Raw genomic sequence first — 276,367 nt, forward strand, 5'->3', positions numbered from 1 at the left:
CCCTCTGAAGGCATCAAAACTATGAATTAACACATGTGGAATTATATAATTAACAAAAAAGTGTGAAACAACTGAAAATATGTCTTATATTCTAGATTCTTCAAAGTAGCCGTCTTTTGCTTTGATTACTGCTTTGCACACTCTTGGCATTCTCTTGATGAGCTTCAAGAGGTAGTCACCGGAAATGGTCTTCCAACAGTCTTGAAGGAGTTCCCAGAGATACTTAGCACTTGTTGGCCCTTTTGCCTTCACTCCACGGTCCAGCTCACCCCAAACTATCTCGATTGGGTTCAGGGCTGGTGTTTGGGGTCACTGTCCTGTTGAAAAATAAATGATGGTCCAACTAAACGCAAACCAGATGGAACAGCATGCCGCTGCAAGATGCTGTGGTAGCCATGCTGGTTCAGTATGCCTTCAATTTTGAATAAATCCCCAACAGTGTCACCAGCAAAGCACCCCCACAGCATCACACTTTCTCCTCCATGCTTCACGGTGGGGACCAGGCATGTAGTGTCCATCCGTTCACCTTTTCTGCGTCGCACAAAGACACGGTGGTTGGAACCAAAGATCTCAAATTTGGACTCATCAGACCAAAGTACAGATTTCTACTGGTCTAATGTCCATTCCTTGTGTTCTTTGATGGCCACTCGTTTTTCTTTACTTAGCTGCTTTTTTCTTGCCATAATACAAATTCTAACAGTCTATTCAGTAGGACTATCAGCTGTGTATCCACCATACTTCTGCACAGCACAACTGATGGTCCCAAGCCCATTTATAAGGCAAGAAATCCCACTTATTAAACCTAACAGGGCACACCTGTGAAGTGAAAACCATTTCCGGTGACTACCTCTTGAAGCTCATGAAGAGAATGCCAAGAGTGTGCAAAGCAGTAATCATAGCAAGAGGTACTGTAGCTACTTTGAAAAACCTAGAATATAAAGACACATTTTCAGTTGTTTCACACTTTTTTGTTACCATATATACTCGAATATAAGCCGAGATTTTCAGCCCATTTTTTGGGGCTGAAAGTCCCCCTCTCGGCTTATATTCGAGTCATATACACCAGGGGGTCGGAGGGGGAGGGGGTATCAGGTCATACTTATCCGCCGTGGCACAGTCTCTGCAGCCCCAAGCTTCTCGGCGATCTCCCTTCCTTCCTTCAGCGGTCACATGGTACCGCTCATTACACTCATGAATATGCGCATATTCATGAGGTGTAATAAGCGGTACCACGTGACCGCTGAGGGCAGGAAGGGAGATCACGGAGAAGCTGGGGGCTGCAGAGACCGTGCCAGGACCGGTAAGTATAGCGATACTCACCTGTCCGGGTCCATCACTGCTTGTTGCTGTCTGGCATGTCATCTGTCAGTGACGTTCAGACAGCAGAGGGCGCGGTGACGTGGTTAGTGCGCACCACACCCCTGCAGTCTGAATGTCACTGACAGATGATGTGCCAGACAGCAGCAAGCAGCGGCACTTGGCCCCAGTGACGGAGAGGTGAGTATGTCTTTTTTTTTTTTTGAAGTGCAGCAGCAGCAAAGGGGGCATAATGTATGGAGCATCTTATGGGGGCAGCATATAGGGGTATAATCTATAGAGCATCTTATAGGGGCAGCATATAGTGGCATAATCTATGGAGCATCTTATGGGGGAAGCATATAGGGGTATAATCTATGGAGCATCTTATAGGGGCAGCATATGGGGGAATAATCTATGCAGCATCTTATAGGGGCAGCATATGGGGGAATAATCTATGGAGCATCTTATAGGGGCATAATCTATGGAGCATCTTATGGGGCAGCAAATGGGGGCATAATCTATGGAGCATCTTATGGGGGCAGCATACGGGGCCTATTCTATGGAGCATCTTATGGGGCCATAACCTTTATGGAGCAGCATATGGGGCATATTATTCTAGGGAGCATCTTATGGGGCCATTATTAACCTTTGTGCAGCATTATATGGGGTGAATTTTGTATGGAGCATCTTATGGGGCCATCATGAACTGTATGGAGCATTATATGGGGCTACTGATTCAATATGGATATTCAAAAACATTTAACCTACCGATGTCTCAATTAATTTTACTTTTATTGGTATCTATTTTTATTTTTTAAATTTACCAGTAGCTGCGGCATTTTCCACGCTAGGCTTATACTCGAGTCAATAAGTTTTCCCAGTTTTTGTGGCAAAATTAGGGGGACGGCTTCTACTCGGGTCGGCTTATACTCGAGTATATATGGTAATTATATAATTCAACATGTGTTAATTCATAGTTTTGATGCCTTCAGAGTGAATCTACAATTTTCATAGTCATGAAAATAAAGAAAACTCTTTGAATGAGAAGGTGTGTCCAAACTTTTGGTCTGTACCGTATATATAATTTTATTAAGTACAAAACACCATATTTCAATAAAAACAAATAAAACCCAATATCCCTACAGTATACTGAAGCCTGTAAGAAAACCACTAACAATATACAGGAGCAGTAAAATAACTAAATGATCCCAGACAATGGTATCCAAAAGATAACAATGAGACATCAGTAAGAATAAGAAGTCCTTGTGACTTTGAAACGCGTAGAGAAAGAAAATAAACCATCACTTTCATCTTTACTGTTGGATCGTGATTTGCACAGCAGCGCAGGTTTTTCACCACCAATCTGTCCAGTCTGAATATTATTGTTTGGTCATTTGCCTGACCAGTGGTCCTGCTGCAGCTGTCGGCTCTGATGAGCTATTACACACCCAAATATTTTGAAAAGAAGGGGATTGCAATCTGATTTTATATCTTGTCTTCACCACCGGATAAGACCCTATTTGCGCTTTTAACCCTCTAGCATCTTATAATACGTAAGAACAAGTACAAGCATAAAAAGCCAAAGTATACAAAATATATACAGCTCTGGCAAAAATTAAGAGACCACCACATCAAAACTCTGTCATGGGCAGCCCATTCTCCAGACCTGAACCACATCAAAAACCTCTGGAATGTAATCAAGAGGATGATGGATAGCCACAAGCCATCAAACAAAAAAGAACTGCTTACATTTTTGCACCAGAAGCAGTGTGAAAGACTGGTGGAAAGCATGCCCAGACGCATGAAAGCTGTGATTAAAAATCATGGTCATTCCACAAAATATTGATTTATGAACTCTTCCTGAGTTAAAACATTAGTTTTGTTGTTTCTAAATTATTATGAACTTGGTTTGTTTGCATTATTTGAGGTCTGAAAGCACTGTTTTTTTTAATTTTGACCATTTCTCCTTTTCAAAAAAAAAAAAAAAAAAAAAATCAAAATTTATTGCTTGGAAATTCGGAGACATGTTGTCAGAAGTTTGTACACTAAAAGAACAATTTACATTTTACTCAAAAATATACCTATAAAGACAAAAATCAGACAAACTGAACATTTGGAAGTGGTCTCTTAATTTTTTTCCAGAACTGTATATATCAACAGTAATAATGATGTACATTAGGCATCAAATTTCAGGAAATTAGATGGTAAATGGCCCATAAATCCAAGAGGAGATCACCACATCATCTGAAAGAAGGGCAAAACTCAAAAACAGTTATCCAAATTGTAGAGACGATAGAATTTTGTGTATGGTAACGACTTTTACAGGATATACCGCATATCCCAGAGACATAGAATACCTATTTACCAACTAATTGATACAATTTTTATCCTAATGTGGTTTTCCGCTATGTTAAATATAACTCAAAATTTATTAGGCAGTGCACATGTTATTATGTGTATGAGAATATATATATATATATATATATATTTTAAACCAGAAGTTTACATACAATATATAAAAAGGCACACATGCTTGTTCATCTCAATATCTGACATGAAGTCAGAATAAACCTTTCCCATTTTAGGATAATTAGGATTACCATAATTATTAATGTTTGCCAAATGCCAGAATAATGAGAGAGAGAGAGAGAGAGAGAGAGAGAGAGAGAGAGAGAGAGAGAGAGAAAAAGAAAGTTTTTAGGAATTTTTATTACTTACTGCAAAGTCAAAAGTTTACATATATTTCATTGGTATTTGCTACCATTACCTTTAATCCCTTTCTGACATCGGGTGTAAATTTACTCCGATGTCGGACTCCCTCCCTTTGATGTGGGCTCCGGTGGTTACCCCACATCTTTTCCAGCACGTCAGCTGTTTTGAACAGCTGACATGTGCCCGGAACAGCTGCAATCCACCCGTGGCTATTAACCCATTAAATGCCACTGTCAAACTCTGACAGCGGCATTTAACATGCGCTTCTGGCAATCGCGCCGGAAATCTGCCCATCGGTGACCCCAGTCACGTGATCGCGGGTCACCGATGGGTTGGCATGACAACAAGAGGTCTCCAGCAGACCTCTATGGTTGTCATAGCCAGATTGCTATAAGCAGTGCCCGGTGGTTGGCGCTCATAGCAAGGGAGCATTTCTGCTACATACAGGTGATCTGATCTTCGCCTCTGTGTAGCAGAGTCGATCAGACAAGTGAAGCTTCTAGTCTCCCATGGAGACTATTGAAGCATGCAAAAAGTAAAAAGAAATAAAAATATAAAATGTTCAAATCACCCCCCTTTCATCCATTCAAAATAAAATAAAAACCCAAATATACACATATATGGTATCGCCGTGTTCATATCACCCGATCTATCAATATAAAAAAAATTAACCGGATCGCTAAATGGCGTAGTGAGAAAAACAATAGAATTACGTTTTTTTGGTCGCCGCAACATTGCATTAAGATGCAATAACGGGCGGTCAAAAGATTGTATCTGCACCATAATGGTATCAATAAAAATGTCAGCTCGGCACGCAAAAAATAGGCCCTCACCACTTAAAAAAGAACCTAGACATGTTTGGTGTCTATGAACTCGTAATGACCTGGAGAATCATAATGGCAGTTCAGTTTTAGCATTTAGTGAACATGGTGAAAAAAAAAAGTAAGTGTGGGATAGCACTTTCTTTGCAATTTCACTGCACTTGCGATTTTTTTCCCATTTTATATTACACAACATGGTAAAACCAATGGTGACGTTCAAAAGTACAACTTGTCCCACAAAAAAACCCTCACATGGCCATATTGACAAAAAAAAATAAAAAAGTTATGACTGGGAAGAAGGGGAGCAAAAAATGAAAATGCAAAACCAAAAATACCTCTGGTCGTTAAGGTGTTAAACTGAATGACTTGGATCAAACGCTTGGAATATCCTTCCACAAGCTTCTCACAATAGTTGGTCAGAATTTGGATTTCACATTTATGGACTACACATATTAATGGTATACACTATTGTTTATTTCTATGTACTTCATAGCATTGACATTATGTGCTTTGCTTGAACTAGCACTTTTGAATCAGGGACTATATGCTTGTCTTATGCGCTGTCGCAACTCTGTTGTCAGGTGTCTCAGGACCAAAGGCTCCTTCCCTGTCCCTAATGCTAGGGGCGTCCTAGGTCGCCCTGCTCCCCAGATTACTTCTGATGGTGAAGCCGGGGCCACGTACCTTGCCTTAACTCCAGAATCCACCCTCAGTCTGTACCCTTCCCCCACGCAGGGAAGTGGGGAGTATTAGTGTACCATAATACACCAACTAGACTAACAAGGCAATACAAACAGGGATAAAGGAAAATACCAATCATACAAATATACACACTTAAACAACAGAGGTAAACACCAGAGAGTGAAGGATGGGGTTACATTCAGCTTGGCAAAAAAAAGTGCAAGTTGTTCACACTACTAGAACTACGCTACAAGGAGAACTTTGCATCTCTTCTTCCTGAGACAGAGAGGTCTAAAATGGTGCAATACCAGAAGGACATTATGGAAAATATGTTGAAAAAAAATCCCATCAGACAACGCTAGTGGCAGTTGTCAAGCTTCCCAAGCTTGTCCAACCAAGGAGAGGCAAGAGAGACCCACACTAGATACAGCTGAGGCAGGGGTACATTGTCAAATGCCTGGGCCAATTTCATGACATCCTCCCAGCAGCCATTCCATGATGGCTGGGCATTTTTAACAAGGAGGGAATAGTTTTTAAAGATGGTAAAGCAATACCTGTGTTACGACTCTGTTGTGTTGGGTGTCCCGGGACCAGGGGCTCCCTCCCTGTCCCTAAAGCTAGGGGGCGCTGTAGCTCACCCTGCTCCCCGTATTACTTCTGATAGTGAAGATGCCACATATGTTGCCTTAGTTCCTGAATCCACCCTCAGCCTGTACCCTTCCCCATACAGGGAAGTGAGAAGTACTAATGTACTGTAATACACCAACCAGACTAACAAGGTAATACAAACAGTGTTAATGAAAAATACCAAACATAAAAATATGCACACACATATAACAGAGGACTGCGCCTGGGAGTGGAGGATGGGGTAAAACCAAAGTAGGAGAAGGGAATTATCAAACACTCAAAACAGTCACAAATAAATCCACCAATCGCCTTCTCCAATAATAACTACCAACAACCTCCAGTTAAGCAGCAAAAGCTACCTCTGACAATGAGCGCTAGCCAGGATCCAGATAATATAGATGGGAGTGGCTAACAGTGAACAGCTGAAAGCCTTGCTCCAGGAGTTCTCATCAGAGCAGATTAACCCCTGCACCGCTAAAAGAAATTAACACCAGTTAATATGAAAGTGAAGTGCTTCTGATCAGTGCAGGAGAAAGGAGAAATCAGATGCTGCAGTCTTCTGGCTACTCTCTGTTGTGGTAAACTATTGACATGCGCTTTATAGGTAGGGCAGTTATTGGCACTATTATATATGCCTTACTTGAAATAGACTTATAGAACTTTTAGATCAATGATTATATCCTTTCTTAATTATTACTGTTGGTATATATTTTTTTGCATACTTTGATTATTTATGCTTATACTTATTGCTACTGATCTTATTGTTACCATTTGAGGGATACCATTGTATGGGATCATTTAGTTATATTGCTGCTTTATATCCTGGTGGTTTTTCTTATAGGCTTCAGTGTACTGTAGGGATATTGGGTTTTTAATTGTTGCTTTTATTGAAATATGGTGTTTTCTACTCAATAAAAATATATATTTTTCACATCACAGGTTTGTTTATCATTAGGTAATTTTTTGGTACTAGTCTCTGACTGATTACTGATTTAGCACCCATTTTTGCCACAGTAGCTGTGCACCTCATCTCTAGCTTGTAACTGTGGTCAGAGAGGCAAAGAAGAAAAAGAAAAGCTGATCCAGGATCAATGCATTAGTACAAATTGGAGGAGGTACTTGGTTTACAGGATTTTTCCCCACCAATAAAAGTTTATTTTAACCCCTTTACTACCAAGGGTGGTTTGCACGTTAACTCCAAGGCCAATTTTTACAATTCTGACCACTGTCCATTTATGAGGTAATAACTCAGGAACGCGTCAACGGATCTAGGCGATTCCGAGATTGTTTTCTAGTGACATATTGTACTTCATGTTAGTGGTAAAATTTCATTCATATAACTTGCGTTTATTTGTGAAAAAAAAGGAAATTTGGCGAAAATTTCGCAGTTTTCCAACTTTGAATTTTTATGCTCTTAAATCACAGAGATATGGCACTCAAAAAACTTAATAAGTAACATTTCCCACATGTTTACTTTACATCAGCAAAATATAGGAACCAAAATTTTTTTTGTTAGGAAGTTATAAGGGTTAAAAGTTGACCATCGATTTCTCATTTTTACAACACCATTTTATTTGTACGGACCACATCACATTTGAAGTCACTTTGAGGGGTCTATATGATAGAAAATACCCAAAAGTGACACCATTCTAAAAACTGCACCCCTTAAGATGCTTAAAACCACATTCAAGAAGTTTATTAACCCTTCAGGTGCTACACAGGAATTTTTTGAATGTTTAAAAAAAATGAACATTTAACTTTTTTTCACAAAAAAAATACTTCAGGTTCAATTTTTTTATTTTACCAAGGGTAACAGGAGAAATTGGACTGCAAAAGTTATTGTGCAATTTGTCCTGAGTAAATTGCAAAACTGGCTGGAATTCAGATCGGATGGCATGTCAAGTTTGGAGAGCCCCTGATGTGCCTAAACAGTGGAAACCCCCCACAAGTGACCCTATTTTGGAAACTAGACCCCCCAAGGAACTTATCTAGATATGTGGTGAGCACTTTGAACCCCAATGGGCTTCACAGAAGTTTATAACGTACAGCCGTACAATTACAAAATTATATTTTTTCCAAAAAAATGATCTTTTCACCCCAAATGTTATTTTCCCAAGAGTAACAGGACCCCAAAAGTTATTGTGCAATTTGTCCTGAGTACGCTGATACCCCATATGTGGGGGTAAACCGCTATTTGGGCTCATGGCAGAGCTCGGAAGGGAAGCAGCGCCATTTGACCTTTATGGCTGGAATTGAGATCGGACGCTTTGTATTGTAAATATAGTTTTTGCGTCACCACATTTTGAGAGCTATAATTTTTCCATATTTTGACCCACCGAGTCATGTGAGGTCTTATTTTTTGCAGAAGGAGTTGATGTTTCTATTGGTACCATTTTCGGGCATGTAACATTTTTTGATCGCTTTTTATTCCGATTTTTGGGACGCAGAATGAACAAAAACCAGCGTTTCATGAATTTCTTTTGGGGGGGTGCGTTTACACTGTTCCGCATGCGGTATAATTGATAAGGCGGTTTTATTCTTCGGGTCAGTACAGTTACAGCGATACCTCATTTATGTATTTTTTTATGTTTTGGCGCTTTTATGCAATGAAAACAATTTTATATAAAAAAATAATTATTTTTGCATCACTTTATTCTGCGACCTATAACTTTTTTATTTTTTCGCTGATGACGCTGTGTGGCAGCTCATTTTTTTGCAGGACAAGATGACGTTTACAGCGGTACCATGGTTATTTATATCCGTCTTTTTGATTGCGCGTTATTGCACTTTTTGTTCAGCGGTATGATAAAGCTTTATTTTTTGCTTTGTTTTTTATTTTTATTTTTTAAGGGGTTCAATAAAGGGGTTAACTAGTGGGACAGTTTTATAGGGCGGGTCGTTGTGGACGCGGCGATACCAAATATGTGTACTATTTTTTTTTTTATTATTTCCAAAAAATGAATTTATTAGGGAATATTTTTTTTTTTAATTTATTTAGCGATATTTTATAAATTATTTTTACACTTTTTTTTTTTTTTTTTTTTTTAACTTTATTACATTGTCCCAGGGGGACATCACTGTCATGTGACAGATCGCTGATCTGTCACATCACAGATCGCTGTGACAGATCAGCGATCTGTCACAGGCAGTGCTGCAGGCTTCCTCATGCCAGCAGTTTGCAGGCATGAGGAAGCCGCCCCCTGCAGGCCCCCGAAGGTCCCCGCCGCCATTTTGGATTTGGGAACCTGCAGGGAAGGAGACCCCTGCAGCAGCGCTGCACATTGCGCTGCTGCGGGGGTCTCAGGGAAGCAAGGAGGGAGCGCCCTCCCGATGCTTCCCTAAACCTCCGGTACACTGCGATCCTGTTTGATCGCAGTGTGCCAGGGGTTAACGTGTCGGGGGCAGTCCGTGACCGCCCCTGACACATAGTGCCGGGTGTCAGGGCGCAGCTGATCGCGCTAGACGTACTATTCCATCCTTGGGACTTAGGTCCCAGGTCACATGGACGGAATAGTACGTCTAATGTAGGAAAGGGGTTAATCAATAGCTCTTGGAATAATAATAACTTCCACAATTGGACGTGTCTATTAAATACAATGTTCCTGTGCTGAGATAATCTTACCAATGTGCCCCAGCTGTGTACTGTGTAATGGCTGTGTCTGACCATGCAGGAATATGGTCAGATCATACCACATCTCCTGGGCAGAGGATGAAGCAAGAGAGTATACAGATATTACAGCAAGGGATCGCAAATGATTCCTTCCTTGAAGTAAAACTTTCTTTGAGGCTGTGTGCCCACAATGCGATTTTTAAGCGTTTTTGCCGTGATTTTCGGCGCAAAAACGCTGCGAAAACGTTTAAAAATCTTGTACAGAACGCCCCCCATGCATTCCTATGGCATTCCGCACATGCTGTGCTAATGCTGCGCTTTTTTCCGCAGTGGAATCGCATTGCGGAAAAAAATCGCAGCATGCTCATTCTTTTGTCCGGAATCGGAAAGAATTGCCGCGATTCCGCACCCATAGGAATGCATGAGAATCGCTTACTTCCCGCATGTGGCTATGCCCACCATGCGGGAAGTTCAGCGTCTCATGTGCGGTTGGTACCCACGGTGCGGAGGAGAGGAGACTGTCCTCCAGGCCCTGGGTACCATACCCCTGTAAAAAAAAGAATAAAAAATAAAATATCGGGGTATATTTACCTTCCGACGTCCCGCGCTGCATTCCCGGCCTAAGCGTTCCCAGTAATGCCTTGCGGCAAGGTCCTGTGATGACGTGGTCTCGCGAGATCGCTATAGTAACGCGAGACCAACGTCATCACAGGTCTCGCAAGGCATCGCTGGGAACGCTGAGGCCCGGGATGGCACCGCGAGACGTCGGAAGGTAAATATACCCCGATTTTTTATTTTTTTATCATTAACATTTTATCTTTTACTATTGATGCCGCATAGGCGGCTTCAATAGTAAAAAGCTGGTCACACTTGTCAAACACTATGTTTGACGAGTGTGACCAACCTGTCAATCACTTTTTAAGCGATGCTTCAAATCACTTGGAAAGTGCTTGAGAAAATCACGGCAAAATCGCGAACAGAATCGCGGTGAAATCGCGGTGGATTTCTGGGAAGGAGTCCGGTTTTCATTGTGCGTTTTAAAACGCTACGTGGGCACATAGCCTGAAAAATAGACAGGATATGTTCTACCTCACAAAAAGAATCAGCTGTGATCCTGTGCTGTCTTGTCTGTATAGTCTTTTACATCCTCCCCTGCCCAGGAGCTGTGGTATGATCAGATCATGTCCCTGCATGGTCAGACACAGCCATTACACAGTACACAGCAGGGGCACATTTGTAAGATTATCTCAGCACAGGAACAGTTTATTAAAAGACATCGAATTGTGGAAATTACTACTAGTCCAAAATCTATTGATTAAAATTAAATTTTGTTCATGGGAAAACCCGTTTAAAAAACCCAGTGAAAGGCCCTCTTTCAATATTTTACTTGAACTCATCAAGAACAGAGATGTTCTCACTGGTCTTGATGAGAGGGTGTATAGAAGTCTCTTCACGTCTCTTAATGAATCAGTAGTATCTACCCAATGGCATGTTCCTGAGGGAGCCACACCAGAAATCTTACTCCAGTCCCTAACTGGAGTAAGATTTAAGTCGTAACTAACGCCACAATTCATATGGATTAGACAAGCAATGGCATCCTGCATCATCCCGCCTAAGTTCCCCCAATTTTGGTGGAGCAGGGAGAAACTAATGTGAAAATGGCAAAAGTGGCACAACTCCAAGTTGCATAACAATTTTGTGACTTTTCAAAGCAAATTACTTCAGAATTCTGACAAGAATGCTTTGATGAATCACAGCCTATCTACTGAAAATTAAAGATGTGGCCTATACACAAGTATGGAAGGGAAAAAAGACCCAGGTTACATTATCAGTGCACTTATTCCTATGCTACCGTTCTGGTTTAAAGATCTATAACCAAATGGATTACAAAATGGACTCCAGAATTCCTTTGGATGAGTATAGGTCCTCCAAGTATTTACTGTATCTTCAGGAGATTTGGCTCTCCTGAAACAGTTACGACTTGCTGATGCTGATATCAGGCTTGCTAACATTTGCTGGTATCTCAAGTGTCAATCTGAAGAAGGCCAATATGAGATACTAGATGGAGGCCTGATGCCTTTGCATTGGTAGGGCGGTAATGTCACAATGGGGGCAGGCTTTGCAGCGTTGAGAATCTCCCCCCATGTGCTCACCCACCTATCCTCTCCCCATGTGCTGACTTCTCCCGTCTGTGCTCTCTCCTTTGACCTGTTTACTCCATGTGCTATCCCCCTTGTCTGCAGTCTCTCTCCTTCCTGTGCTGTGTTCTCCCCTCATTTGCTGTCCCGTTTGAGCTGTCTCCCTCCTGTGTGCTTTCTCTTTCCCCCCTTCTGCTGTCTTCTCCTCTCATGTCATCTCATTTTTGACCTGTGTACCCCATGTGCTCTCCCCCTTGTCTACTCTCTCTCCACCACTGTGCTGTCTTCTTCCCTTATGTGTTCTCTCATTTAACCCCTTCACCCCCAAGGGTGGTTTGCACGTTCATGACCGGGCCAATTTTTACAATTCTGACCACTGTACCTTTATGAGGTCATAACTCTGGAACGCTTCCATGGATCCCGGTGATTCTGACATTATTTTCTCGTGACATATTGTACTTCATGTTAGTGGTAAAATTTCATTCAAATAACTTGCGTTTATTTGTGAGAAAAACGGAAATTTGGCGAAAATTTTGAAAATTTCGCAATTTTCCAACTTTGAATTTTTATGCCCTTAAATCACAGAGATACGGCACACAAAAAACTTGATAACTAACATTTCCCACATGTTTACTTTACATCAGCACAATTTTGGAACCAAAATTTTTTTTCTGTTAGGAAGTTATAAGGGTTAAAAGTTGACCAGCGATTTCTCATTTTTACAACACCATTTTATTTTTAGGATCACATCACATTTGAAGCCACTTTGAGGGGTCTATATGATAGAAAATACCCAAAAGTGACACCATTCTAAAAACTGCACCCCTTAAAGTGCTCAAAACCACATTCAAGAAGTTTATTAACCCTTTAGGTGCGTCACAGGAATTTTTTTGAATATTTAAAAAAAATGAACATCTAACTTTTTTTCATAAAAAAAATACTTCAGGTTCAATTTTTTTTATTTTACCAAGGGTAACAGGAGAAATTGGACTGCAAAAGTTATTGTGCAATTTGTCCTGAGTACGCAGATACCTGATATGTGGGGGGGAACCACTGTTTCGGTGCATGGCAGAGCTCAGAATGGAAGGAGCGCCGTTTGACTTTTTCAATGCAAAATTGGCTGGAATTCAGATTGGACGCCATGTCACGTTTGGAGAGTCCCTGATGTACCTAAACAGTGGAAACCCCCTACAAGTGACCCCATTTTGGAAACTAGACCCCCCAAGGAACTTATCTAGATATGTGGTGAGAACTTTGAACCCACAAGGGTTTTACAGAAGTTTATAACGTACAGCGGTACAATTAAAAAATCATATTTTTTCCACAAAAATGATCTTTTCACCCCAATTTTTATTTTCCCAAGGGTAACAGGACCCTAAAAGTTATTGTGCAATTTGTCCTGAGTACGCTGATACCCCACATGTGGGGGTAAACCACTATTTGGGCGCATGGCAGAGCTCGGAAGGGAAGCAGCGCCATTTGACGTTTTTGGCTGGAATTGAGATCGGACACCATGTCGCGTTTGGAAAACCCCTGATGTACCAAAACAGTGGAAACCCCCACAAATGACACCATTTTGGAAACTAGACCCCCTAAGGAACTTATCTAGATGTGTGGTGAGAACTTTGAACCCCCATGGGCTTCACAAAAGTTTATAACATAAAGCCATACAATTAAAAAATCATATTTTTTCCACAAAAATGATCTTTTCACCCTCAATTCTTATTTTTCCAAGGGTAACAGGACCCTAAAAGTTATTGTGCAATTTGTCCTGAGTACGCTGATACCCCACATGTGGGGGTAAACCACTATTTGGGCGCATGGCAGAGCTCGGAAGGGAAGCAGCGCCATTTGACGTTTTTGACTGGAATTGAGATCGGACACCATGTCGCGTTTGGAAAACCCCTGATGTACCAAAACAGTGGAAACCCCCCACAAATGACACCATTTTGGAAACTAGACCCCCTAAGGAACTTATCTAGATGTGTGGTGAGAACTTTGAACCCCCATGGGCTTCACAGAAGTTTATAACATAAAGATGTGTGGTGAGCACAGTGCTTCACAGAAGTTTATAATGCCCGGGCGTGAAAATAAAAAATTCGTATTTTTTCCACAAACATGATCTTTTAGTCACCATTTTTTTATTTTCCCAAGGGTACCAGGAGAAATTGGACCCCAAAAGTTGTTGTCCAATTTGTCCTGAGTATGCTGATACCCCATATGTGGGAGAAAACTACTGTATGGGCACACGTCGGGGCTCGGAAGGGAAGTAGTGACGTTTTGGAATGCAGACTTTGATGGAATGGTCTGTGGGTGTCATGTTGCCTTTGGAGAGCCCCTAATGTACCTAAACAGTGGAAACCCCCCACAAATGACCCCATTTTGAAAACTAGACCCACTAAGGAACTTATCTATATGTGAGGTGAGCACTTTGAACCCCCAAGAGCTTCACAGAAGTTTATAATGCCAGGGCATGAAAATAAAAAAATCGTATTTTTTCCAGAAACATGATCAATTAGTCCCCAATTTTTTCATTTTCCCAAGGGTAACAGGAGAAATTGGACCCCCAAAAGTTGTTGTCCAATTTGGCCTGAGTACGCTGACACCCCATATGTGGGAGAAAACTACTGTATGGACACACGTCGGGGCTCGGAAGGGAAGCAGTGACGTTTTGGAATGCAGACTTTGATGGAATGGTCTGTGGGTGTCATGTGCGTTTGGAGAGCCCCTGATGTACCTAAACTATTGAAACTCCCCACAAGTGACCCTATTTTGGACACTAGACCCCCCACGGAACTTATCTAGATGTGTGGTGAGCACTTTGAACCCCCAAGTGCTTCACAGAAGTTTATAACACTCGGACATGAAAATAAAAAAATCATTTTTTTCCACAAAAATGATATTTTTGCCCCAATTTTTTATTTTCCTAAGGGTAACAGGAGAAATTGGACCCCAAAAATTGTTTTGCAATTTGTCCTGAGTAGGTTGATACCCTACATGTGGGGTAAAACACTGTTTGGGCGCATGGCAGAGCTTGGAAGGGAAGGAGCAACATTTGACTTTTTCAACTCAGAATTGGCTGGAATTGAGATCAGACGCCATGTTGCATTTGGAGAGCCCCTGATGTGCCCAAACAGTGGAAACCCCCCAATTATAACTCCAACCCTAACCCCAACACACCCCTAACCCTAATCTGAGCCCTAACCCTAGCCCTAACCCTAGCCCTAACCCTAGCCCTAACCCTAACCCTAACCCTAGCCCTAACGGGAAAATGGAGATAAATACTTTTTTTTTAATTTTATTATTTTTCCCTAACTAAGGGGGTGATGACGGGGGGTTTGATTTACTATTTATGGCGGTTTTTATGTTTGGCAGCTGTCGCACGCTAAAAGACGCTTTTTATTGTAAAAATAGTTTTTGCATCACCACATATTGAGAGCTATAATTTTTCCGTATTTTGACCCACCGAGTCATGTGAGGTCTTATTTTTTGCGGGACGAGTTGACGTTTTTATTGGTACCATTTTCGGGCACGTGACATTTTTTGATCGCTTTTTATTCCTATTTTTGGGACACAGAATGAACAAAAACCAGCGTTTCATGAATTTCTTTTGGGGGGGTGCGTTTACACCGTTCCGCGTGCGGTAAAATTGATAAAGCGGTTTTATTCTTCGGGTCAGTACGGTTACAGCGATACCTCATGTATGTCATTTTTTTATGTTTTTGTCGGTTTTATGCAATGAAAACTATTTTATATAAAAAATAATTATTTTTGCATCGCTTTATTCTGTGAGCTATAACTTTTTTATTTTTTCGCTGATGATGCTGTGTGGCAGCTCGTTTTTTGCGGGACAAGATGTCGTTTTCAGCGGTACCATGGATATTTATATGCGTCTTTTTGATCGCGCGTTATTACACTTTTTGTTTGGCGGTATGATAATAAATCATTATTTTTTGCTTCGTTTTTTATTTTTATTTTTTAAGGGGTTCGCTAAAGGGGTTAACTAATGGGACAGTTTTATAGGGCGGGTCATTACGGACGTGGCGATACCTAATATGTGTACTTTTATTGTTTTTTTTTTTATTATTTCCAAAAAATGGATTTATTGGGGGAATATTTTTTTTTTTTTTCTAATTTATTTGGCGATTTTTTTTTAATTATTTTAACACTTTTTTTTATTTTTTTTTTTACTTTATTAAATAGTCCCAGGTGGGACATCACTGTCCTGTGACAGTCGCTGATCTGTCACATCACAGATCACTGTGACAGATCAGCGATCTGACACAGGCACTGCAGAAGGCTTCCTCATGCCTGCGCTTTGCAGGCACTGAGGAAGCCAGCTTCCTCAGGCCCCCGTCGCCATCTTGGATCCGGGGGCCTGGAGGAAAGGAGTCCCCCGCAGCAGCGCTGCACATTGCGCTGCCGTGGGGGGCTCAGGGAAGCACGAGGGAGCCCCCTCCCTGCCGATGCTTCCCTTTAACCCCCGGTACACCGCGATCATGTTTGATCGCGGTGTGCAAGGGGTTAACGTGTTGGGGGCGGTCCATGACCGCCCCTGACACATTGTGCCGGGTGTCAGCTGTGATAATCAGCTGACACCCGGCCGCGATCAGCGGCGCTCACCACGTGGGCGCCGCTGATTGCGCTAGACGTACTATCCCGTCCATGGGCATAGGGGCCCGGGTCCCATGGACGGGATAGTACGTCTCATGTCAGGAAGGGGTTAAGCTGTCTCCCCCCTTGTGTGTCCTCTTTCTTATGTGCACTCACCCCTCCCACTGTGTTAAGATAAAAGGAAAGCCGCCATCTTTTTGCAGACAGATAGTGGCTGTCACATTAAAACTGCGCATGCGCTCCTCCTGTACAAAGATGGCGGCAGTCAGTGAATCATTTGTCTGATCCCAGCTGCGACGTGTTCGCGATGGTGTTCCGCTGGTGGTACCGCACAAGAGGCTGTGTACCGCGTATACAGTGTGTTTGTGTGTGTTGCGTACGGCATACACAGAGTGTGTGTGACACCCATCACTTGGTTGTCCCAATATGGTGGTTGGTGAACTTCCGCCGCTTGGAATTCTGGGATCCAGACACATCTGGACGGAGCAGGATGTGAAGACATTACAAGGTAAGTATATATTAGATTTCAGTATGTGCACTCCCTTCAACAACAATGGCCAGCACTGTAACTTTGTACCTGAACCATTCTGCACAATATCACTACAGGGCCATATTTGCTACTAGGCACTAGAGATCTTCTTCCTAGTACGGCAGGTTGGGTGGACAGCGCCAGGAAAAAGGACTCATTTGGCATTATATAATTTCCACTATACTCTACACCAGCATACCCAGCTGATTGTGGGGGGGGGGGGGAGGGTAGAATGCTAATCAGTAGGCACCACGCTTTAGAGACAAAGAAACACGTCTCCTGAAGACTGGAAAAATACAATGGTGGTGAAGCAGAACACTGAATGCTGAGCCACGAATCAGAGCTCAGTGCAGTGACACCACAGAGGAAGCCTTCGCGACAGATGTGACTGCTCCCCTCCAACGCCACAGCATCACCTTCAAAATAATTATGACTGGGGTGTGTGCCTGTGTATGGGGGGTGCTAATGTGTGCTGCCAGCATCACTGTGATCTGTTGGGGGGCCTACAGATGTGCAATCTGGCTGAGCACAGTTTATACTATAGACAAAACCAAAGGAAAAAAAAAAACAAAATGAGAAAATACCCTAGAGAAAGTAAATAGTACATCTGAATAACATGGGCTACTTATTTAACACCATTTTGATAAGCCGGATTACTTACCGGTAATGCTCTTTTAATGAGTCCACGACAGCACCCACTGGAGGTATCGGATCCGCCCATTTGGAACAGGAAACCCTACAGGAAAGATAAAAGGGGCGGTCCGCCTTTCCTCCTCAGTTTTACGTTTCAGAGTACCAGAAGGACCGCCAAGGATTAGGCAATGTTCTCTTATTTTAACATCTTTCTTATCCATTATTTGGTTGATATACTTTAACTATTGATATCTTTAGGGAGGGAAGTGAGCGGGTGCTGTCGTGGACTCATTAAAAGAGCATTACCGGTAAGTAATCCGGCTTTTTACTCTTCGCCACGACAGCACCCACTGGAGAGATTCCAGAGACCATCACCTGGGTGGGACCACCGTGCCAAGGACAGTCCTGCCAAAGCTTAAGTCAGAGGTTGATGAAAGATCAAGTCTATAGTGGTTATAGAAGGTAGAAGGGGATGACCAAACTGCCGCCTTACATATAGTTTCAATCGGAACATCTCCCTTTTCCGCCCAAGAAGTTGCCATTGCCCTGGTGGAATGCGCCCTGATGTTCCCTGGAGGATCTTCGTTTTTTGCGGAGTAGGCTAAACGAATGGCCTCTCTGATCCACCGGGAAATGGTGCTCTTCGTGACTCCATACCCCTTCTTACAGCCCTGAAATGAAACTAATAGGGCCCTACTCTGCCTCCAATTGTTGGACCTCTCAATATATTTTAGGACAGTTCTTTGACGTCCAGAGTATGGAACTTCTGCTCTTCCGGAGTAGAGGGATTTTTATAGAAGGTTGGGAGGAGTATCTCCTGAGATCTATGGTATTTTGTTGCCACTTTTGGCAGGTAGGCAGGGTCTGGTTTTAATACCAATCTGTCTTGGTATTCTTGAAAAAAAGGATCTATTGACAAGGCCTGGATATCACCCACTCTTCTAGCTGAGGTCAGTGCTACCAAGAGGGCCATTTTAAGTGCTAAGTATTTGAAGGGTATTGTGTCGATCGGCTCAAAGGGGTCTACCGTTAGGGCGTCTAAGACCAGATTTAGATCCCATGTAGGGACGGAGGGTATGTGGATTGGAGCTATTCGTTCACATGCTGTAATGAATCGAGTTATCCACTTGTTGCCTGCTATATTATGGCCATATAGTGCTCCTAATGCCGATATTTGTACTCTTAGCGTATTTACTGCTAAGCCTAAGTCTTTCCCTTTCTGCAGAAATTCCAAGATTGGGATTATCGGAACTTCTGCTGTAGGAGGTACTGTATGGAATTGAAGAAATTTTTTCCATATTCTAGTGTAAATTTGGGTTGTGGACTGTTTTCTACTTTGTAGTAGTGTAGTAATTAAAGAGAATCCTCTTGTCCTCAATAACTGCCTCTCAAATTCCACGCCGTCAAGTGCAAGCTGACCACTTGAGGGTGGAAAAAGGGGCCTTGGGAGAGTAGGTTGGGAGTCCAAGGAAGGACCCAAGGATCTGTTATTGACATAATTTGCAGCCACGAAAACCACGGTCTTTTTGGCCAGAACGGTGCTATTAAGATTATCCTTGCTTTGTCGTCTCTGATCTTCCGAATTACTTGAGGTAGGAGGATCAATGGAGGGAACGCATACGCCAGGTTGAAATTCCATGGAGCTAGAAGGGCGTCTAGTATGTCTGGGTGATCTGATGGAGATAGGGAGGCAAATGTTTTTATCTGCCTGTTCTCCTTTGTGGCGAAAAGGTCCACCTCGGGTTGTCCCCATAGGGCTACTATGTCCCTGAAGACCTTCTGATTGAGGCACCACTCTCCTTGCCGTAGAGTGTGTCGGCTTAGGAAGTCTGCCTTTTGATTGCTCTCGCCTCTGATATGAAGGGCCGAGAGGGACAAAAAATAGTTTTCTGCTAAGTTTAAAATTCTTGCCGCTGAAGACATCAGAGTCTCTGATCGAGTCCCTCCTTGTCTGTTTATATAGGCCACTGTGGTGGTGTTGTCCGATAGGATCCTGACATGCTTCTGTTGGAGCTGCGGAAGGAAGTTGCATAGAGCATAGAACACTGCAGTCAGTTCTTTTAAATTGGATGAGTACTCGCATTCCTCTCTATTCCACCTTCCCTGATGAAACCCATTCTCCATGTGGGCTCCCCAGCCCTGGGGACTGGCATCGGTGGTTACGATACAGGATGGAACTATAACCCATGGAACTCCTGAACATAAATGGTCATCATCTAACCACCACTCTAGAGAAGTCAAGACTTCTTGTGACAGGGTTATTTTGCTCTGTAAATGACCACTATGTCGCTTATCCTCTTGGAGGATCTGGTGTTGTAGTGTACGGACATGGTACTGGGCCCACCGGACTGCCGGGGTGCAAGAATTTAGTAATCCTAATAGTGACATTGCTCCTCTCAAGGACACACGTGGTCTATCTATAGCTGCTCGTATTTTTTGTTTCGTGAGGGTGATTTTTACCTGAGGTAGTAGACATCTCTGGGTCAAGGAATCTAGTTGAAATCCTAGAAATGTCTGGAGAGATTGTGGATCGAGTCTGGACTTTTGGATATTGATGATCCAGCCAAGGCTCTGAAAAGAGGAGATTGCGTCAGTCACGCGTTCGGTACATTGTTTGACTGAATTCCCAATTATTAGGAAGTCGTCTAAATACGGCACGATCAGTGTGTCCTTTTGGCGAAGGTAGGCCATCACTTCTGCCATCACCTTGGTAAATATTCTTGGTGCCGTGGAAAGCCCGAAGGGCATGGCCGCGTATTGGAAATGACGAATCCTGCCCTAGACTTCCACTGCGACTCTTAGGTATTTCTGGAATCTATTGTGAATAGGGAGATGATAATAAGCATCTTTTAAATCAATCCCTGCCATTACGCAATTTGGGAAAAGAAGCTTTATAGTGGATCTAATTGATTCCATTTTGAAGTTATAATTTTTTATAAATGAATTAAGCTTCTTTAAATTAATAATGGTTCTAAACGTACCATCTGGTTTAGAAACCAAAAACAGGGGAGAGTAAAAGCCTCTACCCTCTTGTTCCTCAGGGACGTCAACTAAAACTTTTTTAGCTAGTAGGACTCGAATCTCGTCTTCGAGAGCCTTTTGCTGAACTGAGGAATTAAGGCGAGTTATAACAAAGAACTCATAAGGGATCTGAAGGAATTCAATCTTTATTCCTTCCTTGATTATGTTCAAAATCCATGGGCTTAACGTAATTTGTTCCCATTTGGTAACAAAAAATTTTAATCTACCCCCAACTGGTGGGTCTAAACTCTTAATTTTTATCTCTCCTATATGTTGGCCCTCTGAAGATGGTACCCTTCTGCTTTTCGTCTTTCGTGGCCCATCTATTCGTTCTGTCCGACTGTCTTCTTCTCCCGAATGGCCGTCTCTTAAAGGTTTTCCTATAAAACGGAATGGGAGAATCACTGAAGGCTTTTTTCCTCTCTTTTGCCTTGGCGAGAATTTCGTCTAAGGCTTTCCCGAAGAGGAACTCACCCTCGCATGGGGTTGCACTAATTTTGGATTTTGATTGTGCGTCCCCTTTCCAGCTTTTTATCCACAGCGCGCGTCTGGCGTTATTCACCAGGGCTGCCGACCTCGCTGCCAGTCTTAGGGTGTCCGCTGAAGCATCTGCCATAAAGGCAGCTGCACCTCTTATCAACGGGATGGCTGCACGCAGTTTCTCCCTTGACACTCTTTGCTCGATCTGCTGATCTAATTGATCTAGCCATACCAGCATTGATCTAGCAGTACATGTGCTGGCTATTGCGGGTTTGAATACCCCGGTGGTGGACTCCCAGGACCTTTTGAGCGAAGATTCTGCCTTTCGGTCTAATGGGTCTGCTAACAATCCTGCGTCTTCGACCGGGATCGAGGTCTGTTTGGAAGTGGAGGCTATGACGGCATCCACCTTTGGTATTTTAGTCCATTTCAATAGGTCTTCATCAGTGAACGGATACATCCGTTTTGAGGCTGATGGGAGAAAACCCCTCTGGTCGTGTTTTTCCCACTCTCTTTTGATGAGGTCCTTAATTGCCGGTATCACCGGAAATGATCTCCTCTTTTTTTCTGCCAATCCCGCAAACATAATGTCCTGCGCGGTTTGGGCTCCCCTTTCCTCTTCACACCCCATAGTATTTCTAACCGCTTTTAGTAGGTTATCTACGCTGTCCAGTGGAAAACATGCGCGTCCTTCCATCTCCGAGGATGACGATGAGGACGTGAATGCGGAGCCTGAATTTAACTCCTGTTCTTCCTCTGACTCTGAACTAACAACGACCTGTTTCTTATGACTGGACTCTGAGGGAGTGCTGGCGCGGTTGATGGCTTGTATCTCCTCCCTAATTATGGCTCGGATATCTTTAGAAGATATCGTCGACCCCTGCCTGGTCTCTTTCATGCATTGTTTGCAGAGTTTTTTGGGGTAGGAGTCAGGGAGAGGCTCTGAACATAATGCGCATTCTTTATGTTTAGTTTTTGCTTTTTTCTTTGACTGAAGTGGGAGGTCAAAGGTAAAGAGAGGGGGGGGAAGGAGGTTAGCTTAATAGGTAGAGTATATACTTTGCCTATATACCGGGTCGGATGGCTGAGACGGTCTGGATCTGGTTTCTGCTGCCTCGCTCCTGCGGGCAGTCTCTGTCCTGGCGCTGCGGTCCCTGGTGGAATTGCCCCCAGCTGAATCCCCTGCTGGGGCCTGCGACTCCGTGGGGGATGACATGGTTCCATCGTTGCAGCGCTGTTTTATCTTCACTCCTGTCGTGCCCCCGGAAGTCGCCCTGTGTCAGGGCGCATACGCCGCGTCATCGCCATCCTACCCCGGAAGTTCAACCATTACTTCCGGGGTATAGGAGCGTCGGGCACCGGCTGGCTCCTGCGCCACCGCTACTCACACTCGCGGTTCGCGCACTCATGGCTTCACCTCCCACGCTGTATCCCCACCGATGGGGGGGTGTTCTGCCTCCGGATGCCAGACCGGCCCGCTCCCTGGTAAGACCGGGCGGCCCTCCCCGGACCCGGTCATCACCGTTATGCCACCAGACGAGGGGGGAGCCGTCAAACGGAATCTCCCCCGACGCTGCTTCCGGACCGCAGCCCCTGCCGTTCCCGAGGAGACCGCACAGGCGGATGCATGGCCCAGGTAAGATCCTGCAGGATCCTGCTCCATTTGGAACAGGAAACCAAAACTGAGGAGGAAAGGCGGACCGCCCCTTTTATCTTTCCTGTAGGGTTTCCTGTTCCAAATGGGCGGATCCGATACCTCCAGTGGGTGCTGTCGTGGCGAAGAGTAAAAAAGAAAGCATAAAAGCCATCCTACCATAGCAAGGTGTACCCATTGGGAAGGTCCTAACCTGTCTAGAATTAAAACCTTACCATGCCAGTACTAGCTTCATTGTGATTTGCAGAAGGAGGGTGTAGAACAAGGGCGAGTGAGGGAGTGCGAGCTGGTGGATTTACATATGCAATGGGAGAGGGAAGATGATCGACAGGTGGCACTCATCCATGATTAAATATTTGTTGTGTGATGAGTGTGCATACATGTAAATATATCATATATGTACAGTCTATACATTCATGATTAGTCAGTATACAGTCACCAAGTACATAATGTACAGTGACTTGCAAAAGTATTCAAAACCCTTGGCTTTTTACCTATTTTGTTACATTACAACCTGTGTGTAAATATTTTTGTAATCCGATTTAACGTATCTTTTGGACTATAAGACACACTTTTTCTCCCAAAAAAAATTGTGAGGAAAATGGAGGGTGCGTATTAGGCTACTTTCACACATCAGTTTTTTGCCGTCAGGCAGGATCCGGCTATTTTTAGAAAAAACTGATCCGGCATAAATTTTGGAGAACTGTAGAAATGGATCCGTTTTTCTGCCGGATCTATCTAGCAGGTTATATCTGTTTCCTGGGGGCTGGCCAATTGGATCTGAGCATGCGCAGACTTAAAAAAACGGATCCGGTGGCTGGATCCGTCTTTTTCTGGATCCGGCGCATTCCGGCGCCCATAGACTTTCATTGTGGCAAAAAGCCGGACGCGTCGGATCCGGCGCTTCCGGCTTTTTCGCCGGAGACAAAAAACGTTACAGTAGCCGTTTTTTCCAGACGCCGGAATGAGACAAGAAGACGGATCCGGCAAAAAACGGACGAAACGCAATGCCATCCGGCGCGATCCGGCGCTAATGCAAGTCAATGGGGAAAAACTGGATCCGGCATTGCATTTTGCCGGATCCGGTTTTACAAAAAAAGCCGGATCGCACCTGACGGCGAAAAACTGATGTGTGAAAGAGGCCTTATAGTGCGAATGAAGGCTTACCAGGGGGTTGCAGCAGTGGTGTGGTGGCGGCAGAGGTGCGGCGATGCTGAGGCGCGGTGGGCGATACAGCGTGCACCTGAGCAGGGTCCTTTCCTCAGGTAAGGAGACGCTGGGGCCCGGTGTCCACAGAGAGCGGAGCCGGGTGAATCACGGGTTTCTTGGTGGCAGAGGCTATCTTCCTGAGACCGCGCATGCACAGATTGAGTTCTCTGCTTCCCGTGACTTCAGGAAAATGCCCGTTGGAGGCCGCGTATGCACAGATTGAGATTGCAGTGGCCATTTTCCTGAAGCCGAGTACGCAGATTGAGATCTCGGCTTCAGGAAAATGGCCACTGCAATCTCCATCTGCGCATGCGCTGCCTCCCGTGGCCATTTTCCTGAAGCCCCGGGAAGCAGAGTACTCAATCTGCGCATGCGTGGCCACAGAAAGATGGCCACCACCACAGAGAAACCTATGATTAACCAGGCTCTGCTGCTCGCCTTGGACACCGGGCTGTGGCGTCACCTCACCTGAGGAAAGGACCTGCTCTGGTGCACGTCATACCGCCCACCGCACCTCAGCATCACCGCAACTCTTCCGCCGCCACACCACTGCCACAATCCCCCGTGGACACCAGGCCGCAGCGTCACCTATCTTAGCAGGAAGGGACCCTGCTAAGGTGCACTCCCCACAGCTCACACCGAACACCAGCACAGCTGAAACCAGACCGCACTTATGAGGAAGGGACCATGTCTGTGACCCTGCTGTACAACCACCAGCCCTCAGGTAAGATACCTTAAATTCGTACAATAAGACGGACCCCCATCTTAAAAAAATCTTTTTCTGCTATTTTCACCCCAAAATTTGGGGTGCGTCTTATGGTCCAAAAAATATGGTATGTGTGATGCATCAGCACTAGTTGGTGAAATGAGAAAGAAAAATATAGGCATAAATTAAATTTATGAGCTCAAATAATAATTGGCATGTGCATATGTATTCACCCCTTTTCCTATGAAGCCCCTAAAAACATCTGGTGCAAGCAATTACCTTCATAAGGCACATGCCTAATGAAAGGATGGACACCTGTGTGCAATCTAAGTGTCACATGGTCTAACAAAACTTAAAACCGTTCCCACAATGCTCGCGCTGATGTCAGTGAGTTGAACGACGTTCATTGACTGTGAACTACCAGGATTTTTCTGACAACATCACGAGTGTGAGAACTGTCTTATGCTCATGGTGACGTCAATGAGTTGAAAGCACATGCAGCTCAGTGTCTCTGCAGGATGGCAGGCTGTATATTCTTATCATGCAACAATACAGCCTGCCCTCTAGATGTAGCAGAGATAGATGCGTCATGGCACAAATGGATTATCTTCTGCGGACAGGTGAGGAATATGGTTGTTTATTATTTTAAGTCTGTTACAATAGACATTGAATTCAGAGGATTGTGTGTTGGTGTGAGTATATGAGTTTTTGGTAAATTTAATAAAGGACTCTACTCAGGGTGTGTGTGCATTTTTATAATATCACTATGGGGTTAGTAAAGGGGGCGTCTTATAGACACCTCCCCATTATTAACCCCTGGGCTTGATGTCACCTGCAAATACAAAGCTGACATCAACCTCAATACTATCACTCCACTGCACCAGAGCAAGTGGGAAAAGGAAGGTTAAGTGCCAGAATTGGCCTCTTCTGGATGCGCCTTTTCAGGGGCGGCTGAGAGCTGATGTTATTAGTCTGGGAGGGGGCCAATATCCATGGCCACTTCCTAGGCTATTAATATCAGCCCACAGCTAGCTGTCTGCCTAACTCTTGCTGGTTATTAATTATAGTGGGACCCCATGTCATTGTTTTTTGGGGGTTCCCGATTTTAATAACCAGGAAAGGCTAAGAATACAGCTGTGAGCTGATATTAAATAGCCTGGGAAACTCCATGAGTACTATCCCCTTCCCTTGCTATAAACATCTGCCCCCAGCTGTCCACCTTCTCTTTGCTGGTTAATAAAATGTTGGGGGATTCCACACGATTTCTTAAAAAAAAAAAAATAAAAAAAAAAAAAAAAATTAGTAAGTAAAAAAACACATGTACAGTAAGTTACACAAGCCTTGTACTAATTATATGTCACTCATATCTTTATATCTATTCTATATGTATATAACTTACTCTATTTTGTCGGGTCACGCTGTGATTTTATTGTATGTGGCAAATTAATTGATGGCTTTTCAAAGGACATGGATGTGTAAAAATCGGACGGCACTTACATGGTCCGAGTGCTGTGCGATTTTTTTTTTTATCACTCCCATTGATTTGCAATGGCGAGTCTCGTCCAAAATATGAGGACAATCGCAGCATGCTGCAATTTTTTTTCTCATCCCTATCTGAGAAAAAAAAAATTGCAGATGAGCAGGGAATCATAGATTAAACATTGGTCAGAGTGCAATGCAATTTTTTATTGGATTGCACGCGTTCATTTTTCTAGCAATTGAGTATGAGCCTTAATGTAGCATTCTGGTTTTGGAGACCACCATGCAGTATATAGGGAGCTGTGGGGGGCTCTTAATGTGTAAACAGGGGCTATGAGCCATGATATTGTGTTTGGCCATAGTCCCCTGTGACGTCATCATCGCTGTACTAAGCTGGGTGCTGTATTCATGTATTGATTGTTGAAAGTTCTGCTGCTGTATTCATGTACTGATGGTGGCTCTGGTCCTGTATCCCTTCATAATAGACAATGATTTGTTGTTTTGGCATTGTAAAACTATGGAGTTGCAGTATATGGTATAAGCGATCAGATTACCATTTTCATTTTCTGCTCAGGCAGCAAAAAAACTAGAATCAGCCCTGCATTCATCCCAACGTAGGACAGGTCTATAATCCATAACCAAATTACATGTATACCTACTGGCTGGTACACAATTGAAGGAAGGTTTTACTCTCCTTGTGAAACCTTAGGGTATGTTCACACGGGGCGCTTTTGCTGCTTTTTATGCTAATTTTCAGCTGCTTTTTACAGTACCAGCAAAGCCTATGAGATTTCAAAAATCTCATGCACACAGTTTTTTTTTTTTTGTCATCTGGATTTTGTGCTTTGTTGCTTTTTTGGACATAGAGCATGTCACTTCTTTCAGCGTTTTTCACCCATTGGCTTGAATGAATGTTGAAAAAAATGCAGCAAAAACAGAGGTATCATTATTTGCAGCTTTTTTTCTGCAGAAAAGTCATGGACATTAGCATGGACAAAGACACAAGTTAGCCCAAAAAACGCAGCAAAAACACACTAAAAAACACACCAAAAACGGTGTTTTTGCCACAGCTTCTTTCCTGCCAAGAGACGAGGTTTTGCTGCAGAAAAAAAGCAGAAAAAATGCCCAGTGTGAACATACCCTTAACCCCTTCCTGACCTTTGACACAGCGTATGCATCATGAAAGTTGGTGCCAATCTGACCTATAATGCATATGTCGTGTCATGGGGGGATTGCGTTCCTGCGGGTCAGGTGACCGGGGTCACTGAAAGGTCACCCGACCCGCAGGCACAGGACCCTTTGTGCTTCACCCCAGGGGGCATGGCTTAGCCCCCCCATGGCTACGATCGCTCTGATTGGCTGTTAAAAGTGAAACAGCCAATCAGAGCGATTGTAATATTTCACCAATGAAATTTGGTGAAATAAACGAATTTAAAAAAAAAAAATTTGGTGAAATATTACAATCCAGCCATGGCCGATGCTGCAATAGCATCAGCCATGGCTGGAAAGAGATCCGACCCCCCCCACTGACTGACATCTGCTCCCTTCCCTCTTCCCTCCCGCTCCCCCCCTCACCCCCCCGGTACCTCCTATGTCCCTCTGGTCGTTCCGGTGTCCCGCCGTCCCGGATCATGGGTGCCGCCATCTTGGAAAATGGTGGGCACATGCGCAGTGCGCCCGTCATGCTGCAGATTCATTCATTCATTTTGATCACTGTGATAAACTCTCACAATGATCAAAATAAAAAATAGTAAATAAACCCACCCTTTATCACCCCCATAGGTAGGCACAAATAATAAAATAAATAAAATATTTTTATTTTTCCATTAGGGTTAGAATTAGGGTTGGAAATAGGGTTAGGGTTGGAATTAGGGTTAGGGTTGGAATTAGGGTTAGGGGTGGGTTGGGTTTGTAGTTAGGGTTAGAGTTGGGATTAGGGTTAGGGGTGTGTTGGGGTTAGGGTTGTAGTTAGGGTTATTATTAGGGTTGGGATTAGGGTTAGGGGTGTGTTGGGGCTAGGGTTAGAGTTAGAATTGAGGGGTTTCCACTGTTTAGACACATCACGGGGTCTCCAAACGCGACATGGCGCCACCATTTACTCCAGCCAATTTTGCGTTCAAATAGTCAACCAGTGCTCCCTCCATTCTGAGCCCCGATGGGTGCCCAAACTGTGGTTTACCCCCACATATGGGGTATCAGCGTACTCAGGAAAAATTGCACAACAAGTTTGGGGGACAAATTTCTCCTGCTACCCTTGGGAAAATAAAAAGTTGGGGGCTAAAAATATTATTATATTTTATTTTTGACTAGTTTCCAAAATGGGGTCACTTGTGGGGAGTTTCTACTGTTTAGGCACATCAGGGGCTCTGCAAACGTATATGACACCTGCAGACCATTCCATCAAAGTCAGCATTTCAAAACGTCACTACTTCCCTTCCGAGCCCCGACGTGTGCCAGAACAGTGGTTCCCCCCACATATGGGATACCAGCGTACTCAGGACAAACTGGACAACAATTTTTGGGGTCCAATTTCTCCTGTTACCATTGTGAAAATAAAAAATAGCAGGCTAAAAAATAATTTTTTGAGGAAAAAAAAATATTTTTATTTTCACGGCTCTGCATTATAAACTTCTGTGAAGCACCTGGGGGTTCAAAGTGCTCACTATGCATCTAGATAAGATCCTTAGGGGTCTAGTTTCCAATATGGGGTCATTTGTTGGGGAGCTCCAAAGTTTAGGCACACAGGGGCTCTCCAAACACGACACGGTGTCCGCTAACGATTGGAGCTAATTTTCCATTCAAAAACTCAAATGGCGCTCCTTCCCTTCTGAACCCTGCCAAGCGCCCAAACAGTGGTTCCCCCCCACATATGGGGTACCAGCATACTCAGGACAAACTGGACAACAACTTTTGGAGTCCAATTTATCCTGTTACCCTTGGGAAAATAAAAACTAGAGGGCTAAATATCATTTTTGAGGGAAAAAAATGATTTTTTATTTTAATGGCTCTGCGTTTATAAACTTCTGTGAAGCACCTGGGGGTTCAAAGTGCTCACTACACATCTAGATAAGCTCCTTGGGGGGTCTAGTTTCCAAAATGGTGACTTATGGGGGAGCTCCAATGTTTAGGCACACAGGGTCTCTCCAAACCGGACATGGTGTCCGCTAACGATTGGAGCTAATTTTCTATTCAAAAAGTCAAATGGAGCTCCTTCCCTTCCGGGCCCTGCCATGCGCCCAAACAGTGGTTTATGACCACATATGAGGTATCGGTGTACTCAGGAGAAATTGCCCAAAAAATTTTAAGATCCATTTTATCCTATGGCCCACGTGAAAATGAAAAAACTGAGGCTAAACATTTTTTTGTGAAAAAAAAGTATTTTTTTACGGATCAATTTGTGAAGCACCTGGGGGTTCAAAGTGCTCACTATTCATCTAGATAAGTTCCTTGGAGGGTCTAGTTTCCAAAATGGGGTCACTTGTGGGGGAGCTCCAATGTTTAGGCACACAGGGACTCTCCAAACGCAACATGGCAACCGCTAAATATTCCAGCATATTTTCCATTCAAAAAGTCAAATGACGCTCCTTCCCTTCTGAGTCCTGCCATGCACCCAAACAGTGGTTTATGACCACATATGAGGTATCTGTGTACTCAGGAGAAATTGCCCAACAAATGTTATGATCCATTTTATCCTGTTACCCATGTGAAAATGAAAAAATTGATGCTAAAGGAAAAATTTTTGTTTGAAAAATTAAAATGGCCATTTTTTCCTTCCATGTTGCTTTAGTTCCTGTGAAGCACCTGAAGGCTTAATAAATTTCTTGAATGTGGTTTTGAGTACCTTGAGGGGTGCAGTTTTTAGAAGGGCGTCACTTTTGGGTATTTTCTGCTATATAGACCCCTCAAAATGACTTCAAATGTGAGGTGGTCCCTAAAAAAAAATGGTTTCGTAAATTTTGTTGTAAAAATGAGAAATTGCTGGTCAACTTTTAACCCTTATAACTTCCTAACAAAAAAAATTTGTTTCCAAAATTGTGCTGATGTAAAAGTAGACATGTGGGAAATGTTGTTATTTATTAACTATTTTGTGTCACATAACTCTGTTTTAACGAATAAAAATTCAAAATTTAAAAATTGCGAAATTTTCAAAATTTTTGCCAAATTTCCGTTTTTTTCACAAATAAACGCAAAAATTATCGACCTAAATTTACCACTAACATGACCAATATGTCACGAAAAAACAAATCTCAGAATCGCTAGGATCCGTTGAAGCGTTCCTGCGTTATTACCTCATAAAGGGCCACTGGTCAGAATTGCAAGAAAATGGCCAGGTCATTAAGGTCAAAATAGGCTGGGTCATGAAGGGGTTAATGGGGAACATAAACCCATATGTTTCAGCACCACACCAAATACATGAAGGCTTACAGCAGCATTACTGAGAATTCCAGAAACCAAATATATTTCTAAACTGAGGAGAAACTGGCAGCACACTTGTTTCAGTCATATGATATAGAGATTTGGGAATGTAGCAAGAATGAGAACATATGATATAACCTGCTGTTCCCCAGCTTAGGGATGGCAGCAGTTCTGCGTAATGACAGTTCAACATAAAGGACAAAATTTCTAGTCCAATAGACCTTATCTTCATATGTAATCCCAGAGTTGATGATCCTGCCAACCGTTGACATCTTCCAGTCTTTTGAAGAAATGAGATTGATTATCCTTAACCCTTAACCCTTCCAAATGGATGTACCTGTATGTTCAGCTACCAGGCGATTTCCCACAATTGGACATATAGATGCATCTCACAAAATTAGAATATCATCAAAAAGTTAATTTCAGTTCTTCAATACAAAAAGTGAAACACATGTTGATTATGGCTTACAGCCAATAAAAACCCAAAAGTCATTATCTCAGTAAATTAGAATACTTTATAACATCAGTTTGAAAAAATGATTTTAAAATCCAGAAATGTTGGCCAACTGAAATGTATGTTCAGTAAATGCACTCAATACTTGGTCGGGGCTCCTTTGGCATCAATTACTGCATCAATGCGGCGCAGCATGGAGGCGATCAGGCTGTGGCACTGCTGAGGTGTAATAGAAGCCCAGGGTGCTTTGATGACAGCCATCAGCTCATCTGCAATGTTGGGTCTGGTGTCTCATCTTCCTCTGGAAAGTACTGAATAGATTCTCTATGGGGTTAAGGTCAGGCGAGTTTGCTGGACAATCAAGTACAGTGATACTGTTGTTTTTAAACCAGGTATTGGTACTTTTGGCAGTGTAGACAGGTGCCAAGTCCCGCAGAATGGAATTTCCATTTCCAAAAAGCTTGTCGGCAGAGAGAAGCATGAAGTGCTCTAAAATTTCCTGGTAGACGGCTGTGCTGGCTTTGGTCTTGATAAAACACAGTGGACCTACACCAGCAGATGACATGGCTCCCTAGACCATCACTGACTGTGGAAACTTCACACTAGACCTCAAGCAGATTGGACTGTGTGCCTCTCCACTCTTCCTCCCGACTCTGGGACCTTGATTTCCAAACTCTATTGACACGCTGAAGAACCTTAGTCCACTTTTCTCGTACGTAAAAAAAACAAACAAACAAAAAAACTGACATCTGAATGAAGCCTTAATCATACTTCAGGTCTGTTTTGCGCCAGCACAAATCACTGGAGTGAGGTGAGCACACTGTTTGACAATGTTATTGTGGGAGAGTGTTCTTCTTTCCCGTGATGGAGCCTGCTTAACCACTTCCAAAACGTCCATTGTAGATAAACGTCAGAGCTTGCAGGGTTTTGGCAGTGCCGATGATTTTCAGCAGCTGAGTCCAACAGGTCTCATGCAATACATGTACAGTTGTGGCCAAAAGTATTGACACCCCTGCAATTCTGTCAGATAATACTCAGTTTCTTCTTGAAAATGATTGCAAACACAAATTCTTTGGTATTGTTATCTTCATTTAATTTGTCTTAAATGAAAAAACACAAAAAGAATTGTCCTAAAGCCAAATTGGATATAATTCCACACCAAACATAAAAAAAGAGGGTGGACAAAAGTATTGGCACTGTTCGAAAAATCATGTGATGCTTCTCTAATTTGTGCAATTAACAGCACCTGTAACTTACCTGTGGCACCTAGCAGATGTTGGCAATAACTAAATCACACTTGCAGCCAGTTGACATGGATCAAAGTTGACTCAACCTCTGTCCTGTGTCCTTGTGTGTACTGTACCACATTGAGCATGGAGAAAAGAAAGAAGACCAAAGAACTGTCTGAGGACTTGAGAAACCAAATTGTGAGGAAGCATGAGCAATCTCAAGGCTACAAGTCCATCTCCAAAGACCTGAATGTTCCTGTGTCTACCGTGCGCAGTGTCATCAAGAAGTTTAAAGCCCATGGCACTGTGGCTAACCTCCCTAGATGTGGACGGAAAAGAAAAATTGACAAGAGATTTCAACGCAAGATTGTGCGGATGTTGGATAAAGAACCTCGACTAACAGCCAAACAAGTTAAAGCTGCCCTGCAGTCCGAGGGTACAACAGTGTCAACCCGTACTATCCGTCGGCGTCTGAATGAAAAGGGACTGTATGGTAGGAGACCCAGGAAGACCCCACTTCTTACCCCGAGACATAAAAAAGTCAGGCTGGAGTTTGCCAAAACTTACTTGAAAAAGCCTAAAACGTTTTGGAAGAATGTTCTCTGGTCAGATGAGACAAAAGTAGAGCTTTTTGGGCAAAGGCATCAACATAGAGTTTACAGGAGAAAAAAAGAGGCATTCAAAGAAAGAACACCGTCCCTACAGTCAAACATGGCGGAGGTTCCCTGATGTTTTGGGGTTGCTTTGCTGCCTCTGGCACTGGACTGCTGGACCGTGTACATGGCTATTTGAAGTCTGAAGACTACCAACAAATTTTGCAGCATAATGTAGGGCCCAGTGTGAGAAAGCTGGGTCTCCCTCAGAGGTCATGGGTCTTCCAGCAGGACAATGACCCAAAACACACTTCAAAAAGCACTAGAAAATGGTTTGAGAGAAAGCACTGGAGACTTCTAAGGTGGCCAGCAATGAGTCCAGACCTGAATCCCATAGAACACCTGTGGAGAGATCTAAAAATGGCAGTTTGGAGAAGGCACCCTTCAGATATCAGGGACCTGGAGCAGTTTGCCAAAGAAGAATGGTCTAAAATTCCAGCAGAGCATTGTAAGAAACTCATTGATGGTTACCGGAAGCGGTTAGTCGCACTTATTTAGGCTAAAGGTTGTGCAACCAAGTATTAGGCTGAGGGTGCCAATACTTTTGTCTGGCCCATTTTTGGAGTTTTGTGTGAAATGATCAATGTTTTGCTTTTTGCTTCATTCTCTTTTGTGTTTTTTTCATTTAAGACAAATTAAATGAAGATAATAATACCCAAGAATTTGTGTTTGCAATCATTTTTAGAAAGAAACTGAGTAATATCTGACAGAATTGCAGGGGTGTCAGTACCTTTGGCCACAACTGTATATTGCAATGCATGAAATAATGATCAGGAAAAAAAAAATGAAGTCCCATAAAGGGACGAAGTTTAAAAAAAAAAAAGAAAAAAAAGTTATAAAACCTATAAAAATAAAATCACAATAAATTAAAAAAAGAAAAAAATTAAACCAATAAATACATATATTTATGTAAAAACAAAAAAGTGCACATTTGGTATCAATGTGTTTGGAACAATCCCATCTATAAAACTGTCCCACTAGCTAACTCCTTTTGTGCATACTCAAAAAAAAAAAAAAAATGTAAATAAGGAGCAAAAAAACTTTGCTTTTTCATCACACTGCTGAACAAAAAGTGGAATTTTAAAACGCTATCAAAAAGTCAAATGGAAATTAAAATGGTATCACTGAATATGTCATCTTGTCCCTAAACAAGCCTCCATACAGCTCCATAAGTGGAAAAATAAAAGTTATAGCTCTCAGAATAAAAGCAACGCAAAAATAATTATTTTTTCTATAAAATAAGTTTTTATTGTGTAAAAGTAGCAAAACAAAAAAAAAAAAAAAGATATAAATATGGTATCGCTTTAATCATACTGACCTGAAGAATAAAGCTTCCTTATCAATTTTACCGCACACGGAACGGCGATAAAAAAAACCTCAAAAACAATTCCTGAGTTGCTGGTTTCTGTTCATGCCATCACCCAAAAATTTTAATAGAAAATTATCAAAAAAGTCATGCGCCTGAAAATGGTACCAATAAAGAGTCAACTCATGCCGCAAAAAAACAAGCCCTCATATGACTGTTGGCCGCAATATGGATTGCAGCTTTCAAAATATGGCGACGTAAAAATCTGTTTTTGTTAAAAAGAAAAAAAAAACATTTAGGATGACAGCAGATATATATATATAAAAAAAAATAAAAAATCTGCTATCACTGTAAATGCACCCACCCGATGAATAAAGCAGTCTAATCACTTATACCGCATGAGGAGCGGTGTAAAAAATAAAACCAATTCTTCACCTGCTATTTATTCTGCCACTCAAAGATCGCAGTATATCTTGGCTCACATTTATCCCCTTTACATTTAGTGATGCACCAGCGATCCCGACCATGATACGACCCGGTCAGGATCGTTGGTGCATCGCTAAATGGTCGCTAGTGAGCTGCCACACAGGCAGATCTCACAGCGCCGCAGCGGTCGTTACTTACCTTTCAGATGCGGCGATCCTGACGTCCTCCCGCCCGCATCCACGTGTCGCTCGTCGGCGCCACAGGAAGCGCCCAACGAGAAATGGAGCTGCGCGATCAGCGACAGACAGCGAGGGAGCCGGTCGGAGGTATCACACATAGCGATATCGCTAGCAATATCGCTGCTGTCACAAAATCAGTGGCGCTTTAGCGATATTGCTAGCGATATCGCTATGTGTAAAGCCCCCTTTACACTGGAGTTTCCATGAAAAATTTCTAAAATACGCGATTCAGTCAGAACCCCTGGCGAAAGATTCCCTATAAGGCAGAAGGAGGCACTGTGAACGCAGTCTGGCCTATGAACCAGCGGTGTCCATCTTTTTAGGCGTGCCTAAAAGCGCAGTCCGCCAGTTTTATGCACTTCTGAATAGATGGACAATGCTCAACATAGGCCAGACTTAGTCCAGAATAACTCTGCTGCCTCATTATAGTGAATGGATCCCTCGGGGGTTTCATCTGAATCATGTCACTCAGAGATTTAGGGTACCGTTACACCTAGCGATGCACCAGCGATATGACGCGGTCAGGATCGCTGGTGCATCGCTAAGTGGTCGCTAGTGAGCTGCCACACAGGCAGATCTCACCAGTGACATCGCTGGGGACAGGGATCGCTACTTACCTGTCAGACGCGGCGATCCTGCGTCCTCCTGCCCGCGTCCACGCGTCGCTGCCACAGGAAGCCCAGCAGGAAGTGGCCGACGAGGAATGGTCCAGGAGCTTCTCGCGCGATCAGCGATAACCAGCGGGGGAGCCGGTCAGAGGTAAGTATCACATGCAGCGATATCGCTAGCAATATCGCTGCAACGTCACAAAATCGGTGACTTTACAGCGATATTGCTAGCGATATCGCAGTGTGTAACGGGGGCTTTAGATGGAAACTCCGCTATAAGGGCTCAGCATGGAGCTCAAGATAAATGTGATCCTAAATGTTATGTAAGATCTTCCCAATAAAAGCTTCAATTCAATCTACAAAAACAGCCCCCACTCAAGTCCATCATTTGTTAACAAAAACATAGGGTGCTTCCACATTATTGGTAGTACAAAGGCTCTGGAAAAACGTAATGGCTTCTAGACCCCCAAAAGAAATCCAACAAATTCTGTGCTCTCAAACTCAAATGCCCCTCTCCCTTTTGAGCCCCACAGTGTGCCTAAACAACGTTTGGCATTTCTGTAGCGATGACAGTCCACCTAATTTACGGGTGCATGTCTCCAGAGGCATGAGCTGGGCATAATGTACTGGTCACTGCAACAGCAGTTTGCAATTTTTATTCAGCAACATCCACTGCTGCTTGTTTCTGGAAAACATCCATGGAGACAAAATCATCACTACACCTGTAGATAATATCCCAGAGGGGTGCAATTTCCAAACTGGGGTCACTTGAGGGGATTCTGTTCTTCTGGCACTTTGAGGCTCTGTATATGGAGTACTCAAACACTTCTACAATAATTTGTTCTCCAAGAGTCAAATAGCGCTCCTTCCCTCCGGAATCTCACCATATGGCTAAGCAGTACTGTACAGCCACGTTCAGCAGAAATTATGTGGCACATTTTGGCACCTTTTTTTACCCATTTCCCAGTGTGAAAATGTAAAATCTTGGGCTAAAAACTTGTGTGTAAAAATGTAGCAATTTTTCTTCACTGCCTAATGGTTTAAAATTCCACGTGGTGCCAATATGATCACTGCACCCCTAGATGAATTCATTGAGAGGTGTAGTTTACAAAAGGAATCACTTGTGGGTGTTTCTGCTGTTTCGTCATGTCAGGGACTCTTCAAATGTGACATGGTATTCGCAACCTATTCCAGGTAAAATAGCACTCCTACCCTTCCGATCCGTCGTGCACCTAAGCAGTTATTTTCCAACAAATATGGGGTATCGGCGTACTCAGGAAAAATAGCACAACAAATTTTGGAATCCATTTGCTCCTGTTACCCTTGTGAAAAAAAAAAAAAATTGGGAATAAAACTTTTTTGTGGGAAAAATGTGATTTTTATTTTCACGACTCATAAAATTTTATGAAGTCCCTGAATAGCTGCATGTGGCTCTCCATGTATGTGCTGTGACACAGCAGAGACACATGCAGCTGCGGCGCCGATCAGTTGTTCAGCCCGTGCGATCCAGGAAGCTGGATTCCCGCTGTAGCTTATTCGGCAAGCGCGATAGCTTGCCGAATAAGTGGGGAACCGAAGATATTCGATCAACTCTACCCCTGAGGGTTTAAGGTGCTCACCACAAATCTAGATAAATTCCTTGAGGGATGTAGTTTCCAAAATTGCGTCATTTGTGGGAGGTTTCCAATGTTTAGGCACCTTAGGGGATCTTCAAACACAACATGGCATCCGCTATCAATCGAAGCCAATTTTGTATTCCAAAAGTCAAATGCATCTCCTTGCCTTCCGAGCCCTGACGTGAGCCCAAACAGTAGTTTTCCTCCACAGGAACTCAGGAGAATTTGCAAAACAGATTGCAAGGTCCATTTTTTCCTGTTACACTTGTGAAAATAAAAAATGTGGGGCTAAAGTAACATTTTGTGGGAAAAAGTAAAATGTTAATTTTTTTCCCTCCACATTCCATTAATTCCTGTGAAGCACCTGAAGGGTTAATAAACTTCTTTAATGTGGTTTTCCAAACCTTGAGGGGTTCAGTTTTTAGACTGGTGTCACTTTTGGGTATTTTCTGCTATATGGGCCCCTCAAACTCACTTCAAATGTGATGTGGTCCATAAAAAAATTGGCTTTGTAAATTTTGTAGAAAAATGAGAAATTGCTGATCAACTTTTAACCCCTATAACTTTGTTTTTGAGTAGTAATAAAAACTTAATGTAAATAAAATAATGTACCCCAAAATGATGGAAACAAACTCTCATATGAAGCAAAGAATGTGGGTGTATATATTATACTGTATATAAAAAACATCCTTCTCACTTCCCAGTGGGTGTGGTCTTTGATGTCCTTTCTCATACTTGGGTCCTCCTACCAGAGGCCTGGGAATTTGAGGGTTCTGCGCAGGATCTTAGTTGTTCCCAGTATTGTGCTTTTCTGGACAGAGAGCTCAGATGTTGCTCCTGGGATCTGCTGTAGCCATTTTCTCAACTTAGAGGTCACTGCTCCAAGTGCTCCTTTCACCTCTGGAATCACTGTTGCCTCCACATCCATAAATAGTAGCATTTTTTTTGTTGCTAAAGTTTGGTTGTCTCCTGAAAACCTCTGGAGAGGTATCAGGAAAGGTTTGGACTTCTTGTGCTATGACACTGTGTAGACCCCTACCTAGATTTTAGTGCCAATGTCTTATCACAGTCACAATAATTTAGCAGCTTTACGACAAAGGTGTGAGGAGGGTTGACAGTAACCAGAGCTCAAATGACAGTCCTGTGTGGCCATTCATCACAGAAGGGTGAGGATAAAGAGTTTGATGATTTTCCAGTGCAGGCAAGTTACCAAGTCCACCATCTTATTTTTATGTTGCAGAATCAGATCCTAGGGCCTCCACTTTGGCTGTGACTGTAGTGATCGCTTCCTCAAGATCCGATACAGGACTCTACCCATTTAATCCTCTCAGGTTTTGAACATCTGCAACTCAGCAGGCCAAGGTCCATTTATAGCCATTCAAAATTCTTCAGTGTCGAGATAAACGCTCACAACACCGCTGCAGACAATCGTTGAGCTCTGCTAAGATAGGTGCCATGAGCCAATGATTGGCTAAATGTTGTACTGTCAACGTGATGTCACTTCTGCAGCCAAAACATAGACTACAGCAGCGAGCCGGCACTGGACCCGGGGAGGGCGAGTATTGTCAGATTTTGTTCTTTTACAGGACAGGTGATGTTTGAGGTCCACTTTTCGAAAACATATTCCTTTAAGTGTTTAACAGCAGTATTGAGAGCTTAGGTATCTGCTGGGTATGTTGTGAACTCCGCATCTGAGCCTGCTCCACACATGGGGACCTAAGCTTGTACATAACAGCACTCCCAATGTGGGGAAGGGGTTAAGAGGTGAAGACCAAGCTACTACCAGAAGATTGTCCCACTGAGGCATCACATTAATTCCTGAGAAACATTACTATCTCTGCCATGGTTTGGATAAACATATGGTGATCTGAAGATTATCTGAATGGTAGTGTGATCTGAAAATAAATCTGCTGGTTCCAAATGATTACAAATCTGTAAAATTGCTGGTACATGAGAAGGATATGGGATATAATAGGAATTCTGAAGGTTGATGTTTGCAGTCGTAAAGTCTTACCCTAATAATGGAATGGTGGAACTTACCGACAACCTGGAAACAATGACATTTCAGTTTCCAGGTTTCTAAATGAAATGTGTGGGATGAAGGTGAAAAGGAGCAATTTAACCTCTGTGTTAACTGTCATCATTATAGTGTTCGATCAGCCTCCCATGGTGCCGTTACAGAGGGTGTCAGGAGAAATTAAAATTGTGTCTCTAGGAATACAGTAACAAAAGACTTCGATAAAACGTTTTTTATTATGTGAAAGCATAAAAAAAAAACTATTTTTGGTGTTGTCACAAAGAAATAAGGAACAATGAAGGAATGGCAGGTTTTTTTTTTACACTTCGCACCAGGTTTAAAAACAAAGGGGGAAAAAAAACCAAAACATTTTACAAACTTGCACCCAGCTTCCATTTCAGCACATAGCAAGTATTTTCAAAGACAGACCTGACACTGTCTGTAGGTTACTGTGAACAATCCTGCGGACAGGTTCCCTTTAAGGGAATTACAGAAATTGAGCAGGACAATCTGCTGGACTGATAATTCTACATTGGGACACATCTTCCTACCTCAGGAATTCAAAAAGTGATAAAACGGAATGAAACAATGTTTCCTTTTCGGAAAAAATTGTTGGTACCCCTCGTTTAGTGACAGAAAAAACCACAATGGTCACAGAAATAACTTGAATCTGACAAAAGTAATAAAAAAAATCTATGAAAATGAACAAATGAAAGTCAGACATTGCTTTTCAACCATGCTTCCACAATTTAAAAAAAAAATGAAACTCATGAAATAGGCCTGGACAGAAATGATGGTACCCCTGAAAATAATGTTACAAAAGGGACATGTTAAATCGAGGCGTGTCCACTAATGAGCCTCACAGGTGTCTACAATCTTGGAATCAGTGAGTGGGCCTGTATAGAGGGCTACAGATACTCACTGTGCTGTTTGGTGACATGGTGAGTATCACACTCAACATGGACCAGAGGAAGCGAAGGAAAGAGTTCTCAGGAGATTAGAAAGAAAATTATAGACAAACATTTTAAAAGTTATAAGACCATCTCCAAGCAGCTTGATGAGCCAAAGTGGACTTCATGGGAGACGACGGAGGACACCATTGCTGGAAAAAAAAAAGCCAGACTGGAATTTGTCAAACTACATTTTGACAAGCCACAAAGCTTCTGGGAGAATGTTCTATGGACAGAGGAGACAAAAATGGAACTTTTTGGCAAGGCACATCAGCTCTATGTTCAGAGACGGAAAAATGAAGCATATCAAGAAAAGACTATCAAGGGATTCTAGAGAGAAATGTGCTGCCCAGTGTCAGAAAGCTTGGTCTCAGTTGCAGGTCATGGGTCTTGCAACAGGATAATGACCCAAAACACACAGCTAAAAACACCCAAGAATGGTTAAAAAGGAAAACATCGGACTATTCTGAAGTGGCCTTCTAGGAGCCCTGACCTAAATCCTATTGAGCATCTTTGGAAAGAGCTGAAACATGCCGTCTGGAAAAGGCAACCTTCAAATATGGGACAACTGGAGAAGTTTGCTCTTGAGGAGTGGGCCAAAATACCTGTCGAGAGGTGCAGAAGTCTCATTGACAGTTACAGAAATCGTTTGATTGCAGTGATTGCCTCTAAAGGTTGTGCAACAAAATATTAAGTTAAGGGTACCATCATTTCTGTCCAGGCCTATTTCAGGAGTTTTATTTTTTTTTTAAAAATTCAGTGGAAGCATGGTCATACAAGTATCTTTGCATTTGTCATTGTCTTACAGGTTTGTATTTAAGTAACAATTGATTTGTGTATTATTGATATTATATAATATTTTGCTTTGGAACTACTGCATTGTATGTACAGTTTGTATGTTTGCTTGTCTATTTCCCCACTTTTTGGGGATATCCCTGTCTTTCGTTTTTGTTCTGTACCCTATTCCCCCTCCCTCATAAAATTTTTTTAAAATTAATAAAAAATATTGGAACAGAAAAGCAATGTCTGACTTTAATTTGTTCATTGTCATAGATTTTTGATTTATTAATACTTTTGCCAGATGCAAGTTATTTTTCACCATTGTGGGTTTTTCTGTCATTAATGAGGGGTACCAACAATTTGGACCACATGTGTATAAATGGGGTCTGGCTTTGCAGAAAAGTCCAATAAACTGAAATCAAGGCTTACAATCCCAGCAGAATGCCAAGGTGTGCGGAGCGCCTGTACTTGGTCTCACTGCCATAAACAATGGGGACTATGGCTCAATCTATCCTATATAAACCATTACTCCTCGTTAATGTTCCTACATCGCACTTCCCATTCTTCAATTATATTTGGATGTTAGTAAGAAAATCTTCATCATCACATTCTAGAAGAGTTGGCATTTGCTCCAGATCCACATGTGACTCATGAAGACTCCGTCCTCTCTCAAGGTCCGAAGAGGTCAACTGTCCACCTTTGTGCATGGCATAGAAGAAGTAATGGAAGTCTCTGCCGTAGGAGTCACACGACACAGACCAGCCGTACTGAGGCTGTGCATAGTGACGAGAGCGGAAATGTGGCTGGGAGAAGGTGATGGACATGAAGCAGCCATTGGGGGCGAGGACCCGACTCACCTGTACAATGTAAACATAGAGGTTAGAAGGAGAGAAGCTGCATGGAAAGCAATGATGAATGGAGCGCAGCACGTGCAACAACAACTGGCAAGAAAACACAACTCTGACTGTAACATGACAGCTTCTGCTTAGTTTCTTAGAGGAGCACAAACTTTTCAGGAGCGGAATTATTAATGGCGAGGCCGGCTACATGAAGGAGAACTTGGGAGAGGAGAGAGCCAGTTCAGAGCACTGAATTGTCAAGGGATTAGGGATGTGAAATCCGGAATCTCATAAAACTTGTATTTTCGCAAGGAGGGAAAGAGAAGCATGTGTCTGCCCAAATTAAAAAAAAAAAGCCTAGAGGCAGCTTTGTTTCCATGACAACATTCAATACGGCCTTCGTCTCCATGGAAACTAACAGAGCCAATAGATTTGTTTAGCATCAAGAACTGCACCTTTCCCCAAAATAAAAGGTTAAAGGTCATCAATCTCGCGTACCTAAGGCCACATTGGCAGAAGCGCATAGCTTAAAGAGGGTCTCGGCGATTCTGACCCCGCAAAGCCGCTGACTGCGCAAGATAGGAGGCCTGGGAAAGGTGTTTACATATACCTTCATGTGGAGTTTCAGCAGCAGCATGATCGAGAAAGTGAAGAGTTAATCTGATACGCACCTCGAGGAGAAGTGCTCTGTGGGTGCTCCCCAGAAGGGCCCTCAGTAAGGCTGCGGGCCACATATAATACAAGCCCTTTACTGGCCTGATTACATGGGCCGGCGAAAAACAATGGGAACAGAAGGATCAAAGAGTTAAATCTCTCCCCACACAGAATCACGTCATCAGCAACACATTTACTACTAACATGGGGCAACGCGCTGTAGAGAACCAAGACCCAGTCAGCATTCTGCTAATTCGGCAGGCGTTTGCTGACAAGTTAAGGGTATGTGCACACATTGCGGATTCGTGTGCAGAATCCGCAGGTCAAAATACCAGCGTTTTTACTGCGGATTTATTGCGGTTTTCCCCTGCGTTTTTACATCTGCGGATTCCTATAATGGAATGGGTGTAAAAACACTGCGGAATACGCACAAAGAATTGACATGGCGAGGAAAATAAACTGCTGCGTTTGTGCGGATTTTTCCGCAGCAAGTGCACAGCGGGTTTTTTCTCCATGGTATAACATAGCACTGTACATCATTAGCAAATCTGCAACGGATCCGCAGGGCCAAATCCACAACGTGTGCACATACCCTTACAAGGGCCAGTAATTCAGAACACTCGTTAGCCGATTGGCACAACTGAATGGGCCTTTAGTAACAGTTGTAGCTTTTGAGTAGGGGTGAGGAGCGCTTACTGCACAGTGGAGTTTAGCGTTAGTGAACGTCCAGACGGCATTCGGCACAGGAGTGCACTCAAATAAAACGTTGCTCATTAATAATATGGGTAAAACCCTACACAAAGGTATGTTTAGACGCCATTACTGGACTTCAGTCTAGCACTGTCAGGAGTTTTGCAGGGTCAGTACTGCTTACCGTCTCTTTAAAAAATAACATGACCTATTTAAATCTGTTTTTTTGTATTAAATATTTATTTATTTATTTTTAGGGGGGGGGATTTTTTTATTGAAAAAAAAAAAACCAGAAATAGTGCAATTTTCATATTGGCCACTTTTTATTTTTTTTTTTTAGGCGAACGTCCTGTAGTTTCAGGAAACACCACATGTACATAGCCACAGTGAACAGACTGAGCATATCTTTTGTATTGAAGCATCTAATGAGCGTGAGCAAGGGTCATTGTGAAAGGAGGGGAAGCAGGGTCACCTATCGTGACTCATGGATCCTGTATGATCAGCTTAGTATAGAGATAGTACCTGTCATTGTAATCACGTCTCTGATGAGAAGGCGCTTTGCTGAAAAGTCTTACTGAATTAACAGTGGCCATTTTGACAAGCGTAAGATTTTATTTTTCTTTCATAACAAAGATTATGATCTAAAAAAGGCTTTTTTTTAAGTATATGCAATGCAAAAACCTGATTTAAACAATAGGTAATTTTCTGATTTTTTTCCCTTTTTAAAAATGGAAGAAAAAAAAAGAAAACTTTCCTTTGACATATACTATGTCTACTTGAAGCAAAACAAGAGAATGGAGGAGGTATTATAAATGCACATAATTATCACTGTAATAAGCCATATAGCCTCCTCCCACACAGTCTTCACATCTCACAGGTTTTAACACTGGTGCACAATCTACAAGGAGATATCATGACACACAAGAGATATATCTAAACTAGCTACACCTACAGTGGCATGTAATAGTTTGGGCACCCCTGGTTAAAATTGCTGTTATTTTGAACAGTTAAGCAAGGTGAAGATTAAATGATCTCTAAAAGGCATAAAGTTATTAAAGATGACACATTTCCTTTGTATTTTAAGCAAAAAAAAAAAATTTAACATTTTAAAATGGGCCGATGCAAAAGTTTGGGCATCCTTGGAGATTTGTGTGCTCAGATAACTTTGACCAAGGTTTTAGCCTGTTATTGCTTGTTCACTATCGTTGTTAGGAAATGCCAGGAGATGGAAATTTCCCAGCCTCCTCTATGGCATAGTCCGCAAAACGTGCTGAACACGGCACGCGGAGAACAGTTCACACTGTCCTCCGTGTACACCAGAGGTCTCAAACAGGTCATGTTTTCAGGATTTCCTTGTATTGCACAGGTGATAATTTAATCACCTGCACAGATTCCAGCACCTTGTGCAATGCTAAGAGAATCTTGAAAACACGCATGGTTTGTGACCCTTGAAGAATGCAGTTTGAGACCCCTGGTGTACACGGACGGCGGCCAGGGAAGAATCGTTACTGTGAGAAGCTGCTCCCAGGCAGCTGGTGCTGAACGCAGCTGTCATTCTTCTCTCCTGCTCTGCTGGCAACAGCGAGCAGGAGAGAAAGAATGAATGAAAACCCGACATGGGGCCCCCCTCTGTTTGTGAACCAACCCTGCAAAACTCACAGCTGGGGGCTGCTATTCTCAGGCTGGTAAGGGGACATTGATCTTGCCCCCCCCCACCAGCCTAAAAACAGCAGCCCCAGCTGCCCAGAAAAGGCGCATATATTAGATGCGCCTAATCTGGAGCTTTGTCGGGTTCTTCCCACTTGCCTTGTAGTGGTGGCAAGTGGGGTAGTAATGGGTTAATGTCACCTTTCTATTGTAAGGTGACACTAAGCCCGGATTAGTAATGGAGAGGTGTCAATAAGACACTAGTGATGAGCGAGTATACTCGTTGCTCGGGTAGTCTCTGAGTATTTTGGCGTGCTCTGAGATTTAGTTTGCGCCTCAGCTACATGATTTGCGACTGCTAGACAGCCTGAATACATGTGTGGAATGCTTGTTCGTTAGGAAATTCCCATATGTATTCTGGCTACCTACAAGTCGCAAATCATGCAGATAAGACTATGAAATCTAAATCTCCGAGCACTCCAAAATCTTCAGAGATCACCCGAGCAATGATGCTACTCGCCCATCACTATAAGACACCTATCCATTACTAATCCTAGAGTTATTTAAGGGTTAAATAAACACACAATAAGAACAGTCTTTTAACCCCTTAAAGACAGCCAATACATATTTTTACTGCCCTGAGATATAAGAGAATAGCATCCCCATACAGGTGACAATCCAGCAGCAGATAGCTGTACACTATAGCTGACAACTTGCTGTATCACAAATGATTAGTGTTGGCACCATCCAGATCTGTTTAACCCCTTAGTTGCTGCTGTCAAAAGTGACATCTAATAAATGGTTAATAGATTGTGGGGGCTTCTGCTTTAATCTAATTGACACACCGAGATTATGATTGTGTGGTCCTGATGTTTACCATAGCAGTACATGGCCAAATAGCGGCCTTAGGGCTCCGTCACACATAGCGACGCACCAGCGATCCCGACAACGATATGACCTTGTCAGGATCGCTGGTGTGTCACTACATGGTCACTGGTGAGCTGCTAAACAGGCAGATCTCAGCAGCGATCAGCACCAGTGACAGACGGGTAACAAGCGACGCACGTCGCTTAGTTACCCACTGTATACCTTAGTTACCAGCGCGCTGGTGCAGGGAGCTGATAACCAAGGTACACATCGGGTTTCTAAGCAGCGCGCGGCACTTAGAAACCCGATGTGTACCTTGGTTACCATCTCCCTGCACCAGCGCGCTGGTAACTTAGGTACACATCGGGTTTCTAAGCGCTGGCGCCGCTTAGAAACCCGATATATACCTTAGTTACCAGCGCCAGCTTGATGATCGCTGGTCTCCCGCCTGTCACACGCAGCGATGCGTGCTGGCCAGCGGAAGACCAGCGATCAAAAAAAATGTCCTGGCCATTCCAGGACGATCAGCGATACCCGGCAGGGGGGCCGGTCGCTGGTAAGTGTCACACAGCGATCTCGCTGGTGAGATCGCTGTTGCGTCACAAAACTTGTGACTCAGCAGTGTTCTCGCTAGCGAGATCGCTGTGTGCGACGGGGGCTTTAGAGTCTCACGGCTCTAGTGGTCAGTTCAGAAGTTAGCGACATTTAGGTGGTAAACAAACACTTTTTCATTCCTGCTATACCACTTTGCATTAATTCCTGAAAATCACCTAAAGGGTTAATAAACTATTTGACAGCAGTTTTCAATATGTCGAGGGGTGCTGTTTTTAAAATGGTATCACATTTGTGTCTTCCAATACATAGGACCCCAAAGTCACTCCAAACCTGGATAGGTCCCGCAAAAAAATAAATTTTGTAAATTTCCTTGAAAAAATGAAAAATTGCTGCTACATTATTAAACGTCCTAAAAGGCTAACAAAATAAATTAGCGGTTTAAAAATGGTTTGATGTAAAGCAGACATGTGGGAAATGTTATTTATTAATGTTTTTGTGTGATATGACTATCTAGATTAAAAGGGATAATCATTCAACTTTTGAAAATTGCATTTTTTTTTACATTTTTGTCAAATTTGAGAAATTTTTTATAAACACAAAACTTATCGACCTAAATTTACCAATATCATAAATTATAATGTGACACGAAAAAGCAATTTCAAAGTCGATGGGATTTGTTGAAGCGTTCCAGAGTTATCACAACATAAAGTGACATTGGTCAGAATTTAAAAAATTGGCTCCATTACTAAGGGGTTAATGAAAGAATACACTACACAGCGCGTTCTCCTGTAAAAAACATATAAATAAACAAACAATATCCACGCCTGTCTGGCGCTCAGTCACGTCCCACGGCATAATCCATCTCGGGGGGTTAATCAGTTTACAGCCGGAGCGCTGCTAATGCAACCGCTCTGACTGTAAACTACTGGGGAATGAAGGAGAAGCAGCGCGCATAGGCTCTGTGACGTCACCACTTGTTACTGAGCCTGCGCGTAGTTTCTCCTTCATTCCCTAGTAGTTTACAGTCAGAGAGGTTGCATTAGCAGCGCTCCGGCTGTAAACTGATTAACCCCCGAGATGGATTACGCCGTGAGACATGACTGAGCGCCGGACAGGTATGGATATTCTTGGTTTATTATTTTATAATTTTTTACAGATCGATGGCTTCGATATGGAAATAGAAGTATAATAAAGATTTTAAAACCGTGTAGTGTATTATCTCATTAACATACTTTGTTCTTATTGTGTGCGTTTATTTAACCCTTGAATAACTCTAGGATTAGTAATGGATAGGTGTCCTATTGACACCTCTCCATTACTAATCCGGGCTTAATGTCACCTTACAATAGAGGTGACCTTAACCCCTTATGACCCCACTTGCCACCACTACAGGGCAAGTGGGAAGAACCCGACAGAGCTCTAGAATAGGCGCATCTAATAGATGCGCCTTTTCTGGGCAGCTGGGGGCTGCTGTTTTTAGGCTGGGGGGGGGGGCAAGATCAATGGCCCCTTACCAGCCTGAGAATAGCAGCCCCCAGCTGTGAGTCTTGCCGGGTTGGTTCACAAACAGAGGACGACCTCACGTCGGGTTTTCATTCAGCGGCGTTCGGCACCAGCCGCCGGGGTACAGCGCTTACTGTAGCGCTTCTTCCCCGGCGGCCGTCCGTGTGGTCCTGATGCAGCACACTGTTGCGACATGGATCTACCACGTATCCACAAGAACACGGATAGCTCCGGTACTGTTTTTTCCTGTACCGGAATTATCTTGACTGTGAGACTGCCCTAACCTTATGCCAAATACAGCAGCCATTGGTTCTTCTAAGCAGCTGAAAATGGTGGAGGCCCACAAAGTAGAAGACGACTAGAGAAGAATGGATTCAATGAAATTTCAACAAATTCTTGATGTAAACATAAAACCATCTGTAAAAAAGCTGAAAATCCCTCAAAGAAGAATTGAAAAAAAAAAATCTGCTCTGGCTACAAAAAGTGTTTTTTTCCCTCTCTCTAAATTACAAAGGCAATGGTGTCATCTTTAACTTTAGGCCTTTTAGAGATCATTTAGCCTTCAACTTGCTTAACTGTTCACAATAACTGACATTTTGATCAAGGGTGCTCAAACTTTTACATGCCACTGTCTGACCAGACTTATCGGAACAGTAGATGGGTGTAGCTGGGTACGAGATACTGCATGAGCTATTGGCAAGTGAAATGTGTGGCATATGACTTAGTTCTTCAGAGATTTGGGTCCATAGTGACATAACTGCACCACACAGAAGATAGATAGATATATATATATATATATATATATATATATATATATATATATATATATATAAAGATTTTTTGGCTATTTAGTGACAGTTGAGCAGAGTCCCGCCCAGTAGGAGAAGCGGTGCTCTATAACATGATGCATCGGTTAGGTTTGACCAATTAGCTACTGTCCAGTGGTGTTGTGCTTGCACTCCCTGCAGCCTTCTGTTCCTTGGGGGTCTTGTAGACCTCCAGATCATAGCTATACAAGCTGCTTATACGTTATTAGAAAAGCTTGGAACAGTCTAGCCATTTTCTGCTGTCCTCTCCCACTAGCATTTCTTGGAGTTTGGGATGGGAAGTAGTCCGAATGAAAACTAGGCTTTTTTTTTTTTTTTTAAATAAAAGAATCCGTCAGCGGGTTTTATTTATGAAGTCGTGGTATGGCTTTATAGCCACTTGTCCTCCAATAAAAATTGCACTTTTTTTCTTTGCACAGGTCACTGTGCAAATCATGAGAAATCCATCCTAGAAACTATAAGCAAATCAGCCCAGAAGGAGGGGCATGTGACGCCTGATTTACATATATGTCTTCTAGGCTAGATTTCTAGTGCCGCTTTTTTTATTTAAAATAAAAGATCCAGCGTTATCATTTCTATTGGCAGACAAGAGGCCACAGATCATGCCACGGCCTCTATATGGAAACATTTTCTGAAGGGTGTTTTTCAACTTCACAAATGTAATCCTGGATATTCCTAGATTATAATTGAAAAACACAGACAGTTTAGCGCCATTTCCTGCTTGTCTAATACATCCATCCATGGCAAAACACAACATGTAACTAGATGCATTAAAGGGAACCTGTCCCCAGGTAATGCCGTCCACTCTGCAGCATGTTATAGAGAGGACATGGATATACGGCTTTAGGAGAAAAGATTCAGTAGTAATCCGTTTCCATCATTTAATCCTCTGCGCTTTCAGGGATCTTGGGTCCAGTGGGCGGTCCTATCAGTGACTGACAGCTAAGAATGCACACAGGAACAGCTGTCAGTCAGTGATAAGCCCGCCCACTGGACCCAAAACCTCAAATCTAGAGGATTTCATGATGAAAACACAGATTACCAACTCTTCTCACAAAACTGGATATTCATGTACCCCGATCTATAACAAGGTGCTGCAGATTGGACAGCATTTTCCTGGTGACAGGTTCCCTTTAGAAGGAGCAGTTTATATAAATGTTACGTTATTTCAGGATTTGCAAACTAAAACATTTTTCTATAAAATATAGATCTTTAATAAAACGTGACTTTTCAGGACGCAGACAATATAAAACATCACCTGGGTGCCACTACACATCGCCGTCCTTCAGGCTGCATGCAGAAAAATGGGAAAAAAGAGTAATGTATTATTATGCATTTATATAGCGCCATTTATTCCATGGCGCTTTACATGTGAAAAGGGGAAATATAGACAAGTGTAATAAACATGTGTAAGACAAGGGCCACACAAGTACATAAGGAGAGGGGACCCTGCCCACGAGGGCTCACAGTCTACAGGGATGGGTGAGGATACAGTAGGAGAGGGTAGATAGTCACAATACAGCTAATAGGCAGCCCGGGATACTTGCCGTGGCCCTTGAGCCATGTTGTGAAGGTTTTTTTACCAAAGTAGATAGAGGAAAAAATAAGTGAGAATATAAACAGCAATAATACAAAGCAAGAAGTGAGGCACGGCAACACATGTCTAGTATGGGACTGTCACACAAGCACAGCACCACCTAGTGCACAACCAAACACACTACAAGGACAAGGATTAGAGGAACCGTCGTTTTCATTTTTATTTCATAAATCAATAGGACACATGAAAAATAACGTTTGTAATATATTTATTCAGATATTTTCTTCTTTCACATTCCGGATTGATCTTTCACACTCAGTTCATGGGCAAATTTTGACTTCAGTGAAGACAGATTTTCACATTACTGAGATGGCAGATGGTGCTCATATAGGAGGAGCTAGAGGCAGACAATCTGCTGCAAGTTCTCCTGAAACGACAGTTACAGGTCTCCATAGAACTTTACGAGCACCAACTGCCATCTCCGATCTACGTAATGGGAAATGGTATATTCAATGAAGACAGATTTTACCCATGAATTCAGAGAATGAATTGTCCAAGAGGATGGAGAAGGCTCAAATAAGTTATAATACAAAGTTTCTTCTTTTCACAACCAGTACTATTGATTTATGGAAGGAAAAAAAAAAAAAAAAAAAAAAAAACACATTCAGAAGATGATTTCTCATTACAGTCTGCAAAACCAGATCTCTAGAAGATAAAGTCCACACCCAATAAAGAGAAGCACGGAGAACGTTCACACTCCCCATTATCTAGAGCACGTTGCTTGCGGTTCCTGCAGTGTGTAGATGTGCTGCTACTGTGGGGAATAAATCCCACTTGCACAGTGCAGTAAGACAGGATGTAACCTACAGCATTCCATGTTGGGCATAACTGGGATTCCGTGCAATGATTACCACTGGGAATGTTTCATGCGGTACCATACAGTAATAGGACATTGTAGGTAAGACCATGTCTGGATGTACATGTAGGGTTTTCTGGCACAACCACACGAGGAGCCCTTAAAGGGGGTTGTCCACTTTCAGAAAACTTTTCTTGATATGTACAGTAGGTTATGAAAAAAGCAAAGTCTGCTTTACTTATTCTCCAAAGGTGGAGTGCAATGTCTCCGCCGCTGCTCCAGTTATTTGGCTGCCATGGTGAAGTCTCATCACTGCGGTCAGTGATCGCATGGGTTCTGAGCAACTTGCGCCATTTATAGGGGCACAGCTGCTGAGCTCCCGACTGGCTTCCCTACGCAGGTCTGAGGACAAAGAGAGTGAATCGCGCCTTGCCCTGTCCTTTGTGTCCTCCCTCATGTCATTTCCTTTGTAGCCCCCTATACCATAGCTTATCAGCTCATCTACCCCTTCTCCCTGCAGCCGTCTCGTCTCTCCCTCCCATCGTCATGTCAGGCTACAATTATCACTTTGTGAACACATTCTATGAACGCAGCCATAGGCTGTACTCCTACATTGCGGTTGTCGTGGGCCCATGCATGGTCAGAGCGCCGCTGCATGCGTTTGCCTGTATACTACTGCATTACAGTCACAGCACCCGGCAGGATATCCTGATCAGTCCTGTTTATTGCATCGTTCATGTTGGGGAGGGGCGACTGCATAAATATTTTGGTCCTGCACTCTTCCCATCTATCCTAAACGGTTTCTAACTGAGCGCCTAATGCCTGGATCATTCACTAAATGTGTAGCCGTAGACCCAGGAGTGGCAAGTCTGATAGTGTAGGGTCCCACCTGAAGAGGTTGATAGCAGATATATGTTGTGAGTTTATGTGCCAAGTATCTCAAAGTTACAAAGTGTATTCTATATCCAGTATGCGGTAACAATTCATATACATCGGAGCACCAAAGCTTTAGAGCGCTTCTACGGATGCTCTTATTCAAAGCGGCTTTCTAATACTATATACTTAAAAGGGAATCTATCAGTAGGATCAACCCTCCTAAGCTGTCTGTATGGGTATGCAGGTCATCGAGAGTTGAATAAAATAATACATTGATATCTGCGATCTGAGGTCTTATCAGAAAAATCCGGATTTCTCTGGAATATGTAAATGAGCTGTTAATATCTATGGGCCGGACTCTGATCTCATTGAGAATCTACCTCCAGTGCTTCTTATAAATAAAGGGGGCATCACCGGTTTGAGCCATATGCTAACTGACATGTGCACTCCTGATCTCACAGTACAGCAGAGGTAAGCTTCGTTTCATTACAAACATTTGCAGCAGCAGTTGTCCTCTCATAATTCTTCAGCTTCCATCTCACAGGCAGCTAGAGTGGTGGATGGGGGACGGGACAGCACAGCGAAGCTGATAACATGTGAGAACAACTGCAAATGTGCTTCTAATGAGACAAGGTGCAACTTTGCTGTACTGTGTTAGTTGCAATCAGGCACAGCTCAGCAGCAGTGCTAACAGCACAGTGAGAGGACAACTACTACAAAAAACTGTTTGTTATGAGACAAAGTTCACTCCTGCTGTATTGCGCTATCACACAGTTCACCAGTAAGATCAGGAGAACAGACTGGCAGTGATAACATCTTTCACATTGGTAACACCGCATTTCAGTTAAAATAAACTCTGGAGGCAGATTGTCATGCAGATCTGTGTCCGGCACATAGATCTTAACTTATCGTTGTTTCGTGTGCTGCAGATCTACCAGTTTTCTGAATGCAGAGCTCTGTATAACCCATGCTCACTGATTGACAGCTATTTGTGTACACTGTGCATAGGCAGAAAGCTATCAATTAGTGGTGGGATTATACAGAACTCATGAATATTTAGGATTACATGGCAACAGGTTTACTAGTTCACTAGTGACAATCTCTAGCTGTTAAGTCAGCGATTTTATTAAAACTACAGCAAGCAGCCCAGCAAGTGACACATCGCTGGAATAAGGGTCTGTCGCTATATTATGCTGCTCTCAGATTAGGTGGCAAAAACCTGTTACATGTAATGTTGAGACATAATTTATTAATTTTTGTTTTTTTTAAACCAAATACACTTTGTCAGTGAATTTTTTTGTGCCCCACTTGATTGCTCAAATGGAATCTATCACCTTCAAAAATGCCATTTATCTGCAGACATACTGTCAGGCTACTTTCACACTAGAGGTTCCTGGAGCTGCGGAGGGATGCACACGGCTGCCATGAAGCTCCGCCCATGGCCGCACCTCCTCCGGTCAGCTCCGCCTATGGGCGCATGACGCTGGATGTGACCTGTGTACCCCATCTTTAGCATGGGGTACGCAGGCCGTGCGCAGGTATGCGTTTGCCAGCGCGCCGTCCTGCGCCAAACGCACCGTGTTGCATTTTGCGCATCCCTCCGCAGCTCCAGGAAACTCTAGTGTGAAAGTAGCCTTAGGCTATGTTCACACGTAGCAGAACTCTAGCAGAAGTTACTGCGAGAATTCCGGAATTCCATTCCGCGGGAGAATCGCACTTTAAATTCCCGCGATTTTCCCACAGAAAAACTAGAGATTTGCAAGCGTAATTAGCTTGTAGAATGCTAGCGTTTTCCAAGCAATCTGGAGCATCGCTTGGAGAACTGATTGACAGGTTGGTCACACTCATCAAACATAGTGTTTGACAAGTGTGACCAACTTTTTACTACTGATGCTGCCTATGCAGCATCAGTAGTAAAAGAAAATGTAAAAAATAATGAAAAAAAAAATATTGTTATTCTCACCTTCCGGCGTCCCGCGCAACCTTCCCGCCTCTCTCCACACTCGCGGTCCCAGTAATCCTTTGCGCGAATGACCGCGAGACGTCGCGCTCCCGCGAGATTGCGACGTCATCGCGGTCATTCTCGCAAAGGATTACTGGGACCAGGAGCGTGGAGAGAGGCGGGAAGGCTGCGCGGGACGCCGGAAGGTGAGAATAACATTTTTTATTTTAATTCTATTTTTTACAGGGATATGGTACCCAAAGCCCAGAGGACAGTCTCCTCTCCTCCGGACCGTGGGTACCATCCGCAAAAGTTCTGCTTACTTTTCGCATGGTGTGCATAGCCACATGCGGTAAGCAAGCAGAACAATGCATTCCTATGTGGGTGGAATCGCCGCGATTCCGCTAAATTAATGAGCATGCTGCGTTTTTTACTGCGAAGCGATTTCGCCGAGGAAAAAAACGCAGCATTAGCACAGCATTGCGGAATCCCGTAGGATTGCATGGAATGCTTATTTTTCGCAAAATCACGTGTTTAAAACCGCCGCAAAAAAAACCGCGACATGTGAACTCAGCCGTAATCTGCAGGTAAATAGAATTTAACTATGTTTTCCTGTGTTAAGGGAGCAGCTGCTACAGGAAGAAAATGAAGTTCTATTCTCCCTGCAGCCACTTACTTGCAGTATAACAGTCACTTCACACTGAGTGTGCCGTTACCACTGCCCCTGTACCCCAACTGCCTACCAGCTCTGCAGCGTGTGAACCTCGCCTTTACCTGATTAGATATCTTACCTCGCTTAGCACTTGATCCACCAGAGTAATGGTGCCCTGGGTAACTCTCCATGGGTCTTTCTCATCCACCATCATGGCATCCAGAGTTCCTTTTTCAATAATCAGGTCAAATGTTCCATCAGGAAAGTGAAGGTGCCGGGCATCCATGACCATCCAGCTCATGTCTGGCACCTTGGCATTTCTCTGTGCCATCTCCTTGATACATACTGGGGAGTAATCGATACTGACAAGTGGTCTCACGCCTTCCTTGTACAGCTCGGCACTCAGTGAACTTGTACCACAGCCTACAGGGGGACAGAAAATAAAAACTGTTAGGATGGACACATCACTGTGGAATTTATGAGCCAATTCTAACTTTCTACTAGTCAGACTAAAAGCATACAGGCGGAGGCTGAAGAGATCCAAATTTCCTTACGCGCTTCAGAAAAAAAAAATTCTGTTTCCTTTGTCAGAGGGGCTGGTAGACGCGCTATTCCAGTGCTAGATTACACACAGTATACCAATTACCAGGAAATGCTGAGGGATTTATAGCGCGTCTACAACTACAGTCCCCTCTGACAAGGAAAACAGTGTTTTCTGAAACCTCTTCAGCCTCCGTACCTCACCGACTGACGTCACGCTGTTCACTGCCTTGCACCCATCTCCATAGACGCCATTGGCCGAGGCTCCCTGGTCAACTGCATCACTCCTACAGGCACACTCCCTCTCGTACTACAGATCTACTGGTCCGGCAGCATTGTCCTGACGATTCTCCACTACTTTGGGACACCATCTAACAACCAGGATCGTGGAGTCAGTAAGCCAAACCTCCGACGCTGAACTCACAACACAGCGTCACTACTGAGCATGCACATAAAGTGCAGCACAGATTCATCTCAACTACAACTCCACAGCATTGCCTCACTACTGAGCATGTACATAAAGTGCAGCACAGATTCATCTCAACTACAACTCCACAGCACTGCCTCACTACTGAGCATGTGCATAAAGTGCAGCACAGATTCATCTCAACAACAACGCCACAGCACTGCCTCACTACTGAGCATGTACATAAAGTGTAGCACAGATTCATCTCAACTACAACTCCACAGCACTGCCTCACTACTGAGCATGTACATAAAGTGCAGCACAGATTCATCTCACCTACAACTCCACAGCACTGCCTCACTACTGAGCATGTACATAAAGTGTAGTACAGATTCATCTCACCTACAACTCCACAGCACTGCCTCACTACTGAGCATGTGCATAAAGTGCAGCACAGATTCATCTCAACTACAACGCCACAGCACTGCCTCACTATTGAGCATGTGCATAAAGTGTAGCACAGATTCATCTCAACTACAATGCCACAGCACTGCCTCACTACCAAGCATGTGCATAAAGTGCAGCACAGATTCACCTCAACTAAAAGCTGAGATCCTTAGATCATGAACAGAACATTTCAGGACATTTCATAACTTTCCCAAATTCTTATGAAAACATTTACTGCACATCCTACACTGAACTACTGTACCCAATTTATTATATATTTTATTTGTCTGTCCATTTTATACCGATTCCACCAAAATAGACACCGATTCCAAAGCCTTGCTAACAACTTTGGATTTGTAAACTATGAACCAGTAGTGATAAGTTTGGTGCCATTTACCTTGCATCAGCGTTTTTAAATGGTTTTAACCCTATTTGAGGACACTTATTTTGGAAACTCAATCACTGGAGAAGGACATCATGGTTGGAAGAATAGAAGGAAGAAGGCGAAGAAGACAAGAAACCTGATGACTTGCTACAATCAAGGCAACTGCGGTGAAGACCTTGGTTGACCTATCTAGGCCTGCACAAGATCGAGCTACCTAAACAGCATTCATCCATCAAGTCGCCAAGATCAACCAGAAGGAAACTATGTCTCACTTGTAAGTTACCTGTCGGCTTTTCTCTTAGCAGGCTGATGTATTTATTTTATTAGAATATTTACTCAGCTCACTTTTTCCTTCATTATTTCTCGTTAAACCTTTTTCCCCAGGTACATTGTTCGTTATCTTTGAGGTTTGTATTGCTTCTAATTATATTTCCTTCTGGTTTTAACATGTGGTTGCTATATGGTTGGATGCATTATTGCTGCAGTTCACATCTACTACATTTTTTCACCTATTTTTTTCTTTCCACCATTTGTGTTGGTTCTTGAGCAGTATCCAGTAGAAGACTGGTCTATTAGTGCAATGGTCGACATCTATTACTTTGCTGTTCCCTTTCACGTGCCTTGCCACATGACTTCGGATAACAAGCTAAACCATGTGCAGACACGTGTATACGTTCTGGAGAAGACCTCGCGGTGTAGGTTTTATCTCCTGAGGTGCTGGGAAGGTCATTGTCCCTTGTATTTTTAGGTATGTGACTCAATGTTTCTCATGGCAGAAATGGCTGCATATCCACCTAGACAGCACTTGAATGGCTGCTATACACGAGCCATGGGAAAAGGAAACGGTGCACATGCGCTATTTTGAGAGCACAGACACATCGGCACCGTTCATACTGACAGGTGGCAGCAGCTGCCATGCAAAAAAATATGGTCTAAGTGACAAAGCGCAGTGAAATATGCAGAAACTGTATAGGTAGATGATCACGGGGTACATTAATAGTTGGTCTCACTAGTTAATGATAAAATGCTACTTATTGGAATAATAGGATGTAGAAAAAAATATGTGGAAGAACTTTCCACGGGAAATATTCATGACCTACTCTTAAGATAGGCCATCAATATTAGTGGGGTCTCACAACCACATCAGTCAGCTGATACAAGATGGACGTAGACAGTGTACAGAGCTGGATAACCAGCCGTGGAGTTAGGGGTCTCACAGCTCCCTGCCTTGAATGTTGATGGCCAATCACTAATAGCCTTTGACTTATTAATGGTCAGATAAACAGGTTCTAACAATTAGCGGCAAATAAATGTCCTCACCTGTAAAGCATGACCAGCACACTATACAAAAAGAAAACATGTAGACTTTCTCTTTGATTAGCCCCACTCCCAACCAAGCATTTTAAGGGGATGTCAGCAAGTAAAAGCCTACTGACAAGAGTCTCGCAATTAGAGTGAACACCTGTGATTGGCTGCAGCAGTCACATGTCCCTGCATTGTGCCATCATCATTGCAGCAGGAAGTAAAGCTGGCGAGGGACTGGGCAGCATTGTAAGGGGGTGAAATAGGATCTGTGCAGCCAAAATTACTGTATTTTTTTAATTTCTTTTTAAATTGGTTGTCCAATACTCAGATAACCCCAGGTTTCCCCCCTGTAAAATAATAAGGCCGGTGCGCACGATCCGGAACTAGCAGCGCTTTGGACGCAGCGCATGTTCGTTGTGTGCAAAGTGTCGCTTTCCATTGAATGCAGGTGAATCCGCGTGTGATCACTGAGCCATGTGGATTTATTGCATTCAATACATTCTATTGAGTAAGTTTATACACAGCGTCAAACAGGCAGCAGTTTCTGATTGCGGGCACATACCCTTTCACACCACCTCCGCTGCGGCCCCAGCTGTGTTGGCACTGGCTCTCCCAGGGAACGTATAACATTATGTCATGAGATCCCTGTGGCCAATCACTCTCCCCGCTTTCAGACTAATCACACTGCTTTCTCACAGATGCATGTGATTCATCCGAAGGCCAGGAAAGTGAAGCCAGTGCTGACTGGCTGCAGGGTTAACGTCACGTGATCCCTGGGAGAACTGGTGCAGAGCATAAGGATAGGTGTACACAAGTAGCAATTGCTGTGGGTTTGATGCTGTGTACTTATGCAGTGTCAAACCCGCAGCGTCCAGATGTTACAGCATAGTGGAGGGGATTTCATGACATCCCGTGCTCACTATGTGTCCACAGAAGCCCGCAGCTCACCTGCGGAGACGGACATGCGGCCCATCTGTCCAGACCGCAGCATGTTAATTTCTCTAGGGTAGACGCGAGTCTCTGCAAGATAAATTTCACCCATACAATGTATTGGACGCGGTGAATCTGCACCATTCAGTGATCACCTGCGTTCAATAGACGGCAGCGAATCTGCTCTGCATTCAAGGCGCTGTAGTTCCGGATCGTGGACACCCGGCCTTAGTGTGTGTTACTGGGGGAGATTATGCCAGTAGTGGACAAACCTTTAAGCCAAATCTGAGCATTTTGTTAAAACACTAAAAACCTTGTATAGTGTTCTTCTGATTTACATATGTACTCTTTACTGGGGGTTTCCCCAAAATCACCAGAAGTATAGTTTGAAGCCCCCCACCCCAAGATTTTCATTGCACCGCTTCAGGTGATTGACAACTCTCTCCCATGTGTGTACGTGGCAAGAGACCTGTCAATCAATTGGAGTGGGGCACAGCCGGGACTAGTCTTGCTACGGTCCCCGTGGTTCGGGCAGCATGATCGGGTGCAGGCTCGGACTGGCCCACCGAGGTACCGTTGGATCCCTCGGTGGGCCCCGCCCCCGAATGTCACTTTCACTCACTGGTCGCTCGTACCCAGGGGCAGGGCTGGCGTCAGCACCCGGCGCACCCGGGCAAGTGCTGGGGCCCTGGCGAGATGGGAGGGCCCACTCACGCTGTCTGGGATACCCGCCGGCCGCCGCCACGCCCCCCATGTACTGACCCCATCCTGCGCCCTCCGCGAGGGACCCACGCAGTGACGCAGCCCCTTACAGCCAGCAATGATCATCGCTTCCTTCGGCTGTAATCTTGTGTGCGGTGCCAGCACAGGACCTGTGATGAGGTCACAGGAGGGGAGGAGTCAGGGGTCACATGATCAGGGTGGCTGCAGGACTCTGCTTTGCTGGTCGCTTGTCATTATGGTGCTGGTCTGGATGGATGAGGTAACGTTTATGTGTGGGACAGTGGGGTCAGGGAGGGGTTCACAAGGTGGATGTAGCAGAGCCGTGTGTGTACTTATGTGGGGTCAGGAGGTGTTTTACAAGGTGGATGTAGCAGAGCCGTGTGTGTACTTATGTGGGGTCAGGGAGGGGTTTTACAAGGTGGATGTAGCAGAGCCGTGTGTGTACTTGTGTGGGGTCAGGGAGGGGTTTACAAGGTGGATGTAGCAGAGCCGTGTGTGTACTTGTGTGGGGTCAGGAGGGGTTTAACAAGGTGGATGTAGCAGAGCTGTGTGTGTACTTGTGTGGGGTCAGGGAGGGGTTTACAAGGTGGATGTAGCAGAGCCGTGTGTGTACTTGTGTGGGGTCAGGGAGGGGTTTTACAAGGTGGATGTAGCAGAGCCGTGTGTGTACTTGTGTGGGGTCAGGAGGGGTTTACAAGGTGGATGTAGCAGAGCCGTGTGTGTACTTGTGTGGGGTCAGGGAGGGGTTTACAAGGTGGATGTAGCAGAGCCGTGTGTGTACTTGTGTGGGGTCAGGAGGGGTTTACAAGTTGTACGGAGCAGAGCCGTGTGTGTACGAGGTGTACGGAGCAGAGCTGTGTGTGTACGATGTGTACGGAGCAAAGCCGTGTGTGTACGATGTGTACGGAGCAAAGCCGTGTGTGTACGAGGTGTACGGAGCAGAGCCGTGTGTGTACGAGGTGTACGGAGCAGAGCCGTGTGTGTACGAGGTGTACGGAGCGAAGCCGTGTGTGTACGAGGTGTACGGAGCGAAGCCGTGTGTGTACGAGGTGTACGGAGCGAAGCCGTGTGTGTACGGAGCTGAGCCGTGTGTTTATGGAGCGGAGCAGAGCCGGGGGTGTACGGAGTGAAGCTGCGTGTGTACAAGGTGTACGGAGCGGAGCCGTGTGTGTACGAGGCATACAAAGCGGAGCCGTGCGTGTACGAGGTGTATGGTGGGGAGCATCTATACCTCCCGAGTCCCAACTGTCCCGGATCCAGCGAGACAGTCCCGATTTTGAGAGAGAGACTGCCCCAGCTGGGAGCATACTTTCCCCGCGGGACACAGGAGTACACAGCGGAGCCCCAAGGAGCAATTTAAAACTTGCACGTAACGTTCTACCGGAAGTGACGTGCTGGAAGCTGACCAGAAATTAGGTCATTTCAGTAGGAGATTGTGACGGAACCATGGAGGCACTTCAGGGAATGCTTCAGATCCATCACCGTGTCCTCCTCTGACAGCGGACAGCGAGATCGCCTTGGAATCGGGGATGTCGGCCATGTGAGTGGATCATGATATGTCCTGCATCGTGAGTCTCAGGTGGGCACTACAATGGGAGCTGGGCTGCTATAGTATCTTTATATAATTTTTCTGTTTCTTTCTCTCTCTGTTCTTTCTCTCTAATCTTTTTTTTCTCTCTCTCTGTTCTTTCGCTCTCTGTTCTCTTTCTTTCTGTCTCTGTTCTCTCTCTGTCTGTTCTCCCTTTCTTTCTCTCTCTGTTCTTTCTTTCCCCTCTTCCTCTCTGTTCTTTCTTTCCCCTCTTCCTCTCTGTTCTTTCCCCTCTTTCTTTTTCTCTCTACCTCTGTTCTTTCTTTCCCCTCCTTCTTTTTCTCTCTCTCCCTGTTCTTTTTTTTCTGTCAACTCTTTTTCTCTCTCCGTTCTTTCCCCTTTTTTCTCTCCCTCTCTGTTCTTTATTCCCCTCTTTCTTTCTCTCTCTGTTCTTTTTTTCTGTCCACTCTTTCTTTCTGTTTGTTCTTTTTCTTTCTTTCTCTCTTTCTTTCTTTCTTCTTTCTCTCTGTTCTTTCTTTTCTCTCTCTGTTCTTCTTTTCTTTCTCTCTGTTCTTTATTTTTTCTTTCTTTCTCTGTTTGTTCTTTCTATGTTCTTTCTTTCTCTCTCTGTATCTTTCTCTGTTCTTCCTTCCATTCTCTTTCTTTCTCTGTTCTTTACTTCCCCTCTCTTCTTTCATGCGTACACTACTAATCAGTAGCCTCCATCACATGAACGTGTTTTGCCACAGAGCAAGTGTCCGTCTGGATCACATGCGTGTCCGTGTGATCCACACAGAGAGAAGTCCGTTTTTGGCCGTCACCACGGATGTCCCACGGCATGAGTCGTGGTATGTGTTAAGGGGGGGCCAACTGAGACTTTTTCGCCCGGGGCCCTCAAAAACCTGGAGCCGGCCCTGCCCAGGGGTGGGATTCAGCGGGTTCTCCCCGGTTCGGTGGAAGCGGTTGTTAAAAAAGCAGCCAGTTCCCAGAACCGGGGAGATTCACAGCCGCGATCCGGTACTTTGATGTTCCTGCAGTGCAGCCGGCAAGGAGCAGGAGCAGAGGAGGACTCTTGCTCTGCTTCCTAGTCCCGCCCGCCGCGCTGGATACCACGCATTGATACGTTGGGTCGTTCTCTGCTCTGTCTACTGGACAGAGCACAGCACACCCCGCGCAGTGCGGCATTGGCGGGTAACTGGAGCTCGCTGGAGGAGTCACCGCCACTGCCCAGACTTGTCAAGTCAATGTGAGCTAAGCCCAGGCAGCGTGACGGACTGGTGATTTGCGCACACCCGGAGGCCGGAGGAGCAGGACGGGCGGTGCGGGGCCTGGCCATCCAGGAGGCCTCAACGGCGGCCGCGGGATTACAGTTACAGTCGTCTTCTTCTTCAGAGTCAGACGCATCGCAGCCTGTCGCCTGTGTATCTGGTACACAGGCCAACGCCGGGTCAGTGAGTTACTGTATGTGCTGCGTATTGGGGACCTGTGCTGCCTACTAGGGACCTGTGCTGCCTACTAGGGACCTGTGCCTGCCTATTGGGGACCTGTGCCTGCCTATTGGGGACCTGTGCTGCCTACTAGGGAACAAGGCTGCCTATTGGGGACCTGTGTTGCCTATTAGGGAACAAGGCTGCCTATTAGGGACCTGTGCCTGCCTATTAGGGAACAAGGCTGCCTATTAGGGACCTGTGCCTGCCTATTGGGGATCTGTGCTGTCTATTGGGGACCAATGCTGCCTATAGGGAACAATGCTGCCTATTGGGGACCTGTGCTGCCTATTAGGGGCACCTGATGCTGCCTATTGGGGACCTGTGCTGCCTATTGGGGACCTGTGCTGCCTATTGGGGACCTGTGCTGCCTATTGGGGACCTGTGCTGCCTATTGGGGACCTGTGCTGCCTATAGGGACCAATGCTGCCTATTGGGGACCTGTGCTGCCTATTGGGGACCTGTGCTGCCTATTGGGGACCTGTGCTGCCTATTGGGGACCTGTGCTGCCTATTGGGGACCTGTGCTGCCTATTGGGGACCTGTGCTGCCTATTGGGGACCTGTGCTGCCTATTGGGGCAGCTAATCGCCCGGGTACCGGGAGGCTTTCGCCGCTAAGACCGGCAGGCAGCGACGCTGCCAGGCTGGTCCGGGCGAATTTTAGCCCCTCCTGCAGATACGAACGCTTCGATTGGCTGGGCTGTGTAGCATCTACCATGGAACTCTTGTTGGGACAAAGTGATCACTGTACCCCCTACGTCAATCCTTGGGGGTGTAGATTCCAAAATGGGGTCACTTTTTAACTTCAAAGTAACACAGGTCAGATTTGCAAAAAAATGGCCTGGGCATTAAGGTGAAAACAGGCCTGCGGCCCTAAAGGATTAAATGAATCGTAGTGCGGAAAGATCTGCAGCATATGAACAACGGTGCAGCTTTTAGTAGAATTAGGATGCTGAAATGATGCAGATTTGGCGTGGGATATACGGCAAAAGAACCCATGGTGTAATTCCGCGGTCTCAAAGCCTAAATGTTGAGCTGTACATTACTGTAGGTGGGCCCCTAAAATTAATTCCCTTGGTGGGCCCTACACACCCCAGTCCGACCCTGATCGGGTGACACGTTCCCTACGCCGGGCCAGTACACAGATGGCGGGCAGGCACCTCACAGTACACTGACGCACACTATGGCATCTCATCACTAGGCAGTACGAGTACAGGCAGCAGCTTCATAAGAAATCTCATACTGACGGTTTCCAGCAAAATGACAAGAGCAGGTGACATGTAATCCCCCCAGCATCGTACCCCAAACTGCAGTCACCGCACAGTCATTTCTTATGATGGAAAGCCCCTTCATATGGTTATTCCCAGAAATCAAGTTATCCTTTGTCTATTCAGTAGGGAGAATTTGCTGATATCTGGCGATCTGAGCTCTGGGACCACCAGAGATCCCAAGTAATGGGCTCCGCACACGCTCAGCTTCTGCTCCAGCCATTGTCTATAGGACTACTGGAAATACCTGACCACCACAAGGAGGTCTCATACACAATGAATGGAACAGAGTCTGAGCATGCGCAGCTGCACTCAGGACGGGGCTGCAGCCCTGATCTCAGGATCGCTGGTGGTCCTACTCTCAGATAAACTAGGAATAACCCTCGGCTATATGCAGCTGATAGACATTGGTGTACACTAGTAGTAAGTGTGGATACCGAGCACAAGTCCTGTAGTCCGGGGTCGCAGCTCTCTCCTCACCAGGTGCGCAAAGTCCCGGTACGCCCCGAACCACTCATGTCCCCCGGTGAGGAGCCGCTCCTCCTCCTCGTACCGGGAGTCCCAATACTCCAACTCCTTGTACCTGCCCGACATGTGGAGCGCTGAGCCGAGTGACGTCATCGCCGGGGCGGGGCTGGTGTGCAGCCTATCAGCGGCGCCACTCACAGTCTCTTACTAGAGCTACGTGTCCTGCCTGCACGTCCCCGGTCCCGTCTGTATGTAGCTTAGCACTGCCGCTTCCTGTTTCCGGCTGGTCCGGTGCAGCTGTCACACTTGCTCTGATGGCTCCGGCTGTTACTGCACGGAGGAGAGGGGCTGCAGGGGGGCGCTCTAACCTCATGGACAGTCTGCGCCGGGGATGGGACAACAAGTTCCAGGTTCTGATCGATCCTCGGTACACTGCGCTGCTGGGAGTGTGCCTGTGCCTGGCCGAGCTGGTGGTCACACACTGGGTCATCCAGAGAGTCCCATGTGAGTGTGGTCCTGCGATCTGCTGGGGCGGGGCCCCTGTACTGCCTGCTCGGGTGTGATCTGCTGGGGCATGGCCCCTGTCCTGCCTGCTGGGGCGTGATCTGCTGGGGCGGGGCCTACTGTGCCACCTGCTGGGGTGTGATCTGCTGGGGCGGGTCTCCTTTGCTGCCTGCTGGGGTGATATACTGGGGCATGGCTCCTGTACTGCCTGCTGGGGTGCGGTCTGCTGGGGCATGGCCCCTGTTACTGCCTGCGTGGGCATGATCTGCCGGGGCGGGGCTTACTGTGCCATCTGTTGGGGTGGGGGCTCCTTTGCCACCTGTTAGGGTGTGATATGCTGGAGTGGGGCCTCCTTTGCCGCCTGCTGGGGTGTGATCTGTTGGGGCATGGCCCCTGTACTGCCTGCTGGGGCGTGATCTGCTGGAGCAGGACCTACTGTGCCACTTGCTGGGGTGGGGGCTCCTGTGCCACCTGCTGGGGTGATCTACTGGGGCATGGCCCCTGTACTGCCTGTTGGGGTGTGATCTGTTGGGGCGGGGCCTCCTGTGCCGCCTGATAGGGTGTGATCTGCTGGAGCGGGGCCTCCTGTGTTGCCTGCTGGGGCATGATCTGCTGGGGTGGGGCCTACTGTGCCACCTGCTGGGGTGTGATCTGCTGGAGCGGGGCCTTCTGTGCCGCCTGCTAGGGTGTGATCTGCTGGGGCAGGGTCTCCTGTGCTGCCTGCTGGGGCGTGATATGCTGGGGCATGGCTCTTGTACTGCCTGCTGGGGCGTTATCTGCTGGGGCGTGATATGCTGGGGCATGGCCCCTGTACTACCTGCTGGGGCATGATCTGTTGGGGCGAGGCCTACTGTGCCACCTGCTGGGGTGTGATCTGCTGGGGTGGGGGCGCCTGTGACACCTGCTAGGGTGTGATCTGCTGGAGCGGGGCCTCCTTTTGCCACCTGCTGGGGTGTTATCTGTTGGGGCATGGCCCCTGTACTGCCTGCTGGGGCGTGATCTGCTGGAGCGGGGCCTACTGTGCCACCTGCTGGGGTGATCTGCTGGGGCGGGGGCTCCTGTGCAACCTTCTGGGGTATGGCCCCTGTACTGCCTGTTGTGGTGTAATCTGCTGGGGCGGGGCCTCCTGTGCTGCCTGCTGGGGGATCTGCTGGGGCATGGCTCCTGTACTGCCTGCTGGGGCGTGATCTGCTGGGGCGGGGCCTCCTTTGCTGCCTGCTGGGGTGGGCCTCCTGTGCCACCTGCTGGGGTGTGATCTGCTGGGGCGGGGCCTCCTGTGCTGCCTGCTGGGGTATGATCTACTAGGGCACGGCCCCATGCTGCCTGCTGGGGTGATATGCTGGGGCGGGGCCTCCTGTGCCACCTGCTAGGGGGTGATCTACTGGGCGGGGCCTCCTGTGCCGCCTGCTGGGGTGATCTGCTGGGGCGGGGCCTCCTTTGCCACCTGTTGGGGTGTGATCTGCTGGGCATAGCCCCTGTACTGCCTGCTAGGGTGATCTGCTGGGGCGGGGCCTCCTGTGCCGCCTGTTGGAGCGTTTGATCTGCTGGGGCATGGCCCCTGAACTGCCTGCTGGGGTGTGATCTGCTGGGGCAGGGCCTCCTGTGCCACCTGCTAGGGTGTGATCTGCTAGGGTGTGATCTACTAGGCCATGGCCCCATGCTGCCTGCTGGGGTGATCTGCTGGGGCGGGGTCCTGATGTGTTTCATACAGTCACTGTCTTCCCTCTCTTTGCAGACACAGAAATAGACTGGAGAGCCTACATGGACGAGGTGGAGGGTGTGCTGAATGGGACCTATGACTACACCAAGCTGCAAGGGGACACCGGGCCACTGGTGTGAGTATACCAGGGCCTTTATGGGGCAGCATAGATGTATAGATAATACACCAACAAAGCTACTCCTCTAAATCTGAAGCTATAGCTTCAAGGACACTACAGGAGTGCTAATCAAGCAACCAAGATGTGAACACTTAAAGGGAATCTGACACCCTTTTTTTGGCCTATTTGCTGCCGGCATAGACATCGGGGGCTTATATAGTTATAATATAACGTGTTTTTCTTCTCTTTCAGGTTACATCGGGGGCTTATCTACAGCATTACAGAATTCTGTAATGCTGTAGATAAGCCCCCGATGTAACCTGAAAGAGAAGAAAAACACGTTATATTATACTCACCGAGGTGGGCGGTCCGGTCCGGCGCCTCCCTTCTACATGCGATGACGCCCTCTTCTCCCATCCTGAAATGGCTCCGGCGCAGGTGCACTGCTCTACCCTGTTGAGGGCAGAGCAGAGTCCTGCAGTGCGCAGGCGTCGGGAGAGGTCTTTAATCTAAAGAGTAAGGTCACCATAAAAAGATGTTGATCAATAGTACAAAATTTATTAGAGAAATACTTACAATGTAGTTAATAATAGATCATTACAATAATTGTGAGAGCTGATACATAATATGAGACAAGATAACAGGAACAACTGGGACTACAAAATAGGAGCATAAACCTACTGGGGTTCAATAGAAAGACAGTGAAATATGACTGGTATGCTAATACACAATTCCATATAGTAAAACAACCAGATCAATGAATAAAAAACCCCAGACACACATGCTATCCTAAAAGGATTTTATAATGCGAAAAATATACAGCATATCGGATAGTCAGGTTAAATGGTAATGTGGTTACCACAAAAAGTTTATATGAAGCAGCCTCTATGCACGTTTCGCCAAAAGCAGCTTTGTCAGGAGGCGAAACGAGCGTCGAGGCTGCTGAGTGGGACTCCTGTAGGGGCACCTACCTTCACCTGCTAGCACCTTGACTTCAGGTATACCTTCTCCCCTTTTCTAAAGGGTTTTTTTGCATTATAGCATAGGTTACCGCTTATTAAATGAGAATAGGCTAATTGCTTCACATAAACTTTTTGTGGTAACCACATTACCATTTAACCTGACTATCCGATATGCTGTATATTTTTCGCATTATAAAATCCTTTTAGGATAGCATTGGTATCTGGGGGGTTTTTTATTCATTGATCTGGTTGTTTTACTATATGGAATTGTGTATTAGCATACCAGTCATATTTCACTGTCTTTCTATTGAACCCCAGTAGGTTTATGCTCCTATTTTGTAGTCCCAGTTGTTCCTGTTATGTTGTCATATTATGTATCAGCTCTCACAATTATTCTAATGATCTATTATTAAATATATTGTAAGTATTTTTCTAATAAATGTTATACTATTGATTAACATCTTTTTATGGTGACCTTATTTCTATGTAGTTAACTTACTCTTTAGATTAAGTGTTCCCATAGATGTATAGATCCAGTTAGTCTGGGGATAGACTGATAGTCTGCGATCTGGTCCAGAGCCTCCATAAATATTCCAGGGGGTAAGCAGCTGTGACCTCCACTGGGGCCACGTATCTCCAGAAGCCAAGGCTCAGTACCCATCATAGGATCACTAGGATAGAAACCACAGATGGGTCGGATGGTATTGGCTCTTCCAGGTGGTCTGACTTCTCCCCCAAGTCCCCCATCCCTGAGCATCTTGGGTGGAGTTCACATCTGTGCTGCTGCAGATCAGATTCCATTATATCTCTGTGTAGAATTCATTGTGGTCTTCACTCCTGCACTGGGGTGAAATGGTAAAATGTGCACGTAACGTGTAAATGTAACAGTAAATCTGCATTAAAATCCACAACTTGTGCATGTGCTCGAACAAGCAATATGCAGTGGTTCTTACATCAGGCCTAGGAGATCTATGTAAAATATATACAGTTTTTATTTTACAATCTGGCACCAGATCCACTTTAAAGCCCACTCATCCCGGTGTCAAAGCTGATTGTCGGCAGCATCTTCATGTTTACGGGACAACGATCCAGAGATCTAATGAGTAGTGTATGCTTCTTGTATTGTGAACTCCGGTGACAGATCCACTTTATAAAGACGATCCGTCCGCAAAAAGCATCAACATGCCAACAGCACCATTGATTATAATGGTTACTCTCACAGAAAGCCATGCACAGACCATGTATGCGACTCACAAACATCTGTGAGGCCTAAAGGCTCATGCGGACGTCCATGGACCTCGGTCCAATAATGGATCGCAATGCTCGGACTGGCCCCGCTCTCCCAACCTGAGCATGACGGCCTCATAGAAATATAAAGAGCGGTCTTGCGCCGGTGCTTTCATTGCTATCCATTATCGAACTGAGATCTAAGGACGTCTGAGTGAGCCTTTAGGGTGATGGCGCTCCTCTTGTGTCAGCGTTCTCACCCAGTAATTGGTGAAAGTGCTGGTAGACATGTATATGATATGACCCAGCAACTTCTACCTGCATAAGACAATTTCATACTAAGGGAAAAGATTAAAGAAAACTTAAAGAAAAAAAAATCTGATCTCATATATGGTGTTTTCTTAACAGGTATCCTGCTGGATTTGTGTACATTTTTGGTGCATTTTACTACCTAACCGAGCATGGGACCAACATCCGGCTGGCTCAGTATATCTTTGCCGTGCTCTACCTGCTGACACTGTTTCTTGTGTTCCGCATCTACATTGTCACAAAAAAGGTAAGTAACCAATAAGCATATGTGTGTGTGTGTATATATATATATATATATATATCTATCTACTGGACAGAACAGGACATATATATTTATATCTACACATACAGTACTCTGCAAAGTAAGGCTTAAGACTCCGGCCAAAACTCTTTAAGAAAACGCCGGCGGTCGTTTTCTGGGAGCATCGGCGTCTTTTCAGTCGTTTTTCTAATGGTTCTGCTGCCGGCATCTGTGCCCTATACTTTCAAATATATGGAGAAAAATGATCATATTATTACTTTTAACTGCTTCAAGGTTTCCAAACCCTTAGGCTATGTGCACACGTAGGTTTTTGGGTGTGCGGATTTTGTAGAGAAAACCGCAGGTAAATCCACAGGACAAAAGTCCTGCGGTTTATCTGCGGTTTTGCCTGCGGTTTTACACCTCATAATGGATGAGGTGTAAAACTGCAGCATTTCTGCACCAAACAATTGACATGCTGCGGATTGTAAACCGCGGCAAAACTGCGCGGAAAAAAACGCAGCATGTGCACAGCTTTTTTTCATTTCCATAGGAAATAAAGGTACTGTACAACGCAGCAGAAGCTGCTGCGGACCCGCAGCTGCAGAAACGCAGAACCGCAGCAGAATCCGCACCGTGTGCACATACCCTTAAGTGGTTGAAAGAAGTGGCATATGACTGAACATGGTCACAGCAATTTAGTTTTGACATTGCTGTGCAGTATATATATTTTTTTTTTACGGTGGTTTTTAGGCTAATTCTAGGTGGAGTCCACTTGAAAAAAGGAGTAGTGTGCACATATCCCCAAAATATAAATGTTATGAATTTAATTTTATTATTACAAAATTAATGAACAGAAGAGAAATCTAAATTACATGAATATTTGGTGTGATTACCCTTTACTTCCAAACACCACATCCGTTCTTCTAGGCATACTTGTGCACTGTTTTTGAAGGAACTCTCCTATTATTTGGAGACACTTTCAGTACTGTGCAAAAGTTTTAGGCAGTTGTGTAAAAAGAAAAAAAAGTTGCAACTAGGGAATGCTTTAAAAAAACAAAAAGTTTATTAATTACCAAAATGCAACATGAATGAACAAAAGTGAAATTAAATCAGATCAGAATTTGTGTGACCACTCTTTGCCTTTTGAAACCGCATCAATTTTTCAAGGAACTCAATAGAGAGGCTGTTCCAAACATCTTGGAGAACCAACCACAGATCTTCTGTGGATCCAGACTTGTATAATGCCTTCTGTCTCTTCTTGTAATCCCTGATAGACTTGACAAGATCAGGGCTTGATACAAACATAACACCATCTGTAAAAATGCTGAAGTTGAAAAGAGGATGGCTTCTACAAATGTATAATGATCCTAAACATACGTCAAAATCCACAATAGACGACCTCAAAAGGCCCAAGCTGAAGGTTTTACAATGGTCCTCACAGTCCGCTGATCTGATCATCATTGAAAATCTGTGGCTAGACCTCAAAATAGCAGTGCATGTAAGACGACCCAGGAATATCACAGAAGTGGAAGAATTTGCGAAGGAAGAATGGATAAATATCCCTCATACAAGAATTGAAAGACTCTTGCCTGGCTACAAAAAGCGTTTACAAGCTGTGATGCTTTCAAAAGGGGGAGCTACTGTATGAGGTACTAACCATGCAGGGTGCCCAAAGTTTTGCATCGACCCATTTTTCTTTTTGAAATTTTTATGTATATATTTTTGTGCCTAAAATACAAAGGAAATGTGTCATCTTTAACTTTAGACCTTTTAGAGGTCATTTCATCTTCAACTTGCTTAACTGTTCACAATAACAGTAATTTTGACCAGGGGTGCCCAAACTTTTACATGCCGATGTAAAGTGGACTTAATGGAAGAATTGTTGACGCAAGCCATACCTGTTAACATGGAAAGAAGTTTAAGACATTCAGCAGTGTATGAAAACATAGGCCCTGAGGTGCAAAGAAATGAAAACTGGAACTTTGGACTGATCAGTCAAAATGTGAAATATTAGTAACGGAAGACAGCTTGTCGTAGACTGGCAGGAGAGCAGTACAATGAGTGTCTGCAAGCAACAGTGCTGCATAGGGGAGGATCCTTGTAAGTTTGGGGCTGTATTTCAGCAAATTTTAATTAACCCCTTCCCGACCTGTGACACAGCGTATGCGTCATGAAAGTCTGCCCCCGCCACGGACTGACGGCAGCGATTGGCTGCTGCCGTCACAATCTGCTCCCCCTCCCCTTCCCTCCGCTCCCCCCGCAGTCCGATCACCCCCCCCCCCCCCCTCACCTTCCACGGTGCCTCCGAGTCCCCCTCTGTCTCCCGGTGTCCCGCCGTCCTGGCTCATGGGCGCTGCCATCTTGGAAAATGGCGGGCGCATGCGCAGTGCGATTGTAATATTTCACCAATGAAATTTGGTGAAATATTACAGTCAAGCCATGGCCAATGCTGCAATAGCATCGGCCATGACACCCTTAGAGACCCCCCCCCCCCCTCCCACTGACTGACGGCACAGATCGGCTACCGCCACCGACTGGCGGCAGCGATCGGTCGCCACAGTCAACATCAGCTCCCCTCCCCCTTCCCTCCGCTCCCCCCAGCCTTCCGATTTCCCCCCCCCACCCCGGTACCTCCTGTCCCTCTGGCCGTTCCGGTGTCCCGCATCATGGGCGCCGCCATGTTGGAAAATGGCGGGCGCATGCGCAGTGCGCCCGCCGGATTCTGCCGGCCTGCAGATTCATTCATTTATTTTGATCACTGTGATAAACTCTCACAGTGATCAAAATAAAAAAAAAGTAAATAAACCCCCCGCTTATCACCCACATAGGTAGGGACAACTAATAAAATAAAGAAAATATTTTTATTTTTCGGTTAGGGTTGGAATTATTAGGGTTAGGGTTGGAATTAGGGTTAAGATTAGGGTTAGGGGTGGGTTGGGGTTGGGATTACGGTTAGGATTAGAGTTGGGATTAGGGTTAGGGGTGTGTTGGGGTTAGGGTTGGAGTTAGAATTGAGGGGTTTCCACTGTTTAGGCACATCAGGGGGTCTCCAAACGCGACATGGCGCCACCATTTATTCCAGCCAATTTTGCATTCAAAAAGTCATACAGTGCTTCCTCCATTCCGAGCCCCGACGTGTGCCCAAACAGTGGTTTACCCCCCACGTATGTGGCATCAGCATACTCAGGAAAAATTGCACAACAACTTTTGGGGTCTAATTTCTCCTGTTACCATTGGGAAATTAAAAAAATGGGGGCTGAAATAATTATTTTTGTGGAAAAAAAATGATTTTTTATTTTCACGGCTCTGCGTTATAAACTTCTGTGAAGAACTTGGGGGTTCAAAGTGCTCACCACACATCTAGATTAGTTCCTTGGGTGGTCTAGTTTCCAAAATGGGGTCACTTGTGGCGGGATTGCACTGTTTAGGTGCATCAGGGGCTCTGCAAACGTAACATGACACCCGCAGACCATTCCATCAAGTCGGCATTTCAAAACGTCACTATTTCCCTTCTGAGCCCCGACGTGTGCCCATACAGTAGTTTACCCCCACATATGGTATACCAGCATACTCAGGACAAACTGGACAACAACTTTTGGGGTCCAATTTCTCCTGTTACCCTTGTGAAAATAAAAAATAATTTTTTGAGGAAAAAAATGATTTTTTATTATCACTGCTGTGTTATAAACTTCTGTGAAGCCCTTGGGGGTTCAAAGTGCTCACTATGCATCTAGATAAGTTCCGTGGGGGGTCTGTTTTCCAAAATGGGGTCACTTGTGGGGGTTTCGACTGTTTAGGCACATAAGGGGCTCTGCAAACATAACATGACGCCCGCAGACCATTCCATCAAGTCGGCATTTCAAAATGTCACTACTTCCCTTCGGAGCCACGATATGTGCCCAAACAGTGGTTCCCCCCCACATATGGGGTACCAGCATACTCAGGAGAACCTTGCCAACAACTTTAGGGATCCAATTTCTCCTGTTACCATTGTGAAAAAAAAATTAGCGGGCTAAAAAATCATTTTTTGAGGGAAAAAAAATTATTTTTTTTTTCACTGCTCTGCGTTATAAACTTCTGTGAAGCACCTGGGGGTCCAAAGGGTTCAATATGCATCTAGATAAGTTCCTTAGGGGGTCTAGTTTCCAAAATGGGGTCATTTGTAGGGGAGCTCCAAAGTTTAGACTCACAGGGGCTCTCCAAACAAGACATGGTGTCCCCTAACGATTGGGGCTAATTTTCCATTCAAAAAGTCAAATGGCGCTCCTTCCCTTCTGAGCCCTGCCGTGCACCCAAACAGTGGTTTCCCCCCACATATGAGGTACCAGCGTACTCAGGACAAACTGGACAACAACTTTTGGGGTCCAATTTCTCCTGTTACACTCGTGAAAATAAAAAATAGCGGGCTAAAAAAATCATTTTTGAGGAAAAAAAATAATTTTTTATTTTCTCTGCTCTGCGTTATAATCTTCTGTGAAGCACCTGGGGGTTCAAAGTGCTCACCACACATCTAAATAAGTTCCTTTGGGGGTCTAGTTTCCAAAATGGGGTCACTTGTGGGGGAGCTCCAATGTTTAGGCACACAGGGGCTCTCCAAATGCGACATGGTGCCCGCTAACTATTGGAGCTAATTTTCTATTCAAAAAGTCAAATGGCGCACCTTCCCTTCCGGGCCCTGCCGTGCGCCCAAACAGTGGTTTATGACCACATATGAGGTATCGGTGTACTCAGGAGAAATTGCCCAACAAATTTTAGGATCCATTTTACCCTGTTGCTCATGTGAAAATGAAAAAACTGAGTCTAAAAGAAAATTTTTGTGAAAAAAAGTACTTTTTTTTTTACGGATCAATTTATGAAGCACCTGGGGGTTCAAAGTACTCACTATGCATCTAGATAAGTTACTTGGAGGGTCTAGTTTCCAAAATGGGGTCACTTGTGGGGAGCTCCAATGTTTAGGCGCACAGCGACTCTCCAAACGCGACATGGCAACCGCTAAATATTCCAGCATATTTTCCATTCAGAAAGTCAAATGGCGCTCCTTCTCTTCTGAGCCCTGCCGTGCGCCCAAACAGTGGTTTATGACCACATATGAGGTATCCGTGTACTCAGGAGAAATTGGCCAACAAATTTTAGGATCCATTTTATCCTGCTACCCATGAAAAATAAAAAAATTGATGCTAAATGAAAATTTTTGTTGGAAAAATTAAAATGTCCATTTTTTTCCTTCCATGTTGTTTTAATTTCTGTGAAGCACCTGAAGGGTTAATAATCTTCTTGAATGTAGTTTTGAGTGGCTTGAGGGGTGCAGTTTTTAGAATGGTGTCACTTTTGGGTATTTTCTGCCATATAGACCCCTCAAAGTGACTTCAAATGTGAGGTGGTCCCTAAAAAAATGGTTTTGTAAATTTTCTTGTAAAAATGAGAAATCGCTGGTCAACTTTTAACCCTCATAACTTCCTAACAAAAAAAAATTTTGTTTCCATGCTTATGTAAAGTAGACATGTGGGAAATGTTATTAACTATTTTGTGTCATATATACCGTAACTCTGGTTTAACAGAATAAAAATTCTAAATTTGAAAATTGTGAAATTTTCGCCAAATTTCCGTTTTTTTCACAAATAAACGGAAAAATTATCGACCTAAATTTACCACTAACATGAAGCCCAATATGTCACGAAAAAACAGTCTCAGAATCGCTAGGATGCGTTGAGGCGTTCCTGAGTTATTACCTCATAAAGGGACACTGGTCAGAATTGCAAAAAATGGCCAGGTCATTAAGGTCAAAATAGGCTGGGTCATGAAGGGGTTAAGGATTTAGTCAGGATTAATGGTGTCCTCAGTGGTGAGAAGTACAAATACCCATCATGCAATATTTTCAGGGAGGCGTCTGGCTCCAAAAGTATTCTGGAGAAAGACAACTGTGCCAAACATAGAGCCAATGTCATTAAAGAGGTTGTCCACTACCTGATCAGAAACAAAATTGCATCAGATTTTTATTTTTTTTTTTTTTTGTGGCCACACGGTCCGCTGAAAAAGACAACCATATGTAAAGCTCCATACATTATAATGGATATACACACATGGTCAAAATTGTTGGTACCCCTCGTTTAATGACAAAATAACCCACAATGGTCACAGAAATAACTTGAATCTGACAAAAGTAGTAATAAAAAAAAAATCTATGAAAATGAACAAATGAAAGTCAGACATTGCTTTTCAACCATGCTTCCACAGAATTTAAAAAAAAAATAAAACTCATGAAATTGGCCTGGACAAAAGTGATGGTACCCCTGAAAATAAGGCGACAAAAGGGACATGTTAAATCAAGGTGTGTCCACTAATTAGCCTCACAGGTGTCTACAATCTTGGAATCAGTGAGTGGGCCTGTATAGAGGGCTACAGATACTCACTGTGCTGTTTGGTAATATGGACCAGAGGAAGCGAAGGAAAGAGTTGTCTCAGGACATTAGAAAGAGAAAATTATAGACAAACATGTTAAAGGTAAAAGTTATAAGACCATCTCCAAGCAGCTTGATGTTCCTGTGACTACAGTTGCACACATTATTCAGAAATTTAAGCTCCCTGGACATGGTCGCAGAAGGAAAATTGATGACAAATCAAAGAGACGGATAATACGAATGGTAACAAAAGAGCCCAGAAAAACTTCTAAACAGATTACAGGTGAACTTCAAGATCAAGGAACATCAGTGTCAGATCATACCATCAAGAAAAGAACACTGTCCCTACTGTGAAACATGGAGGAGGCTTTGTTATGTTCTGAGGCTCCTTTGCTGCATCTGGCACAGGGTGTCTAGAATCTTTGCAGGGTACCATGAAATTTCAAGACTATCAAGGGATTCTAGAGAGAAATGTGCTGCCCAGTGTCAGAAAGCTTGGTCTCAGTCGCAGGTCATGGGTCTTCCAACAGGATAATGACCCAAAACACACAGCTAAAAACACCCAAGAATACTTATATTCCAGTTCATCTCTTTAGGTTTTGTTCAGTGTGTGGTTTTTTTTGTTTTTTTTTTGCACTAGGTACAGATAAAGGTGCAGCGTCGCTTTTCTTTGAACAGGACATTACATTTATATAGCGCCCCATGGCTTGGTGTCCATTAATCGGGGTCTTGGTCCTGCTCAGCCCTTATGTTGACTAAGCACCCTATGTTATTTGTATGCACTATTGCTATTTATTTACTGCAGGGTATCTGCTCATTTTGTTTTTATCTTGTGTATAATCTGAGAGTGGCACAATTGTAGTGATATAGACCCTGATTCCAGTGCTGTCATTTCCTGGGCTGCTTAGGGTAGTTTTGATGTTCTCAGCAGAAGATTATCAGTAGAGGACTAGTAATCTTGCTGCCAAGTAGTCCTCCATATGCATGAGCTCTGTATAACCCCAATACCACCACTGATTGGCATCAGACTGTATACACTGTGCATAGGCAGAAAGCTGCCAATCAGTGGTGTGGATGTCATTATACAGGTTACACAGAGCTCCGCATTCAGAGAACTGCAGCAGATAGAAACAGTGATTTCATAAATACGACAGCAAGCAGCCCAGTAAGTGATCCATCATTGCATTCAGGGTCTCTTACCCACATCATGAGCCTCTCAGATGAAGTAGCAATGGTGTGGTGACAAATTCCCTTTAAAAATAACCTGTTATCTGATTCATGGCTGTATGACTGAAGTTAGGTATAGTCTCTTAAACGTTCCATTTTTTTCCAGAGGAAAATAAATATCGAAGAGATCTGTCCAGGGACCATACTTGGCAACGAGACTAGTCCAGCTTCACCCCCAGCAGACTCTTGTCATTGTTTCTGCAGGTGATTGACAGCTCTCTCCCTATGCACACACATATGAGAGACCTGTCAATCACCTCTAGCAGCTCTGGGATTTGCCAGCCGGGAGCAGCGCTGGACTAGTCTCGTCCCTGACCATGCTGTGACTCATGTTGCTTGCAGTTTTGGCAGGTCAAATGTTCTGAGGGGTTCCCTTTAATTTTGCTCTTCCCTATTCTGTAGTCCCTATTTGAAGACATGTGCATTGGGCGCCCTCTAGTGTTAGTTTCTAAGTAATACTCTTCTACCAGTATGTCTTTAGTCAAAATGGTCATTATTGTGACAGTTTTGAGGTGAACTTGCACCTCTCCATCGACCATTGTTCGTTCATTCTCTCTAAGGCCACGTTCAGTGTTTGGTCAGTATTTTACCTCAGTATCTGTAAGCTAAAACCAGGAGTGGGTGAGAAATCCAGAAGTGGTGACTAGAGGTGAGCGACTTTGCCTTTTTTAGGGTCGAGTCGGGTTTCATGAAACCTGACTTTCGCAAAATTCGAGTCGAACGAAATAGGCCGACTATAGCGAAAAGTCGGAGGCCGACTGAAACACGAAACCCAATGCAAGTCAATGGAGAAGCAAAGTCGGCAGGGAGTGGAGGACAGTAAACACACCTACAGTGCCCATTTCAATGCCAAAAAATCAATTCTTATTACTGAAGCTTGTCAACCTTAATTTACTTCATAATAGTTACGCATTGAAAACTGGGGGTTATTTGGCTAAAGTTGTGGGGGGGTAGGGCTGGCTTCAGGTTTTCGTGTGCCCTGGGCCAAAGAGTGTCAGTGCGCCCCTTTAACACATACCACAATTCATAATGCTCCGATACGGCACAGAAATATAGGTATAGTACAATGACAAATACTTCACTGCTTACATGACATAACTGATCTATTTTAAATTGTACAATAGCTCAAAAACAGGACAGCATATTACTCCATACAGTATTATGGCCACCACATTGTGTGCCATACAGAATAATGAGCCCCATATATTTCTCCATACAGAATAATTGGTCCCATATAATGTTCCATACAGTATATGATGAGCTACACATAATGCTCCAGTATATGATGGTCCCTATGGACGATGCACCACCACCACCATCAGTACCAGGTGGCCCCCCACGTCTGCATCCTCTTCCACCATATTTCCTCATGTTTTGGAAAATGGACCCAAAATACCAGCAGATATATGGTACTGTATCAGAAGCGTACAGCTCTATACAGTCTAGGGATAACAGTAAATCTCAGTATATATTTCATGAGTCATACACAGACGCTCACAGGCTCAGTATGGATTACCCAATAAAATAAAATAAAAAGTTGAAAAAGGGTACAGTATCACCAGATACAAGGTATATATAGTATAGTGTAAACATTCTGAATCTCCGTATACATTTCAGGAGGCAGACACAAACGCTCTCAGGCCCAGTATGGATTACACAAGAATATGAAAAGCTGTAAATGGGTAATGTAACACAAGTGTACAGCTGTATACAGTGTTGGGGTAATCTTAAAGCTCCAAATATATTGCCGGAGTAACAGACAGACGTTCACTGGCTCATTATGGATTACACCAGAATCTAAATAGCTAAAAAGGTTATTGTATCAGAAGCGTACAGCTGAATACAGTGTTGGCTAAATTTGAAATCTCGGTATATATTACCGGAGTCACCCTCAGACGCTCACTCAGTCTGGGATTGACCATAATAAAAAATGTTGTTAAAAAAGGTACTGGATAACAAGATGGCAAGTATATATTGTGATAAAACACTCCGGGATCGCCTTTGCTGGGGTCAAAGGTCACGTGCATTCAGCATGAAACTCAGGCGCAGAGCTGGGATTCGTGTATAACTGACCCTGGGTCAGGTTTATTAACGGTGAAAGCAATGCAAAAGGAAATAAAACATAAAACAAATCCTTGCCTGTCCGGCACTAACTAAACAATGGACAACCTAACTACCAACTGGCGGGCTTCTCCCGTCCAGCCAAACCACAGTTGCAGTGGGCACTGCTTCCACTCACGTGTGTCTCTCACACAGACAGGCTCTCTGTGTTCCCAGGCTGAGACACTCACCCAACCACCTGGCATCCTTTTATATCCACCTCCCATTATTCATTAGCAAGCAGGTGCGATACTGACCAGACTAGGCCACATAGGAAAGGAATCTGGGCGAGATATACCTGCCCTCATCCACTATTCTCACATGATTCTCACATATCCCCCCCCTCTGCTCAGACCACTCTGGTCGAGCAATGACACCCGCCAAACAGTGCACTCGGGACAGGGCATCTGCATTCCCCATCTGTACCCCTGGGCGGTGCTCCACCGTAAAAGTGTAGGCCTGCAGGGCAAGGAACCACCGGGTCACCCGGCTATTCCGTTCCTTGTTCAAGTGCATCCACTTGAGGGGCATGGTCAGTGATCAGCCTGAACTTTCGGCCCACCAGGTAATATTTGAGGGCCTCTAGAGCCCACTTAATGGCGAGGCACTCTTTTTCTACGACTGCATACCTTTGCTCCTGTTTATTCAGCTTCCTGCTGAGATAGAGGACTGGGTGTTCCACTCCGTCCCTCACTTGTGAGAGTACGGCCCTGATACCGGTATCCGAGGCATCCGTTTGTACCAAAAACTCGCTGCGGAAGACCGGAGTCACCAGTACGGGCTGAGAGCAAAGTGCCCGTTTTAAGCTATGGAAGGCTTCTTCAGCCGCTAAACTCCATTTAATCATGACGGAGTCTTTCCCTTTTGTAAGATCCGTCAGGGGGGTAGCGATGGCTGCAAAATTGGGTATGAACCGGCGATAATAGCCGGCGATCCCCAGGAAGGCTTGCACCTGCTTCTTGTTGACAGGTTGTGGCCAGTCCTGAACCGCCTGAATCTTATCAACCTGGGGTTTAACAACACCCCTCCCAATTACATACCCCAAATACCGGGCTTCTTCTAGCCCGATGTGACATTTCCTGGGGTTCGCGGTTAGACCTGCCTCCCACAGGTCGTCAATCACAGCTTGTACTTTCTGGAGATGAGTCTCCCAGTCCAAGCTGTCAATGACAATGTCATCCAAATAGGCCGAAGCGTACCGCCTATGTGGCCTCAGGACTCGATCCATCAGTCTCTGGAAGGTCGCCGGTGCCCCATGCAGTCCAAACGGCATATACACATACTGAAATAAACCTTCCGGCGTAGCAAATGCCGTCTTTTCTCTGGCAGCCTCAGCCAGAGGGATCTGCCAATACCCCTTGGTTAGATCTAGGGTCGTAATATACCGGGCTTTTCCTAACCGATCTATTAAGTCGTCGACCCGGGGCATAGGATAGGCATCAAATTTTGAGACCGCATTCAGTTTCCTGAAGTCATTGCAGAACCGGATGGTGCCGTCCGGTTTAGGAATTAGCACAATCGGGCTGGACCACGCACTGTGCGATTCCTCAATGACTCCTAACTCTAACATTGCATTCAATTCTCGGGAAACGGCTTCACGGCGCGCTTCCGGGATTCGGTAGGGCTTTACATGAACTGTGACACCAGGTTCCGTTACGATGTCATGTTTCATTAGCATAGTCTGCCCGGGTTTTTCTGAGAAAAACTTTTGGTTGTGAAGTAGAAACTGCCTGACCTCAGTCTTTTGCCGCTCCGAGAGAGTCTCTGCAACCCGTACCTCCGGTACGGTATGCGAGCAGACGGGACGGGCCAGCTCCGCTGACAAGGCAGACCGATCTTTCCAGGGTTTTATCAGATTTACATGATAAATCTGTTCAGGTTTCCGTTTACCTGCCTGGTATACTTTGTAGTTTACTTCACCAACTCTTTCCTTGATCTCAAAGGGGCCCTGCCACTTTGCCAGGAACTTACTGTCCACCGTGGGGACCAGGATCAACACCCTATCTCCGAGTGCAAACGTACGGATCTTGGCGCCCCTATCATATATTCTTTTTTGGGTTCCTTGAGCCTGTATCATGTGTTCTTTGACGATAGGCATAACAGCCGCAATACGGTCCTGCATTTGTGTGACGTGATCTATCACTGTTTTAAACGGAGTGACCTGACCCTCCCAGGTTTCTTTTGCAACGTCTAACAGTCCGCGAGGACGTCGGGCGTACAATAACTCGAAAGGCGAGAATCCCGTGGAAGACTGGGGTACTTCCCTGATGGCAAAAAGCAAATACGGAAGTACGGTAAATAGTCCCAGTTCTTCCCATCCTTGTCTATCACCTTTCTCAGCATCTGCTTCAGAGTTTTATTGAACCGTTCGACCAACCCGTCTGTTTGAGGGTGATACACGGATGTGCGTAACGGTTCGATTTGTAACAATCGGCAGAGCTCCTTCATTACCCTGGACATAAAGGGGGTCCCCTGGTCGGTGAGTATCTGTTTTGGTATACCGACCCGACTAAACACATGCACCAGTTCCTTGGCAATCGTCTTGGTGGCCGTGTTACGCAAAGGGATGGCCTCCGGGTAACGGGTGGCATAATCCAAGATGACCAGGATATGTTGGTGTCCACGTGCAGACCGTGGAAGGGGCCCAACTAAATCCATCCCAATCCTCTCAAACGGGACTTCAATAATAGGTAGGGGTACCAAAGGGCTACAGAACCGGGGCTTAGGTGCAGAGGCTTGGCAGTCAGGACAAGACTCGCAATATACACGAATATCGTGATGCATGCCTGGCCAAACAAAACAGTGTAATATCCTTTCGGTGGTTTTCTGGACTCCCAGGTGACCTCCCATCACATGTCCGTGGGCCAGGTCCAGCACCTGCCGCCGGTAGGGTTTTGGCACGACTAATAGTTGCACCGTATCTTCCCCCTTTTTCTCTATCTGATAGAGTAAATCATTCTCCAGAACCATGTAAGGATATGCCAGCCTAGAGCCAGGTTCTACGGGTACCCCATTTATCACTTTTACATTTGTCCTAGCCTGAGAAAGGGTAGGATCCTTTATTTGCTCGCTTTGGAAGTCATCTTTCTGAACTTCTAAATCCGGCAAACGGGGAGGTGGACGGCTGTCGGCCTCCTCCTCTTCCCCGGTCTCCTCATTATCACCCGCCATGACTGAAAACGGGAACTCGCAGGTCATTTCCCGCAGACTCTTCCCCCGAGTCTTCCGGGAGACCTCTTCCAGGGGTTCGGGACCCACACGCTCCCTGGAAGAAGAATCATGTACACTATTACCCGAGGGCATCAACTGATTCTCCCACAATTGCCAGAAGTGGGGAAAATCCCGGCCCAGGATAACATCATGCAATAACGCCGGGACGAGTCCCACTTTATGTTGCACAGACCCATAGGAAGTAGTAATGCATATGACCGTGGTGAGATACGAACAGGTGTCTCCATGCACACACGTTACAGAAAATTTGTCTGATGGTCCAGTCGGGGCTGACACCAGACTGGCCTTCACCAGAGTCACCACACTTCCCGAGTCTAACAATGCCACCACATTTTTGCCATCAACAGTTAAATCACACAAGTGTTTTTCCACATCCTTTTGACCGGCATTCACACTCACTACCCGTGCAACCATAGACATGCGGTTTTTAGAGTCTGTGACGTCGCACTGCATGGGTTCAGTAGTGACCGGACAGTTCGCAGCAATATGTCCCATCTCTTGGCAGCGGAAACACCTAACGGGCCCCTTGCTTAGACCATAGTTCGTTACTCTCGGCCTCGCAGTGCGGGCAGTCCCGTTTTCCTCCCCCACTGTCTTAGGGATTTTTCCATCTCCCCTATTCCCTGGAACAGTCTTACCGGTTCCACGTGGAGATGATGAAGAACGAGGTGGGGTAGCGTCGTCTCGGAGTCCTTCCGCCACGGAGTAACGTTCAACCAGATCCACCAGTTGATCTGCCGTCGTAGGATTTCCATGGCTTACCCACTTCCTCAGGGCTGGCGGTAGAGCTCTCAGGTACTTGTCCAGGATGACTCTCTGGCGCTGTCAACCCCTCGGGTTGTAGCCACTTCTTCGTCACGTGGATCAGGTCGAACATCTGTGACCGCGGTGGTTTATCCGGCTGATAAGTCCATTGATGCACTCTCTGTGCACGGACAGCGGTCGTCACTCCCAACCGGGCCAAGATCTCGGCTTTCAATTTGTCAAAGTCCTGCGCAGCTTCAGGTTCCAAGTCATAATAAGCCTTTTGGGCCTCACCGGAAAGAAACGGGGCAACCAGGCCGGCCCATCGTGCCTTCGGCCATTTTTCTCACACCGCCGTCCGTTCAAACGTGGTCAGGTATGCCTCGACGTCATCTTCGGTCGTCATCTTCTGCCAGTACCGACTCACGTGAATCACTCTCGACTCTGCTTCCAGGTTAAGCTCAGGTAAGCTTGCCAAGCGCTGCGCCACCTGCTGGAGAAGCGAACAATCGGTAACTGTCATGTCCACCAACTCCTTCAGCTGGGCCATCATCACCCGATTAGCTTCTTGCTGGACGGCGGTGGACTGTACCAGCGCTTTCACCACGTCCTCCATGCTCATGCTTGCAACGTGATGCCCGCATTCTCCACCACAATGTGATAAAACACTCCGGGATCGCCTTTGCTGGGGTCAAAGGTCACGTGCATTCAGCATGAAACTCAGGCGCAGAGCTGGGATTCGTGTATAACTGACCCTGGGTCAGGTTTATTAACGGTGAAAGCAATGCAAAAGGAAATAAAACATAAAACAAATCCTTGCCTGTCCGGCACTAACTAAACAAGGTACAACCTAACTACCAACTGGCGGGCTTCTCCCGTCCAGCCAAACCACAGTTACAGTGGGCACTGCTTCCACTCACGTGTGTCTCTCACACAGGCTCTCTGTGTTCCCAGGCTGAGACACTCACACAACCACCTGGCATCCTTTTATATCCACCTCCCATTATTCATTAGCAAGCAGGTGCGATACTGACCAGACTAGGCCACATAGGAAAGGAATCTGGGCGAGATATACCTGCCCTCATCCACTATTCCCACATGATTCTCACAATATATTATAGGGTACAATTGAAATCTCCGTATACATAGTCCCGTAGTCACTCTCAGACACTTACTCAGTATGGATTTGACCGTAATACTAAATGTCGAACAAAGGTACTGTATAACAAGATACAAGCTGTATCGAGTATAGGGTAAAAATTGGTATCTCCGATTCACCGTATATATAGAAGGCGTAAACCACACACGCTCACTCACTATGGATGATACCGTAATGCAACATTTTGAACAAAGGTACTGTATCAGCACATACCAGGTGTATCCAGTCTAAGGGTAATTGTAAATTTCCGTCTATACTTCCGGAGTCAGACACAGACACTCACAGGCTCACTATGTATTACACCAGAATTTAAAAAGTAGAAAAAGGGAAAGGTAGTCAAAGCGTACAACAGTATACAGTGTTGTGGTACTTTTAAATCTTCGTAAATATTTGAATCTCAGTAAGCCAGTCCAGACTCTCCGCTACTGGAAACTACATGGATACAAGTACAGACGGAAAGTCGAGTGTTAGCAGAAATTTGGGAATAACTCATCACGGGAAAACCTCCCGGTAGATGTTGCAGAGGCGATGCAGACCCTCAATTACTGTGTCTGTGGAGACAGCGAAAGTGGTTCTTTGTGAAGAAAGGATTGCTTTATCGCAGTAGCGTGGATCACATCACCATTACTCGTCTCCATCAAATTGTGATCACAGGGAGAGATGTAGACATGGTCCTCACTGCCTATCATGATGTGTCTGGTCATTTTGGAGTGCAAAAGACAGAAGCCACAGGCCGTAGGCGATTCTATTGTATTGGCATGAGAGGAGACATTGAAAAATTCTGGCAGGAATGTCACACTTCTGTGACTATCACAACTGTGAAAGGTGATCATAAAGCACCACTGCATCCGCTTGTAAGTTGACGTCCATTACAAATGGTAACCATTGATCATCTGAAGGTAGAGGCCAGCAGGACATGCCATAGCTACATCTTAACCATCATCAATCAATACACCAAATTTCTAGTGGCCGTCCCTGTGAAGGATTTAACTGCCTAGACTACACAGAAGTGGAGCAGGGAAAGGTAAGTATTGCAACTTGCAAGTGCTGTGGCCATGACCAAGCAGGGGGGGCACACTCGTGGACGACGGTACAGGCACAGGGCCCCTCATAGTACGCTGGTGTGTCTGATGGCGAGTGGGCCCCCCCCACCATCAGAGACACTGTATTGTACTATGAGGGGCCCTGTGCCAATGCCGTCGGCCATCAATGGGCCCATCCGCCTGTTCAGAGCTACGGCACTTGCCCGGGTGCGCCAGGTGTTGACCCCAGCCCTTGGGGGGGGGGGCAGCCCAGTTAGGGAGGTTTAAAAAGTGGCATATGTTGATGTGTTGGCTGGACATTCAGCTGCTGCAAAGGGCCGAATTGGGCAAGTCCGAGGAAGTGGGGGACAAAAGCGAGTCACTTTTCTGGCAACCTATGTATCATCAGGGGAAGGAGGGACAATATCCTTAAACCCATGCATGGTTCATTTTAATGAAGGTTAGATCATCAACATTTTGGGTCGACAGACTGGTCCTTTTTTCTGTCAGGATTGATCCAGCAGCACTGAAGACTCTTTCAGATAACACACTAGCAGCAGGGCAAGCGAGCTCCTGTAAGGCATATTGTGCCAATTCAGGCCACGTGTCCAGTTTAGAGGCCCAAAAGTCAAAGGGGAATGACCTGTGAGGGAGAACATCAATATGGGAGGAGAAGTAGTTTATAACCATAGTTGACAACTGCTGTCTCCTGTCACTTTTAATCAATGCAGTATTAGCAGTCGTGTGAGCGGTACTTGAGAAATCATTCCACAACATGGTCATTAAACCCGTCTCCAACGCCACTTCGGCTGTGTGCACCACGAACACCTCTTCCATTGTGCCCACTACGGCTCATGGGAGAACCAGCACCGCTGCTATGTGCTGGGAAAGCCTCAAACAAACGGTTTACCAGAGTTGCTTGATGTTAGCCAATATTATCTCTAGGTTCTCCTGTGGCATGATGTTGTGTAATTTGCCTTTGTAGCGTGGATCGAGGATGCTGGCCAGCCAGTAGTTGTCATCCTTCATCATTTTGGCAATGCGGGGGTCCCTTTTTAGGATCCGCAAGGCATAATCGCACATGTGGGCCAATGTTCCAGGTGTCAATGATGCACTGCCACTGCTGGGTGGAGGAGCACTTTCTGGCAAATCCACATCCCTACAGTCACGCACAAACACTGTTCCTGACCTTGGAACGCCAACATTTTTTCTTGCCCCCTGAGAAGCATCCTACTGCCCAAAATAATCATCCCCCTCATCCTCCTCCTCTTCCTCCACCTCGTCCAGTGACGACAGTTACCTGACCAGGCAATGGCTGACTGTCATCAAGGCTTCCCTCCTCCGCTGCAGACGCCTGATCCTTAATGTGCGTCAAACTTTGCCATGAGCAGACGCATAAGTGGGATGCTTATGATGGCGTCGTCTGCGTTTACCAGCCGTGTGCATTCCTCAAAACACTGAAGGACTTTACAGAGGTCTTTCAGCTTTGACCACTGCACACACGACAATTCCATGTCTTCCCTCAAACTGCCTGCCCGTGTATCCTCCCACAAATGCATTACAGCCTGCCTCTGTTCGCACAGCCTCTCAACCATGTACAGGGTGGAATTCCACCTTGTTGCAACGTCTATGATTAGGCGGTGTTTGGGGAGGTGGAGCAATCACTGCAGCTTCTGCATATGAGTGGAGTGGACGTTTGAGCGACTGTTGTGCGAGCACAGTCTTCGCACCTTATGGAGCAGGGATGTTAACTCCGGATAATTATTAAGGAAGCACTGCACCACCAGGTTCAAAGTGTGAGCCAGGCAAGGTATGTGTGTGAGTTTTGCACGGGCTATGGCTGCCACAAAATTACGGCCGATATCACTGACTACCTTGCCTGTCTCAAGACGTAGACTGCTCAGCCATGACTAAGTTTGTCGCTGCAAGTAGTCGGCCAGTACCTCCGCAGTGTGTCTGTTGTCGCCCAAAGACATCATCTTTAACACAGCCTGCTGACGCTTACCACTAGCTGTTCGATAGTGGGACACCTCGTGTGCAACACTGCCAGCTGCGGATGGAGTGCTCATGCAACTGCGCTCTGTGGACGAGCTTTCGCTGATAGAGGAGGAGGAGGGCCGAAAGCCTACAGCCAACTGTTTCCTATACCGTGGGCTAGGCAGCACTGTTCCACCGCCGCTGTCCCCTGTGGAGCCTGCATCCACCACATTAACCCAATGCGCAGTGATGGACACGTAACTGCCCAGGCCATGCCTACTGGTCCATGCATCTGTTGTGAGGTGCACCTTTCCACTCACTGACTGTTTTAGTGCATGGACAATGCGGTCTTTCACATGCCGGTGTAGGTCAGGGATGGCTTTTCGAGAAAAGAAGTGCCGACTGGGTAGGTCATAGCATGGGACAGCGTAGGCCATGAGCTCGCGGAAAGCTTTGCTTTCAACCAAACAGTAGGGCATCATCTCTAATGAGATTAGTTTGGCAATGTAGGCGTTCAAACACTGTACGCGGATGAGCGGATGAGTACTTTCTTGTACTACTCAGAGTGTCTGGTAGGGTGAGCTGGACTGGAGAGCTGCATATGGGGGAACTAGCGGTGGACCGGAGGGAATGAGAGGAGGTTGGTGATGGTATTGGTGGTGATGGCCTAGATCCAGTATTGTGTTGCAAAACCATTGTGATTCCATGAGTGCTTTGGCCTTGCGACGACACCTCCACATTTAGTGCTGGTGGTGTGCTTAACGGTTGCGGTGGTCTTACAGTGAGGGAAGCGATGGAGCGTTGCTGGCTACCTTCAGTCGGAGCAGGTGCACATGTGCTACCTGAGGTTTTGTAGTCCATCCACGCTTGCAAGTGCATGTTTAAATGTCTAAGCTTGCAACTGGTATTCAAATTTCGGAGTTTACCTCTGCTAAAGGTCCTTCCGCACTTCTTACAGGTAACCTTTGCCTCATCAGTAGGATTTTGGACAAAGAAGTGCCACACTGCACTCTTCCTACTATGGTAAATATATTTTCTGGCCTTGCACGCTGTGCTAAGTTGACCGTCTGGCCAAGCTGTCCTGCAACTCTTTTAGTTTTTCTTCCACGTTTTTGGACAGCTACGGGCCTGCCAGATAACCGCTGCTGTGATGTCAATGCCTGCTGCGGATCCTTCTCCTTATCTGAACTATTGCCAGCGCCACCCTCCTCTCCCAATGGATACCAATCCGGTCAAGAACTGGGTCATCCATCACCTCCTCTTCAAAGTCATCTGCACCTTCCTCTTTACCTTCCTCTGTGTCAGAGTGTAAGGTGGTATAGTATGCTGGAAGGGGCACCTGAGTTTCATCAGGGTCAGATTCAGGCTCAGTAGACTGCAAGGGCAATGTAGTGCTCTGGGTCAATGTACCAGCAGAATCATCTAGCAGTGGCTGTGCATCAGTGCACTCCATGTCAGATTCATCTTGAACTGGGGAATTCAGGATTTGACTGGATAACCCAGGCATGGTATGTGAAAAGCGCTCCATAGAGTAATCTGAAGTGTGGGCTGCCGCATCCATAACTTTTGGTGGGGGTGAAGGACACAAGGAATGGTGTTTTTCCTGACCAGAACTCTGCACTGACGACTCTGTGCATGTTCGAACGTTCAGAAGAGGAGGCAATAGAGCTGGTGGCTGTTTTGGCAATGTACGCCAAAACCTGTTCCTGATGCTCCGGCTTTAAAAGCGGTTTTCCTACTCCCAGAAAAGGGAACCTCACAGGCCTTCTTGGGCCAGACGATGACACAGGCTCAACACCTCCTGCCTTAGCTGCTATTGTGCTTTTACCAGAACCAGCTGATGCACCACCACCATCAGTAACAGCTGCGCCCCCCTGCCCACGTCCGCGGCCTCTTCCACCATACTTCCTCATGTTTGGGAAAATGTACCAAAAATACCAGCAGAGAGATGGTACTGTATGAGGAGCGTCCAGCTGTGTAAGGTGTATTAAAAAAATTAAATCTACGTATATATTTTGTTAGTCACAGACGCTCTCACAGTATGTATTTGACCGTAATCCAACAAGCAGATATATGGATCTGTATCAGAAGTGTACAGCTGTATTCGTTTTTTGTGTAACTAACAATCTCCGTATATGTATTTACGGAGCGTCACACACACACGCTGACTCTGTATAGATGTGACTGTAATGCTAACGGCAGATATACAATACTGTTTTAGAATCGGACAGCTGTATACGGTGTCTGTATGGAAAATTTTCAATCTTCGTCTATTTGTATACGGACTGACACACGCTGTCTCTGTCTAGTATTGACGGTAATCAAACAGCAGATATACGAAACTGTTTGAAAAGCGGACAGCTCTATAAGGTGTAGGTCTGGAAAAATGGAATCTCTCCTCGGCGTGTTTTTCCAGAGTCACAACCAGATAGCTTCTATTTGTCCGTGATACCAGCCGGTACACGGTAGTGTGTGAGGAGCGTACACCGCTATACGGTATGTGAAAAAATGAATGCTCGGTAACTCACCAGAACAAAATAATAAAAGTTGGAGTGCTTTGAAAAAAGCAGTTTGAACAGCAGTGTGCACACAGCAATGCAGCTATCAGGTAGTCTTAAAAGGCAGCCTAATCACCACCAGCGCTGCTGCACACAACAAAAATTCTCCCCTTTCACTGCACGCTAACTGTACAGTGAAAAGCGCTATCAGCAGAAGCAATTTTTTTTTCTTCTTCCCTGTCTAACGCTCTCCCTATTCAGAATCAGCAGCACCTCTCCCTGTTCTAAGATCGGCAGAAGTAAGATGGCGGTCACTGCCTTTTATTCCCACTGTGACGCCACACAAAGCCAGCCAATCACTTCAATGCCCTACTCTAACATGGTGGTGGCCGCTGCACATGTCATCGCGTTGCCCACAGTGTGCGTCCTCCATCATTGGCTGAGAAAAGGCGCTGGAAGCATTATTTGAAACGCGACTTTGGCGCTCAGCTCGGCGACCTCACGCTATGGTCGGGTTTCGATCGGCGAAACCCGACTTTAGCTAAAGTCGGCGTTTTTTGAATTTGACCAACCCGTTTCGCTCAACTCTAGTGGTGACGTGTTTCTATTATACTTTTCCTCTGATTGTTCCACTCTTGATTTTGTCTTACAAATACTGAACATGTGAACGTGGCCTAATACAGTAGTTCACTGGCATAATGCCGACATGATTGGATGCATGTGCTGTATGCTGAAACTTGCAGTACTACAAATCCACATGTGGGGAGTTCTCAAGAATTAATACAGCAGAAAAGGGGCAGCAGTGCTTACCTGCCCAGGTCTCCGAACAAATGTGCTATCAGGGTGCAACCAACCCATGTAGTTAAGATGGCGGCAACACAGGTGCAAAATATTGATAAGACAGCCACTCTCAGCCTACCAATCCATGGAGGGGGTGATTCAGGGCCGGACTGGGACCAAAAAGCAGCCCTGGCACAAAAAAAAACAAAAACTTACCAGCCCACATACAATGAATGACCTTACCGCACACACATTACACTCTCACACACTACAGGTACTGCACACACATGTATTACACACTCAGACTACAGATAACACACACACGTATTACCCACGCACACACTACACATTCACACACTACAGATACAGCACACACCAGTATTACATTCACAGACTACAGATACCGCACACACAAGTATTACACACTACAGATACCACACACACAAGTATTACACTCACAGACTACACATACTGCACACACAAGTATTACACACACACAACAGATACCGCACAGACAAGTATTACACACAGACTACAGATACCGCACACAAAAATATTACACACACACTAGATACCGCACACACAAGTATTACACACACACTACAGATACAATACACAAGTATTACACTTACAGACTACAGATACCACACACACAACTATTACACACACACTACAGATACCACACACACATGTATTACACGCACACACTACAGATACCGCACACACAAGTATTACATTCACAGACTACAGATACCACACACACAATTATTACACACACACACTACAGATACCATACACACAAGAATTACACTCAGACTACAGATACCGCACACACAAATATTGCACACACACTACAACCACACACACATGTATTACACTCAGACTAAAGATACCACACACATACAAGTATTACACACACAGACTACAGATACCACACACACACACATATTACACTCAGACTACAGATACACCACACACACACAAGTATTACACACACACTACAGATACCATACATACTACAGATACCGCAAACACACATTACACACTCACACACTACATATACCGCACACACAAGTATTACACTCACAGACTACAGATACCGCACACAAGTATTACACACACACACTACAGATACCGCACACAAGTATTACACACACACACTACAGATACCATACACACATGTATTACACTCACACACTACAGATACCGCACGCACAAATATTACACACACAAGCTACAGATACTGCACACACAAGTATTACACACACACTACAGATACCATACACACATGTATTACACTCACACACAATACTGCACACACAAGTATTACACACACAAGTATTACACTACAGATACCATACACACATGTATTACACTCACACACAATACTGCAGACACAAGTATTACACACACACTACAGATACCGCACACACAAGTATTACACACACACACACACACACACACACACACTACAGATACCATACACACACGTATTACACTCAGACAACAGCTACCGCACACACAAGTATTACATTCACAGACTACAGATACCGCACGCACAATTATTACACACACACACTACAGATACCATACACACATGTATTACACTCACACACTACAGATACCGCACGCACAAATATTACACACACACAAGCTACAGATACTGCACACACAAGTATTACACACACACTACAGATACCATACACACATGTATTACACTCACACACAATACTGCACACACAAGTATTACACACACAAGTATTACACTACAGATACCATACACACATGTATTACACTCACACACAATACTGCAGACACAAGTATTACACACACACTACAGATACCGCACACACAAGTATTACACACACACACACACACACTACAGATACCATACACACACGTATTACACTCAGACAACAGCTACCGCACACACAAGTATTACATTCACAGACTACAGATACCGCACGCACAATTATTACACACACACACTACAGATACCATACACACATGTATTACACTCACACACTACAGATAACGCACACACAAGCACTACACACACACACTACAGATAACGCACACACAAGTATTACATTCACAGACTACAGATACCTAGCTCTCCCTGGAAGCACAGCACACACAGGCAGGTATTACCTTTTATGTTGCGTGCTGCGGGCTCTCCACTTTTCTCTGACGCTGGTACTTCCCAGCATCAGACAGAGAGGCAGGAGTCCTGTGTTGCTGCTGCGACGTCTGCCTTTTCAAACTTCTGACAAGGTCCTGCGTGTGCGTTCTCCTGCTTGCCTGCACTGAGGAGGGCAGCAGCCACGGGGGCCGAACTCACGCTGGCCGACGTGGCCCTTGTCAGCGCGTGCAACGAGAGGGAGCGCGCACACAGGGCCTAGTCAAAGGTTTTAAAGGGCCGCCGGCCCACCGGGAATCTGCCCGGCTCAGCAGATTAGCAGTCCGGGCCTGGGGTGATTGCTTAGTATATGATTGCACAAATATAGGGAGCTGTACACATGCAGGTAATGCACAGTGTCTGGTTTACAGCCCATTAGTGACGCCCATACTATTCGATCTAAATGCATCCCATGTGATTTCAGGGTGCAGCCAAGCCCAGCACTTTTGGTCTTGTAAACTGGGGTGTTTGTTCTGGTTTGAACCTGTGTTGCCGCCATCTTTGCTACAGGGTTTGCTGCATCCTGATAGCGCATTTGTTCAGAGACCTGCGCAGGTAAGCACTGCTGCACCTTTTCTGCTGTATTCTTGAATTTTTGGAGGATTTTAGTCCTCTTTTTGTGGCTTTGCTATTAAGATGAGTTCTCAAGAAAACTGAGCGTTTTTTTTTTGTTTTTTTAAATTGATCCAGGACTGACACTTATCAGGTAATTATTTAACTTAATTGAAACTACTGAGTGTTAAATAATTATATATGAAACATGTTCCGTTCCATGTAATCATGCACTTTTCTATATGACTGCATTGTGACTCATGGTGGTGATTGTTTGCTATCTGTAATTACATGATGATGCTAATGACACCATGAAATGGCAGTATACATGTATACCTCGCTATCTGAACATGTAGCATAGAAAGGCTCCACAGACAGCGCTGAGACGTAGCTGGTGTGGGTGAATAAAGGATCTTTTTCACCATGTTTGATATGTTGCCTAATATTTAGTTATTACAGTACTTTGACAGTTTTAGACGTGTGGAAAAAGGCTTTCAAAAATAATTATTTATGCTTACTAGCAGGGCTGTGGAGTCGGTAAGCCACAGTTGCGACTCCGACTCCTGGATTTTATCAGGCTCCGACTCCTTCATAAATGGCCAATTCATAACAACAAATTTACTGTTGTAAAATATTAAACATCGTGCTTATTCAGTTTCTCACCATCATATAAGTAATCAGACCACTTAGAGCAAAAACTACATTTATTAGAATATAATTAGAATATAGCAAATAACTTTTATAAACTGTAAGTAAATATGCAATAAACACTTTTATGCAGTTAATAAGGCCTGTTTCACACTTCCGTTTTTGTGTCCGCCAAACGGATCCGTTTCCGTTTTTTTGACGGAAACTGATGCAGACGGATCCGTTTTTAAAAAAACGGATCCGTTTTTTTGACGGATCCGCGGTAACCACTAATGTAAGTCTATGGGACAAAAAAACGGATCCTGCAAAAAAATGGCGGATCCGTTTTTTTACGGAAACCAACGGATTTTGACGGATTTGAAAAAACGGAAGTGTGAAACAGGCTTAAGAAGAAATCTATAAATTTGTCCTCAGAAAAAGTATTGCCTCTGTCAGATCCTCCTTCATGGATGCCCTCAAATCTGATCTAATTATTTTGAGAGCAGAGAACAACCTCTCTACACTAACTTGTGTTGGTGGCAAAGCAGTAACCACTCAGGCAACATCTCTGACCATGTCAGAATACAGAGGAATCGCTTGTTGCACTGTTATTTTTGATGAACGGTCAAATTTCTCAATTTCTTTTAGTGCACATGAAAAATTCTGCTGAAATGTACTGGCTGTGTTCCTTGATGGGGATGACTCTTCTTCTATGCGGGAACGCTTTGCACGGTCCTTGTGATCCAAATATTTTTCGAAATTAAATTCTTCATCAGTTGATGATGAGGGTGAAGATGTGGCAGGACGACCAAATTCTTCTTGTTCCTCCTGACTGTTCTGCAACCCTTTCATCCTTACTGCTATTTCAAACAGAGCTTCTTTTCCTTTACTTAGCTGTTGATCATCTAGAAGAATCCGATGCATTGGGTCTACATAAACAGCTGCCAAAAGAATGTTATTTTGTAATAGTAGCTCCTCTCTCCATTTCATTGATGTAGCAATGCCACTTGCAATTAACCCTCCTCTTTGGGACAGGCGAAACATCAGGTTCTTCCACTCCTTTAAGAAAATACCTGGAGTTAAGTCCTCTGCTTGTAATTTTTTAGTCACTGTAAATGGGTGCTCTAGCAATTTTTCCAGCTCAGTCACCTGATTCCACTGACTTTCATTTAGCGTCAGTTGAGGGTTAGCCATGTCTACAAGAAAGGTTTTCAGTTCAACCAAGCGCTGAATCATTAAGTAAGTACTGCCCCATCGTGTGGCTTGATCAATAATTGCCTCTTTTCCAGCACGTCTCTTCAAAATTGAGTCAACTTTAGGGGTTCTGGCAACAGTAGCCAATTTTCTCACCTTGCCAATCAGTGCAGCAGCATGTCCTTCTTGCAGACTGTCTTATAGCCAGCTGTAGCGTATGCACAACACAGCGCATGTGATGAATGAAAGAACATATTGACACAGTTTCAACAAGATCATCTAAACTATCATGTTGCTGTTCATCTGAAGCAACTTCAGTTTGCTCCTCAATTACAATACTGTGTTCCTCTATTTCAAACATTTCTGTGTCTGTGGACCCAGAATGTTCTTCTAGCTGCTGGTCACCATCATTACTCTCATTCATTAGCTTAATAGTACTTATCATATTTGAAGAATTGTCAGTTACGACAGAAAGAACTTGCTCTTTAAGTTCATAGTCTTGCAGAACCTTTTCCACTAAGACCTGGAGAAACTCACTGGTGTGATGAGCTTTGGTGTCTTTTACTGCCAATGTCTTGGTAACTATTTCATTTTTGTCACAAACAAATCGGACATTGATGGCAAAATAGTTCACTATGTGACGTGTGCAGGCATCCATTTTAAGAAACAGAAAGCGTCCCTTGAGAGTTTTTTTAAGTTCTTCCTTTTGTTTAAAAGCTTCTTCGATTACTAATTTTCTAATACTCTCTCTCTCTCCAGAGAAACACCAAGCTTGCGGGCCATTTCCCCATTCAGACACATAAAAGCTGGTCGTGAAAATAATGAAATAGGCACACTATCCTTTACAACAAGCTCTATGATCTGTTTTTTAAATGTATCTACTGTCATTGTCACAGTAACTTTGTCACTGACAAAATATCTTGCAACTGATGGCTGCAAAGTTCTCTGCTCCTTTGTTTGGCTGGAAGAGCTGGGCACTGGTTCATTGGTTTGGATGCAGTCTTTCTCATCCACTGCTTTCAGTACTTCTGGATGAAAGCGCTGTAAATGTCTCTTTAGATTAGAAGCTCTGGTAGGAGCATTTTTATCTTTGCCTGAATATGCACTCATCTTGGCTTCACAGCATTTGTTTTCGTCTGGATCATTTGTCATACACTGACAGGCATAATGTTTTCTATCTTGAGTGATGGTGAAATGTTCAAAAACAGCTGATTTAATGTGATGCTTCTTTGACATTCTCAGGTTTTTAATTCTGCATTCACAATCCAAATGACAATTGTTTTTCCTAAAAACAATTGTACAAAATTATTGCCAGGTCGTACAACTGATATAGTGGTCAGTAATACTGTTATTATTCCTCATGTACTCACAGTTAACTGATGCAAAGTTTGTTGAAAGGATAATACTTCTTACAGTCTTCCTCTTCTGAGTAGCAGGCAGCTGTGAGATGCTTGGAAGATGCACACCTAGTATGATCTAGTCTAGAGGAGGAGCTTTACTACTAAGAATTTGCAACACATTTTCACTTTCAGTTTCATACATTGTAAACCAAACAAACTAAGGAAGCATGTTGCCATAAAATACGCATTGCTTTATTAAAGTACATACAAGACACACATACATGATAAAAGGAGATGTGTATACCAGTGGGTGTCACAAATACATAGCATCCAAAAATGGAAAATAGAAGGCTCAAAACACAATATTAAACCGCCAAAAGGAAGAGTGCAAGGGACTGCTACCATACAAACTTTAATGGGGGTAAACTTGTTTGTATTATGCCCCCTGACCTACCGTCAGGATGATGTTCACACTTAGGATTTTCCATGTATACAATTATAGTAGCATATGATATATTTGGGCGCATGACTATAGTAAATTACAACACAGCGCCCACATTATGATCATATTGCACTCTTCCTTTTTGGAGGTTTAATATTGTGTTTTGAGCCTTCTATTTTCCATTTTTGGATGCTATGTATTTGTGACACCCACTGGTATACACATCTCCTTTTATCATGTATTTGTGTCTTGTATGTACTTTAATAAAGCAATGCGTATTTTATGGCAACATGCTTCCTTAGTTTGTTTGGTTTATACATTAGGTGGGAAGCGCCATGTTTTCTAAGGCCCTTGTTGTGGGAATATTCATACATTGTAAGTAGGGGGGTTGAGGCAGCAAGAGGTTAACCAAGTATAAGATTAGATAAGGGCAGTGGAAAACAGTGACACACAAGAAGTAAGGCCTGTTTCACACTTGCTTTTTTTTGCAGCGCGTTTTTCCCGCAAAAAAACGCATTGAAAAAACGCATACAAATGCATACAAACGCTGCGTTTTTTTCAAGCATTTTTATGCGCATGCAGGAAAAAAACGCAGCGTTTTTGTGCGTTTATATGCGTTTTTTGTGCGTTTGCTTTTTTTACAGATTTTGGAAAAAACCCCCAAAAAAGAAAAAAAAAAACATTCAACAACACACAAGACCAATGGGACTTCATTGTGGGTGTGATATGTTAATATATAGACCCTGTCTACAGTATTCTTCACATTTGCTTGATTCTTCTCCATGGATCTGCGCTGGAAGAGTTTTCACTTCAACTTGGATTTGGACATCGCGATGGCTCAGGCGTATGCAGTTGCTTGCCATGAACAAAGGAAGAGAGAGAGGGAGCGAAGACGGCAGCGGCGGCGTATGTGGATACATCCGATTGTTGAACTCCGGGAGAGCCGTGGGGCATACCACACCCTCTACAGCGAGCTCCAGGCAAACCCGGAGAAATTTATAGATTATATCCGGATGTCCCAAGAAAGTTTCAGGGATTTGCTTGCTCGTGTCCATCAATCCATCCGGAGACAGGACACACAGCTCCGTCGTGCGATTCCTCCTGAGGAACAGCTACTGGTGACATTACGGTATGTAATATTAAACCAAGGGGTGCGGTCTGATGTTTTTTTTTTTAAATTTAGTATTCAAAACCTTGGGTAATTAGTTTTCGTGAATGTACTAATATTTTATTTTATAGTTTTTTAAAATAATATACATAAATATTAATTTTACTTCTTTGTCTGTTCACAGATTCCTGGCGACTGGAGAAACCCTATCTTCACTACACTTCCAGTACCGTATTGGAATCTCTACCTTGTCTGGAATTGTTGCTGACACCTGCCGGGCTCTCTGGAATGTTCTTTGTCCAGAATTTCTGCCCCTGCCCACTGCTGAAAAGTGGATGGAAATTGCTGACAAATTCTGGACAGTATGCAATTTTCCCAACTGTTTGGGAGCTGTTGATGGTAAACACATACGGATCATCAAACCCAAAAGAACGGGATCTGAGTACTATAATTACAAAAAGTACTTTTCAATAGTACTCATGGCCATTGCGGATGCCGGATGTATGTTTGTAGCAGTGGACATTGGAGCATTTGGCCGTGGTAATGACTCACAGGCTTTTAAAAACTCAGACATGGGCCGGAGGTTGTATGGCAACCAATTTAATTTCCCTATGCCACGGCCTCTTCCTCACACCGAAGCTCCGCCACTGCCCTTTGTAATGGTTGGCGATGAGGCTTTTCAAATGTGCGGAAACTTACTGAAACCCTACTCCAGCCGGGACTTGGACCACACCAAAAAAATATTTAATTACAGGCTGACCAGGGCCAGAAGAACTGTCGAGTGTGCTTTTGGGATTCTTGTCTCCAGATGGCGAATTCTGGGCACGGCCATTAATCTTAAACTTGAAACAGTCGATGAGGTGGTGAAGGCCTGTGTGGTTCTACATAACTTTGTGATGGCTAAAGAGCACCCGACCTTTGAACTGGACGATGATGCTCCTAACCCATTGCCTGAATTCACTCAGCACACTCTCAGGTCATCCGTTGAAGTTGGCCAAATGAGGGACCAATTTGCGGCCTACTTTATTTCTGATGTAGGACGGGTGCACTGGCAAGATGAAATGGTGTAATGTTTTTGTTTGTTTATGGTAATAAAAAACCTTATTTGATACCATTACTGAGTGCACTATATTTTTTAAAATCCAATTAAATAAAAAACTTCCCATGTATAACTGAATTTTTTGATGTTCACACACCTGAGCAGGTAAATACACATATGAGTTAAAATGCAGCATTGCTAGTCTGCGTGAAATATATTGGAACGAGCAAAGCTGCAGGCCATGAATCAGGAAACCAATTTTTTTCAAGAGAAAATTGTCAAACTAGTTGAAAAAAAAGTATGTGATTTTTTTCAAAACCCAACCCTCAAAACCCAACCCCACCCAATGAAAGTCAATGGGGAATACAAGTCAGCATTGAGTGGATGAATGTAATCAGCTCAATTCCAACTTTTATTTAAAATTGTGGTAGTGTATAAATAGACAAGTTTCTAGAGTTATTACACTAGGCCTTGGAATGACTATACTAGGCCGTGGTATTTAAAATATGAGTATAGTAGGCCTTGGGCCTACTAGTATAGTCATATGTGAAATACCACGGCCTAGTATAGTCATACCAAGGCCTACTGTAATAACTCGATTTTTACCAACTAGGATCTTGTTTCACGAAAAACAAACTGGTGAAACTTGACAAGTTTCAACAGTTTGTTTTTCATGAAACCAGATTCATGTTGGTAAAACTAGAGTTATTACACTAGGCCTTGGAATGACTATACTAGGCCGTGGTATTTCAAATATGAGTATAGTAGGCCTTGGGCCTACTAGTATAGTCATGTGAAATACCACAGCCTAGTATAGTCATACCAAGGCCTACTGTAATAACTCGATTTACTAGCATCTTGTTTCACAAAAAACAAACTGGTGAAACTTTTTAAGAAAGAAACTTATTTTTTAGACAAGTTTCAACTTTTTGTTTTTCATGAAACCAGATCCAAGTTGGTAAAACTCGAGTTATTACACTAGGCCTTGGTATGACTATACTAGTCCGTGTTATTTCACATATGACTATACTAGGCCTTGGGTTGGTTTTTAACATGTATTTACCCATCAGTGTGTGTGAGCGGCGCAAACAACATTAATGAAACTTTGTAATGGTGAACCACAAATGTAAATTTATTTTTAATCACAAAAATAAACCAAAAGAATTATTTTTTCCGGCGTTTGGGGGCAGATGGTTTCAATTTGGGGGTGTGCAGGGAATATGCAACACTTGCAGTTGAAGACGGTGTTTGAGGGGAAGGGGCAACAAAACTTGTGGGGGAAGGTAGTCCAGTTAAGGGAATTAAACTAGGAACACTTGGAGGAGAGGAAATCTGTTCAGGTACATTTGTTGTAATGGCATGTCGCCGTAGGCTTGTGTGCCTGGACCGACTTTGGCCCAATGCCCGCCTTGATTGATTTCGCCTTGAACTTGGGGCAAATATTGAGTGTAGGTCCCCCGTCTGCTGGGGTGGCTGCTGCTGCTGCTGAGGTGGCTGCTGCTGCTGCTGCTGAGGTGGCTGCTGCTGCTGCTCTTGGTTGGCAGTGCTCGTCCTTGCAGGAGGACTGGTGGCGGCAGTGATGGTCCAGGTTTGCGGAGTGGTGGTGGCAGGGCTACTACATGTTGTTGTAGCGGCAGGGCTGTTCCATGTTTGCCTAGTGGTGGCTGAGCTCCACGCATGCATGGGAGTGGCGGTGGTGCTCCAGACAGGAGCAGCGCTTGCCATGGTGGTGTCGGTGAAGTGACCAGCTGCACTCAGACTTGTGGTGGTGTAACGGTGGGTGTCCTGGCTTTGAATAGAGGTGTCCGTGCAGTGGTATGCAGCACAAGTCGGTAGTGAGGTGAAGCGAGTCAATGGTGGCACAGGTGGAAATGACACCACTGACTGCTGACCGTACCGATTATGCTGCATAGCCTGCAAGAAAGCATGGTTGCAGGCCTGCAGCACATTCAGCTGTTGCTCAGGACTAAGGTGTTCCGCCATGCCCTTTTCAATCTTACTAAAAAAATGGTGTGCTGGTCTGTTGAGGTCGGCCTCCAGACGGTCAAGGCGCTGTTCTACAGAATTGAAGCGGTGTTCAAAGTGGTTAAAACCACGTTCCATGAGTGCAAAACCGCTTTCAACTCTGTCGGACAGCGACTTGAGGCTGGAATTAAAGGCCTCGCTCAAATGCATAAACTCGGGCAAGACATTCCTGTCCAAGGCCCTCTGCCTCTGGCGGGTAGTGCCCGCATAACCAGTGGCAGAGACCTGGGACAGGGGAACACCTGATGGCCCAGCTTCCTGGTCACCAGCTGTGTGTGTGGCTGACCTGCAAGGTGCTTCATAGCTGTCGGATGGCTGGGACGGGTCAGAGGACGTCCGAGGAAGGACCACTCCAGGGCCAGGTTGCAGGGTGCTGCTCCAGGTGCTGTGGAAGAAAGGAAAATCATTACTACCATGCCTTTACAAGAAGCATCAGCTGTGGATTAGAAAAACACAGATTAATAAAAATAAAAACCCAAAATTTATAATACTGACGATCTCGTGGCAAGGACCGGTCTTAGGAACTGCAACGCGTGATAGTGACGGTATCTAGTTCTGGTCCTTGACGCAGATCCACTGCGAACCTGGCCCTCAGCACGAACATCACTGTTGAAGCGGTCCTTGATCGAACGCCAACGTGTTCGGACTTTGTCCACTGTTGGGAAAAAAAAAACAGTGCCGTCAAGGACAACAGTCACTGCAGCACAATATAGCAATACAATACTCAAAGCAGTCACTGTAGAGCCCGATGACACTGTTGGGTTTCCTGCTAGAATATACCTAGCACGAAACCCAACAGTGCCGTCAAGGACAACAGTCACTGCGGCACAATATAGCAATACAATACTCAAAGCAGTCACTGTAGAGTCCGATGACACTGTTGGGTTTCCTGCTAGAATATACCTAGCACGAAACCCAACAGTGCCGTCAAGGACAACAGTCACTGCGGCACAATATAGCAATACAATACTCAAAGCAGTCACTGTAGAGCCCGATGACACTGTTGGGTTTCCTGCTAGAATATACCTAGCACGAAACCCAACAGTGCCGTCAAGGACAACAGTCACTGCGGCACAATATAGCAATACAATACTCAAAGCAGTCACTGTAGAGCCCGATGACACTGTTGGGTTTCCTGCTAGAATATACCTAGCACGAAACCCAACAGTGCCGTCAAGGACAACAGTCACTGCGGCACAATATAGCAATACAATACTCAAAGCAGTCACTGTAGAGCCCGATGACACTGTTGGGTTTCCTGCTAGAATATACCTAGCACGAAACCCAACAGTGCCGTCAAGGACAACAGTCACTGCGGCACAATACAGAGCAGGGAAATACTCACTAAACGCCTTTTTGGAGGATGCTGTGGTGCTGTCCCAGCCATCCATCAACGCTGCGGCCACCTCATTCCATAGCCGCCGGGTCACCACATTGTCCTTGTACAGCCGGTCACGGCTGTCCCACAACGGCGCACGCTCCTGGACCAGGCTGATGAGCTGCTCATTATCCAGGTAGACGTCTTCATCCCGTTGTGGAACCTAGACAAAACACATTCATTAGAATAATCAAATTTAAATTGAATAAAAAGTTACAAAAAAAAGAAACATAAAAAAGAGTAAAAATAGAAGATAAAAAATAAAGAACATTACAAATCATTTGATACATACATTCCGTATCACCACCGGGACTTGGCTTCGATGCTCCTGCTCTTCGCCCTCACTAGTCCCGTCCGCAGAAGATGATGATGATGATGTCTTAAAAAAGTTGAAAAAAACGTAAGAGATTTGGAGTAGCAGCAGATATACTTACCAGATGCACGAAAATAATCACCTCACGGTCTGCTTGCGCCAATTCCTGCCGCGATGGGGAATATTCGGATTCTGAAGACATACTGCATGTAAAAATAATAAAAATCATTAGTACATACATAATTTAAAAGGACAGGCATATAATGTAATATACTCACATTCTTGACGCTGATAGAAGATGGGTTCCTTGGTGACTGTCTGCTCTCCAATCTGTCAGTGTAGTAGTGGCAGAGTTTTGGCAGGCACCTCCTTTATATAGACTTTTTTTTTTTTGACTTTAGAAGTTTATAACTAGTACAACAAGTGGACACCACTAAAAAAACGCATACATGCGCATGCCAGTGCGCACGTATGCGCATCCATAGGCTATAATGGCCATTTTTAGCGCAAAACGTGCGCATACGTGCGCATGCGCTTTTTTGCAGGACCAAAAAATGCAACATGTAGCGTCTAAAATACAAACGCACACCCCAAAAAAACGCAGCGCATGAAAATCGCATACGTGCGCATGCCAGCGCGCAGGTATGCGCACCCATGTTAAATATAGGGGAAAAAACGCATGCGCACGTATGCGTTTTTTTCAAGCGCAAAAAAACGCAAATGTGAAACCAGCCTAAGAAATGTCTCTATCTCCAGCAGAACTGCTTATCACTGTTGTTCATAGTTTGATAGAACATATACACTCACTGGCCACTTTATTAGGTACACCTGTCCAACTGTGTGTTAAGACTTAATTTCTAATCAGCCAATCACATGGCGGCAACTCAGTGCATTTAGGCATGTAGACATGGTCAAGACAATCTCCTGCAGTTCAAACCGAGCATCAGTATGGGGAAGAAAGGTGATTTGAGTGCCTTTGAACGTGGCATGATTGTTGGTGCCAGAAGGGCTGGTCTGAGAATTTCAGAAACTGCTGATCTACTGGGATTTTCACGCACAACCATCTCTAGGGTTTACAGAGAATGGTCCGAAAAAGAAAAAAAATCCAGTGAGCGGCAGTTCTGTGGCCGGAAATGCCATGTTGATGCCAGAGGTCAGAGGAGAATGGGCAGACTGGTTCGAGCTGATAGAAAGGCAACAGTGACTCAAATTGCCACCCGTTACAACCAAGGTAGGCAGAAGAGCATCTCTGAACGCACAGTGCGTCGAACTTTGAGGCAGATGGGCTACAGCAGCAGAAGACCACACTGGGTACCACTCCTCTCAGCTAAGAACAGGAAACTGAGGCTACAATTTGCACAAGCTCATCGAAATTGGACAGTAGAAGATTGGAAAAACGTTGCCTGGTCTGATGAGTCTCGATTTCTGCTGCGACATTCGGATGGTAGGGTCAGAATTTGGCGTAAACAACATGAAAGCATGGATCCATCCTGCCTTGTATCAACGGTTCAGGCTGGTGGTGGTGGTGTCATGGTGTGGGGAATTTTTTCTGGGCACTCTTTGGGCCCCTTGGTACCAATTGAGCATCGTTGCAACGCCACAGCCTACCTGAGTATTGTTGCTGACCATGTCCATCCCTTTATGACCACAATGTACCCAACATCTGATGGCTACTTTCAGCAGGATAATGCGCCATGTCATAAAGCTCGAATCATCTCAGATTGATTTCTTGAACATGACAATGAGTTTACTGTACTCAAATGGCCTCCTCAGTCACCAGATCTCAATCCAATAGAGCATCTTTGGGATGTGGTGGAACGGGAGATTCGCATCAGGGATGTGCAGCCGACAAATCTGCGCCAACTGTGTGATGCCATCATGTCAATATGGTCCAAAATCTCTGAGGAATGCTTCCAGCACCTTGTTGAATCTCTGCCACGAAGAATTGAGGCAGTTCTGAAGGCAAAAGGGGGTCCAACCCCTTACTAGCATGGTGTACCTAATAAAGTGGCCAGTGAGTGTATATTTGAGTAACATTTATAAAATTCATATGAAAGTTCAATTATGAAATATTAATACATTTTTTTTAAAAGTCGGAGTCGGTACATTTCTACCGACACTAACTCCGACTCCACAGCCCTGCTTACTAGCGCTATTAGTTCCACAGTGCTTTACAGACATTATCATCACTGTCTCCATTGGGGCTCACAATCTACATTCCCTATCAGTATGTCTTTGGAATGTAAGGAGAAACTGAAGAAAACCCATGATGAATTATGGTAGTTAGTTAATAAATGTATTTCTATGCAGCTGCACGCTTCGGTCCTCCCAGTGCCAGCGGCAGTCCCAGGTTTTCATGCGAGAGACTCGCACAAGAATTGTGCAAGTGTCTCGCAAGTGAGTATGAGGCCTTACACTGAAGATTGTTCTTCATGACGATGGCTGTATATTTGGGGTCGTTGTACTGCTGCAGAATAAATTTGGAACTAATAAGACTCTTCCCTGATGGTACTACATGACGGATAAGTATTTGAGTGTATTTCTTAACATTGATGACACTCATTAATCCTGTCCAAATTTCCAACTCCATTTGCTGAACTGCAGCCACAAACTTGCAAGGACCCTCCACCATGCTTGATTGTTGCTTGCAGACACTCAATCTCCAACCCTTCAGTAAACAAACTGCTTTCTGTTACATCCACATATTTCACATAGAGTCCAGAGAACCCACTGCAATTTTTCTGTACCCCAGTTGCTATGTTTTCATGCATAGTTGTGTCAAGTGGCCTTGTTTTCATGTTGACGGTATGGCTTTTAGCCGCAATTCTTACATGAAGGCAACTTCTGACCAAATTCTTGGAACAGTAGATGGTGTAGCTGGTCCAACTCATTGCAGCCCGTAGTGAGGTGATTGCACTGGTGGATATCTTCCAGTTATGAAGGAAAGCAAGCATGATGTGTCTTTCCTCTACTGCACTGTTTACTTGTCAGACCACTACATCTATGGTCATCAATGGTACCAATTTCTTTGTGCTTTTTCAAAAGATCTTGAATAGCACATTTGCTTTGAAATCTTTGCCTGATAGACACCCTATTAATGCAGTACACCACTCAGATTTGCCCTGGTGAAAGGCCTATGACATGAATTTATGTTCCACAACCTCATCTTTGTAGCAGAGTTCAGCTGTTCCTCATCCAGTTTTAAAGCGAACCTTTCACCAAATTATTAACGTTGGACATAAATTAAGAAAATGCTGAGGGGAGAGAGCGCAGATTGGAATTTATATTAAACAAGTGCTGTTTGCACTCCCCTTTTTGATGTCTTTATAAACTTGTCTATAATTCCACTGGGTGGATTACTTGCTGGTTCCTCCTGTTCACGGTTTGCAGCACAATCCTGGGCACTTGTGAAAGCACTCAAGGTGTTTCAGTAGGAAGCCGCATGTGTCGTTGTTCTCCAGGTAGTGTGCGATACACTACCTGGAGATACGGTGGGATACGGTGATATATTCCAAAACTAAGTTTTATTAACGCAGCATATAACGTGTTTCCACTCTTATGAGTTTCCTTCAGGTATTACATATAAACTATTACTATTTTGTGCATTTTATATATAAAGGAAGTCAGTGCATATCATTTTTGGCGGGTGCCATACCAGACACACCCATATTACTCCAACTTTATCCAGAGCTTTACACGCATAAAAGCAGAAATATTAAAAAGCTAATCCAAATCAAATCCAATTTAAAAAAATTCTAAAATATTTTTCTAATGGCATATACAAAATTCATAAATAAAGGCATGTCTGTGGAAAATTGCAATTAAAAAAAACTAGAATGAAATAGTTATTGGGTTACGTACCTTTTATAACTCTTAAAACTAATCATATACTTGTGGGAGGTTTGAATATACCAATGAGAAAATATACTAGATATGAGGCAGGCGCTATCCCCAAAAAATCTGCTTTCCTCCAGGATAATAATAAAAATATCAATTTAATAGAACAGCCGACTTTACCCATTTCCTCTATACCGGGGGTAGCCCCGTTAACAGTATACAATTCCAGGTCACAAGAGACAAACCCTGAAGCAATTGGTGTCTGTAATGCTGACAGTATAAATCATGATGAGGGAGAGGAATAGAGTAATTCACAGTTTTCATTTCCATCCTTAAATTCAGTGGTTTCAGTAAACTATACACAAGAGCCATGTTACTGCGCATGATCTAACTTGCTAGTACCTGGTGACCCGGATGTAGTCCGACAATTGGGTCACCATGGCAACGATCAGGAAGCTGTGATATCGTGGGGTCACTGATCCAAGGGCAGAGAGGGGCTTTCTTCCTTCTGCCTGCTCGCCAAATGCTGCAATTGCAGCATTTAGGGGGTTAAAGTTTCGAGAGCAGTGTGGGCACCGCTCCTGGCATTGAGAGCCGGGTGTCAACTGTCAGAATCAGCTGACACTTGGTGGTGATCACGCGCACACAACCCCTGAGGGGTCCAAGGTCTGCAAGTACCAGGCGTCCTGGACATATGGATGCGTCTAAGGTCGTAAAAGGGTTAAAAAGAGAAAAAAAACAACTTTATTCCACTTTGCAGCCACTATTTACAGTGTGTGTCCTATTCTACATGAAAAATTTGGTGAAAGGTCCTCTTTAAATTTCCTGCACAGCTGTTTACACCTGACTATAACCCTACTGATTCCCTGACATTGGGCAAGTGTACATAAAGTGATGGCGGTTTGAAGGCAGGAGGTGGTCACGCCAACTACTGAAATGATTTTGTTCATTCACTTTGCAATTTAAAAGATAAAACTATTAACACTTCTGTTTTTTATAGCATCCTTACGTTGTAGCATATTTTTATATATGCATAAAAAAATAGTAGCACAGCATGTGACGCAAACTTACTGTCTGTTTTGTGACCCTCAATTCTTAGGTACCTCCGTATGTTTTCTTCTTCATGTGTTGTGCTTCATATCGAGTGCACTCCATCTTTCTTCTGCGCCTCTTCAATGATCCAGTGGCTATGGTCATTTTATTCTTTGCCATCAACCTGATATTACAGGACCACTGGAGCTGGGGCTGCTTTTTCTACAGGTAATTATGGAATCTCTTCATTGCCCTAATCAGATATCGCTGCAGTTACACTGAAACATAGTTCAGTATGTTTTATCTGATTTAATGAAACACTGGCAGTTTCCCCATAGACCGCTGTTTCCACGCAGTGACAGTTCAAAGGCACGTCCATGGACATTAAGGGGTTAAAGAACAAAAAAATGCATCAAATTATTCTAGCAATTCCTCACTTCGTCTTCTTTTGCTTTGATCCGCTTTAGTCATGTCAAAATTATAACTGAAAGATACCGTATTTTTCTTATTATAAGACGCACCTTTCCCTCAAAAATTTGGGGGGAGGAAATGGGGGTGAGTCTTATAATGCGGACATAGCTTACCAGCTGCGGTGGAGTGGGATCCCAGGGTCGCTGCTGCAGGAAGCTTCTGGCGAATGCAGGAGTGGGGTGATGCTGCCGGTCGCAAGTCCACTGACATTTTGTGAAAGCCCGGAGCCCCTGCATTTTCCATGCTTTTCAATGCAGTGGACTCTGAAAATGGCCACCGGAGGCAGCGCATGTGCAGATTAAGATCTCGGCACTGAGATTTCTTCTCCTGACATCTTGTGTGTGCGCCATTTTCCCAGATTCTACTGCATTAAAAAGCATGGAAAGTGTGGTGGCTCTGGGCTTTCACAAAATGTTGACGAGAGCCCACGCGCTGCCTAACGCCACATCCTACCAGCGTGGGACCCACAGCATCACCCCATTCCTACCTCTGCCGCACATCACATCCTACCAGCTTGGGGCCTGCAGCGCCGCCAGCTTCCTGCAGCAGCGAACTTGCCACCTTGGATCTTGCTCCACCGCTGCCAGCTTCCTGCAGCAGCAAACCTGTCACCTGGGGTCTCGCTCCACTGCCGCTGCTCCCCCCAGGTAAGCTACCCTAAAAGTGGATTATATGACACACTGCTGTTTAATTAAAAACATTTTTTCCTATTTTCCTCCCCAAAACTTGGGGTGCACCTTATAATCCGCAAAATACGATGTATAGAGAAATCTTGTATGCCCTCCCCTTTTTTTTTTTTTTTCATTGCTCTGTGTGTGACTAAGATAACTAACTGCATGCAGTAGGACAAAAGATTGCCAAGCTTCAGGCCCTGTCAGAGTATTACTTATAAGCCAGGCTGCACAATTTAGCTATGAGCATGAATATGGAGGGAGGGCATTTTTAATTTATACAGTAGTAATAAGTCTGTACACAGCTGTTCATGGAATATGTACATTGTAGATTCAGATTGAAGGCAGCAATGTGTAAAGCCTTAGATTTCTCAAAGCACCCCCCTTTTACTCGAACAATTATAACCTCTTGGCATTCTCTCAAGCAGCTTCAGCAGGTAGTCACCTGGAATGGCTTCTAACAGTCTTAAAGGTGTTCCTAGAGGTTCTGAGCACTTTCTAGTCCAACTTACCCCAAGATATCTTGTTTGGGTAGAGGCCGGGTGATTTTGGAGATCATTTCATCCGACACTGCATCCATTTCTCTCCTTTCTAATCACATTGCCCTTACATAACGTGGAGGTCAGGTTTTGGTCGTTTTCTGGTTGAAACACAAATAATGGTCCTACTAAAATGGGATTACGTTGCAGAATTTTATGGTAGCCATGCTCCGTAAGTGTTCCTTGAATTTAGAGTAAATTAACAGTGTTACCATCAAAGCACCCCCACACAATCACACCACTTCCCACTAAATGCTTCACAATGGGGACCACACATTCAAAAACACCTCTTTTGTGTCTCATAAAGACATGGCTGTTGGTACCAAAAATCTCACAATTTGATTCATAAGACCACAATACAGAAGTCCACTGCTCTAGTGCCCAAGTGTATTAGCCCAAACAAGTCTCTCGATGTTTTGAGATCCTCAGTAGTGGCTTCTTTTCAGAAATTTGATTAAAAAAGGACTGTTCTCCCAGTCACCTCTGGACAGATAATGTTGAGATGTGTTTGTTGCTTCATGTTTGCGCATCATTTATGAGGGCTGTTATCTGACATGCAGTCAATCTGTTTTTTTGGAGGATGAAAAGTCTGATGAACTTATCTGTAGCGGAGGTCATTCTTGGTCTTCTTTTTCTGGGGCAGTCTTCATAAAAGCTAGTTTCATCATAGCGATTGCTGGTTTTCATGACTGCATCTTGGCATACCCAAGTTCTAGCATTTTTTTTTTTTTACTGACCTTCATGTCTTAGGCTGTAGGCACATAGTGCATTTTGGATGCATTTTTCCCCACGTGGAAATGGGCCAAAAATGCTACAGAATCCTTATACAAGTTAATTCAGTGACTTTCCTGAAGTGTGCACATGATCAGTAAATTTCCTTTGAGTAGTTGCACTTATTTTTTCTGCAGCATGTCAATTGTTTGTGCGTTTCTGCAACGTTTTTCACCCATTGACTTCAATTAAGTCAGTCAATTCCACAGCAAAAATGCAGGTATAAACATGTTTGCGGATTTGCTGCGTCTTTACGTACTTCCTATAGTGTTTCCCTCTCTGTCATCTGTGTGACAATGTGGGAAACATCAGGGCGGTGGTTCTGATCGGCAGTAACGCTACCACCGGTAAGACAGTTGGTCAGAGCGCTGCGGGGTCATGCTGTCAGATGTCAGTGTGACCCCGCAGCTGTGACCCATGGTAATGTTACCGCCAGTAAGACTGTCGGTCATAGCGCGGAGGGGTCATGCTGTCCGATGTCAGTGTGACCCTGCCGCTGTGACTCACAACGGTAAGCTGCGGTAAAAAGCTTACCGCAGGTCAGCAGACATGGGCTGATTTAGACTACTCCAATTAGGCTATGTCTGCTGTCACTGATAAGTGACAGCAGGTGCCCCTGATAGGAGATGTAGTCTCATAAGCAAGCACCTGTGCTTGCAGTTAAAAAGCAAACTTACATATTCAAATAAAAATAAAAACCATTATACTCAACACAAAATCCCCGATGCCCATGTCTCCTAGAAAAAACTAAAAAATAATAAACCACCATATACTCACCTGTCCGCTGTACTCCACAATCCCGAGTGTCCCACAGCGATCTCACGTGTAGAACAGTCACATCGGGAGATGTGGCTGCTCTACAAGGCTGCTGGTGATACACTGACGAGATAATCGCTCCTGCAGTGAATCACTGAGTTGCCATGAGAGAGTTCACCGGAGTTCATCAGCTGCTCAGCTCCAGTGCTCTCACGGCACCCCTGTGTGAGAACTTTCTCACGCAGCTGTGGTGTTGTAAGGGAGATCACTGGAGCTCATATAGCCGATACACTGCAGGAGTGATTACCTCCTGTAAGTGTATTGCCGGCTGTCTTTGAGAGCAGTCACATTAGTGACTGCTCTCAAAGTCAGCAGGATCATTGTGGGACATTATGAATTATCTCTGTGGACAGGTTAGAAATATTGTGGTTTATTTTATTTTTGTTGCAGGAGACATTGGTGTCAGTGGGTTAGGCGTTCAGTGAGTATGGTTTAATTAAGATTCATTAAAGGAGTCTGTCATTATTTCAAATAAAGGATTTTATTCTGGGTGTGTTTTATATATAATATTGCAATGGGGTTACTAATGGATAGGTGTTTTATAGACTAATGTCCATTACTAACTTGTGGGCTTGATGTCACCTGACAATACAAAGGTGACATCAACCCCACAACTATGAACCTCACTTAACACAGGACAAGTGGGAAGAGCGAGGCTAAGTGCCAGATTTGGCGTATCTTATAGATTTGATGTTTTTAGCCGGGGGGGGCAATATCCATGACCCCTTCCTAGGCTATTAACATCAGCCTGCAGCTGTCTGCCTAGCCTTTGCTGATTAGATTTTATAGGGGTCCCCCTGTAAAGTAGCCAGTAAAGGCTAAGCAAACAGCTGTGAGCTGATATTAATAGCCTGGGATCCTTTATGGCTATTGGCTCCTTCCCAGAATATTATCAGCCCTCCACAGTCTGCTTTCCCTCTGCTGGTTATTAAAATTACATGGGAGCCCACACAAATTTTTTCTTTAAAATTAACAGTTGCTGTTTGGTTACAGCCTATGTACCTTCGTTCTGTTAACGCTCCTACGTAGGCTGGTGACATAATGCAGACTGCTGACAGGTCACTGATCTCTCACTGACCTGCCCCCTGGTTTGCATAATGAATACCTGTACATACTGAAGAAAAAAAATGCTTCTGCAGGAAGATGCCAGCCGTGGCTCCTGTGCTGCAGCATAATTGCATGTTTAGTGTCTTAGTAATAATTCTTGATGTTATTGAGCAAGCGCAAAAAAAGACAATTAGAAAAAGAAAAGGCACCTGCGCAGTAGCAGCTATTGGTGTGTATAGAGATCAGATAGCTTCTATTGCACAGGCGGCACCATCTTGCTGGAGAAGAAAAAAATAGATTGACTATAATGAGTTTCACTTTTTGTATTGAACTGAAAGAAATTAACTTTTTGATATTCTAATTTAGTGAGAAGCACTATTAGAAGCGTATGTTTATCTTTGTTTCCATATTTAACACGTCGTTAACTTGTGGCTTTGCTGCCTTCAGTTCAAATTTATAGTGTGCACATTACAAGGAAACCATTTGCTGAACAAGCATGTCCAACCTCTTAATCAGTATACAGCATTAATACTAGTGTGTGTATATAATTAGATACGTGGCTGTATTATCCTATTTGATCACAATTTTCCTGCAGCTTGGCTGTATCTGTCAAAATGAACATTCTGCTACTAGCTCCTGGTCTTCTGTATCTCCTTTTGTGCCAGTTTGGACTGCTGCGCACTATACCAAAACTCTGTATCTGTGCAATGCTTCAGGTGAGTGCTCTCTGACCTGTTACCAATTCTGCTTTTGTATATGTTTCAAATTAACAAAGACCTAATTCCAGGACTGTTGAGGCCATAAGCCAAACCTCTCTGATTTCCAACATCATGACTCCAACTCCACAGCACTGCCTCACTTCAGAGCAAGTACATAAAGTGCAGCACAGATTCATCTCCACTACAACTCCACAGCACTGCCTCACTACTGAGCATCTACATAAAGTGCAGCACAGATTCATCTCAGCTACAACTCCACAGCACTGCCTCACTACTGAGCGTGTACATAAAGTGCAGCACAGATTCATCTCAACTATGACTCCCCAGCACTGCCTCACTACTGAGCATGTACATAGAGTGCAGCACAGATTCATCTCAACTACAACTCCACAGCACTGCCTCTTTACTGAGCATGTAAAGTGCAGCACAGATTCATCTCAACTATGACTCCACAGCACTGCCTCACTGCTGAGCATGTACATAAAGTGCAGCACAGATTCATCTCAACTACGACTCCACAGCACTGCCTCACTACTGAGCATGTACATAGAGTGCAGCACAGATTCATCTCAACTACAACTCCACAGCACTGCCTCTTTACTGAGCATGTAAAGTGCAGCACAGATTCATCTCAACTATGACTCCACAGCACTGCCTCACTGCTGAGCATGTACATAAAGTGCAGCACAGATTCATCTCAACTACGACTCCACAGCACTGCCTCTCTACTGAGCATGTACATAAAGTGCAGCACAGATTCATCTCAACTACAACTCCACAGCACTGCCTCACTACTGACTGAGGATGTACATAAAGTGCAGCACAGATTCATCTCATCTACGACCCCACAGCACTGCCTCACTATTGAGCATGTACATAAAGTGCAGCACAGATACATCTCAACTACACCTCCACAGCACTGCCTCATTACTGAGCATGTATATAAAGTGCAGCACAGATTAATCTCAACTACAACTCCACAGCCCTGCCTCACTACTGCCTGAGCATGTACATAAAGGGTTGGGTGAGAGCTTATTTTTTTGCATGCTGAGCTGATGTTTTTAATGATACCATTTTGGTGCAGATACAATCTTTTGATCGCCCGCTATTGCAATGTTGCGGCCACCAAAAAACGTAATTCTGGTGTTTTGACTCTCACTATGTCATTAGTTTTTTTTTCTTTAATTGACTGGGAGATTCTGAACACCGCGATACCAAATATGTGTCTGTTTTGATTTTATTTTGAATGGGGGCAAAAAGGGGGTGACTTGAACTTTTATTTTTTTATATATTTTTAAAAACTTTTTTTTTACTTTTGGCATGCTTCAATAGTCTCCATGGGAGACTAGAAGCTGCAATAACCCGATCGGCTCTGCTACATACAGGTGATGATCAGATCGCCTCTTTATAGCAGAATTACTCACTTGCTATGAGCGTCAACCACCAGGTGGCATTCACAGCAAGCCGGCTGTAACAACCATAGAGGTCTCCAGAAGACATGTCATGCCAACCCACCATTGACCCGCAATCATGTGACGGGGGTCACCGGTGGATGGGTTTCCAGCCTGATGGCCAGAAGCGCAAGTTAAATGCCGCTGTTGGCATTTGACAGCGTAATTTAATGTGTTTATAGCCACGGGTGGATCGCAATTCCACCCGCAGCTATTCTAGGCACATGTCCGCTGTTCAAAACAGCAGACATGTCCCGGGAAAGATGTGGCCTTAAGGCCAGAGCCCACATGAACGGGAGGGAATCAGACATCAGCATAAATTTGCTCCCGCTGTCGGAAAGGGGTTAAAGGAATTAGCTGACCCTGATTTTTTATTTTTTCTAGACTGATATTTTTTTTTTTAGAAATACCAACCGCATGCTGTTACCCTTTTATCACCCTCGTGGATTCAGCTCCGCCTACTCTGCTGGCCCAGGACCGCTGAAGCCTATGATTGCCGGCAGCTCTTCCAGCCACCAGCCAGACAACGTAGACTTCACTTCTACATAGCTGCCTGTGCTGGATCCACGGGGTGCCTTAGTTTAAATGCTGTAGAAAAAGTATAATCTAAAAGTCCAATTGTGATAGAACTGCTACATTTTCATCACCAATGTACATGTGTCTCATTACTTTCCGATTCTGACACACTGTGCTACCACAGGTTATCTTGGCCCTCCCCTTTTTACTAGAAAACCCAGCTGGATATCTGCTGAGATCCTTTGATTTTGGTAGGCAGTTCCTATTCCAATGGACAGTAAATTGGCGCTTCCTCCCAGAATATGTGTTTCAGCATCGGGCTTTCCACTTGGCGTTACTTTCAGCTCACCTCACTGGACTACTGCTCTTTTGTTTCTACCGATGGCACAGGTACGTACTACAGAATATGTTGTTAGTAATATAGCAAGGGATGACCAGTGAATCCAATATTTTTTTTTCTATTTTATACAGGTCCGGGCAAAGCTTTCTTTCACTCTTAAAGGATCCTGCACAGAGGAAACCCCAGTCTCGCAGACTTTCAGCAAATAGTATCCTTACTAAAAAGAAAGCAGTTTTTTCAGCAGCTTACAGGAATTGTATGATTGTAATTTAGTGTTGACTTTTTTCCCACTTACATATAAGACATAAGCTCCAACTGTCCTGTGGCTACCTAGCTGAACTGGTCGCTTTTTTTTTTTTCTTGACTGTAATGTGTCTGAAATTTCTATTTTAAATAGAGTTGCAAGTGCGTTATCTGACTGCATATTACAGACAAAAGATCAGGACATAACACAATGTAAGAATTAGATTAGCCTACAGCCGGTCGGACCTGTAAGAATCATACACATGTAGCTTTATCGCAGAATATGGCTGTCAAGATGGAGTCATCATATGAAGGTATACAGTACAAGAACCATTCCTACCTAAGGAAACGCTAACTGGCTACCCCATTTTATAGTTCCTCCAATAATACAAGCCATTTTTAAATACATAAAGGGTTATGCTTATCGTAGATAAGTACAGTGGGTTGCGAAAGTATTCACACACCCTTGGCATTTTGCTACCTCACACCCCGGAATTTGTTTTTTTGAGGGTTTTCATCAGCTCATGAAAAGAGCATGCCTAAAACTATGAGGCTATGTGCACACGTGCGGAATTGCCGCGGAAATTTCCACGGCAGCTCCCTGCCGCGGGAAATTCGCATGCGAAATTCCTGCGAAAAACTAGCGTTTTGCAAGCATAATTAGCTTGCAGAATGCTAGCGTTTTCCAAGCAATCTGTAACATCGCTTGGAAAACTGATTGACAGGTTGGTCTCACATATCAAACATACTGTTTGATAAGTGTGACCAACTTTTTACTGTTGATGTTGCCTATGCGGCATCAATAGTAAAAATATATATTGTTAAAAATAAAAATCGTCATTCTCACCTTTCAGTGTCCCCCGCAGCATTCCCGATCCTCGCGATGCTCCCGCCAAGTCCAGTTCCCAGTGATGCCTTGCGACGATGACGTAGCATCACGCGAGACTGCTACGTCATCACAGGTCATTGTCGCAAGGCATCACTGGGAACGGGACTTGGCGGGAGCATCGTTGAGGCCTTCAAGACTGTTGGAAGACCATTTCCGGTGACTACCTCTTGAATCTCATCAAGAGAATGCCAAGAGTGTGCAAAGCAGTAATCAAAGGTGGCTACTTTTTGAAGAACCGAGAATATAAGACATATTTTCAGTTGTTTCACACTTTTTTGTTAATTATATAATTCCACATGTGTTAATTCATAGTTTTGATGCCTTCAGAGTGAATCTACAATTTTCATAGTCATGAAAATAAAGAAAACTCTTTGAATGAGGTGTGTCCAAACTTTTGGTCTGTACTGTAAAACTCTATGTAGTAAGCTATGTAAATGGCAAAAAGGAGATTTTTGTGTACTCACCGTAAAATCTCTTTCACATAGCCTTTAATTGGGGGACACAGAACCATGGGTGTTATGCTGCTGTCCACTTGGAGGCGACACTATGCATAATCTGAAAAAGATTAACTATGGCTCCTCCTCTGCAGTATACATCCCTGGACGGCGTCAGCCTTCTCCAGTTTTGTGCAAAAGCATTAGGAGGAACATAACAGAAACAACATAACCATGCCTGTAAGAAGGCCACTATGTACGAGCTCAAAGAACAATGAGAACTCAACCGTAACAACGGCCCGTTAAGGGCAACAGGGTGGGAGCTGTGTCCCCCAATTAGAGGCTAAGAGAAAGATTTTATGGTGAGTACACAAAAATCTCCTTTACTCTGTCGCCTCATTGGGAGACACAGAACCATGGGACGTCCCAAAGCAGTCCCTGGGTGGGAAGCAATGGACGAATATTGTGCTAGCAGGTCCCTAAACTTGGGGCACTGCCGCCTGCAGAACCCGTCTACCCAGGCTCGCATCCGCTGAGGACTGGGTATGAACACTGTAGTGTTTCGTAAACGTGCGTAGGCTAGTCCAAGTGGCCGCCTTACACACTCGTTGTGCCGAAGGCTGGTGCCGAATGGCCCAGGAGGCCCCTACTGCCCGCGTAGAGTGTGCCGTGATACCGGCCGGAAGAGAATTGTTAAGGCGGTAAGCCTCTTGTATGGTGGACTTGATCCACCTGGCAAGGGTAGCTTTAAAACAAGCAAAAAATCAATATTGCTCAAAGTAGTTATCCAGTGGCTTCTAAACAAAAACTAATTCTTAAAAAATCCTTTATTGTCAAATCTTTAAAAAATGAGAAAAAATCTCAAAAAGGCACAAACCACTGATCAAAAAAAATCCAGCTTAAATCCAAGATATGATACCACGTCAGGCAGGGGTATATACCCTAATTTAACCCTATAGGGCCCTATAAATCTTCCCTGCCTGACAGCGGAGGTTGGCACCCTCTTGGAACGCAAATGGCGCCCCCGCTCCACGGCGGCTGTCCCTGCTCACCCTATTAAGTTCTGTATCTAGAATATACCAGATTGCGGAACAGACAAATGGCTGAGTTCAATAAACCATACTTAACCATGTTAATAACATGCCAATGCCAATAGCGACCAATGATATCACGATGGATGGACTCCATATGGATGTAGTGGGAGAGCCTGGAAATGCGCAGTAGTAGATGGGGGACGCTCTGGACTGAGGAACGCAGGCGCAATAGAGCTCTGGGGGTTTGCCTGACAGGAAGTGAAACATGAATAAGATACCTCTAGGGTTTAAGCTATCCAGCGCAGGCGTACTACTGAAAGTGGAGACATGTAGTAGGTGATAACATTATGACCTTCTACTTATCGGTTGTAGTAAGTGGTGAGGTAACTATAAATTGGTAATAGTCACTACACTCTGACACCTGCAACCAGGCGCAACATCGGATGCTCTGTGGGAGCATTTAATGGCATCATGGGCCTCCTGATGAACTCCGTGTTTAGGAGGGAAACGCGTTGAGGCGATACTTTATCAGTGATGAGCTAAGTTACATTTATATGACTTTTTGCTGGTTATTGTTTTGGGCATAGTGCAATTCTATTGAACATGAATGGTATGGGTTATATTGCTAATTGTTCCCTTTCATGGGAGAATAATGTTGTTAGTTGAAACCGGTATCTAAAAGGTTAAGGTTGATCTCCCATAGACATCATTGGTTGCTATTGGCATGGGAGAATAATGTTGTTGTTAGTTGAAACCGGTATCTAAAAGGTTAAGGTTGATCTCCCATAGATATCATTGGTCGCTATTGGCATATGTTATTAACCCACCCCTTATTAAGGGGATTCTGTTTTGATGTATTTTTGAATTATTTGGGGGGATTTTTGTGATAGCAATTTTCAATATTGCTTCTTTGGCCCTATATTTACCTATATAGAAATCCTCAATATTATGGAGGGTCAGTAATGGATAGTCCACGTGGAGCGGGGGCACCAGAACAACTTAGGGTGAAACAGCTCTGCTGCTAGGTAGGGCTATCCTTAATTTGAGACCGATAGTATAGTGTAATCTGTCTCCCTATGCACTATGTTCCCATAAAATAATGATTATTCCAGCTACTGTAGTTCACCCCTTTTTTGCATCCTATTGGTGGTTTTTGGCATGAGTTTTCGGAGTATGGTTTATTGAACTCAGCCGTTTGTTCCGCAATCTGGTATATTCTAGATACAGAACTTAATAGGGTGAGCAGGGACAGCCGCCGTGGAGCGGGGGCGCCATTTGCGTTCCAAGACGGTGCCAACCTCCGCTGTCAGGCAGGGAAGATTTATAGGGCCCTATAGGGATAAATTAGGGTATATACCCCTGCCTCACAAGGTATCATATCTTGGATTTAAGCTGGATTTTTTTGATCAGTGTTTTTTGTGCCTTTTTGAGATTTTTTCTCATTTTTTAAAGATTTGACAATAAAGGATTTTTTAAGAATTAGTTTTTGTCAAGGGTAGCTTTGGAAGCCCTTCCGGAAGAAGGAAAAGGGAATCAGACTTCCGGAAGGGTGCAGTCCTAGACACGTACATACGCAATGCCCTGACGAGGTCAAGCGTATGCAGAGCCTTCTCCACTCTATGAACCGGATCCGGGCTAAGGGATGGCAGTGAAATTTCCTCATTGAGGTGGAAGTTGGACACAACCTTCGGAGAACCACCTTGTCCTGGTGAAAGGCTAGGAAGGGCCGTCTGCAGGAGAGTGCTGACAATTCAGACACCCTGCGTAGTGAGGTGATTGCCACCAGAAAAACCACCTTCTGTGACAGAATGTGGAGTGGGACTTCCTTAAGGGGTTCGAAAGGTGGTGCCAGCAATGCTGTCAGGACCAGGTTGAGGTCCCACGTTTCCAGTGGACGTCTGTAGGGGGGAACTAATCGGGAAACTCCCTGGAAAAAAGTCCTTACTTGCGGCTTGTTAGCAATACGCCTTTGGAAAAGCACTGAAAGCGCTCTTAAGCGAACCTAGGGATAGCCTGGCGTCCAGGCCCGATTGAAGAAAACCAAGTACCTTTGGGAGGGAATAAGGGAATGGGACCTGTCCACGAGATTCGCACCAGGTAAAGAAAGCTCTCCAGGTACGGTAATAGAGCTTGGCGGAGGCTGGCTTCCTTGCCCCGATCATGGTCGTAATGACATCCGGTGAGAGCCCTGCCTGGGTTAGAACCCAGGTCTCAAGGGCCACGCCGTCAAATTGAGAGCCCCTGAGTTCTGATGGTAGAACGGACCTTGTGACAGAAGGTCGTGACAGTCGGGGAGACACCAGGGGGCGTCTGCTGTAAGTTGTACGATGTCGGCGTACCATGTACGTCTGGGCCAGTCCGGCGCGATCAGGATGGTTGGAACTCCCTCTTGTTTGATCTTCCTCACGACTCTGGAGATCAGGGGGAGGAGTGGAAAAATGTACAGAAGCTGGAACTGGGTCCCGTCCTGAACCAGGGCATCCGCTCCGAGCGACCACGGGTCGCGTGTCCTGGCAATGAAATTGGAGACCTTGGCATTGAGATGGGATGCCATTAGGTCCACGTCCGGGGTTCCCCAGCGATGGCAGATCTGGTGAAAAATTTCGGGATGGAGAGACCACTCCCCCGAGTCCATTCCTTGTCTGCTGAGGAAGTCGGCTTCCCAGTTGTCCACACCCGAAATGTGGACCGCAGAGTACCGACCTTGTGTCTTCCGCTCAGTGGAGGATATGTGCCACTTCTCTCATCACCTGGGTACTGCGGGTCCCGCCTTGGTGATTCACATATGCCACCGCCGTGGCATTGTCCGACTGTATCCTGACATGAGAGGCTGCCAGCAAGTGATGAAAGGCTCTCAATGCCAGAAAGATGGCCCGAATTTCCAGGATGTTGATGGCCAAAGTCGCTTCCACTGGTGACCACTTGCCTTGTGCCCTGTGATGTAGGTTCACCGCACCCCAACCTGTCAGGCTTGCATCGGTGGTCAGGACCTTCCATTGACCTGAGAGGATTTTCCCCTTGCAAGCGAAGTTGGTTTGAGTCACCAGTGTAGGGACCTCCTGGTTGACGATGTTAGCCGGAACTCCCTGTCGAGGGAGAAAGGATTCTTGTCCCAGGACTTGAAGATGGCTAGTTGAAGAGGCCTGAGGTGAAACTGGGCAAATGGCACCGCCTCCATTGCTGCTGCCATCCTGCCGAGGACTCTCATGGCAAACCGGAGAGATCAGGGGGGATTGCGGAGGAGTATGCGAACTCCCAGACGGAGAGCCAATGCCTTGTCCCTGGGAAGGAGCACCAGCCCCCTGGAGGTGTCGAATAGCATCCCCAGCAAGGTTAGGGGCTGACTCGGGGTAGTCGATGACTTTTGCAAGTTGACTAACCAGCCCAGGCGACTCAGTGTCGATTGAGACGCTGACCTCGCAGTCCTTGAAGGTAGAAACCTTGATGAGAAGGTCGTCCAGGTATGGAACGACTACAATGCCTCTGGAGTGTAGAACGTCCATGGTGGCTGCCATGATCTTGGTAAACGTTCTGGGAGCCATGGCGAGTCCGAACGGGAGAGCCACGAACTGCTAGTGGTCCTGGTTGATCGCGAAGCTGAGAAATCTTTGATGGGTGGGAGCAATTGGTATATGCAGGTATGCGTCTTGTATGTCTATAGAGGCGATATATTTTCCCTGCTCCATGGACGCAATGATGGACCGAAGGGACTCCATGCGGAAATGACGAACCCGTACATACTTGTTGAGTTTTTAGGTCTAGTATGGGCCAGACGCTGCCTCCTTTCTTGGGGACTACGAGTAGATTGGAGTAGAACCCTTGGAAGCGTTCGGTCGCGGGATCCGGTACTACGACTCCTGCTTGAAGGAGAGAAGAGACCGCTTGGTGGAAGTCACGAGCCTTGTCTGGCGGTTTTGGTGGAACAGAGAGGAAGAACCGGTTCGGTGGACTGTGGAAGTGAACTCTATCTTGTATCCGGAAGACACTTTTTCCCTGACCCACCTGTCTTCTGTAATAGGCAGCCAGACTTGCTGAAAGAGTAGAAGTCGTCCGCCTACAGGTGGGGTGTCTTCTGGAGTTCGTGAGTCATGATGAGGTGAAATTCTGAGGTTTTCCTTCTTTGGGCTTCGCCTGGCTTGCTTTCGACTGCCAGGTCCTGTCCGGCCTCTGCGCCGCCCGTGGGTTGTCCCTGCGTGGAGAGCGGTTACGATTTTGTGCTGGGCGCGAGACGGACCAGCCCGAAGAATTCCGAAAGGATAGGAATAGAGTTTGGTTACGCCGTTTAAGTTTTAGTTGAGGGAGAGAGGTACTCTTACCCCCAGTGGCGTTGGATATCATTGTGTCCAACTTTTCACCGAAAAGCCGTCCACTGAGGTACGGGAGATGCGTGAGGGACTTCTTTGAGGCCGCATCCGCTTTCCATTCCCGCAGCCAGAGGATACGTCGCATTGTGATGGCGTTCGCTGCTATCCCCGCTACACCTCTTGCGGAGTCCAGGGCTGCATGAAGCATGTAATCTGCTACCACTGCTATTTGAACCGCTTGGTCCGACAGCTCAGGATTTGAAGCTTGGAGGCCAGCTTGCAATTTTTTGGCCCAAGCCAGAATGGACTTGGCCACCCAAACCGAAGCGAATGCGGGGGCCAGGGAGGCCCCTGCCGCTTCGAAAACTGAACGAGCCATGCGTTCTACCTGCCGGTCTGCTGCATCCCTGAGGGTTGAGCTATCTGGCAGTGAGAGAAGGGTCTGTGCTGCTAGCCTAGAGACTGGGGGGTCCACTTCGTGTGGATCTGTCCACTGCTTGGTGTCCTTTTGTGGGAAGGGGTACCTAGCCTCCAAATATTTGCGATTGGTGAATTTCTTCTCAGGCTGCGAAAACTGCTTAGTGAGGATTGCCTGAAATTCCGGGTGGTTAGAGAAGACCTTAGGTGGTTTCAAAACACCTTCAAAGCAAATCTTGTGTTCTGGGGCTTCCGGGGTTGGATCGGACATGTCCAGCACCCGATGGATGGAAGAGATTATGTCCTCAACCAGCGCTGTATTGCTAGGGGGACACGGGACCAGAGACCTCTCCGTTTCGTTGTCTGAGTCGGAGTCACAGATGCCTTCCGTATCCTGCGTATCGCTGAGGCTTTCCCTGGTGGGTGAGCTGGGGCGGGGGTCTCCTGTAGTCGGGGGTCGCTGTGGAGATCTGCGTTGTCTGTCTCTGGTAGGGAACGGTCTAGGTGACCTGGAACTACGGTGTCTCTCCCTAGAGGGGGATGACCGTGTGCTATGGGATGACGCAGAGGAACGCGACTTGTGGGTCCGCTTATGTCTGGGAGAGCCAGAAGCGGCCTGTCCCTGAGTGGAGCTGTCCCTTTGCTGGGTAACGCTCATAGCCGAGACATGACCCTGCAGAGCCTGGAGTAATGTGGAGGTTAGGTTATCTATGGACTGCGTCATAGATTGCGACATCTGGGTAGCCCATTCCGGCGTGGTAGCATCCGCTGAAGCATTGGTAGGAGCCTCTTGGGGTTCTGACCCAGTATTCTGGATACAGTCCCGACAGTGGGGGTACGTGCTGCCACTGGGGAGAGTGGTTTTGCAGGCTGGGCAGAATGCATAAAAGCAGTCCTGTCTGGTTCTCTTGTACCTTGAGCCTGGCATAGTGCACAGAGCACGGAAGGGCAGGCTATGGGAGAGCCCTACAGGGGTGGATATGCAGGGGAAACCTATAGGAGAGCCTTACAGGGAATCCGGATTCACAGCCGAGCAAAAAAACCCGAGCTGTGATCTTACCCCACCAGTGTGCCCCTAGGTCCAGCGCCGAAGATCCACAGTCCTGTGCCCCACGGAGACTGGCTGGCATGGTGCTGCTGATGCCTGTGTCAGAAATGGCCGCCGAGAGGATGAGGAGGGAGAAGGGGGCGGAGAGCTGAGCGCGCGCAGAGATGTGTAAAAACGCGCCCTTTCTGCCTCGATCCGCCCCTTCTATGACACTGTAGAGTGTCATATTTGTCATCCGGGGGGGCGGCGACCTCAGCTAGGCCGAAGCCGCAGCCTAAATTAGATATTGATGCCCAGGAAGGGCTCCAGGCCGGCGCGGTAGTCCAGGAGGGGGTCGGATCTTAACCGGACCCCCCGGATTGAAAGTTAGGCTAGCGGTGGGGCCACAATCAGAAGTGGGGCCCTGTGATGGGTCCCCCCGAGGCACTATGTAGCTGGTGCTGCCGCAGAGACAGGGGCGCAGGGAACCCTGTCTCTGTATGTGCCATGCCTGCCCGCACCCCCCCACCCACGTCCCCGACAGGAGTCCGCAGCTAGGCTGGGGTCCCTGGATACAGTGAGCTGCAGATTACCGAGGTACAGACCCTACCTGAGGCGTCTCAACCTAATACCCCCAGAGGGGGATTAGGGAGGGTGCTGCTGTCACCATCAGTGGGCTTCTTCCTCACCTCGACCTCAACCCAAGACCAAAAGGAATTGGGGAAGGAGGGGGGTCTCAACTTCGAGCCAGGACCCGCAGGACTGGGGAAGGAGCGACATGGGGAACAGCCATCTCTACTTCAACCAGGCACCCCATAATAGGGGGCCGAGGAAGGAGCCATGCCGGGAGTCTCACAGGAGACCCGTTTTTCTTCATCTGTCATCCGGGAAAAAACGGAGTGAAAAAAAAAAAAATTCTTTAGGTGTGCCTCCTTGCGACACTAAGCAAAAACTGGAGAAGGCTGACGCACTCCAGGGGTGTATACTGCAGAGGAGGAGCCATAGTTAATCTTTTTCAGATTATGCATAGTGTCGCCTCCTAGTGGACAGCAGCATAACACCCATGGTTCTGTGTCCCCCAATGAGGCGACAGGGTAAAAGTTTTCAACAAAAACATACTAAATAACATTTGTGCAGCCTATGAATTTGTTCTAAGAAATAGAATTGCTTCCATCAGATCCTCCTTCATAGATGACCTCAAATCTGACCTAATAATTTTAAGGCCAGAGAACAACCTCTCTACACTAACTTGGGTTGGAGGCAAAGCCGTAACCACAGGGGCAACATCTCTAACAATTTCCGGGTATAAAGGAATTGCCTCATGCACAGTCAGTTTTGATGAACGGTTGAATTTTTCTATTTCTTTGAGAGCAAGTGCAACATTTTGCTGAAATATGGTCAGTCTGCTTGCTATAGGAGACGGAGTGAAATCTCTTTCCTTGCGGCAACGCTTTGCCTGCTCCATGTCATCCAAATACTTGTCATAGTCAAACACCTCATCTGATGAGGATGAAGATATGGCAGCAGTAGCACTGTCAGGACCCAAGTCCTCTTGCGCCTGGCAGTCTTCCTGTAGGCCACTCATCCTAACTGCTACCTCAGTCAGAGCTTCTTTTCCTTTAGTAAGCTGTTGATCATCAAGCAGTATAGCTTGTAATTTTTTAGTCACGGTAAATGGGTGATTAAGCAATTCCTTCAATTCAGCCACCTGTGTCTATTGACCTTCATTTAGGGTTACCTGAGGGTTCGCCATATCGATAAGAAACGGTTTTAGTTCAAGCAATCGCTCAATCATTAAATAAGTGCTGCCCCACTGAGTGGCTTGATCGACAATTGCCCCTTTCTCAGCACGTCTCTTCGAGATGGAATCAATTTTAGGGGTTCTGGCGGCAATAGCCAATTTCCTCACTTTTCCAATCAGATTTCCAGCATGTCCCTCTTGCAGACTATCTCTTATTGCCAGCTGCAGCGTGTACACAACTTTCTCACTTTCTCCAGCTCGGTGCCCAGGAATCGGATCCTGTGCAGGGCAGGCACCCCTCCTCTCTGGTGAAGACAGCAGAACTCAGGACAGAGGAGGAGAGATTGCCCCCTGCAGTCTGGAGCCGGTGCAGGACGGGAGCACTGCAGCATACAAGTGAGTTTTGATGGTGCGTGCCCCTGCTTCTAGGGGGGGCAGCTGCCCCCCCTGCCCTTCGCTGGCTATGGCCATGATTCACACACAGCGTTTTAGCGGATCTGTTTTTTGCAGTAAAATGCAGTGACTCTGGGAATCCCAGCAAAGTCAATGGGTTTCAAGATATGACATTCAGACACATTGTTTTGTGAGGATCCGTTTTTGGGCTGAATGAGCATGTCAGTTTGTGTGGCATTTTTCTAATCTGCCTTTGCTATTGAAAACATCTATGAGCTCAAAAACCTTTCAGGTGATGCGGTTTTTTAAAAAGCTGATCGGCTTTTGCAGCTGAAAAATGTATCCTCAAAAAACGCAGCAAAAACGCTGTGTGTGAATGTAGCCTTAGATCAGGAATAGAACAGCCATTTATAGGACATTTCATAACTTTCCCAAATTCCTATGAAAAAATATTCAGCACATTCTGCATTGAACTACTGTACCCAATTTATTATATATTTTAGGAGTCGATACATTTTATACCGACTCCAACTCCACCAAAATGAGCACCAACGCCACAGCCCTGGTTACAAGTGCAAGTCGCTTTGGATAAGTCTCTATTCACTTTCCACATCTGCCATTGGAATATTTGCCCATTCCTCAAGGCAAAACTGCTCCAGCTACTTCAAGTTTGCCGTTCACTAGAGGAAACAATCTATCTTCAAGTCTGACCACAGATTCTCAATTGGACTAAGGTCAGGACTTTGACTAGGCCACTCCAAAAGATTTACTAGTTTCCCCTTAAACCACGCTTTGGGTTATTGTCTTGTTTGAAGGTGAACCTCCGTTCCAGTCTCAAATCACTGACAGAACTGGTTTTACTTAAGAATATGCCTGTGTTTTACACCATCCATTTTCCCTGTCCTTGCTTCCGAAAAACATACCGACAGCATGATGCTGCCAAAACCATGTTCACTGTGGGGATGATTTTCTTGGGGTCATGAGCGGTGTTTGGCACTAGACATAACATTTACCTTGGTGGCCAAAAATTTCAATTGTGGTCTCGTCTGACCACAGCACCTTCGTCCATACATTTGGGAAGTCTCCTACATGTTTTTTGGCCAACTCAAAAAGGGGTTAATACCTATGCACCTAATTTTTTTTTATTTGATCCCATAAAATTTAATTTATGCCTATATTTTTTTCACTTCACCAACTTAGACTATTTAGTGCTGATGCTTCACACAAATTGGATTACAAGAATATTTAAACAGATTGTAATTAATGTAACAAAATGGGTAAAAAGTCAAGGGGGGTGAATAATATTGCAAGCCACTGTAGGTGTAGATCAAAGAAGTGAAACCCACATTTATCTCCAAAATGGGGTTCCCCTACTTCACTGTGTATGTGTAACTTTCTCTTCTATGGGTGTTGCGAAACAGCTGAATATTTACAGCAGGTGACGAAGTTACGAGCTACATCTCTGCATTTTGTTTAATATGTTTATTATAATATGAATCAGCTCAAACATTAGAATATTGATTTATAATATCTGAAAATTATATCGCAATGCTAAGTTTTCCTTTAGTAGACCTGCATTAACTTGTAGAAACAAAGATGAAGGAGAATAATATTTTAGTGAAGATTAAGAATTAATGTTTCAGATATAAAATTGTCAATTAAAACCTATACCAACCTTGACTCTATCAGAGATCATTTTTGTCTTGTTCTCTAGTAACTTCCTGGGTGTTACATTCAGCCGCTCTCTACACTATCAGTTCTACGTCTGGTACTTTCACACGTTGCCATATCTTTTGTGGTGCACAGATACTAGTGTCTTGCCAGGAATTGCCAGGTATTTATTTATTTATTTAGAAGACAAATCAATCAGTGGTGGCAATTGTTTCTGGTCATTAGTGTCTTATTAAATTACCTTTTTTTCCTACCTTCAGGATTCTTATCTTAGGCCTTATTGAGCTGTCATGGAACACGTTCCCTTCTACTGCCATGAGCTCAGGTGCCCTACACTTGTGTCATGTGGCCATTCTTCTTCACCTATGGTTTGGTGTGCCACAAGATGAGAAGTCTCCCAAAGACTATACACCAACCTCCCAAACTCCTAAGAAGAAGAACTAATTCCTTTATGCTCAGTACAAGAGACAAATCTTGGTACCCTTAGCTGGAGAGTTACAAAACACTGTGGCTGAGGAATGCTGGGTTTTCCTGAAACTGAATGGGGAAAGAAGTGTTGTCTTTATAGTTTTTTTTTTTTAACTAATAAATGTGGAAAACCTGGTTTATTATTAAGCTCAAAAGTGCCTTGCTACAAAGAACAGTATATGCATTCTACTGTAGTATCAGTCATCCTATAAGTCTGCATGTCTAGAGTGCAAGGCAGCAGACTGCTTTGGTCATTTCTTTTATGTCTAACGATGCCAAGATGGTTACGTCAAACATCACCTGGCTTGTAGCACAACATATTTAAGTTGAGATTTTCATCCCAGTGACGGAGAAGTAAGAAAAGCTGTCGGGCTGCTCCTTTCAATGCAATCAACTGTAGACCATCAGGAAGAGTCTGTGCCCGTAACCAACCTTCTGCCTTTGCTGCTAGTAACTCCCATTCTACGAAGAAGCCAGCACAATGATGCTCAAGCCATGCTAGCGCTACGGCTGTGGCCCAAGAACATCCCTCAAGATCTGTGTCTACTTCATTACCATTTTCTGAAGGACATGGAGAAGTGTCACATGGATCAGTCTCCGATCCTCGCCCACTGTCTGCTTGATGGCAAAGAGCTTCAGGACATGATGTGGCATAGACAGGCAGTGAAGAGGTATCGTTTATCATTGGAACCTGGGGCTGGGATCCTCCTTTGCAAGTTTGTGTTCCTCCTCTGATAAAGTCCCCATGTTCTAATGGACAAGGCTCAGACACTGGACTAAGGCTTCCGTGATGACAGGTGAATGGGGAAGTGCGTAGTAAACGTTGAAGTGAGATCTGTACAACACTGGAAAAGCAGCCGTTTAAGTTGAAAAATCCCTCTGGGGACTGCAGGCTAATCTAAGGAGGATATAAATGAAAATTGGGTAAATGACGTGCATAACAAATGAGGGCATGGTCAGCACCATTATGCTAAATATCCTAAGAGGAGTTGGTGCCAATCCTATAGCAAAGTTCTATCCATGCACCTCCATGTGAACATTGTTTTTGAACTTTTTTCCACAAATGTGCAAAATTATTGCTATTCCAAGTAGTTTTATAGTTTTTCCTGACCGTTTTCTCAAAAGAAAAGTAGCATACGAAAGCCAATGGAAATAAGGAATAGAAGAGGCAACGTTTTTCCTTGTGGAGAGGGACAAGCTAGGCCGGGCATGTCATAGTGAAGAGAATTATACACCATGCATGCTCCTCTGAGAAATTAAAGATTCAAATTGCTTGGCTTGTTACTCTTCACAAGAAACATTACCCCTTAGATCCCAGTCTTAAGTCTCTCACCCAGCCAAATCAGATCTCTTACTTTGCACTGATGAAGGGCAGTACCCCATAACATTGTATCTGCAAATTGAGATTCTGGTTTTGCTTTTATCCTAAGTCATGGCTCGTTAAATTGTCGATATTGACTTTTAGGATTGCTACTTCCAATAGGTGGCAGTAAAGTTCTAATCCTCTTACTCTCTGAAGAGGCAATTTACATATTCAGGCATATGTCATACACTGTATATTTTAGAGAAGTTAAAAAAATGTGAAACAGGTGTAGTCTAGTTAAGATCTGCCATCTAATACTCTGGCCATTGCACTTCACTTACTGCTGAGTAACTGCCTACCGGATTCTTCACTGTTGCAGCTGAGCAAGGAGAGCGAATTATGCTAGTTATCATGTATGTGAGTGTAATTAGTGTTGACAATATTCTCACTTGCCTCTGTCCTCTCTGGTATCAGCCCTACTTCAGCAATACATCGCTGCAGAGCAACATAGTTAGCAAGACCGAAAAAAGTCATTTGTCCATCCAGTTCATCCTATATTCCGTCAGAATAAAGCCCCAGATCTACGTCCTTCTAAAGAACCTAATTTGTGATTGAAGAACTTAATTTGAAACTGCATTTGAGACCTGGTGAATCACGCCATGGTTGCGGTATGGCATGGAGGTCACTTTTTGAACGTTCTCAATGAAAGTCTATGAGAATTCAGAATGAGGCCCTATAGCTTCAGTCCGAGTCCCACAAACTTGAGACTGTAACTGGCACTCCACACAGACAAACAGCAGGTTAAAGAGGTGGTCACGTGACACCGGAGTGGGGCTGATGGTAGAAGAGGCAGGCCAGTAAGTATGTTACTACACTGATTACACTTACATGATAACAAGCAGACAAGAAAATAATGAGCACTCCAGTGATTATATATATATATATATATATATATATATATATACAAATTTTTTTTTAAAGGCGATCAGCAATACTGAATATGTGCTTTAACAAATGTCCATGTGCTGTCATTAATCACCTGTTTCTCTTGAGTCTACTATATGGGTGGCATACTCAGTCTGCATCTAAGGGTACATGTATTTTCAATGGGGAGAGCTTTAAAACTTACCAGAGGTAGGTAGTCCTGTACTACACGTTCAGATTTTGGCTCTTTATCTCCAGTTAAGCATGGTTTCAAGGGGGATAATTTTCCAGACAAACTGCGGATTTTCCTTTTACCAACACCAACCCTACAGACAGACGGGAAAAGGTTACATATGAAAATCAAACAAAGCCATGTTCCAAGTCGCCAAAATACATCTAGTGATGTCTGCTCCTTACCTTGAAATTAAAGAAGAATCTGATGATTTCTGTGAAATATGTGGGCTAATAATTTGCCCTAAAACAGAAAGTTTAGGATACACTGTTGGTTATCGTAGCAAATGAATATAAACACATCCAGCCATATACCTCCGTTCAGACATCTACACACAAAATTAAAGCATAGCTGTCCTTTCCCATAATGGAAACGCATGATATTGCTGCCCTGTCCCATCTACCCACACTTCAAGCTAAAACTGCTTTTTGTGCACACACCAGTCTAATGTCCGGGAACTTTCACACTACTTATGCTTTGTAACTTGCCATCCATCTTTTTTAGCGTGGACAGTTCATCATTAGAATTTTTCCAGTACTAAATGCATTGAAACAACCCTTTATTCACTGCCCATCATACATGGCTCGCCACCCCACAAACAGTGATTTTTTTTTTGATTTTTTTTTTTTAGGGGAAGGGGTATGACAACATTTTTTGGGTTTTTTGATAATCTGAACATGAGATCAAGTTCTCTGAAAGTACTGTGGCCACTCTAACACTTTTAATTACATTAATAAATCACATGAGGAGTCAGTCTCTATAAGAGTATATTCACATGAAGCAGATTTCTTTCAGACATTAGATGAAAAATCAATTACAGAAGTAGGTTTCCTTTAGCATGTGCCTCGATCTATTTCTAAAACAAATCTGTCACATCCGAATATACTCTCAGCTGCACTGATATAAAACATGCTCTTTTAGAGTACAAATTATGGTAGTGAAAGAGTCAGGGCCTGTCTTATCTTACCTGCTTATCAGAACAATCTCTGGCAGCAGGCTTCTCCCCAGAGTGAAGCACCCCTCGCTAGCGAGATCGCTGCTGAGTAACAAGTTTTGTGACGCAACAGCGATCTCACCAGCGAGATCGCTGTGTGTGACACTTATCAGCGACCAGCCCCCCTTCCGGGTATTGCTGATCGTCCTGGAATGGCCAGGACATTTTTTTTGATCGCTGGTCTCCCGCTGGCCAGCACGCATCGCTGCGTGTGGCAGATGGGAGACCAGCGAGCTGGTAACCAAGGTAAACATCGGGTTTCGACGCTTAGAAACCCGATGTGTACCTTAGTTACCAGAGCGCTGGTGCAGGGAGCTGGTAAAGAAAAGTTACACATCGGGTTTCTAAGCTCCACGCAGCGCTTAGAAACCTGATGTGTACAGCTCCCTGCACCAGCGCGCTGGTAACTAAGGTACACTGTGGGTAACTAAGCGACGTGCGTCGCTTGTTACCCGCATGTTGCTGTCCTGATCGCTGGTGAAGCTGCCTGTTAGCGATCCTGACAAGTTCATATCGTTGTCGGGATCGCTGTTGAGTCGCTATGTGTGACGGGGCCCTAAGGGGTACTTCACACTAAGCGAGATTGCTAGCGAGATCGCTGATGAGTCACCGATTTTGTGAAGCAACAGCAATCTCGCCAGCGATATCGCTGTGCGTGGCACGCATCAGCGTCCGGCCTCCCGCCAGGTATCGCTGATCGTGGTCTCCCGCTGGCCAGCATGCATCACTGTGTGTGGCAGCGGGAGACCAACAATCGGCGAGCTCCCAGCGCTGTAAGCAGACGCTGGGAGCTGGTATCCAAGGAAAACAGCGGGTAACTAAGCGCCGCGCGCGCTTAGTTACCCGCTGTTTACCTTGGATACCAGCGTCCTCGCTTGTCCTGATCGCTGGTGAGAGCTGCCTGTTTTAACAGCTCACCAGCGAGCATGTAGCGACGCACCAGCGATTCTGACCAGGTTGTATCGTTGTCAGGATCGCTGGTGTGTCGTTTAGTGTAACGGGACCCTAAGTGAGACACTGGTGCTGAGCTGACAGTTTCACTGCCATCATCTGTACTCCAAAGGAGAGTACAGATGGCGCAAATATATAATGTGACATTGTAAATGCCCCCTTTCACTGTAAACCCACCTTCATGGCCTCCCATTTTCTCCAAGCCACTTTCAGATGCTATTCCTGGTGGGGAGGATGATGGAACAAGAGATCTGCCTGTTACCAAGAAAAATGTGTAGAATTGAACTGCTGCACTTTAAGGGAATAGGTTTTGCTACATATTAACTTTATGTAGAAATGTTACTTTAAGTATGATTTTAGTAGTTTGTTGACATTAAATTTTCAAATAATCACAAATGGCATGTGGCTATAGCATCTTTACAATATGCCATTGTGATAGTGTGAAAGGGGTTTTGAAATCTTACATATTTATGGCATGGGCACAGAATGTACCATAAAATAGCGAGCCGCACCCATGTCCAGAATAAGACTGCCTAATATTGTGAATATTTCTATGTCGCATTACAAAAATGTTCAGGAGGAGCTGTTAGCTTTCCTGTCACGTCAAAGTGCTGTGTCCATACAGTCTGGCCGCTTCTGAACATACTGGACAACATGAGACCGTGTAGAGATGCGCCCCCAAATGGTAACACTCAGTCATCAATTTATGCATACATTTATGCTCCGGAATTGTAATTTCGTAAACAATATGCTATAAAAGATATTTCAGATTGGTTGCAGGAATTTCTATGAATGTCCTATTCATCTGACATAGGTTTACAGAATCATCTGCATGCTACTAAAACAATCCCATTCAGATAATAAGAATGGATATTGTCGCTAAAATATCTAACAAATGTGCTGTGTGTGAATATACCCTAAAAGCTTCAGTTTAACCCTTTTTTCCCCATTTATTGAATGAAGGAAATTGTAGCTTAACATTACATACGTTCTCCAAATATTCTATGTTCACTAAAAGGAAAAAAAATAATATGCACGACAAAATACCATTTCAGTGTTCCATGACACAATGGATGGAATATTTGTGCTATGTATAGGGATGTTTCCACTTACCTGCATTTTCAAATGTGTCTTCCATAGATTCTGAGTGTCGGTTATCTGCCACACTCCACTTTCCAGAGTTTGAGTTGCCACTTCTTCTACTGCGTCCACCTAATATCCAAGGCCAGCACACAATGTTTTGTGGTTTTCTTTGCCATCACTTTTGACACTAATTTTAAAAATTACTGAATGTGGTACCAATTCCTTACCTCTACACACAATCGTTTGACCTGGAAATTCATCCTCGGTATCTGGGTCTACAGGCATGTGGCAAGTAAAAACTGAGGCTTGTGAACAAGATTTGCTGGTCTGTATGGCTTTCAATCGGAATCGTCGAGAAGAACCTACAGTAGATGTTTGTATAAAGTTAGATGATAAACACCTAAAATGAAGTTACTAGACACGTGCATGTGTGAGATTGTAGAAGGCAAGTGTTACCATGTTCAATGTCAGACTCTCTCCAGGCCAGTTCCTCATTGTCTCGGATCACAGAATGTGCAGCCAAATGGTGCAAGTCATAAGATTTTTCACTCTCAGTATCTGATCCAAAATCCTCTTCAGCACTATTCAAAAGAGTCTCTAGGTTTATGGTCGTTTCCCAGGAATGGTTGCTGCTTCCAATGTAACCATGGATTACAGCTCGGCACTGCCAACCAGATTCATTGCTGACCCCAGAGCCCATGTTTGTTGTATCCACAGTTGGAGATGCTGCGAAAAGATACTGTGCATCTACCAGCATGTCCCAGTCCAGCTGTGCAGGAGAAGGAAGCTGACCGTTCACTGAATAATGGAGAATAGAAGCAATGGAAATGCAATAACACAAGAAAACTATTAAGATAGTTTATATGATATTAACTTTTCTATCTGATGCTGTCCGACAACTTGAGGATAGATCGATCAATCTAATGCAAATGGTATTTAGAAATCAGGGCAGACGTCTGGGGTGACAACTTTCCCCAGCACACTGAGGCCCAGGTATACATCAATATGAGAAGAAAGAGGAAGATACTAAGCAAAGGTTTATTTTAATTTCTTGTTACCTTTTTAAGTGTTCTATTAATCGTGTTATAAATAATATGGCATGTTAATACTATATACAGTATAATAATGTATTACTGGTGCTTTAGTACTTCAACAGTTATTGATATGGTAATTTGAAATTTAAAAAAGTTAAATTGTATTAGTAATCATTTTTAAGCCAAATTTATATAAGTCTATATAAAGGAACAAGCCAAAGTTGGGTCCATAAGTATTTGTGAAGTTTAACTAAACTGGATAACATTTGTACGTGCTTATTTTTGGCACAATACTCTATGTTTAAGCTTCTGCTATATTTTAGAGATCACCTCCCAAGAAGTGTGTGCTTTCTTTTTATCATTTATGACCATCTTCATCCAGAAATTTGCTTACAGGAATCACATAGTCCCTCTGTGTGCTTTGCATTAACATCTTCGGGATCAAGGTTCTGTGATACTTTGTCCAAGACAGTGCGTAATCGAAGCATATCCAATTCTCCGTGAGGGGATGAGAAACTGCGTCCAGACATCGTGGCATGAATAAGAGCTTTTTTTCGGACAAGTTCCTCGGTGCTTTGTGTTACTGTAGCCTGTTGACAAGGGTCACAGTTATAGACTTCATGCTGTTGGCATAAAACTTCTAAATTTGTTTATATTCTCCAAACTTTAACTTGTTAAAAGATAGCAAGTCCAAAATGTAATTAATATAGGAAAACACAGTGAGTACAACTAATAGATGGTGCTAAGGTTAGGTGCCCAAACCATGTAGTAATAAGCATAAAATCTAGCACTCAACTTAATGACGTGGAAAGAAAATTTATTGTAGTACAAGAAAACATTTCGGTCTGATGCGACCTTCTTCAGTTACGTGCTGTACTGAACATGCAGAGAGTATAGATAGACCTGATAAGGTACATGGTAGATCTTTTAGTATTACGGAAGTCTGTATTCAAGGACATCTTACCTTACAAGATGGAGATGAACTTTGGTTGAGTGCACAGATTCCTTCATTCTGCGAAATACTCTTCGTTCCCTGATTACAGACTTTTCTAGAGTAAGGCATTTCACAGTCTCCTGAAACAGTTTCTCTGGAGCCTACTGACTCACCGCTAGTAGAGCCATGGCTAGTTGCACGAGTGTGGTCACTGCACATGGAAGGTTGTGTTGGTGCTTGAGTTGGCTCAGTGCTAACAGAACAATGAGTGAGCATATACTGTTCCTGCACGTAAGAGGAACGTACAATCCGTTTCCTTATGTCACTTACTTGAGCTCCATCTCCACCTATAGAAAATAGTATAATTAGTTGGAGACCATAGATTCTTGCTATGGTTATGTGTAAAAAAGAAAAAAACCTAAATATCCATATTGGAACTGCTGGATAATTTTTTCCAAGTGCCTTGTCACTACCTGTTGAAGTAAACTATCACAAGGTTGAAAAGTACAGTGTATGATTATTACTTTTTTCCTTTGGGAACTCAACTGAACTAGAAAGGTTACTACATAACCATATTAAATAATATGTACATTATAAAATCATAAAGGTCCACGTCTACCAGGGAATTGCCTACCAATGCTTTCAGTTCTTTCTGGATCTTCACTCCATGCAGAGAACTCCAGTGAAATTTCTTGTGAAATCTCCTGTAAAGCTCGTTCCACATCTTCCATACCAGTAGAGGGGTTCTGGTAACTTGTGTCTGTAGTCCCTGGGGTCTGAGACTCTTCCTGAGACTGGAAAACTGAGCTAAGAGATCCTCCTCTCGCCACACGTGTCTGAAACATAGTATTGACCCAGAGTAATAAAGCTAGAGATTAGAACATGTATTTCATCAAGTTTTATACTCACTGGTCCTTTCTTGCTTCTGAAGCTTGCAGTGTTATATAAAGTGCAGTAGCTAATAAGCGAGTCGCCAGGATAAAGTGGAGAAATGTCGTTGGGGGTGAGCATGGCCTCCATAGTTTCTGGCATGTACCAGTCAATAGTGATGTCACTTAAAACAGGCTCCAATGCCTTTTTTAAGGATTTAATCAGCTATAAATTGAAATTAGCAGATTAGCAAGTACAAGGAATTTTACTGTACACGCTATCAGAAGGAAAATAACACTTGGAACTTACCTTGGGCTGTAGTCTTTCTCCTTCAGAGAGAAGCTCTACAGTTCCCCTGCTTAACTTGGCAGCTCTCTCAAGTATTTTGTGATTAACATTCGCACCAAGACCAAAAGCAAACACCCTGCAGAGAAGAAAAGTTGCTGTATGTCTCTGCATTATGTACAAATCTTAGTAGCAGTGTAGCATAGGATATACACTAAATTCACTGCAGAAAAGCTAAATATGCTTTATAACAAAGCATTAAAAAATTATTTATACAATCCCAACATATTCCGCAGTACTTGACAATTCAGAGGATAAATGTACAAAAAATATCAGATTTTACAAAGTTACTCATAGTTCAACAATTCAAAAATAGAAGTGTTTCCTGTTGACTGCAAGAGCTTAAAATGTATAAGTATGGATGAGTTTATGATGGATTCTATAGCAGATGGACAACCAGTGTAAACATTGGCACATGGTGGAGGCATCGGTGTAGAGGCTGTACAGAAATATGCACCTATGCTGCATTCATGACAAATTGGAAAGGGGTGAGTTTAGTTAAAGAAAAACTATTGTGAGTTGCAATAATTGAGACAAGAATGAATCAGAGTAACTGTAAAGGCCCAGTCACACATAGCGATCTCGGTAGCGAGATCGCTGCTGAGTCACAACTTTTGTGACACAAAAGCGATCTCACCAGCGAGTGTGACAGCGATCAGCAACCGGCCCCCCTGCCGGTATCGCTGATCGCTGTAAGAAACCTCTGGACATTTCTTTTGTCGCTGACCTCCCGCTGACCACCACGCATCGCTGCGTGTGACAGGGGGGTTTGATTTACTATTTAAAGCGGGTTTTTATGTTTGTCAGCTGTCACAACTAAAAGACGCTTTTGATTGCAAAAAATAGGTTTTGCATCACCACATTTTCTATAATTTTTCCATATTTTGGCCCACAGAGTCATGTGAGGTCTTGGTTTTCGTGGGACGAGTTGCCATTTTTATTGGTACCATTTTTGGGCACATGACATTTTTTGATTGCTTTTTATTCCGATTTTTGGGAGGCAGAATGAACAAAAAACAATAATTCATGAATTTCTTTTGGGGGAGGGGCATTTATACCATTCCGCGTGTGGTAAAATTGATAAAGCAGTTTTATTCTTCGGGTCAGTACAATGACAGCGATACCTCATTTATATTTTTTTTATGTTTTGGCACTTTTATACAATAAAAACTTTTATATAAAAAATTATTATTTTTGCATTGGTTTATTCTGAGAGATATAACTTTTTTATTTTTCCGGTGATGGAGCTATATGGCGGCTTGTTTTTTGGGGGGACAAGATGACGTTTTCAGTGGTACCATGTTTATTTATATCCGTCTTTTTGATCGCGTGTTATTCCACTTTTTCTACGGTGGTATGATAATAAAGCATATTTTTTTTGCCTTTATTTTTTAAATGGTGGGATTAACTAGTGGGACAGTTTCATAGGTCGGGTTGATACGGACGCGTCGATAATAAATGTGTACTTTTATGGTTTAGATTTTTTTTATTCAAATATTGATTTAATGATAGAATAAATATTTTTTTATTATTTTTTATTATTTATTTTAAATATTTTTACAACTATTTAAAAAAAATATATATTTATTTCATTCTTTTACACATTGTCCCACTATGGGACACTCATTTTGTGCAGGCTGATCGCTTCTATGGCATACAGATCTGCATGCTATAGAAGCTGTCAGCGCTGCAGCTTCTATGCACTAACCTGAGAGACTTCCTGACATGCACTGCGCATGACAGGAAGTCTCTCAGCTCTGGAGACCCGGATGTCTTCATGACGACATTAGGTCTCCATTGCAGCTATCGGGACCCAGCGTCATGCCGCGGGGTCTCCGATACAAAGGCAGAGAGGCTGTCAGCCCCTCTGCCGGCTCAGGAATGCTGTGATCATGTTTGATTGCAGTGTTTTGGGGGTTAAAGTGCCGGGAGCGGTCTGTGACCGCTCCGGGTGTCTGCTGTGAGACACTGATCGCGTATGACATACTATTCTGTCCTTTATAGGGCTGTGGAGGGTTAGAAGGGACATGACGCTGAGCGGGGGGTGCCACTGCGCAGGTTTAGGATGCCAACCTACTCTGCTAGGCAGGGTGCCAGTTGAGTTTTAGGATAGGGCCAGGCACTTCCCTTGGCCTATTCTATCAAGAATTTTTCTCCTTATTTTTGGTAATGGCATTGTTTTGTGCACCAGTATTTTAAAGATTTGGTAAATAAAAGGTATATTTTAATATAGTATATTGGGGTTTCTTTCTGTGAATTATTAAAACCATAAAACAAAGGTGAACAGCATCTCATCCGGGTGAAAAACATATAAACATTTATTGTGCCATGACAAAATACGACGTTTCGACCATCACATGGTCTTTATCAAGCATGCTTGATAAAGACCATGTGATGGTCGAAACGTCGTATTTTGTCATGGCACAATAAATGTTTATATGTTTTTCACCCGGATGAGATGCTGTTCACCTTTGTTTTATGGATTTCGTGTCCAACTGGGTCTTTGGACTTTGAACGTGCCTCTCTTGGATCCAGGAGTTGCTGTCAGCCACTTTTTCTTCTTTCTGTGAATTAGTCGTAATTTGTACTCCAAACTATCCCTTTGTACTGTGAACCCCAAGCTTCTCTTTAAATAGCGGAGTCTGGGTTTGCCAAATGCCAGGAGAATGTTTGCTATCCGATTGCAATATGCCAGCTGTAAAGTGCAGTAAGGGATAAAAAATATGAGGTTGCTTACAGGGATTGGCATAAGCCTGTTACATTCTGTGAAGGAAAATATTAATGCTTTGGCATACCAAGATATTTTGGAAAATTGTATGCTTCAAACTTTATAGGAAGAGTTGGGAAAAGGCCCTTCTCTTTGCCAGCATGACTGTGCTCCAGTACACAAGGCAAAATACATAAAGGCAATGTTAGGCAAGTTGTGTGTGGAACAACTTGACGAGCCTTCACAGAGTTCCTCAGAAAAATTCCAAAATCTTGTACAAAGCCTTCTCAGAAGAGTGAAAGCTGTTATAGGTGGAAAAAGTGGCTACCAACGTCATACTAAACTATGGATTTAGAATGGAATGTTATCAAAGCTCCTCTAGGTGTAATGTGTAGGACTCAATATTTTTGTCCATATTGTGTACATCAGCCCTGGAAAAATACCATTCTGCAAATGTCAACACCCAGAATATTTTCCATTTTTTTACCCAAATCATTTTTTGTTGCTTAATTTACAAATTATTTAAAAGAAAAGGCTGCTCGGTATCTTCAACGTTAACAAACAAAGTAATGTTCATTATTATGGCAATAAAAGCCTGATTACAATATTATAGTTTCATTGTTCATCTTGCTTTTTTGTTCTCACCGTGTACTTCTTGCATGACTTAAAAGCTCAAGAACTCTACTAGAATTTGTAAATCCAGTGTCTGTAATGATAAATAGTTGCCGTGGGTATCCACGATGCACCGGATATGCTAATATTCGACTTAGCACAGAATAGAAATTGCTTGACATCCCAAACATCTTGTTACTTTGGAAAAATTCACATGCCATATCCAACGATTCCTGTTATGAAAGATAAAGACACTCTTAATACAGAGGCATGTAAAAGTTTGGGCACCTCTGGTCAAAATTACTGTTATTGTAAACAGTTGAGTAAGCTGAAGATGAAATAATCTCTAAAATTCCTAAAGTTAAAGATGACACATTTCCTTTGTATTTTAGGCAAAATGGAGATTTGTGTGCTCAGATAACTTTGACCAGAGTTTTAAACCTTAATTAGCCTATTAGGGTTATGGCTTGTTCACTATCGTTAGGAAACGCCAGGTCATGCAAATTGCCTAGATTTATAAAAACCCAGCCTCCTCTAACCTTTTATCAAAACACAGCAGTCATGGGTTCTTCTACGCAGCTGCCTAGCAACCTGAAAATGAAAATGGTGGAGGTCCACAAAGGAGAAGGCTATAAGTAGATAGTAAAGCGTTTTCAAGTTGCCCTTTCCTCAGTTCGAAATGTAATTAAGAAATGGCAGTTAACAGGAACAGTGGAGGCCAAGATAAGGTCTGGAAGACCAAGCAAAATTTCAGTGAGAGCTGCTCATAGGATTGCTAGAGAGGCAAATCAGAACCAGCACTTGACTGAAAAAGACCTTCAGAAAGATTTAGCAGACTCTGGAGTTGTGGCACTTTATTTTACTATTCAGAGACACATGCACAAATATGGTCTTCATGGGATAGTCGTCAGAAGAAAACCTCTCCTGCCTCCTAACCATAGAATTCAGCATCAGAAGTATGCAAAAGAACATCTAAACAAGCCTGATGCATTTTGGAAACAAGTTTTGTGGACCGATGAGGATTCAGCCACAATGATCAAAAAGTATGCGTGGAGAAAGATGGGCACAGAATTTAAGGAAATGAGCATCTCACCAACCAATAAGCATGGGGGTGGATCAATCATGCTTTGGGGTTGTTTTGCAGCCAATGGGCTAGAGAACACTTCATAGGCAGAGGGAAGAATGCTCCTAACGGACCCTGTATAGGGGTCGGTTCCACCTGGCAGCTCGCCCAGGGCCCCTCGGTGCCACGGCCCAGTGTAAGAGAATGGTCAGTCATAATATACTGAGCGGCCATGTTGTCTCTAGCAGCCATTTTGTTGAAAGTTAGAGAAGATTCAACTTTTACAAAAGAGCTGATAAAATGTATTAAATGGAGGATGGAAAATGAGATCATGTCTCCTAGCAACCTCAGCCGATGTGCGTAGAGGAAGATTGGATCAATCAATAGGATCACAGGTCACCAAATATATGGCCAGTATGCTTATACGTGATAGTGTGGTAGCGAAGTGTAGAGTAGTTAAAATGTCAGGATGTAAGAATTTAGGGACCTAGACTGGAGACAATGATAAGATTTTAGGACAGTAGCCATAGATACCAATGACTTATGGGTTTTAGTGTTGCTTGAAGAAATGTTAATTAATATCTTCGTATTATGTCATTATATTCTCTGTTCTAAACCACGTTTCTGTAGATTACCATGAAAACGCCTTAGAATTATAATAACGCCTTTCTGCGGCAAAATGCAGCTTTCTTTGTTATGATAATGTATAAGAAGCCCCTGTTACTGTCGATCGGGGCCATTCCATCGCCATCATGCCACTGTGCCTCACCATGGCCAGGGCACAGAGCCTTATCACCGCTAGACCTCCTAGCGAATCTCTGCCTGTCTGAATTCCTGTTTTTGCCCGCATATTCCAACTCCTCTGTTATTCTGTATCTGTTTTGCCGTGTATCTCCGAATAAACCTTCAACCTCAGCTTGATAAGAGATCGTCTGTGGAACTTCTTCCCGACTCTTCCAGCTCTCAATAGAACTTTTTCTTACAAGTGGCGATTGCCAGTCAGGAGAAGAAGCTCCGGAGAGCTGCCTCCAGAAGAACCACCGGAAGAAGCTGCAGATGAGGGCTTGGAGGTGGGAAGAGGAAGAGAAAAAATAAAAGAAACGCGTGTGGCCACACGTGAAACCGATCAAAGTAAGCCAGCCTGAAGGAGAACCTCTCGTGATCGCTCCGAGACCGCCTGCCCGATTTTTTTTATAAGAAAACCACGGACAAAGAAAAAGACTATAAAAAGATGAGTAACTAAGAAGAAGCTATCTACAAGGACGTGAGAATTTTTTTGTGCCCGGTAGCAAGAAGCTTTAAAAGGGCGTGGGGAGACGCCTGGCAAGCTAACGAGTGAGGCTGGAATCACGGCTGCACCTCTTTTGATATCTGGTCGACCCAGCCTGCAGGAGGTCTTCCATTCGAGAGAGATGTGAGTATCTAACTTTGCTTAAATTGCATTTGTTGATACTAGAACAGAGTAAAACTCGTCCTTGTAGACCACTGTAAATATGGAGTGGTTACGGAAGCAGGCAGAGAAATATGCTGGCACACCCCAGCTGGAGGGGGTTAATGTGGAAACCACGTGGTTAAATTTCATGCGTTGGTTTACCACAGAGAACAGGGAACTAGATAGGAAAAAATTTGCTAGGTTAAGCTAATAGCCAAGTAGTGGCTTTGTGTAAGACAGTCATAACCTTTGATCAGGCTCTTGATAAATAGTCTACACAACAATATGTTAACATGATCACCCGGGGAGGGGCAGCGTATAGGGAGAGATCAGAAAAGCTCAGTGAGATGCTGGAGCTAGCACGGAAGCACAGAGAGGAGGGGTGCGAGCAGCAGCAGCAGCTGAGAGCAGTTATGTCACAGATGGACACTGCAGCTTCAAGACACAGTGCTGATGTAAATACAGTTGTAGAATGGAGAAGAGTTAGGAGAATGAGTAAAGTAGTACATAACAAGATATAGTGTCCCAACAGCTCCAGCTTATGCAGACACAGTTGAGGAAAGATATATTGTCCCGACAGCTCCAGCACATGCAGACCCTAGGTTAGGTGTGATGCTGCTTCAACCCCGAGAGAAAAAAATCCCAGGCCAAATGTTCCTGGTCCATCTTAAATTTATTAAAAAAATGTTGCCTAATTGGGAGGAAAGTAAGTGAGTGTTTTGTTAGGACGATGCAATCCGAGGTGAGGGGTGATGAGTCTAATGTTTTTGCATACCATTCACCTCAGGGTGTATCTGCTGATTCGGGGAGGCCAGGGGTTCCGGGGGGGTATGGCCAGGTACCGAGAATGGGCAGGTCCCGTTCGGCAGAGCCCCCAAGGGATCCCATGAGAGGCCCCCCCTTGTGTTATTTTTGTGGACATCTGGGACATGTTAGACGTTTTTGTCCCAACCTTGTGCCAGGGATTGTACCCCGAGGACCCCGGGAGCCATTTAACTCCCAACATCCCAGGGAGTTTTCTAGACCACCTTTCGGAGTTAGACCTCCGTATCCAGCAGTGAATGACCCTAGGCAGTATCAGCAGTACAACGGTCTTCAAATGGTTAACCCAGTCTCACAGGAGCCTTCTGCTCCTGCTCCCTCCCCAATAGCTTTCACTCATCCGCACCCGGAGATCCAAGCTATTCAGGGAGGGGTCACTCCTCCTCGTCCATATGCTCCGCTGAATAAGGAGCTGCGGGAACATGAGGACCGGACCCTGACTAAGGATCTCTTTGGGGCGGAGGTGGCAGCTGTTGGACGGAAGCCGAGTCCAGATGGGGATGATGAATTTTTCAGGCTTCCCATGGCAGGTAACACTGATTGATGGAGTGCTCCCCCTGTTCCCCTTACCCTCCTTGCCCCCCTTTCCCTGGGCAGGGACGGTAGACCTTATGTCAGAGGGAGAATGGAGGGGCTGCCTTGGGAAGACATCCTCATCGATACAGGAGCCTCAGTTTCAATAACACGACACAAATTGCAGTCACCCCCTGGACTGCCTGAGACTACCATTTTGGGTAGAATTTGGGGGCTCCTGTATTCAAGCAGTAAAAAGTCGTCCAGTAAACCTGAGATTTCAGGACACAGGGGGATCGAAGCAAAGGGGTCTTCGATGCGCTTTTTGGGTAAACCCACAGTTACGGTACACTATTTTGGGAACTGATGTTTTAGGAGCAGTGGGAATTGTTGTTGATTTATGTAACAAAGTCTTGTGGCGGAAGAAAGAAGCCACTATCTGTTCTGTAACTGTCCCTGTAGAGGAGGAGGAGAGTCATAAATTACCCATTGCTAGCTTCGGATTAGGTGCTAATGAAAATGTTGAAAACACTGACAATGATGCTTTAAAGAATGAATTTAAGCAAAAGTTCCCTGAATTGTGGATCTCAAAGAAAACTGATTGTGGGTTAATGCAAACTCAGGTTAAAATTGATGGTGAAAAACTGCCACCTTTCCAGCGTCAGTACCGTATTCCTGAGGACGCCATCCCTTACATAAGGGTTGCAGTCAGTGAATTGGAGAAACAAGGTGTTGTTGTGAAAGGAAATTCTCCATGTAACAGTCCTATTCTACCTGTAAAAAAGGAAGATGGCAGTTTTCGAATGGTAGTAGACCTGAGACTTGTAAATAAGTACACTCCCTCAGCTGCTCACCTTGTTGCATCTGTCCCTGAGGTTATGTCGCAGCTGAGGAGTGATTGTAAGGTATTTTCTTGTTTGGATATTGCAAATGGCTTTTTCTCAGTACCCCTAACACCTGAATCTGCCCTCCGCTTCGCATTCACTTTTGAAAATGTGCAATACTTGTTCACGCGGCTGCCCATGGGATTTCACAGTTCTCCTGTGTATTTCCATCAGGCATTGGCTCAGATGTTAGAATCCCTTGGTTACGGAGACAAAGTCTTACAGTATTGGATGATTTATTGATTCAAACTGTCGATGAAGGTGAACATAGAGAAACCCTTGAAAATGTTTGTCAGGTTTTACAAGAGGCAGGACTCAAAATGAGTCTAGATAAAGTACAATTGATGAAATCAGAGGTTACATTTCTGGGTGTGTGTCTCAGCAGAAGGAAAGAAACCCATGCATGATAGGGTTAAAGCTATTCAGGCTGTCCCCATACCAACTAACATTACTGAACTCAGAAAATTTTTGGGTCTTATTAATTTTTCCAGAGAATTCATTGAAGATTTTGCTTATTTGGCTAAACCACTGTATGATTTATTAAAAAATGTTGATAATGACTTTGACCCTGTTAATGTAGAGGGAACAGGCTTTTGAGGGATTGAAGCGCGCCCTTACGGCAGCTACTGCATTGGTTAACCCTGACCCTTCCCAGCCTTTCTACATTCAGACTCACACCGGTGATATCTCTATTTTTTTCTGTGCTCCTACAAAAATGGCCCAAAGACAGCCCAGAAGTGTCTAGTCAGTTGTATGCCCTAGGTTATTACTCCAGGTTGCTGACTCCCGTGGAAAAAGGATTCACTCAGTGCATGAAGCACCTACTGGGCGTGCACTGGACTATGAATCAAGTGAAGCATATAGTGGGATTTGCTCCCTTAATTCTACAGACCCCACATGTCACTTTAAAAACTTTGCTGAAAGGAAAAGCTTCAGGTATTAATTCACAGAGAATGGCCCAATGGATCATTGATTTTGAAACTAGAGACTTACAAATCGAAGTGGGTGAGAAATATCACTTAGCCCAGATGATGCAATATGCAGGAAAAAGTCACGATTGTCAAATTGAACAGGCTATTGTTACTCCCTCTCCCTTCCGAGCAGACTTTCAAGAGGGAATCCCCTGTGCCTATATCGACGGAGCTCGCTATTGGCATGAGGGGCATTACGTCACAGGCTTCGCTGTGTGGTTTCCAGCTAAGCCATTGCTGCTGCAGTATAAACTCCCTGGTCATTGCTCCGCTCAAAGAGCTGAGTTGGAAGCAGCTCTACAGGTCATTCTCGTGTGTCCAGAGCCAATGAATATCTTCAGTGATAGCGCATATGTCGTGTCGTCACTCACTCTATATCTTAATGTATGGGCCCTTAGGGGGATGGTTGATTCTCAGAACAAGCCCTTGCAGCATGCAGACATTCTAAAACAAATTGAGCAACGGGGTAAAGAATTTCCAAAATTATGGTCCTTCTGCAAAATTAAAGGACACCAGAGGCTAATTCCTGACCCTCACATCCTTGGCAATGCATATGTAGATCACGCAGCCAGGGAAGCTGCACTCACAGGCGAGGACAAATATCCCCAAGAAGTCATCGCTGCAGTTACTAAAAAAACCTCGAGAGCCCCCCTTGTTTATTCTTCTCTTCAAGATCTCGTAAAAGCACAGGAGAAGGATGGAGACTCATCTCTGTTCAATTCCCTTGAGTCCCTGCCCATTGAGGGGGAGTGCTTGTACTACAAACGGGTTAATGATAGACTAGTGCTTTACATCCCAACAACAATGGTTAAGTCTTTGCTCAAATTTTCAAGCTAAAAAGGTGATTAAAATGGTTCATATCAATCAGTGTAGACTTCTTAATTATTTTACTGAAATTTCTGGTAAGGACTGATACTCCACTCTTTTTTTTTCTATTTTCTCCAGGTCCGCTGAAGATTTTCATATTCGACTCCTGGGACCATGAACCTATTGGATGATCAGGAGAAGATGTTTCACACTATACAGTGGGACTCTGATAGTGTGAGAGGGGGAGAAGATAAGGAAAATCCAGAAGACAAAGAATGAGAAGAAAAAGACCAAAAGAATTGACAAGACCAAAAGAATTGACTATTGTGCAACTTATTTTTTCGGGACTATTTGTGCAACTTATTTTTTCGGGACTATTTGAATTATTTTTTTTATTATGTGTTTGTTCTATTTTTAGGGACTTTTGCCTTACACACACACGTGCATAAAGTGCTGAATTACCTCAATATTCTTATTTTCAGTAATTCACCCATGAATATTACAGTACTGTATGTTGTACTCCGGCTAGAGTACAAGAGGGGGACTTGTAAGAGAATGGTCAGTCATAATATACTGAGCGGCCATGTTGTCTCTAGCAGCCATTTTGTTGAAAGTTAGAGAAGATTCAACTTTTACAAAAGAGCTGATAAAATGTATTAAATGGAGGATGGAAAATGAGATCATGTCTCCTAGCAACCTCAGCCGATGTGCGTAGAGGAAGATTGGATCAATCAATAGGATCACAGGTCACCAAATATATGGCCAGTATGCTTATACGTGATAGTGTGGTAGCGAAGTGTAGAGTAGTTAAAATGTCAGGATGTAAGAATTTAGGGACCTAGACTGGAGACAATGATAAGATTTTAGGACAGTAGCCATAGATACCAATGACTTATGGGTTTTAGTGTTGCTTGAAGAAATGTTAATTAATATCTTCGTATTATGTCATTATATTCTCTGTTCTAAACCGCGTTTCTGTAGATTACCATGAAAACGCCTTAGAATTATAATAACGCCTTTCTGCGGCAAAATGCAGCTTTCTTTGTTATGATAATGTATAAGAAGCCCCTGTTACTGTCGATCGGGGCCATTCCATCGCCATCATGCCACTGTGCCTCACCATGGCCAGGGCACAGAGCCTTATCACCGCTAGACCTCCTAGCGAATCTCTGCCTGTCTGAATTCCTGTTTTTGCCCGCATATTCCAACTCCTCTGTTATTCTGTATCTGTTTTGCCGTGTATCTCCGAATAAACCTTCAACCTCAGCTTGATAAGAGATCGTCTGTGGAACTTCTTCCCGACTCTTCCAGCTCTCAATAGAACTTTTTCTTACACCCAGAGGGTCCACTCCTGGAGATTCCGGCTTCAGACCAGCCATGCTAACAAGATTTTACAATGGCCCAATAGACTACCTCAAAAGGCGCAAGTTGAAAGTTTTGCAATGGCCCTCACAGTCCCCTGATCTGATCATCATTGAAAATCTGTCGCTAGACCTCAAAATAGCAGTGCATGCATGACGACCCCGGAATCTCACAGAAGTGGAACAATTTCCCAAGGCAGAAAGGATGAAAATCCCTCAAACAAGAACTGAAAGAATATATATATATATATATATATATATATATATATATATATAATATATAATTTTGCCTAAAATACAGTGGAAATGTGTCATCTCTGACTTCAAGCCTTTTAGAGATCATTTCATCTTCAACTTGCTTAACTGTTCACAATAACAGTAATTTTGACCAGGTGTGACCAAACTTTTACACACCACTGTATCTTTCTTAACTATTTCTATAACTATCTTAATTATTACTGTTATTATTTTAAAGGAACAAAAGGGAGTGGGATCTAACTAATCGGACTGAAGAAGTCAGTAAGTAAGCCAACAACTGACATAACCACTTCCAACATATAACAAAGTAACCTTTGCACAAACATCTTAATCACTTGTGTATATAAATTCTTGTTGGTCAGCTGACATTATGGATAGTAAATATTGCAATTATGGAAACAAAAGCAGTTTTTTAAAAATTAAATACAGATGGTGGCTACTGCATACTTGCTTTCTCAGTCTTCTCCATCATAGGATCATACATAACCAATAGCAAAACTGAATACTGGTAATACAACATTAAAAGAATGCAATAACTGTTAAATAAATGTACATAAAAGCAAAATAAAGAAAGGGAAAGCAGGAAAGTAGCACAGCTAAGTGTGATTGACACTGCAAATTCTCACCAAACTCTCAGCATCCTTTGCAGTCAGCAGTACTGAGTACACAGATTCCCTTGCAGCCCCCCTCACTCACGTTACTGCACTGCCTGCTTGTTGGAAACAGGGCCCTGCTGTCACATGTGCCACCTGCCACATTCAGCAACGTGCGTGCAGGTAAACTTCTCACAGCCAGTAGAAGAGCATCCTGCAAAACATGCAAAAATTGCATAGAAATATCAGACATGTGGGTAAGAGATCATATAGAAAGCAGCATTATTAAAGGAACTATAATGGAGTATGGACTATGTACTGTAGGATACAAGGATAATAATTTTTTTCCTATTCTATAATATTGACCTAGAAATGCATAGTTTACATACATCTTGAGAGAAATGTTACCCTTTAGACCACTCTCCCAGCCAAATTAGATTTCCTGCTTTGCACTGAGGAGAGGCAAACACCCTGTAACATGTATCTACAAATTTTCTGATTTCGCTTATAATCCTAAATCATGTGGCAAGACTCGTTCAAGAGTTGATATGGACTTTTAGGAATGCTAAAACCAATAGGCGATGCTAGAGTAAGAGTCCTCTCTCTCACTCTGAAGAGGTTATTTGCATACATAAACCTCTAGTAATTCTCCAGATGACTGTACGAATCTATCCAAAGTGGTCACATTCACGGCCTGTGCAATTTACAATAATCAATACCAAGATTCTTATTTTTTTAAGATTAATTTGCTTTTGGTAAATGTACAAAATTATTAAAAATAGAAAATGATACCAAAACATGTCTGCACTATGGTACTCAATTTATCCAAAACATCAGCAGATAAAATGTAAACCAGGTCCCCAATTCTCATACACGACAGTATAGACTAAAGATCCATGTTTTTCATCATAAACATTGATGAAAGTTGAATTCTGAACATTACATTACATACATTGCTAATGCTTTAGTATATATGTGAAGAAATAGTCTCACCTGTATATCATGGCACGGCTGTTCCATCAGATGGACAATGAAAAGAACTTCACGGGTAATGGTGGGAAGATCAGAGCTGAGAGAACTGAGACAAGTAATATCTGGACAAAAGTTCAGCATCAGCACCGGATTGAGAAGAAGATCTTTGTGAAACCTCCTCCGTACAAAGTTCACCTAGTATCAGAAAGTTAGTAATGTTTTTCAATTGTCAGGTATCCAAAAACAGAAGATCGTACCTCATCCAGCAACCAACAAAATACATTCTTTCTAGTTATGCCATGTCTCAATCATTTATGATCATCTATATTTTATTATTTTTATGCACTGTTCTTTAATTACATTATATCACTATTACTTCTTTGCACTCACTTGTCTTTCAGGATCACCAGATTTCTTCATCCCCTTAATAAAATCTTTCCTCTCTTTTATATGTGTCTCGTACTGTTGGAAAGTCTTGATTCCCCTCTCAAGACATAGATGAGGGAGGTGTGGCTCTAAAAAAACAAGCATATTTATTTAATGGAGAAAAAGCTAACTTTTCATGAATTTATTGTGCTGATTTGGTAAACTGATCATTTTTTAAAGAAGCAATGGCTATATAGCAGGGATGCACAACTTTTTTTTTGGAATTGTCATATCACTCCCATCTGGCACATCAGAAGTATATGTCATTTATATCTTATGGATTTGGATTCCTTTAACCCCTTCATGGCCAGGCCATTTTTTGCAATTCTGACCAGTGTCCCTTTATGAGGTAATAACTCAGGAACACTTCAACGGATCGTAGCGATTCTGAGACTGTTTTTTCGTGACATATTGGGCTTCATGTTAGTGGTAAATTTAGGTCAATAATTTTTGCGCTTATTAGTGAAAAAAATCAGAAATTTGGCGAAAATTTCGCAATTTTCAAATTTTGAATTTTTATTCTGCTAAACCAGAGAGTTATGTGATACAAAATAATTACCGTATATACTCGAATATAAGTCAAGATTTTCAGCCCAAAAAATTGGGCTGAAAGTCCCCCTCTCGTCTTATATTCGAGTCATATACAAAGGGGGTCGGAGGGGGAGGGGGGGCGGGGGTGTCAGGTCATATTCATGAGTTTTAATGAGCGGTACCACGTGACCGCTGAAGGCAGGAAGAGAGAGCGCGGAGAAGCTGGGGGCTCAAGACACAGCGTCAGGACGGGTAAGTATAGCGATACTCACCTGTCCTGCGTCCATGGCTGCTTGCTGCTGTCTGTGTCTGTCATCGGTCAGTGACTTCAGACAGCAGAGGGCGCGGTGACGTGGTTAGTGCGCGCCGCGCCCACTGCAGTCTGAACGTCACTGACTGATGACGTGGCAGATAGCGGTGAGCAGCCATGGACGCAGGACAGGTGAGAATCTGACACCCAACGACGGAGAGGTGAGTATGTCATTTTTTTATTTTTACATGCAGCAGCAGCAGCATGGGGGCAGCATATGGGGGAATAATCTATGGAGCTTCTTCTGGGGACACCATATGGGGGGATAATCTATGGAGCATTTCCCACCCTAGACTTATACTCGAGTCAATAAGTTCTCCCAGTTTTTTGTGACAAAATTAGGGGGGTCGACTTATACTCGGATCGACTTATACTCGAGTATATACGGTACTAAATAACATTTCCCACATGTCTACTTTAGATCAGCACAATTTTGGAAACAAAAAAATTTTTTGTTAGGAAGTTATAAGGGTTAAAAGTTGACCAGCGATTTCTCATTTTTACAATAAAATTTACAAAACCATTTTTTTAGGGACCACCTCACATTTGAAGTCACTTTGAGGGGTCTATATGGCAGAAAATATCCAAAACTGACACCATTCTAAAAACTGCACCCCTCAAGCTACTCAAAACTACATTCAAGAAGATTATTAACCCTTCAGGTGTTTCACAGGAACTAAAGCAACGTGGGAAGAAAAAAATGGACATTTTAATTTTTCCAACAAAAATTTTCTTTTAGCATCAATTTTTTCATTTTCACATGGGCAACAGGATAAAATGGATCCTAAAATTTGTTGGGCAATTTCTCCTGAGTACACCGATACCTCATATGTGGTCATAAACCACTGTTTGGGCGCACGGCAGGGCTCAGAAGGGAAGGAGCGCCATTTGACTTTTTGAATTGAAAATATGCTGGAATATTTAGCGGTTGCCATGTCGCTTTTGGAGAGCCCCTGTGTGCATAACCATTAGAGCTCCTCCACAAGTGACCCCATTTTGGAAACTAGATCCCCCAAGGAACTTATCTAGATGCATAGTTATCACTTTGAACCCCCAGGTACTTCACAATTTGATCTGTAAAAAAAAAATACTTTTTTTTCCACAAAAATTTTCTTTTACCCTCAGTTTTTTCATTTTCACATGGGCAACAGGATAAAGTGGATCCTAAAATTTGTTGAGCAATTTCTCCTGAGTACACCGATACCTCATATGTGGTCATAAACCACTGTTTGAGCGCACGGCAGGGTCCGGAAGGGAAGGAGCACCATTTGACTTTTTAAATGGAAAATTAGCTCCAATCGTTATCGGACACCATGTCGCATTTGGAGAGCCCCTGTGTGCCTAAACATTGGAGATCCCCACAAGTGACCCCCATTTTGGAAACTAGACCCCCTAAGGAACTTATCTAGATGTGTAGTGAGCACTTTGAAGCCCCAAGTGCTTCACAAAAGTTTATAACGCAGAGCTGTGAAAATAAAAAATATTTTTTTCCTCAAAAACAATGATTTTTAGCCAGCAATTTTTTTTTCACAAGGGTAGCAAGATAAATTGGACCCCACAAGTTGTTGTCCAGTTTGTCCTGAGTACGCTGGTACCCCATATGTGGGTGCGGACCACTGTTTGGGTACACGTCGGGGCTTGGAAGGGAAGTAGTGACATTATGAAATGCTGACCTTGATGGAATGGTCTGCGGGCATCATGTAACATTTGCAGAGCCCCTGATGTACCTAAACTGTGGAACCCCCCCACAAGTGACCCCATTTTGGAAACTAGACCCCCCAAGGAACTTATCTAGATGTGTAGTGAGCACCTTGAACCCCCAAGCGCGTCACAGAAGTTTATAACGCAGAGCCGTGAAAATAAAAAATAATTTTTTTTCCTCAAAGAATTGATTTTCAGCCAGCAATTTTTTATTTTCACAAGGGTAGCAGGATAAATTGGACCCCAAAAGATGTTGTACAATTTGTCCTGAGTACGCTGGTGCCCCATATATGGGGGGAACCATTGTTTGGGCACACGTAAGGGCTCGGAATGGAAGTAATGACATTTTGAAATGCAGACTTTGATGGAATGGTCTGCGGTCGTCGTTACGTTTGCAGAGCCCCTGATGTGCCTAAACAATAGAAACCCCCCACAAGTGACCCCATTTTGGAAATTAGACCCCCCAAGGAACTTATCTAGATGCCTGGTGAGCACTTTGAACCCCAAAGTGCTTCACAGAAGTTTATAACGCAGAGACGTGAAGATTAAAAAAAAAAAAATTTCCACAAAAATATTATTTTAGCCCCCAATTTTTTATTTTCCCAAGGGTACCAGGAGAAATTAGACCCCCAAAGTTGTTGTGCAATTTTTCCGGAGTACGCTGATACCCCATATGTTGGGGTAAACCAATGTTTGGGCACACGTCGGGGCTTGGAAGGGAGGGACCACCGTTTAACTTTTTGAACGCAAAATTGGCTGGAATCAATGGTTGCACCATGTCGCGTTTGGAGACCCCTGATGTGCCTAAAGAGTGGAAACCTCACAATTCTAACTTCAACCCTAACCCCAACACACCCCTAACCACAACCCTAACCCCAACACATCCCTAACCCTAATCCCAACCCTAACCCCAACACACCCCTAACCCTAATCCCAACCCTAACCATAACCCTAACCACAAGCCTAACCCTAATTCCAACCCTAACCCTAATTCCAACCCTAACCCTAATTCTAACCCTAACTCCAACCCTAACCCTCTTTCCAACCCTAACCCTAATGGAAAAATAAAAATAATTTCTTTATTTTATTAGTCGATCCTGCCTATGGGGTTGATAAATGGGGGGTTTATTTACTTTTCATTCTATTTTGATTACTGTGAGAGTTTATCACAGTGATCAAAATGAATGAATTGAAATTGCAGCCGGCGGGCGCAAAACGCATCCGCCCGCCATTTTCCAATATGGTGGCGCCCATGGTCCGGGACCGCGGGACACCGGGAGCCATAATGGCACTCAGTGAGTACCGGGGGGTGGGAGGAGGGGCGATCGGAAGCCGGGGGGAGCGGAGGGAAGGCGGGGGGGAGATGATGACAGCGGCGGCACACCGCCGCTGTCATTCAGTGGCGGGGGGCAGATCGCCCCCGTTAACGGGTGGGGGGGGTTGGATCGCTGTCACCAGCCATGTCCGATGCTACAGCAGCATCGGACATGGCTGGATTGTAATATTTCATCAATTTTCATTGATGAAATATTACTATCGCTCTGATTGGCTGTTTCACTTTTAACAGCCAATCATAGCAATCGTAGTCACGAGGGGGTGAAGCCACGCCCCCTATGGTGAAGAACAAAGCCCCCTGTATCTGCGGGTCGGGTGACCTTTCAGTGACCTAGGTCACCCGACCCGCAGGGGGGGCTTTAACGTCATGACGCCACATAGGCGTCACTGGTCAGATTGGCACCAGTTTTCATGACGCCTATGTGGCGTCATTGGTCGTGAAGGGGCTAAGTAGAACGTGCACCTTTTAGGACAATGGGGTTAATTACTCCCTAATTAGCCCTCCAGAAAGGAGAAAACCATTCATGCATGTGGTGCTCTGTATTATAGATTATGCATTTCACAACTACCATAAAATACAATGAAGAGAGAAGTGTGCGTAGCCTGCCAACTCTAAACCTTTCTGGAACACCAAGAGTGGGTTGAGGCCTTCATTCCCCTAACACATGGATAACCCAGAGATGGCTACATAGTGCACCAGGAGTACTTGCCAATCCTTTTTCCTGATCTGTATGCCACTCTTTTTACTTTTCTCTCTGTCCAGTGACAGTTTTTGTTAAGGGATAGCCCCCAAATGTATACATCAATAGTGTGAATAATAAACTCTTGCACCGTATGCCAGCTCTCTTATTTTTTTATGTCTACATGGTAATGTGCATAGCTGAGAGGATCAAGCTGACATGAGAAGTAGCAGCCGATAAATGTGACTCCAAGATGAATCAGATCATTCTTTGTTAAATGCAGGCAAGAACCTGCCGGTGTACCTACAAAATGTAACCCACATAAAAAATACAACATAACTACTCACACTAAGACATTAAAAAGAAGACAGGAAGAAAAGGTGAATCATGGAAACAAAATGTTTATCTGCAGTATTTTGTAACTGTGAAGCATCTGTCCACCCTTACATGCTTATGTCATGATGCACTGTATGCTTTATACAAGTGGTATAAAGTATGTAGATATAATACACACCTTTACAAACACACAGCTGTGTATGCATGTATAATCGAGATATAAAGATATATACAGATGTACATGGAAGACTGGCAAGAAGAAAGACACTTTTGAAAGCAAGCCATAATAAGTCCGGTTTGCAGTTTGTTAAAATCATGTATTGGCCATGGCATGTGGAAGAAGGTGCTCTGGTCAGATGAGATGCTCGGGTGCTAACCAAGTGACTTCAACATGCTGGAATAATATATTTTAGTCCCCGCGGCTGCATTTCTCGCGGCTGCTTGTTAGGCAATACACCTGCATGCATAGTGGCTGTCGAACAGCCTTGAGACAGGCAGCCGCGGGGACTCAAACATATTATTCGAGCACGCTGAAGCCACTCGGTTAGCATACGAGCATGCTCAGATAACAGATAACCTGAAAAGGGTCAGGTAAGTATCGGAAAGGAAGCAGAAAGGGAATGAGGAGTTGAGCAATATTGTCTTCTATTCTATTTAAACCAATCTAAGCCCTTTAAAATTTAGATGGTTGTCCAGCAGGAAAAAAGAAGATTTAGCAATGTGATCTGCTAGAATGCATTAAAATATCATAATGGATCTAATAGAATACCCCGTTGATCACGTAAAACCAAACGCTTTGATGCCAATAAGAAAAGAGACCTACATAACTGTGGTTACACCCTTTGGTTACCTTGCTCCAATTACAGTTAACATGGTCTAATACAGCCTTCTTCAACTTTTATGCCATGCCAATTATTTCAGAGACAGTGGCGTCAGATAGGAAGAATATATGACACTAGATGTAGACTTGGTTTGTCGCTGTTAGTGTTCTCATCTTTATACATTTGCTCTTGCAAAGTACACAGAAGGTCAGATCATTTTATTCATATCAAATAAAGATATGCACTTTTCAGCTAGACACTGTTGGTGAGGACAAACATCTATTTAAAAAGCAACTAAGCATTTACCTTAATGCTCTAATAAATTAAAATAAAATCATAAAACATGACATTTTAATTATTTTTTAATGCAAGAGACTGTATGCCAAGCTACCATATCATAGATGTAAATCCATCAAATTAGGGCTCAATGTTACAAACATCATTGCGACTGTTCTGTCTCTGACATTTAATTAATAATCCCTGATTATTCTGCTTGTTAATGTTTACAGTGTTTTCTGGCTCCATCTAGTGACCAGAGTCATAACCGCAGTGTTATTGTGTGTTTTACTTTCACTTTGCTATTTCCCTCCGTTTGCAGTGCATTCTGGTAAGGTTGCAATGCATCCTGGTAGTCCTTTGCAAAGGATTATGGTTAGTTCAGCCCCCATTTTCCTTCCAGTCCACTTTTTTCCTTCTGCCTGCATTCAGGAAGCATCTCATTTCTCTTCTCCCCTTGTGACAGCATCGCTGGTATGTGTTTATGTTCCCTGTAACCAATTCCTGTCTCATACTAGCCTGCTTAGTTAGTTCTCTCCTGGTTAGCTACTAGTGCAGATGTTGATTTACATTGTATTATGTATATTTGAATCCCTGATGAACCCAGTACTTATTGTATGCACATATGTTTTTGTTTGTAGTTTCACCGCGCCAATATACCATCACGTTCAATAAAGCACAGATTCAACCAACAGTCTCCTTATTGGACCCCGGTATAGCGGTTTAGCTGCCTGTGCAGCTACATGAAGTCTGCTTCATTTAGTGAGGACAGAACAGTGACTATACAAAACTTACACAATCACCTATACAAGCAAGCAATATATGATCAAAAACTTCATGATTATTTATAAATTTATAAAACCACAATATTGCATAAAGGCAGGGGCAGATTATAATGAGGGCAATCTGGGCTACTGCCCAGGGCCTGAAATTCTTAAGGGCGAATTAACAGTCACTTGCTGTTTAAATGTCTTAATGTCATAGTCATTAGCAATTGCGGCATTTATAAGGCTAGGAGATGGAGGGGGCTCCCTCTCTTACCCGATCAACACTCCTGTGATCATTTGTCACACCAGTCGGAGGTCAAATAATGACATCCAGATCCAGTGTCGGACTAGGGTGCCAAGGGCCCACCAGTAACCAACTAAAGGGCTCCACTTTCAACTACATGCAAATGTGACATTATCCTCAATCACAAATTTATGTAACAAAGAACTGAGTAGACTGTTAAAAGGAACCTGTCAGCAGGATTGTGCATAGTAACCTACACACAGTGCCAGGTCGGTGCTGTTATACTGATTAAAATGATACCTTGGCTGATGAACTCCATCTTGTGGTTGTTTCTTTTCAGTTTGTAGTTAATGAGATTCTCGTGTCCTAATGCAGGGCTGGTGTCTGTGGTGCTCTGATTATATATTCATAATACAGACTGCTGACAGGTCACTGATCCCTCACTGACCTGTCCCCTAGTTTGCATAATGAATATCTGTATATACTTTAAAAAAAAACAAAAAAAAAAAATACAACCTTCTGCAGGCAGTTGCCGACCGTGGCACCTGGAAATGGCGCCCGCCGCACGTGCACACTAGCTATCGGTGTAGCTGTGATCCGACAGCTGCTACTGCGCAAGCGCCAGCGACGCCATCTTACTGGAGAAGAAAAAAAAATCCTTTTTTTTTTTATTAACTAATTTGGCGTCTCAAACATCGGAGTAAAAAAAAGCTATAAAAAAAATGTTGTGTCCCCAAAAATGGTACCAATAAAAACTCCAACTCATCCCGCAAAAAAAAACAAGCCATTACTCTGCTGGCAGAAAAATAAAAAAATTATAGCTCTCAAATTATGGTGATGCAAAAAAAAACATTTTTGGGTGTGCAATAGTAGCAAAAGATAAATAAAATAAACAATATAAATATGGTATCACTGTAATCGTACTGACCTGAAGAATAAAGTCATCTCATCACTTATATACCGCAAGGTCAGGGCCGCACCTATAATGAGGCCATTTGAGTGAGCTGCTCAAGCGGCAGGCAGCAGGGGGCGGCATTATGCGCTCTGCTACCAGCAGCACCTACAATTTAGCCTGCACGCTGGTGCTGCTGGTAGCGTGCAAAGGCTTGTAAGTGATGAGATCACAGGAGGGAAGGAGTCAGGGCCCCCGATCATGTGACCCCTGACTCCTCCCCTCCTGTGACCTCATCACAGGTCCTGTGCGCATCAGCTTCTATCTTTATAGAATCTTTCTCTGTTCTTTCTCTAATCTTTCTTTTTTTCTCTCTCTGTTCTTTCTTTCCTCTCTCTTCTTTCTCTCTGTTCTTTCCCCTTTCTTTCTCTCGCTGATCTTTCTTTTTCTTTCTCTGTTCTCTCTCTCTCTCTGTTCTCTTTCCCCCTCATTCTTTCTTTCTCTTGTTCTGTTCTTTCTTTCCTCTCTTTCTCTCTCTGTTCTTTTTCTCTGTGTTCTTTCTTTCCCATCTTTCTCTCTCTGTTCTTTCTTTCCCCTCTCTTTCTCTCTCCCTCTCTGTTCTTTCTTTCTCCTCTTTCTTTTTTTCTCTCTCTCGCTGTTCTTTTTCTTTTTTCTCTGTTCTTTCTTTCTTTCCCCTATTTCTTTCTCTCTGTTCTTTCTTTCCCCCTCTTTCTTTCTCTCTCTGTTCTTTCTCTCTTTATTTCCCCTCTTTCTCTCTGTAATCTTTCTATCTTTCTCTCTGTTTTTTCTCTGTTCTCTTTCTTCCCCTCTTTCTTTGTATTCTCTCTCTCTGTGTTCTCTCTGTTCTTTCCCCTCTTTCTCTCTCTGTTTTCTCTCTCCCTGTCTGTTCTTTCTTTCCCCTCTTTCTTTTTTTTTCCTCTCTCTGTTCTTTTTATCTGTCCCCTCTTTCTTTCTCTCTGTTCTTTATTTCCCCTTTCTTTCCCCTCTTTCTTTTTCTTTATCTCTGTTCTTTCTTGCTTTCCCCTATTTTTTTCTCTCTCCCTCTCTGTTCTTTCTTTCCCCTCTTTTTTCTCTCTCGCTGTTCTTTTTTTCTGTTCCCTCTTTTTTTTCTCTCTGTTCTTTCTTTTTCTCTCTTTTTCTTTCTTCTTTCTTTCTCTGTGTTCTTTCTTTCCCTCCTTTCTTTCGCTCTTTTCTTTCCTTCTCTCTCTCTGTTCTTTCTTTCTTTTCCTCAGTACCAGTCAGTGTGCCCACAGTACCGGTAGAATAAGAGGGGTAGGAAACTAGGTGGCACTGGTCACATTGAGCCTTTCATACTTTTAACTGGTGTATAATCATATGCCCTGAGCACCCCCATAAAGTGGGCCAGCCCCAGACAATAGGGTACAAACAAATCACTATTACTATCAGTCCAAGTGGACAATTATATTCGTAAAGTTAATGATGTCCCTGTGCCAAGCAGTGCGGAGGATCAGAATACACTGAGGAGACCAGAGCAGCGGGGTATGGTGAGAAGAATGATATGGGGCCCATTATGCTGTATGAAGAAATATATGGGGCCCAATATACTGTATAGAGCATTATATGGGGCCCATAATACTGTATGGAGCATTATGTGGGGATAAGGGATGACTTTGTTTGTTGTGGATCTGACCGCTGGGACCCCCATGATACTGGGAAAAGTAGCTTTGAAGAGCACCATGTAAATGGAGCTGTGGTCAATCATATGCACTGTGGTGCCATTCACATGTGGCTCTTCAAATAACCAAGATGAGTGATGAGGGGACGACAAAGTATAGCAAAAATTCACTGATTGGGGCTGATGAGTGCTATAGTTTGTGGGCTGGTGGGATTTGTGTGGCAGGGCTGCTTTTTGGTCCCAGTCCAGCCCTGTGCCAGGCCTATTATTGCCATTAATGATCCTTGTTCTGGATACTTCTGTGTTGTTCTTGTATGTGCGTGTGATGGCGCTGACATCCTTGTGTTTGGACACCTTTTTTTTACTATTTATCTAAATCAAAATGTCCACTATTGTACTCAGTTTTACAATATAGATATAAAAATTTACTTTGTTTGCAGGCGGGGGGGGGGGGGGCGTCATTTTGCTGTTCGCCTCAGGCAGCAGAGAGGCTAGGTTCACCCCTGCACAAGGTCAATAGCATCAAATAAATAAATAAAACCATTTCTTGAACTGCTGTTGATTTGTTCCTTCTGTGTCTCAAAATGTCAATAAGACTCGGCTCACATTGATCCTGTGCTCTGCGCTGAGCATGTAGATCAGGGTTTAGGTGTAAATCTGTGAAAAATGTGACTCACACTTGCCTGCCTATGTAATGGGTTAGTTTTAGTTAGGTTATTTACCTCGTTAAGGGTTATATTGTTTGAAAAGAGTAAAACTGTATAATTAATGCTCTGTAATTCTACATACAGACTTGTACCTCAAAATTTGAACATGTCTTGCTTCTGTATTGCTGTAATCTCTCTTTATTAATAAAATAAAGAATTACAAAAAAAAAAATGTGACTCACACAAAATCCCCTACGGAACATTCTCTATAATGAGGCAGATGAAGTCATTTTGGACTGTCTGAGCTATGATAGGTGGTTTCCATCTTCTTAGACTGGTTTCACATTAGCGTTTTTTAGCACAGCGCATCGTGCGCTTCCATGCGGCATGCTCCCCTATGTTTAACATGGGGGTGCATGGTCTAGCGTTTGCACGCGTTTGTGTGCACATGCTTTTTTTTTTAGTGTGCGCCTAGGCGCGCCGGACACAAACTGTTGCATTTTTGGTCCGTCCAACCTGTGTCAAAAAAACGCATGCGCACGGAATGCGCCAAAAAATCACATTACAGTCTATGGGATCGCAGGCGTGCGTATAGACATGCGCACGCCTGCGTTTAAAATTGCATGCGTTTTAAGAGTTAACATGACTAGAAACTGGTTAAAACGCATGCGCCTAAATAAAGCAAGTGCATGCAAATCGCATGATGCGTTTTTTGCATGCGTTTCTATTGCCCATGAAGCGTAGCGCTAAAAACGCTAATGTGAAACTAGCCTTAGACATGCACAAAAGCGCGGTCTGTCACAATTTTGTGCTCCTCTGAAAAGAAGTACACTGTAGAACAGAGGCCAGACGAAGTCCAGATTAATGCTGCTGCCTCATTAGTGAATGGCTGAGTCAGATGTTTCATCTGAAGGATGCATTTCAAAAATTTAGATCAAACCCTGATGTAAGTGCTCAGCAAAGTGCACAGGATAAATATGAACTGATCCAAAATGTCCTGTACCCCAAAATGCTAGTAATAAAAGCTTCAACTAAGCCCACAAAAAAACAAGTTCCCATTTAGGTCTGTTCTCTGTTAAATGAAATGTAGGAGGAATTCTACATTACTGGCATGCCAAAGGCTCTATAAAAGTGCAGTAGACCCCCCCCCCCCAAGATGAAATACAGTGATATCAGGGCTCCCAAATCCAAATACAGTGTTCCTAAACTGCCGTTAGTGACAACATGTTTGGCATTAGCGAGGAGAGCCTATTTAATTTACAGTGTACAACTCCAAAAGCACAATCTGGGTACAATGTAATGGACACTACAATGATTGATTGTTTTTTTTGTACTTTTTACATACATGGGGCTCCCCCTTTTAAAGTGAACCTGTCAGCGTGATTTTTCTAAGTAACCTACAGACACTGTCAGGTTGGCAGTATTAAACTTAATAAAATGATACCTGGGGTAAAGAAATCCGTCTTGTGGTTCTTGTGTTATCAGTGTTAGAAGTTTGAAGCTAATAAGATTGTTCATGCTTCCGGGAGGACTGGAGGAAGAGTCTTATCTTCCTATTCTATCCTGCTAGAAGCCAGAGAAACCAAGGAGAGACATGCTAAGTACCCTATGTTATTTACATGTACTATCACTATTTACTTACTGCAGGGCATTTGATTGTTTTGTTTTTATCCTAGGTTCTGTCACCTTTGTGTTAAAAGATATACAAGTTCCAGTCACATAGAGTGGAGTAGAAACATACCAAAAGCATTTAGACAGTCAAATAACTATCTATTAACAACAAATAACTGCAAAGATGCCTAAAGACTAGATAAGTTGTGGCGGAGAGGACTCTGGTTTTGAAGGTAGGTTTGATGGCCAGTTACTTTGATTGCCCACAAGTCTTAGACAAATAACATGCAAAACACAAGACAAGAGAATAATAAGGGAACGATAATAGAAAGATGCCCCAGGGAATATTTTACTCATTTGGGTCCAGTGAAGCAGAAAAGAGCCATGCCATAATTCTTACACTGCCCCTCTGTGAAGAGTGAGGGAGGCACACATCATGCAGCAGTCTACCAAGTATAGAGCAGTTCATAACCTGAGCTGTGCTATTGAAGTGTATGGTGGAGAGGAGCAAATCAAAAATAACAATTAGGCTAAGTCCACAGCACCACACTGCTGGCCCACCCATGAGATAAGTCATCAAGATCTGATCGGAAGGGATGCAACACTCAGCAACCTCCCATCCCCCGTGGATCAGTAGGTCTTGGTGACGGCTACAAGTGCTCAGTTGCAAAGCAGCACAACAAAGCTCCGTGAATGGTGTAGTGGCCACAGCCAAGTATTGCACATCTGCCCCTATTCAAAACAATAGGAAGCGATTGGGTAGTACCTGGCCACTCTACTGTTGACGAAGCTGTGTAGTTTTGCTCCACAACTGAGCACTTGTGGACACTGTTGGCATTGTGAACAGCTGATCAATGGGGGTGCCAGGTTTTGCACCCCATGATCAGATATTGATGTCCTTTCCTGAGGATAGGAGAAGGATTTCAGCAGGGAGTTCAATGAAAGCATTCTCAAATGTTTTCTTCAGTCGAGGTTCAAAACAGATCCAATCCTGGTTTTGGCCAAATGTTACATTAAAAAAAAACAGACCTCTATACTGTAGTCCATTTTAACCCCTTAATGACCGGAGCTTTTTTTTTTCGTTTTCATTTTTCGCTCCCCTTTCCAGAGACATAACTTTTTTATTTTTCCGTCAATATGGCCATGTGAGAGGGCTTATTTTTTGCAATGCTCAGATCGCCTATATGTAGCAGAAATACAGCACTGCTATGAGCGCCGACCATAGGGTGACGCTCATAGCAATCTGCCGGCAACAACCATAGAGGTTTCTATGAGACTTCTAGTTGTCATGGCAACGCGTCGCTGACCCCCGATCATGTGACGGGTGTAGGCGATGCGATCATTTCCGGCAGGGCGCCGGAAGTACTAGTTAAATGCCCGCTGTCAGAGTTTGACAGTGGGATTTAACTAGTTAATAGGCGCGGGCACATGTCAGCTGTTTATAACAGCTGACATGTTACGGCTTTGAGGTGGGCTCACCGCCGGAGCCTACCTCAAAGCAGGGGATACCGACCGCTGATGTACTATCCCGTCACCGGTCGGAAAGGGGTTAAAAAAAAGAAGGTACAAGTCCTTACACAGCACCATTGATTACTGGGCATTCTCCACCATTTTGACATTTTATGTGTGTATGGATTTTGTAAAGATTGCAAGTATACCAAGTACAATTCCTACACTATTACATAGAAAGAACAATTACATAAGGATAGCACAATACAACATTGAAGAGGACTTTTCACTGGATTCTTTAATTTAAACGGAGTACCTCCACCAATTCGTTCTGGAACAGTTTTTCTTTTTCTTCTGTGCCCCTCCTTTCAAAGTTCTGCCACCGATAATAAAGGTGCAAATTGTACCTGCAAACAACTAGGTGAAAACCAATTGAAAGAGGTAATCCATTTAAACTAAAAAAAAATCCAGCGAGAGGTCCTTACATAACATTAGAAATGTGAATAAAAATATAATAATGGGGTAGGTTTGATACCGGAACTAAAGTCAGTATCAAAGTCCTCTGTTTAAAGAACATTCAAAATATCATGATCAAACTGCTTGACAGCAAGAAAGATACCAGTGAAATTGAAATTTATTGCAGCGAATATCAGTCATTTGGTTATCTTGTTTCCTACTCTGTGAAGCAAAGGTTCCGTACTGATACATGTAGTTGATCTTCCCATCAAAATGCTTCCAAGAAGAGCAGCCATAGATAGTTTAAAACTGTAAAAACACTTTGTGCCCTAGTCATTACTGCATTTATCTCTTTAGTTTGTTTAGAATTTGGTGATTTTAGCCAGTTTTTGTTTTGTGCCAATTTCTTCTTTTAAATTTGCACTTTTTTTAACTCTATTTTATAAGTTCACCCATTTTGTTTTTTGTTGTTGTTTTATTTAGGTTTGCCATTGTGGGCAGGATTTGAAGTTTCCAGTTGTTTTCAGCCAATATATTTATTACGAATTAAATAAAAAGCCACAACATTCTTGAGCAAATGTGCTACAGCTTTCCCTGGAGTGATTTTGTATATGCCCACATTTTTCATATATAATCTTGAAATATTCAACTTTTTTATCTAAAAAGGCAAAAAAAAACTAAAGAATTTTTTTGCAAAGGCAAGAAATGCTTTTAACCATTTGCATCATTATGAAGACAAAAAAATAAAAAGGTCTTAAAAAAATACAAATGATGAACTGCCTCTAATAGTCAAGTCATACTAACAAAGTGTAAGAAACCACCCCTTCAAAACAAGAAAATGTAAAAATTTGCAGCACATCCAGCATCCTGCCCTGCCCAGAGATTTGCCAATTCTGCTTTTTCCTGGGCATGACAGTTTTATACTGTGGTCAACTGCTATCCGTAACTTGTTGAAGCATTTTGATGGGCACATCAACTACATGTATTAATAACTGTCCACTTTTTAACAGAGTAAGGCCAGGATCACACATGTGAGGAATACGGCCGAGTCTCGCATATTAATACCCGGTACTGCCGCCGGCACTCGGGAGCGGAGTGTTCGGCCGCATATCAATACATGGAGCCGCACGCTCCGCTCCTGAGTGCCGGCGGAAGTGACGGGTATTAACATGCGAGACTCGGCCATATTCCTCACATGTGTGATCCTGGCCTAAGATAGAGATAGGAACCAAACTTTAAGGAATGATCATTTCTCCTGTCATGTAACCCATGCTGCAAAACGTTTGGTTTGGTTTGGTTCGTAGGTGGATTTTTTGGAATCTTTGTTGGTGTAGAGTGACATTATAAATGTGGTTTTAAAAATGAAATATTTTAGCAGAATTGCAACTTTATTACTAGTTCATTATCTTTACGTCTTGACGTTACAATGTTTTCTCACTATTTACCACTGGGATGTAGGATAATTTCAAGAGGCCGGTCACAATTGTACTGTTCAGCCAAGCTGATCCAAACAGAGGAGGCAGAGACCGCAAAAGGACTAGCATCAGCACGAAGAGCATGTGATGGGCTCTCTATACCTGAAAAATAGTGAAGACTGATATTACCGCATGATTAAGCATTTCACAGCTCTGCATAATTATATCTGCAACATCTGTGTTGCAGTTTTCACTTAAAATAGAAGTAGCAATACTTTGCTAGATCTGATGAATTACGGATCCATAAGAACCACAATAACGTAAATGTGAAAGACCCCATTATTGACCATATTTCTAATTGTTTTGATAGCAAGGACAGCATTGCATGAATTGAATTCTTGCCAGAATTGTCAATGAATGCAGTGTTACATAGCTATATACTATTATATACATATAACTTTTTTTTTTACTTGCCTGCCAAAAGACATGGACCCTGGACCTGCAGACGAAAACTGAAGTGATAACGTTGTGGATTGGTGGCCAATCCAGTGAGGGCTGTGGAAAGTGATTTAGTATTTGTGGAAATCAGTGTCTGGGGTGGAGAGTCTGCTAACAACACCCAAGGAGTGGTCCCTGTCCCACTCACACCACCAAAACAACTGGCAGAACTGTAAGACATGGAATAAACAGGCATGATCCAACATGCATGACCAATCTAATAATCATGTGCGTCCTGAAGTTAAATAACTGCAAACATGCAAAATATTTTAAACACAATAGACTAAATTATTATTTAAGGTACCAGAAGACTTTCACCATGTCGCCAAAAAACACAAAAAAATAAAATTGTGTGTGCAATTTTAGATACAAAACTCAGAGTTATTGACGTTATATATGAAAATTATAGGGTGTGGTATTTGGCAAAGCGCTCAGGTAGCTCTTGGCATGTCTTTGTCTATTAGGTTATACTGTATACTGTAAAGTTGATGTATTGGAATAAAAAGGAGTATGTATTTTGAGGCCAAATTTCAAATGCAAGACTTGGCAAGTGTTACGATTACATTAGTAGAACAGTATTAGACTGACATAGCTAGGGAATAATAAAATCTGCCTAGTCAAGAACAGTTTTAAACTTTTCAATGCCTGACGATTTTAGTTTATGCGCTTTTGTATTTTTTATCTCCTCCTTTTAAGAGCCATAACTTTTTTTTTTATTTTTCAGTAGACATTGCTGACTAGGGCTTATTTTTTTGAGGGATGAGTTAGCAGTTTTTAATAACACCATTCACTTTACAATATGAAAAAAGGGAAAAATTCCACTCACTGGTGAAATGGTAAAGAGAAAAAAAATTCTACTATTGTTTGGTTTTAAACTGGGAAATCTGCATCACCTGGCCAATCCTAATGATGATGAACAAACTGAACAAGCCATAACCCTAACGGGCTAACTAAGGTCTGTAAACTTGGTCAAAGTTATCTGGGCACACAAATATCCAAGGGTGCCCATACCTTAGCATCGGTCCATTATCATTGTTGTAATTTTTTTTAAATTAAAAAAATTACTATATTTTTTTTGGGCCTAAAAAGAAATATGTCATCTTTAACTTTACCTCTTTTAGAGGTCATATCATCTTCAATTTGTGTGGATTTTCCCACAAACAAAAGTTAATTTTAATTAATAGATCTTGGAATAATAGTAACTTCCACAATTGGATGTGTTAAATAAAATGTTCCTGTGCTGAGAAAATCTTATAAATTTGCCCCTGCTGTGTACTGTGTAATGGCCGTGTCTGACCGTACAGGAACATGATCTGATCATACAACAGCTCCTTGTCGGGTGAGAGGTGGGAAAGAGAGCATATTGACAGGGCAGCACGGGATCACAGCTGACTATTTCTTTGAAGTAAAACATTCTTTAAAAACAGGCAGGGAAATGTTTTACCTAACAAAAAGAATCAGCTGTGATCCCTTGCTGTTATGTTTGTATCCTTTCTTTCGATTCCTTCCCTGCCCTGGAGCTGTGGTATGATCAGACTATGCCCCTGTACGGTCAGACACAGCCATTACCGCACACAGCAGGGGCACATTTATCAGATTATCTCAGCACAGGAACATTTTATTTAAACACATCCAATTCTGGAATTATTATTACAAACAAATTAACTTTTGTTCGTGGGAAAACCCCTTTAACTGTTCACAATAACAGTAATTTTGACCAGGGGTGCCCAAACTTATAGTATATATAGTGTAACTGATATTCTATGATGTCCAGCCCTGGATTCAGCTACATAGGAAGATTAAGATGGCAGTCATGGGTGCCTTCAGCAGGCATTTGCCCCATTAAAAAGAAAATACAAAAAAAATACACATATTTGATATTACTGCGTTCATAAAAGTCTGATTAAAATATAAAATAAATTAATCAGATCAGTAAACGGCATAATGAGAAAAAGGATGGAACCGCCAGAATTACCTTTTTTTTTACCACCACAACATTGCAATAAGAGGTGGTCAAAACATTGTATCTACCCCAAAATGGTAATCAGTGAATACGTCTGCTCAGGGAGCAAATAATAAGCTCTCACACAGACCCATAACCCAAAAAAAAGAAAACATTACGAGTCTCGGAAAATGGCAACACAAGAAAGGTTTTTTATTCTATTTTTTATGAATTTACAATTTTTTTCACCACTATGGATGTTTGGTATCTGTGTACTCATACCAACTGGGAGAATCATATTGCCAGGTCAGTTTTAGGCTGCGTTCAAACGTCGCTTTTTTTCGTGTTTTCGCAGCGGTTTTTAACTCACGTTTTTGCCGCGAAAACGCAAGTAAACAGCATCCCATGCATTCCTATGGGATTCCGCAATGCTGTGCTAATGCTGCGGATTTTCCCGCGGCAAAATCCGCAGCATGCTCATTAATTTTTAGGAATCGTGGAGATTCTGCCCACATAGGGCAGAATGTTTGTATGTTCTCCCCGTGTTTGCGTGGGTTTCCTCCGGGTACTCCGGTTTCCTCCCACACTCCAAAGACATACTGATAGGGAATTTAGATTGTGAGCCCCATTGGGGACAGCGATGAAAATGTGTGTAAAGCGCTGCGGAATATGTTAGCGCTATATAAAAATAAAGATTATTATTATTATTATTATTGTTCTGCTTACTTTCCGCATGTGGCTGTGCCCACTATGCGAAAAGTAAGCAGAACATTTGCGGATGGTACCCACGGTCCGGAGGAGAGGAGATTGTCCTCCAGACTGTGGGTACCATATCCCTGTAAAAAATAGAATAAAAAAAATCGGGCTATATTCACGTTCCGGCGTCCCACGCAGCCTTCTTGGGCTTCAGCGATGTTCCCTTTCCCAGTAATGCCTTGTGAGACCTTTGATGATGTCACGGTCTCGCGATATTGTAGTGGTCCCTATTCCTCGCGAGATCGCTACAGTATCGCAAGACCGCGATGTCATCAAAGGTCTCGCAAGGCATTACTGGGAACGGGAGCATCGCTGAGGCCCGGGAAGGCTGCGCAGGACGCCGGAAGGTGAACATAACCAGATTTTTTATTTTTTTTAATGATTTTTAACATTAGATCTTTTTACTACTGATGCTGTATAGGCAGCCTCAATAGTAAAAAGTTGGTCACACTCATCAAACACTATGTTTGACGAGTGTGACCAACCTGTCACTCAGTTCTCCAAGCGATGCTACAGATCGCTTGGAAAACGCTAGTATTCTCCAAGCTAATTACGCTTGCAAATCGCTAGTTTTTCCGCGGGAATTTAAAATGTGATTTTCCCGCGGAATGGAATTCTGGAATACCCGTGGAAGTTACTGCGGGAATTCCGCAACATGTGCACATAGCCTTACATATAGTGAACATGGTAAATAAAAAAAATAATTATGGAATTGCACTATTTTTTTGCAATTTTAAGCACTTGGATTTTTTTTTTCTCGCTTTCAAGTGCATCACATGATAAAATTAATGGTGTTGTTCAAAAGTACAATTTGTCTTGCAAAAAACAAGCCCTCATATGGCTATACAGACAAAAAAAATAAAAGTTATGGCTCTTGGAAGAAGGGGAGGAAAAAAGAAACACTGGAAAAAAAAAAAAGAAAATGAACTATGGCAAAATAGTGGACTATTTAGTATTCCCTGCAGTAATAAAACAGGATTTTTTGGGTTGCTTACCGTAAAATCTGTTTCTCGGAGCCTTCATTGGGGGACACAGAGACCATGGGTGTATGCTGCTGCCACTAGGAGGCTGACACTATGCACAAAAAAAGGTTAGCTCCTCCTCCGCAGTGTACACCCCACCGACCGGCAGGAAGTTCCTCAGTTAGTGAGAAAGCAGTAGGAGAAGTAACAGAATAGATTGAAAGCAGAACAAACAACTCAACTGTAACAAACCGACAAACATAAGAACAGGAGTTGTAGAACATGGGAGGGTGCTGTGTCCCCCAATGAAGGCTCCGAGAAACAGATTTTACGGTAAGCAACCCAAAAAATCCTGTTTTCTCGTTCGCCTTATTGGGGGACACAGAGACCATGGGACGTCCCAAAGCAGTCCCTGGGGTGGGAAACAAACTTCCATCAGGCCAGTGGACTCGCCACCGCAGCCTGCAGAATCCTTCTACATAGGCTGGCGTCCGCCGAAGCGTAGGTGTGGACCATGTAGAATTTCACAAAGGTGTGAACCGATGACCACGTTGCAGCATTGCAAAGCTGCAGCACGGAAGCTCTGTGGCGCACCGCCCAGGAGGCACCCACCGCCCGGGTAGAGTGCGCTCTGATCCCTGGAGGGGCCACTCGATGCTTGACCCGGTATGCCTCCAAAATTGCCGATCTGATCCAGCGCGCAATAGTGGCCTTTGAGGCTGGGTGATGAACAGAGAGTCTGACTTCCACAAGGAAGTCGTCCGGGCTAGATAGACTCTCAATGCCCTGACTAGGTCCAGCTTGTCCAAAGACCGCTCCCGAGGGTGAGCTGGGCTCGGGCAGAAGGATGGCAGAACAATGTCCTCATTGAGGTGAAACGAAGATACCACCTTCGGAAGAAAAGAGGGCGGAGGCCGCAGAACTACCTTGTCCTGATGAAGGACCAAAAAAGGAGAGCGGCAAGAAAGTACCGCTAATTCCGACACGCGCCGGATGGAGGTAATGGCCACCAGAAAGGCCACTTTCCAAGAAAGGAGGGAAAGGGAAACGTCCCTGAGAGGTTCAAAAGGAGGACCCTGCAGAACCTGAAGAACCAAATTAAGATCCCAAGGATCCACGGGAGCTCGGTACGGAGGAACCGTGTGAGCCACACCCTGGAGGAAGGTTTTGACCTGGGGCCGGGAGGCCAGCATTTCTGAAATAAAATGGACAGTGCCGAAACTTGACCCTTCAAGGAACTGAGAGCAAGCCCCGCATCCAGCCCTGCCTGAAGAAACGCTAGAATAGAAGGGAGCGAAAAAACCAAGGGCGCGATGTCATTGGCCTCACACCAGGAGAAATAGGCTTTCCAAGTACGGTAATAGATCTTCGAAGAAGAAGGCTTTCTGGCGCGGATCATGGTATGAATTACCCGATCAGAGATTCCTGCCCGTCTCAAAACCTCGGTCTCAACAGCCACGCCGTTAAATTGAGCGACCGAGAATTGGGGTGGCAAATCGGGCCTTGAGACAGCAGATCTGCCCGTCGGGAAGCTTCCAGGGGGCGTCCGCGAGAAGGTTGACAATGTCTGCGAATCAAGACCTTCTGGGCCAATTCGGGGCGATGAGGATGACTGGAATCCCCTCTGCTTTGATTTTCTTCAACAACTTGGGAAGAGGCAGAGGAGGGAACAGGTAGGGGAGCACGAACTGTGACCAAGGGACGGCCAGAGCGTCGGCGCCCACTGCCAGAGGGTCCCGAGACCTGGACACGAATTGTGGTACTTTCCTGTTGAGGCGAGATGCCATGAGGTCTACATCCGGGGTTCCCCACCGACGGCAGAGCAGATGAAACACCTCCGGATGTAGGGACCATTACCCTGCCGCGAGACCCTCGCGGCTGAGGAAATCGGCGGCCCAGTTGTCCACGCCGGGAATGTGAACCGCGGAAATCGTTGGAACAAAGGTCTCTGCCCATTGAAGAATTCTGGACACTTCCGCCAGGGCTGAGACACTCAGTGTCCCCCCTTGGCGGTTGATATATGCCACCGCTGTGGCATTGTCTGTCTGAATCCTGACAGGCAGGCCCTTGAGGCGCCTTTCCCAGTGGACGAGAGCTAGATGGATCGCCCGTATCTCTAGGACATTGATCTGCAGAGCTGATTCCTGAGTCGACCATCGACCCTGAACAGTGTGATTGCGGAACACTGCACCCCAGCCGATGAGGCTGGCGTCCGTAGTGACAATCTGCCAGTGAACGGGAAAAGACCGCCCCAAGAGAATGAGGGGAGACGTCAACCACCAGTTGAGAGACCGCCTGATGCGGCAGTAAAGGCGAACCGGACGATCCAGAGACAGAGCCGACCTGTTCCACCTGGACAAAATGGCCTGCTGGAGTGGCCTGGCGTGAAATTGGGCAAAGGGAACTGCCTCTATCGCCGCCACCATCTTCCCCAGGACCCTCATGGCTGACCTGAGGGATGGAAATCGTGTGATCTGTAATGATCGCACGCCCTGCTGCAGGGAAAGAATCTTGTCTTGTGGGAGAAATACCCTTGACCGACGAGTGTCGAACAGAAGGCCCAGAAACACAAGGCGTTGAGTAGGGACCAGACAGGAATTTTCCCGGTTGACGATCCACCCAAAACTGGACAGGGTGTCTAGAACGATCGCCACACTTAGGCGGGCCTGTTGAAAGGAGGGGGCCTTGATCAGGATATCGTCGAGGTACGGAAAAAGAACGAGACCTCTGATCCTCAACAAGGCCATCAACGCCGCCATAATCTTCGTGAAGACTCTGGGAGCGGTGGCGAGCCCGAAAGGAAGCGCGACGAACTGGTAATGTTCGTGAAGAATCGCAAACCGCAGGAACTTCTGATGTCCGGGAAATATGGGCACATGTAGATAGGCATCTTGGATGTCTATGGAACCCATGAATTCCTGCTCCTCCATGGAAGCAATTACCGAGCGAACTGACTCCATCCGGAAGTGGCGAAGGCGAACTCTCTTGTTGAGTAACTTGAGATCCAAGATGGGTCGAACTGTCCCGTCCTTTTTCGGCACCACAAACAGGTTTGAATAAAACCCTGTGAAGCGTTCCGATTCGGGAACGGGCACAATCACCCCGGAACTGAGAAGAGAGGCGATGGCCGAACCGAACCCCTGGACCAAGGCCGGATCCCTCGGCGGACGGGATTGTAAGAAACGATCCCGTGGAAGAGAAATGAACTCTATTTTGTATCCTGTTGATACAACCTCTCTGACCCAAGCGTCCTCTACTGAGGCGAGCCAGACGTCGCTGAAGAAGAGAAGTCGACCTCCCAATTGGAAGGGACCCACGGGAGACCGATGGTAGTCATGCGGACGTAGACCGTCCAGATCTAGATCTGGACGGTCTTCCCTGGGAAGAGTGGGACCGCCAGGACGGAGTGGGCCTGAAGGAAACCTTCTTTCTTTCCTGACGTGCCTGTGGCCTTTGCTGGTTGGAAGGGTTTTCCGCCGTATTGAAACGGCGGAAAGTCCGACAGGGACGAAACTGACGCCTTGGAGGAGGTCTGCGAGGCTTGGAGGGGAGAAGAGAACTCGTACCTCCGGTAGCGTCCTTAATAATCTGATCCAATTGTGATCCGAAGAGACGCACTCCCTGAAAAGGCAGATTGGTCAGAGACTTTTTAGAGGACAAGTCCGCCTGCCAGGCCTTGAGCCAAATTGTACGTCGGATTGCCACGATGTTACTTGACGCCTGAACTGCGCAAGATGCGGCATCCAAGGAGGCAGAAAGCAGATAATCCCCCGCATGGGAAATCTGATTGGCGAGATCGGCCAAATGCTCTGGTCGTGCCTTATCCAGAATGCCCTGCCGAAGGTCATCTGCCCAAGTGGATATGGCCTTTGCTGCCCAAGAAGAAACAAAGACTGGACATACCGCTGCTGATGCCGCTTCGAAGGCAGATTTTGCTAGAGATTCTATGATCCTATCATTAGAATCTTTTAGCGACGCCACACCTGACAGCGGAAGGACCGTATTATTAGAAAGTCTGGACACGGGAGGGTCCACCGAGGGAGAAGCGGCCCAGTTGTCCGTGAGCTCTTTAGCAAACGGGTACAGCACGCCGAGACGCTTTCCTCCTTGAAAGCGTCTGGTCGGATCTTCTCTCTCCTTTGTAAAAATCTTTCCAAACTCAGAATGGAAGGGAAACACCCTGGATGGTGTTTCCGCCCGTCTGGACGAAACCTCCTGATCTGAGGATTTCGCAGGGGCGTCAGCGATGTCAAAGGTATGGTGAATCGCGGCAATGAGGTTTTGCACCGTAACCTTCATGTTCGCATCCTGGTCCGAATCCAGCTCTAAGACCCCTTCCGATTCCGAAAGCGCTTCGCCTGACTCGAGGGAGGAGGCCCGAGAGGGAGACTGCTGGGGACTATGGGGTGAGGTAGGACGAGGGGAGGACTCCGCCTGGAGGTCCTGCCGGGGCCTCTTGCGACTGCCGCTGGCTGGCTCAGATGGGACGTCCTGAGACGTGCTGGGTCCCGCCGAAGCTCCCAAGGGCAACTTGTCCAGAACGGCTACTAGGGACTGAGACACCTTGATGAGGTCTGCAACTGACTGTGATTGAGAGGAGGCCCAACCCGGCATGGGGGGCTCACTCGCCCCTGGGGCTATGGATGGCTCCTGAGCGGCGTCGGGCTGGACGCAGAGCGGGTACAATTAGACTTAGCGTTGGACATAGTGAAAAGAGAGGCAGTGCCGGCTGGTTGGGGGACAGAAGGCAGAGAAGGGTGTCAGTCTGCAGGTGCAGAGCTACTCACGGTCCGGTGTCCCCAAGGGCGACGCTCTCTGATCTGGCTGCAGGATGAGGCAAGGCCAATCCGGCTGAAAAAAGGCCCAGCGACCGAAATCCGGCAGGGACTGAGGTCCGGCTGGCAGGCTGAGAAGATGGCGACCACCAGGGAAAGGGCGCGCTGCCAGAGGGAGAAGAAGGGCGGAGCTCGCCGCAGAGATCCCCTTAGCACCGCCCGCTGTCCAATAGCAGGCTGGTGTGAGGCAAGGGGGCTGGGAAGGCCTAGGACGGGCGGGAGAGAAGCCCGCTTAGAAGAAAGGGGCAGGGGGCGTGGCCGCGACGCAGCGGTAGGCCCGAGATGAAGCCGGGGCCTAAATTAATAGCGCCGGCCGCCTGTCAGCAGGGGGTCGGCGCGGAAGATGCGCCGCAACACCGGGCCGCAACCCCGGGCCGCGTCCCTGCTTCCCACAGCCCGACCCCTGTATACCCCTGCCGGGATGAAGAAGAAACGGGGGGGGGGGGGGGCGCAGAACAAGGCCCGAAAGAAAAGGGGCCTTCATGGATGCGGCGACCGTGGGGAGAAGCGGGCGCGCAGGCCCTACCGTGGTCCCCTGGCGACCGCCTTAGGATGAAAATGCCGGGGGACCGCTAGATCGCATACTCACCCAGGCCGGGGGCCACAATAAAGGTACCTGAGAATCCCACGCTGTCTGTCGTCTTTATGGAATCCACGCCTCGTCCAACCGTCAGGCTCTGGTAGGCGAGATGGTGGGAGGCGGGGGGCAAGGACCGTCCGTATAGCTGGCACGCACCTGTGCGAGGCTCCTGGTCCTGCCGCGGAGACCTATGAGGATACGGGGTGGCAGTACACGCCGTACTCATAGTCTCTTTGTGGGAGTACGGATGTGACTGTTCACTCCGTATCCCTCCGAAACCTGTAAAGGAACGACGCACGACGAGGTAGATAGGGGTCTAATAAAAGACCCGTGTCCACCTCCTACTGACACTAAGCTAAACTGAGGAACTTCCTGCCGGTCGGTGGGGTGTACACTGCGGAGGAGGAGCTAACCTTTTTTTGTGCATAGTGTCAGCCTCCTAGTGGCAGCAGCATACACCCATGGTCTCTGTGTCCCCCAATAAGGCGAACGAGAAATATTGCTTTGTTGAATTTAAAGCTTGTGGGGGATCTTTACAATGTGAAAGTTTATGTTGTTTCAGGATATATTGTACATGTGCTTTGGATATAATAATCAGAACACAAAACTTTTCAATAAATAAAAAAATAAAGTTGGTGCATAATGCAGCATGCAAAACAGAATCCAAATATATACAGTGATTTACACCATTTAAACCAATGCCCCAGTACACAGAACGCACAATCACCATGAGCACAACCTGTCGTCACACAGACCATCCTCGTGCACGTTTGGATCCCCTGGATTTGGTGCCAAGGGGGTGAGGCTTGAGTTGAGGGTCACACGTACAGCACCCCCAGGAAGTGTTTGCAGCTCTCTGCTAGTTTGCAGAGTTACACTGACTACTGCGGAGGGATGTACAGATCCCACACAAAGCATAAACACTTTGTGTGCCGTGTCAGCATCTAAAACAATGTGTCCTAAAAATAGGGAAAAGAAAGAAAGATCAGCTGTATGAGGATTACAGGAGCAAAAACTACACTAAATGTTAGTGAAATAGGTTTTTCGCTTAAAGGGCGTAGTACAAAGTTTAGCAATTAACTCGTATCCATAAGATAGGGGATAACTTCCCGACTGTTGGGGATCCGACCTTCAGGACCCCTAATGATCCCAAGAATTGGGGCTTGAAGAGCCCATTGTGAATGGAGCTGTGATCAATCATGCGCCCGTCTGCTCCATTCATTCTTAATGGGAGTGCGAAAAGAGTAGTTGAACACTGTCTTTGGCTATCTCCAGTAGTCCCATAGACAATGAATAGAGCGTCAGTGCGCATAAATCGACCACTATTGCATTTACACCGGGCTTTTAAGAGTCCCGATTCTCGTGATCAGTGAGGGTCCCCAGTGGTCAGAAAGAATCTAAAATACAAAATGGAGCCACTTTGAAGGTTAACAAGTTAAAGTAGATAAAAAAAGACTGTCTGCAAGATCTGGTTACACAGGGGTTGCTTGTAGTATATAACCACAGCCACTCATAGGTCACCATTAGAGCTGCAGACAAAAAAACACAAGTATATATTGTAAGCAAGATGGTATGCAACATTATACAGTATATACTGTAGATGAACTGTTGCAAATGTCAAATCAGGCATTTTCTTTTCCAGCGGGGTGCAACAGTAAGGCTGTGTGCCCACGTTGCGTTTTTTAAGCGTTTCCATTGCGTTTTTCCCGCAGCGGAAACGCTTAAAAAAAAAAGCATCCCCATGCATTCCTATGGGATTCCGCAGTTGCTGCGCCCATGCTGCGGATTTTTTTGCTGCGGAATTGCATAGCGGTAAAATCCGCAGCATGTCCATTCTTACTGCGGAATCGCGGCGATTATACCATGCGTAAAGTGAGCGCTTGATGTGCGGATGGTACCCAGGGTCTGGATGAGAGGAGACTCTCCTCCATGCCCTGGGTACCATAATCCTGTTAAAATTAGAATTATAATAAAAAATAGGGATATATTTACCCTCTGATGGCCCCCGGAGTCCTCCCGCCTCTCAGCCACACTGCCAGCATCTTCCATTCCCAGGGATGCATTGCGCGAATCACCTGAGATGATGTCGCAGTCTCGCGAGCGTGATGTCACAAAGGTCCTTCGCGCAAAGCATCCCTGGGAACGGAACGTACCGGGAGCGCCGCTGAGGAGATCGGGGTCCGTCAAAAGGTAAGTATATCCCTATTTTTTTTTAAATATTTTTAACATCCTATCTTTTTCTACTGATGCTGCATAGGCAGCATTAATAGTAATAAGTTGGTCACACTTGTCAAGCAGTATGCTTGACAAGTGTGACCAACCTGTCAATCACTTTTCCAAGCGATGCTTCAAATCGCTTGGAAAGAGCAAGCATTCTGCAAGCTAAAAACACTTGTAAAACGCTTATGTTTTGCAGGAAAACACATGCGAATTCCGTTTTACCGGCGGCAGGAGGTTGCGAAAATGCTGCGGACATTTCCGCAGCATTTCTATAACGTGGGCACTTAGTCTAACACTTTGTACTCACCACTGGGGCAACAACACGGCAGCAATTCCCAGTGACAACTAGAACAGCATTCCTCCAATCGTCTTTGACTTTGGACGTGAGCTTGAACTTTCCTGTTTCCAGTGACTGCCTCAAAACTCGTTACAACCTCCCCTTCTTCCAGGTGGTATACGAACATGGCTAGGCGGGGACATAATAATAATAATAATAATAATAATAAAAAAAATAAGTAATAAATATTAATAGAAGAATCCGGCCTGTTGAATTTCAGAAAGTTGATTTAAATCTTTTGCCAGAAGAGTCTGGCAATGGTTCTCCCAAAGAGAACACAGGAACATTCAGCTCCGCTATAGTTTCAATGAGATCTGTGGGGGAGTCAGGGGAGATAACTAATGAGAGTGGAGGCATTTAGGATTTCTTCACAGTTTGCAATATTATGGTGGAATTAAACCTTTCATAGGAAAGCAGGAGACTGTTTTCCAAAAGTCTCTGGCAATAGGTTTCCAATAACAAGGCCAGATTCTGCTTATTCCGATAATGATCCACCTCTTATACAAGAAGCGTAATAAAGGTTGCTTGGACAACAGATTTTAGTCAGAATATTGCAATGACTTTAATGAACTTTGAAACTTCCACAGTCACGTGAAACAAACTTCTTTCTGGTTGGTCATTTTTTCCCCTGAAAGATACAGAATGCCAGACCTTTATGGGAGCAGAATTAGGACGAATATTGCTTCATTTATTTTAATGGAGTATGTTTTTAGGACTATAGCCTCATACTTCATGATCTTAAAAATTTACTTAGCATGTTCAATAAGAATAAACTATACTTAAAATGGAGTAGGAAGATGATTGCTACATATACTCCCAGGCATACATGGGTGTATACACGATCAGCTCTTTTGACAAGTATAGTAGAGGCAACTGTTTTAATCTGAGATCACATTATTTTCACGTTGCTAATTTACTCCCAAATCAGGAGTCAAAACATTTTGAGAGGAAAACAAATAAAAGAATAAAAGATGATGGTAAACAATATGTGGTAAAACACCAGAGATAGCTGTCAGCCAAGTGCTTGCTCAGCAAACAGCTACTCCTCATCCTATCCCCCAAACACATGCACTGTCAGTTCAGCATTCATGTGTTCTCAATAGTAAGAGGCATAAAGGTGGCCATACACATTGACAAACCTACTGATTTTAGATGATCTGGATGATCAACCAATAAGTAAGGGGGTGTCCTGACTTTCCTCTGAAAGCAAATGTCAAGAAATAACTTGGTCAGGCATGTTAGACTTCGATATGTCAACTCCTTTGTTTTTTTATTTTTTTTAAGTGAGATATAATCTGCCAGCAGATGTGTTTGGCAGAGGCTTACTATTGAGAATCCATACAGGCTCAGCTAAGCCAAGGAGGTGAGCGTACAATGGTCAGGAGGAACCAGGGCCGGTTTTAGGCAAAGTAGGGCCCTAGGCAAAGTTTAAAATGGGGCCCCAAATGCTAACATATTGCACATCACACAGAAGCATTTCGATTGTATTTACATGTGCTGAGTTCAGGCCGCTAAATGAGTGTGATCGACAAAATTGAAGTCGTTCAACACTTGTTTCCCGGCCTCTTTCCACCGTCTGAAAAAGATTGATGGGGACAGAACAATCACTAATGGATCACTAACAGATCACCATACAGTATCATGTTATCAACAGCACATCTACAGTTTACACCCCATAGTCCTCCATATAATATAATGTGCCCCATAGTCCTCCATATAGTAAAAAAACACTCCCCATAGTCCTCCATATAGTAAAAAGCACTCCCCATAGTCCTCCATATAGTATAATACAGTCTCTATAGTCCTCCATATAATATAATGTACCCCATAGTCCTCCATATAGTAAAAAACACTCCCATAGTATAATATACTCTCTATAGTCCTCCATATAATACAATGTGCCCCATAGTCCTCCATATAGTATAATACACTCCCCATAGTCCTCTATATAGTATAATACGCTCCCGATAGTCCTCCATATAGTATAATACACTCCCCATAGCCCTCCATATATTAAAATACACTCAGTCCTCCATATAGTATAATACAGTACTCAGTCCTCCATATAATATAATACACTCCTCATAGTCCTCCATATATCAAAATACACTGCTCAGTCCTCCATATAGTATAATACACCGCCAGTCATCCATGTAGTACAATTCACTTCCCATAATATAATGCAATCTTCATATAGTATAATGTATTCCCCATAGTCCTCGATACAGTATAATGCAGCCACCCCATAGAGCATAATACAGCCACCCCAGAGTAGAATGTAACCCCCCATAGAATATAATGCAGCCACCCCACAGACTATAATGTAACCCATCATAGAATATAATGCAGCCCCCCACATATAGTATAATGCAGCCCCCCATAGAATATAATGCAGCCCCTTATATAGTATAATGTAGCCCCTCCATAGAATACAATGTAGCCCTCCTCATATAGTATAATGCAGCCCCAATAGAATATAATGTAGCTCCCATACAATATAATCTAGCCCCCATATAATATTTTGCAGCCCCACCCATAGAATACAATGTAGCTTCCTCATATAGTATGATGCAATCACCCCCCATAGAGTATAATACAGCCCCCTATAGAATACAATGTAGCCCCGAATAGAATACAGCCCACATCCCCATAGAATATAATGTAGCCCCCATATTATATAACACAGCATCTCCCATAGAATATAATGTATAATGTACCCCCCATGGTATACACCACAGCCCCACATGGTATATAGCACAGCCCCACATGGTATATAGCACAGCACCACATAGCATATAACACCCCCCGAGAATGGCCCCATAGTCCAGTACTCACTGTTACATTAAAAAAAAAAAAACACTCCTCACCTCTCCTCGTGCCCGCGCTGCTCCCGGCTCCTGTCTCAGTGGCTGCACTGCCGGCACACGTTGAGTGCGTGATGACGTCATCACGTACCCGCAGTGTCAGAGGCAGAGCGGGGAATGATGGGAGAGGGAGCATCAGCTGACGCTCTCTCCTCCATCATTGCTTTGAACTGTACTGGCATCTATGATGCCGGCATAGTTCAATACGGCGGCGGGGGGAGTCGGAGCTGGTGGCAAGCGGGCACCCCTGCCTCACAGGCCCCTAGCGGCTATGTGATGTGCCGCTAGCTGGGGGCCCCTAGGGAAGCGGGGGCCTGGGCAGCTGCCTGCCGCCAACGCCTGCCCTGGGAGGAACAGATGTTCGCCAAACAAGCCTTCAACCAACAGCTATTCCTATGGCCAGCCTAAGCTTTGGTGGTGGTTTATCTTCTGTAATAAATCATCTTCCTCTCCTCCTCAATAAAATTCTGCCATCAGTGGAGATCCGAGACACCTCTATTCATATTAGATGGTTGGATAGTCCCTTCAAAATAAGTGTGTTTGACCAACATTCCTGAAACATGCATGGCCACCTTTATTTGCAAGCCAGATTAAACAAATAGACCAGCTGTGAACAGAATATTGAAGTTCCACAGACACCAAGAGAAAGAAACCCAAAAAGTCAGGCACCCCTACTACATTTCTGGACACTTCATACAGTCTCTCGTGGGAGCCTTGTAATTGATGAATGCTTCACATAACACTGTATAAACAGAAAATAACAGAATAAGCCTAAGTTCACATGTCCAGTAATCATCCGTTAGAATGCAACCAGGAACAATCCATTGACATAAAATTTATGCAAACTTTTAGTCACCTGAGAGAAACTGACTTAGACTTGATTCATGTTTTTTTTTTTTTAATATTGAAGTGTATGGAAAACAGATCTGTTAATTAATCATTTGTTGTTCTCCCATTTGAAAATGATTATGGTAGTTTCTTTGCTTACTGGAGGTACAAAAATAAGTAACATGAACTAATGGACATGCGAACCTTTAAGTAACTATTCATTTGATACTGATCCAGTAAGCAAAAAACGGATCCTTTTCAAATGGGAAAAAACGGATGGCTATTTAACATATTGGTTTTCCATAGACTTCAATGTTTAAATCAGTTTTTTTCAGGCGGACAAAAAAGTTGTTACTGCAGAACTTTTTTCTCAGCGGATTGCTGCATAATCCATTCTATCTCATTACTGGACATGTGAACGTAGCCTAACACAACCACAATTCCAAATAAAAACAAAAAGTTAGGACGCTGTGTAAAATGTAAGGAAAACTTGATTGCCATAAATTTGGACATTTCTTATAGCCATATTTTATCCACAACAGAGCACAAATCAGAAGTTGAAAGCAAGACATTATTTAATTTTATTAAAAAAACAACACACATTTAGAAATTGAGGGCAGCAACACATTTGAAAAAAGTTGGGACAGGGCTGCATCTACCCCTCTGTGGCTACCCCTCTTCTTTTTACAACAATCTATAAATGTCTGGGAAGATAACAGGGTGTGCAAAGCCATGATGTTGTGATGGATGCAGTCCGTGATTTAGCATTGTCTTGCTGAAACATGCAAGGTCTTCCCTGAACTAGATGTTGTCTGCATGGGATCATATATTATTCTAAAACCCTTACATAATGCTCAGCATTGATAGCGTCTTTCAAGTTGTGCAAGCTGCTTATGCCATAGGGACTAATGCAACCCCATGCCATTAGAGATGCAGGCTTACGGACTGTGCGCAGATAAGTTGGATGGTCCCTCTCCTATTTAGACTGCAGGTCACAGCGCTTCTGGCTTCCATAAGGAATTTCAAAGTTTTAGTTCATCTGATCACAAAACAGTTTGACATTTTTTCCCTCCGTTCATTTTAAATAAGCTGTGACCCAGAAAAGATGGCACCGATTCTGGATTGTCTTGATATATTGCTTCTTTGCATGATAGCGCTTTATCTTGTACTACGAACTGTGTTCACAGATAATGCTTTCTGGAAGTATTTCTGAGCCCATGCAGTGATTTGCATGACCAAATCATGCCTGTTTTTAAAGGCAATGCCACCTGAGGGTCCATAGATCACAAGAATTCAACGTACACCGTTATCCTTGTCCACATGGATTTCTTCTAAACCTCTTAATCTTCTGATATGTACTGTACATGGTGGGATATTCCAAATCTCGGTCCAACCTGAAAGATAAGAAAAATAAGTTTTATTATACTCACCGGGGGGCGGTCCGGTCCGATGGGGGTCGCAGGTCCGGGTGCGACACCTCATCTTCTTGCGATGCCACCCTCCTGCTTGCTTCAACGCTCCCTGGTATCGCGCTCCTGTGCAGGCGTACTTATCTGTCTTGTTGAGGGGAGAGCAAAGTACTGCAGTGCGCAGGCACTGGGCCTCTCTGACCTTTCCCAGCGCCTGCGCACTGCAGTACTTTGGTCTGCCCTCAACACGCACATCAGACCGGACCGCCCCGGGAGAGTATAATAAAACTTGTTTTTCTTATCTTTCAGGTTAGATCGGAGGCTTATCTACAGCATTAAGGCCCCGTCACACACAGCGAGATCGCTGATTTTGCGATGCAACAGCGATCTTGCTGTGTGTGGCATGCATCAGCGACCGCCCCCCCCCCCCGCCGGGTATCGCTGATCATGCAGGAATGTCCTGGGCCATTTTTTGATCTTTGGTCTCCCGCTGGCCAGCACGCATCGCTGCGTGTGGAAGAAGGAGAGCAACGATCAGCGAGCTCCCAGCGCTGTAAGCAGACACTGGGAGCTGGTATCCAAGGTAAATATCGGGTAACTAAGTGCGCACGTCGCTTAGTTACCTGCTGTGTACCTTGGATACCAGCGTGTTCGTGCTGGGAGCTGGTATCCAAGGTACACTGCGGGTAACTAAGTGACACGCTCGCTTAGGCCGGTTTCACGCCGCCGCTAAGCCCCGCCTCCGCCGGTAGCTCCGCCTCCGGGCGCATGATGCTGCATGCGTCCCCTATCTTTATCAATGAGGACGCAGGCCGTGCGCAGTATGCGTTTTTGCGGCGCCTGCGTCCTTTTGACGGTGCGCCGACCAGCGCCAAACGCAACCTGTTGCAATTTGGTTGCGCTCGGCGCACCGTCAAAAGGACGCAGGCGCCGCCAATCGCATACTGCGCACGGCCTGCATCCTCAGTGATAAAGATAGGGGACGCATGCAGCGCCATGCGCCCATAGGCGGAGCTACCAGCGGAGGCGCGGCAGGGGGCGGGGCTTAGCGGCGGCTGTGCGCAGGCCGTCGCTGCGCCCTGAAGCGCAAATGTGAAATCGGCCTTAGTTACCCTTGGATACCTGCGTGCTCACGCTGGGAAATGGTATCCAAGGTACACAGCGGGTAACTAAGCGACGCTCTCGCTTAGTTACCCGATATTTACCTTGGATACCAGCGTCCTCGCTGGTGCTGATCGCTGGAGAAATCTGCCTGTTTGACAGCTCACCAGCGATCATGTAGCGAGGCACCAGCGATCCTGACAAGGTTGTATCATTGTCGGGATCGCTGGTGCATAGTTTAGTGTGACGGGACCCTTATAGAATGCTGTAGATAAGCCATGAAAGGCAGTGGCCATATCTTATAGTGGCCAAAACAGTTGACAGATTCGCTTTAAAGTGTACCATAATTTTTAGTCAATTGTTCACAGACCAGCTTTGCTTCTGATAAGACTCTCTAACACGCTCTTTTTATACAGAGTCACCTGTGTTTTATTAGTACCACTTACTTTTACAGCCTTTTAATAACCCAGGTCCCAACATTGTTTTTTACAGATGTGTTGCTGCCATCAATATCTAAATGAGTTACCGTACTTTACCAAATAAAATGGAAAAAATTTTAACTTTCAGCTTCTGACGTGTTCTATTGCAAATTAAATAAGGCTGTAAAAGAATTACAAATCACTGCTTTCTCTATATTTTACCCAGCGGCCCCAATTTTTGGGGAATTGGGATATACTTTAATATGAAGAACATTTTTATAACACAGTTCACAATTATAATCCCACCTTGTACTGCGTCACCACAGGTGTTTAGGTAGGTCAACTGTGCACTGAGCCCCAGGCTAAACCCATTGGCGCAGGCATTTACACATGAAGCTTCAAGAGGGAGCTGCACCCAGGAGGATGTATCATACAGACCCGGCATCCTGCTGCTGTTGAGAGAAAATGTTTCATTGCAGCACAAATATATGTAACATTCATACATAATACATCAAGCTCTTCAATGTCATACTTGTAAAGAAGAGGTCTATAATAAACAACATACACTTGTAAAAATTATATTCTTTCCCGAGAGTAAAAGTTATATTCTTTGCCTGGAGCTGCTACCTCAGAGGACAAATCTTAGTAAGACTAGAAAATACAAACATAGGTTACCTTTGTTATACAATGTGCATTGCAAATTATATTTTGGTTGAACAGTTTTGGTAAGAGGAGTCGCACCTAACACCCTGCTTGGCTAGGGCCATATGCTATTCCAGTTTGCAGCTTCCACGTGTCCCTGGTTTCCTAGCTGCACGGTGATGAGGAATACTGTTTCCATCAGATCTGTTCTGGAGTTGGCTGAGTTTACCAGTGGATTAATCATTTATCTGGACACCTTTAATCCACACATATACATAGATGACAAAGTACAGACCACCTTTCCAGAGCTCCCGAGACTATAGCGAATGTGCAGCCTGCACCCAAAACAGAGACATGACTCGTGCATTATACTACTGTACTAATCTGAAACATTTGTCTAATTTGACAGTAGTGAAATCCAGAGCCCACTTTCAAACAACAATTCCCTCATTATGATCAGTGCCATCCTGGCTCATATTAAAGAAACATTCCCGACATTGCCGGGAGTGCTTGTCAAATGGCAACTCTAGCCCTCCTCTTTCACTTTGACATCTGCTGGTTTAGATGCTAAAATCCATTCTGAGTGTTGAGAAAGTTGGGGAAAAGAAGAACCAGACCCAATAGACATCATTGCCAATGTTGCATTTGAATGCCGCAGGGATATATGAGGAATTTGAACACTATGTCAGCGGAAGTGGCAAGGATCCAAAGAGTGCTGTCATGTAACCTGTAGCCAATTTAGACAAAAGTACGCTGGAGGGTAATCAAAGTGTATTAGTAAACTAAAAGTGCAGGTAAGATAGAGCTGTAGAATGGATTTTCATAGTGTTTTATTAAATAGCACATACACATCTACCAATCCCCGCTGCGGCTCTGTACTGCATGGCAGGTCACCCATCAACACAGAGGCACTCATTAAGGGAGGAAGAAAGGCAATTCCGACAGCTAAATAGGAAAGAGTTCTTTATGGTTAGAGCAGTCAGACTGTGGAATGCCCTATGACAAGAGGTAGTAATGGCAGACACGAAGATTTAAAAAAAAAAAAAAAAAAAGGGTTTGATGATTTCCTCAATAAACTTAACATTGTGGGTTATAACTAAGCTAGTGATAAAATGTACAATTGGTGGAAAAAGGTTGAACTTGATGGACAGAGGTCTTTTTTAAAGCTATGTAAATATGTAACTCCTCTTGTTTGCATGTGAACACTGCAGCCAATCAAAGATTGGAAAATTGACCATAACATCAACAGTGTGGTCACTGAATGACTGCAGCAGCCACATGCTGACAAAGCTGGAGAAGGACTGGGGACTGTGGGCAGAGGGGCCTAGCCAGCAGTACAGAAGAGCAATGGAGGATTGTAGGCAAGGCATGTATATAGTATGTTTGTTATAAAAGGGAATGTGAACAGGGTTATGCTATGTAATCTGAGAACAGCATGATGTAGTCAATTACTGGGCTGTTTGTTGCAGGTTTCAATAAAATCAGTGTTTTATCAGCAGATTATCATTATTCGCCTCGTGCCATATAATTTTCCTGCTCTGTATAACCCGGCCCGCACTGATGAGTGGCAGCTTTCTGCTTATGCACAATGTACACAGAAAGCTGCCAATCAGTAGTGTGGGCGGGGTTATGCAGAGCTCAGAAATCAGAGAACTGGTAGATCTGCAGCAGATAAAACAGGGATTTTACCATAAATGCAGCAAGCATCCCAGTAAATTACACATCAGTGGAATCAGGCTTCTCTGCCTCTACATTGTGCTTCTTTCAGATTACATGGCAAAAACCTGCTAACAAATTCTCTTTCACATCTGTCACATGAGACCTGACAGTTGAGAAAAAGCAGAAGATATTCTTGGTGATGCTTTTATTTTAAAATGAGGATTACATGCAAAGTATACACAAAATAAGTAAATGTGACACTATATAAAATGTGAAGTAAGGAGATGTAGTCCAGACCGAGACAAAATATTATAAATGGCTATCACAAGAATAAAGCAGCATGATGTAAAGATATCAGCTGTAAACAATAATATTTCAATTGTTCTCTTCTGTCAAGTTAATAGTCAAATATTTCTTGGAAAGCTGGGTGACAACTAGTATGGCTACGATTACAGATTCTGCATGGGACGGGGAGGTCACCAATCCTTCTAGATACCTGAATACGATAACCCCTTAACTTAGGTCACGGAATACTTTTCGGTTTCACCACAATTTGTTTCGATGCCATAATGACCACTAGGAGCGAATTTCATATCTGTCATGGTGGAAATAAGAACTACTATAGATATAAGTAGAAAACAGCCCAAAATTTAAGGGGAGCGGCAATTTTCTGTGTTCACTGGTAATTTGTCTTTTTTTTTTTTTTTTGTCCAGACGATATTCTATTAAGAAATGTGGAAAAATTGGGAGGAGGCTGCAGTGGTGACCATGACTATAGTGACCCACCTTCCCCCAAAAGCTCATGCTGCTCGAGAACAGGTAAATATATAGGATTTCTACACGGTGACCTGTCTTTACATTGTTTTTGGGTGGGAATATAATACCACATTTTTACTAGTCAGCAAAGAAGATCTGGCCAGAAAGATGTGTAACATTAAATATGCATTAGATCTATTGGACGGGTACTGACAGGGTGACATGTTAGAATCAGCATTATCATCGCAAAGGATAATGACTACCCAAAACCTCCGCCTGGAAAACAGTCACATTCTCTAAATATTACACATCCCAGACAGTGAGAAAACATTCAAATAAAATCTCAACACCCCGTTATGGCCCCCGAATGTAAATCTCGCACCTGGGTTAACCCCATCACTTGACCCAAACAATGCGCCAATTGTTTCCAGCACCAAAATACCAACATATACCAGAGACTGGACAACATTAAAGCAAAGTAGGGTACATGGGGGTACAGTTGTCACAACCAAAAGACGAATGCCACCTGTGCCTGGCACCACACTCCGTAGTAAATTCTGCCATTTCTGGTGACACCTACTGACAACTTTGGGATTTTCATTTTTTGGTTAGAAATAAGATGAGGGATGAATCAGGAATAAGTAATGTGCCCACTCCTTCCCCAGAGTCTCTCACCCAAAAGTGGTCTGCAGAAGATCCCACCTACATGTAGCCAGAAGCAGCTCCTCACTGCTAGGGGCCAGCTAGCCTACCCCCATCTCATGGCAGGAGGTGACAAACCAGCTAACACCCTCACCCCTGCCAAAATCAGACAGAAATCCAGAGTGGGTCAGTGCCCAGCCTGAGACGGGGTCTTCTCCATCACCTCAGTAGAAGGTCCCTGGGACGGTGCCAGCACTGCAGAGGAGCGGCTGCTTGGAAGTATGGAGGGTGCGGTCTGCGCTTCCTCAGCAGTGAGCTGCTGGACGGTGTGCGGAGCTCAGGATGGCTCCCTGCTCTCGGGGTGCCGGCACCTCCTCTTCCCTTCCTCCTCCCTCTCTGGCTCTGGACTTGGCAGGGAATAATGGAGGCTGTGCTGTACCTCAGCTCTTTCCCACCTGAACGCCCTGAGTCCAGTCAGAGGCCGCCGCTGCCCACGGCAGAACTGCGTCCAGCATCTCCCCTCAGGGTGTCGCCTGGCAATGTCTGACCTGAGGAGAAATCCGTGTCTTGTTTCTACACCTGGATCCGCTTTATTCACACACTACGGTGTGTTTTGTACAATCTTTTTTAATACACTTCAGCAGTGTTTTCAGGCACATGTTGATTTTTTTGCTGTTTTTTTCTGCAGGAAAAACCTGCACACTCGAGGCTGTGTGCCCACGTAAGCGGTTTTTTCGCGTTTAAGCGTTTTTACCTGGCAAAAAAAAATATTCATGCGTTTTTTTTCCGCGAAAACACTTCGTGGTAAAAACGCAGCAGGCTCATTAGTTTTGCGGAAAAGTCTGCATTTTTAGCTATTTTCTAGGAGACTGGGGACGCGTGGAAAAAAACATGCGAAAAACGCATGGAAAAAAACGTGCGTTTTCTGGGAAGGAGTCCGGTTTTCATGCAGAAATCTTCTGCATACGTGGGCACATAGCCTCACAGTAAGGCTGTGTGCCCATATTGCGTTTTTAACTGTTTCCGCCGCGTTTTTGCTGCTGCAGAAATGCTTAAAAAACGCTAACAAAACACATTCCCATGCAATCCTATGGATTCCGCAGTTGCTGTGCCAATGCTGCAGATTTTTCTGCTGCAGAATCGCATAGCGGTAAAACCCGCAGCATGTCCATTAATTCTGCGGAATCGCGGCGATTCCGCAGCCATAGGATAGCACTGAAACGCTCACTTTACGCATGTGGCTATGCCCACCACATACATAAAGTGAGCGCTTCATGTGCAGATGGTACCCAAGGTCTGGAGTAGAGGAGACTCTCCTCCATGCCCTAGGTACCATATTCCTGTGAAAATGGAATTAAAATAAAAATTAGAGATATACTTACCCTCTGTCAGCCCCCGGCGTGACCGTTACATCATCAGAGGTCATTCGCGCAATGCATACCTGGGAATGGAAGTTGCCGGCAGCACCAATGAGGACCGGGAGGACTCCGTGGTCACTTAGGACAGTGGATTGCCATACAACGTCTACATGCTGATCCATTCGTCAAGCTCTGGACCTCGAGATTTGTGAAGGAACCATCTGGCACATCGCACCTGGAGGGGAAGATGGACACGGATCCACAAAGGCGGAGGATGATGGAATCTGGGTGCACTGCTTTCGGTGGAGAGGGATCCCTAAAGGTAGTGGACACAGAGCATCCCTTCTCCTGCTATCGGGAACAAGTGCTGGGGCTGAAGTTATGTCCGGTACCTGAGGGAAAGACTGTAACCTGTTGTGCCCCATCCCACATGCTCCAATGTAACGACTGTGAACGGTTCAGTAAAAATTTGACTGCTGAAAAGCACTCTGTGTCCCCTGGACTGTGTGCAAAATTGGGTCATCTTCTATCAGCACCATATGTTTGTCTGGTGTATATTTATTACTGCATGGGGTTATGCTTGTCACTAATTGTGGCAATGTATATTTAGTACTTTTTTTGATTATATTTTTGTAAAGTGATATTTATTGGGTAGCATATTTTGTTCAGTATTAATAGGCTCAATAGACTGTATATGCGAGCCCTTGATGTGGATTGAATATATGAAATATCTTCCTACCAATAGTTTTTTTCTGCATTTCCCTTCCTTCACCCCTTTTCTATTTAAGATTGTTTTCCCACCTTTTTATCTAGGGTGAGATAGGGGAGATAGGGTCAGACGACGTTGAGTGGGGGCGCCAAACAATCGCATCTTTTAGGGTGCCAACCTCCACGGCCAGGAAGGTGTGCAGATAGGTTATTGTAGTCCTTGTGTAGGGCTTTGTATGGTCTATTTTTTGTTTATTTTTGTGGGCTCTGATCCATGTTTTTTCACGGGAATAGGTGTTTTTATTATCTCTATTATAAATAAAGTGTTTTAAGGGAATACATGTACACAAAAATATTACGGTTATATTCCTTGTTTATTTAACAGACCACATATTACCACCACAAAGTGACCAAATAATAGCACATACAAGGGACAAACACCACCGCACCATGCCAAGACCACATATTACCACCACATGGTGACTGAATACTACAATACTGATCATTAATAAAAAAACATAATACTTTCACGATAAGTGGCATTATACACAGGAGATCTGTACTTAGTATGCAGTGTCTGTGTACAGGTAATATAGTGATCAATGACATTATACACAGGAGCTCTGTATTTAATGTACAGTTAACACAGTGATCACTGGTGACATTATACACAGGACCTCTGTATATAGTATACAGTGAATAATGTCAGTGTATAGGTAAGACACTAACTCACCAGTGATGTCTCTAGGTAAAGTCCTTTATCCTTGCTTTTCATCTTTCACCCAGCACAGATCGCCATCACGTCTTCCAGCCAGTAACTGACCCCCCCCCATTTAAAACAGTATACTCAAAAAATTAAATACATCACTGCAGTAATAATACCCCTTAATTAGCCCCTATGGTAATAATATCCCCCATCCTGACCCCCCGTGTGTCTCATTCCTGGCTTCAGCCATATGTTCTCCCATCCCACCCTCATGAGTATTCATTCTGCTCCCTTTGATCTCCCCATCCTGCCCCATCTGTCGCCATCGTATCCATCCTGCCCCATGATTCTGTGTGATCTGTCTCCAACCCTGCCCCATCTGTCTCCAATCATGCCCCGTATCTCCATTCTGCCCCGTGTCTCCAATCATGCCCCGTGTCTCGCATTCTGCCCCATGTCTCAGTCACATTCTGCCCCCTCCTGTGTCTCACTGTCACATTCTGCCCCCATGTCTAGCATTCTGCCCCCGCATCCAGCATTCTGCCCCAGTCTCCAGCATTCTGCCCCCGCGTCCAGCATTCTGCCCCAGTCTCCAGCATTCTGCCCCCGTCTCCAGCATTCTGCCCCCGTTGCAGAGTCTGCCTGTCCCGGGCCCCCCGGATCGCCGCTCTCAAAAAAAAAAAAAAAAAAAAAAAGGTCTCCTTACCTGTCCGCACTCCAGCGGCGAGGCTCCGTCCCTCCAGGCAGCTGATGCGCGCACTCGCCGCGGCGACTGACAGTGACGTCAGACACCGGCGATGTGAGCGCTGCGGCTGACGTCAGCTGCCAGCCTCCGATTGGCTGGCGGCTGTTAACTATTAACTATCAATAGCGTTTAGCTGCTGCAGCGCCACACTATGGGCCCGGTTTACCTGCCGGTAGGGACCCAGTGAGCAGAGAAGTCCGGGCCCAATACAGGCCCCCTCTGCCCACCGGGTCCCATACACCAGTCAGGGCAGTAATGTCCTAATTAAAAAGTTATGATTCTGAGAAGGGGAGAAAAAAAACAGAGACGTAGAAATGGAAATCCCCATGGTCCTTAAGGGATTAATAGCCCTCTGTGTCTGTACTTGTAGACATACTGACTGGTGACCGGTTCATACAGCATTACATTAACACCCGATTTCTTATAGTCTGTACAATACAAGCAATTGTTACCATCCACCTTTCGTGTCTCCCCTATTTCCTCATAGATTATAAGCTTGGAGCAGGGCCCTCACTCCTGGTATCTGTTTATGTGATTATTGTTCTGTAATGTCTATTGTCTGTACAAGTCCCTTCCAAAATGTAAAGGGCTGTGGGAATATGTTGGCGCTATAGAAATAAAAAAACATTATTTTTATTTAACCCTTGAAAAACACCAGTTATTTATTCAAATTTAGGAGAATTGTCTCTTTGCCCACTTTGATACCCTTTCTGATGCGCAGTACCCACTTAGGCCAGGCTGGAGAGACCTGAATTAGATGTGGAGCCTCACTATCTGTATGTAATGTATGTCTGCCTTCTAAGATCAGTGGCCCAAAGTCTTTTAACCCTTTCAATAATGCCCTGTGATGCCAGTTTTGTTCCAGTTTTGGAGCTGCTTTTAAGCGTATTCACATCAGGGCACCTCGCTGCATTGTATTCTATCATTGTGATTTATTTTGTTAAACCTGTAAAAAAACAAAAAAAAAACAAATTGCCAAATAAGGAACCAGTTTCAGCATTGTCTGATTACTGGGGTGACCGCAGCGTGGAGCTCCTGGACGTAGGGGAGGTGTACATTTGGCTGCTGTTCCTTTCATTGTCTATGGTTCTGCTAGAAAAATCCCAGCACAGGGAATAACATCAGATCTTTTAAAAAATAACCTGTTAACTTGTTTATTGATGTTGGTTACCTGACGCCAGCATATTCCAAAGCGCTGTACAGAGATCATTAGTCCCTGTCACCAGCATTCCCAATAATGAGCTCCTGATCAGGGCCGGACTGGGACGAAAAAGCAGCTCTGCCACACAAACTCCACCATCCCACAAACTATAACACTCCTCACCCCGATCAGTGAATTTTACTTTGTTGCATCCCTCACTCTCCTAAAAGGAGATATTTGAAGAGCCACATATGATTGGCGCCACAGTGCGTATGATCGACCACAGCTGTATTTACATGGTGCTCTACAGAGCTCTGATTTTCAGGATCATGGGCGTCCCAGCAGTCAGATCTCCAGCAATTGGAAAGTTATCCCCTATCCAGAGGCGAGGGGATTACTTGGGATAATGCATTTAAACAGCTTTTCCAATATTTTATTTTTATTTGGCCATAGTAATATTGAAAATACTAAACCAATATTGACCCTCCCAAAGTCCAATGTCGCCTCTTTGTCAACAAGACAGGAGAAGTGGTACTGTGCAGTCCATACAGGGACGGCTCCATGTTTTTGTGGGCCCCGGGTGAAAGTCTCAGTGAGCCCCTTTAACACGTACCACAATTCATAATGCACAGATACAGCAGAGAAATATAGGGACAGAACAATGCCAAAGATTTTACTTCTTACATGACATGAGTGATAACTATTGTACATTCTACAATAGGTCATAAATCAGACAGTATAGTCTTCCATACAGTATTCTGGGCACCAAATAGCACTTTATACAGAATAACATGCTTCATATATTGCTCCATACAGAATGAGCCCTATATATTGCTCCATACAGTATAATATTCCCCATATATTGCTCCATACAGTATAATGAGCCACATATATTGCTCCATACAGTATATTTAGCCCCATATATTGCACCATACAGAATAATGAGCCCCATTTATTGCTCCATACAGTATGAGACCCATATTTTGATCCATACAGTATACTGAGCCCCATATATTGCTCCAGACAGAATAATGAGCCCCATTTATTGCTCCATACAGTATAATGCGCCCCATATATTGCTCTATACAGAATGAGCCCCATATATTGTTCCATACAGGATAATGAGCCCCATATATTGCTCCATACAGTATAATGATCCCCATATAATACTCTATACAGTATAATGAGCCCCATATTTTGCTCCATACATAATGGGCCCCATATAATGCTCAATAAAGAATATGATGGGCCCCCTATAAAGATCCAAACAGTACATGATGGGCCTCATATATTGATCCAAACTCCAAACAGAATGGGCCTTGTATAATGCTCCAGATATAATGGGCCCCATATGAAGCTCCAAATATAATGAGCCCCACATGATGCTCCATATATTATGGGCCCTATATGATGCTCAATATATTAAAAGCCCCATGTGATGCTCCAGTATATAATGGGCCACATATGATGCTCCAGTATATGATGGGCCCCATATATTGCTCAAAACATTAAAAAAAACAAAAAAAACACAAAATCCTCCCCTCTCCTCGCTGGCCGATGCTCTGCTCCGGACTCCTCAATGTCGGTGTCTTCCGGCTCTCTGCACTGTGACTGTTCAGGCAGGGGGAGCACAGAAGTGACGTCACTGCACCCTCTGACCTGAAACGTCACAGAAGACGCCGCAGCGGAGGAGCGGGAAGAGGTAAGTATCGCAAGTCCTGGGGCCCTGAGCTAGTGGGGGAGGGGTGGACTCTTATCTCATGTAGCTAATAAAAAGTCCGTCACTTTTTTCACAACTTATCGTAGTGATATAGACACTACCATCAAAAGTTTAAGGTCACTTAGAAATTTCCTTATTTTTGAAAGAAAAGCAGTTTTTTTTCCAATGAAGCTAACATTAAATGATTCAGAAATACACTCTATACATTTTTAATGTGGTAAATGACTATTCTAGCTGCAAACATCTGGTTTGTAATGCAATATCTTCATAGGTGTATAGAGGCCCATTTCCAACAACCATCACTCCAACAAGTGTTCTTATGGTACTTTGTGTTTGCTAACTGTGTAAGAAGGCTAATGGATGGTTAGAATACCCTCGAAAACCCTTGTGCAAATACACTGCCCAAAAAAATAAAGGGAACACTTAAACAACAGAATATAACTCCAAGTAAATCAAACTTCTGTGAAATCAAGCTGTCCAATTAGGAAGCAACGCTGATTGACAATTAATTTCACAAGCTGTTGTGCAAATGGAATAGACAACAGATGGAAATTATTGGCAATTATCAAGACACTCTCAATAAATGAGTGGTTCTGCAGGTGGGGACCACAGACCACATCTCAGTACCAATGCTTTCTGGCTGATGTTTTGGTCACTTTTGAATGTTAGTTGTGCTTTCACACTCGTGGTAGCATGAGATGGATTCTACAACCCACACAAGTGGCTCGGGTAGTGCAGCTCATCCAGGATGGCACATCAATGCGAGCTGTGGAAAGGTTTGCTGTGTCTGTCAGCGTAGTGTCCAGAGGCTGGAGGCGCTACCAGAAGACAGGCCAGTACATCAGGAGATGTGGAGGGGCAGAAGGAGGGCAACAACCCAGCAGCAGGACCGCTACCTCTGCCTTTGTGCAAGGAGGAACAGGAGGAGCACTGCCAGAGCCCTGCAAAATGACCTCCAGCAAGCCACAAATGTGCTTGTGTCTGCACAAACGGTTAGAAACCGACTCCATGAGGATGGTCTGAGTGCCCGATGTCCACAGATGGGGGTTGTGCTCACAGCCCAACACCGTGCAGGATGCTTGACATTTGCCACAGAACACCAGGATTGGCAAATTCACCACTGGCGCCCTGTCCTCTTCACAGATAAAACAGGTTCACAATGAGCACATGTGACAGACGAAACAGAGTCTGGAGACGCCATGGAGAGTGATCTGCTGCGTGCAACATCCTTCATCATGACCGGTTTGGCAGTGGGTCAGTAATGGTGCGGGGTGGCATTTCTTTGGAGCTCGCCAGAGGCAGCTTGACTGCCATTAGGTACCAAGATGAGATCCTCAGACCCCTTGTGAGACCATATGCTGGTGAGATTGGCCCTGGGTTCCTCCTAATGCAGGACAATGCCAGACCTCATGTGGCTGGAGTGTGTCAGCAGTTCCTGCAAGATGAAGGCATTGAAGCTATGGACTGGTCCGCCCGTTCCCGAGACCTGAATCCGATTGAGCACATCTGGGATCATGTCTTGCTCCATCCACCAACGTCACGTTGCACCAAAGACTGTCCAGGAGTTGGTGGATGCTTTAGTCCAGGTCTGGGAGGAGTTTCCTCAGGAGACTATCCGCTGCCTCATCAGGAGCATGCCCAGGCGTTGTACAGTAGGGAGGTCATACAGGCACGTGGAGGTCACACACAATGCTGACCATCTTTTCCTTGTCATAAGGCATTTCCACTGAAGTTGGATTAGCCTGTAATTTGATTTTCCACTTTGATTTTGAGTATCATTCCAATCCAGACCTCCATTGGATATTAATTTTGATTTACATTGATAATTGTTATGTTTTATTGTTCTGAACACATACCACTATGCAATGAATAAAAATTTGCAACTGAAATATTTCATTCAGAAATATCTAGGATGTGGTATTTTAGTGTTCCCTTTATATTTTTGAGCAGTGTATATTAGCACACCTGAAAAAAAGTTTGGCTGATTAGAGAAGCTATAAACCAGACCTTCCTTTGAGCTAGTTGAGAATCTGGAGTATTACATTTGTTGGTTCCATTAAACTCTCAAAAGGGCCAGAAAAGAAAGAACTTTTATGTGAAACTCGACAGTCTATTCTTGTTCTTAGAAATGAAGGCTATTCCATGCGAGAAATTGCCAAGAATTGCCAAGAAACTGAAGATTTCCTACCACTGTGTGTACTACTCCCTTCAGAGGAGAGCACAAACATGCTCTAACCAGAGTACAAAGAGAAGTGTGAGGCACCGCTGCACAACTGAGCAACAAGACAAGTACATAAGAGTCTGTAGTTTGAGAAATTGACGCCTCACAGGTCCTCAACTGGCAGCTTCATTAAATAGTGCATGCAAAACGCCAGTGTCAAAGTCTACAGTGAAGAGGCAACTCCGGGTGCTGGCCTTGAGGGCAGAGTGGCAAAGAAAAAGCCATATCTGAGACTGGCTAATAAAAGGAAAAGATTAATATGGGCAAAAGAGCACAGACATTGGACAGAGGAAGATGGAAAAAAGTGTTATGGACAGACAAATCCAAGTTTGAGGTGTTTGGATCACACAAAAGAACATTTGTGAGATGCAGAACAACTGAAAAGATGCTGAAAGAGTGCCTGACGCCATCTGTCAAGCATGGTGGAGGTAATGTGATGGTCTGGGGTTGCTTTGGTGCTGGTAAAGTGGGAGATTTGTACAAGGTAAAAGGGATTTTGAATAAGGAAGGCTATCATTCTATTTTCCAACGCCATGCCATACCCTGTGAACAGCGCTTGATTAGAGCCAATTTCATCCTACAACAGGACCCAAAGCACACCTCCAAATTATGCAAGAACTATTTAGGGAAGAAGCAGGCAACTGGTATTCTATTTGTAATGAAGTAGCCAGCGCAGTCACCAGATCTCAACCCAATTGAGCTGTTGTGGGAGCAGCTTGACCGTATGGTACCCAAAAAGTGCCCATCAAGCCAAACCAACTTGTGGGAGGGGTTTCTGGAAGCATGGGGTGAAATTTCTCCAGATTACCTCAGCAAATTAACTGCTAGAATGCCAAAGGTCTGCAATGCTGGAATTGTTGCAAAGGGAGAATTCTTTGACGAAAGCAAAGTTTAAAGAAGAAAATTATTATTTCAAATTAAAAAAATTTTTTCGAGCCTTGTCAATGTCTGGGCTAGATTTTAAGTTCATTTGGCAACTAATTCGATTAATAAAAGTATGAGTTTTCATGGAAAACACAAATGTCTGGGTGACCCCAAACTTTTGAATGGTAGTGTGTGTGTGTGTGTGTGTGTATATATATATATATATATATATATATATACACACAGTGGGGAAAAAAAGTATTTAGTCAGTCAGCAATAGTGCAAGTTCCACCACTTAAAAAGATGAGAGGCGTCTGTAATTTACATCATAGGTAGACCTCAACTATGGGAGACAAACTGAGAAAAAAAAATCCAGAAAATCACATTGTCTGTTTTTTTTTTCATTTTATTTGCATATTATGGTGGAAAATAAGTATTTGGTCAGAAACAAAATTTCATCTCAATACTTTGTGATATATCCTTTGTTGGCAATGACAGAGGTCAAACGTTTTCTGTAAGTCTTCACAAGGTTGCCACACACTGTTGTTGGTATGTTGGCCCATTCCTCCATGCAGATCTCCTCTAGAGCAGTGATGCTTTTGGCTTTTCGCTTGGCAACACGGACTTTCAACTCCCTCCAAAGGTTTTCTATAGGGTTGAGATCTGGAGACTGGCTAGGCCACTCCAGGACCTTGAAATGCTTCTTACGAAGCCACTCCTTCGTTGCCCTGGCGGTGTGCTTTGGATCATTATCATGTTGAAAGACCCAGCCACGTTTCATCTTCAATGCCCTTGCTGATGGAAGGAGGTTTGCACTCAAAATCTCACGATACATGGCCCCATTCATTATTTCATGTACCCGGATCAGTCGTCCTGGCCCCTTTGCAGAGAAACAGCCCCAAACCATGATGTTTCCACCACCATGCTTTACAGTAGGTATGGTGTTTGATGGATGCAACTCAGTATTCTTTTTCCTCCAAACACGACAAGTTGTGTTTCTACCAAACAGTTCCAGTTTGGTTTCATCAGACCATAGGACATTCTCCCAAAACTCCTCTGGATCATCCAAATGCTCTCTAGCAAACTTCAGACGGGCCCGGACATGTACAGGCTTAAGCAGTGGGACACATCTGGCACTGCAGGATCTGAGTCCATGGTGGCGTAGTGTGTTACTTATGGTAGGCCTTGTTACATTGGTCCCAGCTCTCTGCAGTTTATTCACTAGGTCCCCCCCGTGTGGTTCTGGGATTTTTGCTCACCGTTCTTGTGATCATTCTGACCCCACGGGGTGGGATTTTGCGTGGAGCACCAGATCGAGGGAGATTATCAGTGGTCTTGTATGTCTTCCATTTTCTAATTATTGCTCCCACAGTTGATTTCTTCACTCCAAGCTGGTTGGATATTGCAGATTCAGTCTTCCCAGCCTGGTGCAGGGCTACAATTTTGTTTCTGGTGTCCTTTGACAGCTCTTTGGTCTTCACCATAGTGGAGTTTGGAGTCAGACTGTTTGAGGGTGTGCACAGGTGTCTTTTTATAGTGATAACAAGTTTCAACAGGTGCCATTACTACAGGTAATGAGTGGAGGAAAGAGGAGACTCTTAAAGAAGAAGTTACAGGTCTGTGAGAGCCAGAAATCTTGATTGCTTGTTTCTGACCAAATACTTATTTTCCACCATAATATGCAAAAAAAATGAAAAAAAAACAGACAATGTGATTTTCTGGATTTTTTTTTCTCAGTTTGTCTCCCATAGTTGAGGTCTACCTATGATGTAAATTACAGACGCCTCTCATCTTTTTAAGTGGTGGAACTTGCACTATTGCTGACTGACTAAATACTTTTTTTCCCCACTGTATATATATATATATATATATATATATATATATATATACACACATATACATACACACACACACACACACATATACAAACACATATATATACACACACAATAAGAGCAGATACATAGAATTACACCATGTATACAGGACAGGAGAAGTATACACAGCTCCACAATATATACTGTAGTAAGGAATGTCGAGTGGAGCTGTGTATTTAGTATAGAGATTGGATTCCACACTATCTCTATATATAAAATTGAATGTGTGTGTGTCACCAACCAATCATGAAGCATCTTTCATTTCACCAGAGCTGTTTAAAAGAAGCTGAGCTGTGATTGGTTGCTATGAGCAACAGTTTTCCCACTCCAGAAAACACCTCAGCAAACACTGACCGGGTGGGAGAAATCTAGCATCCCCGGGAACATAAACTCCCAGCCATTGTCTGCCCCCCAAAAAGGAGCAGAGAGCACATGACAGAAATGAATCCTCTCTCCCATGCCCATATACCCACCACACATCCTCCATCCCATAGGCACATCTTCCCTCTCAAAGGAATTATTGGTATAGAAGTCAGGGCAAATCCATCCAGCGCTTTGGTTTTGACCCCAGGGTCTCTTAAAGGGATCACTGGTATGAAAGTTAGGGCAATTCCACTAAGGGCTCTGGTTCTGTCCCCTGGCCTCTCTTAAAGGGATCCCCAGTATGGACGTTAGGACCCTTCCACTCAGCTCTGTGGTTCTGACCACAGAGTCTCTTAGAAGGGATCATTGGTATGGAAGTTAGGGCAATTCCACTAAGCGTTCTGGTTCTGACCACAGGCCCCTCTTAAAGGGATCCCCGGTATGGAAGTCAGGGCAATTGCCTTCAAATGCTCTGGTACTGGCCCCAGGCTCCCTTAAAGGGATCTCCGGTATGGAAGTTAGGGCAAATCCCTCAGTGCTCTGAATCTGACCCCAGGATTCTATTAAAAGGATTATTGGTATGCAAGTCAGGTCAAATCCATCCAGCACTTTGGTTCTAACCCCAGGCCTCTCTTAAAGGGATCCCCGATATGGAAGTTAGGGCAATTCCACTCAGTGCTCTGGTTCTGACCCCAGTCCCCTCTTAGGCTATGTGCACACGTAGCAGAACTCTCGCGGAAATTACCGCAAGAATTCCGGATTCCATTCCGCGGGAAAATCGCATTTAAATTCCCGCGATTTTCCCAAGGAAAAACTAGCGTTTTGCAAGCATAATTAGCTTGCAGAATGCTATCGTTTTCCAAGCGATCTGTAGCATCACTTGGAGAACTGATTGACAGGTTGGTCACACTCGTCAAACATAGTGTTTGACGAGTGTGACCAACTTTTTACTATTGAGGCTGCCTATGCTGCAGCAGTAGTAAAAGATAGGATGTAAAAAAATAATTAAAAAAATAAAAAATATTGTTATTCTCACCTTCTGACGTCCCGCGCAGCCTTCCTGCCTCTCTCCACGCTCCCAGTCCCAGTAATCCTTTGCGCGAATGACCGCGAGATGTCGTGCTCCCGCGAGATCGCGACGTCATCGCGGTCATTCTCGCAAAGGATTACTGGGACCGGGAGCGTGGAGAGAGGCGGGAAGGCTGCGCGGAGCGCCGGAAGGTAAGAATTACAATATTTTTTATTAGATTCTATTTTTTACAGGGATATGGTACCCACAGCCTGGAGGACAGTCTCCTCTCCTCCAGACCATGGGTACCATCCGCAAATGTTCTGCTTACTTTTCGCATGGTGTGCACAGCCACATGCGGAAAGTAAGCAGAACAATGCATTCCTATGGGTGTGGGATCGCCGCGATTCCGCTAAATTAATGAGCATGCTGCGTTTTTTACCGCAGAGCGATTCTGCCGCGAAAAAACCGCAGCATTAGTACAGCATTGTGGAATCCCATAGGAATGCATGGGATACTTATTTTTCACGGCAAGTTCGCGCGTTTAAAACCGCTGCGAAAACGCGAAAAAAACGCGACATGTGAACGTAGCCTAAAAGGGATCCCTGGTATGGAAGTGAGGGTAAATCCCTCAGCGCTCTGATTCTCACCCCAGGCTCTCTTAAAGGGATCCCCGGTATGGAAATCAGGGCAAGTGCCTTCAAATGCTCTGGTACTGACCCCAGGCTCCCTTAAAGGGATCTCCTGTATGGAAGTTAGGGCAAATCCCTCAGCGCTCTGAATCTGACCCCAGGATTCTATTAAAAGGATCATTGGTATGCAAGTCAGGGCAAATCCACTCAGCGCTCTGGTTCTGATCCCAGGCTCTCTTAAAGGGATCCCCGGTATGGAAGTTAGGGCCATTCCACTCAGCGCTCTGGTTCTGACCCCAGACTGACGGGATGATGTGGGATATTAGGGGTAGTAGTCCAGTGGCTCTGGTTGATGGGAAAATGTGGGATATTAGGGGAGTAGTCCGATGGCTCTGGCTGACGGGATGATGTGGGATATTAGGGGTAGTAGTGCGGTGGCTGTGAAGGGATGATGTGGGATATTAGTGGTAGTTGTATATACATATATACTCTCCGGTCCCGAGTGCTACCGACGGAACACGGGACCGGAGAGTGCGGCTGCATGCAGCCTCACACTCTGGTCTGAGTGTTGGCGGCAGTGCCGGGTGTTGATGTGAGAGACTCGTGCGAGTTTCTCACATTACACACGCTAGTGTGAAACCGGCCTTATAAATACAATATATGGGTGATACTGCTGTCTATATGTTACATAGGTGATACTGCGACTATATACCCCAGTCACAGTATTACCTATATAATGTATACACAGCAGTCACAGTATCACCCATATAATGTATATAGACTGCACTATATACTGTATACAGGTGATAGTGCAAGTGCTGTACATACACAGTTTCCATATTGGGACTCACCCAGGTATGGAGATGGGGAGGATGAACAGCTGAGGTGCGTTCGTCGGGCGTGCAGAGGAGCGGGTCCCTGGCTTGGACGGTGAGTAGAGCAAGAAACAAAAAAGGGGGATATACAGCACAGCGGGGGACTGGCATTGCCGGGGGGGGGGGGGGACACAGAGATCACTGTGGGGTGGCACAACGATCACAGTGGGGGAGGTATAGAGATCACAGGAAAAGCACAAAGATCACAGGGGGGGCACATAGCTGGGGTGCACAGATCACTGGGGGGTGGCACGAAGATCACAGGAGGGCACAGAGATCACAGGGGGAAGAAATATCGCATGGGAGCATAATTGTCACAGGGGGGCACATAGTTTGGGGCACAGATCACTGGGGGTGGCACAAAGATCACAGAAGGGCATAGAGATCACATGGGAGCACAAATATCACAGGGGGTACGTAGCAGGGGAGCACAGGGATCACAGGGGGTACATAGATCACAAGGGGGCAGAAAGCTGGGAGCCACAGATATCACAGGGGTGCATATAGCTGGGGGGCACAGATCACAGGGGGCATATAGTTGGGGGCACAGATCACAGGGGTGCATATAGCTGGGAGGCACAGATCACAGGGGGCATATAGTTGGAGGGCACAGATCACTTGGGGGCATATAGTTGGGGGACACAGATCACAGGGGTGCATATAGTTGGTGGGCACAGATCACAGGGGTGTATATAGTTGGAGGGCACAGATCACAGAGGTTCAGGGGTGCATATAGTTGAAGGGCACAGATCACAGGGGGCATATAGCTGGGGGGGCACAGATCACAGGGGGCATATAACTGGGTGGCACAGATCACAGGGGAGCATATAGCTGGGGGGGCACAGATCACAGGGAGCATATACCTGGGGGGCACAGATCACAGGGAAGCATATAGTTGTAGGGCACAGATCACAGGGGAGCATATAGTTGTCGGGCACAGATCACAGGGGTGCATATAGTTGGAGGGCACAGATCACAGGGAGGGCATATAGCTGGGAAGCACAGATCACAGGGGGCATATATTTAGGGGGCACAGATCACAAGGGAGCATAAAGCTGGGGGCACAGATCACAGGGGGAATATAGTTGGGGGGCACAGATCACGGGGGGGGCATATATCACAGGGAGGCATATAGCTGGGGGGCACATATCACAGGGACTCAGCTGGGGGGCACAGATCACAGGGGGCATAGACTTGGAGGGCACAGATCACAGGGAGGGCATATAGCTGGGGGGCACAGATCTGGAGGGCACAGATCACAGGGGGGAATATAGTTGGGGAACAGATCACAGGGGGCATATAGTTGGGGGCGCAAAGATTATACTGGGGCACATAGCTGGGGGGGAACATAGCTGAGGGGCCCAGAAATTACATGAAGACAGGCACTGAGCTCCTCTTCTGGGACAGGAGATAGGAGAGCATTGGCCCCTACCCCCCCCCTTGGCGCTAACCCCACCCACCCCGATGACATCATCATGCATGTGCAGGCAGCGTTCTGTAATGAACGCTGCGTGCAATTGGGGGTTAAATGGCTGGCAGAGCTGCCGCTGGAGAATTGCGGACTGCGGGGACAGATTAGCAATCCGGACCTGCCACTAATAACTCTAGAACGGCTTCCATGGATCCCTGTGATTCTGACACTCTTTTCTCATGACATATTGTACTTCATGATAGTGGTAAAATTTATTTGATATGACTTGCGTTTATTTGTGAACAAAAAGGGAAATTTGGCAAAAATTTTGAAAATTTCACAATCTTCCAACTTTGAATTTTGATGCCCTTAAAACAGAGAAATAAGTCACACAAAATAGTTAATAAGTAACATTTCCCACATGTCTACTTTACATCAGTACAATTTTGGAACCAAATTTTCTTTTTGTTAGGAAGTTATAAGGGTTAAAAGTTGACCAGCGATTTCTCATTTTTACAACACCATTTGTTTAGGGACCACATCACATTTGAAGTCACTTTGAGAGGTATATATGATAGAAAATACTCAAAAGTGACAACATTCTAAAAACTGCACCCCTCAAGGTGCTCAAAACCACATGCAAGAAGTTTATTAACCCTTCAGGTGCTTCACAGGAATTTTTGGAATGTTTAAAAAAAAAAAAAAAAATGAACATTTAACTTTTTTTCACAAAAAATTTACTTCAGATCCAATTTGTTTTATTTTACCAAGGGTAACAGGAGAAATTGGACCCCAAAAGATGTTGTACAATTTGTCCTGAGTACGCTGATACCCCATATCTGCATGTAAACCACTGTTTGGGCGCATGGCAGAGCTCGGAAGGGAAGGAGCTCCGTTTGACTTTTCAATGCAAAATTGGCTGGAATTGAGATCAGACCCCATGTTGCATTTGGAGAGCCCCTGATGTGCCTAAACAGTGGAAACCCCCCACAAATGACACCATTTTGGAAAGTAGACCCCCTAAGGAACTTATCTAGATGTGTGGTGAGCACTTTGAACCCCCAAGTGCTTCAAGGAAGTTTATAATGTAGAGCCGTAAAAATAAAAAATGTTATTTTTTTCACAAAAATGATATTCTCGCCCCAATTTTTTTATTTCCCCAAGGATAACAGGAAAAATTGGACTCTTAAAGCTGTTGTGCAATTTGTTCTGAGTATGCTGATACCCCATATGTGGAGGTAAACCACTGTTTGGGCGCATGGCAAAGCTCGGAAGGGAAGGAACACCATTTGACTTTTTCAATGCAGAATTGGCTGGAATTGAGTTCAGACGCATGTCGCGTTTGGAGACCCCCTGATGTGCCTAAACAGAGGAAACCCCCCAATTCTAACGCCATCCCTAACGCCAACACACCTCTAACCCTAATCCCAACCCTAACCATGACCCTAACACACCCCCTAACCCTAATCCCAACTCTAACCCTAACTTTAGCCCCAACCCTAAAGGAAAAATGAAAATAAATACATTTTTTATTTAATTATTTTTCCTTAACTAAGGGGGTGATAAAGGGGGGTTTGATTTACTATTTATAGTGGGGTTTTATGTTTGGCAGCTGTCACACACTAAAAGACGCTTTTTTTAAAAAAAAATAGTTTTTGTATCAACACATTTTGAGAGCTATAAATTTTCCTTATTTTCACCCAGAGAGTCATGTGAGGTCTTATTTTTTTGCGGGACGAGTTGACGTTTTTATTGGTACCATTTGAGACATTTTTTGATCGCTTTCTATTCCAATTTTTGGGAGACAGAATGAACAAAAACCAGCAATTCATGAATTTCTTTTTTTTTTGGTGAGGGGGGGGCGTTTATACCGTTCCGCGTGTGGTAAATTTTATTCTTCGGGTCAGTACGATGACAGCGATACCTGAATTATATAATTTTTTTATGTTTTGGCGCTTTTATACAATAAAAACTATTTTATAGAAAAAATAATTATTTTTGCATCGCTTTATTTTGAGAGCTATAGCTTTTATATTTTTCTGGTGATGGAGCTATAAGGCAGCTTGCTTTTTTGCGGGACAAGATGACGTTTTCAGCGGTACCATGTTTATTTATATCCGTCTTTTTGATCGCATGTTATTCCACTTTTTATTCGGCGGTAAGATAATAAAGCATTGTTCTTTTGCCTTTTTTTATGGTGTTCATTAAAGGGGTTAACTAGTGGGACAGTTTTGTAGGTCGGGTAGTTACAGACGTGGTGATACTAAATATGTGTACTTTTATTGTTTACTTTTTTTTATTCAAATATTGACTTAATGATCAAATAAATATTTATTCTTTTATTATTTTTTTATATTTTTACAATTATTATTTTTTTTTATTTCATTCTTACTTTTACACTTTGTCCCAGTATGGGACACTCATTTTTTGCAGGCTGATCGCTCCTATAGCATGCAGATCTGCATGCTATAGAAGCAGTAAGTGCTGCAGCTTCTATGCACTAACCTGAGAAACTTCCTGACATGCACTGCGCATGACAGGAAGTTTCTCAGCTCTGGAGACCAGGATGTCATGATGACATGCGGTCTCCATGGCAGCGATCGGAACTCCGCATGGCTCCGGAATGCTGCGATCATGTTTGATCACAGTGTTCCGGGGGTTAAAGTGCCGGGTGCAGTCCGTGACCACTCTTGGCACTTAGTGCAGGTTGTCAGTTGTGAGAATCAGCTGACACCCGGCCCCGATTAGCCGTGCTACCCCCGTGAGCGTGGCTGATTGTCTATGACATACTATTCCATCCATGGGCATTAAATCCCAGGGCAAATGGACGGAATAGTACGTCAAATGTCAGAGAGGAGTTAATATGACATATACGTCAACAGTGGCAACCATAGAGGTCTGCTGGAGACCTCTGGTTGTCAAGCCAACCCATCGGTGAACCACAATCACTGATGGGTGGAATTTCCAGTGCGTTTGCTGTAAGCGCAAGTTAAATGCCGCTGTCAGAGACTGACAGCGGCATTTAATGAGTTAACAGCCGCGGGTCGACCACGATTCCACCCACGGCTGTTAGCGACACGTCAGCTGTTCAAAACAGCTGACATGTGCCGGTAAAGATGTGGGCTTAGAGTCGGAGCCCACATCAAAGGGAGGGATTCCGACATTGCTGTACTATTACGCCCGATGTTGGAAAGGGGTTAATGGTGCAGCAGCAGTATACAAAGTGCTGCAATACCAATATTAAACCCTGTCTAGATGCCTCTAATCCAAAACTATCCCTCCACTGAATGCAAGTAACTAACAGATTGCGGGATGCAATGATGGACAGGAGGCAGAGCAAGGGTTAAGAATTTTAATTAACAATGGGATACTCCTCGCAGGGAGGTAAACTGTTAAATTAAGGAATAAACAGTTCGATTAGCAAAGGATATGCAGAGTTAAGGAACAAGGAATCAGGTAACGGCAGTTCTTGTGAATCACTTTACTTGTCAGAAGTTCCTCAGAGTGTGAATTCTGCTGGGAAGTCAATAGCGCCAACAACGGCTGGCGTGATGCTTATCCAAGAAGGTCCTGTAGACAACGAGGATCCGTCTTCTTGCGGCAGCAGTCGGTCTCCGGTACCTTCCGCTGAGCCCCTAGTCCATAAGTTGATGAGGCCAAGACAATTAAGGCCGCAGCACTGTCCGGGTCCAACATAGACCAGCAAGTATAAACTGGCAAATCAGGGCGCAAGTGTCTGTCCTGTACCCGGTTTCTCTTATGTGGTATGTGCGCTGTACTCACGGATACGGAGCATACTGCATCTTGCTCTCTGGTAGTCACCAGGCACACTGCACCTCTCTCACTCAAGTCAATGCTGGTGACATCCGGATTAACAGAACGCAGGCCTGTGCAGCACTAGTGCCCTAAGGACTGAGCACTCCTCTCAGCCTGCTGCACGCCGCCTGCCCACGCCAAAACTGCTGTCGTGTGCACTTCCTCTTAGCCTCGCCTCCTGCCTCTAGGTCACCGGGTCTGTCAGCTGCAGTCCATCGCAGTGCCAGCGGTTCGGGTGCTGAGCAGGCTGCCTGCCTTGCTGCTCACATGCTGATGGAGGGGGCCTCTCTGCAGCCTTGCACGCTTTTTCCCTCAGCTTCCGGCCAAGTTCCCTGACTAAACACGCCCCTTTTTCCTGGGTCATGGGGCCTGCCCGGTCCCCTATTACTTCCCCCAGGAAACAGGGGATGCAGCCTCAATAGTTCCAGACTCGGCTCCGCACAGGTACCCGCAGCCCGGTCGTCTTCCTTACATTACAGCGGTTATACTAGAGAAAAGAAAATACTTAGCCCTGAAAAGGACTGTTATTTTCAGGTTGCAGCTGTATACCTATAGAAGAACTGTAACGCAATAAACTCTGCCTATATGCCTGCTCTAAAATACGCTCTCCCAGATCTGCTTCTTGTGGACAGTGTGCTGAGCATCGCGTCACCAGGTCTTATGTAACACCCCATGACACGATGAGGCCTGCCAATCACAGTAATGCCAGTATCCGATAATGGCTACAGCATTACCATGTATGTCAAACAATTCTCGCATGTTTATTGGCTGTCTAACAGGTGCCAAACATGTGGGGTGAGAACTAGAGCATGTCGCTCAAGCACCCATGATGCTCGACCTTGCAATATGCGTGTCCGAACACCCCAATGCTTGATCAAGTAGTGGCAAGCAAGCACGCTCGCTCATCACCATAGGGGAGAAAACAAGGGGAACTGCTACCTAGAATCTAATCCTTATAAACAGAGAGGAAATGGTTGAGGAGGTAAAAGTGTCTGGGACCCTAGGAGGTAGCGACCATGCTATTTTAGAATTTTGGATAATTAGAGGAGGAAGACCTGTGAAGACTCAGATGTCAAGGTTAGATTTCAGAAAGGCAGATTTTAAGGGATTCAGAAAGAGAATTGGAGGGATCCAATGGCTGGATATCCTTAAGGACAAAAATGTCCAGGAAGGATGGGAAATTTGGAAAAATGAAATTCCCAAAGCACAATTGTTAACAGTTCCGAAAAAAGGGAAGAATAGGAAGCGTTTAAGGAAACCAGGATGGATGAACACAGAACTTAAGCACATGTTAAAAAGGAAGAAAGAAATGTTTATAAAATGGAAAGAGGGAGGCATATCTAAAGCAGAATATAATGCTGTCTGCAGAACCTGCAGGGTACGAATCAGATTATCTAAAGCTGACAATTAATTGAGGCTTGCAAGAGATGTCAAAAGCAATAATAAAGGATTTTGGGGATATGTCAAAAGTAAAAGAAAAGTCAAAGATGCTATAGGATTTTTACAGGATGAAAATGATGAAATGGTAAGGCAGGATGTTGAGAAGGCCGAACTTTTAAATTCCTATTTTGCATCTGTTTTCTCTCAGAAAGGAAATGTAACATCAACTATTCTTCACTGTCCTATTAAGGGAATAGAAGAGTCCAGGATATCTATAAACAGAAAGATAGTGAGGAAACACTTAGCTAACCTAAATGAATTCAAGTCTCCAGGTCCAGATGAATTACACCCCAGAGTACTGAAGGAGATAGCAAAATAAATTTTTGAACCCATCTCCATAATCTTTGAAAATTCGTGGAGAACAGGAGAAGTCCCAGAAGACTGGAGAAGAGCAAATGTTCCTATCTTCAAAAAGGGGAAGAAGGTGGACCCAGGCAACTATAGGCCAGTGAGTCTGACTTCTATACCAGGAAAGATCTTTGAACAAATTATTAAACAACATGTATGTCAGTACCTGGATAAGAATGAAGTGATTAAATAGAGTCAGCATGTGTTTGTAACTAATAAGTCATGTCAGACTAACTTAATTTCCTTCTATGACAGAATCACTGATTGGGTGGATCAGGGAAATGCTGTAGATATAGTATATCTTGACTTCAGCAAAGCATTTGACAAAGTATCTCACACAATCCTTATTGAAAAAATGACTAAGTTTGGAATGGACAAGGCAACTGTTAGGTGGATTCATATCTGGCTTAGTGATCGGACCCAAAGACTGGTCGTAAATGGCTGCACATCCAGTTGGAAGAATGTCTCAAGTGGGGTACCACAGGGCTCTGTCCTGGGCCCTGTATTGTTCAACATCTTTATCAACGATTTAGATGAAGGAATTGAGGGTAAACTGATTAAATTTGCTGATGACACAAAGTTAGGAGGGATAGCTAATACTAGAGAAGAGAGACAGAGGATTCAAAAAGATATAAATAAACTGGAGCAGTGGGCAGCAACTAACAGAATGGTTTTTAACGGAAAAATGCAAAGTACTACATCTGGGCAATAAAAATGAAAAAAGCATATACAGAATGGGAGGAATAGAGCTAAGCAACAGCACATGTGAAAAAGACTTGGGTATACTAATAGATCACAGGCTGAATATGAGTCAACAGTGTGATGCAGCAGCAAAAAAGGCAAATGCAATTCTAGGATGTATTAACAGAAGCATAGAGTCTAGATCACGTGAAGTCATTATTTCCCTCTACTCCTCTTTCGTCAGACCTCATCTGGAATACTGTGTGCAGTTTTGGGCGCCACATTTTAAAAAAGACATCAACAATCTGGAGCAAGTTCAGAAAAGAGCGACCAGAATGGTAACCGGTCTGCAAAACATGTCTGATGAGGAAAGGTTGCAGGATTTGGGAATGTTTAGCTTGCAAAAGAGAAGACTGAGAGGAGACTTAATAACTGTCTACAAATATCTCAAGGGCTGTCACATTGCAGAAGGATCATCTTTATTCTCATTTGAACGAGGAAAGACTAGAAGCAATGGGATGAAATTGAATGGAAGGAGACACAGATTAGATATTAGAAAAAACTTTTTATCAGAGTGATCAATGAGTGGAACAGGCTGCCACGAGAGGTGGTGAGTTCTCCTTCAATAGAAGTCTTCAAACAGAGGCTGGACAGACATCTGTCTGGGATGATTTAGCGAATCCTGCTTTGAGCAGGGGGTTGGACCAGATGGCCCAGAAGGTCCCTTCCAACTCTATGATTCATATCTTATATGTATTGCATGCAATGAAGAATAAAAAATAATAGAAAAAGAATAAAAAATAAACACTAGTCAATACCAATTGCATTGTAATATCACTACAGAGCCACTCTAGGTTACTCTATTTAACCATAACAATATGTATTCATGTGTCTGCACATGTATGCAAAATGGTGCATTACAAAAAAAAATACACGATGGAGGATATACTGTATATTGGCCAAGAGAATGTAAGGCTGTCACAGGTAAATGTGAAATTATCAAAAAATATAATTATCTGTAGCCAGTAGTGGCCAATACAGGAAGACACTACTTTATCGGCCACTATTTGTGACAGATAATTAGTTGACACGAATATCCGCCGAGGTAGGATATCTCAGAGACTCGCCCAACTTAAGTCCAGTTGTATTTAGACCCTTAATACTTAACATCCAGTTGGGTTAAATGAGAATATAAGTTTCGTCTCATTTCTGTGATGGCTGGCCTCCTGTGCATACATGTTTGGTTCCCTTTTATGTGCTAATTTTAAATTTTTGTTTTGTGTTTTTAATACATATATCGTTTATTTATGGAAGTTTCCTATTGGTCACTTCACTTGCTGGATATGTTCACAGGCAGCTGTCTGGTTCCATCCAAATGAGATATATATTGACGTTGTACCATGCTTGCTAAATGTGACGACCATCTGCGAATCTGGGCTGCAGTAGGAACAGCACCCCGAGTAACCCCGAGACCCTTAACCCCTATACAGGGATCTGGAATTGTAGCAAGGCCCAGGGGGTAGCTGTCTAGAGGAGCAGTGGACCAGAGCAGGACGGCCACCAAGGGGTTAAAACTAAAACCCGTAATCGTGGTCTGAAGGCCGGAGTGGGAGGCCGGCGGGCAGAAGAGGTACAAAATCAGCAGGCAAAAGAAGGGTCTAAAGTCCGGGCGAAGGTCAGTAAAAAACCAGGAGGTACAAAATCCGCAGGCAGAAAAAGGGTCAGGAATCCAAGCTAAGGTCAGCATCAAAAATCGGGAGAGAGGCAGAGGTACAAAATCGGCAGGCAATAGAATGGTCAGGAATCCAGGCTGAGGTCGGCGTTAACTATAGCAAATCACACAGTAGCACGCAGGGGAACCAAGAATATATCCGGCGGCTTGCAAGACCAGTCCCAAGATATCTGAGGGATCAGGTCATCCCTCACAGGTTCCCGGACTGATGATGTCATTAGGACCGCCCCCAGGACTAGGCCAGATGGTGATGCAGTAACCCCTTGATGACTGACAGAGGGGCGGAGCCTGCGCCTACCAGATGCCTGCGCAGGAGCCCTTTCTCTGTCACCACCATCACCCACGGGCGAACCACGGCGCCTCCCAGTGGCCGAGGCAGGAACAGCCGTCCCCGAGTCTGACGGCGAAGTGATGGTCCGGCGCCTCCTAGTGGCCGAGACCGGAACAGCTGGCCCCGAGTCTGACGGCGATGTGACAGACCGGCGCCTCCTAGTGGCCAAGGCCGGAACAGCAGGCCCCGAGTCTGGCGGCGACGTGCCAGTCCGGCACCTCCTAGTGGCTGAAGCCGCAACAGCAGGCCCTGAGTCTGACAGCGACGTGACACTAAATATTTTCACTTTATGTATGTCATTTATAGTGCTGCTAATATGTTGTATATACCCTCCTTATATGTCTGAGTGCCTTATAATTTATGTTTTGTGCACATGTTTGTGTATGCAATTATACATGTATAAATTGTGATTATGCTAGCATATATAGACAGTGCCTTGTGAAAGTATTCGGCCCCCTGGAACTTTTCAACCTTTTCCCACATATCATGCTTCAAACATAAAGACACCAAATGTAAATTTTTGGTGAAGAATCAACAACAAGTGGGACACAATTATGAAGTTGAACGAAATTTATTGGTTATTTTAAATTTTTGTGGAAATTCAAAAACTGAAAAGAGGGGCGTGCAATATTATTCGGCCCCTTTACTTTCAGTGCAGCAAACTCACTCCAGAAGTTCATTGTGGATCTCTGAATGATCCAATGTTGTCCTAAATGACTAATGATGATAAATATAATCCACCTGTGTATAATCAAGTCTCTGTATAAATGCACCTGCTCTGTAATAGTCTCAGGGTTCTGTTTGATGCACAAAGAGCATCATGAAGATCAAGGAACACAACAGGCAGGTCTGTGATACTGTTGTGGAGAAGTTTAAAGCCAGATTTGGATACAAAATGATTTCCAAAATTTGAAACATCCCAAGGAGCACTGTGCAAGCGATAATATTGAAATCGAAGGAATATCATACCACTGCAAATCTACCAAGACCTGGCTGTCCCTATAAACTTTCATCTTAAATAAGGAGAAAACTGATCAGAGATGCAGCCAAGAGGCCCATGATCACTCTGGATGAACTGCAGAGATCTACAACTGAGGTGGGACAATCTGTCCATAGGACAACAATGAGTCGTACACTGCACAAATCTGGCCTTTATGGAAGAGTGGCAAGAAGAAAGCCATTTCTTAAAGATATCCATAAAAAGTGTTGTTTAAAGTTTGCAACAAGCCACCTGGGAGACAAAACAAACATGTGGAAAAAAGTGCTCTGGTCAGATGAAACCAAAATTGAACTTTTTGGCAACAATGCCTAACGATATGTTTGGCGTAAAGGCAAAACAGCTCATCACTCTGAATACATCATCCCTACTGTCAAACATGGTGGTGGCAGCATCATGGTTTGGGCCTGCTTTTCTTCAGCAGGGACAGGGAAGATGGTTAAAATTGATGGGAAGATGGATGGAGCCAAATACAGGACCATACTTGAAGAAAACCTGTTGGAGTCTGCAAAAGACCTGAGACTGGGACGGAGATTTGTCTTCCAACAAGACAATGATCCCAAACATAAAGCAAAATCTACAATGGAATGGGTTCACAAACATATCCAAGTGTTAGAATGGCCAAGTCAAAGTCCATACCTGAATCCAATTGAGAATCTGTGATAAGAGCTGAAAACTGCTGTTCACAAACGATCTCCATCAAACCTCACTGAGCTCGAGCTGTTTGCCAAGGAAGAATGGGGAATAATTTCAGTCTCTCGATGTACAAAACTAATAGAGACATACCCCAAGCAACTTGCAGCTGTAATCGCAGCAAAAGGTGGCGCAACAAAGTATTAAGTTAAAGGGGCAGAATAATATTGCACGCCCCACTTTTCAGTTTTTGAATTTCCACAAAAATTTAAAATAACCAATAAATTTCATTCAACTTCACAATTGTGTCCCACTTGTTGTTGATTCTTCACCAAAAATTTACATTTGGTATCTGTATGAAGCAGGATATGTGGGAAAAGGTTGAAAAGTTCCAGGGGGCCGAATACTTTCGCAAGGCACAGTATAGGCCCCTGCTATATACAGTTTATATATTTTTATGATTTTACCTGTATCCTTACATTGACTTAGCCAATGTATATCCTCCATCATGTATTGTTTTTGGTAATACATTTTGCATACAGTATATATGCTGTTACGGTCCTAATGTCTTTATTTTTATTGTTTCTTTTTTCAAGATTTTTTATTCTTCATTTGTTATTATTTTTTTGTGTGTTTTGTATATATAGATATAATTTATCACTGTATAATTATTTCTTCTATATGTACTAACTGCCGGGTCCACTGTATATACTTTATTGCAATTTACTTCAAGCTGTGTAGCATCTTGGCGTATACACAGCTATTCACCGTGGACCGCTGCATGCCTTGTCCCTACTATCCCCGCCAGCTCTCTGGGTCTCGACTGCCGTCAGATCGCATGCTGTGTCGTGCGATTCTAACTTCACTCGACACGGTTGCGAAGGCAGCGCATGCGTCACTTCTGGTCCACAGTGTTACACTATTGGCTCGGGTCCTCCTTTTAAAGCCCCTCACACTCACATAGTCTTACCCCCTGACAAAAGGTTGCTCCGTTTCAGTTTATATCTCTAGATAGAGCAGAAAAAATACAAAAAGCATATGTATCTAACATAATTCATATGATTCTTATGGTAGTTAAGAAATGTATCCTCTGGAATTGGTTAAAAAAAAGAAATTCCTCACATATCGGAAATAAAATGACACATTGAAAAACATTGATACATGACAACATAGAAAATGAAAAACAAAGAAAACACGACAAAAGTTTCTTTAACCCCTTAGCGACACAGCCAGTTTGCAGCTTAATGACCAGGCCAATTTTTACAATTCTGACCACTGTCCCTTTATGAGGTTATAACTCTGGAACGCTTTAATGGATCCCGCTGATTCTAAGACTGTTTTTTTCGTGACATATTGTACTTCATGTTAGTGGTAAAATTTCTTCGATAAGTCTTGTGTTTATTTACGAAAAAAACGGAAATATGGCGAAAATTTTGAAAATTTTGCAATTTTAAAACTTTAAATTTTTATGCCCTCAAATCAGAGAGATGTGTCACACAAATTTCTTAATAAATAACATTTCCCACATGTCTACTTTACATCAGCACAATTTTGGATGCAAAATTTTTTTTTGTTAGGAAGTTATAAGGGTTAAAAGTTGACAAGCGATTTCTCATTTTTACAACAAAATTTACAAAACCATTTTTTTTAGGGACCACATCATATTTAAAGTCATTTTGAGGGGTGTACATAACAGAAAATACCCAAAAGTGGCACCATTCTAAACACTAGACCCCTCAAGGTGCTCAGAACCACATTCAAGAAGTTTATTAACCCTTTAAGTGCTTCACAGGAACTAAAGCAATGTGGAAGGAAAAAATTAACATTTAACTTTTTTTTGCAAAAAATTTACTTCAGAACCAATTTTTTTTATTTTCACAAGTGTTAAAAGAGAAAATCAACCACAAAATTTGTTGTACAATTTCTCCTGAATACGATGATACCCTATATGTGGGGGTAAACCACTTTTTCAGCACACGGCAGAGCTCGCAAGGGATGGAGCGCCGTTTGACTTTTTCAACGCAGAATTGGCTGGAATTGAGATCGGATGCCATGTTGCGTTCGGAGAGCCCTTAATGTGCCTAAACAGTTGAAACCTCCATCAGGTGACCCCATTTTGGAAACTAGACCCATTAATGAACTTATCTAGATGTGTGGTGAGCACTTTGAACCCCCAAGGGCTTCACAGAAGTTTATAACGTAGAGCCGTGAAAATAAGAAATCTATTTTTTTTCCACTAAAATGATCTTTTCGCCCCCAAATTTTTATTTTTTACAAGGGTAACAGGGGAAATCATACCCGCACAGTTGTTATGCGATTTGTCCTGAGTACGCTGATACCCCATATGTGGGGGGGAACCACTGTTTGGGCGCATGGGAGAGCTCGGAAGGGAAGGAGTGCCATTTTGGAATACAGACTTTGATGGAATGGTCTGCGGGCATCATGTTGCGCTTGCAGAGCCCCTGATGGGCGTAAGCAGTGGAAACCCCCCACAAGTGACCCCATTTTGGAAACTAGACCCATTAAGGAACTTATCTAGATGTGTGGTGAGCACTTTGAACCTTCAAGTGCTTCACAGAAGTTTATAACGTAGAGCCGTGAAAATAAAAAATCCATTTTTTTTCCACAAAAATGATCTTTTCGCCCCCAAATTTTTATTTTTACAAGGGTAACAGGAGAAATCATACCCGCACAGTTGTTATGCGATTTGTCCTGAGTACGCCGATACCCCATATGTGGGGGGAACCACTGTTTGGGCGCATGGGAGAGCTCGGAAGGGAAGGAGTGCCATTTTGGAATGCAGACTTTGATGGAATGGTCTGCGGGCATCATGTTGCGCTTGCAGAGCCCCTGATGGGCATAAACAGTGGAAACCCCCCACAAGTGACCCCATTTTGGAAATTAGACCCCCTAAGGAACTTATCTAGATGTGTGGTGAGCACTTTGAACCCCCAAGCGCTTCACAAAAGTTTATAAACGCAGAGCCGTGAAAATAAAAAGTCTTTTTTTATTTCCACAAAAGTGATTTTTTAGACCCCAATTTTTAGACCCCCAAAGTTGGCAAATAGTGGAAACCCCTCAATTCTTGCTCCAACCCTAACCCCAACACACCCCTAACCCTAATCCCAACCCTAACCCTAATCCCAACCCTAATCCCTAATCCTAATTCTAACCCTAATTCTAGTTCGCCCTAACCCTAATTCTAACCCGAGTCGTGACCCGAGCCCTAACCCTAGCCCAGCCCTAGCACAACCCTAACCCTAGCCTAACCCTAGCCCTAACCCAACCCTAACCCTAGCCCAACCCTAACCCTAACCCTAGCCCAACCCTAACCCTAACCCTAGCCCAACCCTAACCCTAACCCTAGCCCAACCCTAACCCTAACCCTAGCCCTAACCCTAACCCTAGCCCTAACCCTAACCCTAGCCCTAACCCTAGCCCTAACCCTAATGGAAAACTGAAAAAAAAAATATTTTCTTTATTTCATTATATTGGCCTATATAAGGGAGTGATAAACGGGGGGGTTATGTACTATTTTTTTTAATTTGATCACTATGATCGTTTATCATAGTGATCAAAATAATGAATGGAATCTGCCAGCCGGAGCCGGCAGATTCCCGGCGGGCGCACTGCGCATGCGCCCGCCATTTTCAAGATGGCGGCGCCCATCGGAGGATGCCGGCGGGACGTGGGACCACCGGGAGGGGACGGAGGGCCACGGAGAGGTACCGGGGGGGGATCGGGGACCCTATTTCTCTCTCCTCTGATGTGCGATCACATCAGAGGAGAGAGAAATTAAATGTAAAATCGCGTTTGTTTTTTTTTGCGGTCGCCGTTATAGGGTTAATAACGGTGATCGCAAAAGCGGGGGTCGGTAAAAACCGACCGATTCATGTTCTCTGGGGTCTCGGCTACCCCTGGCAGCCGAGACCCCGGAGAAAATCCGACACTGGGGGGCGCTATTCATTTAAATCACGGCGCCGTGAATTAACGGCGCTGTGGTTTTAGTACCCTTAATTACCGCCGTTAAAAGGCGTATCACCGGTCGTTAAGGGGTTAAAAAGTAGAGGACATTTACTGAACATAGTTGTACACAATGAGAAATATCTCAGATGATAGGGGGGGTTAAATATACATCATGGTACAGTAATGAAGAACGTGGGGAAATTGAGAATATTCAGGATAGAATTAGGAGAGGCAGACAGGGAGGGAATTTTGAAATGAAAGAAATAGGCAACATAAAATCTAGGTTCTTTTTTGAATTTTTGAATTTCTTTTGTTTGATTATATGTTCAGACTAGCTGAAGAGCCCGGCGCTGCCCGGGCATAGTAACTAACTACGGTTAGTTATAACAAATTATAATGATTATATATATATATATATATATATATATATATATATATATATATATATATATATATATATATAGCTGAGTGTAGAGCCCTGCTCACTCCGCATAGCCACATTAACTATAATATCCCCCATCATCCTGTCAGCCAGAGCCACCGGACTACTGTCCCTAATATCCCACATCATCCCGTCAGCCAGAGCCACCGGACTACTACCCCTAATATCCCACATCGTCCCGTCAGCCAGAGCCACCGGACTACTACCCCTAATATCCCACATCATCCCGTCAGCCAGAGCCACCGGACTACTATCCCTAATATCCCACATCATCCCGTCAGCCAGAGCCACCGGACTACTATCCCTAATATCCCACATCATCCCGTCAGCCTGGGGTCAGAACCAGAGCGCTGAGTGGATTTGCCGTGACTTCCATACCAATGATCCCTTTAATATTAGCCTGGGGTGAGAATCAGAGCGCTGAGGGACTTACTCTAACTTCCATACTGGAGATTGCTTTAACCCCTTCCTTACCGATGACGGAATATACGATGTACGTCATTGGTAAAGATACCCGCCTTGAGGTGAGCTTGGGTGGTGAGCCCACCTCAAACCCGCGTTATGTCAGCTGTTATGAACAGCTGACATGTGCCCTCAATAGGCACGAGCGGAATCGCCGTCCGCCCGCTCCTATTAACTAGTTTAATCCCGCTGTCAAAGGCATTTAAATAGCATTTCCGGCTGCCGGGCCAGAAATGAGCTCATCGCTGACCTCCGTCACGTGATCGGGGGTCGGCGTCACGTTGCCTGGACAACCACAGGTCTCAGAGACCTCTATGGTTGTTCCAGGCAGATGGCTTTGAGCGCCGCCCGATGGACGGCGCTCAAAGCACAGCAGTAAATCTGCTACATATGGGCGATGTGCTCATCGCCCATATGTAGTAGAGGCGATCAGGTTGTGCATGCCAAAAGTAAAAAAAAATGTTTAAAAATAAAAAAATATAAAAGAAAACCTAAAAGTTCAAATCACCCCCCTTTCTCCCCAATCAAAATAAAACAATAAAAAAAATCCCACATACACACATTAGGTATCACCGCGTTCAGAATCGCCCGATCAATAAAATAAAAGCATTAACCCGATCGCTAAACGGCGTAGCGAGAAAAAAATTCAAAACGCCAGAATTACGCTTTTTTTGGTCACAGCGACATTGCATTAAAATGCAATAACGGGCGATAAAAAGAACGTATTTGCACAAAAGTGGTATCATTGAGGCTATGTGCCCATGTTGCGTTTTAAAACGCACACTGAAAACCAGACTCCTTCCCCGAAATCGCACGTTTTTTTTCCCGCGCGATTTCACCGCGATTTTGTCGCGATTTTCTCAAGCACTTTCCAAGCGATTTGAAGCATCGCTTGGAAAGTGATTGACAGGTTGGTCACACTCGTCAAACATAGTGTTTGACAAGTGTGACCAGCTTTTTACTATTGAGGCCGCCAATGCGGCCTCAATAGTAAAAGATAGAATGTGAAAGAAGATAAAAAAATAAAAAAATCGGGGTATATTTACCTTCCGACGTCCCGCGCTGCCATCCCGGGCATCAGCGTTCCCAGTAATGCCTTGCGAGACCTGTGATGTCGTTGGTCTCGCGTTACTATAGCGATCTCGCGAGACCGCTAGAGTCACGCGAGACTACGTCATCACAGGACCTTGCCGCAAGGCATTACTGGGAACGCTTAGGCCCGGGAATGCAGCGCAGGACGTCGGAAGGTAAATATACCCCGATTTTTTATTCTTTTTTTTACAGGGATATGGTACCCAGGGCCTGGAGGACAGTCTCCTCTCCTCCACACCGTGGGTACCAACCACACATGAGATGCTTAACTTCCCGCATGGTGGGCATAGCCACATGCGGGAAGTAAGTGGTTCTCATGCATTCCTATGGATGCTGTATCGCGGCAATTCTTTGCGATTCCGCACAAAAGAATGAGCATGCTGCGTTTTTTTCCACGATGCGTTTCCGCCGCAGAAAAAAGCGCAGCATTAGCACAGCATGTGCGGAATGCCATAGGAATGCATGGGGGGTGTTCTGTACACGATTTTTAAACGTTTTCGCAGCGTTTTCGTGCCGAAAATCGCGGCAAAAACGCTTAAAAATCGCATCGAGGGCTCACAGCCTGAAAACGTCAGCTTGGCACGCAAAAAATAAACCCTCACATGGCTATATTGACGGAAAAATAAAGAGTTATGGCTCTGGAAAGAAGGGAAGCGAAAAACAAAAAATCGAAAAAAGCTCCGGGAGTGAAGGGGTTAAGAGAGGACTGGGGTCAGTACCAAAGCGCACAGTGGATTTCCCTTCACTTCCGTACAGGGGATCTTTAAGAGAAACTGTGGTCAGAACCAGAGCGCTTAGTGGAATTGCCCTAACTTCCATACCAATGATCCCTTTTAGGCCATGTGCACACGCTGCGGTTTTGCTGCGGTTTTGGCCCTGAAGAACTGCGGAAAAGCTGCGTTTTTTTTTCCACAGCATGTCAATTGTTTCTGCGGATTCTGCTGCGGTTTCACACCTTTAACATAGTAGAGGTGTGAAACCGCAGGGCAAAACCGCAGGCCAAACCGCAGCAAAACCGCAGGTCACTTTACCTGCGGTTTTACCTGCGGTTCCGCGGGAAAAAACCCGCAGGTGAATCTGCAGTGTGTGCACATACCCTAAGAGACCCTGGGGTCAGAACCACAGAGCTGAGTGGAACGGTCCTAATTTCCATACCAGAGATCCCTTTAAGAGAGGCCTGGGGTCAAAACCAAAGAGCTGGATGGATTTTCCCTGACTTCCATACCAGAGATCCCTTTAAGAGGGAAGATGTGCCTATGGGATGGAGGATGTGTGATGGGTATATGGGCAGGTAGGGGTGATTCATTTCTGTCATGTGCTATCTGCTCCTTTCTTGGGGGCAAACAATGGATGGGAGCTTTTGTTCCCGGGGATGCTAGATTTCTCCCACCCAGTTAGTGTCTGTTGAGGTGTTGTCGTGGAGTGGGAAAACTGTTGCCCATAGCAACCAATCACATCTCAGCTTTTTTTAAACAGCTCTGGTGAAATGAAAGATGCTTCGTGATTGGTTGGTGATGCACACAATTTTATATATATAGATAGCAGGATAAGTGTTGCAATAATAAAAATATAAAAAAATAGGAGCTAGAAATATAACAAAAATGCTAATTTTATGTGTTTGTGTTTATTTATTGTTTGATATCACATTGTTGAATATTATCAGCTGTAAATATTCTGTCTCATTAAATAAAACTTGTTTTAAAAAAAAAAGTAAAAAAGGCACCATTAGGGGGTGTTACGTGTTAGAGAACCACTCAGCACCCAGAATATGTTGTGCAGTTATATGTATGTATAATAGGTTCTATGTGAGATGCATGTCCCTAATGCATCAGCCCACAGGCTGCGCCCCTGGGCAGAGGGGACACGATATTCTCTTTTTGTCCGCCCTCCCCCCACCTTTGTAGTTCCCACAGTAAACATCAGCAGGCTCCGGCCACCTGCGGCTTTTGTAATGCATGTCTGGCCTGCCGCTTTTCTATTGGCCTGCCCTCTGTATCTGTGTGATATATTCTGTGTCCTGTGAGTAAAGTGTTGTCAGACTGGAAATACGTGGAGAAGCAGTGATCTTTTATATGCGCCCATGTAACCAAGGAATTCCAGCCAGCGTCATTCATTCAGACTCCAGCCAACGCAGAGCGGACCTCCGAAAACACGGGGTGGTACTGAAAGAAGTACTCCAGCTTGGTAGACCCCGTTACAGGGGGTTTCGGCCAAATCCTGTTTTTCATGGCTTAGAAGAGTAGCCCTGATGGAAATACTGACAAGGGCAAAAATGCATTGTGAACATACCGTAATTTGTAAATATAAATCTTGATAACAGTACCAAACAGAGCCGTAAATGGAGGATGTGACAGGGTGTGTGACAGAGCACGCAGGGACAGCAGGCCGATGAACAATCCAACAACTTTTATTGAGACGGGGAGAATGTAACCTCAAACGTAGATATGGTTCCTTAGGGCATGCAAGGTGGCCACACAAAAGGAACAAATCCGTGGGTGCCACACGGTAATCTGATGCCGAGGAATATGTAACAACAGTCTTTAGATTCAGTCCTCAAATCCAGCAGGGTGGTGAGGCATCGCGATCCCAAGTGGCAAATGATCTCCAATCTCCATACATGGCACCAGGACCTGGCCGCAGCTGCAGATCCTCGCCCTTCCCAAGACACATCATCAACTAACTAAAAAAAGTGTCTTATTGTCCTACCTCTCTTGAGATCAGCCCCCGTTACAACCCCTTCCCCCCTCAAATAGTGTACAAAATAGTAACCTCAACAGATCTCTTGTCAAATAAGCAGACATGGCCGACATGACTCATGGCTCTTCTTGTCTGGACAATCGATCAGCATTTTTGTACTGACTGCCTCTTCTATATTGTATGGTGAAGTTGTAGGGTTGAAGGCTGGGCTCCATTTCACATCCTCGTTGACTTAAATTCAGCTTCCTGCACTCACAAATTGACAACTCTACCACATCATTTCCTTGGACAGTATCTGCAGGCAGGGGGGGGGCGTGGCCTAGCTCACAGACATGTGAGACAGGTTTCTTGGGAGTTCTGAAGGGACACCTCAAAATCTGACTTTTAACTCAACTTCAGCAAGCCATCCTGTCTCCAAATATCTCTCAGAGTCCTTGTGGCACTATGAGCATACTTTTGGCTCCAAAAGACATAATCTAAAGCAACTTTTGAGAGAAGATAGGTATTGAGGCCCACATCCTCACCAGTCCTCACTTCTGGGCCTGCCAGTACTTACACCACAGGATTTCTACCTTAAGGACCCCTCAAATTCTGCAAGGCATCGCCGATGAGGCACCCATCTGCAAACCCCAGGACCCCCTAATCTTCATCTGGGCTCCAACAGAAGGAAAAAGCCACAAAAAGCGAGAATTAGGCCGCTGCCAGCCGCAGATCGAGTGCGACCCTGCGTCGGAAGACCGGGACAACAGACCCTCACAGCGGTTCTACGATTCAGCGGTGAAGAGGACGAGTGACATCTCAGCTGTGACCCCTTCTCAGGAACTGGGACGGCGACTCAGACTGCGGCTCCTTTGAGAAAACGGGGCACGATTGTGAGTATAGCGCTCACCGACTTCACCCCTTGCCACCCCCTTGGGCGACCTCTCCAGCGGTTTGACTAACTCCATCAGCTCCCGGAGCTTTGCCATGCGGGGCTCTGTGGTCGCAGCTGCGGCGACTCCAGTGCGAGATAAACCCCTCCCACCTCTACTGCAGCCGGCCCTTGTTCTCCCCGGCGACCCTGCTGCGTCTCTATAACTCACGCAGCCTGCTCGTTACTTCTGGAGCTGCAGGGACATCTCCGCCTCCCTGCGGCAGTGAGGCTCACTAGCTGATTACAGGCAACCGTCTTCAGCTTTGAGGGGAGAGCTTCCTTTACATGCAAGCTGTGATCTCTGCCTATAAAACGTGACGCAGCTGCGGCGTCTCCGGGAGCGCGGGGGAAACTCCTACTTTTGCTTTCGGTTTCACTGTAGCCAACTCCCGCTCTCCCCGCTGCGTACTTATAACTCTCGCTGCCTGCTCTTCCCTTCTGGAGCTGCGGTGACTTCTCCATCCCCCTGTAGCAGTGGTGGAGAGGCCCACAGAGTATATACAATTTACAATCTTCAGTCCCATATAAGAGATCTGTTTCTGCATCAAAGTTGCGACCTCCAATCACAGCACCTACATCCCCTGCATCTCCTAAGCTGTTTACATATACTTTAACAGTAAATTGATTCACAGGTGATTGCTCCTGGGTCACAACTAGTTCTTAGGACCTCATTGTTCCGAGCGACGCTAGATCCAACTGTGATAAGGACCTACTTACAATAGCCTAACAGCGCCTGGTGATCTCTGTTGCGACATCCTTAGGGATCCTATTTTAGTTCGCAGCTGCGATCTCAACGATAATTAAAGAACCAACTACAACCTTAGAAGAGACCCCAAATTCTGCATTGGCATCCCTTCTGGACCTAATCCTAGTGTCTCATGAGATTAAAGCATTTAAGTTGTTGCACCTAGTAGCCTGAACTATTATACTGAAAGTTTTGTTTATACATCTCTTGGGTCAACTCAGCTACTTTGTGGATCAATATTGACTTTCTTGTGGAATTTACCTTAATTCTAGTATATTCCGTGATTGATTCTAGTAACTACTACATCTGTATATGATGTGACTAATTCTGGTAACCTTTAGTGATTCTAGTGTTTTCTAACCTGAATTTTACTCTAGTATATTTCCTCATATTGTTATCACTCTGTAGAATTGTGCTGCAGGAATCACTTCTCTTCTTGTTCTGCCATCATTCCAGCTAAGACGAGTAACCCAAGACAAAGAGGTAATTTTGTTATAATTTAGAGGGGAGTACACAAATTTTACTTAACATATACACAATGAAAAATTCCAGGTCACTCGTAAAGTCTAATACCTCATCTTCCCACAAACCATGTAGAAAAAATTACCATTCAAACGACAAAGCTAAGGTCCTTAGTCCTCTCAAATCTAGGTCTCCACTAAAAAGAGACGAGATTCTTTTGGGATCTAAACTTCCGAGTCAAAATAGGCCTGAAACCACACACTCTGAAAAGATGGACTTATCACTCAATTCCAAAAGACAGACCCCAGGGTCTTGGGGAGAGAAACACTCTGCCTTATCTAGAGAAGCCTCAGAAGAGGATGAGGATTCAAGCGATTACTCCCCTAATATTAGTCCAGCTAAAAATAAGCCTAGACTGGATGCTCCCCAACAAGACTGTAACTTGTAATTTCCCTGTAATTTCCCTGTAATTTCCCTGTAATTTCCCTGTAATTTCCCTGTAATTTCCCTGTAATTTCCCTCCTCTCTCTGCATCTAAAGCTGGTCAAACCCTCTCTATTGAAAACATTGAACATCTCCTAAATAAACTAACGGATAATATTGATAAGAAATTTGAGCTTCGTTTTAATAAACACGAAAACAAAATGGATAGAGCATTGGCCAATTTCGAAATGACACGTGCAGAACAAGAAAAACGAATTGTAAGACTAGAACACAAAGCCACAGACTCTACAGTCGACATTGAATACCTGTCCTCAGAAATGCAAAAACTTAGAACGAAAATGGCGGACTTAGAGGACAGAAGTCGCCGCAATAATCTTAAAATACGTGGCATACCTGAGGACATTGCACAAGAAAATGTAGCTGCCCATGTAAAATCCATTTTTCAAAAAGCTATACCATCACTCACGGAATCTGAATTGATAATAGATAGGATCCATAGGCTGCCACTTCCATCAGGGATCCCAATTGAATCTCCTAGGGATACAATCCTTCGGATTCATTTCTTTAAAACAAAAGAGAAAATTCAGCAATACCTAAAGTCAGAGAAGACCTTCCCAGAACCCTTTCAAGGTCTAAAGACTTTTGCAGATTTATCCAAGGAAACATTGGATCTACGGAGGTCCTTCCACAAAATCACTGCAGCCCTTAGGGATAGAGACCCAATACACATGGGGTTTTCCCCTTAAGTTACTAATCCACTTCAGGGGTAAAACTATACCAATATTCTCCCCGGAAGAAGGGGCAAACTTCCTGAGATCTCTGGCTGAGCCTTCCCACTCCAGGGACAATAGATGAATATAGTTTACTCACTTACATAGGTTTTGCTTACATCAAGCACACCTGGCTTGCTTTACCTCAACAATGAGGTTCTACCCAAAAATTCCCAACCACGTATTATACCCCCATTAGGTTAGAAGTACCTTTCTTTTGAGTAAGGCACCTATTGGAGAGCTTTACACAGTTCTTCTGGTTCGAGACTACAGTACTGTAGGCACTGTGATAAAACACTCCGGGATCGCCTTTGCTGGGGTCAAAGGTCACGTGCATTCAGCATGAAACTCAGGCGCAGAGCTGGGATTCGTGTATAACTGACCCTGGGTCAGGTTTATTAACGGTGAAAGCAATGCAAAAGGAAATAAAACATAAAACAAATCCTTGCCTGTCCGGCACTAACTAAACAATGGACAACCTAACTACCAACTGGCGGGCGTCTCCCGTCCAGCCAAACCACAGTTGCAGTGGGCACTGCTTCCACTCACGTGTGTCTCTCACACAGACAGGCTCTCTGTGTTCCCAGGCTGAGACACTCACACAACCACCTTGCATCCTTTTATATCCACCTCCCATTATTCATTAGCAAGCAGGTGCGATACTGACCAGACTAGGCCACATAGGAAAGGAATCTGGGCGAGATATACCTGCCCTCATCCACTATTCCCACATGATTCTCACAGCACCTAAATTCATTGTTTATGCTATAAGTATACTGTTTGGTGCACTCCGTGCTTGAAGTTGGTTGTTGTTTATTAAGGTTATTAAATTTCCTACAGGACAAGTTCTTGAGTGATTGGTCATATCGACACTTTGATACTCAGCTATCTGGCTGATATCTTTGTCACATACTTGTGATAGCTGTATAGATGAGTATCAAACTTATCACGTACAATGTAAGAGGGCTAAATAGCCCCCATAAGAGGTTTCAACTCTGGAGAGAGCTTAAGAAGTCAAAGGCTGACATTATTTGCATCCATATTTTCACGACAATGGGTTCCCCCATATATATGAATCTAATAACAAGAAGAAGGCAGGAGTCCTTACAATTATTAAAAATTCGGTCCCATTTGAATTCCTAGAGGAGTATAAAGACGACATGGGCAGATACCACATCCTGGTATGTATTATAAATAACCAGTTATCCACCATAGTATGTAATATAAATAACCAGTTATCCACCATAGTAAATATTTTCAATTGGGCAGCAAAACATGGTTCATTTCTGTGACGTCCGTCTGCGAGTCTGGGCTGCAGTAAGACAGCACCCGAACAACTCCGATACCCTTTACCCCTATATAGGGATCTGGATTTACAGCAGAGCCCAGGAGGTAGCTGTCTGAATAAGAGCAGCGGACCAGAGCAGGACGGTCGCCAGAAAGGGGTTAAAAACGGGACCAAAAGCGTAGTCAGGAATCCAAATCTAAACCAGGCGGGCAGCAAAGGTACAAAGACGGCAGACAGTAGCAGCGTCAAAAACCAGGCCAAGGTCAGAGTCGTAAACCAGGAGGGCGGCAGAGGTACAAAATCGTCAGGCAGGAGCAGAGTCAGAAATCCAGGCAAAGGTCAGAATCAAAGATAGCAAATAACAAACTAGTACACTGGGGAAACCAAGACTATATCTGGCGGCCTGGAAGACAGGCCCCAAGGTATTTGAAGGATCAGGCTATCTCTCACAGGTTCACAGTCTGATGATGTCATTTGGACTGCCCCCAGGACCAGGCCAGATGGTGATGAACCAACCCTTTCATGACTGACAGAGGGGCGGAGCCTATGCCCACCAGATGCCTGCGCAGGAGCCCCTTCTCTGTCACCACCACCCACGGGGAAACCACGGCGCCTCCTAGTGGCCGAGGCAGGAACAGCCGTCCCCGAGTCTGACGGTGACGTGACCGCCCGGCACCTCCCAGTGGTTGAGACCGGAACAGCAGTCCTTGTGTCTGACAGCAACGTGACAGTCCGGCGCCTCCCAGTGGCCGAGGCAGGAACAGCAGTCCCTGTATCTGATGGCGACGTGACAGTACCCCCCTTTCTAAGAGGGGCCTCCGAACCCTCAAAACCTGGTTTGTTAGGGTGAAGGAGGTGAAATTTCCTGATCAACCCCTTGGCAGGAAAGTCACCAGCAGGGACCCAGGACCTCTCCTCCGGACCGTAGCCCTTCCAGTGCACCAGATACTGCACAGACCCTCTCACTAAGCGAGAGTCAAGGATACCCTGGACTTCATATTCCAAGGCACCCCTGACCAAAACTGGAAGAGGAGGGGACCGGACAGGACAAATTGGGGAGCGGTACAATTTGAGGAGAGTCTTGTGGAAAACATTTGGCAGTTTGAATGACTGAGGGAGTTTTAGACGAAAAGCTACTGGGTTAATCACCTCAATAATTTCGTACGGACCAATGAACCTGGGACCCAGTTTGGCAGACGGCACTTTAAGCCTAATATTCCTGGTAGAAAGCCAGACTTTGTCTCCAACTCCTAGGTGTGGCTCTTTGGATCGCCATCTGTTAGCAGCCGAAGCTTCTCTAACCTGAGCCGCTTTCAAGTTTGTGTTCACTTCTGCCCAAATCGTCTTTAACTGATGTATAGATCTTTCTACCCCAGGGAGCTCTGACATCTTAACAGAGAATGAGCCAAAGCGTGGGTGCAGCCCAAGATTTCAGAAGAAAGGGGTAGTCTTGATGGACTCCTGGTACTGATTATTCAGGGCGAACTCTGCTAACGGCAGATGTTCTACCCAATTGGACTGATGCTCAGACACATAACAACAGAGATATTGTTCCAGAGCTTGGTTGGCCCGCTTGGTTTCACCATTGGTTTCAGGGTGGTAGGCAGAGGAGAAGGACAATTCAATGCCAATGCGTATGCAGAACGCCCTCCAAAATTTCGAAACGAACTGGGTACCCCTGTCGGACACAATATTCACAGGAGCGCCATGCAGTCGTACAACATGAATAATTAACAGTTTACTTAGGGTTTCGGAATTAGGTAGTCCAGACAGAGGAACAAAATGACACTGCTTACTGAACCTATCCACCACCACCCAGATACACGTCTTCCCTTCTGAGTGCGGGAGGTCAGTAATAAAGTCCATGGAGATGTGGGTCCATGGACCCTCAGGGGAAGGCAAGGATTGGAGCCAGCCGGCAGGGCGATTATGGGGAGATGTAATACTATTGTAGGAACTCGAGGATTCTGATAGCGTGGGGCAATGAACAGACAGAAGCGGGTTACTTTAGTGCAAATAGTGTATTTTATAACAGCAGTGACACCCAAAAACAATATGCTGATAACCTGAAATGAGACAAGTCCTAAAGCTATATAGCAATTCAGTAAAGTTCCTAAGACAGAGTCCTCATAAACATGTGATCCAAGGTGAGTGTAACACTCAGGTGATGTGGCGCAGTTCACAACGTAGTGATGCAGAGAGAGTCCAATCAGGTATGTAGCAAGCACTGGGAAGTCCAGAACAAGTCTATAGGTAAATCTCAGACGCAGCAAGAGCACAGGAAAGTCCAAAAGCTGATTCACAAGTTGATCCCTGGAGCGGCATGAACACAGGTGAGTCCAGAAACAGGTTCACATTAAGGCATAAGGTAGGTGACAGTTCCGACTGCTCTCATTGGGGAAGAGTGAAGGGGTAAGAATCACACATAGTTCAGGAACACAGTTCTTACAAGATACCGTGAATCAAGGGTTAAGTTCCAAAGATGAGTGCAGCTTTCCTACAGAGAACAGGGAATGTCCAGAGCCACAGCAGAAGCACACTCAGAAACCAGCAGCACAGCTGAAGGAAGAATACTCCAGCAAGGAAAGGCAGCACCTGAGCCGGTTTTATAAACATGAACAGGAAGTAGGGCACACAAAAACAGCAACCTCCATCTTAACAAAGGGCAAATTCATTCACAAGGTGATTTAGAAAACCCTGAATACTGACATTACTCCCCCCCTAGAAACGGCCTCAGGACGATCCCGGACCAGGTTTGTCTGGGTATCTCCGATGAAACTGAGCAACCTTCAGGGGAGCATTGATGTTACTTACTGGTTCCCAGGAATTGTCTTCAGGAGAGTAACCCTGCCATCTAACTAGATACTGAAGCCGGTTTCGATGAAGTCTTGAATCAATAATGTCCTGGACCACAAATTGTTCTTCGCCATTAACCAACACTGGTGGAGGAGGAGGTACGATACGTCCCTGAAACTTGTTAGGAGAAACCGGTTTTAATAAAGAAACATGAAATACTGGGTGTACCTTTAGAGTTCGTGGTAGCTTCAGCCGACAAGCAACGGAGCTCACAATCCCGGTAATTTGGAATGGACCGGTGAACTTCTGTCCCAGTTTCTGCGAAGGAACACCCAACCTTAGATTCTTGGTAGACAACCAAACCGAGTCTCCTACCTTATACAAAGGTGCTGGTTTCCGGAACCTATCAGCTGACTTCTTGTAACGCTCCTGTGCTACAGTCAGGGAGTCCTTCAAAACTTCAAGATTACGTTGCAACAGCTCCACTCTGTCTTGAACTGCCGGTACCGAAGAGACAACCGGAGACCTAGGGAGAATATTTGGATGATATCCCAGATTGGCAAAAAAAGGAGTTACCTTCGTGGAACTGCTCTGTGAATTGTTGTACGAAAATTCCGCTAAAGGAAGTAGCTTCAGCCAGTCATCCTGCAAATGACTGACGTAGCAGCGTAGATATTGCTCCAAGGTTTGATTGGTACGTTCGGTCTGCCCGTTGGTCTGAGGATGGTATGCAGAAGACAAGCAAACATTAATGTGGAGCGCAGAGCAAAATTCTTTCCAAAACCTAGAGGTAAACTGTATTCCCCTGTCAGAGATGATCTCATCTGGTACCCCATGCAGCCGGAAAACGTTCTGGATAACCAGATCCACTGTCTCTGTAGCTGAGGGGAGACCGGTACAAGGAATAAAATGGGCCGCCTTTGTTAAACGGTCCACTACCACCAAAATAGTGTTTTTACCGCCAGAGGTGGGTAATTCCACAATAAAGTCCATTGAAATAGACCCCCAAGGGCGAGATGGTACGGGTAGTGGTTTGAGAAGACCAGTAGGTGAAACACGAGGAACTTTGTACCGGGCACAAACCTCACAAGAGCGGACATACTCATTCACATCTTTTAAGCAGGTAGGCCACCAGAAAAAACGACTTAAAAATTCCTGAGTCTTCTGTACCCCCCTATGACCAGCCAATACGGAGTCATGGACCAATTTGAGGATTCGAAGTCTCACAGCCTCTGGGACGTAAATACGTCGATCTCTAAGCCACACACCATTCTGAAAGACAAGATTCACGTTGTCAGGTGGAGCAGCAAGAAATGCATCACCGTCATAGGCCAGCTTGATCTCCTCCCACAAGTCCCGGTCCTGGAGCACTCCTATGAAATTGGCATCAGACAAGATGGTCTTAGACGGGGTCCCAGGCACGGAGTCCACCGTGTGGATTCGGGATAATGCATCGGCCTTCCCATTACGTGAACCTGGGCGGTACGAGATAATAAAATCAAACTGGTTCAAGAACAAACTCCACCTAGCTTGTCGGGGAGAAAGACACCTGGCGGATTTAAGAAATTCCAAATTACAATGATCTGTAAGCACTACTACCTGTTGAGTTGCTCCCTGCAAATGGTGTCTCCATTCTTTAAAGGCGGAAATGATTGCCAAAAGTTCCTTATCTGCAATGTCATAATTTAGTTCAGCAGAAGATAACCTGCGTGAAAAGAAGGCACACGGGTGCAGCAAACCTTTGTCTCCGGTTCGTTGTGGGAGGATAGCACCCAGTGCACAGTCAGAAGCGCCCACCTCCACGATGAAAGGCAGTGAAGGATCTGAATGCATTAATATCGGAGCCGTGGTAAAACAAACCTTGAGGCGGTCAAAGGCTTCCTGGGCCTGCGAAGACCATACAAACTTCTTCCCCTTCTTAGTAAGGAGAGTGATGGGACGGACAATTTCCGAAAAATTCCGGATAAAACGTCTATAAAAATTAGCAAAACCAATAAATCGTAGTACCTCTTTGATGTTTCCTGGTACCAGCCAGTCTATGATCGCCTGGATCTTGCTGGATTCCATGTTCAATCCCTGGGGAGAAATAATATAGCCCAGAAATTGAATTTCGGAGCAATGAAACTCAAATTTTTCGAGTTTTATGTATAAATGATTCTCTCTTAAACGTCTGAGCACGGTCTTGACATGTTCCTGATGTTCCTGTAGAGAATCAGAGAAGATTAAGATGTCATCCAGGTAAATTACCACATAATGGTCCAATAAATCCCTGAAGATATCATTGGCTAAGTGTTGAAAAGCAGCAGGAGCGTTACACAGTCCGAATGGCATCGCTAAATATTCAAAATGTCCATACCGGCATCTAAAAGCCGTCTTCCATTCGTCTCCGGGACGTATACGGAGTAAATTATATGCCCCACGAAGGTCTAATTTGGTAAACTCCTTGGCTTGACAAACTCTTTCCAACATTTCAGGAATTAGCGGCAACGGGTACCTGTTACGAATGGTTACCTTATTTAGCTCCCGGTAGTCAATGCAGGGTCTTAGAGTCCCATCTTTCTTCTTTACAAAGAATATTGGGGCTCCCGCTGGTGAAGAGGATGGTCGGATAAACCCCTTGGCTAGGTTCTCATCTATATACTCTCGTAATGTTTTTAGTTCTGGAGCTGCCAGCGGGTAAACATGGCCGAAAGGGATCGCTGCCCCAGGAAGCAATTCTATGGGGCAGTCATATGGCCTATGTGGTGGGAGTTGGTCTGCCTTCCTTTTGTCACAAACGTCTGCGAATTCCTGGTAAACCAGAGGGAGAGTGGGTACCTGTATTGCCTCTTCCACATCCCGGGTAACTGGAACCGTGACTGTTGGACAGATGGTAGGACTACCCTTCGAGGGGAAGGATATCTCCTTGGTTTCCCAATTGATGTTTGGATTTTGCGACCGTAGCCAGGGAATTCCTAAAATTATAGGAAAATGAGGAGAAGATATTAGCATAAATGAAAGGGTTTCCTGATGGTCTGGTTCCATCTTACACTCCAGGAGCATCGTTTCCCGGTTTACTGGTCCAGAAGTTAATGGGGAACCATCCACCGTTTCCATGGTGACTGGCGAAGCTCTTAGTTGTGTCCTCATACCATGTTTCCTGGCAAAAGAAGAATCCATGAAATTCCCACCTGCTCCAGAGTCTATCATGGCAGAACTTGGTATCCACTGACCTTCCCACAGAATCTGAATAGGAAGAGAACAATGTGAATATTTTTCCCCTTGATCTTTAGGGGAAGTCGACATCAATGTTGGGGGAAACACAGCGTCTAGGTGTAGACTGGTCTCCGAAACTTCAGACTCAGCGTCCGTATTGTCATAATCCCCTACTGCCGCTAACACCTTGTTAGGTCGCCTGGGACATTTAGGACAATTAATGAGGAAATGGTCTGATTGACCGCAATAAAAACATAATCGTTCACGGAAACGGTATTCCCGGCGTTCATTATTCTCACGTCTTTGTAGCGAGTCCACTTGCATAGGCACCTCCTCGGTCTCCCGCGGGTTTTTGCCTGTAGTTTCCCTAGATGGAAGAGAAAAATTAGCAATGCGATTTAAAGCTGCCCATTTCTCTTGTCTGCGTTCAGTTAGGCGAATGTCAATACGCACACAGTGTTGTAAAAACGACTCGAACTCCTGTGGGGACTCGGAGCGAGCAAGCTCATCCTTGATTGCACTGGATAAACCTTTCCTAAAAATTGGCAATAAAGCATTGTTTTCCCAGTTGGTATCCACCACTAACCTCTTAAATTCGGTAACATATTCTATGACTGAGCGCTTCCCCTGGCGTAATGACAGCAGGGCAGATTCAGCGGTGGCACGGCGGTTGGGATCGCCGAACATTTGCGCCATAGATGTCAGAAAATCATCCAAATTATTTAGACGGGTATCGTGACTTTCAGCCATAGGATTTGCCCAAGCCAGAGCCCGTGATGTCAACAACATAATAATACATAAAACCTTAGATCTATCAGACCGGTAGTAAGAGGCATGTACATCAAAAAATAATATGCATTGATTAACAAACCCACGAAATTGACTTCGGTCACCATTAAACCGGAATGGGGGCAACTTGGGATTACTGGGGGACGGTATACGCTCAGTAGGTAAGGCCTCCTGGACTTCCGTCCTGGTACATAGATCTTGGAGAGCCTGACCAAACACCTGTGCATTGTGGTCCACCCGGGACTCCAAGTCTCTGAGCTTATTTTGTAAAGCCCCCACCTCCTGCTGCAAGGAGTTAATCATAGAAAACATCTTGTCCGCTTGTGACTGTGACATTGCCCCAGCAGAATCCTCTTTTGGCTGGAGTATCCTGTAATACTATTGTAGGAACTCGAGGATTCTGATAGCGTGGGGCAATGAACAGACAGAAGCGGGTTACTTTAGTGCAAATAGTGTATTTTATAACAGCAGTGACACCCAAAAACAATATGCTGATAACCTGAAATGAGACAAGTCCTAAAGCTATATAGCAATTCAGTAAAGTTCCTAAGACAGAGTCCTCATAAACATGTGATCCAAGGTGAGTGTAACACTCAGGTGATGTGGCGCAGTTCACAATGTAGTGATGCAGAGAGAGTCCAATCAGGTATGTAGCAAGCACAGGGAAGTCCAGAACAAGTCTATAGGTAAATCCCAGACGCAGCAAGAGCACAGAAAAGTCCAAAAGCTGATTCACAAGTTGATCCCTGGAGCGGCATGAACACAGGTGAGTCCAGAAACAGGTTCACATTAAGGCATAAGGTAGGTGACAGTTCCGACTGCTCTCATTGGGGAAGAGTGAAGGGTTAAGAACCACACATAGTTCAGGAACACAGTTCTTACCAGATACCGTGAACCAAGGGTTAAGGTCCAAAGATGAGTGCAGCTTTCCTACAGAGAACAGGGAATGTCCAGAGCCACAGCAGAAGCACACTCAGAAACCAGCAGCACAGCTGAAGGAAGCAGAATACTCCAGCAAGGAAAGGCAGCACCTGAGCCGGTTTTATACACATGAACAGGAAGTAGGGCACACAAAAACAGCAACCTCCATCTTAACAAAGGGCAAATTCATTCACAAAGTGATTTAGAAAACCCGGAATACTGACAGGAGACTTAGCGCGAGCACAGATTTCACAAGCCAGTACATAGTCCTTACAATCCTTTATTACAGTTGGCCACCAAAAATTCCTTGTCACCAGTCTGATGGTATTATTTATACCTGGATGCCCTGCAAGGACGGAATCATGCGATTCCTTCAGAACTTGCAGGCGGAATGTGGCTGGAACAAACAATTTTGGGGAGGCGTAGTGTCAGGGGATTCTTCTGGGGATCTACGGATCTCCTCCAGATGATCCAAGGACACAGCCGAAACAACAATCCCATTGGCCAATATTGGAGCTGGTTCAGAGTCCTCGGCCTGTGAGGGGCAAAAACTTAGAGAGAGGGCATCAGCCCTTACATTTTCAGTACCTGGTCAAAAAGTGATCACAAAATCAAATCTCAAGAACAGGGCCCACCTTGCCTGTCTAGGATTCAGTCTTTTTGCTGATTCCAAGTAGATCAGGTTCTTGTGATTTGTGATCACGGTGATCTTGTTTCGCACCTTCGAGGAAGTGGCGCCATTCCTCGAAGGCCCATTTTATTGCCAACAGTTCCCGATTCCCTATATCATAATTCCTCTCAGTGGAAGAGAATTATCGGGAAAAGAAGGCACATGGACGAAGTTGAGTGAGGGATGCCGTGCCTTGTGATAGGCACTGCTCCTACTCCAACCTCAGAGGCATCAACCTCTACCACAAATAGGCGGTCTAGATCAGGCTGAATCAATATTGGGTTAGACGCAAAACATTCTTTTAAAACAGAAAATGCCTGAAGTGCCTCAGGCTTCGAATTAACCACATCTGCCCCTTTCCGGGTCAAATCCGTGAGTGGTTTAGCGATCTCCGAAAAACCTTTGATAAATTTGCGATAATAGTTCGCGAACCCTAAGAATCGCTGGAGCGATTTAAGAGACTTGGGTTGTACCCATTCCTTAATGGGTTGGATCTTGGCAGGATCCATGCGAAACCCTTTAGCTGAGACAATGTATTCTAGAAACTGTACCTCCTCAGCCATAAAAACGCAGTTTTCTAATTTGGCGAATAGAGAATGTTCTCTAAGCCTCTGGAGAACAGAACAGACATGTTGGACGTGCATCATAAGATCAGCAGAGTAGATCAGGATGTCATCCACATAAACGACTACATATACTCCACAGATATCTCTGAAGATATCGTTAACAAAATTTTGAAACACGGCAGGTGCGTTACTGAGCTCGAACAGCATTACGAGGTACTCAAAGTGGCCAAGGGGTGTGTTAAACGTGGTTTTTCACTCATCTCCCTTTCTTATACAGACAAGATTATATGCTCCACGGAGGTCAAGCTTAGTAAACTAACAGGCTCCCAACAGCTGATTAAAAAGATCAGGGATGATTGGAAGCGGATACTGTTTTTTTACAGTGATTGCGTTTAACTCACGGTAGTCAATGCAAGGTCTGAGACCACCATCTTTCTTTTCCACAAAAAAGAACCCAGCTCCAACAGGTGTGGTCGATGGTCTAATAAACCCCTTATGTAAACTGTCTGCTATGTAGTCTTTCATGGCCTGACGCTCTGGACCAGAGAGATTAAATATTCTCCCCTTTGGGAGACGAGAATCTGGTATCATAGAATCATAGAATCGTAGAGTTGGAAGGGACCTCCTGGGCCATCTGGTCCAACCCACTGCTCAAAGCAGGATTCGCTAAATCATCCCAGTCAGATGTCTGTCCAGCCTCTGCTTGAAGACTTCCATTGAAGGAGAACTCACCACTTCTCGTGGCAGCTTGTTCCACTCATTGATCACTCTGTCAAAAAGTTTTTCTAATATCTAATCTGTGTCTCCTCCCATTCAGTTTCATCCCATTGCTTCTAGTCTTTCCTTGTGCAAATGAGAATAAAGTTGATCCTTCTACAGTGTGACAGCCCTTTAGATATTTGTAGACAGCTATTAAGTCTCCTCTCAGTCTTCTCTTTTGCAAACTAAACAATCCCAAATCCTGCAACCTTTCCTCATAAGACAGGGTTTGCAGACCGGTCACCATTCTGGTTGCTCTTTTCTGAACTTGCTCCAGTTTGTTGATGTCTTTTTTAAAATGTGGTGCCCAAAACTGGACACAATATTCCAGATGAGGTCTGACCAAAGAGGAGTAGAGGGAAATAATGACTTCACGTGATCTAGACTGTGTGCTTCTGTTAATACATACTAGAATTGCATTTGCCTTTTTTGCTGCTGCATCACACTGTTGACTCATATTCAGTCTGTGATCTATTAGTATACCCAAGTCTTTTTCACATGTGCTGTTGCTTAGCCCTATTCCTCCCATTCTGTATATGGTTTTTTCATTTTTATTGCCCAGATGTAGTACTTTGCATTTTTCCCTGTTAAAAACCATTCTGTTAGTTGCTGCCCACTTCTCCAGTTTATTTATATCTTTTTGAATCCTCTCTCTTCTCTCGTATTAGCTATCCCTCCTAGTTTTGTGTCATCAGCAAATTTAATCAGTTTACCCTCAATTCCTTCATCTAAATCATTGATAAAGATGTTGAACAATACAGGGACCAGGACAGAGCCCTGTGGTACCCCACTTGAGGCATTCTTACAACTGGATGTGCAGCCATTTACGACCACTCTTTGGGTCTGATCACTAAGCCAGTTATGAATCCACCTAACAGTTGCCTTGTCCATTCCATACTTAGTCATTTTTTCAATAAGGATTGTATGAGATACTTTGTCAAATGCTTTGCTGAAGTCAAGATATACTATATCTACAGCATTTCCTTGATCCACCCAATCAGTGATTCCGTCATAGAAGGAAATTAAGTTAGTCTGACATGACTTATTAGTTACAAACCCATGCTGACGCTGTTTAATCACTTCATTCTTATCCAGGTACTGACATACATGTTGTTTAATAATTTGTTCAAAGATCTTTCCTGGTATAGAAGTCAGACTCACCGGCCTATAGTTGCCTGGGTCCACCTTCTTCCCCTTTTTGAAGATAGGAACAACATTTGCTCTTCTCCAGTCTTCTGGGACTTCTCCTGTTCTCCAAGAATTTTCAAAGATTATGGAGAGGGGTTCAAAAATTCCTTCTGCTATCTCCTTCAGTACTCTGGGGTGTAATTCATCTGGACCTGGAGACTTGAATTCATTTAGGTTAGCTAAGTGTTTCCTCACTATCTTTCTGTTTATAGATATCCTGGATTCTTCTATTCCCTTAATAGGACAGTGAAGAACAGTTGATGTTACATTTCCTTTCTGAGAGAACACAGATGCAAAATAGGAATTTAAAAGTTCGGCCTTCTCAAAATCCTGTCTTACCATTTCATCATTTTCATCCTGTAAAAATCCTATAGCATCTTTGACTTTTCTTTTACTTTTGACATATCCCCCAAATCCTTTATTATTGCTTTTGACATCTCTTGCAAGCATCAATTCATTGTCAGCTTTAGATAATCTGATTTGTACCCTGCAGGTTCTGCAGACAACATTATATTCTTCTTTAGATATGCTTAAGTTCTGTGTTCATCCATCCTGGCTTCCTTAAATGCTTCCTATTCTTCCCTCTTTTCGGAATTGTTAACAATTGTGCTTTGAGAATTTCATTTTTCAAGATTTCCCATCCTTCCTGGACATTTTTGTCTTTAAGGATATCCAGCCATTGGATCCCTCCAATTCTCTTTTTGAATCCCTTAAAATCTGCCTTTCTGAAATCTAACCTTGACGTCTGAGTCTTCACAGGTCTTCCTCCTCTAGTTATCCAAAATTCTAAAATACCATGGTCGCTACCTCCTAGGGTCCCAGCCACTTTTACCTCCTCAACCATTTCCTCCCTGTTTATAAGGATTAGATCCAAGGTAGCAGTTCCCCTTGTTTTCTCCCCTACCTTTTGGAAGATAAAGTTGTCAGCAAGAGAGGATAAGAATTTCCTTGACCTGTTAGTTTTGCCTGAGAGAGATTCCCAACAAATGTCTGGATAGTTGAAATCTCCCATGACAACTATGTCATATTTTTTGGAGAACTTGGCCATTTGATGCATAAAGAGTTCATCCATATCTTCAGCTTGCACAGGCGGCCTGTAGTAAATGCCTAAAATGATGTCCTTTCCATTGTTCTGTCCTTGTATTCTTACCCAAACAGTTTCCACAGAACTCCCAGACTCTGAAGCTTCAATCTCTGTGCAGATATACGCGTTTCTAACATACAATGCGACACCTCCTCCTCGTTTATCAAGTCTGTTTCTTGCAAATAAGTTGTATCCTTCTAGTCTTGTATTCCAATCATGTGTATTGTCCCACCAAGTTTCAGTGATTCCAATGACATCATATTTCTTTTCCTGTTTTAGTAGTTCCAATTCTCCTTGTTTGTTGCCCATGCTTTGTGCATTAGTATAGAAACATTTTAGTTTGTGATTGGTTTCTCTTTCTCCAATATTTTTATTAATTAGATTCTTTTGTCTTTGTTCTTCCTTCCCACTTCTAATAGCAGAGATCTCAATAGCATTTGTCAGGTGTATGGCTTTTTCTGGTATTTTGCTTCCCTTCCCATGTTGTTCTAGTTTAAAGCTCTCCTTACAAGTGTAGCAAGGCGACTTCCAAATACGTTTTCCAGTCTTCGTAAGGTACACCCCATCTCTAGCAAGTAGTCCATCGTAAAGGTAATTCACTCCGTGATCCATAAATCCAAATCGTTGCTGACGGCACCATCGACCTAGCCAGTTGTTCACCTGCAGAATCTTATTCCACCTCCTTGTTCCATGGCCATCCACTGGGAGCATGGAAGAGAAGACCACCTGCGCGCCCAGTTCTTTCACTTTCTTGCCCAAGTCTTCAAAGTCTCTGCAGATGGTTTCCAGGTCGTTTCTTGCGGTGTCATTTGTCCCCACATGTAGTAGCAGGAATGGGTAGTCATCTGTAGGTCTGAAGAGTCCTGATATCCTGTCAGACACATCTTTAATTTTTGCACCTGGAAGACAGCACATTTCTCTTGAAGTTATATCCGGTCTGCAGATAGCGGCCTCTGTTCCTCTCAACAGGGAATCCCCCATGACCACCACTCTCCGTTTCTTCTTCACAACATTTTTCTTTTTCCATCCAGGAGAACTCTGAAGGCGTACAAGGTTGCTGTTTGTGGGAAAAGTCTTATCCTGATGTATTTCTTTGTTTTCCTGCGTGAGAGCCTGGTACTGGTTCCTGAGAAGTATGGGGGCTGACTGTCTCTTGATCCTCCTGCTTCTCTGGGTCACGTCTCCAATCCTCTGTTTCTTCAGGTGCACTTCGAATTTCTTCTCTTTCTGTAACATGAAGAGATAATTCTGCTCTGTCTAAGAACTCTTCACCTTCCTTAATGATCTTCAACGTAGCTAACCTCTCTTCGAGATTTTGCAACTTTTCCTCCAACAGGGACACAAGCTTGCATTTGTGGCATGTGAAGTTTGGCTTTTCCACTGGTAAGTCTGTGAACATATAGCAAGAAATGCAGCTCACCAAATGGCTCCTGGCCTCTTCCATATTGAGATTTCTTAAAAACGATGAAAGATGAGCCAAAATTCGGCGCACGTTTTCCTATCTCCTCTTTTCAGCTGCAATGGCCAAAACCCAGTGATCATTGAGCTCGCGGAGACTCTTCACTTATCCCAGAAGGCACTGGGAATATGCAAATGATCTCCTCAAGACTCTTCCCCCATCAAGTCTATGGGGCAATCATACTCTCTGTAAGGGGGTAATTTCTCTGATTCCACTATGGAAAAAACATCCTCATAATCTCTAAATGCATACGGTACAAAGGGAGGTTTGATTTTAACTTGGTTCACCGATAGCGATATACAGTTGCCCTGACACTGTGGGCTCCAGCGCACAATATCACCAAGGTGCCAGTCTATGACTGGATTATGTGTACGCAACATTGGCATACCCAAAATAACTGCAGCTGATAAATTATCAATCACAAAAAATTACACATGTTCAGTATGTAATGTCCCCACTGACATTGCAATTTCTGCCGTAACAAACTCCACTCCACCCTGGACAATAGATGTGCCATTAATCGCAGTGGTTTTAATAGGGGCATTAAGCCTTAGCAGTGGTACACCAAGCTTCTTTGCCACCAAGAAATCCATGAAGTTTCCCTCAGAACCACTATCCACATAAGCCTCCAAACAGAGATTTTTTAAGGTATGACAGAGAGATGGGTAAAAAAAACTTTAGCCGCATCTGCGGGCAATACCTGAGCCACTGGGCAGGCATGACCAGAACTGCCCAGGGGCTGAAGTCCCAGGAGTGAAGATTTCTGTTGTCCAGCATTTTCCCTGAAGTCTCCAGACTGCAGCATGCTTGTGTAGGAGGATGGGAGTGTTCCTCCAGGTTGTGCAATGAAGCAGGTGCTTTTAGCCAAATAATCAGCTCAGGCAGGAGAGGGGAAAAAAAAAAAGTTCCAGGATAATGCCTTTATATATGTGATGTATATAAAAAACGATTTTTTTGGGCCAGATATAATGTGTCGTCCGTCTGCGAGTCTGGGCTGCAGTAAGACAGCACCCCGAGCAACCCCGATACCCTTTACCCCTATACAGGGATCTGGATTTACAGCAGAGCCCAGGAGGTAGCTGTCTGAATAAGAGCAGCGGACCAGAGCAGGACGGTCGCCAGAAAGGGGTTAAAAACGGGACCAAAAGCGTAGTCAGGAATCCAAATCTAAACCAGGCGGGCAGCAGAGGTACAAAGACGGCAGACAGTAGCACAGTCAAATCCAGGCCAAGGTCAGAGTCATAAACCGGGAGGGAGGCAGAGGTACAAAACCGTCAGGCAGGAGCAGAGTCAGAAATCCAGGCAAAGGTCAGAATCAAAGATAGCAAATAACAACTAGGGAAACCAAGACTATATCTGGCGGCCTGCAAGACAGGCCCCAAGGTATTTGAAGGATCAGGCTATCCCTCACAGGTTCACAGTCTGATGATGTCATTTGGACTGCCTCCAGGACCAGGCCAGATGGTGATGCACCAACCCTTTCTTGACTGACAGAGGAGCGGAGCCTGTGCCCACCAGATGCCTGCGCAGGAGCCCCTTCTCTGTCACCATCACCCACGGGGAAACCACGGCGCCTCCTAGTGGCCGAGGCAGGAACAGCCCTCCCCGAGTCTGACGGTGACTTGACCGCCCGGCACCTCCCAGTGGTTGAGACCGGAACAGCAGTCCCTGTATCTGACAGCGACGTGACAGTTCGGCGCCTCCCAGTGGCCGAGGCAGGAACAGCAGTCCCTGTATCTGATGGCGATGTGACAGTCCGGCACCTCCCAGTGGCCGAGGCAGGAACAGCAGTCCCTTCGTCTGACGGCGACGTGACAATTTCCAACAGAAATGCTGGAAGCGTCCATAACACTAATTCCAAAGCCAAAAGGAGATCCGGAAAAAGTAGGTAGTTATAGGCCCATTTCTTTAATAAATACGGACCTAAAAATATATTCGAAAATAATTGCTAGCAGACTGAGTACAATTTTGCCCTCCCTAATTGGAAACGATCAGATGGGGTTTGTTAGGGGAAGACAACCACCAGATGCTACGAGATGGATCATCAATTCATTGAGAATGGTTGCTCTTACAAAAACTCCTACGGGCTTTATTTCTTTGGATGCGGAAAAGGCCTTTGACCGCCTGGGATGAGTCTTCCTTGAACAAACCTTACGTAAATTTGGTTTTAACAATAATTTAATTACTTCAATAATGGCGTTGTACTCAAACCCAATAGCTAAGATTGTTTCCAGCAACGACGTTTCTGATGTCTTTCCAATCACGAATGGCACGAGACAAGGCTGCCCATTATCTCCCCTTTTGTTTATTTTAGCGATGGAGCCAATGGCCGAACACATCAGGCAAAACGATTAGATAAAAGGGCTGATAACAAAAAATCGTCAGCACAAACTAAATTTATTTGCTGACGACGTTATTCTGACCCTCACAGACCCTGATAATTCTATTCCAGAAGCCTTAGAGGAATTGAAAAAATTTTCGGCCTGCTCCAATTTCAAAATTAATGAAAGCAAATCCAACATTCTCCCCCTTAACCTTAGAAACCAACAAATAAATTCAATTAAATCTATCTCATCTCTCAATTGGCAAACTGAAAATATTGAATACCTGGGAATAAAAACCTACGTGATACAGTACAAGACAATATAAAAAAATTAACGGAAGTCGTTGAAAAAGACTGCTCTATTTTTAGAGACAGGGACCTATCATGGTGGGGTAGGAATTTCACGGTCAAAATATTTATACTCCCGAAGGTACTGTACGTCCTGAGGTGCTTACCCCTCCCGTTTCCAACTATTCAATTGACAAATCTCCAAACTATACTAAATAATTTTATTCACCAGCATGGTTGGATTTAGAGATTGAGCTTAATAATAACAAGCATCCAAGGGTCATTATCTCAAACACCATCTTTAACCGTACATTTGACTGTACAGCACATCCAATCTTTCAGGCTCTTTGGCTTGGAAGAAACTCTCCACTCCAAAGAGAGGAACCGCTAAAAAGATAATCCTGAAAACCTTACCTTTTACACTAGTATACTCAATAATGAAACTAGATCACTGTGACGCCTCTGGCAATACGTCCAAGAGTGGACCCCCTGGATCGCGGATCCGGAGCCCCTGGGCCGAGCGCACCTGGTGAAGACCGACCCCTGTACAGGGATCGTTAGGGGCAGGACCACAGGGGGCGGAACCGCGACAGCCGGAGCCAGCAGGGACGACTCGGAGGACTGGCAGACAGAGCAGGAGTAGCGGGGAGGAAGGCAGAAGGTGATGGCAGGAAGACTACAGGAAAGGTACAGAGAGGACCACGGAAGGAGACAGGCTGACGGACAAGGACCAGGAACAGGGCAGACAACGGAGCAACAAGGATAGGCAGGGAACACTGAAAAAGGTGAGGCCGATGGGTGCTGCGAGTCACAAACAATCATCAGGCGCCCTCAGAATGGAGCGGGCGCCTGATATATGCGGAGACCGGAAGTGCGCCCTACAGACCCTCCCCTAGCGACGCCCCCTGCCAACAGAGGCCGGAGGAACGCGCGCGCGCGGCCTAAGGCCGGCGCGGTTACCCGCAGCAGAGCGGCAAGCAGCGCGGAAGGACGCGCGAGCAGGGGGAGGCAGGTGAGAGGAAGCTGCGGCGGGCACCGCCGCTAAAGGGGCATCGGCGGGTACGGCCGCCGATGTCACAGTACCCCCTCCCATATGCCCTCTCCTTCTGAGGCTGGTCAGAAATCTTTTCATGATAAGGGGGGCATCGACATTTTCTCGGGGCTCCCAGGACCTCTCCTCTGGGCCAAAACCCTTCCAGTCGATAAGAAAAAGAGTCTTACCCTTGACCCTTTTCATAGCCAGAATGTCCTTTACTTCAAAGACATTGTTAGAACAAATTGGCGAGGGAGAAGACATGGAGGTTGGTTGGAACCGATTCAAGACCACAGGTTTGAGGAGCGAGATATGGAAGGCGTTAGGGACCCGGAGTGACGCCGGCAACCTCAATTTGTAGGCTACCTTGTTAATGCGCCCAAGTATTTCAAAAGGCCCGATGTACCGAGGACTTAATTTGTAAGCAGGGGCCTTCAGGCGGATATGTTTGGTAGAAAGCCAGACTTTGTCCCCGGGCTGGTACGGGGGTAGATCCCTTCGTCTTTTGTCCGCGTGTCTCTTAATTCGGACGTTGGCCAGCTCGAGCGCCTCTCTGGTCTCCTTCCAAATTTGTGAAAACTCCTTGGCGAGAGTGTCTGCTGCAGGAACTCCGGATGATGCGGAAAAGGGCAATGGAACCCCAGGATTTAGCCCAGTTACCACAAAGAACGGTGTCTTGGACGTTGATTCGCTGGAATGATTATTATGAGCGAATTCCGCCCAAGGAAGAAGAGAGACCCAATTATCTTGATGGGCGTTAGAAAAGTGGCGTAGGTAGGTGGTCAGAATTTGGTTAATCCGTTCCACTTGGCCGTTGGTTTGAGGATGATACGCTGAGGAGAAGTCGAGAGACGTGCCCAGGAGCCGACAGAGGGCCCTCCAGAATCGGGAAGTAAACTGGACCCCACGATCGGTCACGATTCGCAGAGGGAGACCATGTAGCCGGAACACGTGGTGGATAAAGATTTCGGCCAACTTTGGAGCAGATGGCAGTCCGACCAGGGGAATAAAATGGGCCATTTTGGAAAAGCGGTCAGCGACGACCAAGATGGTAGTGCATCCTGCAGAGCGGGGCAGATCAGTCACGAAGTCCATGGCGATTTGCTGCCAAGGAGCCTCTGGCACAGGCAACGGATGAAGGAGGCCGGAGGGCAGAGTCCTTGGAATCTTGTTCTGAGCACAAGTCCTGCAGGAGGCTACAAAGTCCTTTGCATCCTGGTGGAGAGAGGGCCACCAGTAATACCGGGACAGAAGCAAAAGAGTCTTCTTAATCCCAACGTGCCCAGCAACCTTGGAAGAATGACCCCAGCGCAGTACTTCCAGACGTTTGTTTGGAGGAACGAAGGTCTTGCCAGGCGGGGGGTCAGAGAACCTCACGGGAGCCACGGAGATAACTTTAGCCGGCTCGATGATATAAGATGGGTCCTCCTCCTTCTCTGGTGGCTGCAAAGACCTGGAAAGCGCGTCAGCTTTGATGTTCTTACTGCCGGGCCGGAAATGGAGCTTAAACTCAAAACGGGAAAAATACAGAGCCCACCTGGCTTGTCTGGAGTTGAGTCTCTGGGCAGATTGCAAGTAGGCCAGGTTTTTGTGGTCCGTGAAGATAGTAAAGGGGTGCACTGCCCCCTCGAGCAGATATCGCCATTCCTCCAGCGCCATCTTAATGGCCAATAATTCCCGGTCCCCAATGGAGTAGTTGCACTCCGCGGGAGAAAAGGATTTGGAGAAGAACCCGCAGGGGACAAGACGTCCAGATGGAGCCTGTTGGGAGAGAACTGCCCCAGCTCCAGTGGAGGAGGCGTCAACTTCCAGGATGAAGGGCCTACTAGCCACTGGACGGTGTAAGATCGGAGCAGAGGCAAACGAGCGCTTCAGGGTCAGAAAGGCGTCCTCGGCTTCAGAAGGCCAGACGTTAGGCTTCGTCCCCTTACGGGTCAGGATCGTAATGGGCTTGGTGACTGTAGAGAAGTGGGGTACAAACTGCCGGTAATAATTAGCGAAGCCGAGGAAACGCTGGATGGCCTTTATGCCAACTGGACGAGGCCACTGGAGTACCGCGGACAGCTTCTCCGGATCCATCCTAAGACCGGACTCCGTGATGATATACCCCAAGAAGGGTAAGGCTGTTTGCTCAAAAAGGCACTTCTCGATCTTGGCGTAAAGACGATTTTCTCGAAGGCGCTGCAGGACCATGCGTACACTTCTCCGATGGGAGGAGAGGTCGGTCGAGAAAACGAGGATATCGTCCAAATACACCACCACGCAGGAATAGAGTAGGTCTCGGAACACCTCATTTACGAATTCCTGAAACACCGCTGGAGCATTGCAGAGACCGAACGGCATGACCAAGTATTCATAATGGCCGTCCCGGGTATTGAAGGCCGTCTTCCACTCGTCCCCCGCTCGGATTCGGACTAAGTTGTAAGCTCCCCGCAGATCCAACTTCGTGAAGATTCTGGCCCCCCTCAGCCGGTCGAAGAGTTCAGGAATCAGCGGGAGCGGGTACCGGTTTTTAACCGTGATGTTGTTCAGGCCCCGGTAATCAATACAAGGTCGCAGGGACCCATCTTTCTTCCGGACGAAGAAGAAGCCTGCGCCCGCAGGGGACGAGGACTTCCGGATGAACCCCTTGGCCAGATTTTCCTGTATATATTCCGACATAGCCGAGGTCTCTGCTGGGGACAAAGGATAAGTTCTCCCTCTGGGAGGAGTGGCACCAGGAACTAGGTCGATAGGGCAGTCATAGGAGCGATGAGGGGGTAAGGAATCCGCCTCCTTCTTGCTAAACACGTCGGCAAACGTGTGATAGGGTGCGGGTAGACCCGGGAGGTCGGCAGGCTTCAAGCATGGACGGGGACGCGTGAGAGCCCGTAGGCAGTGCTCCTGGCAGGAGTGCCCCCAACGGAGAACTTCCCCAGAGCGCCAGTCAATCACAGGCTCGTGCCGTCTGAGCCAGGGAAGCCCTAGGAGAACAGCATGGGCTAGTTGTGGCAAGACATAGAAGGCAATCTTCTCGAGGTGGAGAGCTCCGATTTGAAGGTCTACTTCGGCGGTAACCATGGTGATGAGTCCGGGTAAAGGTTTACCGTCAACGGAGGAAATAGCGCGAGGGTTCTTCAATACCAACACCGGAATCTGGAGTTTATCAACCTCCTCCTGGCGGATGAAATTACCGGCAGCACCCGAGTCCACATACGCCTCCACAGATCCACGCCCCCGACCTGTAATTAGCAAAGCAGAAAGGGTAAGGGGAAGAGAGGAATTTTGATCACCTAGGGGGTCCTCTCTTACCTGACCTAGGTGGAGGCATTTCCCGATCTCTCTGGCTTCTCCGGACAAGTACGCACAAAATGGTTGGCACCCCCACAGTACAGGCAGAGACCCTTGGTCATCCTCTCCCTGCGGCGTTGCTCGGACAGCCTGACACGATCGACCTGCATAGGCTCAGGAGCGGTGCTAACGGGAGATACCGGGAAACGGGGGACAGGGGCCTGATACAGCCTAAAGGACCTCCTCTCTCCGACTGCCTCTCGAGCGCGCTCCTGAAAGCGGAGGTCTATGCGAGTGGCTAGCGAAATAAGGTCCTCCAGAGTGGTGGGAGTGTCACGCCCGGCAAGCTCATCCTTGATCTTACTGGAGAGGCCTCTCCAAAAGGCTCCTACCAGAGCCTCATTGTTCCACCCCAACTCAGAAGCGAGGGTCCGGAAGCGGATGGCATATTGCCCCACTGTGAGGGAACCCTGGCGGAGGTTAAAAAGGGCCTCAGTGGAGGACGCTAAGCGACCCGGTTCATCGAATACCTTGCGAAAGGTTTCTAAGAAGGTCTGTATGCTTAACACGACGGGATCATCTCTCTCCCATAAGGGGTTTACCCAGGACAGGGCCTCACCCTCGAGATGGGACACAACGAACGCCACCTTGGCGCGGTCAGTGGGGTACTGAAGGGGGGCAAGCTCAAAATGTAGCCTGCATTGATTTAAAAAGCCCCGGCATAACTTGGGATCTCCACTGTACCTGGGGGGTTTGCCCAGACGGGGAGCCGGGGTAGAGGCTACATCCGGGGAGGAAGTTGCAGCGGCAGCAGAGGATTGCAGGGCCTGTAATCGGTCATCCACGGATGCCATGTAACCCAAGATGTGGGATTGGGCGTCGCGCTGCTGCGCGAGCTCCTGCTGAAGGCTGACTAAGAGGGGAGCGTGTCCGGGGTCAGAGGTCTGCAGGGCGGACAACCGGGTGTCCATAGACTTCATAAAGGACATTATCCGGCTCTGATTTTCACGAAGGAAAAGTAATTCCTTTTGTGTGGTGGCAGCGGCACCGGCGGGATCCATGGCCTGATGATACTGTGACGCCTCTGGCAATACGTCCAAGAGTGGACCCCCTGGATCGCGGATCCGGAGCCCCTGGGCCGAGCGCACCTGGTGAAGACCGACCCCTGTACAGGGATCGTTAGGGGCAGGACCACAGGGGGCGGAACCGCGACAGCCGGAGCCAGCAGGGACGACTCGGAGGACTGGCAGACAGAGCAGGAGTAGCGGGGAGGAAGGCAGAAGGTGATGGCAGGAAGACTACAGGAAAGGTACAGAGAGGACCACGGAAGGAGACAGGCTGGCGGACAAGGACCAGGAACAGGGCAGACAACGGAGCAACAAGGATAGGCAGGGAACACTGAAAAAGGTGAGGCCGATGGGTGCTGCGAGTCACAAACAATCATCAGGCGCCCTCAGAATGGAGCGGGCGCCTGATATATGCGGAGACCGGAAGTGCGCCCTACAGACCCTCCCCTAGCGACGCCCCCTGCCAACAGAGGCCGGAGGAACGCGCGCGCGCGGCCTAAGGCCGGCGCGGTTACCCGCAGCAGAGCGGCAAGCAGCGCGGAAGGACGCGCGAGCAGGGGGAGGCAGGTGAGAGGAAGCTGCGGCGGGCACCGCCGCTAAAGGGGCATCGGCGGGTACGGCCGCCGATGTCACAATCTCCCTGTAAGGTGGTCTGAATTTGGAATTAAAAAACTGGGGGACATCTCCAACGGCGGAAAAATGTCACCCTTTAGTGACTTAAAATCCAAATACAAAGTACCTTGGTCTATGTTTATGGAATATCAAATATTAAAGGACACTATCTTAGATTTCTTACAGAAAAGACCGATATTTTCGGAACCTTCTGTTAAAATCCTAAGTAATGTAGGCCATACAATATTCTGGAGCCACAAGTTCATATATGACAGTTTTAACCAGGACTCCTCTCTCACAAAAGATTCATATATGCTAACACGGGAGAAAGACGTCAAGGCATCCTTTTCAGCAAAAAGTTGGGAAGATGCATTGTCCTTATCTTATGCCTCGACCCTATCCATGACTTTACAGGAATCCTATTTTAAGGTGCTCTCCAGATGGTACTTTACGCCGGTTCGTTTGGCTCATTTCGATCCCGACAGGTCACCACTTTGCTGGAGAAACTGCGGCAAAAGAGGTGACTTACACATGGTCTGGAGTTGCCCTGTGACCCAATCCCTGTGGTCGCAGGTCTCCTCTGTTATACACAAAATATATGGTAAAACCTTCGTTCTCTCTCCACAGTCGGCATTACTCTCTCTAGAGCTGGATAGTCTGGACTTAGAAGTCAATACATTAATTGTACATTTATGTTTAGTTGTAAAAGAACACTATTGCGTATCATTGGAAGAGTCATACACTTCCTAGTCTTCAACACATCATAGATATCATGACTCAACACCGAGCATACGAACTTAAATTTGCTCTAGCTAATGATCATTTTTCAAAGTTTTATACCAAATGGTCTAAGTGGGATCACATCTTTCCTACACCCATTACATAGGAAACTGCCCTTTAAATAAAAGCCAGATTTTGATATTGTGTATTCTATATCATATAATGTGCCAATTAGTCACTTGAACTAATTGTTTGTATTGTTGTTCGTATGTTATTCTTTGAACATGGTACTGACCATGAACCAAAGTTCTCTGATTTGTTTCCCCTTCCCACTTTCCTCCATCCCTTCCCTTCCCCCCCAACCCTCTCCCACATTATGCAGACAATGAGTCTACTATGTTATCATTATTATAATATAATAATAAAATGTTTGGAAAAGTATCTGCAGGCAGGCTCCTTATCACCCCAACCACGCATTGCCTGACCCAAAAGCCAAAGTCCAGTTCTACACTTGCTTTAGGAATATTCCTCCATTGGCCTCCAGCTAATTTAATGGTAATCCCAGGTCCTTGCTGTATTGACTCTGGCCGAACCACTCTTATCAGCTATGGTGAGAAATGCCCCAGAGTCACAAAATCCAAGAACGCTCTGACTATCCAGCACAACCCATGTGAGTTCTTTCTTTGATGATTACAGGAACTCGTGGCTGTGGCCTGCACCCCGAAAACCCCTAATGATCGAAGATTAGTGTCTGAGCCAAAAGGCAAGTCAATCTGGAGGGGTGACACCTCTTCCTCCATTGTATTTGGCTGTAAATATCTGATAGGTTGATTTGGCGCATGGTCATTCCTCAATTGACCCTGAGGGTAGGTGTCTTGCAGATGCCCAGGCTGCCCACATCAGTAACATCTATGCTGTATCACATTCCTTCCCATTTGCATTTTGAGGAAGGAAATAAGGTAACCTGGAGGCTGATAGCCATGTGAAGGTGCATGATGTGGTTCTTGGGAGTTAAAACGATTCCTCTATTGGACAGCTGTGACCTGCAGATGCCCACAACCATAACACCTGTGTTCTACTACTTTCTCTCCTTGCCAAATTCCAGGCGATGAGGTAGGACTAGATGGAACGTGATTCACATGGGTATCAACATGAGGTGGTGTTCTAGTGGGACAGCAAACCTTGGGGACTGAAGGACAAGGTACCAGATGCAGGACAAGGAATGCTAAAGTAAGCTTGATTACAGTATGATCCATGAAAACAGGATGGGGGTGACACATTGTTACAGAAGAGAGGCCTATTGAAACCTTTGGAATACTGTAGGCGACAAAAACTTTTATTCTTCCTCAGTTTTCCACAGTGAATCAGATGTAACTGTGAGGGGAGCCAGGGCCGTAGTCGTGGCTGACATAAATTGTTCAAACACGCCCTGGTCTACCAAGACATACATACATACAATGTCCATTTTGCAGCGTACCTTTTGTAACAGCTTCTATACCATCAGGATCACATCTGGTCTGCTGTGGGTTAACTCCTACTGTTTTCACACAAAAGAGATACAGAGTCCAGTTTCAACTTGTAACAGACATTACTTGTATTTTTTCGCAGTACGTCCTGTTCTGTTACAGCAACTTCACACAGGGAACACCACAGTACACATCCTTGTCTATTCCTGTGCTTTTCCCCATTTTTCTTCTAGAATGCTCCCGTGTCGTACTGTTTCATCCGGTACTGCAGTGTTCCTTCTACTGTCCAGCTTCAATACCTTCAGGAGTTTCCCTGTCTGTTTTACCCCAGACATAAGTGCATCTGCCCATGTAGTAAGCAGCCACATCTTGGTGCTGCCCTGCATTCCACCGCTGCTGAATCTTCCAGTACTCAAGCCCTGGACGACTGGGCTGCTATCTTGTGAACGTTGCGGGGTCACTATGTTGCCCTGGGATCTAAAGCCCGTTAGGACTGTTGGGGCTCTCTGGCCCTACTGACTATGATCAGGAAGTACTTTGGACTTACCCACAGTAGGCCGAACCTATATTAACTATTTATTATCCTAGATTTCCATTCCAACTCTACTATGCCCCCCCTCTAGTGGCTAATCCTATAAACTGCACTGTCCCTGTCTACACAACACATATATATATATATATATATATATATATATATATATATACACTCAGTCATGGCCAAAAGTATTGACACCCCTGCAATTCTGTCAGATAATACTCAGTTTCTTCCTGAAAATGATTGCAAACACAAATTCTTTGGTATTATTATCTTCATTTAATTTGTCTTAAATGAAAAAAACACAAAAGAGAATGAAGCAAAAAGCAAAACATTGATCATTTCACACAAAACTCCCAAAATGGGCCAGACAAAAGTATTGGCACCCTCAGCCTAATACTTGGTTGCACAACCTTTAGCCAAAATAACTGCGACCAACCGCTTCTGGTAACCATCAATGAGTTTCTTACAATGATCTGCTGGAATTTTAGACCATTCTTCTTTGGCAAACTGCTCCAGGTCCCTGATATTTGAAGGGTGCCTTCTCCAAACTGCAATTTTTAGATCTCTCCATAGGTGTTCTATGGGATTCAGGTCTGGACTCATTGCTGGCCACCTTAGAAGTCTCCAGTGCTTTCTCTCAAACCATTTTCTAGTGCTTTTTGAAGTGTATTTTGGATCATTGTCCTGCTGGAAGACCCATGACCTCTGAGGGATACCCAGCTTTCTCACAGTGGGCCCTACATTAAGCTGCAAAATTTGTTGGTAGTCTTCAGACTTCATTATGCCATGCACATGGTCAAGCAGTCCAGTGTCAGAGGCAGCAAAGCAACCCCAAAACATCAGGGAACCTCCTCCATGTTTGACTTTAGGGACCGTGTTCTTTTCTTTGAATGCCTCTTTTTTTCTCCTGTAAACTCTATGTTGATGCCTTTGCCCAAAAAGCTCTACTTTTGTCTCATCTGACCAGAGAACATTCTTCCAAAATGTTTTAGGCTTTTTCAGGTAAGTTTTGGCAAACTCCAGCCTGGCTTTTTTATGTCTCGGGGTAAGAAGTGGGATCTTCCTGGGTCTCCTACCATACAGTCCCTTTTCATTCAGACACCGACGGATAGTACGGGTTGACACTGTTGTACCCTCGGACTGCAGGGCAGCTTGAACTTGTTCGGATGTTAGTCGAGGTTCTTTATCCAACATCCGCACAATCTTGAGTTGAAATCTCTTGTCAATTTTTCTTATCCGTCCACATCTAGGAAGGTTAGCCACAGTGCCATGGGCTTTAAATTCTTGATGACACTGCACACGGTAGACACAGGAACATTCAGGTCTTTGGAGATGGACTTGTAGCCTGGAGATTGCTCATGCTTCCTCACAATTTGGTTTCTCAAGTCCTCAGACAGTTCTTTGGTCTTCTTTCTTTTCTCCATGCTCAATGTGGTACACACAAGGACACAGGACAGAGGTTGAGTCAACTTTAATCCATGTCAACTGGCTGCAAGTGTGATTTAATTATTGCCAACACCTGTTAGGTGCCACAAGTAAGTTACAGGTGCTGTTAATTACACAAATTAGAGAAGTATCACATGATTTTTCGAACAGTGCCAATACTTTTGTCCACCCTCTTTTTTATGTTTGGTGTGGAATTATATCCAATTTGGCTTTAGGACAATTCTTTTTGTGTTTTTTTCATTTAAGACAAATTAAATGAAGATAATAATAACAAAGAATTTGTGTTTGCAATCATTTTCAGGAAGAAACTGAGTATTATCTGACAGAATGGCAGGGGTGTCAATACTTTTGGCCATGATTGTATATATATATATATATATATATATATATACATACACACACACATACACACACATAGCAGGATACGGTAATTATATACAATTATATGAACGATCAACATGAGGAAAGGGAGTGGAGCATCACGCAGTCCCGGTACACCCCTTACATAAAAGTGGAAAAATTATATAGCAAATACTGCCAAATAATGTATCTATTAATTGTGCCATATACACATAAGCATATGTCCAACTAACAATTCATGAATGATAAATCCAGGGAGAAGAGACTTTCTGTTTCTACAAAGAGCAGAGAAAAGAAAAGAATTGACTGGGTAGAAAGACAAAATAAGCAATTGCAAGCACACAGTGCTATATAATATGATGACTGCAGTATATTAAGAGGATAAAGGTTTTTTTATGGGAGAAGTGAAAAGAGCCCCGGGCACATCACATCTTTAGCTATAAAGTAACATTTTCCACAACACAATCCACATTGTCTTTACCAAATATTACTAACTCTGTCAAGTGTGATATATAAAATCATGCGTGCACATGTGGATTCATGTACTTGCAAGCAAAATATTTGCCATGAAGGCCCGGTTCCAGATCTATAGTGTCAAGAGAATTTAAAGTGATGGATATTGGTGAATACTTTCTATATGTTTGCACTGTGGAAATACAAATAAAAGCAATATGGTGCAACAAATCCAAAAGATAAAAGTGATTTTGGTCTCCATGTTACAGGTAAGACGCCCCCGCCTCGCAGCGCTCCATCTGTTCTAATTACGCTCAAAGTTTCCTGCTAATGACAGAGATACCTGCTGCCTAGTGACAGACTCGAGTTACAGATGGATAGAAAGCCTTGGTTATTTACCAGGACTCTTCACTGCTCTTTGCACAGCGGACCGGCCTTGCAGAGCAGTTACAGAACTAAATGTGCTGGTGTATGTGACCATGTGAGGACTGCATAATCCATAGGGGGCTTTGCTGACCCTGGATAACAGCTTTATAAACACCTGTAAATCCTAGGAAGCCTCCTCTCCGGTAATTAAATCATAAGCTCCTGAAAACACACAGATTATCCCACTACAAGTTTCCATAACCTTGCTGCTGTGCTTTTGGGGAACACACATCCCAGTAAGCTGATACAATCCACTATTAGCATGCCAAGGCCTGATTTACAGTTTTAATATTTAAGTTTAAACGGAATCTGTCACCAGGTTTTTACCACCTAACTGGGAGCAACATATTGTAGAGACTGAGACCGTAATTCCAGTATTGTCAATTGTTGGGCTGCTTGCTGTAGTTTTGATAAATTCACCGGTTTAGCAGGAGGAGATTATCACTAGATCACTAGTCAGCCTGCTGCCAGGTAGTCAAGTATATTTTTGAGCTCTGGATAACCCCATCATTGATTGGCAGCTTTCTGTGCACACTATACATGGACTGAAAGCTGTCAATTGGTGCGTGTTGGGAGGGAGATTATATAAAGCTCGCCATTCAGAGAACTAGTAGATCTCTGGGAGATAAAACCGGGATTATCAAAAAGCAGCCCAGTAAGTGACATAACACTGGAATCAAGGTCTCTGCCCCTATATTATGCTATTCTCTCATCTCTTTCAGTAAGATTTTGGACCTGTGCCAACTAGAAGCTACCTCTTTGCAGAGACCCACAGAGGCTGGACAGACATCTGTCTGAGATGGTTTAGTGAATCCTGCATTAAGCAGAGGGTTGGACATGATGACCATGGAGGTCCCCCTTTCAGCTCTAACATTCTCTGATGAATCATGCCAAAGTTTGTTTAACTGTTGGTTTATAGGACATCCAAGGTATATGGAGGGACCGTAGTGTTCTCATACACTTGTATGGGAGTCCTATTTTGCCTTGGAATTAAAAGTTGTAATGCGATAGTTAACCACAGTTTGCATCAGGCAAGCTTTCTTTAGTCCTAATTATACTTGTGATGAACGTGAAGGATCCACACCACGCCACCCCGCCTGATGTCAATATTACGTCAGCAGGATTATGTGGTAAGGTCACCCCACTTGTACCAATGTGACGTTTCACACTCCCTGGAGACACATAAGGTCAGCTTGGCACAGTTTAACACAGACACCCCCCTGTCTACATGGGTCAGGGAGGCGCAGTCACTAATGTGGCACCACACTCGCCCACGTCCCTGATGGGCCGAGAGGCCTCTTTCACTAGCACCAGTGAAACAGAACCTTATCAGCCCAGTAGGAGTGCCACCAGTACCTCGTTCGATATATGCCTGGTCCTTTAACAGGGTTATATTGGGCCAGAAACCAGCCCCAGTAGAATGTGAAATTAGGTCGAGAAATGCAAGTGTGGATTTGTGGATCGAGATAAAAAGAGCAGCCCATGGTTGTTATATATTTAATCGCCTTAAGGGCACACTAGACAGTACACTATATACACACTGGTTATACATATATAATAGTCAGATATGCAAATACAATAGTGGTAGGACAAATGATATAAGCAGAATGTATAATTACCAGTTAGATGAAAGGCCTAGCTTGCGGGGGAGGGGCTGCCACATGGGAGGCTATTGGTCCCCTTTGTGTGTGACTTCTCCTCACACAATGTGTCCTTGCAACCTCCCAGAGAAAAAGCAATAGGATATTCTTCACATAAGCATTTAACCCTCTGGGTCACTCTGTTATTGCTCTCTGGGCTGAACCTAAATCCCCTCCCCTGGAGGTTTGGAGATAAATCTCCCAAAATCTATGAAATATCATAACTCCTTTCTGGGAGGTTCTATGGCAGTAGTTCTGGTGACATTGGATCCGACCTGACTCTTGCTACTGAGAGACTAAACACAATTTTGCTCCCTTGTTGCTAGTGGCTGATCTATGTATCTCCCTTCCTGTGTGTGTAAGAATGACTCGAGATCCAGGCAGGCGCTCGCCCTGTTCTGGGGATCTCGGAAATATACACGATGTACAGCTAGGACGTATAGTATTTCCATAACTTCTTTATGAAATCATAGCTGGCTGAACAAAGGAATCAGGCTGCATGGCTTGGATTCACAGGGGGTCTTCCTGTAGATGGTTGCATACCAGCTAACTGGGGGGGGGGTGAACCACTTTGTTTGAAGCTGTCCAGGTGGCATGTTACCACTGCATGTGCAGATTTTCATTAGTCCATTCCCAATAAGATACAGATAATTGACATGAAATTATATCTCCAATATTCTTCACACTACTTTTGACATGTTTGCCCAAAATGTTGTCCTCCATAAAAAAAAACAACAACCATCAGTCATAGGAAACACTTTAGCTTCCAGATCTGAGGATTTATTGAGAATTTTATTCTTTTCAGAATGACTGCAGCAGCACTCAAAATCTGTGATACAAACATGGAAGATCTATGAACAATCTTCAACTTTTTATTCTTGCAGCATCAAAAAGGATAAGTGTGATATCTTTTGGCTTTACTCGAGCCTTTTCAAATGTACACAGTCATAAGACTCCAAAATGAGTTTTAAAAGCAAGCTGGCTACATAGTGATTATGTGGCTTGTAAAATAATAAACAATGATATAAAATCGCCTTACTTGTTAAAAATGTTAAAAATAAAATACATGAATAAAGAAAAAATGTGAATTACATAATTTAGAAAATCAATCAAATAATATTTTAAAAAGAGTAAGCATATTCCAAGTTACCGTACTTTGCAAGAGGATATCATCCCTGTGAGAAATGCGCCAGGAAAGTTGAGCAAAGTGCTGACTGACCGCACTGAGCAATGAGAACTTTGGAAGTCTTGTTTTGTTTTTTTATTTCAAAGAAAATTCCCTTCTAAATGCACTTCCTGACAAAAACAATGAGAAAATATTGAGCATGTAAATATTAGAAGGAAGTAAAATACACCCTGATTACGGAAAATGCCAGACAGGGCAGCCAGATCACAGGCAAAAAAATGGAGCAGCAATTAACCGCTACTGTTTGGTGATTTATGCAAAAAAGTTACACTCTATCGTGTTAAAGCATATCAATGTGAAATATATGAAATATGAATAGCAATATGGCTTCTGAATACTAAGAAAAATATATAAGACGCTTTGTATATAATTTGGCCAAATCATGCCTGCCCATCAACCAAGGACAAGGTGGTGTCATAAAACTGATGGGTCCCTAACCAATGTGAATACCTCCCTTAGGGCTCATACTCACTTGCGAGAGACTCGCACGATTTTCTCACATGAAAACCCGGCACTGCCGCCAACACTCAGACCGGAGTGTGTGGCTACATGTATTTCTATGCAGCCGCACGCTCCGGTTCCAGTGCCGGGTGTTCATGCGAGAGACTTGCACAAGAATCGTGTGAGTCTCTTGCAAGTGAGTATGAGCCCTCAGACTGATGTCTGAATTCCTGGGTGAATGTGGACACCTCTCTCAGTAAAGCCTGTATTTATGGTTAGATAGGAACCGGCTGTAATTAAAATCACCACATGGTGAAGGGTGGAGTGCTCGGTCAGAGAGCTAACATAGAAATAACTAAAACATTGACTGGCACATTAAGACTAGTGTGAATAGCTGCATACTAGGAGGAGCCACCTCCATATACAATATACAAAAAAAGATTGCACTCTATCGTGCTAAAGTATGTCAATGTGAAATATGAATAGCAATATGGCTTCTGAATACTAGGAAAAAAAAATGACGTTGGTTGAAGGGCGGGTATGATTTGGCCAAATTATGTGCAAAGCGTCTCATGTTTAATGTTATCTTTTACAGCAAAAATAAGTGTGTGTAATAGATCATACACTGCATTTTCACTTACAGTTGTGGCCAAAAGTATTGACACCCCTGCAATTCTGTCAGATAATACTCAGTTTCTTCCTGAAAATGATTGCAAACATAAATTCTTTGGTATTATCATCTTCATTTAATTTGTCTTAAATGAAAAAACACAAACGAGAATGAAGCAAAAAGCAAAACATTGATCATTTCACACAAAACTCCAAAAATGGGCCAGACAAAAGTATTGGCACCCTCAGCCTAATACTTGGTTGCACAACCTTTAGCCAAAATAACTGCCACCAACCGCTTCCGGTAACCATCAATGAGTTTCTTACAATGCTCTGCTGGAATTTTAGACCATTCTTCTTTGGCAAACTGCTCCAGGTCCCTTATATTAGAAGGGTGCCTTCTCCAAACTGCCATTTTTAGATCTCTCCACAGGTGTTCTATGGGATTCAGGTCTGGACTCATTGCTGGCCACCTTAGAGGTCTTCAGTGCTTTCTCTCAAACCATTTTCTAGTGCTTTTTGAAGTGTGTTTTGGGTCATTGTCCTGCTGGAAGACCCATGACCTCTGAGGGAGACCCAGCTTTCTCACACTGGGCCCTACATTATGCTGCAAAATTTGTTGGTAGTCTTCAGACTTCATAATGCCATGCACACGGTCAAGCAGTCCAGTGCCAGAGGCAGCAAAGCAACCCCAAAACATCAGGGAACTTCCGCCATGTTTGACTGTAGGGACAGTGTTTTTTTCTTTGAATGCCTCTTTTTTCTCCTGTAAACTCTTTGTTGATGCCTTTGCCCAAAAAGCTCTACTTTTGTCTCATCTAACCAGAGAACATTCTTCCAATACGTTTTAGGCTTTTTCAGGTAAGTTTTGGCAAACTCCAGCCTGGCTTTTTTATGTCTCGGGGTAAGAAGTGGGGTCTTCCTGGGTCTCCTACCTTACAGTCCCTTTTCATTCAGATGCCGACGGATAGTACAGGTTGACACTGTTGTACTCTCGGACTGCAGGGCAGCTCGAACTTGTTTGGATGTTAGTCGAGGTTCTTTATCCAACATCCGCACAATCTTGCGTTGAAATCTCTTGTCAATTTTTCTTTTCTGTCCACATCTAGGGAGGTTAGCCACAGTGCCATGGGCTTTAAACTTCTTGATGACACTGCGCACGGTAGACACAGGAACATTCAGGTCTTTGGAGATGGACTTGTAGCCTTGAGATTGCTCATGCTTCCTCACAATTTGGTTTCTCAAGTCCTCAGACAGTTCTTTGGTCTTCTTTCTTTTCTCCATGCTCAATGTGGTACACACAAGGACACAGGACAGAGGTTGAGTCAACTTTAATCCATGTCAACTGGCTGCAAGTGTGATTTAGTTATTGCCAACACCTGTTAGGTGCCACAGGTAAGTTACAGGTGCTGTTAATTACACAAATTAAAGAAGCATCACATGATTTTTCGAACAGTGCCAATACTTTTCTCCACCCTCTTTAAAGTTTGGTGCGGAATTATATCCAATTTGGCTTTAGGACAATTCTTTTTGTGTTTTTTCATTTAAGACAAATTAAATGAAGATAATACCAAATAATTTGTGTTTGCAATCATTTTCAGGAAGAAACTGAGTATTATCTGACAGAATTGCAGGGGTGTCAATTCTTTTGGCCACAACTGTATATTCCTCAAATAGACAGCACACAAATGGCTTCAATTGAAACATCAGTAAAAACTTAATCACAACCTTGTCTTTAAAAATAGAAAAAAAAATAGATCAGATCTGTAAGAAGAACAAAATGTAGCTTTAGAATAAACAAATAAAATGCTTAAAATAATATTGAGGGTTGAAGGTGACAATACAAATGAGATGTATAGTCACTTTCTGAAATCAATGGATGAAAAGAAAAAAAAAACAGACACTACCTATAAGGTTACCGTTACACTACGCGACGCTCCAGCGATCCCGACAACGATAAGACCTGGTAAGGATTGCTGGTGCGTCACTAAATGGTCGCTAGTAAGCTGCCAATCAGACAGATCTACTCAATGACGCAGCAACGATCCGGCGATCTGTATAACGACCTCGGCGGTCGTTGGGACCTTGTCACACAGCAGCTATTCTGACGACTCCCACCTGAGTCCCTGAGTTGCCAACGAGGTCGCTTGTCGGCGTCAAACACAGCGATGCACTCTGGCCAGCGGGACACCAGCGATCAAAAAATGGCCCAGGACATTCGAGCACGATCAGCGAGATCCAGCGGGGGGGCCAGTCGCCGCTATGTGTCACATGTAGCGAGATCGCTGGCGAGATCGCTGTTGCATCACAAAATATGTGACGTTTCAGCGATATCACTAACGATCTCGCTATGTGAGATGGGGCCTTAAGGCAGGTTTCTGACAGATCAGTTGCAAAAACAACATGGGAAACTGAATTCAGGATTTTTTTGAGGACATAAAAACAGATATTAAAAACGTATAGAAAATATGCAGCAGGTTATACAAGACAGTTTTATTGGTGGAAAGTACCACAGAATTGCATTGTCTATGTGATGTCAGGTTTTATTTTTTATCTTAAAGGAGCTGTCCACTACTGGAATACCCCCTTCTTAATCACAACATTCCCCCATGTAAAATAATAACAGCCTGTACTCGCCACCGATGCCAGCGTTGTGTCACATGAGGCCTGCAGACAATCAGTGGCAGATAATGGGTTGTTTCATTCTCACTTCCTACAGACACAACTGTTAAATGGAAGAAGAGAGTTGCTGCTGCTCTTTATCCTCTTCTGGATGTTAGTTATGTCTATAGGAAGAGTGAAATGGCCGCCGATTGGCTCCCCTGACATAGCAATGTTATGAGAGCCCTGGCGCTGATGTCACTGGAGCAGAACCAGTGCTGAGTACAGGCTGATATTATTTTATGTGGGGTAATATGGTGAGCAGTGGACAAGGCCTTAAAGTTCAAATTTTTTTTTCTCTTCTTCATAACTTGCACAAAAATAGAATAAATAAGGCTAAAGATTTATGTGATTGCGATAACAGAACCCACATCCCAGAAAAATAAACTTATCAGGTGAGAACATTTACAACCTCCGTGTGTGCGCCCTGGTATGCACTGTTGATTTAGTTTCCAAGCTGCTTGATACATATCACCAATTAAACTCAACAAATCGGATGAACATGTACAAACAGCTAATTATACCTATATGTGGGTGAACTTGGCAGCCTCTTCCTTATTACTTTCAGAGAACAGTGACTTTCTTGTTAGTTTATTACTCTATTTTCTGCTAGATACACATTGACAGAAGTTTTCTACGTGACACATTATTCTTCTATCATATTGAATCTATTAATGAGTGGGATCATAATGATCACCTGGCATTGGGTGCGATAAATTAGGAAACAAGTGAACAGTTAGGCTACTTTCACACATCAGGTTTTCGGCGTCAGGCGCGATCCGGCTTCGTGCCTGAACGCCGGATCCGGCAAATGTTTTGTAAAACCTGATGTGCCGGATCCGTTTTTCTGCCGGATCCGTCTTGTTCTTGACAGAAAAAACCGGATCCGTCTCATCCGGTTCATCCGTTTTTCTATCCGTTTTTCGACGGATTACGCCGGATCCGGTTTTTAAAATTGACCCTTGTGGCCTTCCGAACGGGATTGGCTACTGGAAAACTATATATAGCGTGTTCCTACAGCCCTTCTTTGACAGGTTGGAGAGGAGAAAGTGCAGGTTGGAGAGAAGAGCAAGTTACTGGCGAAGATGGATGTTGTGATTGGAAATATTTTAAAGAATTTGGCGGATTTTATAGCGGAGGCGAATCGTTTGAGGGTGATTGTTCTGGAGAAGGAGAGAGCGAGACAGCAGCGCATCAGGCATCGTAGACGACGTTTGTGGATCCACCCCATCACAGCCAAGAGAATGACGCGTGGGGTCTATTCTACACTCTGCATGGACCTTCGACGAAACCCGGATAAATTTTTTGGATATGTTCGGATGAAAATGGAGAATTTTGATTACTTGGTGGAGCGCATTGCACACCTCATAAGAAAAGCGGACACCTATTGCCGCTTCTCTGTTTCACCCGCAGAGCGTCTGATGGTGACTTTAAGGTAAGCCACATTTATTGGATATGCTCGCATCAGAGCACACTTTCACTGCAATCTTGTTGGTGGTAGTTTGTATCTCCAAGTGTTATAGCTGAGTTTTGGTATGTAATGCTGTGATTTAAAACTAATTTATTGTTTTTTAATTCCCCACAGATTTCTTGCAACTGGAGAATCCCTTTTGTCACTGCATTTCCAGTACAGACTCGGGATTTCCACCATATCTGGAATAGTGAAGTACACATGCCGTGCACTGTGGGACTCCTTAGCTGAAGAGTTTTTACCAGAGCCCACAACAGAGAGGTGGATTGAAATTGCTGACAAGTTTCAACAGATATGTCAGTTTCCCAACTGCTTGGGCACTGTGGACGGGAAACATATCCGCATTGTAAAGCCAGCCGGATCGGGATCGAAATATTTCAATTACAAGAAATATTTTTCAATTGTCCTCATGGCCATCGCTGACGCGGAATACAAATTTATTGCTGTTGATACTGGGGCCTATGGCCGCTCCAATGACTCTCAAGTTTTCAAACTGTCTGCCATGGGGCGTAAACTGTATGGAAACACCTTCCAGTTCCCACCACCTAGACCGCTGCCGCAAACATCTGGTCCACCTATGCCATTTGTCTGTGTAGGGGATGAAGCCTTCCAGCTGTCAGAACACCTTTTGAAACCGTACTCTAGCAGAGGATTGACAAGACCAAAACACATTTTTAATTACCGCCTCACAAGAGCAAGAAGAATGGTTGAATGTACCTTTGGTATTCTGACAGCCAAATGGCGGGTCCTATTGACTGCGATCAACCTCAAGACAGAAACTGTTGACGAGGTTATCAAAGCTTGCGTGGTACTCCACAATTTTGTTATCTGCAAGGAACCCATTTCCATTGAGGACACCTCTGAAGAAACCACCTTGCAAGATTACCATGACATTACCACTAGAAGTTCTGTGTCGGTTTCAGTAATGAGGGACAATTTTGCACTATACTTTATGTCACCTCAAGGCAGAGTACACTGGCAGGATGACAGAGTGTGAAAGATTTGTGCCCAACCAAACTTGTGTACCTTCTGTACCAACAGTATATACCTTTGCCAACCAAAGTTGGCTATCTTGTCATGGTCTCTATTTTTAGCTTTAGGCCACAGGTGTGTACCTGGTTGTGTTTTATGCAAAGTATTTCACCTTTTAACAAAAGTTGTGTACATTGTTAGGAAATCACCAACAATAAACACAACTTTTTAGGTGAAATACTTTGCTTCAAACACAACCAGGAACACAACTGTGGCAAAAAGCTAAAATTTACCCACAGTTATATACCTGGTTTTGAATACCTTTTTACCTTTTAAATACCCTGTATTTAACCTTTTTTTTAAACATATTTCGCCGCAGAAAGAAATGACAGACAACCAGTGTAAACAATAATTTAACTTTTATTTAAAATATTTTTTTTTTGTAAACTGTTTTTAAAGTTAAAAAAACTTTTTTAATAAAGGTTTGAAAAAAAACTGGGCATTTTTATTACAAAACACATTACAAATCTGTGTAGTGTGGGGTGGAAATACTGCTGGAGGGGCTGCGGGACACTTCGACACTGGGAGTGTGGAGAGAGGACTGGGATCGTGGTGGGGAAGCAACAGTTAGAGGTGATGGTGTGGAAAAAGCTACAGAATGGGTGGACATGTGGGAGGCAGAAGAGGTGGTGGGCGGTGGAGTGGAGGGATGGGCAGGGACTGTAGGACCAGATGATGTTGATGGAAAGTTGTATGGGGAAGGAGTTTGGTACGGGGAAGGAGTTTGGTACGGGGAAGGAGTTTGGTACGGGGCAGGTTGCTGGAAGTGGGGAGATGTCTGGTACTGGGGAGGTTGCTGGTACTGGGGAGGTTGCTGGTACTGGGGAGGTTGCTGGTATGTAATAGGAGGGGGAGGATGGAAAGTGGCTGGAGGGGGTGCAGATGTAATAGGAGGGGGAGGATGGAAAGTGGCTGAAGGGGGTGCAGATGTAATAGGAGGGGGAGGATGGAAAGTGGCTGGAGGGGGTGCAGGTGGAGGAACTAGTGGTGGGAGGTGGAGGTTGGGAGGTAACCTGCTGTAGAGCACCGTGGCACGAATGCATTACATGCATCTGCTGGGTAGGAGATAGTGTTGCCATGCGCTCCACAACAGACCTGAAAAAGGTGTGGTTTGGCGAAGATCTTGCTTCTGAATGCATGGTTTGCAGAAGTGTCTTCACCTCCAGAATGCTGGAGTTGATCTGCTGAAAGCCTGCGGAGATTTGCTCTGACAAGACTTTTAGACAGTTCTGGAAAGATGCATTCAGATGCAAGAACTCTGGCGCATAACTCTTTTCCTGACCCCTCTGCCGCTGCCGCCCAGTACCCGCAGGTGTACTAGAGGTGGCAGGGGCAGAAGGGTGGGGTAAAGAGAAAGCGATCTCCTCACCAGCAGCTTCATGTAATGTAGGCGGCCACGATGCTCCTGTGCTGGTGGATGGGACAGATGGGTCGAATGTGTGGGAAGGCTGGGAAGGTGCAGATGTACCGGGGCGGTCGAAGTGTCCCTCGGTGCCGGTCTCCTCAGGGATCGCCTCAGAAGGGTCCAATCGTGCAGGCTCCCGAGTGCTGCTCACCGTGCTGTGGAATAAAGAGAAAAAAAAACAATTAAAATAGTGACATGGTATGGCCCTGGCTGAAAAAAAAAAGTTACATCTAAACATTTTTTTGTCACATGTGGTGTGTAATATTTACCTTCTGGTGAGCATTGTCTCCCGGAGGAACGACAGGGCTCGTGCGTACTTGTACTTGCTCCTGCGTCCTCCAGATCCACTCGGGGCCCGCATCTCTTTATTGAACTCCTTCTTGAAACGATCCCTCACAGACCGCCACCGCTTCACAATTCTCTCCCCTGAAACGAGAAAGGACAAAGTGGTTAGTATACAACATCAGTGTTTCCCAAACTCCAGTCCTCATGGTCCCCAGGGGTCATGTTTTCAGGATTTCCAAAGTAAATAGAAATCCTGAACACATGATCCGTGGGGACCACGAGGACTGGAGTTTGGGAAACACTGGTTTAAATCAAGCAACCGGTACTGTATATACTTACGCTCTTTAATCTGGGCCCGAGCTTCGAGGTCCTCCCAGCGGTCCACAAGGAGCGAACAGATTTCCTCCCAGAGTCGTCGGGTAACGATAAGGTCAGCGTGGCGGCGGTCAGCCATATTCCAGAGCGGCTCCCTTTCTCTGACGAGATCGATGAGACGGTCCACATCAATCCCTCCATCCTCACCGTCAGAGTCGGGAGCACGCTGTGAAGGCTGTTAAAGAAAAAGACAAAAATAACATAATTAGCCTCCACAAAAGAAATGAAATAAAAAGTGCAAAAAAAACAAAGCAAAAATATTTATACTTACACGCTGGTGACCGCCGCGTTGCTGTCGCCGACGACCCTGGGAGGCACTGCGAGGACCTCTTGGCCGAGCACCAGATTGGGAAGACTAGAGAAGAAAACAAAAAATGTTATGTCTTTGGATGTAGGCATTTGTTTGCTGTGTGTGGTCTGCAGAACATTGTTTTCTATGTGTTGTGTGTAGTGTGATGTTGTGTTTCTGCGTTTGATGCAAAAAACTTACCAATTGTGAGCCCACTCCAAGTGTCTGTCCACCCCTTCCTTCTTCTTCTGGGAGCTCCTCTTAATCTTGTGATTCCTGTTTTGAAATAAAAGGCAATGAATAGACATATATTCCAGAGATGATGGATTTTGGAAATAAAAACTTACCGTCAAACGCTGACGATGCGAGGGAGGGCTCCCAGAAGAAGATGTGCTGTCTTCCTCATGGCCAGACTCCATGGCTGTGGGTGGTGTTCCTGCTGCTGCCATTGCTGCTGCTGCTGCTGCATCTATTGGGCGGCTGTTGAATAAAGAGAAACAAAGGGCCAATGAATATCTTGATATTCCATAGCCCTAGTTTGGAGGAATGGGGGATTTGATAATTACCGTCTCTCATCTGCTGCTGGACTCCCCTCCCGTTGTTCAGCATGCTGCTCCATTTGGGGTGGTGCTGATGGTGCTGCTGCTGCAGATGTCTGCTGCCTTCTCCTGCTCCTGGTTCTTGGCTTGGGTGGCATGTTGGGTGTGGCTGAGGGTCACACTGTCTTGCTTTTATATATGTCTTGTGGGTAGAGCTACTGAGCATGCTCAGACCAAAAAAAACGGATCCGGCCACCGGATCCGGCTGTCGCCGGATCAGGCGCATTGCGGCGCTCATAGGCTTTCATTGTATGTTCGCCGGAGACAAAAAAACGTTACAGTAGCCGTTTTTTCCAGACGCCGGATCGCGTCACATTGCCGGATCCGGCGAAAATCGGATGAAACGCATGGCCATCCGGCTTGATCCGGCTCTAATGCAAGTCAATGGGGGGGAAACCGGATCCGGCATTGCATTTCGCCGGATCCGGTTTTTGTCAAAAGCGCCGGATCGCGCCTGACGGCGAAAACCTGATGTGTGAAAGAGGCCTTAGTTCTTAAGGTTAAGGTGTTGTAAAAAGGTAAAGTGAACAGGTGTAAGGATGCTTTCACACATGATGATTTTGGTGCAATTTTATAGCCAAAATTATGAGGATTATTGAAAAAAACTAGTACAGTAAATTCTTTCCTATATAACCTAAAACTGCATTAAAATGGCACGTGACAGCACCATGCATGAAAATCTGGGGAACCAAATTGCTATGGCTAGCTGACTAGATCAAGCCATCTCCAAATCAAGTCATGTGGGGTGTTCCCGATATGTACTACTTTAGTTCCTAGCAAAAGTGGTCCATGAGCTAGTGACTGGGTCATGGTCTTTGATGTGAGGTTGACTATCTGTGTGCTTTTCCCTTAACTGGGAGATAACATCAGCATGCACTATGGGAGGAAGGCAAGCAGTTCGAGGCACAGTAACCTCTAGGCCAAGAATGGGCAATCATTTCATTTTCCCGAGAGGCCATATGAGAGACTGTGTTGTGGAGAGCTGAACCAATAGGATGACATTAATTCTGCTCAATATTATTATTAACATGTTAATTAGAATTGTTTTATATTAATATTGTTTCACCTAATATTGGGAAGAATTGTCTGGCCTTCCGCTACAAATCTACAGTCATTTTATGTGACTGCAGACTTATGAATCCTCACATAACGCCCACTGCGAGAAGTCTTTTGTGCCAGGAGAGGGCGGTCACGTGACCACAAGTATTCAATTTTGCATACTTCCGGCCACATTATGACTAGACTGTGTGCGGCCTTGCTAAATACACTTGCATTGAGTGAGGCTGTGCCAATATAGTCAACACGTGACCGCAGGTATGCAAATCACACATTTGCAGTCATGCACCCGCCGGTGGTGAATCCTCACAATGTGCTCGTTGTGAGGATTCACAAGTTTGCAGTCACATAGGGTGACTGCAGACATATAGCCTAGGGCTACAACCCTTTTAAGTATGCTGACACTCACACAGCCCTCCTATATACAGTATAAGACCCCACACAGCCCCCTATACACAATATGAGCCCTTATATATACAGGGTGGGCCATTTATATGGATACACTTAAATAAAATGGGAATGGTTGGTGATATCAACTTCCTGTTTGTGGCACATTAGTATATGGGAGGGGGAAAACTTTTCAAGATGGGTGGTCACCATGGCAGCCATTTTGAAGTCGGCCATTTTGGATCCAACTTTATAAGTGGCCCACCCAGGTGTATCCATATAAATGGCCCACCCTGTAGTATGATTCCTTGTTGGGTAAAGAGAATGGGGCATCAGACTGTGCTACTCGCCTGTCAGAATGATGAACCAGGGGAGTCCAAGTGGATACAATAGCGAAATAGACATTATTTCTACACGTTTCGTGGTGATCACACCACTTCCTCAGGACAGTCTATACCAAGTATACTTTTTATCTTCTGGTAGCCAGAATTCTCTTAATTCTGGCTCTTTTCATTATTATTTCTCTAAGAGAACACAGAAGATAACCATGCTTCAAACAAAAGCTTTCTTGGCAGGCTTGTATTCTTAAAAAATCCACTTCATAGGGTTGTCCCCACTTAACTTCTTTCCTTGAGGGGGCGATGTTTCTGTTTTCAAAATGTATAACGATCATGTGGATGATGCTTGGGTTTGAGAGGTGGTGTTAACAGGCTACTAGGTAAGAATATTTTTGGAGGTAGAATATTTTTCCCATCAAATATTCTACCTCCAAAGACAGGAAGGACTGTGAGATTTTTCTTTTGGGGGGGGGAAGCAAAGTGTGACTTGCTACACTTTAGCCAAATAGAGTGATGTAAAGCAGCAGTTAGCGGTTTCTCGAACACAGAAAGTAGCCATTGTTATTGGATCTTTAGTTTGAAAAGCAATAAAGGGAAGGGGACAAGAAAGTACATAACTGTCAGGGGTCTAACGGTGCTTGTGGGGTCATTCCTGGCACAAAGTAGGGATTCCATGACAATATTAGCTGTGGCAAAGGGGGCTACGTGATGGAAACCAAACGGAAAAACCAGTACAGCTAACCTATTTTCCCAGTACTCCCAACTGAGTGCCACCAGCATGGGGGCTCAATTGTGTCAATAACCCTAGCTGAGATATGAGAGCGAAAACTGAAGTAACATTTACATGGAGTTGGTTTTTGTTTTGTTGTTTTTTTAAGATGAGGAGAAAATGCAACATAGTTTTCAAGAGAAATTCACATCCGAAATCCATCAAGTTTATTTTTTGAGTTTTTAAATTCGGATGCAGTTTTTTTGAAGCATTTTATTTCCATGTCTTGCTTTGCAGCCTTCAAACTTCAGGGTCCAGTTTGGTGTGAATTCCAAGAATTGGATTAAAAAAAAACTTTGTCAGAAAAATTGTGTGAAGAGCAATGTGGATTTCCAATTCAATTCAATTACAACCATATTTGAAGAGTATTTGAAGTGTTACTTTTTTTGCTTGTTTGTTTTGTATGTGGATTTCAGATTGGGATCTGCTGTGAAATCCATGAAAGTATATGAACATCCAAGCATAAAAAAGATTTTCTTTAGTGTATAAATTCATTATCTTATTGCTTAGTCACATTGCTTTAGTAATGTAAGCTTATTTTTTTTAAATTCGTTTATTGAACCAAAGGCAGGATATACAATATGCAAACTGACAGTGATGAAAATATCATGTGACACACATACATATCACAGAGCATCAATATCAAACAGCGTATGCATATCAACTGTACAAAGAATAAAACATACCGTCGATTGCCTTACATTGGTCTATGTATTTTTATTCAAATAATAAAGCCTGCCAACTTCTAAACATTACTACTACTACAAAACAACTATTTGCAGCCCATGTCTATATATTTAGCTCTTTATCATGCGATGTCTCCGTCCTACAACGTGAGATGAGAGGAGTTCCACCCCTCCCATATCTTCTCAAATTTACCCGGGCATGCTCTATTCTGGTAGAGCGTGCGCTCGTATGCTATAACTGAGTTCACCAATGCTATTCAGGTCCTAAGGGACGGATCCGAACCCCCATCCACCGCAGTGCCAACACTTTCCGTGCCATGAACAACGCCTCCCGTAAGAAAATCCCCGTATAATGTCCCCATGTCTCATCATCCCACACCCCAAACAGACAAACCAATGGCTCAAGGGGAACAGGAATCTGCACCAGGGAGGTTAATAATGACGTTACCTCTTTCCAGTAGTGTACTATAATCGGACATTGCCAAATCATGTGAATAAAATCTGCATCGGATGCATGGCATCTCAAACACTCCGAAGATTGGAAATGGCCCATCTTAAAAAGTCGATTCGGAGTCAAATATGATTGGTTTATGATATAAAGTTGTATCATTCTATTGTTAATTGACGGAGACACCTTAGTTGTCCACTCCAAAATTTCCTCCCACTCCTCTCCCTGTGCATCAGGGATGAGCCTTTCCCATTTCCCCCTAACCAGGCATATGGCAGATTCCGTCCCCACCGATAGCATGTGTGTGTACAGAGAGGAGATGAGACCCTGGGGACCCTGTGATTTAAGAATGCCTATCAAGGGTAGAGACGAAATAGCATTATTCATACCGACACATCTCATATGCGATTGAAAGGCTGATCTTAATTGCAAATATCGGAAGAATTGTAACCTCGGGATATTACACTTAGCTTGTAGTTGTTCAAAAGATAATAGTGTCCCACATTCATATACACTCACTGGCCACTTTATTAGGTACACCTGTCCAACTGTGTGTTAAGACTTAATTTCTAATCAGCCAATCACATGGCGGCAACTCAGTGCATTTAGGCATGTAGACATGGTCAAGACAATCTCCTGCAGTTCAAACCGAGCATCAGTATGGGGAAGAAAGGTGATTTGAGTGCCTTTGAACGTGGCATGATTGTTGGTGCCAGAAGGGCTGGTCTGAGTATTTCAGAAACTGCTGATCTACTGGGATTTTCACGCACAACCATCTCTAGGGTTTACAGAGAATGGTCCGAAAAAGAAAAAAAATCCAGTGAGCGGCAGTTCTGTGGCCGGAAATGCCTTGTTGATGCCAGAGGTCTGAGGAGAATGGGCAGACTGGTTCGAGCTGATAGAAAGGCAACAGTGACTCAAATTGCCACCCGTTACAACCAAGGTAGGCAGAAGAGCATCTCTGAACGCACAGTGCGTCGAACTTTGAGGCAGATGGGCTACAGCAGCAGAAGACCACACTGGGTACCACTCCTCTCAGCTAAGAACAGGCATCTGATGGCTACTTTCAGCAGGATAATGCGCCATGTCATAAAGCTCGAATCATCTCAGATTGGTTTCTTGAACATGACAATGAGTTCACAGTACTCAAATGGCCTCCTCAGTCACCAGATCTCAATCCAATAGAGCATCTTTGGGATGTGGTGGAACAGGAGATTCGCATCAGGGATGTGCAGCCGACAAATCTGCGCCAACTGTGTGATGCCATCATGTCAATATGGTCCAAAATCTCTGAGGAATGCTTCCAGCACCTTGTTGAATCTCTGCCACGAAGAATTGAGGCAGTTCTGAAGGCAAAAGGGGGTCCAACCCGTTACTAGCATGGTGTACCTAATAAAGTGGCCAGTGAGTGTATATCCCCCTATCGTAGAGACATTGTACTGAGGCCAGAATTCGGCAGATGGGTGGGCTAGCAATGTCGGAAAATAACTATTATTCCATAAGGGCATTTCAGCTATGATGTCACTAAATCCAACTACCCTTTTAATCTGTCTCCACACTAGTCTTGCCAGATGAAGCATAGGCAGCAGATGTGGGACTTTTACTTTTTCCATCTCCAAGAACCCCAGTGGGCAATCAGCATGTGCGGCATGAAGCAAATGACTCTCAGAATTAGGAAGACAATTACCAGGCATCCACTTACTTATGGCTCTTGCCTGTCCCGCCAGATAATATAGAAAAAAGTCAGGTAGCGCTACCCCACCCCTTTTTTTGGCCTTTGTAGGGTGGATAGCTTAAGTTTTGGCCTGGTTTTCTCCCATATGAAAGACATAATCTGGGAATTCAAATTAGTGAAAAAAGACTTAGGCACCACCACAGCACTATGTTGGAGAAAATAGCTGATCTTAGGGAGTAGTATCATTTTAATTAGATTAATGCGTCCAGCCACAGACAGCAGGAGTTTGCTCCAAATCGTAAATTTAACCTAGACCATCTCTAGTAACGGATATATATTAAGTTGCAGATCAAGTGTGTTAGATTGAGAAATATGAATACCCAGCTATTTAAAATGTGATACAATGGGCAACAAGGAGAGAGTCCCAAGTCGTGGCATCGGGGCATGAGAAAGAGGCATCAGAGCAGATTTCTCCCAATTTATATATAGGCCGGAATATCTACTGAATTCATTTATAGTGGCAATCACCCCCGTCAATGTCTCCTCCATTCTATCCATAAATATCATATCATCGGCGTACAGGCCTATGGTGTCTACCCGATCTGCTATCTCTATACCCATAATATTAGGAGAAGTTCTCATGCGAATTGCCAAAGCCTCTATTGCAAGAGCAAAGAGGGCCGGGGAGAGGGGACATCCCTGACGAGTCCCCCTGTGCAGAGAAAAGGACTCGGAAACAGAACCATTTACAATGACCCGGGCTTTAGGTTTCATATATAATGTACTGACCCATTTTAAAAATCTATCTCCAAAACCGTATTTCTGCAAGCATGCGTGGCGGAAAGGCCACTCAAGGGAGTCAAAGGCGTTGGCCGCGTCCAACGACGCCAATGCCCATCTATTGTCCAGCATCAGGGAGCTATATTGAACCACCGATTGAACCCGTCTAATATTAATGGAGGTGCTTTTCCCAGGCATAAAGCCAGTCTGGTCAGGATGTACAAGTTCCAAAATAATTGAATTCAGCCTAGTTGCCAAGATCTTCGTGAAAATTTTGTAATCCACATTTACTAAAGATATAGGGCGATAAGATCCACAGTCCAGAGGGTCCTTCCCTTGTTTCTTAAGCACTATTATGTTAGCTTCATAGAAGGACTCCGGCATGCCCCCCCCCCCTCCAAATCACCGACAACAAAAGTGGCGCCAGTATTTCCTGTACAGCTCAATAGGAAACCCATCTGACCCAGGGGCTTTCCCAGAGGCCATATCCCTCATGGCATTTTCTATCTCTTCCAGAGTGAACTCAGCATCCATAAAGGCTCGCTGAGAAGCACTTAGTGTGGGAAATGTTATATCTGATAGATAGTCTAGACACCCCTGGTTACCAATGTCACTTCTTGAACCGTACAGTGAGCCATAATAATAATAATGGAAACATCCCATTATTTCCTCCGTCGAGGACACCACTGTACCATCTGAGCTGCGGATCTGTAATATTGTGTTAGTTGTATTGTGCTGCTGCACCAAATATGCCAGAAATTTACTAGATTGGTTCCCTAGTTCAAAGTAGGATTGGCGAGTAAAAAATAATTTACGTTTAGACTTGGAGTCTATATGTTGAGTAAATAATCTTTGGGCCGTTAACCACTCCACTCTATTACCACTAGTTTGATCAGATACGTAAGCGGCCTCTGCATCTTTCAATCGTCTCTCTATTTCGTCATCCTCCCCCGACGTCACCCGTTTGATGTAGGTGATCGTGGAAGATAGGCAGCCCCTCAAGTACGCCTTAAGGGTGTCCCAAAATAAATTAATATTCCGGGGTTCGGGGTGAGAGGACACGAAAACACGCAACTGGTCAATTGTTCTGTCAGGTGACCTAATTAATTTCTGCCAGAAAGGATTTAATTTCCATGTTATCCTATTACTCGGCGGGCCATATCTGAGTTTAAGGATGATTGGGCTATGATCTGAAATCCCTCTGCTTCCATGTTCAATACTATCCACCCATAGTGCCAGACCACTAGACCCAAAAATGTAATCTATACGAGATAAGGAACGTCTAGTGGAGGAGTGGCAAGTATACTCCCTCGTTTCTGGGTGACGTGTTCTCCATAGGTCTAACCATCAACTATCCTCTATAAACTGTGATAATTGGGATGTAACTGCCGATGGGGTCCCACCCTGTGTCTCATCATCCAGTCTCAATCTGTCGAGGCAATTATTCATCACCAAATTAAAGTCTCCCATACAAATGACATCCGCGTCTGGGTAATTCTAAGCAAAGCTCAATGCTTTCTGGAGAATTGACGTACCCGCTGGAGGGGGATTATAAACACACAGAATGACATACTTCCTAGAATTAATCAGTGCATACACAAATATGAAGCGCCCTTCCGAGTCTCTCCAGGCCTCCCATCAAACGTCCTTGTGTATTAGTAATGAGACCCCTCTGGAGTAGCTGGTGTGAAATGCGTGTATAGACCACTGAACCCACGGTTTCTGCACAGTCCGAGCCGTATCTCTGGTCAAATGTGTCTCGACAAGAGCCACAACATAAGGGTGGTAGTGCCTGATTTGTGAAAAAACTTTAACCTTTTTTCGGGGGTCTTGACACCCCTCACATTCCACGTCATGCATATTAAATCAGTACCAATCTGCCCTTATCTGGATATGTTGCGCATTGGCGCCTATGTAGAACTGAGAGACATCACGCAAATAGCAAGACTTCCATTGGCTGCAACTTCTACCTAAATAACACTTAAAACTAAAATTAAAGCTTTTGAAAAGAAAATAGAATATAAACTTAGTAACATAGGAGCAAAGTCCCGCTCCTTTATCGAAAAACAAACAAGGGGATACCATCACTAAACGTAGTGTCCAGTATTGTAGATATCTGGGTGCCCGCCGGGAGAGCTCCAATCAGGCCTGCAGTAAAAGGATCCAGGTGAAAGTATATATTCTAGGATTCCTTTGCAGGAGATCCTCTATGGGATCGCAGCCACTCGGTAGCCTCCGCCGGATCCGTGAAAAATACGGAGGAACCCCCGTGGACAACCCGAAGCCGAGCTGGATAAATCATGGAGTATGCAATGTTCTTTTCCCTGAGCCGCTTCTTGATGTCAATGAACTGCGCGCGTTGCTTCTGGAGTTCCATGGAAAAATCTGGGAAGATTGAGATCACTGCATCGTTGAACTTGAGGGGGCTCTTTTGTCGTGTGAGGCGTAGAATGGTGTCTCTATCTTTACAGTTGAGGAGACGTGCTAGGAAAGGTCTAGGTGGGGCCCCCGGAGGTAAAGGTTTGGTGGGGACTCTGTGGGCTCTCTCAACGGCGAACATCGAGGAGAATTCATCTCTCAGAGAGGTCTTAAGCCAGCTTTCTAAGAATTGTTCAGGGTGTTGACCTTCAGAGCGCTCAGGCAGACCGATGACATGGATATTATTCCGCCGCATTCTGCTTTCTAGGTCGTCTGCCTTTTGCCTCCAGGCGTTCGTAGATCCTGCTACTTTAGTTAACTTAGCCTCCATTGGCGTAATGGTGTCCTCCACCTGGGGCACTCTCGCCTCCACCTCCGTGATGCGCCCTCTCATGGCCTGCATGTCGTGACGGAGTCTCCCCACCTCGGTGTAGACATCTATTTTCTCCGTCAAGGATGTCCTAGTGAGGGAGATAGCCTGCATCAGCTGTTCAGATGCCTGTTTAAGGGTCATTTCCTCCTGTTCAATCTCCTCTCCACTTCCTGAGGTACGATTTTTACACTGAGATTGCGAGGGGGCATTTCGTAAAGTGCGTGCACTCTCAGAAGGGTCGGATCTGGCAAATTCCTTCAATTTTTCTTCCGCTGTCGATCCTTTAGATCGGTTCACGATTAAGAGCCGTGAAATTCCCCGGTATAGCTGACGTTATACAGTCCAGGAGTCTTCCTGCTGTAGTTATATATGCACAGTAGGAGCCAAACTTATTAATTGCAGCCTGGGAGCAGAATCCGTATGGATACAGTCAGAATGTCACCAAGGCTCCTATGACGGGGGGGGGGGGGGGGTGAGAACATCCACCCTCATAGACAGCAGCAATGGGAGGGGGAGCAGTGTAACGATACTAGCAGGCCAGCAGTTCAGTTGGGAAAGAGGGAATCATGCAGGACCCGTCTTTCAGGGCACTCACCACACTCCTCTTGGATCTTGCAGGATGTGGATCGCTGTCCCCGCAGCGCTGGAGACTGGACGCCGCGCTCCCTCTGATAGAGCGCGCGTCCAAAATGGCCGCCGCTCCCCCCAGGCCCTGCTGCCTACCCCCGTCTTCCAGGGCTCCTGCCCACCGGAGCCGTCCAGCGTCTCTCCTCTGAGCTCCCGGGGGGTCCCGACACCGGCGGGCACCAAGCGCTGCCAAGTCCTGTGCTCAATACAGGCGGTAAGCGCAGGATGTACTCAGGATTAATGGGAGCTCCCGCAGCGTGCGTCCTTCTCTCACCGCTGCATAGCCACGCCCCCAATGTAAGCTTATTTGATTGTAATGTAAGATATATCATGAACTTAAAAGTTATTTGCAAGTATTTTACAGATGGTAAACAATGTGGCCACTTGCCAAACTTTCTGAATTAAAAATACAATGTGCAAATTAAAGGGTTGTCCACTACTATGATACTAATGACCTATTCTTCTTATATATATCTCAAAGACTGACAGTCACTTCCAAGCATAAAACTGGTGTGCACAGGTGCAAAGTAAGAGTTGCCAATTCTATATATACCTAACAAAGTTGCACTTCACCCATCTGACTATGGGGCTTTCAATCACAGCAGGATCCTACCTTCTCAAATAAATGTAGGCTATCCGCCCATGAGAGGAGTCATATTAGGTTAGGTTCCCAGCAATGAAGATCACCTTGCCACGGCTGCTGGGCATACAGGAATTTCATATATTTCATGTTTCCATGCTATAGTGCTGCAGAGTGTAACTTTGTTAGCTATTTTTAGGATATGTAATGTCTGATGGGTGGGGGTTCGACACCTTGTACCCCCCATATTTGAAGGGGAGCTGTCTGCAGTACCAGGGAGCAGCCACTAAACAGTGGGGGTGTCGGTTATATCCTAAGAGTAGATAATAAATATCAAAATAATGGACAAAGTTCATAGAAAACAAGTCAGCAAATATATATATATGGAAAAAGCAGCACAAAAATGAACAAACAATGCGGGTGCAAGCCTTCCAGGCATATACCAATCCTCAAAAATAGTCCTCAAGATGAAAGCAGCACACCAAGAAAATTCCAGTCTAAGTGCTATTTATTTATATAGACTTGGCACACACCAAAAAGATTCTGATGCAGAAAGGTGGTTTTAATGAATTGCAGTACATACATACAGACGTTTCGGTCTAGGACCTTCATCAATGTACAATAAGTTTTTGGTGTGTGCCAAGTCTATATAAATTGAAGTTCACGGATTGGGATCCTACTTGTGCACCACCTCCGGTTACCAGGGTTGTGCCAACGGTTTTGTTCTAATAAGTGCTATTTATTAGCCCATCTGGCTAGTTGCCCATACAGTGACATTTCGGTCCTGGGAATTGTGGACCTGTCTCTGCTTGAGAAAGGTCCACAATTCCCAGGACCGAAACGTCACTATATGGGCAACTAGCCAGATGGGCTAATAAATAGCACTTTGACTGGAATTTTCTTGGTGTGCTGCTTTCATCTTGAGGACTATATATATATATATATATATATATATATATATATAATGTGTCTGTATAAAATTTAAGTATTTTTGATTACCATGGGAGAGATTTCTAGGCATGGTCTGACCTGTGCGGGTTACCGAGAGGTTATTCTGCAGGGAGGGGACAAGGTGATCTGTGACCTTCACAAATAATGAAGTGTGATCCTGTTGTATCAACATATTAATATTCTGCCTACAAAAGCATTGAGATAGATAATGAAATGTGATCTCTACTAAACAT

The 276,367-nt window shown here is 44.5% G+C and overlaps 5 protein-coding genes across 10 annotated transcripts; 1 reads left to right on the forward strand and 4 right to left on the reverse strand.

Annotated features, from left to right (window-relative positions):
* Positions 1-20,442: 20,442 nt before the first annotated feature.
* On the reverse strand, positions 20,443-22,134 carry LOC141100636 (uncharacterized). Its single transcript, XM_073589242.1, has 2 exons — positions 21,160-22,134; positions 20,443-21,065 (listed from the first exon to the last, which is right to left on the reverse strand). Exons 1-2 carry the CDS (start codon positions 22,061-22,063, stop codon positions 20,443-20,445), a joined length of 1,527 nt encoding a protein of 508 aa, XP_073445343.1. The 5' UTR covers positions 22,064-22,134.
* A 17,260-nt stretch (positions 22,135-39,394) lies between these two features.
* EEF1AKMT4 (EEF1A lysine methyltransferase 4) lies at positions 39,395-64,070 on the reverse strand. 2 transcript variants are annotated; one of them, XM_073589252.1, is made up of 3 exons: positions 63,959-64,070; positions 54,492-54,775; positions 39,395-41,764 (listed from the first exon to the last, which is right to left on the reverse strand). In XM_073589252.1, exons 1-3 carry the CDS (start codon positions 63,990-63,992, stop codon positions 41,477-41,479), a joined length of 606 nt encoding a protein of 201 aa, XP_073445353.1. In that variant the 5' UTR covers positions 63,993-64,070; the 3' UTR covers positions 39,395-41,476. The 2 variants fall into 2 exon arrangements, with proteins under 2 accessions (XP_073445353.1, XP_073445352.1); XM_073589251.1 differs by having other exon boundaries at positions 63,809-64,030.
* ALG3 (ALG3 alpha-1,3- mannosyltransferase) lies at positions 64,009-146,822 on the forward strand. Of its 2 annotated transcripts, none has more exons than XM_073589249.1 (9): positions 64,009-64,343; positions 66,079-66,178; positions 68,758-68,905; positions 107,172-107,332; positions 112,015-112,135; positions 114,290-114,495; positions 114,577-114,653; positions 126,617-126,761; positions 145,686-146,822. In XM_073589249.1, exons 1-9 carry the CDS (start codon positions 64,154-64,156, stop codon positions 145,723-145,725), a joined length of 1,188 nt encoding a protein of 395 aa, XP_073445350.1. In that variant the 5' UTR covers positions 64,009-64,153; the 3' UTR covers positions 145,726-146,822. The 2 variants fall into 2 exon arrangements, with proteins under 2 accessions (XP_073445350.1, XP_073445351.1); XM_073589250.1 differs by lacking the exon at positions 145,686-146,822 and adding an exon at positions 126,859-127,201 and having other exon boundaries at positions 64,041-64,343.
* Positions 99,552-103,095, reverse strand: LOC141100637 (uncharacterized). The gene is made up of 3 exons (XM_073589244.1): positions 101,890-103,095; positions 101,040-101,199; positions 99,552-100,929 (listed from the first exon to the last, which is right to left on the reverse strand). Exons 1-3 carry the CDS (start codon positions 101,933-101,935, stop codon positions 99,684-99,686), a joined length of 1,452 nt encoding a protein of 483 aa, XP_073445345.1. The 5' UTR covers positions 101,936-103,095; the 3' UTR covers positions 99,552-99,683.
* Positions 126,395-187,268, reverse strand: VWA5B2 (von Willebrand factor A domain containing 5B2). Of its 4 annotated transcripts, none has more exons than XM_073589246.1 (22): positions 187,191-187,268; positions 183,343-183,488; positions 176,386-176,544; positions 174,586-174,817; positions 164,760-164,953; positions 164,316-164,447; positions 149,122-149,246; positions 148,753-148,926; positions 147,863-147,973; positions 139,089-139,288; positions 135,701-135,815; positions 135,431-135,616; positions 135,156-135,357; positions 134,552-134,868; positions 133,982-134,177; positions 133,010-133,351; positions 132,781-132,915; positions 132,584-132,682; positions 131,648-131,725; positions 129,711-129,768; positions 129,499-129,619; positions 126,395-127,964 (listed from the first exon to the last, which is right to left on the reverse strand). In XM_073589246.1, exons 2-22 carry the CDS (start codon positions 183,479-183,481, stop codon positions 127,356-127,358), a joined length of 3,924 nt encoding a protein of 1,307 aa, XP_073445347.1. In that variant the 5' UTR covers positions 183,482-183,488; positions 187,191-187,268; the 3' UTR covers positions 126,395-127,355. The 4 variants fall into 4 exon arrangements, with proteins under 4 accessions (XP_073445347.1, XP_073445349.1, XP_073445346.1 ...); XM_073589248.1 differs by lacking the exon at positions 187,191-187,268 and adding an exon at positions 186,959-187,116 and having other exon boundaries at positions 174,598-174,817; XM_073589245.1 differs by lacking the exon at positions 187,191-187,268 and adding an exon at positions 186,959-187,116.
* Positions 187,269-276,367: the final 89,099 nt, after the last annotated feature.

Source organism: Dendrobates tinctorius, unplaced genomic scaffold (assembly GCF_039654945.1).
Source record: "Dendrobates tinctorius isolate UK_male_01 unplaced genomic scaffold, ASM3965494v1 ptg000107l, whole genome shotgun sequence".
Classification (NCBI taxonomy): domain Eukaryota; kingdom Metazoa; phylum Chordata; class Amphibia; order Anura; family Dendrobatidae; genus Dendrobates; species Dendrobates tinctorius.

What these genes read in the sequence shown, in the direction of transcription:
- VWA5B2 (XM_073589246.1), bottom strand. Translation starts at nt 183,481, where the DNA reads ATGCCGGGTCTGTATGATACATCCTCCTGGGTGCAGCTCCCTCTTGAA. An exon ending in GACGACAGGTTGTGCTCATG is followed by an intron (nt 164,954 to 174,585) that starts GTGATTGTGCGT and finishes CATGTCTTACAG; the next exon opens with TTCTGCCAGTTGTTTTGGTG. An exon ending in AGACACATTTGAAAATGCAG is followed by an intron (nt 131,726 to 132,583) that starts GTAAGTGGAAAC and finishes TCTTGGTAACAG; the next exon opens with GCAGATCTCTTGTTCCATCA.
- LOC141100637 (XM_073589244.1), bottom strand. Translation starts at nt 101,935, where the DNA reads ATGGATGGCTGGGACAGCACCACAGCATCCTCCAAAAAGGCGTTTA. An exon ending in ATCCTCCAAAAAGGCGTTTA is followed by an intron (nt 101,200 to 101,889) that starts GTGAGTATTTCC and finishes TTTTCCCAACAG; the next exon opens with TGGACAAAGTCCGAACACGT. An exon ending in CCGGTCCTTGCCACGAGATC is followed by an intron (nt 100,930 to 101,039) that starts GTCAGTATTATA and finishes TTTCTTCCACAG; the next exon opens with CACCTGGAGCAGCACCCTGC.
- ALG3 (XM_073589250.1), top strand. Translation starts at nt 64,154, where the DNA reads ATGGCTCCGGCTGTTACTGCACGGAGGAGAGGGGCTGCAGGGGGGCGC. An exon ending in GGTCATCCAGAGAGTCCCAT is followed by an intron (nt 64,344 to 66,078) that starts GTGAGTGTGGTC and finishes CTCTCTTTGCAG; the next exon opens with ACACAGAAATAGACTGGAGA. An exon ending in GTATCTGTGCAATGCTTCAG is followed by an intron (nt 112,136 to 114,289) that starts GTGAGTGCTCTC and finishes GTGCTACCACAG; the next exon opens with GTTATCTTGGCCCTCCCCTT.
- LOC141100636 (XM_073589242.1), bottom strand. Translation starts at nt 22,063, where the DNA reads ATGAAAGAGACCAGGCAGGGGTCGACGATATCTTCTAAAGATATCCGA. An exon ending in TAGTGCAACCCCATGCGAGG is followed by an intron (nt 21,066 to 21,159) that starts GTGAGTTCCTCT and finishes TCCGTTTTATAG; the next exon opens with GAAAACCTTTAAGAGACGGC.
- EEF1AKMT4 (XM_073589251.1), bottom strand. Translation starts at nt 63,992, where the DNA reads ATGACGTCACTCGGCTCAGCGCTCCACATGTCGGGCAGGTACAAGGAG. An exon ending in GACTACAGGACTTGTGCTCG is followed by an intron (nt 54,776 to 63,808) that starts GTATCCACACTT and finishes GTCCCCCTGTAG; the next exon opens with GCTGTGGTACAAGTTCACTG. An exon ending in TGGATCAAGTGCTAAGCGAG is followed by an intron (nt 41,765 to 54,491) that starts GTAAGATATCTA and finishes TACATTGTACAG; the next exon opens with GTGAGTCGGGTCCTCGCCCC.